The 288358-nt window shown below is 41.3% G+C and overlaps 8 protein-coding genes and 1 long non-coding RNA gene across 29 annotated transcripts; 4 read left to right on the top strand and 5 right to left on the bottom strand.

The window, feature by feature from the left end:
* Positions 1-24680: 24680 nt before the first annotated feature.
* On the bottom strand, positions 24681-29660 carry LOC143819153 (uncharacterized). The gene is made up of 5 exons (XM_077300378.1): positions 29539-29660; positions 27763-27921; positions 25561-25689; positions 25338-25475; positions 24681-24833 (listed from the first exon to the last, which is right to left on the bottom strand). The coding sequence occupies exons 1-5, from the start codon at positions 29539-29541 to the stop codon at positions 24744-24746; spliced, it is 519 nt and encodes a 172-aa protein (XP_077156493.1). The 5' UTR covers positions 29542-29660; the 3' UTR covers positions 24681-24743.
* A 103-nt stretch (positions 29661-29763) lies between these two features.
* Positions 29764-42166, top strand: BBS12 (Bardet-Biedl syndrome 12). Of its 4 annotated transcripts, XM_077300376.1 has the most exons (4): positions 29779-29882; positions 29979-30058; positions 31657-31748; positions 36330-42166. In XM_077300376.1, exon 4 carries the CDS (start codon positions 36358-36360, stop codon positions 38470-38472), a length of 2115 nt encoding a protein of 704 aa, XP_077156491.1. In that variant the 5' UTR covers positions 29779-29882; positions 29979-30058; positions 31657-31748; positions 36330-36357; the 3' UTR covers positions 38473-42166. The 4 variants fall into 4 exon arrangements, 3 of the variants coding, with proteins under 3 accessions (XP_077156491.1, XP_077156492.1, XP_077156490.1); XR_013224829.1 differs by having other exon boundaries at positions 29764-30058; positions 41448-42166; XM_077300377.1 differs by lacking the exons at positions 29779-29882; positions 29979-30058; positions 31657-31748 and adding an exon at positions 33043-33385.
* A 15994-nt stretch (positions 42167-58160) lies between these two features.
* FGF2 (fibroblast growth factor 2) lies at positions 58161-83294 on the top strand. Its single transcript, XM_077300374.1, has 3 exons — positions 58161-58989; positions 78277-78380; positions 79264-83294. The coding sequence occupies exons 1-3, from the start codon at positions 58803-58805 to the stop codon at positions 79447-79449; spliced, it is 477 nt and encodes a 158-aa protein (XP_077156489.1). The 5' UTR covers positions 58161-58802; the 3' UTR covers positions 79450-83294.
* On the bottom strand, positions 78098-95986 carry NUDT6 (nudix hydrolase 6). Of its 2 annotated transcripts, none has more exons than XM_077300372.1 (6): positions 95921-95986; positions 95354-95816; positions 94102-94350; positions 90211-90266; positions 82648-82702; positions 78098-80336 (listed from the first exon to the last, which is right to left on the bottom strand). In XM_077300372.1, exons 2-6 carry the CDS (start codon positions 95562-95564, stop codon positions 79963-79965), a joined length of 945 nt encoding a protein of 314 aa, XP_077156487.1. In that variant the 5' UTR covers positions 95565-95816; positions 95921-95986; the 3' UTR covers positions 78098-79962. The 2 variants fall into 2 exon arrangements, with proteins under 2 accessions (XP_077156487.1, XP_077156488.1); XM_077300373.1 differs by having other exon boundaries at positions 94147-94350; positions 95921-95981.
* A 78-nt stretch (positions 95987-96064) lies between these two features.
* Positions 96065-257769, top strand: AFG2A (AAA ATPase AFG2A). Of its 9 annotated transcripts, none has more exons than XR_013224823.1 (16): positions 96065-96391; positions 97939-98063; positions 98840-98997; positions 100031-100089; positions 102395-103027; positions 104954-105083; positions 105900-105956; positions 106707-106830; positions 107682-107937; positions 124445-124599; positions 125537-125746; positions 126486-126539; positions 127159-127238; positions 143543-143669; positions 169708-169842; positions 170208-170381. XR_013224823.1 is itself a non-coding variant. In XM_077300356.1 (16 exons), the coding sequence occupies exons 1-16, from the start codon at positions 96259-96261 to the stop codon at positions 257590-257592; spliced, it is 2640 nt and encodes an 879-aa protein (XP_077156471.1). In that variant the 5' UTR covers positions 96068-96258; the 3' UTR covers positions 257593-257769. The 9 variants fall into 9 exon arrangements, 8 of the variants coding, with proteins under 8 accessions (XP_077156475.1, XP_077156474.1, XP_077156471.1 ...); XM_077300356.1 differs by lacking the exons at positions 169708-169842; positions 170208-170381 and adding exons at positions 227725-227889; positions 257416-257769 and having other exon boundaries at positions 96068-96391; positions 97942-98063; XM_077300355.1 differs by lacking the exons at positions 169708-169842; positions 170208-170381 and adding exons at positions 227725-227889; positions 257416-257769 and having other exon boundaries at positions 96068-96391.
* Positions 132638-142696, bottom strand: LOC143819149 (uncharacterized). Of its 4 annotated transcripts, none has more exons than XR_013224826.1 (5): positions 142445-142696; positions 140635-140757; positions 138537-138728; positions 137351-137515; positions 132638-133383 (listed from the first exon to the last, which is right to left on the bottom strand). It is a non-coding gene; the product is annotated as an uncharacterized LOC143819149 (long non-coding RNA). The 4 variants fall into 4 exon arrangements; XR_013224825.1 differs by having other exon boundaries at positions 138537-138631; XR_013224827.1 differs by lacking the exon at positions 138537-138728.
* On the bottom strand, positions 254597-257401 carry LOC143819148 (uncharacterized). The gene is made up of 3 exons (XM_077300370.1): positions 257145-257401; positions 255710-255760; positions 254597-254940 (listed from the first exon to the last, which is right to left on the bottom strand). Exons 1-3 carry the CDS (start codon positions 257338-257340, stop codon positions 254723-254725), a joined length of 465 nt encoding a protein of 154 aa, XP_077156485.1. The 5' UTR covers positions 257341-257401; the 3' UTR covers positions 254597-254722.
* Positions 257770-260369: 2600 nt separating the features above from the next.
* LOC143819147 (uncharacterized) lies at positions 260370-271422 on the bottom strand. Of its 4 annotated transcripts, none has more exons than XM_077300368.1 (3): positions 270364-271422; positions 267475-267631; positions 260370-262684 (listed from the first exon to the last, which is right to left on the bottom strand). In XM_077300368.1, the coding sequence occupies exons 1-2, from the start codon at positions 271125-271127 to the stop codon at positions 267490-267492; spliced, it is 906 nt and encodes a 301-aa protein (XP_077156483.1). In that variant the 5' UTR covers positions 271128-271422; the 3' UTR covers positions 260370-262684; positions 267475-267489. The 4 variants fall into 4 exon arrangements, 3 of the variants coding, with proteins under 3 accessions (XP_077156483.1, XP_077156484.1, XP_077156482.1); XR_013224824.1 differs by lacking the exon at positions 260370-262684 and adding an exon at positions 268359-268411 and having other exon boundaries at positions 264549-267631; positions 270364-270504; XM_077300369.1 differs by lacking the exon at positions 260370-262684 and adding an exon at positions 264549-266715.
* Positions 271423-271604: 182 nt separating this feature from the next.
* Positions 271605-278823, top strand: SPRY1 (sprouty RTK signaling antagonist 1). Of its 3 annotated transcripts, none has more exons than XM_077300363.1 (2): positions 271605-271989; positions 275870-278823. In XM_077300363.1, exon 2 carries the CDS (start codon positions 275925-275927, stop codon positions 276885-276887), a length of 963 nt encoding a protein of 320 aa, XP_077156478.1. In that variant the 5' UTR covers positions 271605-271989; positions 275870-275924; the 3' UTR covers positions 276888-278823. The 3 variants fall into 3 exon arrangements, with proteins under 3 accessions (XP_077156478.1, XP_077156480.1, XP_077156481.1); XM_077300365.1 differs by lacking the exon at positions 271605-271989 and adding an exon at positions 273366-273384; XM_077300366.1 differs by lacking the exon at positions 271605-271989 and adding an exon at positions 273520-273621.
* Positions 278824-288358: the final 9535 nt, after the last annotated feature.

Genomic DNA, 288358 nt, shown 5'->3' with positions numbered 1-288358 from the left:
GCGGGGAGCGGCGAGCGGCGAGCGGCGGCGAGCGGCGAGCGGCTCCCCCCCACTGGGTGAGCAGCGCCGCGGGCGGCGGGCGGCGGGCGGCGGGCGGCGGCGGGCGGCGGCGAGCGGCAGGCGGCGAGCGGCTCCCCCCCCCACTGGGCTCACTCAATATTTTGAGTTGAAATGTTGGGGGGTCGTCTTATACGCCCAGTCGCCTTGTACGCCGACAAATACGGTATATGCATATATATAAAAGACATTGCTGGGTGATGTTTGCAAACACATAGAATGGTAAAGGAGGTTCCTCCATGTGGGTAAAAAGCAACTTTGGTGAGGATCCATTTTATGAGAGAGCCACTGGCAAGAGGTTGTGGCAACAAGCAAATAGCTGGATATGTGTGCAGGTCCGGGTTAGCTTGCAAGTTGATCTTCTTCCCCCCCTCGTGACTGAAATGGCAGGGGAAGAGGCAGTGAAGGCACTAATCCAGAGCGTCAGCTGGTATGCAGGGTCAGAGATTGCACATAGAAGAAGAAGCAGGCCGGCTGGGCAGTGAGGCTTCATAGAGCAGGAGCTGGGATAAACAGCAAGCATCAGTAGTTCACCAGCAAGTAGGCTGGGGCAGAAAGCGCAGAGCAGCAGGTCATGACCACAGGACACATCCATAGCAAACGCAGGCAGAGGATCGCTGTCATCTTGACCAGGTCAGGTCTGGAGGTTGGCGAGCAGGATACAGGTGAAGAGCACACAGGCAGGACCATCAGGAACTGGCTTGGCGATCTGAGGTTTGTGATGCACAAGCCTGGAGCCTCCTTAGGGCAGACTTGGCAGACGTGGGTTGCAAGAATATTTGAGTGACCCAGAGCATCAACAGCACAGTGGAGCTGAAGAGCTCAAAGGGGAGACACCCAATTGAGAGAAGGACAAAGATTGACAAAAGTTCAATGGAGAAGTGTGTGCAGCTGCAAAGAGTGATGCTGCAAAGTCTGTTGAGGCTGGGCTCAAGTAGCCTGATGGATATACAGATTAGGGAAAATGCTCATAAATTTTGAGTTTTGAAGACAATTAACTCAAATGAAAGATTGGAGCAGAGATGTGCCCCCATAAGTGACTGTCAAAAAGATCTACTGTGGTGGGTGCCCACCATTACCTTACAGAGACTGAAAATAGAATTTAAGAGGAGCTAGATGCCATCTCCAGGGAGGGAGATGGAGATTAGAGTGCAATCATAAGACAAGGGAAGGAGGATGCCAAACTCCTGGTGAGTTTGGGAATTTGAGAGAAAACTGATAGATTACTATGGGTGACTGAAGCAAGATGCTTTGTAGAAATACACAAGAGGAGAGAAAGTCCTTCAAGTCCTGTAAGAAGACTAGGAGGCTAGGTCTACTGGCCTTCTGCACTGTTGTGTAAAAAGAAGCATTCAGAAAAAGAATCAAAGAGCCAAAGTTAAAGGTTCCTGCAAACACGTTGCAAATGGTCTGTGAATGAATAGATTAGCAGCTCAAGTACAAATATATATATGGGGGGGGGGAGAAGAATTGCTAGATAGAATCTGGTCAATTGCTTCCCAGTTAATAAGCACAAAAAGAAATAGAGGCTCTGATATGCAATAGGTTAAAAGTATACTACAGATTTTTCTCTATAAGGAACATAAGATAAATCAAAACACAAAAAGAAAGCTTCAAAAACAAAACTTTGATTGTGATCTATAAAAATCTTGCAATAAAGAGCACAAGAGAGGACTCCTAATTAAAAGAGGACTCAAAAACATGGCAAAAGAATTTGCAAAATATTGTGGATTGACATAAACAATCTAAACAGTTAGAGCACATAAGCACAAATCTAAAAGCAAAGGTTTTCTTATAAAAATGAATAAAACAACTTCAAAAGAAAATGTAAGAGTTGAGGTATAGAAACTTGTTTTTCAGACTGAGATCTGCCTGCTTGTAGGCCAGGCGGATTGGATGCCAATTGCTTCTTTTAAAAGTTATATTGGAGTACTGCTGAGAATATGAGTGGGAAAGAATGAATGAGGAGAACATGAAGAATCCCATTACACAATAGTGTGTCAAAAGAATTGTGTTCTTAAGGAGGAAAGACTGTTCCTCTGAACATACACAGAGTGCCTTTTCATAGGAGTCAGGCTGAGTGGAAGCCTGAGTACCCAAATGAAAGGTCTGAAGCTTTCTAAACATATTCAAAACAAAAACAAAATTGCAGAAACAGATTTTTAAACAAAATGGTCTTATGAAAAAAGAAAAATAAGTGTTAACTGCCAATTAAAATTTGAAATAGGAAGTAAAAATGTCAGAGGGAAGAGCTATGGAGGGAATGCCTTTTCTCAAAGAGAAAATATCTCAAATACTAAAAGCAGCCAAAATTGTCTAAAAATAAAAACTAAAACAAAACATATTTTAGAACAGAACTATTTTACTGTACTCTCCCCCCCTTAGATTCTCTCTGAGGTCTTTAAAGAAACAAATCTTCTTCCTGATTTGGGAAGAAAGAATACTTTCAGTCCTTTGTTATGTGGATTAGTTGCCTGGATGGGGGAGAGCAAGGCATGAGTCATGGGGCTTAGTGCCTAGGAAGGCAGTTAGACAAAGAGAGTCTGTTTTAAGATTGCAAAATAGTGGCTGTTTCAGTGTGACTGCAACTATAGCTGGAGGCTCTACCAATTGCAGCCAAATTTAAAATTTGAAAGTTTAAAAATAAAAATGGAAGCACACATGTTGAATTAACTCAGTGGCACTGGAACCATTTGTGGAAGTTGAGAAAATAATTGGAAATCTGTTAACTTTAGGGAAGCTAAGAGCCTTGCAACAAATTCTTCCCTGTTAAAACAATTGTTGTCAACTTGGATTTTGGAACTCTGTACAGGTTCAGAGGCAGGATTTCCTTCCTGACTCTGTGATGGGGGAACTGAGAATATTTCCTCTTCTTTAAAGACAAGAGGTGAAGCTGGGTTACTGGATCTGCTGTATTTTCTTTTCAATTTATTATCTGTGTGGCTTTGGAAATCCAGGACATTTTGCAAATGGGTTTTTACTTTAAAAAGTTCACCCTGGAATTCCTTGTTTTTCTCATTAAGATCCTTAATTTCTAACTCTTGTTCTTGGGTAAGAGTTTTAAATTTCTCTATTTCCTTCTGCCAGTCCTTAGGGGATTGAGAAGAAATTTCTATGGGGCTAGTTTTCTGTAGCTCACATCTAAGTGTGTCTCTGTTCCTTTTCTCTCTAATGGCCTTTACAAAACCAAACATGAGTACAGATGTTGGTTGGTCATGATACTGGGACATGTCTGCTCCAGCATTTCTAAGTTCCCGCCACAGAAAAATCCGGTCACTAATTTTATTCTGCTGCTGAGGGGCAGAATTTCTATTCTGAAAGTATTTAGGTTTAAGAGTATTCGGGGGAAAATTATTTGAAGGGAAACCATTTTGTGGCTTACTCCTTTCTCCTGGCTTTTGTTTGCTCCAGCCATTAGGTGGCTGCAGGGAGCGATTGTCTCTATTCCTATTAGAATTGGGGTGATTCTGATTAAAGCGGTTCTCCCTCTTGATCCTGTACTGAGAGTGGAGACCACTGTTTGCCTGAATGTTTAAATTTGTGGAGTCCTGGTTAGTGGGAAATTCAAGAGTACCTGATTCTCTAAGCTGGCCTGCAATGGGGAGCTGTTTCTGGATTTCCTGCCTCTCAGTTCTATCTGCAGGGGTTGTAACTAGAACTGGGTGGAAGGGAGCTGAATTTTCCCCTTGGGGTTCTATGAACATTTTGGGGGTTATTTCTTCTGGCAGAGGCTCAGAAGGTAGAAGGGGAAGAGTCTCTGGATGAATTGTGGCAACTAGAGCCCTTTGGAGCTCTAACTGCTTTTCAAGTTGCTGCATTTTTCTATGGCATGCCTCATGGCTTACTTGAGCATGCTTGGCCACATTGTTCTCCACTAGAAACTGTGCAGCTCCCTTGATCTTAACTAGCTCAGCTTCTAGCTCGAGAATGCGAGCCTCTGCTACCTCAGCTCTTTGCCTTGTGGCTTGGAGCTGACTTTCTAGTTCCTGGATGGTCTGAAGCTGATGAGCCTTCTCCACCCGTGCACTCAAGCGCTCAGTTCTCATGTCCTCCATCTCAGAGAGGTGGATGATATGAGCCTCACGCTGTTCCAGGAGATCAGCTAACTGGGCCTCCCGTTGTTCGAGACGGTCAGTCAGCTGAGCTACCTGCTCCTTCACTAGGGCATCCTTCTCCTCTAGGGCATGTTGCAGCTCAGCAATCTGGGCTACACTGTCCTGAAGGGCAACAAACATACCCCAAGTGGCATAAGAGTCCTTACTGCCACCCCCGAGCTTTCTGGTGTTACACCATTCTTGGAAAGCCTCGGTAAGGGTTTCCAGGGGGTTGGAGCTTTTGAAAGCTCCCGGGCGCCAGGGGTTCCGGCCGCCCTTCTTGGTCACCCAGAGTGTCAGTCTGTCTGCCGGTTCCTTGCGGGCAATCAGGCCAGTCAGATTGAATCTGGATGCCATTTCTTCCTATTAATTTCCAAGATCTTAAAGGGGACGGGGCTTGGTTTTCTGGCTTCTTGTCGCTGGGCAAGCAAGCACAGAGGGGATGAGTTTAGGGGCAGCCGCTGCTCGTCTCTTAAACAGCAGGGGAGAGAGGGAAAAGGATCCCGTGGAGTTTAACCTCTTACGGGTGTGGCTAGTTTGTTTTTGGCTGAGAATGGCCGGGGCTCTTCTCAGTTCAGGGCAAAAACTACCGAAAAACCAAGCAGATGGCTGATTTTTCCAATCAAGGTTGCCGGAGCGCACTTGATCCTCGGGAAAACCACCAAAAACCTGAAGGTATTTTTAGGGAAGAAATCACTGGGGGATTTTCTTGCGGCTTCTATATCCTTCAAAGCGGCAAGGGGAAAAGGGGGAAGGGCTCCCGTCAAGGCACGTCCTTACGGGGTTTGGCTAGTTTTCTTATTTTATACCGAGATGGCCGGGGCTCTCTCGATTCAGGGACAAAACTACCAAGAAAACCTGAGGGTACCGGCTAATTTATTCGGTTAGGATCGCCCTGGCTTTCCTGAACACAGGGAAAATTACCAAAACCTGGATCATCTGAGCTTCGCAAAGCCCGCTTGAGTTCTCGTGCCACTCCCGACACTCGAAACTCCAACTCCTGCTTTCACAGGGCAGTTTTGTGCTACAGAGAGCGACTCTGCTTGCACAGATTTTAGCAGTAGGGGGATTTTTCTGGTCTTTCCTACAGCTAAGAGGAATTTTGCCTAACGCCTTCCTACGCTTGGCTAATCCCTAGTTGTTGGGTGCGTGTCGTCCACCCGCCCGTCTAAGCCTAAGAAAACCTTGCTTTGGTGTTCCTAGCCTTAAAGGAAACTAATCTCCAGCAGGAGCAAAACAATAGCAAAAGGGTAGAAAGGAGAGAGAGAGGCCAACCCTTTTAGAAAGCACACTTCCAAGAGCACATTCACACACTTATGCCAAGAGTTCAAACGGGCTTTTCCCCTTACGTCCGGGTTACTGGAGAGTGCCGTGCGTCCACTTTACTCCCGAGTAAGCCTGGGGCAATTGCCCGCGAGATCCACCATAATCTGTTACCCAAATTGCTGAACACGTGTCCTAAAACCACGTATCTTTGAGCTTGTGGGGAATATTAGCTCAAATGCTGCGAGAGGGGGGTAACTTAGCGTTATCGGATCGTTACCTTTGTATACGAGGGTTTATTACGCCCGTGGGAACTCAAGGCAAACACAGATTTAAATGGTAAAATATTAATATAAGCTTTTATTGAAAGGAAAATAACAAAAAGACACACAAATAGCTAACACACATACAAGCAGACATATAGAGAAGGGGGAGGAAGAGTGGAAGGCTTGATAGTTACCTGTCCGAGGAGTGGTGGGTCAGAGGAAGAAGCACGAACCAGCGTGGGAGGTCCCGGGTTGGAAGACACTCAGAGTGGCTGTGTGAAGCCACAGTTTTTATAGGATTTTGGGAAGGGGGCTATGTGACAAGGCTCAGGTAAGCATGTGCTGGAAGTTTCCAGGGTCCCCGGAGATTAGGACAATGCCTGGCCAAGTGGGGGTGATGGCCGTAAATGGATTTGGATAAAGGTATTAATGGCTCTGAGGAAGAGAGCCATCAGGTCTAGCTGGCAGGATGTGGGGGAAATATCCCCTGGCAGAGGGGCCAAGTGTGAAAAATGTTGCAAGACAAAGGATTTTCCTATGAGCCCTTAGGCAAACAGGAGGAAGCCAGTCCACTCACTTAGAAATACAATGGGGGGGGGGGGATGAGCTGATGCAAGCTTGAGTCCAGAGGCACCTCAGGGTCAGGCAAAGGCTGTCATTCCAAACCTAAGGCAGAGAGCAAGATTTCTAAGATGGAGTCTGGCCTGGCTTGGCTGACCCTAGCAGTGTCATGGCTTTGGCTTAAGCCTAGACTATTGTGGGGTGCCATTGGTTATGGAAGACAGTGTGCCAAGGCATAAGGCAGGGATCCTGCCATGCGTAACACCTGGACCTGTTTGTATTACGATTGTTTACTGTTATACTGTCTTGTGTTTGGTTGCAATTGTTGGTTATCGATGTACATGTTCTACAGACTGTTTTATGGTTCTCTGTTATAATGTAGGGAGGGCGGTATAGAAGTATGATAAATAAATAAATAAATATTTAAAAAATATTTTCAGATTTTTCTGCAAGCCTGGGGAATCCCCAAAGTTTGTAGAAGTATCTGTTTTATGTCTGTTTTTTCTCCCATCCATGGATTTAAGTATCTGCAAATTTATTTCTTTATTCATTAAAAAAAAATTATACATCCTCCCAGCAGAGCCAGCTCAGGGCAGTGTACAATAGGTATAACAGTACAGTTACTAAAAACAGTAACATTGATTAAAGTAAATTTAAGTTATTAAAATATTGATTGATGACAGTGCAGCTCAGCAAAAACAACTTGTTTTATGTGTTTCCTATATACTCCCTAGAGCCAAGATGTAATTTGGGGGTTCTTAAACCAATGGAAAATACACCTTAGTAAATAGCAGATGGTAAATGGTGAAAATTAGGCCACATTTGACTATTTATTAGATAAGGTAAAGGTAAAGGTTTCCCCTGTGCAAGCACCGAGTCATGTCTGACCCTTGGGGTGAAGCCCTCCTGCGTTTTCATGGCAGACTCAATACGGGGTGGTTTGCCAGTGCCTTCCCCAGTCATTACCATTTACCCCCCCCCCCCAGCAAGCTGGGTACTCATTTTACCGACCTTGGAAGGATGGAAGGCTGAGTCAACCTTGAGCCAGCTGCTGGGATTGAACTCCCAGCCTCATGGGCAAAGCTTTCAGACGGCTGCCTTACCACTCTGCGCCACAAGAGGCTCTTATTTATTTATTAGATACACGATAATAAAAAAAACCTTTTTTGTATGTAACATTTTTGAGTAGATCATTGTACATTCGGGGTCATCTTTCACATAAATACAAGACTAGCATTGTCATCTGAATTTACATTTGAAAAATCATTGGAGAACAATGATCTATATATTCTCTGGTCCCCTTCCCTCAGCAAATTATTATAACTACATTATGGTCCAATTTGAAATTTTAGGAGACTCTCTTACAAATGATAACTTGAATATGGTTGGTGTTTTCCCAACAGGAGTGTCTATTTATGAGCTTCTGGAGGAAAGGATTTATGGTGAGCTGACATTTCTGAGAGAGTAGAGGAACACTGCAGCCAAGGATATCAGCTGGAAGGTGAATTCTGGCTCTTGTTATCTCTCGGAATCAAAGGCCTTTATTTTGTGCTTGAATTAATCCATGTCAGCCAATATTTAAAGGAAATTTTAAATTTTATTGTGTTGATTTTAAAAGGAAGAATGATGTTGTCGATGATTAAAAAATACTGACCTAACATTACAGGGTAAACTCATGGACAGACCTCCTGTGTTTAATAACTACATGGTGGGGGAATTTCAGCAGGTGGCTTCTCTGGTCATATTATAATTGAAGGGAGAAAGTGAAATTCTTTGCAGCTGCTGAAAAGAAAAGGACCTTGCCCCTTTCGTGCCCTTTCAGTGACATGGCTAGTTAATCAAAATCCTCTTACAAAAATGGTAGGTTTCTTGAGACTATAACTGACAATAAATTCTAGAAAGAATGGTACACTTTTGTGGAATATCCACTAGAGAGCACTGCAATGGGTTATATAGCAAATTGTGAGTATATTGCAAAAGGCTTAAAAAACACCTCTGAATTGAGGATCAGAATTTAAATTGGTGCTTAAGAATAGTAAAATAGTTAGGACACTGCAGCATGCATTAGGAGGAATAAATAGCCCCTTATATATGATATAACCCAGTCTTGTCAGATATCAGAAGCTAACCAGGTTCAGAACTGAATCTGCCAAACTAGTTTGGGACATGTGAGGCTGGTTCAATTCTAGGTTCGGTCCATGGGCTGCCAAAGACACCAAACTACCTTTTTTCGGTCCATAACCATCCCTAGATGGCAAACAATATGATAAAACATGAGAGGCAAAGAGTAACAATGAATATTTAATGCTCTACTTTCCACAAAGATAAACAGCATAGTCAAAAATAATAATCACAAGAACTAGCAGAGACACATACAGATTCATCATTCTTGTTCCTAAACATTCACAAAAACTCACAAATGAAATTCACAACTTTCCACAAATGAAAAGTTTTCATAAGAATTCCAGTAGAAATCTGATCAGTATCTGGAATAAACTGTTTTCAAGAAAATTCTTCATAGGCAATAGGAGAGGACAGATGAGTCTCCCTGGGGCCGAGTTCTGAAGTTTTGGTGCCGTGACTAAGAAGGCCTTCTCCCTGGTTGCCACCCATCTAATCTCAGAAGTTAAGAGCAACTGAAGTAGGGCCCTGGAAGATGACCACAGTGGTCAGGTAGGTTCGCAAAGAATAGGCAGTTCTTCAGGTATGTTGGTTCCAAATCACATAGGGCACCACCACCTTGAGTTGTACCCAGAAACAGATTGAGAATCAGTGTAGTTGGGCCAAGACTGGAATAATATCATCCCTATGACTCATTTCAACAAACATCCCAACTGCAGCATTTTGCCCCAATTAAAGTGTCCAAACACTTTTCAAATATAGTTCCATATATAGTACTCTACAGTAATTTAAACTAGATGAAACCAGACCATGCACCACAGTGGCTAGATCTTTTCAACTAAGGAAGGGCTGCAGTTTGTGACACAGTCAAAACTGGTAAAAAGCACTCCAAAGCTGCTACCTGCCAATTTAGTAGTAGGCCTGGGTTCAAGAGCACCCTCAGTGTTGTTCCTTCAGTGAGAGTGCAACTTCATCTGGAACTGATGATCCCATAAATCCTATACCAAACCTTCTACTTACCAGTAGCACTTCCCTTTCCTCTCCGCACAACAGACACCCTGTGAGGTAGGTGAGGCTGAGAGAGTCCTGATATCACTGCTCGGTCAGAACAGCTTTCTCAGTGCTGTGGCGAGGCCAAGGTCACCCAGCTGGCTGCATGTAGGGGAGCAGGGAATCAAACCCGGATTGCCAGATTAGAAATCTGCATTCCTAACCACTATGCCAAACTGGCAAGACTTGGAAAAATTGAAGGCAGCAGGAAGACAGGAAAATCCAACATGAGATGGATTGACTCAATCAAGGAAAGTATGGTCCTCAATCAAGACCTGAGAATGCCTGTAAACGCTAGAATGTTTTGGAAGGCATTCATTCATAGGACCACCATAAACCAGAAAGGACTTGTCAGCCCTTCACAAACGCACACAAGTTATGACACTGCAAATCCTTTTGGGGGGGGGAGTTTGAACTTTAATCAGTTCATAAAGTAGCATAGTACAGTTCTATGAGAAACAATTCATATCATTTGTACAGCATTTAACGTTATGATTTCTTAAATATCAGTTGGTACATAAATAAACAAGATTAATTTCAGCATTTCACATAGTGCATGTAATAAATTAATAAATTAAACCACATGTATGGTTTTATGGATGACATGTAAATACAGAAGCCATGTGAAAACACATTTTGAAAAATCTATCAGCAACACTTACGAGTGATATCATAAACACATTTTTGATCCTCCCTAGGAGAAATGAGTTTCGGCAAGTTGCCGTAGTGTAAAAGTTCATAGAGCTATTGAGCAAAAATAACAGAGTCGGAACTCTGGGCCTCTCTCATCCGGTTTTACAGTGGGTGGTACTACAGAGTTATTTATGCATGGAAGTGATTGAGTTAGGCCAACTTGGATCTTGTGCTTGCTTCTTGACTTCTATTTTTTCTCTTACAAAGATTATGATGTGCAAGAAGCAAATCCAACTTATTGCTAATGATACCTTTTCAGTCAAAGTAAACTTTAAATTAATTAAAGTAATACAGAAATTAGATTGCCTTTCAATAGCTCCCTTTGGTTCTGTATCCTTTTTGCATTTCTATAATTTATATATTATTTGCCTGTGTGATGGAGTTGGCTGCTTCCTACCTCATAGGTTCTCTCCAAGAAGATAGGTTCAGGTGAGTAGCCAGGTTGGTCTGAAGCAATGGAACAGTTTGAGTCCGGTGTCACCTTTAAACTTTGTTGGTCTTAAAGGTGCCAGTGGATTCAAACTTTGTTCTATCCTCTTTCCAACTAAAGGAAACAATTGGTTGGGAACTTTCCCCACCCAAGCCCAAAGACAATGAATGAGACATGTGCAAGAATTCCTCTCAATAGACTATGCCAAAAGAAAATACTGGGTTTTCTGCACTGGGTTATATCAAAAGACGTTTGGGCAACAACCATTCATCTCTGTGACATCCCACAGTGCATCCTGTTCAATCCTGTTCAATCACACTTCCCAACATCAGCTTCAAAGATAATCTGCAACTAATATTCACCAAGTGATTAAGTGCAACACTGGGCAATGGATATGGACAGGCCAGTCACATATACCCTCTTCCCAGTGGGAAACTGCAGCAATTCACTCAAACATCGGTTACAAGGTAGACAGATAATCTTGCTTTCCACAACAGCAGGCTTGCAAACTTCATAAAACATGCCCTTCTTATAACAATTATACTGCCTTTGCCATAGTGATTACACTAATAATAGTGGAAATCTGTGACATTTATAGCAAGAATTTGGGTTTTTGAAAGTGTGTCTGTGTATGTGTGTGTGTGTGGGGGGGGTGTTTTGCTGATGGGATATGGAACAGTTAACTTTTTGCTCACATTTTAAAAAATCAATTTGAAAGATTCTCACACAAAAAATAATCTGATGTATAAGACAATATTAACATTTATATCACTTTTTGACATTATTATAATGGCTGTTTAAATTGCAGGTGTTCAGTATCTTTCATATCCAAGATGTCTTTAAGAACTCAGAGAAATTCGATACAGCTGTGAAAATAAAAGTTGAAATGTAAAACAATATAATCCAGGCTGGTTTTGTTAGACAAAGTGGAACCCCCCCCCCCCCCCGGAACAAAATTGCAGTGGGTATAAGTAAATTTTCATTACCTGCTGCAACAGCAACTTAAATTTGTCCAAAAATTCTTTGGGAGACTGCTTAGGATAATCGATACAACGTTGACACTTCTGGAAGAGAAATGTCTTATTAATGACGTATTTGGTGGATGTACATAATAATGATCAAGTTTTTCATGCTGAGTTGTATGGAACACTGGACTTTCCCCCAAAAGCGGGTTTCCTCGCCTGTGACGTTTCTAAGCCCAGTGATGGTTGTGCATATATAATGTTTAGGATTGCATTGTGAACAATATAGCACTAGTCTTTTCTTACAGCTGACAAACTTGGCTGTAAACATGCTTCTCTTTAGGGAAGCTTTCTATAGTTGATAAGCGACGAATGGACCAAGTACTTAATGTGTTTCAGGACTGGGCTCAATAATGGGGCTGAGGCTTGGGACAAATTAAGAGCCTTTTGTCAAATCACCCTTCAAATGAACAAGAATCTGAATAATTGGATCTTAGCAGGAATTCATGAGCCTCTTGTGGCGCAGAGTGGTACAGCAGCGATATGCTGTCTGGAGCTGTCTGCCCATGAGGTTGGGAGTTCGATCCCAGCAGCCGGCTCAAGGTTGACTCAGCCTTCCATCCTTCCAAGGTCGGTAAAATGAGTACCCAGCTTGCTGGGGGGTAAGCGGTAATGACTGGGGAAGGCACTGGCAAACCACCTCGTATTGAGTCTGCCATGAAAACACTAGAGGGCATCACCCCAAGGGTCAGACATGACTCGGTGCTTGCACAGGGGATACCTTTACCTTTAGCAGGAATTCATGTGAAAATTTAAATCAGGGTAACCTTTTTGCTACTCATAGTTCTTCCAAGACTCCCTAGTACTAGATCCACAACTACCTTTACAAAGTATACTGGAATTCTATTATATGAGAAATGATTGTTTTATCATTCAATAAATGCAATGTCAATGGATGATTAGCAATAGGACCTTTTTCTGGACCTATAGATTACTTAGAAATGGCATTGCAGAAACCAAGAGCAATTATCAAAATGTCTGACAAGATACTGCTTAATCTCTTTACTGTAAAATAACTGTAAAACTCTTAGCTATACCAGTTCAGAAGCACTGTTAAGGAAGCTCTGGCGGACACTTTGGATGCGGGCAAGTGTTTCATTGAAAATCTTGTTTTCTGCGGGCTGTTCTTTTGGCTTTAAATATAAGGTTGCATTTATGAAGCAACTGACAGCAATGGTTTGGCAATTCCCCTGGAACAAAAGACACACAGATTATTTTACTGAGGTAAGGTACTTGTGTACATTTAATCACAAATGAATAGCTATTTCTTTTGCAAATGAACAGTTCCACATACAGTTTCACATTCTAATTTTACTATTTTTTGTTACTATTATGCCAGCTTTCAGAGGAAGTTTATTGGTACCTTTTTACTGTACTCTTAATCCACAATTCCTCCAAGAAGTTTGACTGGCTAACTCTGTTCTCCCTTCCTCCAGAGGGCACTTCTGCACTACACACTAGGACATATATTTCATCTGTTTTTGCACTCTGTACAGTAGCGGGAAAATTTTTAAAGTAAAGTCAGTATTGTCTCCGCCACTATGTTGCTCCCAGGGAAATCCCAGAAGTGACAAGGGTGTAATTTTAGGAACTCCCTGAAACTCTGGTTTTATCATAGAGTTTCCAGCAATACCTAGAACTAACCAACATCACTTCCAGGCTTTACCCAGAAGTGCTGTGAAGGCACACATGAAGGTGGGTCCCTGTCCCTTAAATTCCATTGAGTGAGGGCTATGAAAGTTTGGAATATTTGTTGATGTGGAAACACATCTACAGGCATGCCCTCTGAAATGGAAATGACTACGGATGGGACTTCCATTTTTCCCACCCCTGCCTCAAAGTAATATGGGAATGTAGGCAGATTTAGAACTTCCAAATCCAATTTCTAAAATATGGGATGCTAATTGCGACCATAGTGGTATGTTCACAAAAGCATTAAATAACCTGTACAACTTGCTGAAAAATACTCATATAAAAGAGAGCTGTTATGGGATTTAAGCTGAGCTGTCAAAGTTCTCTCAAGCAAGTTTTATTGGTTGGCTTATTTCTGGGAAACCTCATTGATGCAATATATCAAAATGTATTATTTACAAAATTTACATTGCCACCTGTTCAGAGATTTGTTTGAGATAAAATAAAACGACATAGTAAAATTTTATTGCTGAATATATACCACCCTTCCTCTATACTTGAAATATTATGAGAACTAGAAAGCCACTCTTTCAAAAGTAGAAATGCTTTAAAGTGAGTGGCCAACCTCCCAAAGAAGTTCCAAATGTTTCTTTCATGACCTGGACACTGTAGAAAATTATAAAACTACTCTAGCTATTTAAGCACAGAGTGAAACGTAAAGCATGCACCACATAGTAAAACAGGATGACTAACTCCAGAAAGCTACAACCGAGCCAGAGAAATGCAGATCAAGATATTGAAAGACTATCGTGTGTATGAAACCACTTCCTGCATTATGATTAAGCAATTAGTCACTAACAGAACTTGCTTTTGTTTCTGGGATCCTAGCAAGTTTTTTTCTCTTAGTGATAAACATGTTTATTTTTGGTACAAGTTCTTTTTCATTTTGATACACGCATTTAACCAAAGCAGGATGATTTTGATGGGAACCCTGGTCACATCTTAAGTTTAGTGTATCTTTGCAAAGTGGTGAAATACCTCTTTTGTACATGTATTCATCTTCAAAAACAATAAGCCACATTAACAGAATGTAGTCAAAGGAGAGGAATCAGGTGAGTGATTTCTTTTTCTTTCAGAGCTGGATATAAAAACAGCATTTTTTGGGTGTCTATTCTGTTTTGGGGGGGGATCATGGTAATTACTAGTGCTAAGCATGCATCTTTCATCTTTCAGAAAGCTATCCTTTCTCTCGAAGGTCACGTTGATGCTTAAATGGAGCAGTACTATTTTATACCAAGTATAAACTGAAAACCTGACATGTGCATGTCAGCGGGAAAGATGTAGACCTTTTAAAGAAACCAGCAGTTCAAAACAATCTCTTGTGTGTGTGCAATAGCTTCAGAACATCTCCATTGCATGGAGATACATCTAGATCTCAAAATGTGTCATGCAAACGATCATCATGCAAAAGATCATCAAACTGATTTACTAAAGAATTGGATGAGAACTACTGTAGCATGCTAAGAATCACAAAAATGGAACATTCATCTCACAGATGAAACAGCTTTTTCTCTCCAGTGTGCCATTCTTAGTTAATAGAATTCAAAATGGCCCAAGTATTATTTTAATAGGCCATTTGTGTTAGTAAAACAACCGTTGAATGGCCTTTAAGCCTTTTAATAATACATTTCACTCAGGAGAGAGCTGTATATTCTGACCTTTTAGTTATTCTTCAGCAAAAAAAAAAAAAAAAAACAAGACCCTAGTCTTGCAAGTAACTATTCTACATTTTGGAACACAGTTCATAGTATTTTTGACATTCTCTGTATTGCTGGCAGTACATGTCATATACCTACATTGTAAATATTATAAATTTAAAATACCTATATTGTAAACAGAAAATAATATTCATTAGGTAATTGTATTTAGAAGCAAATACTGAGGTAGTCTTACCTTAACATCTATTGGTGTATGTAGTCCTTCAGCATCCTGAATGAACCGAAAACAAAATATATTGTAGAATATAATTTCTTTTTTTTCCAGTAAATGTAGACATTACACATCACAACAAAGAATAATCTCATATTTTACATTATCAATAGCCCTGCACTTACATTTCTTTTCACCACATTTATTAAGTTCTCTACATTTCTCCGAAGTTGATCATACAATACTCGTGGAGCACCCCACACCACACTAGCGGAACAGGTACAAATCAGACAGAAAATCAGTAACCTTTCCATATTTACTGGAGATTTAGTTTAAGCAGAGGAAGAATAAGTGCTATCTGAGGAGTTTGATTAATTTAGCAGTACTTTAAGAAGTTATATATACCTATATACCTACCTATTTAGTAAGGAGAGATTAAGGAGAGATAAGAAAAAACACCCATTTCAGTTTGGAAAGCTTTATTTCATGGATTAATGAGTAACTCTTTTTCCTTTTCCACTGGCTAGAGGTATAGATGAGAGGGGTTGTGCGTAGGAGCAGGGATTGATGAAGTGGATGAAAATATGCCCCATTCGCATACCGGACAGGAAAAAAAGTGAGAGGGTGAATTCCCATTTTCTGTCTGAGTCAGCTACTATGATATGATAGATGCACAAATCTGACTGGTGCTTCATGACTCTCTCGCTGTCTGAGGCTTCTTACTCGGCTTGATTTGACAAACCCGTGCATGCTGCAGTTGAAGCAAAAATTGGGTTAGAGAAGAAGAAAAGATCTGCTAGTTATAAACCCTTTAAAATAGTGGAGGAATAAGAAACAGGGTTTGTTTCTGACATTGATTCACTCCTCAGTGTCAGTTTGACATCCAGACTGCAAGGTTCAGTATGATAATTCCAGCGTGGAAGTCTCTTCTATTTGCGCCTTGTCTTTTATGTTACATTGGTAGTTTGCCAAGCAGGATCACGATGCAGTTGCTCCGATACTAGACAATGACACCAGTTGGATATGAGAAACTTTTTCAGATAATGAATTCCTTTTGTGAGATCCAAGGAAGGTACAGTCTCCTGAAACGATTGTACCACATAAGCATGGGACTTGGCCCTTGGAATGAGTTCGACCCATTTGACTTTCACACCTCGTATGATCCTATTGCCTGGACATATAGAAATTGTGCAGGGGTAGTCAAACTGTGGCCCTCCAGATGTCCATGGACTACAATTCCCATGAGCCCCTGGCAGTGTTTGCTGGCAGGGGCTCATGGGAATTGTAGTCCATGGTCATTTGGAGGGCCGCAGTTTGACTACCCCTGGAAGGCATAAAGGAATTTTGACATAGTAGGTTTTCTGACTTTTGCAACCCCCTCCCCACCTCTAGATTCTATAATATAAACCTGACCGATTCTGAAATACAATCCAAGATTCAGGAACAAAGCACGGCATAAATTTTGCTCACTCTGCTTGGGATTTTTTTCTGTTTTAAATGTATGTGAGTATACAGCATTTCTTTCCCCAAGTGAAAAAAATCGTCATGTATAAAATGCTTATTGAAAATTCCTATCTCCTCCCTCAGACCAACCAAAATAGAAAATTATTAAAAGGCTTTCTGGACATGCTAAGGCTTGGTCTTCATGGGAGGGAGGAAAGTAGATCCCTTCATTTTGTGGCAATCATAGAAACGTCACTTCAGTGCACGTTGTTTTGACTAGCTAATTTAGGTAGTAATTGCAAAAGGGCATTCTCTGATAACTATAGAGATCACAGTGGTATAGAGAGTAAGCTGTGGTTTCATTAATTTGTTGGGCCCCAGCTCACCACTTATCTCACCCCTGGAATAGGCCTTGGAAACAGATCTTAAACTGGCAAGCAGGTTGTCCTTCAAGTATTTTGGCTCTAAACTGTTTACAGCCTTAAAGGTAAGAACCAGAACTCTGAATTGGGCCCACATGACAAACGTGAATCACCTCAGCCAAATCATGATTTCAAGGAATGGTCATGGCTAGTATATCAGCTGAAGCTAATAAAAGATACTACACGTCACAGAAGCATGTGTCTCCAGGTCACTTACTGCATGGGAGGTGCCACACTGCCACTCAGTTTTTGACTTGGGATAGGTTGCCCTACTTCTTCCTGCTCCCACATGGGTGAGCATTTGGCCTGCTGCACCCTGTTTGCCCCGGATTTGTGCTCCTGCACAAGATATCAGAGGTGGGAAGGTTCCATCGTGCTGCAGGGTGGCATGGGCCATTTTTTTTAATTTTTAAGAACATGTTCTGTGTCATGACACTACTGCGTTTGTAAAAATAAAAATAAATGCCCTAGGCAGCACTGCCACACTGCACAGCATGGTGGAGCTGCCTGGGGCATTTATTTTTAGGAAGGTGGTACTGCCCAGATTTCCCCTTCCAGACAGGCCAAGCCCAACATACACCCCGATGAGGCCTGTGGCAAAAAAAGGAATATCAATTTATCCGCGTTCCCTTGCTGCGGGCCGAGTAGCGCCAGGGCTGGGACTGCCTCAGACTATCACCAACATCATCCAGAAGTGGGAATTAGCTCCATGACTGGATGAGTGCTGGACAAGGCCAAATCCTTGTGCAGAAATGGTCCAGTTGTAGGTCAGGATTCAGCAGCACCCACAAACTGTTGAACCTGCTCTTTCAAGGATTCCACAGTCCTCAAGTAGCTTTCTCATTGACCAACTTCAACTCACTCTTGTCTAAATTGAGTTTGGTTTATTGGTCCTCATCTATCTCTCTACCTTCTCCAGAAAAATATCCATTCAGGACTTCCACAGACCCAGCCAAGTCATCTGGATATTGGTAGCATCTCACACCAGATCCCCAGAATTCCCTCGCCCTGCAGTTGTATTTAGAAGTTAACCATATGGTGGATAAGATGCACCTGTACAGGATTCCACTGCATTATTGCTACAAGGCTGAGCAACAGTTCCCCAGCACCCCTTTTGAAAATTGCCCAGAGAAGTAACAGTGGAGCCTTTGTTTGGTCTACTCCCCGTCTAGTCAGCCTCTCTAGAAGAATGCCATGGTTGATGGTACTAAAAGCAGCAGAGAAGTCTGAGGGAACTGATAGAAATGCATTCCCCATCACTGTTCCAGAGATCATTAAGAGATGTGACCCAAGTTATTTCACGTTGATTTTTATATCATAATTTATTATTAATGGATGGTCTATTTCAGTCACAAAATCGACCTTGTATATAATTTTAACCAGTATTAAAGGCCATTCATGGAAGAATACACCGTAACGTCCTAGTCAGTTTCTTTGAATGTAGCCATAAGCCATTACAAAATAAAATTTCCAAACATTTCCAAACAAAGTAAATAAAATAAGCAATGAGATTACATTTACAAATCAAATTAAAACATTTGCAGATTGTAAAAAATCAACCTGCAATTATTCTAGGTATTTGTTCTCTTTAGAACCTCTTTAACCCTTATTTTCTTAAGGGCAAATAATGATATAATTAGTATCCGATAACAAGAAAATTAATTTTTCATGATTGGATTGACCACTTGGACCATTTAGTAAATTAGCAAGAAATTTGGCCCTGGGTTTTGTATACAATGGGCAAGTGAAAACGTAGCATGGAAGATGCTCCACAACTAAGGCTCCAGAGATCCAGAAGTCCTGGAGAAAGGAGAATAAATAAATCCTACCAAGGCTTGACTGGTCACTGTATGAGAGGCCTGCAAAGTCCCTTTAAGACACTGGGATGCCTGCATTAAGGGAAAAGGTGATAATGAGAAGGTCCCCTGCCCTGTTCATTGACATCTTAGCAGAAAAAAATGGTCAATTGAAATTCCTTCTGTTGCCTGCACAATTCATCATTTGAACTCCTTGCAGGAAGGACAGTCACAAGACACAAATGTAGAATCATAGAGTTGGAAGGGATCTCCTGGGTCATCTAATCCAACCCCCTGCACTATGCAGGACACTCACAACCGTATCGCTCACCCACTGTCACCTGCCACCCCCTTGAACCTTCACAGAATATCAGCCTCTCTGTCAGCTGGCTATCCAGCCTCTGCTTAAAAATCCACAATGATGGAGAATAACATGTAATAACATGTAGTTGTAGTAGCAGTAGTATCTTCTGGCTTGTGTAAATGTGTTGAAATGTTTTGATTTATATGATAAGAAGTTTTGTTATACAGTCAAACTACATGTGATGTAGTTTAAGCTCCATGACTAGAAATGCTCTCTTCTCCCTGCTTTGAAAGGTTAAAAAGATAGATATCTGTAGCAAGCTCGTCTTTCTTACCTGTAGTGACTTAAAACAATTACTTCCAATTGGGAAACTGGTGCCAGAGGCAAGAATTTTGCTCACTCCCGCAGTGCTGCAGCCCCAATCCACATTCCCTTGCCAGTTTCTATGATCAAATGTATTTGGACCTAATTCCTAGGTGTATTTGCAGGTCCTCTCATATAGTATTATGGTTGCATGGAGCTAGTTTGTCAAACCATTAAGCACCCTTTAAATGTTCTAACCCTAAATTGTACATAATGAACTTTGAAAAAACTGATATCCCTCCGATCTAAGAATTCATTCACTTTTTTTGGGGGGGGGGATACTTTTTGCATACATTATACTTGGCATATAGTTTAGGAACTTGTTGAGTCAGAATCCTTTAATCTTATAAATTAACTGAATGGAATTCTGTCAAACCACAGGCATTCAGCAACTGAGATTAGTCTTTCCTCTTTGCTCTGTACAATTGTCACCTTCTGTGCAACTATTTTAGCTTTTTACACCCTCATACATAGCCTAGTTCCCCCACCCACCCTTATTTAATCTGATAAGATGCTTTTCCTATTGTTTAGTGACTACTAGGTTAGATGCAATTCAACCAGTTAAAATAAGATGACCAGATTTTAGCATTGGTAAAGCGGGACACCATTGACCGGGGAGGTTCTTGATTAAAAATTTGGTCTATATGGAGCAACAAAAATTTTCATAGAATGCATAGAACACAAAAATAGTATTGTAATATATATATATATTTTACTTGCAACATAAGTACAATTTGCCAGGTGCCCCCAAATGTCCCTCCAAAGGTGGGACAATCTGGTCACCTTAAGTTAAAAACTATTGCTAATCCAAACTGCTTTCAAAGAACTTTTCCAAAAGTGTTTTATGCAATTTTAGATCTGTTCTGTGATGATGCTGATGGTTCAAGAATAAAGACCAAAAGGAAAAGGAGTAACTGATTGGAAAGCTTTCAAAGAGAATAATGGGCTTCTAAAATATTTCCTTCGTTCCAGTCCTTTGTCCGTGCCATGTATATCACAGATCACCAGGGGAATTGTAAAAGGACAGTGGCAAATAATGGAGAAATAGATGATTCACCCTTTCTTCGTGGACTACTAAAATCAAAACAATGTGATTCACTGAAGAAAGTATAAATGAAATTATGATCACATGCTCTTCCTCTCCCCGTTATAATTCATAACGTAATTCTGAAGTTACCATTCTGGCAATGTGGTCTCATTTTACTTGAAAATGGTTTAACAAATGCAATGATGCTTCTGGGGAAATTTTTATCTTTTTGCAATTCTCATGACATCATTCAAAAGCCAAACTGCTTTGCTCAGCAAACATTTTCCACAGAATGGTATGAAGATTTTTTTTACAAAAAGGAATACATCCTCCAGTTGAAAAAAAATAGCAATCGTACTAAATGCTGAGTTATATTTTGTTTGTCTTTTCCCCTCTTGGTATTTTCCATTTTTAACTGAAGGCAAATTAGTTTAAAAATAAACAGCAACTGAAAAAAAGTGAATTTGAATGAAATCTATAGAATTGCTGCCAAAGTGAACGGCTTTGTATTTAATTATAACGAGTAATGAGTAAACTGAGTAACTTTAGCATGGCTTAGAACAGTCCTTTAGCATGGCTTAGAACAGTGGTTTTCAACCTTTTCTTTGCTGTGACCCCAACTTCGGTGCCCAAGCCTAGCAGGGACTCATCTGGAGGAGCTACCAGATAGCGCCGCAGAGGCGCTTCTGCCGGGCCCCCAGCTGTGGATATGGGAGACCCCCCACAGGACTGGAGGAGGGGCGAGGGTCCTGCCCAGGGGAGGGGGCTGCTGCTGCCACCGCCACCACCACCACATTGCTCTCTGTCCAGCTCCGGGGCAGGCTTGGGCATGTGTCTTGCTCCCTTGGCTCACTGCTTCTCTCCTTTCTCCCTTCTTTTAACCATGGGGGGGGGGGGTCCGCGGCGGCCCTGCTGCAGAGCATGCGAGGCTTTCCAGATGGAGTCAGGTGGGATGGGGCAACTTTGGACCCACAGGGGAAGGGGTCGCTTTCTTGCCAGCTCTGAAAGAGCTGAGTGAAGCATTTCAGTGACTTCCTTGGCAGCCACTGGCGCAGCCCTCCAGGCAGGCTAGGCAGCTGCAGAAGAAGTTAGAGCTGTTCTCACAGAGCAGTTCTGTCAGAGCTCTCTCAGCCTCACCTACCTTACAGGGAAGAGTAAGGGAAGGCAATTGTAGGCTGATTTGAGACTCCTTTTGGTAGTGAAAAGAGGGGTATAAAAACCAACTCTTTTTCTATCTGAAATTTCCAGACAGTTTTCAAGAAAGACTCATGTACGCATGACAGACCAACCAGGAAATTGTCAAGGCATTAAAGATATGTTATTTGTACAGTAGGATAAAAAGTTTCTACCACCTAATATTAACAGTATGCCAATATTACCTATGTGTACGACAGTGAATTAGTCAAATTGTCAGACATCTAACCTTTTGGGGTCCAAATAATGAATGGCAAAATCAATGTAAAAATGCTACAGAATAAGGAAAAAACTGAGTTAGGTCCCTAGTTTCATATAACCAGCTGGGAACATATGAAGTTATTTAAATAAAATCAACCACATGTATTAAAATGATTGACAGTTGATAGCATTTTCACTACAGTAGAATAAACACGTGATGCTGAAAGCCAATGTAAAGCAGAAAATATTCAGTGAAAATTAAAATTGGGGCAGGATGCCCTCTTTACATAAATAATAGCTTCTTGTGGCAAAAATGTTCAGAGAAATAATCTATAGGTGAATACATAAACAGTATTCAAGCCTTTACAATCTTATCAACTTTCAAGATGAATAAAATGGAACCTGTAACTGCAATTAAAAAAAAAATCACAACAGTTCTTTATGGTTACTATAAATGTAAAGAACAGAAATGTCGGAGGGGATTGTGTTTACGAGGCATTCCTTTAATCGTTAACACTGAACAAAGGCCCCATCCTTCACAGAAATCCCCCTGTTGATGGAGTCCTTGTCTGCTTCATGCTTCTCTCACCACAGTTCCTAGGCACTACGACACCAAAATAATCTTTGACGTATCTGTCACATTTCCATTCCTTTTTTCCGTTTTCTACACGCCCCAAATTGCTTTTACTGCTGGCAATTGAAAGTGTGTTTTTTTGCATCCCAGTGACTAGCTAGTAAAAGTGTACCTTCACACTTTCTTTGTTTTATGGCATTTTGTTCAAAATGCATTTTCTAGTATCTAAAGGCCCAAGCAAAGGGCTTGCTCATGCTCCAAAGACAGGTTAATCCACTACAGCACTGCTGTTACAGGGAAGCGGTCTTCAGCTTTTCCCAGCTCAGGACCCACTGAGCTGCAAGAACATGACATCAGAGTCACATGAGTGCAAGAGAGGGAGCCAGAGTTATAACATTGCTATTGGTGAGGCTAGGACCATAGAAAGGAGGTTAAGGCAGCCAGGGATGGGAATACAAACTAAGCACCAGGAGATGCACCATAGTGTGGAACAAACCAAGGATCTGGGTCATTAAGGAATCCCTTTCTTTCTTTGGCTTGGTTGGGCCTTCCATCAGGTGGTGGAGATGACATTCAATAAAGCAGTGGTCCCCAACCACTGGGACGTGGCCCGGTGCCGGGCTGCGAAGGCCCTGGCACTGGGCCGTGGTTCCCTGCCTCTGCAGGGCTGGGCCGCGCAGGCACGTTTGCGCCATGCGCAGCCTCAAATGCGCATGCGCGGCACTCGTGGCACTTGATGAATGATCAAGTGTTTCTGGAAACAGCCACTTAGGCAAATCTACTTGAGATTTGTTTGATATTGCAAGGTGTTGTCTCACATTACTCAAGGTGGCAAGGATAGAAGACAAGCAGCCTAAAGACGAGCAGCTCAAGCAATAATTGTCCACTTTCCAGAGTTTCCCTTGTTTGCTCCAATCTTTTGCCTTGATGTGCTAGTTTTCAGTTGTAGAGAGGATTTCAAAAATGCACATCTTGCTGTCTAGATAGCATGTGACCCTGATTTGCTGCAATCTTCCCAGTAATTCAAACATGCTATTTGTGAATTTTTAAAGGTCATGGTTACATCATCACCATTTTCTTTATATCACCCCTCGTAGGTGCCATTTCCCCCCACTGTTCCAATTAAAGGGCCTTCTCAGGCTTAAGAACAATGTGTTGCTGCTTTAGTGGTATGGCAGAGAAAGGATGCCTCCCCTGCCTAGATGGTATACAACTGACAACTTCACGCACCATCAGGAATTTGGAGGTGCGCTTTGATGCCTAGTTAAATGCAAGCCTAGTTTGGACCTCAGTTGACAAATAAAATGTCAGGACATAGAAGAGATGTTGGTTAGATGACCAAGACTCTCATGACTTCATTGTCTATATATCACAAACACAATATCTGGAATTCTGCATGTCACCATGGAAATGAAATCATCATCAAAGGCAAAATGTGACTATTATCAACACAATTCTTGACTGTGCAAATCCTTGAAGTGTACAATAAATACCTATAAAGACTGGAGATGGAGGAAGCATCAACAGAAGCATGTCAACTTTAACTGAAGATGTGAATTTAACGATAGCGTACAAATAATTGTGTAAGGGAACTTTAGCAACTATAGCCTCTCAGAACTGTGAGAGAAGCTGTAGCTGTTCCTGCTTTCAGTCCTACACAGTTCTATAAAGACATGGGGACTCTGACCTAAATGGAACTTGGCATTCTTACATTAAAGCTGCATCAGGAACCAGAACTCTGTTCAGATCTTTGATCTCATAAGGAATTACTGGATCCCTTGTATTCCTCATGCTATTCCCCTCAATATTTCTCATGGATGCTAAAAGTTATGGTAATTAAAGGACAAAAATCACAAGAGGTACACACGCAAATTGACCAGAATACCGGAAATGCAAACCTGTTGTCTTCCTAGAAATCATGAAAGTATCTTCATTTGATTAAGTCAATGGGCACTAATACAACGTATCATTACAATGGGCAATATAAGTCTTCTTGTATAATTGTTGCCTCTCAATGGGGCAAGAAACTATTATATACGTCTCTCTATACTTTCCAGATCTTGCATATGACAGCATTAACCATTGCAACCAAACACTCAGCTAAGATTATGTTTGGACTTCTCACTGTTGAGACAGCAACTGTATATTTCACTGGCTTCAGTATATACACAAACATGCTAGCATCTATAATTTTAAAAACAATGTAAGAATAAAACATGGTGCCCTCCAATTCATAAGTCATTAAACAAGAGGAGTTTATTTTTAAACGCCTTTTTAGGTACCATTAAAATAACAGAACAATTAATATAAATTGGACTTTTTCATAATTCTCAAGAATTCTTTCTGATCTATTTCTCCATCACCATCACAGTCAGCTTCCTCTATCATTTCCTGTAAAGATATTAAAGATGAAGCATCATTGGGGATGTATCAAAAACTCTTTTTCTTATTTCTAACAAGATAAGACACAGAGCCTTTATGGCACAACTTTCACAACTTTAGCTGTTAAAGTTGAGATAAATTACAAGTAGCACTCTTTTTATAAATCTTATATTGACTGATGATAAAATGGAACACTGTCTCTAAAGATGGCATCCTGCTGATCCTCGATATGATATAGAATTAATTTTAATAAGATAGTGAAGTTATGAGAGCCCATCAACTACATCTTATCAGATCAATGCCATAGTTTAATGTTTTTAATGGGAATTTTAATGGGGTTAGATAGCTGTGACCCGCCTCAAGCCTGTTGGGAGAGGCAGGAAATAAATCTTAAAAAAGAAAAGATAATAATAATAATAATAATCCCTAGCTATGGAAATATTACTGGGGTTTGTAGAGATAATCAGATCTGCTGCATCTGTTGATTAAGGCATCACCAAACAAGTCACATACCTGAAGTTCTTCATCAGATATCTCTTCTCCAGTTTCACTGATAGCATCTTTTAGATTTTTGAAAGAAATTTTTCCTTTTCCTTCAGTGTCAAATAATTGGAAAGCCTTCAAGACTTCTTCTTTGTTATCTTTTTCACTCTTACAAAAAAGAAGGGAAAAGGTTATGGAGGATCAACTTTAAGTCTTTAGTTTACAAAATCAGGATTATGAACTACTGTTTTACCATTTTTTTAAGAATAATGCTCAAAAATTCATCAAAATTTATGAAGCTACAGCCTTCTTTGCCAGTTTCTGCTATTATTTTTCTAACCTCTCCCTTGTTTGTTTCAAAGCCAAGAGTATGCAATGCAACCTGCAGTGTAAAAGGAATGAGATTTTTAAACACATACAAGCTAAAGAGATGTATGCTCATATTTTATGGTTGCAGATGACACTTATACCAGGAGAAAGAAGCATAAATTTTCACCAGTTTCCCCTTCCTACAGTCCCCACTTCATACCTAGGCTGTCCATAAGGATTCATGAATTGCTGGGGGGCACCATTTGGGGTAAGGGTAGTAGCAGGCTGCACCAAGAGGATAAAGGGGGGAAAGTTCGCATCTTGCAAATATTATTCCACTCACACTGGATCCATTTTCCCCAACCTTTTGGAGCCTGTGGGCACATTTAGAATTCTGACATGCATGGTGAGTGCAGCAACAAAACATCTGCCAGAGGAGCTGGTAAGGTAAGGGTCTGCCACCCACAAAATGATCGCCACAGCTTAACTTCTGTAACACAGTGTAGATCTGTTTGCTGTTGTGGCCAAAGCAATATTTACAAAAATCAGCACTGCCCATCAAATTTCCAATAGGCAATCAGAAACCTTGCTGAGAAGTCCTACCTGGCCACACCCACATTTGGTGAGCACCAGAAAAGTCATTGGCAGATGCCATGGTGCCCAAGAGTACCATATTGGTGACCCTGCAGTAGATGGAGTTCTGCAAGGCAAAACACTGACTTGGGTTGAAGAAATGGATGAATAGAACTGGGAAGCTTGCATAATCTGTTTAAGGTGCAAGGAGGTTCAAGGTGGGCTGTTGGCCACTGAGTAATGATGAATGTCTTGAGTTCTCATCTGTTGTTAGGTAAATGTTATGAACCTCCTCCACCCTTACCTTATAAAAGCCTTTCTCAATTTTTTTACCATTGAGAAACCCTGAAACATTCTTCAGGTTTCAAGAAACCCTAGAAGTGGCACAATCACACAGAATATGGTTGGGAAGCATAGCTGCATACATGCCTACCTGTGGACCCTCCCCTTCCCACCCTCTCCAGGTCCATCATTGGCCTTTTCAGATGGGAGAGGGCAGGTCGACATGACCATATATGGTCATATCACCCAATACATATTTAACACATATTTTAAAAATATATTAAGATTAATGAATTCATTAATATATATATATTCAGGCTTCGATAAATCCCAGAAGTGGCAGGATTGTGCAGAATATTTCTGGGAAGCATAGCTGTGTATTCACCCACCTGAGATACCTCCCCTTCCCACCCCCTTGAAGCTCATCATTAGCCATTTTGGGAAGGGGGCAGGTTGATATGACTATATGGTCATATCACCCAATAAATGTTTGACATTTTATATATATATATATATATATATATATATATATATATATATATATATATATATATATATATATATATATATATATATATATATATATATATATATATATATATATATATATATATATATATATATATATATATATATATATATATATATATATATATATATATATATATATATATATATATATATATATATATATATATATAATTAACTCCCATTCATTCAGAAAACCCTTCCAGGTTAGTTAAGAAACCCCAGGATTCATGAGACCCTGGCTGATGAATGACTCTAAACTTATATTCTAAATATGTGTCCATTTGGAGCACAATTGGCCATTGCAATTCTGCCCCCTTCCCCCATCTATTCTGCAAGGACATGAGTCTCTTTTAAACTTAGCCAAGTCACTTTTTTTTTCTCGATATATATATATTTATTTTAATAAAGATAAAGATAGAACAGAACAAATTATAGAACAGAACAAACAAACTGACACTGATAGTTAATGGAAAAACAGAAGAGGTGTTCCAGGAACAATGGGGCCCTTATCTGAATTATTTAAGAAAATAAACTAAAAGGGGACATTAAATGAGGAATTAAGTGTAACAAATGAAGAGCATAACTTATCTTTCTTTGTATTAACAATTTATACTATTTGTTCTGTTCTATCTTTATCTTTATGAAAATAAAAATATATATCGAGAAAGTCACTTCTTGTGCTTTCTGTTCATGACTTTTGGGACACTGAAAGGACATAAAACTGAAACTGGATTCAGTCACCCAAAACTACCCCCCATACATATAGTTCTTTCGCGTCAATAGTTCCAGAATCATCTGTATCAAACAAATCAAAAGCTTCTCTGATCTCCTCCTTTTGTTTGTCAGACAGTTCGTGTTTCAGTCCACTTTTCTTTCGGACAGCAGAACCTGAGTTAAGTCTTTTATAGCTAGATGTTGCCTGTTAAGTAAGTGAAACAGAAGTAAAAAATAGGCTTTGGATAAAACTAGAAGTAGCAAAAAAAAGTTTATTACATGGCATTCTACAAATAATTATACTTGATTTGCTCCCAAAAGCCAAGACATTGAAACAAATAAACCTTTATGTTTTTTAAGCTGTGCTTTTCAATTACGTTTTTAACTTATTGCTGGATGTATTTGCTGTTTGGGTCTTTGCAGCTTTTGCTGGTTTGTTAGCTGTTTTGAGTCTGGAGGGATAAACCAAGGTGCAAATGTTTAAATAGGCAGCTAAACCTTGCAGAGCAATATTATTTATTTTTATTTCGAATATTTATATGCCTTCTCTCCCAAGAACCTTCTTGAAGTTACTTACAAAGTAAAACATGTCAAAATAATAAAACAACAAAAAATTAAACATCACTAAACTATTTAATGGCCCAGCATTAAAAACTCTGACTGAGCATAAAAACTGCATAAAATTTTAGCAGCCTAAAATCAGTTTCATAAGATAGTTTTCAGGCTACAAACAGATTGCTGAATCACAACATTCTGATGAAACATTTAAAAATCAAAATTTGGGCTGTGGGAGTGGGCATGGAGAGAGTATATAGGGAAGGAGTAACTGCAGAGGCAGCAACGGAGTCCGCAACCTGGGGTTTAGAGCCAAATGTATGGCTCTTTAACAAGAAAACCAGCATCTAACACACCCCTAGAAGAGCCCGTATGGGAAGGAATCAGCAGGCAAAGATTGCTATGGGACTGAAGGGATACTATAGGAAGGAAAATTACAGAGGTAAACAGCTGCCAATAACCAAGGTGTGAATGATGTCTAGATTTATGTTGGTGCAGTAAAACTATTGCTTAGGATGCTTCTGGGTATATTTATACTCTTTTTGAGACCTTGCATGTGCCACTTCCTAAGTGTTTTCCATTTTTCACAAGTCCTTCAGATCTCCCTGTTAGTAAATATATTCCTGAGCTTGACTATATGCATGACTATGTGCAAATGTTTGGGCATATGCAAGTTTGCTCAGAGAGAAGCCCCAATTAGCTCAGTGGGGCTCACTGTCAAGTAGGTGTACGACACCACAACTTGATCCCCATACATGTTTCCTCACAATCCAACAGGATGTCCTCTCATAAATTGTGATTTTAATCTAGGGTCCTATGCAATCCTATGAAACAAATGAGTGGGCAGAGTTAGAACTGAACTCCAAGAATAAAAGTTCACAGAACTGTGCCTCATTAAATCTCTCCACAATCCCCTATGGAAACAGTCCTTTCCTGCTTAAAGTGAAGATATTCACTTATTTTAAGATGGGAATTAAAAGAAACTTAGTTTAAAAAAAAAAAACTACATAGGAACTTGGGGAGAAAAACCATGAAAAAGTAATCATGTGTTTAGTGTAAAAATATAAAAATAAAGCTAGTTTTGAAACGTATGACCTGCCAGTCTTTGACCATATATCCATCCATCCAGCTAATCTAATAAACAAGGCTTGAGCAGTTAGGAAAATATAGATCTACCAATTTGTTTTCACATAATTCACCTCTCATGAGGGGTGAGAGACAATCTCCCATTTACCTGAGTGCTGGGAAAGAACTACAAACAACTCACCATTATGTAATAGCTGCTGCCTCTCTCTCACCACTCTGACTGCACAAACCAAACCTTGAAAAACTGAATCTTGAATTGCCTTCGTTTGACAGTTGTATTCTGTTTTTGAAAAATGAACATAACCAATGGGAAAGGATTCTGGCTAAGTCCCACCTTTTTTTCTTCCAAAGACCAATCAGGGAAGGCGAACAGAAGGCAGGCATCGTTTTGCATAGAATTCCATGTTGTCACTTCAGTTGGACAGAAAACAAGCAGGGCCGTTTATATCCTAGCAGCCTGTGGACATCCCTGCTGCCTCCACCCCACACATTTGTGGTTAAGGAAGGATTTCTTCCTGTTTATAAGTAGGTGGCAGTTGCGAGACCCACAGCAGGCAGGTTACCCAGTGCTACATTTGTAACAGCGTTTACTTTTCAAATTATTTTGAATAGCTCTTCTAGAATATCCAAGAATAAGTAGAATGAGGCCCATTTCTGAACATGTACAGTGTATCTTCAACCACAGGTTGTTTTTTTTTTAGGTAAGTAGCTGTGTTAGTCTGTAGCAGCAGAACAAAACCTGGACACAGAAGCTGATGGGTGGTAGCTGACGAAATGAGTTTTGACTCACAAAAGCACATACCTTGGGAACGGTGGTTGGTCTTGAAGAGCTGCTGGACTCAAATTTGTTTAATAAAAACATTATTCCTTAAAGTGCCACAAAGACTATTTGATGTTTCAGCTTCTAGACCACCATTGCTGCCCCTGTGCATATTTTTTCACCATTGAGTAAGCACAGTGTTTAAGGTGCCGTTCATCTCTGGAGAGCAGCTACCCCTGTATAGTTGCCAGTTTCAGCTCCTAGCCCAGCAACAAGGTTCAACAATCAGAGCTTGAAGCATCCTTATCCCTTCCCCCCATACCTTTATGGTTAATGAGGTTGTTTACAAAAGGTACCATCATAAAAACACAGTTTAAAACCAATTTTAAAATCTTAAAATAGAAAACAGAACAGCCAGGAAAGACCCACCCACACCTAGCATAGGTGTCGGTAGAAGTTGAGAGAGGAGGGGGACAGGGGATGGGGAGGGAGGCCGGATTTATTGATGCAGATAACTATGCAATTGGTCTCAACCATAAACCCGGCAGAAAAGCTCCATCTTACTGCCCTTCAGACCTGAGTAAGTTCTTCAGGGCCCTGTTCTCTTTGGGGTGGCTGTTCCACCAGACAGCAGTCAGGGCTAAAAAGGCCCTGCCTTTGGTTGAGGACAGGTGTATTTCTTTAGGGCCAGGGATCCTTAGCTGGTTGGTGTTGCTAGAACAAAGTGCTCCCTGGGGAACATATTCAGATATGCAGTGTCCAGACTGTGCAAGGCCTTAAGGGTTAAGACCCAAACCTAGAAATGGATCTGGAACTCGACTGGGAGCCAATGCAGGTGCTGTAACAGAGGTCTTATGTTCGTTCTCCATGCTGTTTGCGTGAATAGTCTAGCAGCTTCATTTTGCACCCGCTGTAATTTCCAGGGCAGGGTCAAGGGTAGGCCCGTGTAGAGCAAGTTACAGCAATTGAGTCTGGAGAGGACTGTTTTCTGTTTCATCACTTCGTTGTCAGACTCTTCTTCCAAGGGTGCCTCAATAGAATTTAAGTGTTCTATTCTGTAGTGTCTCATGAAGGTAGAAAAGGTAGATGAGATAGCTGCTCTGCCAGTTTCTTCCACTTGTGCTCTAGCTGAATAAGCTGCCAATGTTGCTGTTGCCCTGGTAGAATATGCCATGATATTCTTAGGTGTTCTCCATTCCTGTACTTTGCAAACATTGCTAATACAAAACCTAATCCAATTAGCAATGGTTGACTTGGACACTTTCCTTCCCAGAGTAGCCATGTTGTAAAACACAAACAGGAATCTGTGCACCTAAATTGAGCTGTTCTACTTAAACAAATATGCAGGGACCTGTGTACAATCATTTTGTGCCAGATCTTTTATTTTGGATGAGAGGGATTCGGACAGAAAAAAAACAATACCAACAGCTAATTAATACGCTAAGACAAATTTACATTTGGTACAAAGGAAGGGTTTATTCTTCTAATCACAAAGTCTTTATTTAAAATACACCTTTTTGGACTGTGTTTGTATTTCAGCAATCCTTGTGGTGGAGGACTGCAACTTGGAAAACTACCTTCCATGAGATTTTTAGAGGTTCAAAAGGCAGTTTGGTCATCACCTGTAGCAGGTTGATCATCAACTTCCTTTTCTGGAACTAAAAAGATTTTTCTTCTAATCCCTCTTTAAAACTGTTTAATCCTGTGGCCACTCTTTGTGTAAATTTTTTCCTTTTGTCCATCCTAAACCTACTGCCCACCAGCTTCACTGAATGCCCTCAAATTCTAGTATTTTGGGAGAGGGAGGAAATTTTTTCTTTGTCAACTCTCTCCACCCTATGTATAACATTATAAACTGCTGTCATGCTCTCCCCCACCCCGCCTCCTTAGTCGTCTCTCTTATAAATTGAGAAGGGAAGGTACTCCAACACCCTAATTATCTTGGTTGCCTTCCGCTGTACTTTCTCCAGCTCTGCAATGTCCTTTTTGAGATACAGTGCACACTACTCTAGGAAGGCAGCACCATAGACAGGGGAATTATGATAGCAGCCATTTTATTTTCAACCCCTTTAATAATCCCTCACTATTTACCTCATTTATATTCCACTTTTCTCTAAACTGGGGACCAAAAGTGACTCCGAACATTTCTCCCTTCGAGATGCCTGCGTGCTGAAATAACTGATCTGGTGAAAAGATGGGGAATAGGCGGTCCAGGGATGGCAGGTGTGGACACAACAGCTAACTCTGGAGACCCTGCAGTCAAGCCAGTAATGGTCTCAGACATCCTTGGAATCTGGGGTATGGGGATCTTATGGGGTACAAAATGCTGAAGAGGCTTAACTATTCAACTGCCCCTTGCAAGCATCGTCTCACGCTTGCTTTCACTGAAGTGGCACCCACTCTGCTCTAAGCGCCGCCTCCAAGTCCTTTCCCTCTACATTGTGGGATTCCCTTCTTAGTACATTTTTACCCTGCTTTCCTTCCAAGGAGCACAGGTTTTTCTTTCCTCCATTACCCTGTGAGGGAGGTTACCCTGGGAAAGAACAACTGGCATAAATCCTGCCATTAAATAGCGGGGCAAGAGAGGTCGTGAACTCTGGTCTTGGTCCTAGGCCAACACTGGAACCACACCACACTGGCTCACAGGATGAGGCTGACCCCACGGGCAACTTTCGTTTTGCGGGGGGTTGTTTAGTAAATATGCCTTCACTCAGGCGTAGCTAGGCCGACGGCGGCGGCAGCAGCAAGAGCGCGGCTCAGCTCCTCCGGCCGCAGCCCAGGCCCATTTCATGCGGCGACGGTAAGATTTCCACCCGCATTCACAAAGCGCGGCGCCCGGAGGAGAGGCCCCAGGAGCAGCAGCCGGAGAGCGCGCGTGCCTGGCCTCCTGCTCCCCGAAGGCCTGGGGCTGAAGGGGAGAGGGAAACTGCGCGGCGGCGAGCCGAACCTCGCCAAGCAACCCGCAGCCGCTCCGGAATCTGGGTCTGCAAAACCAGGTTTCTCTCCTCCGCCCGCCCCATCTCCTGCCGCTTCTCCTTCGAAGAGGCCGAGCGGAGGCGGACCTGGTGAAGCAGGCCCGAGCTGAGCTGCACCGTTGCCTCCTCGCCGCCGCCGGCAAGAAAGCCGCCGCAGCAGCCGTCGAGAGCGCAGTCCTTGCAAAGCAACCCGCCGCGCCCCTGAAACCGCGTCTGCCGAGGACTCCCAGTGCCGACCCGCGCGCCCCCGTCACGCAGCTGCGTGCTTCCTTCTGCGCCTGCGCGCCGACCAGGTCTGAAGCCACTCGCCCTTCCTTCCTTCCTTCCTTCCCCGGGCCGCGAAGGGGGCGTTAAGCGACGGCGTGGCTTAGGGTGGGGAGGGGGGCGTCCAGGCGCTTAGTGGAGCCGCAGGGCCAAGGCGCTGGAAGCGGCTGTCCTCCAAAGGGAAGCTAACCCTAAAGCAGGTAAAGTCTATTTGTAGGCACTCCCCAGGCGCCAGCGAAGAAGACAGCCAAGACCCCCCCCCCCCCATGACTGCAGCGTTTTCCTGGTACGGTCGCACCCCAGTGGGATGCCAGCCTTTTGCTCCAGGGCCCATAGGGCTGGCTTCTTGGCTAAGCCGAAGGAGTAAGGCCAGTTTTCTCTCCCTGTCCCATCCCATACACAATATTTTAACAGTTCGGTGGCAGTTAGATTTTAGTCCCGTAGCGCGAATTTCAGGCCTTGAGCTTTTGGGGTATACCTTGACACTTTTGGAGTGCTGAGGGAGTAAGACGCTGTTGGCCTTACAGATGTCACTGGACTCGAACGGAGTTCTGCTCTTGTTAGTCTGTAATGCGCTACTGGACTCTAATGGTGCTCACACGCTCAACACATTACCAACCCTCTTCCACTGCACTTTACAACTGGATTTTAGTGTGTGAAATGACAAAATCCACTTGCGAACACTCGCTGAAGTGGAAACGGCATCATTTAGCATGCTTGAAAGTGTCCTCATTGCTTTAACTAAGGGCCATTCCGCACCAGGATCTATGTAGCAGATTAGTTGCGGAACGAAAAAACGCCATTTTAAATAGTGGAATTCGTCGTTATGCATACCTGCCTTTGTAGTGGAATCCAGTTCCGTTTCTATAGTTTCCCACAGGTTTCTGGTCTCGGCAAAAATCGCTAGCCAGGAAGCAATATTGCCGAGCTTTGTCCCGCCCCTGGCTGTCAAGCAGCCAATGGACGGCCGTTATCATGCTCCCCAAAAGCCCCTTTCTCTTTAAGGAAGGTTTAAAAAAAAACAACACAGGTTGCAACGAATCTGCATTGATTCGTTGCAACGGAGAGACCCATCTAGCTAGCAGGTGGTGTTTGAGGTGCGATTTCATCGTTGCCACGCTCCCCCCGAGTGAAACCCCCCCCGCACGGGCGTGATTTTCGGCCAAAAATAGAGTGAAAAATAAAGGGAAAATAAACCAGCAAACGGGGCTGTGTGTTGCTTGGTGCTTGGTGACTTAAAACAGCTCGGGAGGGACTGCAGCCAGGGAAGCCTCGCTGGGTAAACGAAGGCTCACCGAGAAAAAAAAAAAGGCGATCGCTTCGCCGGAAGATCAGAGGAAAGAGCCAGGGGGAGGGACTTTGCAGAAACCGCACCAATGGTAACGTACAGAACTTTCCCGCTAGTGTTGCAGATTGGTTGCAAGAGTGTAGCACTTTCCGGAGGGTGAATCCACTTTTTGGGATTTCCCTGAAAGCGCTACAACGAAGCGCTTTTTGCGGATCGGTTTCAAGAGTGTTGCAGATTGTCAATGACGTTGTGCATAACAGCAAAACATTAGCAATTTCAATTTGCAACCATTGTGCAATTTTGTACGAGTGCGGAATGGCCCTAATTCTGGGACTACTACCATAGGTAGCAGTGACAGGCAGTTGCGTAATCCCACACATCTTGGGCAGAGTCAAATGTATCTTCTCCATAAAAAAAATGGCTCCCTTTGAAATCCGTTGTTGAGAAAGGCTGCCCAATACTTTTGAATATGATTCTCTTGGTCTCTGCTTTGGGGTGCATTGGTACCCCTTCTTAAGGGTGCATTGTGTGCTTTTACATAGGCATGCATGCATACATTCATATGTAGGTGAGAAAAACTGAGGAGCAGCAGTGACTCATTTATGAGCATATTTCTAAAGAGTTCAACCACAGTGTGTACTTTACAAATTAGAGATGTTTTACTGTTCCCTTTGAGAAATGATGCCGTAATCAAATTTCTGCCTGCCTGCACGGGGCTTCTGAATTGCTAGCTGCATCCCACCCAGATAGACTTAGTTGTAGTATCATCTAGGCCATCTTTAGTCTTTGCTTCTGGAAATATTATTCATTTGAGATGGGATATGCAAGGAGTTTCACTGGTATTAAAATGGCGACATTCTATTACTTTAATATGAAGTTAAGGCAGAGTGGTGCCACTAGCAATTAAAGTTGTTTGATGATTCACTTGTTTGTGGAAACAAGTGGAAAATATTGATACTCAGTTGAGTAAGAGTAGATGATCAAAATAGACTACCAAGAACAGTTGCCAAGAAAAGTTGGCATTGTAAATGTCTCATTTTCCTTCTCCCTTTTATTTGTGTATTTATTTGTATATCTTCTTATACTAAAACATTATTTAATGAAAACTGCTTGAAAAATATGAAGCTGTTTTACAGAAATTAGGCTAATGGCACAATTATGATGGCAGGGTTTGTTAAACGCTTATCTGCAAGAGGAGAAAGTGGAAACTCAAGGAAACATTCTACTAGAAGAGAAATCTCTCCATGCACTTTGCTCATGGGGTCTGACCTAATCACTTCTACACTTGAGAGCCAACACCTGGCAATGGAAAGAATCGGGGAGTGGAGGAATATGGCTCATGAATCTCTTTGCCATATAAAATGCATTGAATAATCCCTGGGAATGGAATATCAATCAGTACATTTCCTCTTTCCTGTCTTAGCTCTGGAGTTCTTCTTGCTAAAATCCTCAGCCAGTACAAATGGCTAGTTCTCACTGCCCAGTACCAAGCTGTCCTAATTCTAACTTTAGTTACCACGTTTCATACAAAACTATTGTTTGTGAGGGACATGGAATTTCATCTACTTTCAGTTGCTTGCTATATCCATATTGAAGACATTCAGATTTTCAACAGTGGAATGGGTGAAATAAGAGAAAGAAGGCAATAAAAGTCAGAAGCAATAAGTCTTTGTTTTTGTTTGCAGATTTCTGGGGATCGTGGCTTTTGAAAACATGAACAGAAAGAGGCATTTGGGATTGCAGCAACTTTCCTCTTTGGCATCCACTGCAAAGAGCTTCTTAGGACCAATTAAATCATCCAAGTTCATTGTTGATGAAAGAACTTATGGTAGTGTCTTGATTTGCTCGGCAGTGAGACTTCTTGAAAGCTTGGATTCAAATAATGCAGTAGGACAACTTCTTAATGAAACCATGCAGGCACAGAACAAGGAGTATAAAACGGGAACAACCACCCTGTTGTTTCTTGTTAGTACATGGAGTAATGCTGTACTTGAGTGCCTTGAACAGGATGTTCCCCTTTCAGTCATAGTAACTGTGATGTCTGAAGGTCTCAGTTCTTGCATTGAGCAAGTTCAGGGCCTCACAATATCGATGCAGGATGTGAAGCAAAAGCTAGATGATATTTCAACGAAATACACCAGCAAAGCCCTCATTGACATCTGTCCTGGCATAACTGGAAGGCAGATGACTCAAACTAAGACTTCAGGCATCAAATCCAAAGACAGTTGCAAAGTCCATGTGCCAGAAAAAGAATTGAAAGATCCTTTCATTCAGCAATGGGAAAGGTCTCGGAATCCATGGATATTTGCTAAAGGCAGCACAATGTGTTCACGGGCTGAGCCAGAACATGATAGTTCTATTTTAACAGTTTGCAAAAGTAATTTGGATGTATTAAACTATAATAAAAGACCAAAATTCGTTCACAGTAGGTATTTCAGTAGTGCAAAGGAAATTAACTCACAACAGCCAACAGATTACTTGGATAGATCTGCAGAAGACAAGAATGAACTGAAGTATTTGGGAGAAGTGGCAATGTCTCTTAGCCACGGAAAGGGGCCTGAAATGAAACTGGTACAGGATGTTCTTAGATGCCGATTACAGACTGATGATCAAACTGCTGACTCCCATCGTTTTCAATTTAACATTTCCGAAATTGTAACTTGTTGTATACCAGGGATGTCCGAAAGTTATTCTTGTGTTTGCCCTGGATATGCCATGTTGTTATGTCCAGAGAAAGCTGCTGTTGCTAAGCAGCTGCAGGATAGACCTCTTCGTATTGTTCTCGCAGATGGTGACCTAACGGACACGTATCGCCATTTGGGGTTTAACAGGGCAGAAAATGTGAGAATGGTCTTAGAAAGTGGGAATAATCAAGCAAATAGCTCAGGCTTGTGGGTTGACACTGTGTTAGATATTCTTATTCAATACCGTATCGATTTAATTTTGGTGCAAGGTAGCACGTGTGAAAGTTTAGAGGAAAAATGCTTGCTACATAACATACTGATAATTAATCAGGTAACTCATGCTGTATTGCAAGCTTTTAGCAATATTACAGGTGCAGAAATAGTGACCTACCTCTCTCAGGTGAATGAACATTGTGTTGGCCAGGATATCTGTTTACATTTCTGGAGAGCTGGAGAGTCAAGTTGGATGGAATTCGATAGCAGAGTGGTGATCGTTATAACAGGGAAAGGAATTCACCTGGTAACAGTGATCCTGAGCAATCCAGTATTGTCCAAGATGCAAGCCATCGAGGATAGCTTTTGGACTTGTGCTTATCGTGTGCATCATGCTCTTCTTGATAATGCAGTCTTTCCTGGAAGTGGTGCTGTTGAGTTGCTGTGTCTCAGTTACCTTGAGAAATTGGGGAAAGAGGTCAAAAGTTCCACACAAAAAAATTATTTTGGTTCCTCCTGGCTTGCAAAGGCTTCGGAACAGTATAAACCTCTGGCACTTAATGCTTTGGCGTCTGGTTGGCATCAGTACATTTGCACTGTCATGTGCAACACTGCATACAGTACATCTGAATTTGAAGCCAGCATTTTTATACAGCAGCATCTCCGAAAAGCAGCAACGCACAGTTCGCCTTCCAGCTACATAATAGATGAGTTTAGGAAGGAGAAGATGGGCAAAGCAATCATTGAACATGTAGGGACATATGAACAGTCTTTAGAAGTGTATGACAATGTTATGGCTAAGACAGAGGCGTGGCGTAGAGCTCTAGATTTAGTACTCTTAGTTCTTCAAACAGATACTGAAATTATCACAGGGCCTAAGAGAGATGAATTGTTAAAGTCACAAGCCACAAGTGAGTTAGTGTTTTTATAAGATTTTATAAACATACATATGGTTGTATTTATAGAATATGCACAAGCTTGCAAGCAAATATTGCTCTCCTTTTCTAAAAAATTGGTCCACGTTCAAGCACAGAATGATTGCTTTCCTTGATCTCAGTTTAATCCCTATTTTTTCATTTCCCCCATAATCCAGTTTATGTTTAAGAGAGTAGATTGAACTGGTTTCAGTGAGACCTTGAACTATTGAGGTAATTTCGACCATTATCAGGCTAAAATAATGGAGGGTTGCCGGGTTTTTTTTTTAATTGTTTGTTTTCATTGTTATAAAAATCAACAAATTTTATCTTTGTTAGTTTTGTTTTAAGGATTATTGTAAATTTCCTCAAGGTTCTTAATGGTGAAAAATAAAACCGGTGGGTTATGGCTCTGTAAGCATGAATGAGATTTGACATTAGACATTACATTGGTTAAAACCCTAAGCGACTGGTTGGGCAAAGTGTTTTTAAAATTATTACTTGCCCTTTCACTCACTTGCTTTTTCCCAGTCCTCTTTCAAACCATCTAGGCTGAGTTCTGAGCGTTAAAGAGAAAACATATCCAGTTCTTATTCCACTTAAAACTTCTTTTGAACATAGGCTTCATTGAAATGAACTGAAGCAGTGGGAAAGAAAAGAGAGCTGCGGGCTGTATACTCTACTTTTTACTACCCAAAGGAATCTCAGAGTGGCTTACAATCACCTATTCTCCCCATAACAGACACCCTGTGAGTTAGATGAGGCTGAGAGAACTCTAACCATGACTGGCCCAAGGTCATCCAGCTGGCTGCATGTGGAGGAGTGGGAAATCAAACCCAGTTTTCCAGATTCGGGGCTGCTGCACTACACCAAGCAGGAAGGATCTCCTGTGCGAGCTGATAGAGCATAGCAGCTGAGACACTGAACTACAAATCTGGAAGCTCCTGATTTGGATATCACTTCTGTCATTAACTCATTAAGGGTCCTCAGTCAAGTAATTCTCTTTCAGCCTCTTAATCACATTAACCTCCCTTGCAGAACTTTTGTAAATGCTAGAAGGTACTAGTTTGGATTCTACAGTTCCATTGTACTAATGGCAGAACCTTTTGCATACCCAAAGTGGTTTTTTCACTGGTGCAAGAAGCCTGCTATTAATGGAACAGAGTCATGGGATCTAGCCTCAACTGTATGAAGTGTCCGTGGATGAGTTTTCCTCTTCATTTGTTTCTGGAACATCGATAACCAGAAGATGGACTCCAAAAAGATAACTGCAGAGATATTTTAAAAAACCAAGTTGATTTATTAAAATAATATTTTAATGTTTAATTTATTGAAATTGTATTTGAATGTTGGTTTGTTACCTGCTATGAGCCTACCAGGAAAGGGAGACTATAAGATTAAAGTATTATTATCACTTCTTGTGATTTGCAGTTCCCAGGTCAACCCAATCCAAGGGTCAGTGATCTACAGCATGATACTGTACAAGCAATGTAATAGAGATATGAATGCAGGGACTGGACCACACAGCATGCCAAGATGCCAGCTATGTCCCTATATACCAGTGGTCCTCAACCTTCCTAATGCCGTGACCCTTTAATACAGTTCCTCATGTTGTGGTGACCCCAACCATAAAATTATGCAAGTGTTCTTTCACAGAAATTAAACTGAAACTGACCAATGGCGTGAAGATCCATTACATGATTGTATATAACTTGTTTTTTTTTTTCCTGGGGTTCAGTTCTGCCTCTTGTCCCACCATGCTGATCTCGCTCTTTTCCGCTGCTCCAGACAGACGAATGCTGTATCTCGATCTACCCTGCAAGGAGTCCAAGGCCGCCGCACTGCGGCGCCACCGGGAGTGCCTGGCGGGAGACTGTGCTGCGCTGGAGGTGCTGCTGGAACAGCTGGTTGCTGAGCGCAAGCGCCTGCAGGAGGAGTGGTGCTCCCCCCTGGCCAAGCTGCTCATCCTGCCACGACCCCTGTGAAAAGGTTGTTCGACCCCCAAAGGGGTCCCGACTCCCAGGTTGAGAATCACTGCTATATACACTCAAGCAGTAGCATTACAAAAACAAATGACATTAGCTATACCATCTTCAGCGTATCTACTTAGACATCCTCTGGTGTGTGTTACATTTCCACAGTGCCTTCCTGCCCTCTGCGTAGGGTGGAACATTCAGCAGAATAAATGGACAGGATTCTGAAGTTACAAATCACATTGTTTCAGACTGTGGGTCCAAATCCTTGCAAACTAGACGTCAGAGTGTAGCTTTGTCTTCTCTAATGTTCTAGCTTTATGAAAAAACATTTCAATCACAGGAGCTGTCACATGCAGTTGTCTGAGGTACCACCCAGAAACAAATTTAATATGTCCTCTGCTGTTTTTAAAGAGCTAGATCTTATTCCAATAAATCCTGTTTCTAAGTATTGAACTGAGTAAAGCCTGGAATTGCCTTTAAAATGAGCATCTCACACGTTGTGTAAGGCTTTTATAGAAAAAGAATGTAAATGGTACCACTTGTGTGAGTTCCTGAGGCTGAAACTTTTCTATCATAACATTAATGCCAGGCACTAGTTGTGTTAACACCAGATATATTTGTGAAATATCCTGCAGCTCAGATACATTTCAAAAGCTCATAATTTACATGTGTGGTTAAGAATGGGTAGCTACTTCATATCTTTGTCCAGCATTACTTAAAAGTTATCCAAGTCTGTCAGTTAATGACCAAATCCCACTAAAATTTATTTCAAGAACAAGCAAATCCTATTGAAATGAGTTTTGGGATGGATGTTGTTTTCTTAAAATTCATATTGGAGGCTGTTGGAGTGACGGTTTCATGTTTCCAGCTTCAAAATGCTTGTGGAGAAGATTGTAAATGGCAAAGGATGAATAACTGGAACGGCCTGATGAGTATATAGCACACGTTTTGCAAAGTATTTGGGAAATATATTTTCATATATTCTTTCCTCATTTCTGATTTTTTTGGAATTACAGGATTTGGAGGAGATTCTGAAAAAGGTGATACAGTAGGCATCTGAGAATTTTGGCACCTGAGAATTTCTATCCATCAGCTAAAAACTACATGCTAATTGTTTCTAGATTAAAAAAAAATCTTTTGATTACATGCAGTACGATTCTCTAATTTATTTTTTTTTACATTTATTTGTATTCTCATTTCTCTACTTCTGATTCATAACACCTCAGATTGACGGTTGGTTCAACTTACTTCTGGGAACTGGTGTAGTGGTGTATCATAACAGCTAAGGTGGGAAATCCTTGATTCAGAGCTAGCTCTGTACTGTGAGGCAAGACGCTACAAATCGGCCTCCCTTGCCTGTAGGATGGATATAATAACGATGACTTACTTTCTCGTCTTATTGTCAATAAGCCTAGGTGTATCTATAGGACCCAGCTTCAGCTGAAAATAAGTTGGTTGGTACCAATTGAATGATTTTTGGGCTATGCTCTCAACTGTGGAGCTCTTCTCCCTCAAGGGGTCGTTGGTACCTTCTTTACAGGCTTTTTGGACATAATTTTTTCTTGATAAACCTTTTGACTGAGTTAAAAGAGAAACATTATCTATTAGTTATTAATACACTTATGTGACTTTAAGTACAATGGTTTTGCACTTTGATCAGTCGTGAGCCATCTTGAGGTGGTGGAAGATGGTTGATATTTATTATAAATAAAATAAATACTGTGCATGACATCTACGATGATACTGCTATACGGATTATTGTTTTATTGCTATGGTTGCTCCTACCTGGCCTTGTTATGGAGATTAAAATCAAAGCTTGCAGTAGTTTCTACATTTTCATCCTTCAGGCCCTTGTGAAACACCTCAAAGTGGATGGAAAGTTTAAAATATTGAATCACAATTTATTTTTCTCCCTTTTAATTTCTTTGCCTTTTAGCCAGCAGGGGGCAGCTTACTGTGTTTTTGTGTATCCCGTTCACAGATACATTGGATGGATATCAGTTTAATTAGAATCAATAGAACATTACTCACGAAGGTGGTAAAATTGAGGACCCAGTCTGCTTTGATTAGAATTCTAGAATTTTCTAGAATTTTAAAACCATAAGGGAAAAACATGATTTCCAACCTGGAAAAAGTAATTTTGAAGGGAATTGAGGTATATACGAACTTTTCCTTTGAACCTATTTTACTGCTATCGCAACATAAAACACATCATGTATGAGTTATTTAGCTAATATTTAAGGATTGTATGCATATTTATGAGATTTAAAATTATAATTGCCTTCCAGTGCAGTCTTAAGAAGTTTGACTCAGAATCCTACTCAAGTATGTTCAGACTGGCTTACTCCCAAGAAAGTGTTCTTAGGATGACATTGAGTTTTCTATAAGCAATATTGCAAATATGCCTAGTATTTGAGAGAGAGCTAAAAATACTGCACCCTATATTGCCTTAGCGTATGCATCTTAATTATGGCAATTTGAGAGGTAGGAATTGAAAACAAAAGGGAGCATATTATATGAACAGCCTCATGCAGTCATAATAGCACTCCCAGCCTATCTGGATATCAAGACAATTCATGACATTGAAAGTATTCTCATCAAACACATTGTGGCATAATTCTTGACAGATTCATTCACATGTAATCAGCAAGCATACTTCAAAATGTCGTATATATGTACAGATTGCCAGTAGATTTTCTTGCATAAATACTCATGCTGTAATTTTTCCAGTGAATCTAGTATATATATATGCCCTCAAATATACTTCATATAGTATTGCCAACTGTATCAAATTCCTAATGCTTACCTGGTCACCCAGAATTCTGACAATTTGATGCTGATAACTAGGAATTTAAAATATTTTTCACGTTTGCTAACCTGACTTCTAAACAAATGACGTTGTTGTCTCAGAAGAATTTGAAATATTATTTCCTGTTCAACTTGGTATTGGAAAAGACTGCTAATTTTGTTTGCTTTTCTGAAGCAGAAAGCTTTCATTAATAGTTCTAATGTCCCTCCTTTGGTTTAAGCTATTCAGGGCTTTTTCTATTCTAACTTTTTTTTGGGGGGGGGGTATATTTTGGTTGGTAGATATTTGACAAATTAATCTGAGCATCTGATGAAAGGAAGATCCTTCTTCAGATGGTTTTATAGTGGATAAAAAGTCAACAGGCAATTTTGTAGCCTTGTGGAACTTTTTTCTTATAAAAAAGAAGCCAGTTTTCCATACTAACCTCCAAACAGGAGCTACTCAGTGCTTCTATGACACAATTTCTGAAGTAAACACACAAGGAGAAAAAAGTGAAGCCATACTTCAGCACAGTTTTTAATGCATATATTTGCTAGTTAATCTGGAAGTTTAATTTCATTTCACGCTATTTCTGCAGTACACTGTACCACTCATGTGCTGTGCAAACACAGGGCCGTGCTCCTATTTTCACCATCTGATTATTTTTGGCAGTCATATTTTGCGTAGGGCTCAAAAACTGGAAGTGAATTCTGTGCAGTTCCCCATGTGGTATGGCAAAAAAAGGCATCCTCCAACCCCCTTCCCCCAACTCTTGCTTTTAAAATGCTATCATCTGTCAGTTTGTTCAGTGAGAAGCTAAGAAACAGTGCCATGCTACTCCTCTTAAACAAGGATACATTTTTCAGTATACTGTGTACAGGGAATCCCACCTTGGTGGGGTCATGCCTAGCACCATGATTGGGTCAGATTATGGTGTATGTGTGTGATCATCCAGGTTGATCATATGATTTGACTTCCTTCCCTGAGAGAAGAGAAGCTTAGGGTTGCCTATGTCCATTTCCTTCAGCGGGCTAAACACTTTGTGACATGCAGTGTTTTTTATGCAAGAATTCATCTTCAGATACGGAGGGCTTCTATCCCATAGTGAAATGAGTCCAGGTTTCCAGAATCCAAGCAATGGTCTGCCCTGAACCACTAGATTTTCATTTTCTACCTATCGTTTGCATCATACCTTCCTTGTTGTTGAGTTTCAATTCTGCTTACTTAAAACTGATTGCATATTACGGTTTTGTCTTCATTAGCTCGGAGATTTCACAGAATTTACAAGAAAGTACGGTAATTCTCTCGGTGGACAGTTCTATAAGAAATGTTTACTGTTTCATCTTTCTAGTTTTGAGCAAAAGGTTTCCACAGAAAATCCATCTGCAATATTTTTGTTTCAACTGATTACAATTATGCATCAGTTCACTCAAGTATTATTCACTACATATCCATTTAGTCATCATCCACCCCCCATCCATATCCATATATATGTTTTTACACATGTAGGTTTCAGGTAGTCATATTGTACTTTGGGATTTATAACTCTAAAACAAAAGAAATGGCAATTTCCATGTCAATGTGTGTTCTTGTCAGTGCACTGCATTATGGGTATTGTTGTTCGGGGGCTCTGCACAGTCACCCTGTGGGCTTTGTACCTGGGCAGAGCCACGTGTTGGACCCTACTACTATGCAGACTTTAGTCGTCAGCTCTGTCCACTGCAAGCAGAAGGTGTTTTTGTTTTTAAACTCATGGGTCAAACTCTGTAAAATCAACACTTCATACACAGTATTGAAAATTATTTAGCAAGCTCATTGGCTCTAGAGAGCCAGCAAGGGCTACACTGCAGCAGAACCAGTGTTTTACTGGAACAGGTGACCTCTCTTGAACAAAAGATTTCTCATTTTAAAATGTGTGTGCATGTAAAGTTCCATAAAGGCACAGCTGACTCATGGTGACCCAGCAAGGGCATGCATTCATGTAGAGAGGAGTGCTTACACAGCCACCCATCCCAAGCATCTCTTTCCTCCAGGGGAAGTGATCTTTGCAGTCTGGAAAGGAGCAGGGATGCTAACAGTAGCAGGGATGCTAACCTTCAGCTGGGACTTCTGGGGTTTCTGGAAGCCTGAACAATATTTCAGGGATTTCTGGAGCTTGGCATCCTTACACCTCCAAAGCCAGCAAGCCTCCCCTCCCAAGTAGCCCTTTTCTCCAGAGGGTCTGATCTCTGTTGCCTGGAAATGACCTGCAATTCCAGCAAATCCCCAGATCCCAACTGGAGACTGGCATCCTGCAGCCTCTCTGGGGCACAGTGCCACAGAGCTCCCCCCCCAAGCAAACTCTTTCGTCTCCAGGTGCCTGGAGATGTCATTGCAGAGCCTCCCCTCCGAAACAGCCATTTCCCCCTTGGGAACTGATCTCTAGAGTTTGCAGATGACCTCCATTTCCAGGAGATTTCCAGGCTGCACCTGGAAGCTGGTGACTCCTGGGTCAGGAATGTTCCTTGACATTTGGAGGTGGGGCCTGAGGAGTCCAGGGGTGGGCTGGAGCTTTTGTCATGTAGCCCTCAGGAAGTCACAGTGTGGGCATGCATCCTAGTGCCTGTTGTTTCCCTGGGTGCAACAGGCTTTGCCTCTAGTTGCAAATGAAATAAATGCACTCCTTTTAAGGAGTTTCTGAAAACAACTGTACTTGGAGTGTAGTATTAGCATCACTCATCTACTGTTTATACCACACAGATTTCAGAATTCAGCTTCATAACTTTCTATTCAAAATCCCTAACCTGGGTTGACCAAACTAGCTTGATCTCATCAGATTTCTGGAGCTAAACAGCTTCAATCATCAAGGAAGTCAAAGGTTGCTATGCTGGGGAAGACAATGGCAAAATTCAGCTATGACTTAGTGGCACTTTCTACTACCATTCAATTACTGGTGAGTCATTCATTGTAAATGAGTTGAGGAGACAATAGACAGTGTGTATAACATCTTTACTGGAAAAAAGTGAAAACCTCAAAGAAATTATTTTGCAGAGGCCCAAGAGACAACTCATTGCATCTGGATTTTCCAGGGCTGGTTTTCACTTGTCTTTTTTCTAATCATTAAACAGATAATTGGGCAAGCCACCAACATCTGAAAGGTCAGCCAGAATACATCTGTTAATTTGAAACTAAGTGCACTGCAGATCTCTCTCCCTCCCTCCCCCTCTCTCCCTCTCTCTCTCTCTCTCTCACACACACACACACACACACACACACACCAACAATTTGGTTGTTGGTGTTAAGCTATACATTTGCAGTGTTATTAATAGAAAAACATTATTTTTATTACTTAATGTTCAGGGTCATAAGAAAATCTGAGTGTCCTAATGGGGTCTTGGTTTTGCTTCCAACTTCTCTACATATTCATGTGATTATAAGATCTGGACAGCAATGAGATAGGGTAAATCTGTAGGTTGTATCACAAATATACTGCTCCTAAGCATACCTGCTCCTAGGGGAAGGGAAAGCTAATAAGAATTGCTTTCATTAATTCATTCCATTAATGAAATGCTGGATCCAATTATACGCATGCACACACATACCTATCCATATATGCGTATTGGGTAGCCATATGTATATAGATGTAGCTGTCTACATGATACCAAAGTATTTCAGGTTTGAAAAAAGGTGCAGCTCTATGAGGATATGCACAAGGGAACCCTTTTGTGCCATTCCCATTAAGTGCCCTGCCTGAGTCAAAAGAGCTGCTGAGAAGCTATGGATTTCTTAGACATGCGCAATCACTTCCCATGAATTTGGGGTGGGGGGGGGTGGTTTGCAATCCCAAGTGCTTGAACTAAACTGGAATTCTTTCTGAAGGATACTGAATTTTGGGAGGCGAGCACGAGGGCAGGCACTGGAGATGGAGATCATGCTGCTTCTGGGCACTTTGGTTACACGCAGCCATTTCGCTAGTGGTTGCTGGTTGCTCTTCTCCCGCTTGTGCAATATAAATTGTGCAGCAATTTAAAATGGAGAATGTAGCTGCCAGTTTGCTGCTGAAATGCTGGATGTTGTGTAAAACATTTTTAAAAAGCGTCTGCAATAGGTAATCCTTTTGCTACATTTTCTGGGTGCGGAATGGTCCAGGGTCTTCCTTGATGACCTGTCCTACACACTGAGAAGTATGGGTACCAGGTCCCATCTGGTTACCAACAGGGGATGGGGTGGGGTAGGGTTGCCAAATCAGGCTGGGAAATTTCTGGAGATTTGGGGATGGAGCTTGGAGAGGGCAGGGACCCTGAAAAAATAGCAGTATTAAAGGGCAGAATTTATGGTATTCCACCACTCTGGGCTCCATCTCTCCAAACTCTGCCCTCCTCAGTCTCTACCCCAAAATCTCCAGTAATTCACTAGCCTGGAACCCACCCTTTCCCCTTATTAAGAAAATTTAAATGTCCTTTAGGAATGTGAGGATGGATATAGGCCATTGGTAGGTACAGGCGTTTGTAAAAAAAAAACACACATTTGAAGAAGAAGAAGAAGAAAAGTTGGTTCTTATATGCCGCTTTTCCCTACCCGAAGGAGGCTCAAAGCGGCTTACAGTTGCCTTCCCATTCCTCCCCCCACAACAGACACCCTGTGGGGTGGGTGAGGCTGAGAGAGCCCTGATATCACTGCCCGGTCAGAACAGTTTTATCAGTGCCGTGGCGAGCCCAAGGTCACCCAGCTGGCTGCATGTGGGGGAGCGCAGAATCGAACCTGGCTTGCCAGATTAGAAGTCCGCACTCCTAACCACTACACCAAACTGGCTCTCCTGTGGTGTCTTTCTGTGGTGTGTTGCTGGGTATCATTCCCCTATTATTTTTTTCTTGTCATTGTTCTAGTATTGTGTTAGAAGCATGTTTAGTCTAGGCCAGGAGTGGCCATAAGCATGCTGGCAGGAGCTCATGGGACTTGTAGTCCATGGACATCTGGAGAGCCACACTTTGATCACCCTTGGTCTAGATGTTCTCAGGAGGTCCTGAGTGGTGGTGACTGATTACCGGAGAGTTTCCAAGGAAACTTGGTCTAAGGGAGTTTCCCAGCCAGGAAAATTGTTGTCCCCTTCTTAATGTAACATAATCTGTGTGTGCTTTATTGCTACAAATAATAGTAAATTTCACATAATTTTTTTTACAAAGTAATATAAGTATGCTTGGAAAACAGGACTCCATACTGTCCTGATTCAATATTTTTATTGAGATCAGTAACATCTGTCTGTTTGTCTGTCTGTCTGTCTTTTATCCTAAATCTTCCTTAGGTTGGACTGGTCAGAGTCCTTAGTGGTCCCTAGTATATTATTTGCTATATCAGTCTGAGGATAACTGCAAAAAACATGTTCACCTTGCCTTCCCTCCCTTTTAAAAAAGTCTGTGGTTCTTATATGTTTGTTGTTGCATCACATGCTTTCATGTTGGAGACTGCATTTGAGAGAGTACATGCAAAAAACTCAATGAATGCATTTTAGAGCAGAAGTGAACAACTCTTACTTGTTTGTTATGCTTTTTTTCCCTACCTTACCCCTGGACTGAGTTCTAGCCAGTGTGTGCAGCTGGTTATACTAATTGCAAACACTTTTGTTCCAGATTTTTCCTCCAGCTCACTATATTATTTGCCTTTTCTACATTAACCCTGCTGCAAAGAGCCATATGTTCCTGAGGCCATGGAAGTGTGCTTTCAATTATTCCACATGTCCATGATCCAAGCATAATACTACATAAAAAAGCAGTACTCAGGCAGCCCTTATATAAAAATAAACAAATACAAATTCAAAGACCCATTTTAGTGAGATGTTTACATATGAGTTGGATAACAACAGAAGTAAACCGACTAGTTTTAATAGCAAAACTTGTCCAGATTTAGAGATCATTCTCTACCCAACCTTTAAGTGAAAATAATATTCCGTCATAGGTTTCTCCCTCCCACCACCACTTTACAGTAAAGATTTAGGCTTGTGCATTTGGCAGCTCAACAAAAGAGTCATTCAGTTTTCTATAAAGTTTCATGGCTGCTCTAAATGCCTTACAGAAAGTTTCTCTTTTGCATAGCTATTATTTGAAAAGAGTACTTCATGTAAATTCTAAGTTTGTATCCTGGTCTGTACAAATTCACTGTCAATCTACACTGTTGACCTACATATGCATTCAGTCTTCCATATTTGCAAGTTAGGGTCTTTAATCCCTCCCACAAATTATGCCAATAGTGTCCAATTTATGTTCTAGAGCAGTAGACCCTAACTACTTTAACCCCACTGGAACTACAGGGTAGTGGGTACAACCATAAAATGGGTGCCACAGAAGGTGGAGCCCAAGTGCAGGAGAAAAGGGAATAATCTGTAAAAATACACTGGAAAAGAAGAGTGAGAGAGAATAAAACCAACACTGTGGTGGCAACTGCCACAGAAACATCACTTTAATCTGGCCAGCCAATCAGATTCCCATGGGCCAATGAGAAGCCTTATCAGGCAACTGCCTGACCTGGCTCCACCCACTTTCTAACAACACCTAGTGGGCTCCAGAAAAGGTATTGATAGGCTCTGTGGTGCTCATAGGCACCATGATTGAGAGCCCTGCTCTAGAGTTTCAGACCTTGCACTTTAGGCCAAACGCATAACTTAAACTCCAATCTTCGCTGGAACAGTGGAATGACCATGCTCATGAGTAGATGCATAAATGGAACACAGAGGGGGGAAAGAAACCTACGCTAACTATTATTTTGTTGTTGTACAATATGCATAAGTAAAATTTATTTGTTTCGCATTTCATCTCCTGCAGCATCAAATTCCAAACTTTGTAGCAGCAATTACACTTAAAGTCACCAGCATGTAACTGCTCTTACTTACTACTCCACAAAGTGTGGGCACAAGTGCTGCTGGGCAGGGTCATTGTGACTGCCGAATCCAGGCATGGGTCCTTGGACAGCAGCTCTGTTGCCCATTGGCTAAGACTGCCCCTTGGTTAACTATACATCAACTAGCCTACTTTTTACATCCAAATGCCATGCTTCGTCTTTTTCTTGTTTTAATGGTCCTGGATACCTGAAGCAACTATAGCAAAGTAGTGCTGCAACTGAGAAATTTCTTTGTTCTGCCACTGCCTCAAAACATGCTATTTTAGGCTACTGCTATACTCAAGGAGCAGTCAAGGGTTTGTTTTCAGCGGACAGTTTTCTAACCATGGAAGTCTGCAGTCCTTCCCTTAGGACAGCCTTCCTCAACTTTTTAACTGTTGAGAAACTCCTGAAACATTCTTCAGGCTTCAAGAAACCCCTGAAGTGTTATAATCGTCCAGAATATGGTTGGGAAACATGGCTATGTAAACACCCACCAAGGGCCCCTCCCCACCCCCTCCAGGCCTGCCATTGGCCATTTTGCAAGGAGTTGTCATGTCTTTTATATATATAGTTCTCCATTTAAACACCAGATGCATAGTACTTTTTGAATGCCACTCTTTATGGAATCACGAGTCTTGATACTTAAAAAAAATAATCTCGCTGCTGATATTTTTTGGGGGGGGGGACTTTAGAGAGGCATGCTTTGTGTTACAACTTTGAGAGAAGATTATTTCTGGCATTGTCTGCATGCTTATCCACCTATTCATTGCTCCAGGTTGTTCTTAATTTTTAAAATACACATCCCATCCCCTGGAAGAGGGAGGTGGGTGTGAGGGCGGGACATTGGAGGCAGAGGTCGCACTTCTTTGCCTTCACACATTTCTTTTGCTGGTGGCCTGCTGGTTCCTCTCCTGTAGCTCCCGCTTTTTAGGTTGGTGAATCCACTTTACACGCTTTAAAATGGAGGATGTAGTGAGCAGTTTGCTGCCTGGATGCTGGATGTTGGCGATGTCATGCAGAGCAGCCGGAATATAATAACTACCCAAGGTAAGCATTTCACTACATTTAACAGGTGCAGAACGGTCCCAAGGGTCCAAAGGAACCTTGAATACTTAAAATGTATTTAAACACACTTTCATGAGTCAGAGCTCATTTCATCAGATACACAAAAATGTAACATCTATATTCACAACAAAATGGATGGGAGTGCGGAGAGATGTGGTAAAGAGAGGCCCATTTAAAACAAGGTCCAATATGAAAAGTTACTAGTTCACACAAAGGCAAAACAGAATTCATGTAAATGTATAATAAATAAATACAATAGGAAGCTGCATAGGTATAGCTGAACTAATATTCTTATCAAGTGAGATATGCAAGACATTACAACTATGGTGAATAAGAGTGAGGAAGGTCAATAAATTGATTTACGCATTTTTGTAGTTTGTGTATACTAAAGTATTTTGAGGCACATCATTTTTTTGGCAGACTTAACCTAATTCTGCTCTGGAGGAACTCTTTGCATCTGTAGATGGGTGGGGAAGAAAATTGATTTATCCCTAAACATACAGACACTGGACAATTTTCTTCTTTCTTTTATTCAAGTTAGTTTTTTTCTGTTAGGATAGCTTAGTGTCAAATTTGGCTCCCAGATGAATGTTTTGTGGAATTGCTGAGGGATATTGTCCAGTGGTCAGGAATTTAGGGAAAGTCCAGCAGCACCACCCTTCAATGTATTATCCCAGAAAGGGCAAAGCATCCCCTGTTGCTTCAGTTGTCCTTGACCCGGGAAAAATAGGTTATAGGCATGTCATACTAATGGATTAACATTAACCAAGGGACTGACTTCATATTTTGTAACAAGAAGGAAAGAACTGGTGTTAAGTACTTGGGGAGGCAGACAGAGGTTTGGTGGAAACTTAATGAGGACGGGCCCACCCAGGTGGTGTCAGTGACTAATTCATTTATGTCTAGATTCTTTCACCGCCTACACGGATGTAAAAATAGAGACTGACATAGCTGATAAATCCATGTATCAAATAGAAACAGAGGAAGAGTTAGTTTTTATACTCCGCTTTTCACTTTTTGAAGGAGCTTCAAAGCGGCTTAGTCACCTTCCCTTCCTCTCCCCATAACAGACACCCTATGAGGTAGGTGGGACTGAGAAAGCAATAAGATTGATCAAATTCTCATTTCCTACCCAATTAATTTAGATTTTTCAATTCACTGCTGGCTCAAAAATTCTCAGAAGTTTATGGCGCTTTGAAAAGCAAACATAATAATAGTGCCTAAAATAATATATCTCCCTTCTGTTCTCCATAATGTGCCCAGAAACATCTTTTTCTTTTCTTCTTCTTCTTTTGTCTCTTTTTTCTTCTTTTTTGTATTTTGCATTCAACCTGACAAAGTGTTCTGGGAAATTTGAAAACTTGCTCTCACTATTTGTGGTATTTTGGCTGGTACTCACAGAAAGTTATTCTAGTACTGTTGATTTTGGATTTTTTTCCACAGATCAACACAGCTACCTATAATTTTAGTCTTTTGGAGGAAGTCTCACATTTAGCCTCTAAATGGATTCTACAGCTGGAAGAAACTCTTTTAATAGGAATCTGCATGTGGTGGTGGTGGACTTTACATACCCTTTTGGCCACTAAACATTTTGATCTCAATTCATGTCCAACATAGCACATCATCTTATAGCAATCTTTATGAATATATGGATTTTTCTTTTGTGTGTGTGTGTGTGTGTGTGTGTGGGGGGGTGTTTGTCAGCCTTAAAGGCACCTACATGCTCTGGTTTTTGTTTTGCTTTTTTTTTTGTTCGTTTGCATCTTCAGCCCAGAAGTTTGGTGCACCCTTTACAATGTTATATATTTAAGAGAAATACATAGCAGGCACTAATCTCCTTTTAAAGAGTTGTATATACAGATTTTGGGCTGTTTCAACATGCCTTGAAACCTTTCCCCTCTTCTCATTCATTGTAGCTCACATCCGGCATGGGGAAGAGTTACGGGAAAGCTTGTGATATTTTGTTTGGTCCTAATAAAAAAGTATTACACTACTGTTGTTTTTGGATTTTTCCTGTATGGATCAACACAGTGACCCGCAATGTTTGTCTAAAAATAATATTTATTAATGTTTGGAAGTCAGAAAGTTCTGTCTTTTCTTTGCCTGCCAAACTGGGAAAATACAACTCCATTGTGTGTAAGATGTAATTGGAAAGACAATGGGCAAACAACTAATAATAGGTCATCATTCCACCCAGGCTTTTTGGGGCCTATGTGTACCAATAGCACGGTACTTTGCAACATTTTGGAACACAAACTAAGTGCCGCGCTCTGGGGAATCCCTTCATTGGGCCTCAGCTGTATGCATCCATGGAAACAAATCTGAAATAAAGTGAAAACAAAAGAAGTGTTGTGACAGATTTACCTCAGCGTTCTGTTTGGTAAGTGCAAAACTAGTTACCAAGGAGGAGGATGCTTTTTTGTGGTCTAGCATGGGAACAGAAGAAGAGCCCAGCTGGATCATAAGCAGGACATGCAGGCAGTCTTAATGTGCTGTTGGTTCCTAGAAACTAATATTCCTAGGGTTGCCAGCTAATGGGGGATAGATGGGGAACTTACTAGAAGCAAGGAGGGAAAACCGGGAGGTCAACATGACATCCCTACATCACCAGAAATGACATAGTATATCAAAGATGTCAGGAACAATGATCTGGTTTGTGGGCAAAATCTACATGGTAGAATCAGGTTCTTACCATAGAATTTTGCTCAAAAACCAGTGTTTTCCCACATCTTTACATTGTTTCTAGGTGTATAGACATATCTCATTTACTTCCTGGTTTTCCCTCCCCATGTTTGGTAAATTTCCCCAGTTTCAGAGAGACCTAAAATGGGGAGTGGGGCTCCAAACGGGGAATCCCAAACCAGGGACCCCAACTGGGAATCAGCAAACCTACTTATTCCTAGACAGCATGTCTAACAGTCACTCAGAGATGTTGTCCTCCATAAATTTTCAGAGGGTAGCTGGGTTGGCCTGCAGTAAAAGGGCTAAATTTGAGTCCAATGGGACCTTACAGATCAATTAAATTTATGGGTTATAAGTTTTTAAGACCCAAAGCTCTCAAAGGTATTTGATGAAGGGAGCTTTGCCTCTCTAAAGCTTATATGTTTGGTTTCTATAGTGCCATTGGATGAACACAGCTCTATCCACAATCTTCCCTAATCCTATTTTTGTGAAGATTTTTATGGATTTCACTTGTTGACAGGTTGACAAATGTGTATATGGGAGGGGGGAATCTAATGGTTGTGATATGCTCCATTTAAAGGTAGTTTTGTACTCTGTAATATTCATATAGGGTGTGAAATGTTAAAAATCAAAGTACATGCAAAAGATACTTTTCTCAGATAAATCCACTAAATTATGTATATACTAGCTGTATAGACTTGCACGCATGGATGCAATGGGCATTAGAGGGCCCCCCCAGCCCCGCCGCTGCCTGCACCGCCCCACCTGATCCTCTCTGTGTCAAGCTGGTCTCTCTCTCGGGGGAATGGGGGCTCAGCAGGGCTCTCTGCCTCTCTGCCGCCCTTCCCGGTGAAAAGCCCCATCGGAGGTGGCAGCCTGCCCTGCATGTCGCCCCTGTCTTTGCCACCACCACAGGGCTGCTGCCTCCAGCACTGCCGCCTCGGCAATGCAGTCCTCCATGCCACTGACCCTTACAGGAGGCAGCAGCCTGGCCTCCAATGCCACCACCTCGCCCCCACAGCTGCTGCACAGAGGGCCGGGCGGGTGGCTCCAGTTTCTTCGCCCTCTGCAGGCAGCATGTATGTGGTGGCGAGGGCGGGCAAGCTGTGTGCCTGGTGGGGGTCAACCCAATCCGAGATCGCCCAGCTTTGCCCACATTCCAAAGCCAGACAGGCCTGGAGTGAGCCACCCAGTAGGCTGTTTCCCTTTTATTTATATAGCTAATGGTTAAAGATATTAATGCTTATTAATTTCTTATCCATAATACAATGTTTTGTCTACAAGCTAATAAAAAGTATCTTTGAACTATATATTCTCTTCCATCCTTGATTGGGCTAGTCATCCTATTTTCATACACTCATTGAACCTGAACCTAACATGCCACTAAACATTTCCTGCACATATTGATATGAAACAGGCTACAACATCCTGTGGCCCCTTTATTTTTTGATTGTCATGTCTAAGTATTTACAGAAGACAATAACTCTCTGGTTCTAGCCTGCAGAAGTTATGATTTTGTCTGTAAGGAATAGCAGCTGCTTCCCAGCTATCTTTTCAACTATATTCTGCACAATCATGCCACTTCTGGGGTTTCTTGAAACCTGAAGAATACTTCAGGATTTCTCAATGGTAAAGAAGTCAAGAAAGGCTGTTTTAAATAGGATCATGCCTGGTGATACATATATTTCTGAATGTTAAATGCAAGACAGGATGCCTTTCTTACATAGAAACTATTGTTTTGCAGACATTCAGTTTTGATATACTGTTGTGAACTGTTACCCTGCTGCAGCAATTCCCATGCTACTAAAGGCAAAATGAGCCATAAATGTGCACTCCACTTATGTCTCACTAAGGTTAGAATTCACAGTTTGAATTATGGAGGCTTCAGTTATTTATCTAAAAAACGTATTTATCTAAAAAAAAACTTCAAAGTGATGCAGCATTAGATACCATGTACATTATTATACTAACTGGAGGCTTATTTTAATTTTATTCATTTATTTATTATATATGGCAGGTGTGTAGCATAGTCAGGAGATACTTTGCAGCCAGGCAAGAGACATTCAGAGATGGTTTGCCATTGCCTGCCTCTGTGTCAGGACCCTAGGAAGCAATATGAGGTATTTCCTTTAATGAGATATTTACTGAATATAATTAATAGAATAGTTCAGGTTTTTATTGTTATTATACCCAGATAGGTGACCAGTTCTTAAATAATGTTTTGCAGTAGTGATCTCCTCATACCCCAACTGTGATCATACACTCCTCATAGCCATTATACACAACTGTATTATATGATACGTTGCTGCCAGAAAAAAATATCACCCGAACAAGATTCTTTTTTAAGTTGAGAAGGTTTTTACCCACCATGCCATCAGACATCATAAAACACCCAGTGAATAATTCACTAGGACTAGGATTACAGAATGTGAACAACAAACAGTTTAACGCAGTGGTTCTCAACCTGGGGGTTGAGACTTCTTTGGGGGTTGAATGACCCTTTCACAGGGGTTGCAGCAGGGCAAGCAGCTTGGCTGGGGGGGGGGAGGCCGCCATCCACACAACAGCCTTGCGGGGTAGATCAAGAAGGAGAGTTTGTCTGTCTGGAGCAGCGGAAAAGAGCAAGATTGGCATGGTGGGACAAGAGGCAAAACTGAACTGAGAATCCCCGGGGAAAAAACAATTTATATACAATCATGGACAATGGATCTTCACGCCACTGGTCAGTTTCGGTTTAATTTCTGTGAAAGAATACTTGCTTAATTTTATGGTTGGGGTCAGCACAACATGAGGAACTGTATTAAAGGGTTGTGCCATTAGGAAGGTTTAAGGCAATATATACCATAAACCAGTGACTTCCAGCCTTTTTGAGTATGAGGATCCCTTTTTAACATTAAAAATATGAATGAATCTCCTGCATACTAGTTGTGCTATTAGTGTCTGTTGACTGAGAAAATACATAATGGCACAAGGATCAAGATGACAGTGCTTAGTGCTCATGTGGATTTGTGGGCTGATGGTACCAACTCTGTGGGTCCCCAGGGGGCTAGCCCAAAGCTAGGAACCACGGCCATTAACAATGCAGGAAGTGCATTACAAAGGATTACAATGCTCTAAAAGCAAGACACCTACAATATAAATTTCAGTAAATTACAATCTTATCTTATTCCTTTATAAAAAGCACCTTTCTGAAATGTTAAAAATAACTCCCCAATGGGTGGATCTGTGTCTCTCTGTCTGTCTGTCCCTCCCTTCCGACCTATCGTTTTATGCAATTTTTGTGCAAGTTTTCATAAAAGAATAGAATACCCCCCCCCCCCCCAAGGTTCTTGAATTGGGTAGTAAGCAAAGCAGACACATTACCCAAGTTGATAGGAAAAGTACACTGTTGAGTTATGGCAACCCCACAGTTTTCAAAGCGAGATTTTCTGAGGGGGTTTGCCTCTGCACAGCAACCCTGCAACTCCAGTGGCCTCCCACCCAAATACTAAGAGAGCCAGTTTGGTGTAGTAGTTAGGAGTGCGGACTTCTAATCTGGCATGCCGGGTTCGATTCTGCGCTCCCCCACATGCAACCAGCTGGGTGACCTTGGGCTCGCCACAGCACTGATAAAACTGTTCTGACTTGGCAGTGATATCAGGGCTCTCTCAGCCTCACCTACCTCACAGGGTTTCTGTTGTGGGGAGAGGAATGGGAAGGCGACTGTAAGCCACTTTGGGTAGAAGAAAAGCTGCATATAAGAACCAACTCTTCTTCTTCTTCTTCTTCTTCTTCGGAGGGCCAATCCTGCTTAGATTCTGAGATCTGATCAGCTCGGGCTAACCTCAGGGCAGGTCGATGCACTCTGTACAGATACACACTCGGAGCCAAAGGGAATGTTCTGCAGGCAACACTGGATTGGATGGAGCTCGGCCACTTTTGGGAATGGGGAATTCTGACAATTTCTTAATAAGTGAAACCCAATCTCTTGGCTTGCTTGGTCACTTCAGTGGGGCAAATCAGTGCTTCAAGTGGAAAGGCGAACCCATTTTGCCCTGAAAGTTTCTTTTTTTTTCACCACTTGAAGGATCAGTTCAGAGGGTCTTTCCTGTTGCCCCAGTGTGCCCCGAACGGTTCCTATCCTGCCCTCATTTCACCTAAAACTGGGTAACTGCTTGGGTGGGTTGCGTCGTTGGGCTTGCTCGAGTCTTCAGGCGCCGGTTGCAGGCACCTGCCTCGGGCTTCTTTCGCCAGCGTTGCGTGCCGGTTGCGTTCCTGGCAGACGGCCGGGCCTGCTCCGGGGCCATGGGCGCTCGAGATGACGCACGCTCCTCTGGCTGCGTCCACCGTCTGAGTGGACGGCAAAGCTTCGCCTGGACTTGCCCAGAGCAGCGGCAGGACTGGGCCCAGGGTGAGCGCTGGGCAGGCGAGGGTTACACGGAGGGCTGCGGAGGAGGGAACCTCTCGCCTCTCCATCCCGGCCACTTTCCAGCACTCGCAACCGCCTCCCTCCGTGCTCGTACCGGGCAGCAGGCGGAGAACCGGCCCAGCAGAGAGGCGCGGAGCAGGGCAGGCAGGCGGGAGGGGAGGGCTCGAGGGGAACCAGCAAATAATAGCGCCACTGGGAGAGCGGAGGGGGGGGGGGGTCGCTTGCTTTGCCTGCACGAAGGGGCCGATCCCTCCCTCGGACTCGGCGGCCAGGGAGGCTCCTCGGGCGCCCGCGCCGGCGAAAGCCGCTCTTCGGGCCCTCCGCCGCGAATTGCGCAGCTCCATAAACTCCGGCTGCCTTCGGCGCCCCCCCTCCCTCACGCCCCCTCGGCCCTCCCGGCGGTGGGCAGGCAGGGGTCGGGCGTCGAGGCTGGGAGGCAGAGGGCGAAGCCGGGCGGAGGCGAGGCTGGGGGGCCGTGGGCGAGGCAGAGGCGGCCGGCGAGGGGGAGCCGTGGCGGGCGGCCGGGGCAGGGCGGCTCGAGGGGAGCCCTCGGCGGCTGCGGGGCCCCCGGCAGGGATGGCGGCGGGAAGCATCACCACCCTCCCCGCCTTGCCCGACGACGGCGGAGGCAGCAGCGGCGGCGCCTTCCCGCCCGGGCACTTCAAGGACCCCAAGCGGCTCTACTGCAAAAACGGAGGCTTCTTCCTCAGGATCAACCCCGACGGCAGAGTGGACGGCGTCCGCGAGAACAGCGACCCGCACAGTGAGTGCCTCCTGCCCGCCCCCACCGCGCCCCGCGCCCCCTCCCCGTCGAGTAAGGGATCGCCAGCCCTTCAGACTCCAGGGGGTGGCCTCACGGGTTAGACATTGGGAGCAGCTGCACTTCGATGGAACAGGGCCAGATTTGGACCTTTGTGGCTCTCATCCCTTTTTGCTGAAAAGTTTTGTGCCCTCTCATCCCCTCCTCCCAAAAAACACCCACCGGCTACAGGTCCTACAGTTAAGGGGTCTGCCACCCCTATCTGAACTTAGGGTTGCCACCCTCCAGGTGGTAGCTGGAGAACTCCTCCTATTACAACTGATCTCCAGGAGGGTGATCCCTCTATCTCATTGAAGCCCCTCCCCACCCCAAGCTCCACCTTCCTCAGGCTCCACCCCCAAACCTCCAGGTATTTCCTAACTTGGACTGGGCAACCCTACTGGTTATTCTCAGCTGCCATATAGATTCTATCTCACCGGCTTCAGATTGTTCATGTACCAAGTAGTCCAACTCAGACCCTGTCTGTACCTCTGAAACTGTAACATATGAGATCAGTGCTGGCCTTTTTAGTATAATGTACTTCCTTTCTGGTACTTGCCATTCTGCGCCATCCTGCATAGTACCTATGAGACCTCATTCTCAGATTCCTGCCCCCTCCTCAGTAAACCAGGTGGGCAAAATGCTGAGCACATTGTTGAGCTGTGCCCCACAGGTGTACATCCACTTTTATCTCCACCGACTCCAGGGGTATCCCCCTCACATTGCGTCATGTCATCCAGCTTCCATTTTCTCCAGCTGTACTCCTCCTTTCTAGACAGAACAATTATGTAACCGCTTTTCCAGGGCCTCATTCCCCTCAATTAGTATTCCCATTGGACTTCTATAAGTATTATCATCTTCATCTACAGCCAACTACCTGAGACCCTTCTTGTATAGTAGTCTCACCTGTGTCTTATCTGTTGCTCCATTATCATGTCACTTCTCTTGCATCCACTTGCCTTCCACTTCTGCCCCTCACAGTGTGACATTTCATCCTAGAGTTTCACCTGTGCAAGATTTACGTATCTATTGTCCAACACCCTTATATTCAGACACTGTGTTTTATAATTTCCTTTAGCACAGTGATCCCCAACTTTTTTATCACCGGGGACCACTCAACGCCGGGGACCACTCACTGGGGAACACTCAACGCCTTTTACTGAGGCCCGTTGGGGGGGGTAGTTTACTCCTCTACTCTCAACCACTGCCCTAATGCTCTCTGCCCTAATGATCGCTATGGTAATGTTTAAACATCCCTTCAAAATAAAATACAGACAGTGAGATAGTCCCATCTGGGAGTAATGGGACACAATGACACCCAAAGTGTGTTGTAAAGGGCCGGGGTGGGGGGGTGAAGTAAAGGGCTGGGGGGGGGAGAAGGCGTCCTTCGGGGCCCACCTCCAATTAGTTGAAGGACCACATGTGGTCCGCAGCCCACAGGTTGGGGATCGCTACTTTAGCACACACACAGCTTGTGCCTTTACCTTTTATTCAGTGTAACATCATTAATTTGCCACCTCTGTTCCAGCACTGTCTCTTTCCAGCAATTCTCTAGTCTTGTCTGACAATAATAATGACAATAACAACAGCAATTGTAATACTTCTGCAGTGCTTTTCTAGAAATGTATTCAAGGTGGTTAATGATAAAAACAACACATCTAAAGCAAAACATGTTTCAGTCATTCTAATGTCTCTTGATGACTAGGTCAGCAGTAATTTCCCCAGGAATCAATCAATCAATCAATCAATCAATCAATCTTTCTTTCTTTCTTTCTTTCTTTCTTTCTTTCTTTCTTTCTTTCTTTCTTTCTTTCTTTCTTTCTTTCTTTCTTTCTTTCTTTCTTTCTTTCTTTCTTTCTTTCTTTCTTTCTTTCTGAAAGGGTTGTTATTTTGGACAAACCCACAAAACTGGGGAAAGAGAGGACAGACAAATCAAGATTGAACTTTTATTTTTTGAAAACTGTTTATCTTTAATTTTGAATACATTCCAAAAAAAAAGCTTTCTTTAATTTGAGCGACTCAAATAAGCCATTTAATTGGTATTTTCATCACCACTGAATATTGCTCTATCCATACATTGTGTTTTAAAATGTAATATTAAGGATATTTGATTTTCAAGAGGGCTGAAGTTGGCATTAGTGATCCCCCCCCCCCACAGCACACTATTGTAGAATCCTAATTAGATTATCGAAGGACCCCGGTATGCACCATTTACAAAATCTGTTTTAAATACAGACTCCTGTAATTTGAGAGCTTTCAGTTGATTCAAGTACAGTATTTTAAACATTTTTATGTGTTAATGTTCCATATATCTTAATGTTTTCATGTCTCAAAATAATTTAATAGTAGATATACTATAGACGAAGGATACTGTTGGTTTAATGTAGGTAACACAAGAAGACATAGCAAGAAAAAATATTTATTTGCTTGCCACTCAATTCATTTAAGGGATCCCCTGGTCTTTCTAAATATGTTGGATGATGGTTGCATTTAAAGCAAAATAAAGTGAGAAAGATTAATGTGGATCAGTGGGGGAGAACCAGGTAGATAATTTCTGGATTTCTTCCTTCCTGGTGATGTACTTTGCTCACATGTGCACTTTGCACGTTGCTTCTCTGACTGTAATGGTTGAAAGACATAGTTACCTCTCTTTTTGAGTTAGAGCTGAATATGATGGCTTACATCTGGGATTCTCACTCTATTATTGTCTTATATGGGAATACCTTCTGACTTTGTTTTTATTTCAACACTGGAAAATTTGTGGATGCAAACACTGTAATGTCAGAAGATCCCTTAATTGCTATCAGAAACAGACACCTAGGCCAAACTAGTTTATGGGAGTGATTAAAACTGAATCTATATTTAATTATATGGCCAAATGATTAACAGCTGTATGTGCAGACTAGTTCTAAAATAATCAGGCTGATGACATACTATAAATATGGACTAGGTGTGTTGACTATTTATTCACTGTTTTTTCCCCTACATTACTTACAGACCGTAACATTTTCATCTGCTTAATCTGCTTTAGGTAATCATATTTGGGATCCTAGGAAAATAACCTTAGATAATGGAAACACATTAGAGGCAAGAACTATGTTGAAGCTATCTTCTGTTGCTTGGTTCTTGGAAGAGATTTGCTTAACTGTAACTTGCATCAAGTGTGTTAAAAAGACAGAAAGCAGGAATTCATCCAAAAAATCCCCTTGTTGCTGCAATTTCTCCTAAACACATTGATATTTTTACTTTATCTACTTGGTGTTTGTTTTTGGCAAACTAAAGTAATATGAGAAACAAATTGAACAATTATAAATAGTAACAACAATTGTAACTCAGCATTTTTATCATGATTTTTCCTCTTTCTTTTGAATAGCTATTATTCATTCTCCAATATTTGTAAACACAGACTATAATGCAAATTGCTGCAGAGTATAATGCAAATTGTCTTCTACAAGACCCTTAACTAGTCCAGCAGGTTTAAACATATTTTCTGTAAACTGCTGATTACCACAGCTCCATGCAGTTTGTGATGCTTTTTAATAAGAGCCTCTTGTGGCGCAGAGTGGTAAGCGGCAGAAATGCTGTCTGAAGCTGTCTGTCCATGAGGTTGGGAGTTCAATCCCAGCAGCCGGCTCAAGGTTGACTCAACCTTCCATCCTTCTGAGGTCGGTAAAATGAGTACCCAGCTTGCTGGGGGGTAAACGGTAATGACTGGGGAAGGCACTGGCAAACCACCCCGTATTGAGTCTGCCATGAAAAGGCTAGAGGGCGTCACCCCAAGGATCAGACATGACTCAGTGCTTGCACAGGGGAAACCTTTACCTTTGTGATGCATTGTGGGAGCCTGCTGTCTCAGGAAAAAAAACTCCTTGCGCTACTTAGTTGTCACAGTTCGACAGGGCTGCAAGCTCTGGGTTGGGGAATACCTGGAGACTTTGGGGGTGGAGTTGGGAGTGGGTAAGATTTGGGGTGAGGAGGGACCTCAGTGGAGTACGATGCTATGGAGTCTACCTCTAAAGCAGCCATTTTCTCTAGGGAACTGATCTCTTTAGTTTGGAGGTGAGTTGTAATACCATTGGACCCCCAGGTCTCACCTGAGGACTAGCAGCCCTACAGGTTAAGCATGGAAATAATATCTTAAGTGTCTTTTTCTGTTTCTTGCATTTATTTTCATTATTCCTTTTGTTTTTTCTGTATTCATGCCAAAATTCATTGCCTATTCCCTTTCCTCTTTAGAAACTTCAAAATATTTCTACTGGAATCATCTCTTATGTAGCCTATATTTATACTTAAAATTAATTTTAAAAATATGGCACCAAAAGTGTGCTTGAGGTTCTTTCAAGGGGTTTGCGCACATCTGAATATTAATGGATGCTAAAAGGCAGATCAGAATGTTTATTCCACTGGATGTGTACCCTGGCTAAGTATTTCATTTAAATTGCAAATGTAGAAACTACAAAGTGTCACACAGGGTAACATCCTAAATATCATATATTGTAATGTCCTAAATTGTCACACTTGGCAATAATTTGACAGGTAACCTCTTACATTTCATAACAACAGTTGATTTAAAGTTCTTTGTCATTATCTCCTTTAACTTTTTTTTGGTTTTTCAGTTGCCTTTGTTTTTTCCTTGTTTCCACTTTCACTTGTTTTCTTCCACAGCAGTTCCCTTGAAGTTTGATATAGCCTCTTTTTTCTTACAGGGTATTTGCATTGCAAATCTAAGCAGAGTTAAACCTTTCTAGAACCATTATGGGGTGTGGTCATGTTGAAATTTTGGATATGTTTTGCTACTGTTTTTTTGGAGGATTTGATGAAGAAATATTTAGGGCAGTTTTTATCTTATAAATTGTATCTTTCTTTGCAGAGTTCAATATATTTGGAGCTTTTATTCTACCCTATCTCAATAGAATCAGGACTGATGACAGCATAAATGAAATCACATAATTCTAGGATAAAAAGGTAAAGGTATCCCCTGTGCAAGCACCGAGTCATGTCTGACTCTTGGGGTGACGCCCTCTAGCGTTTTCATGGCAGACTCAATACGGGGTGATTTGCCAGTGCCTTCCCCAGTCATGACCGTTTACCCCCCAGCAAGCTGGGTACTCATTTTACCGACCTCGGAAGGATGGAAGGCTGAGTCAACCTTGAGCCGGCTGCTGGGATTGAACTCCCAGCCTCATGGGCAAAGCTTTCAGACGGCTGCCTTACCACTCTGCACCACAAGAGGCTCTTAATTCTAGGATATAGAGATCTAATTAGTTTAAATTTAGAGCATAAAATTAGTTACTGATATTGATAATAGCGATTGTCTATTGTATGGGATTCGGATTGATAAGAGAGATAATAGGATCACAGACAACAGGATGACATTATTAATAGCAACATTTTTGTTGACTGTAATTACATGTAAACGGGAATGATATAGTGTTATTTCAGTGTAATGCTGCATGTGGCCAGTTGGTCATTACAGCAATAAATCAAAAATAATAATATCATTTAAGTCTAGACCCTCTGACTTCAGTCAGAGTAACAATGCTTAGGCTGAATCTGAAGAAGTGGGCATGCACATGAAAGTTTATATCAAAAATAAAACTTTGTTGGCCTTAAAGGTACCACTAGACTCAAACTTTGTTCTGCTGCTTCAGACCAATATGGCTACCCACCTGGACCTGTGCTTAGGCTTCTAATATAAATTACTTTCCTCTCAATGTTCAATAATCTGAGGGAGAAGGGTTGTGCAGATTTTGGGAGTGGAGAGCCACATCTGCTCTCTGCTTATTTGAGATGTCTCTTTTGGACTGCATATCATCCTGTTTCAGTGCTGGAAGAATCATTTTCAACTCTGAGCACTTAAAAATTGGCCGAGAGGCAAAATGGGTATAGCTGTGGCCTCCTCTTCCACTCTTTTGTTTTTGGAGTTCCTTGGAAAAGGGAGTGGATGGGAACATTGGCTTGTTAGCTAGTGTTAGAATCTGGTAGGCTGATGGTACAAAATATTGTTAAGTAGCTTGAGGACTGGCTGAAATATTCCCATTGATGCATTTAGGAAAAAATTCCCTAACCTTCCATTCCTTTGGTGGTGGAAAGTTCTGTCATTTCACAGTGGATTTGTGGCAATCCCATAGGGTTTTCAAGGCAAGAGACGTTCAGAGCCAGCTTGGTGTAATGGTTCGAGTGCAGACGTCTAATCTGGCGAGCCGGGTTCAATTCTGCACTCACCCGCACTCACCCAGGTGGGTGACCTTGGGCTCCACACAGCACTGATAAAGCTGTTCTGACTGAGCAGTGATATCAGGGCTCTCTCAGCCTCACCCACCTCACAGGGTGTCTGTTGTGGGGAGAGGAAAGGGAAGGCAACTGTAAACCGCTTTGAGCCTCCTTCGGGTAGAGAAAAGCAGCATATAAGAACCAACTCTTCTTCTTGCCATTGCCTATCCTATCCTATCTTCTACTCTACTCTACCTCTACCTCTACCTCTACCTCTACCTCTACCTCTACCTCTACCTCTACCTCTACCTCTATTCTATTCTATTCTATTCTATTCTATTCTATTCTATTCTATTCAGAATGTCTCAATACTACAAACATTTAGGAAAGCACTTAAGGACCCATGGAATATGAGTGTTTTAATGAATGAATGAATGAACATTTTAAATTCAATACATGAGTAATTTCTGATCTTGCCTGCCTGCTAAGTAAGATAGTGTTTGCATCTGAGTAATATATCTTCAACAAGTAGGCTTACAATTTTCACTAGTAATTTGGTGCGTTCATTTGGGCTAGGCTGTGAATTAAGTCTTATAACAAGTTTCCTGCATTCCTATCCAGCAATAGTAGTCTATACAGAAACAAGATCCCGTGCATTGATCCCCCATCTGGACTGGTACCCACATGTGTAGAAAGCTGTTCCATGCATAAAGAACCTAGTTTGATTCCCCTTATCCAACTGGGACTACATGTATGATGCCTTATTGGAAATGTTTGCACCCTGTTGAAGTCATTATTGGTGCTGTCCGGTTTGATAGTGCTGATTACCTGCTTAGGGAAAGTTTTCTGTGTTCTTAGGAAATAATTGGGTTCCTTGTCAACATGGTGTGACATAAAATGTTTAAGGTATTCTAATTTTTTATACTGCTGTTAATATTGTGCGGTATTGTTTTTCTGAAGCCTTCGAATTGGAGATCAGAAGAACACTGTGTGGTTTAAATCATATTGTAAGACAATTTAAGGTCATAGATTCTGAATCTGTAGCCTGTGATATTGTGCTTTTTCCTGTGAAGCTGTGCTTTATCACCCTTGATTTTTAAGACAATTGAATGTGATTTTCCAAATCTGTGGATTTGATGTTGTTAATGTGTTGATGACTGTATGAGGAGAGACAGCTGTGTTGATGACTATAAACAGGGAGACAGATGCTTCTGGAGGCTTAGCCTCCAAGAGCAGCTGTCTCTGTTCTATACTTGTGTCTGTTTACTGTGGTCAGGTGCTGAAACTGAATCCAAATAAAAGAAAGGTGATGCTGGTATGTAAACTTGATCTAGAGGGCACTGTGTCACCAACTTCTGAGGGAGCCTATTGACTAAGTCACTTAAAAATTTGGGAAACTAGGTTAGTGAAGCAACTAAAATATTTTCCCTGCTACATCTGTTTTGTGGCAGTTAACACCTCTCTTAGCAGACCTAGTCACAATGATTCATACTACATTGACTTTGAGACTAGACCACTGTAAGGCATTCTTTGTGGGCCTGCTTTTGAAGACAACTAGGAAACTCAAATGGTCCAAAATGACGCTGCACAATTGTTGTCTGGAGTGAGCCACTTTCTACAAGCCACTCTCCAGACACAAATCATCACATAATAGATCACATCCTACTGGGCAGCCCTGAGATGCTCACTAGTGATTGGGGCCATCCCTCCAAAAACACCAAAACCATCAAAACAAACGAGAAACCAACCCATAACCAAGCAAGAATGCAATAAAACCATCAAAACAAACGAGAAACCAACCAACACCCAAGAAAAACCAGGGCCCAGCAGAGCCCTTGAAAAACAAGAAATAGCACCTACTGAGACCCTCGTGAAAATAGAGAGATCAAATCTCAAAACTACCACCAACCACCATCATATATGGACATCTTACATACATCACCCACAATGGAGGGAATGGTAACAGAGGGGCTAAGGGGGTCAGGGATCCCAATTCTGAGGGGAAGAGGCAGAGATAGCGATGGGAGGAGGTGGTACCTGTGATGCAAACATACTCAAACCCCCTCAGACCTCCATCCTGTCCCTCAGGGCACTAGGGTGGAGGCAAAGGTGATCAACCCACCTCCAGTACTGTTGCTGTGCAATGCCAAATTGATTATGAAAAAGACCCACACTCTGCAAAATTACTTTGCAGAGAACAACTTAGACCTGGCTTGCGTGACAGAGACCTGGGTCAGAGAGGGTGAGACTGTCACCCTCAAAGAAGTAGACCCTGCCAGGTTCTCTGTCCTCTGTCAGTCTTGGACTGCAGGGTGGGGAGGAGGGGTAGCAATCCTAACCCAAGAGGATTTTTCCTTCAGGGCTCTACCCACACCATCAATTCCAGGAATTGAGTGTGTAGGCCTCGGGTGGGTGGCTGTCGACCGAGTGTCAGGCTGTCTAGCTAGTGTACCACACGCCCAATGCACCTACAGACACCCTGCCAGCCCTGCTAGAGGAGGTAATGGCCTGGATGTTACAGTTCCCTAGACCTCTGATCCTGGGAGACTTTGACGTCCATTCCAAGCTGCCACCCTCTAGAAATGAGTTGGACCTAGTATCAGCCATGGCAACACTAGGGTGCTCACAATTTGTTGTTGTTTCTACCCTGTCCGGAGGGGGAGGGGGGAGGGGGGCGTCCAGGCGCTTAGTGGAGCCGCAGGGCTAAGGCGGTGGAAGCGGCTGTCCTCCAAAGGGAAGCTAACCCTAAAGCAGGTAAAGTCTATTTGTAGGCACTCCCCAGGCGCCAGCGAAGAAGACAGCCAAGACCCCCCCCCCAATGACTGCAGCGTTTTCCTGGTACGGTCGTACCCCAGTGGGATCCCAGTCTGTTGCTCCAGGGCCCATAGGGCTGGCTTCTTGGCTAAGCCGAAGGAGTAAGGCCAGATTTCTCTCCTTGTCCCATCCCATACACAATATTTTAACAGTTCGGTGGCAGTTAGATTTTAGTCCCGTAGCGCGAATTTCAGGCCTTGAGCTTTCGGGGTATACCTTGACACTTTTGGAGTGCTGAGGGAGTAAGATGCTGTAGGCCTTACAGCTGTCACTGGACTCGAACGGTGTTCTGCTCTTGTTAGTCTGTAATGCGCTACTGGACTCTAATGGTGCTTACACGCTAAACGCATTACCAACCCACTTCCACTGCACTTTACAACTGGATTTTAGTGTGTGAAATGACAAAATCCACTTGCGAACACTCGCTGAAGTGGAAACGGCATCATTTAGCATACTTGAAAGTGTCCTAATTGCTTTAACTAAGGGCCATTCCGCGCCAGGATCTAAGTAGCAAATTGGTTGCGGAACGAAAAAACGCCATTTTAAATAGTGGAATTCGTCGTTATGCATACCTGCCTTTGTAGTGGAATCCAGTTGAGTTTCTATCGTTTCCCACAGGTTTCCTGTCTCGGCAAAAATCGCTAGCCAGGAAGCGATATTGCCGAGCTTTGTCCCGCCCCTGGCCGTCAAGCAGCCAATGGGCGGCCGTTATCATGCTCCCCAAAAGCCCCTTTCCCTTTAAGGAAGGTTTAAAAAAAAACACATTGCAATGAATCTGTGTTGATTCATTGCAATGGAGAGACCCATCTAACTAGCAGGTGGTGTTTGAGCTGCCGTTTCATCGTTGCCACGCTCCCCCCGAATGAAAAAAAAAATACCCCCCCCCCCGCACAGACGTGATTTTCGGCCGAAAATAGAGTGAAAAATAAAGGGAAAATAAACCAGCAAACGGGGCTGTGTGTTGCTTGGTGCTTGGTGACTTAAAACAGCTCTGGGGAGGGACTGCAGCCAGGGAAGCCTCACTGGGTAAACGAAGGCTCGCTGGTGCGTTGACCTCCGCTCACTCCAAGAAAAAAAAAAGGCGATCGCTTCTCCGGAAGATCAGAGGAGAGAACTAGGGGGAGAGACTTTGCAGAAACCGCAACAATGATAACGCACAGAACTTTCCCGCTAGTGTTGCAGATGGGTTGCAAGAGTGTAGCACTTTCCGGAGGGTGAATCCACTTTTGGGGATTTCCCTGAAAGTGCTACAACGAAGCGCTTTTTGCAGATCACTTTCAGGAGTGTTGCAGATTGTCAACGACGTTGTGCATAACAGCAAAACAGTAGCGATTTCAATTTGCAACCATTGTGCAATTTTGGACGAGTGCGGAATGGCCCTAACTCTGGGACTACTACCATAGGTAGCAGTGACAGGCAGTTGCGTAATCCCACACATCTTTGGCAAAGTCAAATGTATCTTCTCCATAAAAAAATGGCTCCCTTTGAAATCCGTTGTTGAGAAAGGCAGCCCAATACTTTTGAATATGATTCTCTTGGTCTCTGCTTTGGGGTGCATTGGTACCCCTTCTTAAGGGTGTGCTTTTACATAGGCATGCATGCATACATTCATATGTAGGTGAGAAAAACTGAGTGAAGAGCAGCAGTGACTCCTTTAAGAGCATATTTCTAAAGTGTTCAACCACAGTGTGTACTTTAGAAATTAGAGATGTTTTACTGTTCCCTTTGAGAAATGATGCCGTAATCAAATTTCTGCCTGCCTGCCTGGGGCTTCTGAATTGCTAGCTGCATCCCACCCAGATAGACTTAGTTGTAGTATCATCTGGGCCATCTTTAGTCTTTGCTTCTGAAAATATTATTCATTTGAGATGGGATATGCAAGGAGTTTCACTGGTATTACCACATCCTGGATCTCATTTTCAGTGCAGGGTTGAACGTGCATCTAATCTCAATGACAAATAGGCTCCCTCAGAAGTTGGTGACACAGTGCCCTCTAGATCAAGTTTACATACCAGCATCACCTTTCTTTTATTTGGATTCAGTTTCAGCACCTTACCTGATTTTGGTATTCCCTCCTCACCGGCAGAATTTTAAGGTAATTAACAGTCCAGTCCTGGACAGAATTGCATCCTTCTATTGATATAATTGAGTTTATATAAGGGTGTAATTCTGTTTTCGAAGGAACGAAAAATTGATCTGCTTTTGATAGATTGATGCTGCTTTAAATAAAGACCACACATTGACTCCAAAACACATGTAAGAAGCTAATATCTCCATAAAATCATGCAATCATTTCTTTGGGGAGTTAGGTGAAGTTCTCTTGTTGCTGGAGAGGCTGATGCTTCCTGTTTCCTCATATTCTTATGTTGCACAAACTTTCTGTGGGATGATAATATATTATTTACAACTCTATGCTACCTCCAGCCCTTTCTCTCAAGATCTATTATCCCTTGCTCGGTCTTGGTCAAAGCAATTTAACATTTCCCCCCCTTTGCCACCAGCTGGTTTAAGTTTCCTCAGAGATATATCTGTTTAGGTTTTGTTTACTCCACACTATTTATTCTTCAGATCTGGAGTTTATTGCAGTCACAGTCCATATAGGGCTTCTGTCTCTCCAGAGCTTCAGATGCAAAGTAAGTGTGATGGCAGCAAATGCCTCTGTCTTGTTGGGCTATTGCTAACCTCCTATAAAGTGAGCCAGGGAGATGGTGTGTGTGCATGTTGACTTCTTCCTATGCTACCCCCCCCCCACTCTAATAATAATCCAGATTGTTTTTGTGCTCTGCTTTATAGCACTTGAAAGTGCAGGAGAAACATTGAAGTAAAACGGATTTGTCCCAGTAACTTTGCCACAGTGTATGTCATGCAGGGGCCTCATGATTGAATTTTCCTCAAAGGGCCTCTGCAACTATGTTGGAGATGGGCCTTGAGCTTTTGGCTTGGGATTGGCTTTTCCGTAGTAGAGATGGTAGTAATACTAGTAATTGATCCAAAGACGTGCAGCCTGGGCTTTTTTTTCAGTGAGTACACAGACTGTCTTCTTGTAAACTGAAATAGAAGTGTTTTACTAATCATTTTCTAAGCTAAAATAAATTTGCTGCATACTAGAGATTCAAATTTTGTATGATTACCCCCCACCCCCTTTTTTCAATAGATGAAGCTTCTTTTGTTTGTTTTCTTGCTTTATCAGGATCATGCAGTGTTTTAAGGCAGCAAATGTGAAAGTTGGAACTGCTGTACAGTTTTTTATGAGATCAGATTATCCGTGACATTGGTACACTGAAAGAAAGCTAATGAGGTCTGGAATTTCCCGCTGAGCTCTGGTTCCTGCTTTTATAGAAGCTAATTAAGAATGGGATTATTGCTGTAAAATAATCTCAATTTTTGGAGCTGTTCACATGGAATATTTTAGCTGGTAGAAAAATCATTATCTAACTGAGCTAGATTCTGCTGAGCTAGATTCTGATGTTAAAGCAAGAAATCCATTTTTGTTCCTTAGTGGAGGCTAAGTGTGGGAAAGTGTGATGCCTGCCAATTCCTCTCCCCTACTACACAAATTTGAGCTAAGGAGAGGAAGAGGCTAAGCTGAAAGACAAGGAATGCATAGGAGGTATCAGTCAAATCTCATATTTTAAAAATATACAATGTATATTTTGAAACATGATTATTTCCTCTCCTCTGGAAACCGGAGATGAATGGAAAGAAACTCAGTCTAACTGTCACGGTGTTTTCTGGTTCTTAGCCCAGAAAGTGAGTGTTTTGGCTGCCAACATAATGGACACAATTGAACAACCAGGTGTTTTGAAAACGCTTTGTGTGCTGATGGCATTTGCCAAATTTAGAAAACCCTAGAGATGCTTTTTTCCTTATCTCAGTACTTTGTGGCATACAAAGTAAGAAAATTAGCATACAGCATAATAAAAGAGTTTACATACTGATGCAAGAACTGAATTAGTTTAGATTGTATTTTGCTTTCCCCCTCTCCCACAGTATTCCTCTGTGGTGTACTGGCTGTATTGTCTAACCATCCAGGACTCTCTAAACCATGGCTTTGAACAACTCTGCAACTTTGTGTATCTCTAGACTTTCTTCAAAGAAAAACCAGTTTCCCTCAGCAATCTATCATATTTGTGTGTCTTGGACTCTACACTATTCTGTTTCTTTTCTTTAAGTCTATAACACGTCCAAAATTTCAGTGGGCTGCTACAGTGGGCTTTTCCAGCCATATGTGGTCTGCTACAGTCTTTAATGAGTACCCAGCTTGCTGGGGGGTAAACGGTCATGACTGGGGAAGACACTGGCAAACCACCCCATATTGAGTCTGCCATGAAAACGCTAGAGGGCGTCACCCCAAGGGTCAGACATGACTCGGTGCTTGCACAGGGGATACCTTTACCTTTACCTTTTTACAGTCTTTAAATCTGCTCAGTAGTCTTTCAATCCTTCTTCATTCTGGGTTTAAAAAAGAAAATTGAAACTTCTTTTTCATTCTTTCTGGGATTGTATCAATATAACCCATTATTGTAGGGAGGTTATATTTTGGGAATATTTATATAACAGTGTCTCACTTATTTATCTCCCCTTTTCTCTTGTTAAGTATAAAAACAATTTAATTTTCAAAATCTCCTCTTTGCCATTGCAATGTCCACATACACATTCTGCTGTCTAGGTCTTCCATGCCTGGGCTGAGTTCAGGCCTTGGAGGTTTAATGTACCTGGTGACTTCAGACCCCCCCAGTGATTTTTTAAATTTTGATGTTTTTCCAGTCACACATTGTTCCTGCCCTTCTGCCTAGAATTCACTTATCAGTACTACCATGTTTCTGTCTTCATAAAAAGCATAACCTGCCACTAAACAAACTTCCAACTTTATTTGAATAACTCACAAAGTTCTCTCAGTTTGTGCCTTCCTTCAATCTGTTCAGTGCAACTCTTGTCTAATTTCTGACTCCTCCCAGGAACCACAGCATAACCAGTCTTTTCCATATTGGCTCATTCCATATGAAGTGTTTTTTCTGTAGGGATTGTGTTGCCAGTGCAATTGTTGCTCAATTGGTAAGAACAGAAGAGCTCTGCTGAATCAGACCACTAGTCTAGCACTGTCTTACACAGTGGTCAGCCAGTTCCTCTGCACTCCCAACAACGGGGTATAGAGGCCGAGACATTCCCTTGATGTTGCCTCCTGGCTCTGGGATTGAGGCTTAATACCTCTGAATACAGAGGTTCTCCTCAGTCACCATGGCTAGTAGCTGTTGATAAACTTATCCTCCATGAATCTATCTACTCCCCCTTTAAAGCTTTTTATTCCTGTGGCCATCACTGCATCCTCTGGCAGCAAATTCCACAATCTAATTGCTCTCTGTGTAAAGTAATATTTCCTTTTGTCTGTTTTGAACCTCCTGTTCATCAGTTTCATTTGATGCTCCCATATTTTAATATTTTGGATGAGGGTGAAAAGGTTCACTTTCCTCCACATAAATAATTATATAAACCTCAATAATGTCCCCCCTTAGTCATTTCACAAGTAGAGGTACTGAAGTCCCAGACTCTTCAGGTTTTCCTCATAGAGAATTCACACGTGCAAGAGATTCCATGTGGTTTTTTTACTCTTTTAGAGGTGTCCTCCTTTTCACCCCAGATGTGGATGGCACCTCCACACACCCATTGTTGTCTTCTGGTTGCCCTAATTCTCCACCCAACCTAAAAAAGAACCCCAAAACTGTTTAGTTTTGTTTGTGTGAACAACTACACCAAGATAATTCATTGTGAAAATGCAGAGGGAAAGGGCAAAGATAGTGTTTCATTCAAAAATAAGGTATAGCTTTCTTTCCAGACACCCAGAAAAGATTGTCCCAACATACTTGTTAAAAGTGGAGCTTTTAGTGGGGGGAAAATGGGTTGTTTAGGATGTGAACAGAAATGGAAGATGATGTGTGGAAAAACAAAAGGGACACAACTAGAGTTCCTTGTGGAATCAGCCATGACTATAGTGGATGTCTGAGGGACCTTTTCAATGCAGAAATTTACACACATTCCTGGTTTTAAAAAGTAAAATGTTCAAATAGTCACTAATTGCATTTCAGTTACTTCAACAATCCTTTCAGTTTTGCAAATTTGGCCATTGTTGATAACATCTCCGATGTCTCCAATCATTGCCTTAAATTGCATGGTAACTTATAGTAACTGCAAAGGTAACCATGGACCTGGGAAACAACCTTGGTTGCATATTTTTTCATACTATAAAACCTAATGTCATACTTTCTCCTCAGAAGTTTTCTCATTATCTGGCAAAAGTAGATGGCAGTTCTACAAGAAATCAGTGAACAGCAATAAAATAGTTTTGTTAATGAATTGCTTTGTAGCACAATAAATATGGGATGAAAGTAGGATTTTTCATTATTTTGCCTTCCATGCGATGCTTCTGAAAGCACTGGCTAAGTTCTTAATACAAATACTTCCTCCCGGTTAGAGGGCATGCAAATGTGACCAGAATATTTTCCTCCAAACATTAAAGCAGCCATAGAAAACCTGCTTGAAACAGACAAGTTGTTGTGCAGTGCCTGCATCTTAATAATTTATGTCCAGACTTTATATGCCTCTTCTTGTATCTCAGCCATAGAAAATAATTCATTTCATAGGAAAGCAGTCCTAAGAAGTCTGAGTGGAGATTGAGAAATGTGGAGAGATGCTCTCAACTGGAACTGCTTGTTCCTGTTCACATATATAGATTTATTTTGATAGAAATGGAGGCATTAAAGCATATATAAAATATTTATTTGTATTATTCCAACTACAGAAGCTTGAAGAAGTAAATAGCACTGGTCCAGAAACAGATTGCCTGAATAACATAAGAACACACACTAGCTAGACTTTCTGTAGATAAGGGGCATTTCAGTGAGATTTCCCTGTATAATAACAATATACAGATTTAGACTCAGATTTTTATAAATCTCGGAAATCCAGAGTGGTGTAGAGTTGGACTAGGAAGACGCAGGTTCAAATCTCAGAGGGTTGTCATAAGAATAAAATGGAAGGGGGGAAACCCTGACCTCCTTGGTAGAACAGTAAGATAAAAAATGTGATACAGATCTCCTTCCTTGTCCATATAAAATAATTCAAGAAGACAGCTATGCATTCCTTAGAAAAGTTTCATTGTCTTCTCTGGGAAATTGTACTGAAGAATGCCAACTACATAGGCCTGGTCTGCATATCTAGCAAGATAAAGTGATGATGAGCTGGCTGAGCAATGAGCTGCATCGCTTCATATCACATGATATGACACTTATTAAAGCTCCCCTGTAATTTATGGTCAACTGAAAATCAGTACGGCATGCAGGGAAGTTTTATATTGGCCCATTATGCACGGAGTGGAAGGTCCACATTCGGGGTGGAATGGTGGTGGCTAAAATCACGAATTATGCATGCTTCAGGCGGCAACCGGGCGCAGAGTCAACGTATGCCGCTGAAAAAGCCGTGTTAGCGAGATGCGGAAGAAAGTGGAGCTTCCTGGGACCAGGGTGCAACCAGAAGCGGCTTCGGAGTAGCCGCATGCATAATTGGATACTCTGGGTTTTGCCGCCATTGTGTTCTGTCCCGTGCGTAAGCGTTTTGCTTCGCTTCTTCCTCCTCCGTGTTCTCCATGCCGCCGTTTCAGCGGCCGTGCATAATAGGCCATGGAGGAGCATTGAAATGTGGCCACTACTAATGATCTATAGTTGTGCTGCCCGTTCTACCACTTGAGAATTTTACTATCTGATTCTGATTCATGCATGGTCAAGGTTATAGCCATACTTCTCAGTGAGATTGTAGATAGCATTCATAGTATGTCATGGGACATCTGTTATTGTTTAAGCAGCAACTGGCCAAATAGCACAATTGTGTTTTTGCAGATTTATCAGATACAATTGCTGGAAGGCTAAATCCATACTTCTCTGAGCTAAAAAAATCACTCCTTGCTTCTATAGGACATTAACAGCACCCCTTTCTTCTTCGGGTTGTCAGACATGGCAACTGGTGGGAGATGGGGGAGGCAGGTATTTACTGTAGGGGGACAGCAGTTGTCACCAGCATGCAGTGATGCTATTTCTGGTGTGACTCAGAAGCACTGGTATTGCACTGCAGCAATGCTATGTTGCTCATTCAAAAACTATGGGAGAGTGCTACAGTATTGTCCTGCTTGCTGGTGCATTCAGATCATGCTGGCAATGACAATGTGTGTGGATGGCAATTGCTGCCTCCCCAGTTGCTTGGTTTGTTTCAGCTTAGTGTCGGCAGTCAGTCTGCAGTCAGTGGACAAGATGGCTGTGAGCTTTCCCACTATAAGCAGGCACCGGCAAGCCTATTTCTCTCCTTTGTTACCTTTGTCCCTGCCACTTCTGTCTATAAGCCCTGTTAAAGTTTTGGTTTGGGAAAATGGTTAGGCCTGTTGCTTTGACTCCCAACACATGCTCTAGCCCCAGCTCAACAAAGTGGGCAGGCTAATATTTGTTTTCAGCAGCGAGGCAGTGATAGTTCATTGGGCAGCTTCTTAGTGTCCTGTTATGGACATGTTATATTTGCTCGGTAGGCATACTTTCCCAGGCATTGAAATGGCCTCTTGCTGTGCTACTCATATAGTCCTTAGCTTTGGATAGAAGGTGTATAATGCAGCAGCCTTAGGAAACTAGACACTTAGAGACTAGAGATTCCCTCCTAGGAAACCTATATACATTGCCTTAAATGCAATGATGAAAAGATGCAGATGTAAGCAGTTTGCCTAATCTCTAGCTAATTAGTCTTTTGACCCTGTGGATGTAGCACTTTCTGAAATACTATTTTGTGTGTCCTTTATAGGCAGTGGTTTTAACTTGTACAGAAATTACTGTTTGGCCATTCTGTGCTCATTATAAAGCAACCCTAGGGCACAGTTTGACAGGGCACAGTTCTATCCCCCATACTTTTTGAACTCTATGCAAAGCCCTGATGACAAAAACTTTACAGTTTTGGGGTTGGTTGCCATCCATCTGCTGACAACATTCAGCTCTGTATATCCTTATCCAGCTCTATTTATCCTGGCTGCGGAGATGGGACATAACAATGGTGGGGTTGCCCTCTTCTGGTGGGTGGGTATCAGTACCCAGCTGCTGTGGCTGCTACTGTGTCCTAGGCCCTCATTGTTGAACATGGAGGACATAGGTCAGGGTACTGGGAATGCAGGATGTATACATGGGGCCAGATGGTAGTACTGGCTATGACACTCACCTCATAGGACCTCCAAGGCACAGCCACCCATGACCACAGGAGGTATCACCACTCTCATGATGGCCTCTTCCTCCAGCATACCCGCTTCCATTGCACTCTCACAGGGAATACATTTGGTCATGAGGGCCCAAAGAAATTGTTCCAGTGCTTCACAGTCAACATCTCTATCCAAACAGTGTCCCAGTGCAGCATGGTGGTGGAAGGTTGCAGAGCTGCTTCTGGTGGGACAAATCCCCCCTGTAGTGCTGTCAGCTGGACCTTGTCAAGTTAGTGTGCTGTGATGGCACCACAGCATGCTCCCAACGAACAGTTCATCACTCCTTGTGGAATGATTCTTGAATTCCAGAGCCAAATGGCTCCCTCAGGGCTGGGTTGGGAGTGGCCACATGTGTCATTGACCCCATCGAACTGTGGCCTCCCTGGATGCCTTCCCCCCGCTTTAAAGGGCAAGCCACTACTCATGTTTGTGCACTGTGTGGCTGTGGCAGGGGGAATGGAGGCCTGTACCCTCTGCACTGCTGGTGCTCTACACAGGCATAAACTGTCCTTACTCTGGCATAACTTGGGCTTATGCTGGCAACAGGGTCAGTTGGCTCCCTATGTCAATTAGACCTCCCCCCTTCAGGATTGCTCTGCTAATTATATGGGTGTAGTTCTGTGTTATTATTTGAAAATGAAGAGTGGCAACCTGTTCATACAGTAGTGCAATATATTTTGGGGTTCAAGAATAAAATGTAATCTCAAAAATATTTTCAAAGACTTTTCAGTTTGAAGCATATAAGTTAAAAGATTCTACATATGTAGCTTGATTTGAGAATAACTTGTTTATTGCACCTCTTATTTATTTTCTATTCATGGTACATTTGTTTATTAAACTACTTTATACTTTATAGACTTTTGCTTAATTTTAAGTGATTTGAGAAATAGCCTTCACTTGGAAAAACATGAGTATTAATTAAAAATTGATGTTATCTTTCTGTCTAGTCAAATTGCTACTTCAGGCAGAAGAGAGAGGTGTTGTGTCAATCAAAGGTGTATGTGCAAATCGTTTCCTTGCTATGAATGAAGATGGCAGATTACTTGCACTGGTAAGAATATACTAACATTTATAAAAAAACATTATAAAGGTCCTATGAAACTTTTAAATTCAGGTTTTGGAACAGGAAAGGTGGTTTCACCGCTTTGTGACAGTCACCAAGAAAGCTAATCTTGGTGCTTTCTCTTGGCATTAGAGATTTTCATTTACAGGATTGTACATGTGCTTTTATATACTTGTTGAAATGAAATGATTCATACATGATGACATAACACAAGAACAAGCTGGGGGATCCTTGGACAGAGATCCTCCCTCTCACTTTCTTCTCTCCTTATATATGGTTTGATAATTAGAGACTTCCACTTTTGTGGGAAACCAGTTTGAAATTAAGTTTGAACCACTAACTATGGTTTAGTCTTTTTTCTCCAACTCCATTCTCAACCTGGTTTGGAATACTGGTTAATTGGGAAGAGAGCATACTATGGTTAGCGGTTCTGAAGTAATAACCTATGATTTGCTGTAAAAGCAAGCTGAGAAGAGAGGACCAATGCAAATCAAAGAAGCCACCATGCTCATTCCTACAAACTGTGGTTTGTAGGTAGGTGTGAAACATTACCAGCTAGAGATGTTACAAAATAATTTAATCCAGAACTGTGGAATTGGTAATCTATAACAATTATATATAGTTCGTGCTATTAAAATAGTATAAGGTGTTTATGGCTTCAGAAACTTCATGTGTTAAATATCCTACTCCTCCTTGAGATTACCTGTATGTTTACAGCACTTACATTCTGTGGGTTTAATATGAAGTCACTTATTTTGCTAATCGGAAAGAATCATCAGTCAGTTTTTAATTACATAAGATCTAACTGTGATAAGATTGGGGGGAAACTCTTTAATTCAGCTGACTGTGACTGCTCTTCCTTCATTTTCAGAAATATGTAACAGATGAATGCTTCTTTTTTGAACGCTTGGAATCTAATAATTACAATACGTATCGCTCTCGGAAATACCATGATTGGTATGTTGCACTGAAACGAACTGGGCAGTACAAACCTGGACCAAAAACTGGACGAGGCCAGAAAGCTATCCTTTTCCTTCCCATGTCTGCCAAATGCTGATTACGGCGAGAGAGTCTACAAGGTACATCACGGGAGTGGTAGACCTCCCTCTTCTCACAAGACAATAATAATGTGACCAAAGATTTGTCAGGATTAACTTCATTTGCTGACTGATCCTGATTGTTACTATGGAGAACTGTGTTTACTGCAGATTGCAAATTACTTTATTTTCAGGAGACATTGTGCCTCTTAGCATGTGCATAAGTATGTGTAGGCATGTGTGTAGGATGAAGTACCTATACACATTTATTACCAAGTTAATATTACGCTTGTTTTCCACTTGATCCTAGAATGTTACGAAATACGTTTGTACAATTCAGTGTAAAGGAATCTTAAATGTGCAGATCTACAGAATTGTTTAGACTTTTAAATGAAATAATATATAATATCCTTTTAGAATGTTTAAAAAAATGTTATACATTTCCAGTAAAATCTACACAAACATTAGTAAAAGCATTCTTTGACTTACAACACCATCCCTTCCCCAATTTATTGTAAGTTTCTGATATTTCTCTAATCCTCTGGTAGCTCTCTATGGTATAGTTTATAGAAAAGGCCAGTATACACGGCTGGAAATTCCTTCATGGTTAAATCAATTTTATCAAACCCATCCTTGTATCCATAGAGAAGTAGTCTAGCTACGTTGGTGGTGATTGGAGTAGCGTCTTTTGTCTTGGCAAGGTCAGCTAGGTCTATCCATTCACACCTCAGACATTCCTGTTGGCAGAAAGTGATGTTGAAAGAGCGGGGCTCCAGGCGGCAGACGATATACATATCGGACTTCCCAAAGGCTCCAGGGTGTCTGTGTTGCTGCCGTATACTTATGAGGGACTTGAATTCTGACTTTATGCCAGTCTCTTCGAAAACCTCTCGAATGGCTGTGTTTCCTAAATGGAAGACAGAATTCTTGCGTTACTTTTAGTTAGAAGATACATTTTGGAAACTTTCTCCATGGTTTAGTTCTTGCTTCTCCATTTTACAGCCGCTAGCACCTGAATCTGGCTGAATTTTGTGTGCTTTTCCTACTGTTAGATGGGTGGGGTAAAGCCATAAAAACTGGCCAATTCCATTTGTGGATGTTTTAAAATCACTACTGTTGAAATGTCCCTCGGAAATGCTGTGATTTAATATTATAGTTTCTTGCAAAACACTTTGTTGAGGTTTCCTAGGTTTGGTTTATTTTTTTCCATCTTCTACCTCTTCAATTTAATTTTAAATACAATCTCAGTAATAGAAAACTTAACCTTATGGTTTCCAAAAATTTAATGAATAACATTTCTCAATAGAATGTTATGAATAGCATTTCCCAACAGAATTTTACATTGTTAGGTTCAACACCCACCGAGAGAAGTAAAAGGCCATTTGTTTTTTGACACCTGATGTGACAGAAATTAGATAAGATTACACTTAGTAGAAAACATTACTTCTTAGAGTATTTTCATATCATACTGTAGAAAAGGAGCTCTAGTAAGGTTCTAGAAGACATCTCAATGTTACTAATTGAAGACCTTGACAGAATATGAGTATTGAGACTTCAAGCAGATTAAGACATCAATAAGAAAGTTAGATTCATATTCAGTAGTACCTTAGAAGCCAACAAATTTTCAGTGTATTAGCCTTTGTGAGTCTAAGCTGCCTTCATCAGACCAATACTGCAGACCTACACAGCTATGAGACTATTATCAATAAGAAAAAAATAGGATTTTTGTTTTTTAAACCCCAAGGAAAGCATGAAACAGAAAGACGTGAAAGTGAATGTAGTTTCAACTCAAATAAAGAAGAACAGCAGATTGTTTATATCTTGCTTTTCACTACCCAAAGGAATCCCAAAATGGCTTAAAAACTCCTTTCCCTTCCTCTTCTCAAAGCAGAAACCCTATGAAGTAGGTGAGGCAGAGAGCTCGAAGAGAACTGCTCTCCAAGAACAGCTCTGTGACCCAAGGTCACTGCTGGCTGCATGTGGAGGAATGGAGAATCAGACCCAGTCCTCCAGATTAGAGTCTGCTGCTCTTTAACCACTACACCATGCTGGCTATACAAAATACAGCTACAAAGAGCCACACTGCCTATACAAAATTCCCCTCTCCCCAAAGAGCTGGTTTACTTAAATCCAGTAACGTTAATTAAAGAAATCTTTCTGAAGACTAGTCAGTAGTTTCTCAGAAAGGAGTATTTTTTTATACAATAGGCCAATGGCTCTTATGCAACAAAATGGTCAAGTGAGCCCAGGTCTAAACATCAAGGATTTTTTAAAATGGTCATTCCAAAAAAATGTTCCCTGTGGAAGTGTTTTATATTTTGCTGGAAGGAATAAATTATCATTAGTGTCTCAATATTACATTTATAGTAGGTTAGGGAAAGCAGTACACTGTGCTCTATTTCAGCAAAGGATCTACCAGTTTGTGTAAACATGCCTGAATGACATGCCTATGTGTGATATACATGTAACCCCATCACGTGGATGATGGACCTGTTGATTTTAATTGCTTCCAAGTTTATTTGACTGTGGTTGGAGTTTCAACAAGGACTTAACAGTTGCCCAGTTTGGCAGTCACACAACATTACAGCTACAAAGAGCCACTGTTGTTTTGTAAATGTTTGTTCACTAAATGTATTACGTAATTAATTACAGCAGAAATTTCAGAAAATGTTTTCTCAAACAACTTTGGTATGAGTCTTTCTTGCTAATTGTTTCGAAAAGATAGGCAAGATATTGAGATAAATATACTGAGAAAATTCTAAAAATATGAAAATGTATGTAGTCCATAAGTTTTAAATGTTATTTACTAATATACTTAATATTTATCATTCAATAAATTTCCTGTCAGCCTACTTTGAAGACATTAAGCAACACTACTTGTAATTCAGTAACTAAAATGAGCATATCCTTGATGCACAAACTGTGCAAATGTTGTGATGCCTGCCTGAATAGTGAGAGTTATTGCCTATAATCTGTCCCATGTAGTTAAATGTGAGTTGTGTGGTAACTCTTGGATGTGTTAGCTTAAGTAGAAGGTGTTGCATCTAAACTCTGAATGCACACTTCAGCCTGCTAATGCTGGAAGCTCCACTTACACTCCCATCCGTCTTACACTGCAGACCTTGGTCAATGTGGAACCAGTGGAGGCCTACAAGTTAATTGCTTTCCGACTGAAAAGGCAGCCATTACTGTAACAGTTCCATCATCCATGTGCTTACCTATGTCTTCACCCGGTTCAGATAATCCTCCTGGAAATTTCCATAGATTTGTAGCCTTAAAAGGTAAATAAGAATAACAAGATAATTTTATTTGTTTGTTCGTAACAAAGAACAGAAGACAATTTCTATCTTTTGTTTTTACAAATGTGATCACCAAAGACAATTAAATGTCTACAAAACATCTTGCAAGAAAACATCTACTGATTCGTCTGATCACTGTTAGACGGTTTATACTTGCAACCTTGCTGCTCATTATAACTAGATAAAGTAGTAATGGAGACATTAAAGAAGCTGCTACAGGTAGTCTGTGGCCACAATCCAACATAGTTAAAGTATTCTTAAATCCATCAATTCCAGTGGCCTTAAAGAAAACTACATCTGTTGGATCGAGACTAATATAATCTAGTATTTAATCACCAGTGTATTCTTCTTCAATGTTTGATTTTTACGAGAAACATCAGTACATTTTGAAATAATGATTGTAGTACTGTTCTATACTGCACTGGCAATAAAGTTTTCTTTTGTATCTTTAATAACAAACCATTTGTTTTCAAAAAATAAAACTGAGATATTTGTGCGTCATCTGTTGAATCACTTGTCTTATAATTCAAATTAAACGAATTAATAAAATATTGAAATTGTTTGTAGCAACTTCAAGCTCTTTCTTCCAAAGAATGCCAGGTGCCTTTCATTTATTGTGTAAGTGAGAGGGGAGAAGAACGTTCCTTATCCGTCAGTGGCTATAATGTGGGAGTATCATGTTCACTACCTCTCTGCAATGATGATAGCAGCTGTTGTCTGCTGCAGCAGCATCAGAGCTTCAGTGATTCCCTAGACAAATGCATCTTGGTTAGTGTTTTTGGTATCCTACATGGGCAAGCGTCTTTTTGTCACCTAGAAAGGATTCGCTGTAGGAGGCTGCCAGTCCCACCAAAGGGGAAGAAGGAAGAAAAATATGAAACCAAAGTACAAAGGTAAACTCGATACCTTGAATCCTTCCCACATTTATTTAAAGCATTTCTATGCTGTCTTGCCATACAATTCAGGGTTCCTATGGTGGTGGACATTAAAACATTACAAATATTTTAAAAATTACACACATATGTAGCAATTATATAATAAAATATAATGTAAATCCCCAATGACTATAAACACTCATAAACATGGAAGAGATTTAAGAAGAGTTTGTAATGGAATGCCAAACAAAACACGTCTTCACTTGTTGGCAGAAGACAACAATATAGGAGGATAGATTATACTGGACCCAAAACATATAGGATTTTAAAGGTCAATAAATAGAACCCTGAATTGGGCCCAGAAGTTTATTGGGAGACAGTGTAGACGGAACAAGACTGGACTGATATGGTCCCCATGATCCCACACCAGTCAGTGTTCTGGCTATCGACTCTGTACCAACATGCTATTCCATCACAAGAGGTGTGGTGTGGTGAAGTGGTTAAAGTGTCAGACTAGATCTGAGAAATCCAGCTTTGAATCTACGCTTGTTCTTTAAAAGCTTCCTGGGTGACCTTGGGCCAGTCACATTACTTTCAGCCTAATCCTGACCTGGATAGCCCCAGCATAGCCTGATCTCATAAAGTCTCAGAAGCTTAACAGGCTTGAGGTGAAGTCAGGTAATGGCAAACCTCTTTTGAAAGTCTCTTGTCTTGAAAACCCTACAGAGCTGCTATGTCAGTTGTGACTTGATGGCAAAAAAACATCTATCACATGACTTGAGTTCTGAGCAAGCACTTGGCATGGCTTCTTTTCTCTGTCTCTTCTCTTCTAGGAGAGTGCAACTCCATCCAGAACAGGAGATATCCCAGGTCTCAGATCCAGCTTTACCCCCCCATTGGCAGTACCTGTGTTTTTTAAAATCAGGATGAACACTGGGCCTTTTCGCACAGGGATCTTTGTTGCAAATTGTTTGCGGAATGAAAAATCGCCATTTAAAATAGTGGAATTCGTCGTTATGCATACCTGCCTTTGTAGTGGAATCAGTTGCGTTTTTTAGCGTTTCCCACAGGCTTCCGGTCTCGGCAGAAATCGCTAGAAAGGAAGCGCTATTGCCAAGCTCGTCCCGCCCCTGGCCGTCAAGCAGCCAATGGGCAGCCGTTAGCATGCTCCCAAACAGCCCCTTTCCCTTTAAGAAAGGTTTTTTTTTAAAAAAAAAACGACCCATAGCAATGAATCTAGGTAGATTCGTTGCTATGGAGAGACCCATCCAGCTGCCTAATGTGAGCTGTCGTTTGATTGTATGATCGTTTGCACGCTGCCTCGAGTGATAAAAAAAAAAATCCCCCCCCCCTCTCACGGGCACGATTTTCGGCTGAATTTATTTGTAAAAAATAAAGGGACTTTATTTCAGCAAACGGGCTTTTCAGTTGTTTGTGCTTAGTGACTAAAGGTGAAGGACTGAAGCCAGGGAAGCCTCTAAACAGAAAGAGGCTCGCTGGTGCGTTTATCCCCGCTCGCTCGGAGAAAAAAAAATGGCGATCGCTTCGCCGGAAGTTTGGAGGAGAGAGCCAGGGGGAAGGACTTTGAAGAACCAGCAACAATGGTAACGCACAGATCTTTAGCGCTACTGTTGCAGATTGGTTGCAGGAGTGTATCGCTATCCGGAGGGTGAATCCACTTTTCTGGATTCCCCTGAAAGCGCCACAACGAAGCGCTTTTTGCTGATTGGTTTCAGGATTGTTGCAGATTGTCTACGACGTCGTGGGTTATGTCAAATTAGTAGCGTTTCCAAATAGCAACCATTCTGCTACTTTGAAGCCATGCGAAATGGCCCACTGTATTCCCTTTTTGCACTGCCATTGAATATCATGTTAACTAGTGACTAAACTAGTATACATATAGAACCGATTTACAGAAAATATATTTAATGCACTTTCAGGCACTGGAAACTGTTCTTTCTTTTGATTGGCTTTAGGCATGACATCACATAACCAGCTCTTAAAATGTTCCAACAGAACAAAGGTCACCATTACACAAACATCATGTCTCTGAACTTTCAATATACTTGATCACATCTCTGGAACTCGGAACGCTCTAAACTTCTAAACAAACACTTTCCTCTAGCACCAATGTATACACACAGAGAACATTTTTGTACCTAAAAGTAGCTGTTGGCAAATTTCGGCTTAAAGTTTTAAAAAGGCAGGAAGCCAGTTCCTTAACAAGGACAATATGGCTCTTCACGAAGTTGCTCTCTTCTTTTAGAGGAGGATTCTAAAGCACTTTTTTTTTTGAAGGAACAGTAATTTTTAGATTTATTAATATCATATTCTTCATCAATATATACACCAGAAAAAAAGGAACTGTTCTTTTTCTAAATTGGAACATGCGGATTTTCCTGTACTGGAAATTATATAATCTCCAATGTACAGAGCATGTGCTAAATTTATACATTAAGCCGGCAGTGGCAACTAGTCAAAATAAGCTTGAAGACTCCCATTACACAGAAATATGAAGAGTTCTGCTTTACACTAACTAAAAAGACAAAATTCATAATTCACTACATTTGAGGCTTTTATCCTTCATTTATTGATTTACAAAGTAAACATAGTTGTTACCTCTGCTTGGTCTTGAGTATTATCTTTTTCTAAAGTTTGTCCAGTGCCTGTTGTTAGCTGTGAACTGAAAGTCTTATGGCTAAGAAGAAAATCAGTGAGCAAGATTGTCTATCTATTCCACTATATATTTTGGGTAAGGCCTTGGAGGAGGAGCTGGTCTCATGGCTTAAGTGCCACTCAGCGCTTAATACCCACTCAGGGCGGCTGTCCCTTCCCTGAACGCCTCCTCCTCCAATCGGCTTGCCTGTCTGTCCAGCAGCCAGCCAATCACCTTCCATCCCCACCCCTGACCATCCCCTCCTCCTTCCATTTCCCTCCAATGCCTGGAGGCTGCTGATCCGTGCCACGTGAGAATTGCCCCAGCTGCCTGCAGCCTTTCTAGGTTTTAGGGGAAGGGAGAGGCTGTCCGCAGAGTTCTCCCCCCCCCCCAATCTAGCTCCTAGTTTAACCATAATACAAGAAATACACAAGAAAAAAATGAGGTCTAAATCTGTTTATATCAAACAATTAAAATGATTGCTCTTTGTCACATATAGTTGTTTCCAAAGAAACCTGATATACAAGACTTCTAAGGGACTTAAACCCAAATCCTGTGTGTGGTTACTCCCATTTTATTAAGTGGGCCTAGTTTCCAGGTAAGTGTTCTTACAATTGAGGCTTATCATATTTACAACATCCTGGGGTCAATGTGAGACAACTTTGCCAGTCCACTGAAGCTATATAGCTGGCTCATGAAACATCAAGTTTTAATCTGCTAAGTAATTGATTCAGACCCTAGATTCACAATGCTTGGGCTTCTTCCAATTCTACACCATAGGAACCACCATCACCAGAACCAACTCTTGTGCTTAATAGTGTCACCTATGAGGCCATGACACCGCCCTGCTTGAGCAACAATCGCTTCCAGTTACAACATCAAATCCAGCAAACCTGACCCAGTTCTACAAAAAATGAGTCCCATGGCACCTTTAAGACCAACAAAGATTTATTCAAGGTTTGAGCTTTCGATTGCAAGCACTCTTCCTCAGACTAGAGGGCATGTACTTGAAAGCTCACACCTTGAATAAATCTTCGTTGGTCTTAAAGGTGCTATTGGTGCACTTGAATCTAACCCAGTTCTGTTCAACTAAAATAATACAGAATTACGTAGCACTGGCACAGGTCAGAATAAATCTAACTGCTGAAATATTGCCACTGATATCACTTTGATGGAACTACAAAGACCTCATATATAAGTAGAAAGTAAAAAAGACCAAAAATTGCAAAGATAGAAAGAAGAGGAAAAACATAAACCATGATGAAAAACAGGGTGTAAATTTCTTGAATTCAGTGTTTCTGAGGGGAAAAAACCCCAAAATATTGCTCATTTATGTACAGGTTTATAAGCTGACTTAATATAGTAATACACTAAGGAATTTGATGATGATGATGGTGTTGTTGAAGGTCATCCCAACATTTCAAGATACCCTGTCTGATTACTTCCGTAGTAATAATATACCAAACATGTTGCTTTCATGAAGACACTGACCCTTGCATAACGAACTCTGATTTACATCCATGCACTTCCTTAAATGTGTGTGGAAGTGTGGCCTTTCACTTACCTTTACCCTGCAGGACTATGCCCAGAGACTGGATTGGGACCACTTCTGTCCTGAAGGTGAGGCTTTGAGATATGCAGGAATTACAATTGATCTGTGGACTGTGGAGATAATTCCCCTGGAGAAAATGGCTGCTTTTGAGGGTGCACTGCATGATATTATATCCTGCAGGTCCTTCCTCTCCTCAAATCCCACCCTCCCCATGCTTCATCCCCACAGCTTTCAGGAATTCCCCTAGGCTGTGCTGTTAGACTGGTCCCCAAGGGGCCCCTGTCCATTGCAGAGGTGGTACATGGGAATGCTAGAAGGGGAATGTCAGGGGACCCAGCATTTCTGTATTGTTTCGGCTCTTACATCTGTGTTACTCAGTGAATTTAAGATGCTAGGTTCTAGTTCCTATTGCATTGCGTTTTTAATCTAAAATCACTGTTGCTGGCAAAAGTGCTAGACTACATCTAGAAGGTAGTCTGGAAGTCACTTAAATGGATCACTGGGGCAGACTCAGACTCCATCTCCAGTTTCCCCTTTGCGGCGTTCTTTCCCTCTGACATAACAGGCAATTCCTGGCACCAGCCCCTGTCAGCTTCCAGTTACAGTTTCTGCTCTTCCTCATGCATGTCACCTTCTCCTGGCAAAAAGCTTGTTCCATCACACAGGCACCCGAATAACTGTGTTTCTTGGAGTTTTTAGAGGTTTACAGAGGTTTACTAACACTTCAAAATGCTTCTTCTAGGAGCCCGGGCATACTCCACCCGTGCTTCCATGCCTTTGAGATATGGACCTGTGGAATGTGACTGGGACAGTCTTTGCTTCCCAGCCTAGGCTTGCCATTTTTTTCTGCCAAAGGATGGCTATAAGTTGGTGGTACTAAGTGACTGAAATAACCATCTTTGTGTATTTCTGGAATGTGGGGCTACAAGTATCACTCCCCGCTCTTCTTCTCACTGCACCATAGTAGTCTACACTGGGAGGTTATGGTGATTATTTTCTGGCTGCTGGGTTAAACTCCACTCATTCCAGTGAGTTCGTTCCTGGCTTCTCTGCATGGGTTATGTGGAAATGTCATCGGTAAGCATCATCATGATTGGTGGATAGGCGATAGGGTTGCCAGCTCCGAGCCAGGAAAATACCTGGAGATTTTGAGGGTGGAGCTGGGGAGGGCAGGGCTTGGGGAGGGGAGTGACCTCAGGATGGAATAATACCATACAGGCCACCCTCCAAAGCAGCCCTCTTTTCCTGGGGAAATTGATCTTGATTGTCTTGATTGGAATAGCAGATTTCCAGGTGTCTCCTAGAGGTTGGCAACTGTAGTAGTCAAGTGTAGGCACTGTAGGGAACTCTTAATTGTTAAGCTGACTTTTGTTTCTATGTATGTTCTGTTGCCTCCTCTACTGGTTGAGCACAGCATTGTGTCTATGTTATGCTGCCATTAGCTCTGGCACACTAATATCTTCACCCCTTCAGTAAAACCAAGCCATAGTATCTCCCTGATAGTCTTCTTAAAGTTCATAGGACTATGTCAGTTTCAGCACATATATGTTCATGCGACTTAAGTCACATGTTGCATGTTATGTTTTCCTGTTCATGCTCTAGATTTCAGAGAGTAGGGCTTGCCTGCCAAATTGGGCTGTCTTGCAGTCTCTGCTAAAACTTAGAGAACTTATTTCTCTTACAGCAAATTATAGTAGACGCCTAGTAGCTTATTTTTGAAACCTCAAATTTATCCAGCTTTTTCCAAAACACTAAAAGCAATTAGACTGTTCTTTACAGCTAGTAGTTTTAAGGTCTTTTTTTTTTTTTGTAAAGTAGTTATTTTCAGTTATCCTAGAGCCATCTGCTCTTGCATTTCTCACTCTAGGAATATCCAGCTTTGGTTTCTTCTGGAGAGATATTTAGACTTGCAGTTTGATCCTCTGCATTTTTCCCCAGAAGAAACTCCCACTGTGTTCAGTGTGGCTTGCCCCGTGGACAGTGGTCAACATGTTAATTAATTATTACTTTAACAAATTCTTGCATTACAGCCCCCCCCATTCATGTTTTTAAAAAATCAATTGCTAGAAAGGAGGTACCAACCACCAAAAGTGATACACTCGCAATGAGGTTTTCCTAGAAAATGCTTCCTATGTAGGGACTCACAAGACATTCCAGCTTAATTTCCCATTTTAAAAACAGTGGGCTAGCAATGAAATATAACTGACATGACTAATTACGGTTTTAGTAATAAAATAATTATTACATAAATTGTTCTTAAAAGTGTAACCCTTGTAATTATAACTAAGGTGTATATTAATTTAGTTAAATATTAACCTTTTCTAGTACAATGTACTACTAAAACTACTATTGTTACGCCAATTCATATTTGTTTATTGCAACAAATAATAACAACTCACTTTATTTCGGTCTTGTACAACCAATACTTTCCCAGTGTTGACATCTAATACAGCACCTGTTGGGGAAATAATATGTTCTAAATTTCATGATAACAGTAGATAAAATATCCTCTAATCAAAATGGACAAAGCGGTGTCCTTTTGAAAGAGTGGGAGCCCTGGTTAGTACTTGGGTGGGAGACCACCCAAGTCGTGACATGGAGGCAGACAATGGCAAACCATCTCTGAACATCGCTTGGCTTGAAAACCCTACCAGGCCACCATAAATCAGCTGCAACTTGACAGCACTTTCCACTACCAATTACAATGCCCTTGAATTTTCATATGGCTTGATCTGCGTCAGGACCACCTGCTGAAACTCCTGGAGGGGCATTCCTAAGGAATATTTGTCATATACCTCCTACCTGATGTTCGGCAACATACCTGATTTCATCCTTCTCGTGTACGGTTGGCAGTGCATTTCTTTGGAGGCCACTTTGAAGTTCTCTGCAACTCTACTCAGTTTTGTTTTAAAATTCCACTTAATTTTCATTTCAAATGTATATGATCGCAAAAACAGAATCACACATCAATCTACATACACTACTCTGTAGATTGCCAGCAAAATTGGGGCTGCTGCTTGTAGCAAAATTGCTCAGAATAAGTCTAAACATATGTATGCTCATGCAAAAGTAATTCCTACTGGGTTTCCAGGGGACTTATTCCCCCTAACCTGGATAGCCCAGGCTAGCACGATCTCACCAGATCTCGAAAGCTAAACTGGGTCATCACTAGTCAGTATTCTAATGAAAGACCACCAAGGATGTCCAGAGTCATAACACAGAAACAGGGAACAGCAAAGAATCTCTGAACTGCTCTTGCCTTGAAAACTCTTGGGGTTGCCGTAGATCAACAACAAAACAAACAAACTCAGTGTAAATAGGATTTGTAGTGGGAGAGCACAACAACATGAAACCCAAAGTTGGATCTAGGTGGATGAATGGGGGAGCAAGTTGGAACGTCTACATTCTGAACTAAATCAGGAATATCACTGTATTCAATCCATATTTCCTGTAGCTTCATAGACTTAATGCCAGGATTGGTCAGATAGGAAGCAGGCTGGATATCCCTTGGTTTGTGCCAGAGACTCTACTGTCTCAAGACTTGAGCGCTACACTATGAGAAGACTCTGGCCATGATGATCATAAATTGCAGCTTGCAGGTCAAAAGCTACTATTAGAGCTGTCTGATACCATATTTGGTGCTATGCTTGAACCTACACACGATTACTCACATGTCCTGCTGAGTTCAGTGTGGCTTACTTCCAACTCAGTTTGCATAAGATCATAGCCTTATGTCTCACATTTTAATTTCAAAGAATAAAAGAAGCCAGGGAAGAGAAAGGGGGAAGTCAAGCCTAATCTTTTATGGTATACGGCTGAGAAAAAGCAGTCATCTTTAGTGTGTTTGTCAGAGACAGACACTTAGAACGGTGTGCCAGAAACAGATTGAAAGCTCAAGTGTAGATGTGGTCTGTTTTCATGACTGTAAACTAGAAAAGTCTTGTACATAAACATTTTGGGATATTATTGAAAACAGAGTTTTAAGAATTCTTTCAGATGCTCTTTTAAAATGGCTCGCATGCATCCTCTCAATATATTTATGTGCAACAAGCAAAATAAGTCTTTAAAGTAACATTTGTACCTTCTGGGAACTTAATCTTCTATGTGGCCTTCCCCTAAACCTTACTTACAAACATGGAGGAATTTGTATGCTGCTGCATAAAATCAATGTGTCACTTTTTTGGCCTTCTATTTCCTTAACTAGGGAGGTTGTAAAACTTTCATTTATGAATGCTTACTGCTTCCCTTCCATCCATATTTTGGGGAATGGTGACTTCATAAGTACACAGTTGTGAGGGAAACAGACAAAATTTTTAAATGATCACAGGACTTTCAGATGCACCTCTTGTCAAATGAAAATAATATTTAAGCAGTCACATGTGTGCATTCTGTCTCACTGAACAATATCGTAACAGAAAACAGAACCTATCCTGGGCTATACTAAACAATTTCACATTAAATATAAATAAATGTTTCTTATCTCTTCTTTTATATATATACGTATATAAGAACAACCAGAACGGCCTCTAGATTGAACCGTTTTCAAGTGGGTTTTCCTCAGTGGCCTTTGGCTCCCAAGAATAAACAACGAATCACATTCATCTTTCTTTCAAAGTGGGAGGCACAATTTGGAGACAAGACCATCCAACCATTTTGACATACTGTCTTTAAAGTGTAGACCTGTTAGCAGAAAAGTTTCTACCCTGATATAGAATTTTCCTGAATGTCTCTTTCAGGACTGCTGCATTTAAGTCTGTCCTAAAAACTTTCCAGCTGAGTTCAAAGAAGCTTTAAAATGCTTCACTAGTTGGATCATATATGTAGAAAGTCCAAGTACTGTGCTTTTATACATTTTATTTGGGCTCCTTTTGACAATGAATGTTCTAAGGTTATATCCATATTCTGCAGAAACCTGCTCTAACATGCCCTTAAGTGCAAGCAAACCATTTGTTGTCTCTGCTGCCCTCTGCTGAATTTGTTTTCAGTTATGCTACAAGATAAAAATATTTTATGGTCTGGGAATTCCTGGAACTAGAAACCAGAGTTTTAACACAGTCTGCTGCTGCACAGGGATGATTCCCCAGTGTGTTTTTGTGGTTGATGAAACAATCTGTGTTTTCCTCTCAGGCCAGATCCCCACCAGGCTTTTATTTTTTTTTATTTTTTTGGGGGGGGATAATCAGTAATAGATATACCACTATAGTGTCAGGACATTTTAGTAATACAAGTGGGGGCCCCTTGAAACTTGGGAGGATCCCATTCTTCCCCGTCCCATTGTGGTCCAGTGCAACTCCAAGCCCCACCACTTATCTTAGGGACCAGCTGCAGTAGCTGTGGTGTCTGGGAACTGCTCCAAACCCAAAGCAGCTCCCAGCATCCATGACTGTGGATAGGCCTGCAATGGATCTATGTTCACTGGTGAGATTGGGGCTGGTGGTGGCTCCTGGTTTCTGCTCACTGGGCTTCCAGGACATTCTGCCGCAGCCAGGCTCCTGGGCTCTGCTGTTTCCACCACAGCAGCTGCTGCCAGATTTGCTGTGGTTTCTGAGCTATGCCACAGATGCCAATGGTACCCTCTTCCAGCTCCCAATGGAAGTTAAACCCTTTAAGGCAGGGGTAGTCAACCTGTGGTCCTCCAGATGTTCATGGACTACAATTCCCATGAGTCCCTGCTAGCAAATGCTGGCAGGGGCTCATGGGAATTGTAGTCCATGGACATTTGGAGGACCACATGTTGACTACCCCTGCTCTAAAGTATTTAACTCTTTTTTTTTTGCAAACCTAGGGGGTTCTTCATTTGCAGAAAATTCTGGAGTGTGGCTCCAATCTGAAGTTGGGGGGGAGGGGGTACACTTGAGAAATAGATATACAGATACAATCTGTTGATAATTTTTATAAAAATGAGCAAAAGCCCCTCCCTGGAGGAAATAGTCACAGATGTGGACACCTGTACTTTCCCAAAATCACATAAAAGCGGAAAAACCTGAGGGGGGGGGGGTATGTTGTGTGGAAGCACCAGAAAGATCTGCTCCAGTATTGGGGGTGGGGAACGCAGAGGGAAATTTCTATGTGAAAGCATCCTCTATTTAGGAGGCAAATCTCAATTAGCTTTCAACAATATTTAGAGCTGTTGCTGTACACAAGTAAAGCAGTTCATGGGGAGGGGAACTTGCATAATAGTGGTTGCAGTAAGGAGGAAGAACTGCATGAGCCTCTGGCCCCCTTCTAGCCATAGTAAAGTGGATGGGAATGTTATGCCAGCACCTAAGCATGACACTCTCACTTCTTACTTTGGTTTGTGTAGTCTCTTTCACCTCTATCTTCTTGGAGCTCACCTGCAACACCTAATTGATGAGTAGCATAATGAGGCAACTTGCTGGGTCCTTGTTCTAGCCATAGGGTCAGGGTAGCAGAGTCTGATTCTGCGTGATGGAAGGTAAAGCCTTGCTCTGCAGCAGCAGCTATAAATTTGCTTTGGAGAATAGGAACATGTAGCCAGACTGCTTTGTGGCCTTCTGATTTCCATTGCTTGACAGAATCTAAAAGGAGGGGGGAAAGCAGTAAATATGCCGCACTCATTCACATGAAACAATAGTTTGCTTCTGATTTTGTCTTTCTGTTGCTTGGATCCTGACATCTTAATATATTTTATTAGCTCCAACCTATAGTTTAGAGATTGGGCACCCCTTATCAGGTGGTACAATCCTGTGCAGAGTCAGTAGGCTTAGACTAGAGTGACTCTCCATGGGACACTGTTGGTTGGACATCTCTTGTTCAGAAATGGAATTCAAGTTCTGGTTTCAAATCATGGGGGTCTTTTGGGGGGGGGGAGGTAGCAATCTTGGTTAGTACTACGCCTTCTGGCTACACATGTGGAGCTGAGCTGATGCTTAGAATCACCCATTGCTGGGGAAAGATGAAGTTAGTCAGGCATATGTCTCCAAACCCTTGATAAGCATTGAAATTTGAAATGAAAAGAGGAGAAAAAACAAGGCTGAGTGTAAGGTCCCAGAGATGTCTGGTTTGGCTGTGCCTGTTGCTGGCAATGGCAGAGGGGGGAGAAGGCGAAAAAGAAAACTGTATTATATTGATTTTTTTTATGTGTACAGAAGCCACCTGGAGGTGCTGGGAGGTGCTAAATAGCAACATCTGACAAGCTTGCATAATCCCCTTCTGTCCACACTGATAGTCAAATGGCCTAATTTGGATTCTTTTGCCCAGCCCAGCTCCCAATTAATCACACTGAGAGAAAAATCTTTTTTTATATTTTTACTGCGGAAGAAATATAGACACAGGGGAGTTCCCAAGTCTGCACAGAGAACAATAGGATTACATAGTGTTAAATACCCTTCCCTGGAGGCTGGGAAAAATGATGCCTTGCAGGATGAGCCAGTAGCCTGGGGTCTCTACCTCCCCACTCCACCTCCCAGGAACACTCTGCAGCCCTTGCGCCAGCCTTCCAGGGACATCTGACAGGGACCTGGGTTTTTACCTGGCATCAATCCTACCCCCCCCCCCCCCCCCAGTGGCAAAGGCACTTGCCCTGCAGCCAGTCCCGGAAGGTGGCCCAGTCCAGGCTGTCGGGAGACCGCAGCTCAGCCAGCTGCAGGCTGAGGCCACCAAACTTGTCCCGCCGCGGCTGCAGCCCCGCTTCGACCAGCCTGGACACGGCCGAGTCCCCAACGCAGCGGCCCCGAGCCAGCCGCACCAGCCATCGTCCCCGCAGCCGCCTCCACCACCCGGCGCCCGTCATGGCGGCTGCCCAGGGAGGGCGCCTCTTCCTCGGCCAATCCGAAAGCGTCGCCGGACACTTCCGCTATTCCAAGGCGCCCGGGGGCGGCTACCATGGAGGCGGGAGGGTAGAGCGGCAAAGTGCCTCTCTTCGTCCGTAGAGTTGCGAGAGCTACAGTGAGAGTAGCCGAAACTTCCGGTAAAAAGTGAGCGTTTCCACTGGTCCCACGATCTGGCCCTCGGGATTTCTGTGTGAAACGGCTCATGTTGTTTTCTATTTAGGAAGAAAATAAAAAAAACATTTAGATCAGGCACGCAGGGTAGGACCGAGATGAAGCACTCCTAGAGCGTGGTAGGGAAGGGGTGGAAGTTTCCCACCTTTCCGCTGAGGGGAAACAGCGAATCGTAGTTGTGCTTCTTACCAGGGATGAAAAAGGACACCAACGCCTGATTTGTTTTTTTTTGGGGGGGGGGGAGGGGGCCGGCATAGGTAGAGGAAATGACGGTTCGAAGCTCTGCAGGGAACAAGAGGGAATCTGCTTGAGCTTTGGCCCACGTGCTGCGCCACGCCTATGGAGAACCCCAGCGGCCGCGGTCGGCTTCGGAAGTGAGGGCTGTCGGCGACGCTCTGGCGTCTCTTGGGGCGGCGGGGGCTGCCCTGGGTCTGGCGCGTGGGTGAGCGGCGGCTCCTCCGCCCCGGCGGGCTCTTCCTCGGCATGGCTTCCACCTCCCGAAGGAAAAGCAAGGGGCGGCCGCCCCCCGAGAGCGCTTCCCCGCTGGCCTCGCACGGCGGCCTCCCGGCAGCTTCTTCGGTGCTGAGCTTGGCCGCCGCAGACTACCTGGAGAAAGGTGGGACCTTCCTGTAAAAGCCTCCTCTCCCCATGCATGTTATGCTTGCGACAGCCCTGAGAGGTAGGCTAGGCTGGGCGGGAGAATGGGTGCATCAGGAATGTGCTGTCCTCTGTCCTCTGTCTAATTTTACTGTTCTCCCTGACTCTGCACTTTGACTGCAGCAATTCACTGGCTCCCAAGTTCCCAGCCCTGTATTAGACTAACGTTTTTCAACCAAAAACTGTCACCCCACAATGATGTGGTTACAGGATACAGTTTATTTATTTAAACCTAGCCCATTGTATTTCTTTGGAGACAGCAATAAGTTAGCAAGACCACCCAACCTGCCCTGTTAAACAATTTACCCTCACCCAAATGTCATTTGAAATATAATTTTCTTGTGCTTCTTCCTGAGCGGGGCAGGTGATGGCCTCCTCTGCACCTGTTCTGGTATTCCAAGGGACTGGCCCTGCCACAGATGAAAGCCAGCAGTTTGTCCAATGAAATGCAAGGCCAAACCAGATGTACACCTGAGATCTCTGTGTTTGAGGTCTTTTATCTTATTAACAAGTAGCTCTCTGTGTGTGTACATTTGCATTGTAGTTGCAAGAGGAAGGAAACCTTTTCTAATGCAGAGCCAAACATCTTCATTTTATTTATTATGAGTCAGCCTTGTCAGGAAAGGGGGCTGATGTGATTTCTTTTTAAATAACAGCATGCATGCAGTAAAATGTTAAATCCAATGCTGATCGCAGTGCAATAGACATAAGAGAGCTAGAGGGGCCAATGAATAGCTGAAGTTGCCTTGAATGGAGTTAGAGCATTGATCAGTCTGCTGTCCACTCAGACAGGTGCTCCAGTCTCAGAGTCACATAATCTACTGCTTTGCAAAGTTTGAGTCCTGTGGCACCTTTAAGACCAATAAAGTTGTAAAGTTGACATTGGACTCAGACTTTGTTCTGCTGCGTTAGAACAACATAGCTGCCCACCTGAATCTGTGATCCACTACGAGTTGCTGGAGATTCCAGGGCCTGAACCTGTAACTATCTGTGTGTGAAGCAGATGTTCAGCTGCTGAACTATGATCCCACCCCATGCTTATTTAGCATAGGATCATTTCATACACCATCTGGACCTTCTGATTCTTTAATAGGCTTGTTTATATGTGATTCCATTTAATGACCCCTGGTAATGCAAGAACAAAGACACTGACGAAGGTGGTTGGGAACATGCAGTCACACTCACACTAATACTGGCCTGTCCCCCGATGCAGCCTGTGGTGCTAGTTTGGTCATTCTCAGATGAGCCTATCCTGCGGTTACCACATTTGTTCCTAGAGGAATGGAGCCAGTTGGAAGCAGCAGCCGTGCCTATTCCAGAACCAAAGACAGGTTTCCATGCCTCCCCATAATGCACATAGATTTCAATGGATTGAAATTTACACGGCTTCTGTCACGGATTTAGACAAACTATTTCTATAGCAAATTAAATATACCATTCTTGTTGAAGTCTGATGTGTAAAATAATGGATGTACTTGAAAAATGTTTACTTTTCTTTCATTTTAGCAGATGACAAAATTCCTAAAGCGTACAGAAAATCTCTTGTGCAGCTGGCCCTCAGCAGCATGAAATCAGGAAATATATGCATAGGGCGACCAGTCCTGCTTTCTGGTAAAAATGGAAAACAAGAGGTGAGACTAAAAACAACAACAAATTGGGCAGGGAAGAATTAAGATTCACTGAATGCATTAAACATCTTTCAAACTTGCTGTTTCTGATATGGCACATTTTTTTCCTGTGTGGTACTTTGTCACAATGATTTTTTGTATTGTAGAATATAGATATCCATGGATCTTTTTTTCCTTATATAAAAAGTGCTCATATCTTTAAATTAGGGAGCTATGCCTTTTTACAGTGAAGGGTTTATTCTGTCATTCTCAGTTCCATCCCTTTTCCCAGTCCACTCCTTAATCCTTCTCCAAAATTCTTGAGAGCCATTGTGGCATAGTGGACAAAATGTTGGATTTCCCTGGGTGACTCTTGGCTTGTCATGTTCTTTCAGCCTCACCCACCTCACTGGTGGCTGTGGTGAGAAAATGGGGGAGGGAGAGTGATATTCTAAGGCGCTTGGAGTTCCTGTTGGGGAAAGATGTAAATGATGTCCCTAAATAAACGTGAACCCCTCACACAAACACACACTCTCCTTGTCAGCTCTCCTGCTGCAGCTCCCTTGTCGCTCTCCTGCTGCAGCTACCGCATCTCTTTTTCTCATCCAGAAATTGGGCCATCAGAACTTAGCTGGGCAGCCCCAGCAATCATTTGTTTGCAGAGCTTCTGATCTTGTAATGGCTGTGTGCATGCATGGGCCTTGCCTCAGTGTGTATAGGTGCACTGCCTAATTAAAACGTGGACAAAAGAATGCAAGGTTTGTTCATTTCTAGTTACGTTTTGATGGTATATTGAATAGGTTTGTACTGCGTGGCCAGTTGAGGGCTTCCCCAAGGGAAAGATTGGCCTGAGCGGAGCAACAGAGAAAAACCTAAGAGTGGTAGCTGGTGACGTGATCTTTGTCCAGCCTGTGACTGGTGCTGTGGTGCAGGCAGAGGAAGTAGAGATGAAACTGAGGTATGTTGATCAACCTGCCTTGTCCAGAATCCCCTGAACCTGTGGTGCTGTGTGAGAAGGAGAGGTGTGTTTTATTGGATGTGTATTGTTTTACAGGTCTCGGTTTTCTACATGTTGAAATGGTGGTGTAGCAAATACCAGTCACATCAATTTTAAGCCCATGATAGAAAGTATGGGGAATGGTGCTTATTCTGACAGTAGGGTAGTCTGGCTGGACATTCAGAGACTCATGCTTAGGGGTTGGGGGTAGATGTCAACAGTGCAAGAGAAGTGCTCAGGTACGTTTGGAAGAGAGGTACAGCAGGAACAGCCCAAGGGTTGCATTTGAAGGGATGCTCTGATTGGGATATCTGGGATAAAGAGGACAACATTGTGTTAACTTTAGACTGATCCGGGGCGCTGCATTTTGAGGTGGCTAGAAATTGATCCTAAACGTTCAAACCAATTAACCTGATGTCCTCCTCATCAGATAATAGATAGGAAAATACTGTCTGTTATTGGGCTGAGAGCGCCCTCTGTTGTAATTTTATTTTAAGGATCTGAGAACCTCTCAGAGTGAAAGTTTTTAGAGGTGGATTTATCTGTTCAGTACACGTGGCACCTGCAGGCTCCATGAGAAATGTGTTCAGTTTTAATCCACATAGCAGACTCGGCTGTGCAGTGGAGTTACAGTGCAGTGAGATAGTTGCCCGGAGCTCATGTAACATTGTGCCTCTTCTTTTGTTGGACTGCTGATAAAGTACTAATGCTTATCAGACAGCCAGTTATGCAGGAAACGGGCATCTGGAAATAACCTAGATATCTTTTGGGATAGCGTTTTCCAAGTTCTGCAAGAAGTGAAGTAGTACATCAGAATCCTTTGTGTTTCAAGTTTGGGGATGTGTTTAGTAAATTTATACGCTTTTGTATGTCAGGATGCATATGATTAACGAAGCAAATACAACATTTTACTGGTAATGTAGATCAGGATAGGGTTACAATTATGAAGCATACGGTTCCAAGTTGTAAAGATGTAATCTTCTTATGTTTCCAGGGATAAAGATGCTGGCCTTAATTCTGAAGAATTGGCAAATAGTATTCTGAGAAATCTAGGTAAGTGCTCAAGTTTGTTTGCCTTTCTGTACAATATGCTGTTTTAAGAGATACTTTTAATTTTTCTTTTTAAAATCCCCAAATGAACTATTCTCATTTTCACCAAAAATGGTAACCCCTTTCCCATTTTCCTGAACAAATGACCGATTCAGTATGCGACTTGGGAAGTTTAGCATTCTCCAATTAATTAGTACTCTTGATTTTTGTAATAATAATAATGTAGTATAATAGAGAAGTAGAGGCTTGAAGCTTCACAACCTGACAGCTTTGTTTCTAGGTTCCAGTTGCTTTACTGTATGTTTTCCAAATGAAGACTAAGTTTAAAATGGTGCCATAGGTAGAACTGGCAACTGCATAGTACGGAAGGCTGCATGAGCTAATGATTTCCAGTTTTCCTGGTTCACGTACAAAATGGTGAACAGCCTAAACGTTCTCTGCTTAGGGCATCTCCTTTCATTCTTCTTTCTTACCCCTCTTCTCAGCACATTGTAGGAATTGAGGTTGCCAGAATGCCTGCTATTAACTACAAAGTATCCAGGACAGAGGGAAGGAGGGATGGAGAGGAGGAAAGGGGATAAATAGATGGCAAGTGTCTGGAGCCACCCCTTGCTCTCCTGGCCTGTGAATATCAGAGAGATGGTGGGGATCCCCATGTGTAAGAGGGTCCTTTTTCTCACCCGCTCCTCTTGTATAGCATGGATAACTGCTACTGCTCAGACCATTCCACTATTCCCTTGTTGTCAGTGGTTTGAGGCACTGACAGACAACCTGTGTGCATGCAATAATTGTCACACATACACCTCTCCCTGCCTGATAACTCTCCAGGCTGGCCAGGTGGTTTATACAGGGATAAACAGTAAAGTGCTTGGGTAAGAAGCTTTGGGTTATAGTCTAACGTCTCTCAAAAGAAAAAAAAGGTCACCATTCACTATCTATTTTCTAGGAACATAGTTGCACTGAAAAAGGATATCAAAACATTAGCAGCAGTTTTACAAAAATAATAAAAAGAAACAAATTCATGAGGCTTAACTAGGCTCCAGGAACCATCGCTTTTACCTTGGCATTTCTTTCAGAGGATTGGATGCAAGCAAAGGTGGAACTTCATTCATTCATTCATTCATTCATTCATTCATTCATTCATTCATTCATTCATTCATTCATGATGCAGTCTGTTTTACAGACTGTTTTATGTAAGGTTCCTTGTTATAATGTAAACCGCCCTGAGCCTCCGGGGAGGGCGGTATAGAAGTATGATAAATAATAATAATAATAATTCATTCATTCATTCATTCATTCATTCATTCATTCATTCATTCATTCATTCATTCATTCATTCATTCATTCATTCATTCATTCGCCACCCTCCCCCAATGCTCAGGTCAGTTCACATAAAATAGAAACAATGCAGATAACTTAGATTAACAATAATGAAGAGATAACAACAAGCAACGTAGAACAGTAGAAAAATATGGAAAACATTAAATTAACTCATACTGATAGCCCAGTGGGTTGGGTGGAATTGTAGTGGGTGCCATGGGAGGGAGGCTCAGGGGGATGGCCCTTGGGAAGTGGTGATTCAGTTCGACCTCAACCAGATGCCTGGTGGAGGAGCTCCCTTTTGCCGGCAGCGTGGAATTGTTCAAGTTCCACTTTGAAATGAAAGCTGGTTGATGTAGAGACCACTGCATTTCTCTCCACCCCTTCCTTTGGCTTTTGTACCTTTTCCAGAGTGTGCTAAGTTTTTAAACTCTTTATTTCCTATCTTTGAGGGTTCCTTTTAGTCTATCCTGAAATCAGGGCTCAGTCCCCATGTTTCCCACCATTTACTTTTACCCAATCACAACCGGTGATCAGATGGTTATCACAGTCCTGCCTATTAGTTTTCATTAACGGGAATCATTTCTTCTCTGTCTGAAGTCCGAAGATTTTATTGTTTGGTTCCCAGGTTAATGGGGCCCGGCTCTTGTGCATTTCCTCATCATAATAGGAAGTAGTTTTTCCTTCTATCATCTCCTTCATGTTTCCCCGTCTGGATATCCACTACAATCTTGTCATGTAAGCTAGGGTGATGTGGGTGGAAAATAGGATTTGGTGGGATGCCTAGGATCCCATGGTATACCTCATGGCACCATAGTGTTCTGTGGAATGATTTATCCTCAAAGTATCTGTTCCTGGTAGAATGTGAAGTGAGCTCCACTTCACTGATAGTGAATTAACATATATGTTTACATTTTAATCAGAGACTATTGGGAGCATTTGATTTGAGTGTTAACAATCCCTTTCTTCCCCTCCCCCTTTTCTGCAGATGGAAAGATTGTTTTACCAGGCAATGTCCTGCAAGTAATTTTCTACGGGAGAAGTTGCAACCTGATGGTAACAAAAGTGAAGGGGACAGATGGGGTTCTGCTTAAAATGCAAGGTGGCTCCATTTTTAAGCAGGAGTCATCAATGGAGAATTCAAATTTGGACTCCAGTGATATAGACTTGTCTATGCAACTTGGCAAACTAGCCCTAGGAGACTGTCACGGAGCATCCACCAGCACCCCATGTAAGCATCTGGATCTCAGCGTATCGGTTGATAATTCCGTAGAAACCGTGACATGCAGTGAAAACACAGCAGAGAGAGACTCATTCGGTGATAATGCTGCCACCTCCATTCCTCATTCTGCGTCGACAGCATTAAGTGAGCAATTCCCGACAGATGGAGCAATGCTGCAGACTGATGAAAGAGGAGCGCCCCTGAACTATGATACCTTTTACTTCATTTCTGCAAGAACTAGGATAAATTTCATTGAATCTCAGGCGAAAGTAATGGAAGAATGTAATCCTGAACCAAAGGTGACCTATGATTCAATAGGTGGACTCTGTAACCAGCTAAAATCCATAAGAGAAATGATTGAACTTCCCTTGAAGAATCCTGACCTGTTTAGAAGTTATGGTAGGATGTCTCTGAAGTGGACCTCTCAGTTACAAATTACTGTTGTTCATTATCTTAAATTGTTCCCTCATGTAGGCCACAGACCAGTTTCAAGTTCTTTCGTGGTAGTACAGCTTTTTTCATTGCTTCTTACTTGGGAGGTGCTATGTCTTGGTTGGCAGTGCACACAGAAGGTCCCATGTCCCATTCTTGGCATCTCCAGTTAAAAGGATCAGATAGTAAGTAGGTAAAAGACCTGAAATCCTGCTGCTGCCTGTCAAACTTTGGTAGAACAGTAGTCTGATGCAGAAAAAATGTGCATCTCGTTTTTGTGTACCTTGAATAACTCAAGGTAATCTCGGCTAAATCTTGTAGTGTCCCTATTCTTTGGCTTTAACTTTATGAATTATTGAGCTGTATGGATAGATGGAGCCTCTCATGGCGCAGAGTGGTAAGCGGCAGAAATGCTGTCTGAAGCTGTCTGCCCATGAGGTTGGGAGTTCAATCCCAGCAAGCCGGCTTAAGGTTGACTCAGCCTTCCATCCTTCCGAGGTTGGTAAAATGAGTACCCAGCTTGCTGGGGGGTAAACGGTAATGACTGGGGAAGGCACTGGCAAGGCTACCCTGTATTGAGTCTGCCATGAAACCACTGGAGGGCGCCACCCCAAGACATGACCCCGTGCTTGCATAGGGGATACCTTTACCTTTTTATGGATGGGTGGATCTCAGGTATATATATAAAAAATAAACTAATGCCTATATTTTCAACATCATGATTCCATTGAATGGAATGATAAATGATAAATGAAATGCTCTCAAGTTCTCAACTTCTTATTCAACATCTGTTTTTGTTATCAGATGTTTTGGGAGTATTAAATTGGCTATACATTTTGAGCTGGTTCTTTTTCAGGGAAGGACAGCGGAAGGTATTCACCATTTAATTCGAACTTCACTGTTCCAGGAAGATTCCTTCTGATCTTTTTTTCTTATTGTTATAAGATCCACTGTAACCATGTGGACAGGATTTCACATAGACAAGTAACCATGTAGTGACTCAGAGGTCAATGTGATGACCATACTGATGGAATCTTGAATGGCAAGGACATTTGTATTGTTCAACATATTGTTATTAACAATGACTGATATGCTTGAAGTACAGATTTCTTCTTTTCAAGATTTTTCAATAAGATGGCATGATTCAGACAACACTAAGCATTTTAAAGCTTATTTTTGTTTCAGTGATAGAATTAAATGCATATGGCTCTCTCATTGAAATCAATGAGATTTTAAAATGCTTAACTTTGGTCTGATTGTTATGGAACTATGCAGCAATTCAAACCTAATGCCATGCATGTTACTTGATCAATGGATTTTACTCCTGAGTAAGTTTGTATAATGTTCCAGCCTTAGAGTTTCATCTGAATATTACAAACATGATGTTGTTATGGACATCTGGAGGACCACAGGTTGACTACCCCTGCATTAAAGAACCAAACAGTATATATCTATTAAAGATACAAGTCACATTAAAGATGGCTATCCTCTGAAACTGTGTTGGTTTGTGGTAGAACAGTTAGATTTTTGTCTGATAGGGTGGCTAGATTCAAATCTTTGCCTGATGCAGGAAGCTTATACCCTGAAAAACAATGATCTCTAAAAGTTACTAAAATCTGTTTTTTGTACTTAACAAAAAATTACGTAAAAAACAAGTCATGTTCTTGAAATATGTCAGTAACAAAAATATTTTAATGCTGTTGTCTTCCTTGAATGTGTTGGTGATGTAGGAAAAAAGGGCATGCCATGATATTATCAGGGATATGAACTATGTAGTTTCCTGTTGCACAACTAATTTTTAAAAATTGTGTCAATTTGTAACAAGTTCTTCCTTAGTATATGGTGCAGATATAAACATGAACTCTTCTTCTCTGCTTCTCTGTCTCTTTCAAGGAATCCCACCACCCAGAGGAGTGCTGCTGTATGGCCCCCCAGGTACTGGGAAGACCCTGATAGCCAGAGCAGTAGCAAATGAGGTTGGAGCTCATGTCACTACAATTAACGGACCTGAAATTATAAGCAAGTAAGTTCTGCCTAATTTTATTCATATCTGTTGTGTTAACCCTGTGCTTCCAACAGCAATTGCTAGCTGCTGAAAAAGCTACTTAAAAGCAAGGAATCCTGCCTGGAAATAGTTCTGCTTCTGCAAATGGAATCGAAGGAATTGTTATTAGCTACTGACTTCTTATATGGAAGTTCATGTGGCAGTTTGCATTATGTCCCACTTTGAACGATTGCCTGGATAAATGCCAGCACCTGTGTGATGTCACGATACTCTGTTCTGCTGCCCATTCCAAGGAACGAATGGTTTAGCACCTCATAACAACCCTATGAGATGTGTTAGATACTAGTTTAGTAGAACCTTAGAAACCAGTGAGATTTTTGAGACAAGAGCTTTCTAGAATCAGAGTTCCCTTTGTCAGATAAGCTCATACTCTGAAACTCTTGTTGGTCTCTATGGTGCTGCTCAAATCTAACTGTTCTGCTGTAGAGCAACTTTGCTAACCCCTGAAACTAGATTGAGAGACTGACCCATTGTGTTTCATCACTGAGTAGTGATCTGAACCTTTGTATTCCTGAACTTGGTCTAATAGTAGCCATTATGCAGCAGAATAGCTAGTCACCTTGCTTTCAGGTGGCACAAATGTACGTATTACTGAAGAACAGGCAATGATCTTTAATGGAGCCATTGCAGTAAGATCCCAGGTGCAGAAATAGCTTTATTCGTCAAATTTTAAGAATTGTCATTTCCATTGTAACTCTTGAATCTTAAAGGCCTCTTGACTGTATAATAAACTAACAGCTCCATTGACTCCAGCTGTTTTTGATTCTGTTGCAGGTTTTTTGGAGAGAGTGAAGCCAGACTGAGGCATATCTTTTCAGAAGCTGCTTTATGGTATGTTTTTGTCTTCTTAGAGAAGTTACTTCCGATCCCAGGTGGTTCAAGGGGTTAAGCCTCCCATATAGACCATTGAAGGTCTTGGTTCAGATCCTGAGGTCTTTATAAGAATACTCAGGCAGAAATAGAGGTTTATAAGCTAATGACTGTTGTGATAAGGAGATTTTTCTCCCTCTTTCATTGACAAATTGTAGGTTCAGGTCAGATGACTGGAAGTACTTCTTCAGTCAATGCCTAATTAACTTACTGAACTTACCAACAAAAGATACGGTGATACCTGAAATAGCATTTTGAAAACAATGGTTACACAGCTTTTTTGAAGTTAAGGTTTGTCAGTGATCCTTCATGGCTACATGGAGTCTCCCAGGGTCAGTATTGCCTTGAATGGCAGATTGTGAGGGTAAACAATGTGGAAGAAGGACTGTTTCCTTTATTCTTTTTTTGTGTGGGCTTTCAGGCAGATCTGCTGGCCACAGCCTAAAATGCTTGATTTAATCCAGCAGGGCTGTCCTTGCATTCTTAAATCACACTGTTTGTTTGCAGTGTGGATATTTTAGGCTCATGTTCAAGGTCATTAGAAAACCCTGAAGACTCTCTGTAACAGGCATTTTTGCCTGGCTAGAGAAGAGCTCAGGGATAGACGCACTTCAATAAATATTGCACACTTGTTGCATATTAACAAGTGTGTTGCTGCTGTTTGATACTGTGCTTGGGTTTTTAATGCTAATATTTTGTTTTCCTTTTCAGTCAACCGTCCATTATATTTATTGACGAAATTGATGCCCTCTGTCCCAAACGGGAAGGAGCACAGAATGAAGTTGAGAAAAGAATTGTGGCTTCATTATTAACATTGATGGATGGCATTGGATCAGTAAGTAAAACGGTGTCTATAGAATTACTACGGTGTGGCTGACCCTAAATATTATTATTTTTTAATTTTATTATAATATTCTCGCTGCTCCCAGCAAGCCAACTCGTGGTGGGTTACACAATAAAACCCCACAATAAAAGAACTTTAATATCACTATTAAAACTATATATGTCTATCCCGATGACGAAATATCCCCCCCACAGCCACTATAGCTCTTGCCTCCTTCAGAAACTATTTGTATAGATTTGCTACAGCACTGCTTTCGAAGTTCCGAGTGGTAACTTTCTGTAGCATCCGATAGCCTTTATTGGCATACAGAAGACAGTCTAGTTTATGACTGCCATGCTTCAGCGTATATGTATGGAAGAAAGTATGGGGTAATAAAAATCTAATAAATGAATGTCATGGCCTTGAGACTATGGTGGAAGCTGCTGGATCAATTCAAGCAGGTGGTGAGTTGCTTGGGATTACACTGCTGAAAGTTGATCCCATCTGGATTTCACTGGCACCCCTAACTATTGTAGGAAGTAGCTTTCTCCTTTGTAGAGATGAGGGCTGTCTGGAATGTTTCTGATTACCACAGCTGAACTCAGGCTGAAGATCAGCTGAGGCAGTATTGGAGCACCAGCAGCTTTACTGTCTTTGTGTGCTTCTTTTGTTTTCGATATGCATGTTGCTTCAGAATTCTTATGTCAGTCTTTAACACTGTCTTAAAAAATTAAGGCCAGCAAGTATTGTGGCTGAGTGGAAATCTGAACCCTAGGTCTTCCATATCTAAAGAGACATACTCTATTATACCTCAGGGGCTTGACTGTCGGCTTTCAGAAACCTATTTTATATTATTCATTTAGGAAGGCAACGAAGGGCAACTCTTGGTACTTGGAGCCACAAACCGGCCTCATGCGCTTGATCCAGCGCTGCGTAGACCTGGACGTTTTGATAAGGAGATAGAAATTGGTGTTCCCAATGCTCAAGACAGGCTTGACATCCTCCACAAGCTTCTTAAGAAGGTTCCTCATTCATTATTGGCAACAGAATTGGTTCAGTTGGCTGACACTACACATGGATATGTAGGGGCAGATCTAGCGGCATTATGCAAGGAAGCAGGTAAGCATAACAGAAGCACGGTTTGAGTTGGCATCTGTGCCCCTGCTTGATGAGTTGATCTAGTTTGAATGCATTTGAAAATTATTATGAATTCTTGGTTATATTATATGGGTTTCGTTGTATTGCATGCTACAGTGTGACCGCACCAGTCTGTAGGAAGGGCTCACAACGTGGTGGTAAAGTTTGGCTGTTCAATTTTAAACTTCCAACTCTGGACAAATGAGAGAGAATTGTAATCTGTTTTGCCTCTTTCTACGAATGATGAACACATAATCCACCAGGACTATAAGGTTGATTCAATTGATTAATCAATGAAACTTCAGTATTTATTTAGAAAATGTGTGCGTTGCTTTTTAGAATCTGCTCTAGATCACTCACAACTAAACAATGCCACCTGATAAATAGAAGCAATAAATTATACCAGGGCACAAAAGCCGCTTAACGGCACAGTCTAAAATTATATAGATAAAACAAGCCTCGGGCTCGCAGCAGACCATAAAATAAGTGAAAAAGATCCTTCAGTGTGACCCAATTTTAATTGTGAGGTTGTTGTTGAGGCACAGTTGTTCATTATTATGAGTCTACTTTGGTTTGTGAAAGATGAATTGTTTCAGGCCTTTTCTTTGAACATTGAGCAGCAGCTTGTGATGTTACTTGTAACTGAACACATATATAAGTGTATCTATTCAGTGGCAAATGACCAACAAAAAAACCTTAGGAGCAGTCCTATTCATCCCCAGAATATCACTTGGGAATACATCTCATTGCCTCATATTTATTTAATTCCCTTGTAATCAGTGGGGACTCAAAAGCAGCTTCAATCGTTCTCCTCTCCTCCATTTTATCCTCACATCAACCCAGTGAGGTAGCTTAGGCTGAGGCTGTGTGTCAGGCCCAAAGTCACCAGCAAGCTTCCATGGTGTAAGTAGGGATTGAACCTATGGTTCCCAGATACTCTACCACACAGCCTGTCATGTTTCTTGTATGCCGTGAAATAACAATTAGATTTTGAAACGACAAGCAAGGTGGATCGGAATAAGCAATCTGTAGTTATGCTGGAAATGAAAAGTGGGCATAAAGAGCCATATCGTGGTTGCTTTACAGGTAGCACAAAATTCCCTAGCAGTCAGAAGGGAAAGGCAACTGAATCTTCTTTATAAAGAAGGATCATTGTAATTGCCTATTATATTGGGGTGATGACATCTAGTGGTAGAAGATGAGTTTTCACCCATAACGTTAGCACTTTTTATCCCATATATGAGTAAAAGCAAGAGGATTTAGAAATCCTGCCACATTGAACAACCTACATTTCAACAAGTATAGAATATTTTTGTTTAATTCATAGAATACGAACTGGCATGTACCAAGACATATGTCTGAATCTTTAAAATTATTGACAGTGCTGTTTAGATGTGTTGTTACAATTATTTTCTGAAACATATTCTGTCCTTTAGTCACCCCCCCCCAGATTCTTTTTTTAGATGTATTTTGTTTCCAAAAAAAGAGTAAAATGGCTTTGCTTGGGAAGATGTTGGGGATTAAGCCTATCACTGTTGTTCAGTTTAAATGTTATGAATTTTGATTTGAAGTCCAGAGAGGTAAATACTCATTTTATGTATAGAATAAATTCTTGCCATTAAAAGGTTGCATATTAGTGGTTTGGATCCATTCCTAATTTTGACACACAGTGGGCGCTAGTAGGTTGGCACTGGGTTCTGCTGCTGAGCTGTAGTGCATTATACTGATTCTGCTGTCCATGCAGAAATGCCTCCACTTATATTTCAGAGATTTTCAGATTTGACCTTAGTCCTGTGGTATTTTGGCACTGTCACAGTGTCAGTGGTTCTGCTGGGCACATTGCATGGACTCTGCTGCTGACATTGCAGCTGCCCCCCCCCCTTCCCATTCTATTGCAGAGATTCTCTGAGATACTCTGTTGGGCTTGTTTTGCCTTAACTATTATGATTTAAAACCCCTATTTCCCTTAAAACCAACAATTAAAAAGCTACCCAACAACTGGTGGCAACTGAGGAATCAGGGAGAGGATGACCCCCCACTGATGGCATTTGGTGGGATAATCCACCTTTGGAATATTTTCCCCTCATTGGAAACAATGGAGGATGGGGACACCTTCTTTAGGTGCCCATAGCATTGGACTCCCTGGTCCAATCTTTTTGAAACTTGGGAGTTGTTTTGAGGAGAGGCACCAGCAGTTACATTGCAAATTTGGTGCCCTTACTTCAACCCCCTGCCCCCCCCCCGAGACCATTGAATATTTCCTAGGTTAGATTTGCTACTGACTTTAATGATAACCATAGGTTATAATACACTAAATAAAATTCAGAATTCCTGAATATTTGCCAAATCTGAATACCATTGGGATTTGGGAATATCAGGAAATACTGATATTTTTTTGGATCCAGTATACATGAATAAGAAAAAAACCTCAAATATATTTCTTGCATGCCCCTAATGTGAACACTTGTCCCTGGAAATAATAGATAGCAATGACACTAAACACTTGAATGAAAAATTGTACTAAATGAGCACCCATAAACTGCATTGAAATGTCCTGACAATTGAGACTTGTCACTCTGCCATTTTTCTTCTATGTCTTTTCTTGTCCTTTATTCCTTTTTTATTAGCTGCCAGGATGATGGTGACTTCCCCCCCCCCAGTAGTAGAGAGGCTATGGCTCAGTTGTGATGCATGCAGATAATCCCAGGTCAAATGTTCAGCTTCTTCAATTAAAGAAATAGGTAGTAGCAGGGGATGTGATAGGCCTCTGCCAATCAGAGTAGATGAGTAGATGATACTGAACTTGATAGATAGATAGATCAGTGGTCTGACTTGGTATAAGGCAGATTTATATACAGTACTTGCATCCTCACTGAATAAAAAAAACCCCAGTCTTCCAACTGAAATAAAATGTTCAATATATAAACCTGGACTTTCTTTTAAAAAAAGAGAGACAAGGAAGGGCATGTAATCCAGATCTTTGTTACAATGAAAAAGTAGCTAGATTTATATCAGTATTGTGAGCCATGAGAAAACTTGGTAACCCTGGCAAGCTATCGTTTTCCTGTCTTTCTGCCATTTCCTGTTGGGCTGTGTGTTGATCTGAAAGGTATTCATGCAGTATTTTCAGAATTCAACACATATCCAGTTTTTACCACCGCTGAATGGTAACATGTCTGTGTTCTCTTATGATCATGTTGCTGTTCCAGTTAAGTATTCACAAAGGCTTTTATTTTGTGTTTATAATAAACAGAGACTACGACTGCATTTTTAAAAAGAAAATATGAAAACGTATGGAACTTTAATTAGGCAGTAAGGATATGAATGGAATAAACAGTTTTGAATATAGTAGGATGCTTAGCAACAAAGGCTTTCCAAATATAGCAATTCATTAGAAACGTATCCTTCTAAGGCTGTCTGGAGGTTTCAAGCAAGATGGATATAAATATAACTTTATTTCTTTGGGACTTGAGAAGGGCTGTTTTGTTTATAGAGAAAGGAAATACTGGCTTTCAAAATATTAATGCTTATCTTCATAGTGACATTGGCTGCAGAATGCAGATAAAAATGCCCCTTCCTTTAAATAAATTGGGGAAATGAATAATGTTTTGACTTAAATGTTGGTTATCTGGTAGTGACAGCAAAGATGTTACATTGTGCTGAAGTATTGGGTTGGGCCTTAGTAAGTGCTGGAAAGCTGTTCTTGGGATAAGGGTCCTTACGAACAGGACTGGAAGTGGTACATTGAAAAGAGGGAATTGCCCCTAATCCCTGCCTCCGTCATAGAAGCACTGTGCAGAAGACAAAGGAGATGGTTTCTTCTGGGTTTGCCTTTAGTTGCTTCTCATTTTGTTCCTGAAGCTTCTGTGCCCAGTTGCTGAAGGGCGGAGAGATCCATTCCATCAATACTTCCATTCCCAGTCCATAGCATCTAAACCACTGAGTTTTTCCAAGTCAAAATCAATAGTATGTTGTGCAGATTTTAGTTATGGGGGATTTCAGTGTCCATGTGGAGCTGCTGTCCTCTGGAAATGGCCAAGACTTCGTAATATCCATGATAGCACTAAGGCTTTCACAGTTTGTTGCAGTCCACCCCCTGAATCTGATCTTCGGTGTGGGGTCGAAAGTGGATCTGGTAGTAGTGAATCCCATGTCATGGCCAGATCATTGTGCTCTGAAGGCCTGATTCTATATGCCACCACCTCCCTGTGTGGGCTACAGGCATTTCTGGGCCCACCCGCATAGACTTACGGATCCTGATGGTTTCCTGAATGCTCTGCGGGAGCCAATGCCTCCTGGCGAGTCATTGGATAAGCTGGCCAATGACTGGTATAGTTGGATGTTGGCCACCATTGATGAGATTGCTCCCTGACATTCTCTCTGCCCTCCCCTCAAAGACTCCCTGGTATATGGAGGAGCTACACCAGAGGAAACATGAGCTAAGAAGTCTTGAGTGAGTTTGGAGGAAGACTTGTGATGAAGCTTTGAGAACATCTTATAGGGCACTTCGGATAGCCTGTAAGATGGTGGTGAAAACTGTGAAGCATGAATTCTTTGCGGTGTCCATCATGCCCACTAGCTCACATCCAGCACAGCTGTTTAGGGTACTTCAATCTTTAACTGTCCTTGAGGGAGGGCAACAAAATAATAGTCATTGGATATTAGCTGTGAGGCTTTTGTGAGCTTCTTCGTTGATAAAATCTCAATGCTCCATTGTGACCTCCCCCCTCCCCCCAACTATTGATACAGGCCCATCATCTGCCTTGGAAGGGAGGATTTTATGACTGCAGATGGTTCATGCTGACTGAAGTGAATAGGTTGCTAGCATAAGTGAGGCTGACCACTAGACCCCTGCCCCTCATGGCTTCTTAAAAGGAGCGATGAGAGGATAGTAGACCCCCTTCGGGAAATAATCAACCTCTCCTCCTTCTCAATGGGGTATTCCCTTGAGGGCTGAAGGAGACAGTAGTCCAGCTCCTGCTAAAGAAACCATCCCTGGATCTGTGCAACCTGGTCAACTACTGCCCTGTCTCACATTTGGCATTTCTGGGGAAGGTGGTTGCAGACCAATTACTAGCATACCTAGAGGAAGCTTCAGTCTTGAATCCATTCCAGTCTGGCTTCTGGATCATGCAGAGTCACCTGAAATGTAACCCTTCAAAGACAAGGTCCTGTGGCTGAGTAAAAGAGGCCTAGGCAAGGAAGTGCACTTGCCCTGCCTGAATGCACTTGCCCAGCTTATGACTGTGCACCAGGCAGGAATCTGAGTGTTATCTTTCATGCCTCCCTTATTGTGGAGGTGCAGATCACAAGAGTAGCATGGTTGGCATTTTTCAATCTTCACCAAGCCAAAATACTTGCGCCCCACCTGGCCCCAGAGCACCTAGTTGCAGTGATCCATATGATGGTCCCTCTAGACCAGACTTCTGTAACTCACTCTACTCTGGCCTGCCCTTATCCCTGACCCAGAAATTGCATCTGGTCCAGAATGCAGCTGCCTTGGTCCTCACAGGAACAACTTGGACCAAGTTGTCCAAGCTGCTTGTGCTTTAGCAGCTTAAATTGTACAGGTTTTCATAATCTTGTCTATATCTGACTTTTGACCAGAAAAAATGTTATTTCTTCCTTCCTTTTGTTTTGGTTCAATAAAAAGACCAGCAGCCTTGAGGGAAAGGAATGAAAAACACTCCTCATGGTTACTGTAAACAGCCAGAAGGGTTGAGACTGGATTAAAACAGATGGAAACAACTAGGAGGACTTAATGAAAACTGGGATTTGGGTGGGATGCCACCCCTAAGTGTTTCTAGAGGAGGTAGAAGCATCCTTAAATTAATTGCATTTGATTATTCTTTTTAAGCTGCCTTGGAAATCCTTCTGGATGACAAATTGGGATAAAATAACATCAATAAAATATGCACACATAGTTACGAAGGTGGCATCTAGCAAGGAAATGTTATAGCATTAGGGTGGTTTTATTTAGTTATATAAAACCATATATGTTTAACCTTTTCATTCAATTTCAAGCAGTATACGATAAATATTACTAAAAAGATAGACTGCATTAAAAATCAGATCACTAAAACACATTTTGGAACAACTCTCCTGTGTGAGCCAAAGACCAATCAGTTGTCCAAGAACTCTTCATCAATTGACAGAAGTGCTTTGAAATAAGATTGTTTCACAATCCCTCCTAAATACTGTCAGTATGACTGCTTTCTATATATCCTGTGGCAAACTGTTGCAAAGTAGGGAGTTTGTGATGGAAAATGTTCTACATATTATGGAGAATGTATGCACTCTCTTGGTTGAGGGACAAATAGAAGAAATTGAGAGGATGATGAAAACTGGCACTGGGGTTTGTACCATGTAAAGTGATCTTGGAGATGTTTTGGCTCCAGGTCATGAACATCTTTTAAGGTAAGAGCCAGAATCTTGAATTGAACCTGGTACCCAAATGGTAGCTAGTGCAATTTTTTAAAGCAGTGTACCAACAACACATACTACCTCTATATAGGTTTCTGTGTTCTTGTTGAAACTTCAGTGTCAGAACCACACAGAGTACTTGACAACAAGATTATTGATGAACCTGGATAGATCCTCTGAATTTAACATGAAGGAGAACTTCTGAATGAGATATAACTAAAAAGCTTTTTTGTCCCCTGGGCTACTGGCCTAGAACATCTCCTTTTCCATACAGCATCTTTCCTGTCTCATCTGGATTTATTTTCAGCTTGACCACTATATCCAAACACTGGCTTTGGGTAGTCATTGCTACATCTGGAGGCTTAGTTAACAAAATACAGAGTTGTGTGTCAATAAGCATGTTGAGGATACACAACCCAAAACATAGATGATATCTTTTAACGTTAAAAATAAAAGTATAATTTAGAATATAGAATTATGAAGGCACCTAAAGTCTCAGGACATGGTTTGACATCTGTATATACTTCTTGGGTATAGGGGCTTGCATTTTTTTTTTAAAGCATTTTTCAGATTGGGCTTGAAAGTTTTTTTATACTTCCCAAAAAATCTTGAATCACAATAACCTAAGAAGAAAGATACCTGTTTTTTAAAAACCCAGCCTGTCCCTGAGGCTGACTTGGCTTCTCCTGCAGGTTTGAACCACGCTGCAGGAGAAGCTGGCCTCATCTGTGTGTGACAGGGAAGTCTCTCCTTGCTGCCTGCAAACTTGGTTGGGAGCTCTTGGCTCCTGCCACACCAGGTAATCCTGGGCTGGCTTCTCTTGCAGCTCAGATTAAACTGAGCTGCAAGAGGAACCAGCCACAAATGAGGCAGCACGGAGCTCTCTGCTTCTGCTGCCCCCAGCTGATCTTCAGTATAGTTGAATATATCCCAATAAAAAAGTCAAATTTATTTGTACTCAGCTATACCAGTAGCTGATCAGATTCCTTGATCTCTATTTGGCTTGAATAATGGCTGGAAAATACTGGTGAAGTATTTTGGGGGTATTTTTTCAGCTCAGTGTATGCCAAATTCAAACTCTTAGTGTATATACATTCAAAACAGATTTGCTTTTGTGGACCATAGCTGTAACGTATGCTTGTGGGTTGTTTTTAAGAACACCAGTCTGGAGAGATTGCTTTAATGTAGCAGTAATGACATCTGGATGCTGATGCTTGAGGGAATTTGTGTAAGCCAAGATGGAATGCAGTGTTGAACTTATATTCATCTCTGGAAAAATCCCTTCTTTTGGGTTCCATTCTTAAAAGAACAACTTAAACTGAGCAAGAGAAACCAAACTTAGAGAAAGGCTTGAACGTAGCAACTTGCATGCTAAACTGGAAGTATGAGTGGCTTTGTATTTTCACTCTCTTGTTAAATGTCCAAAGCAGGTACTTGAGCATCATCTCCACATGAAGATTTTCTTGTATCTTGTCCTGGCACAAACATTATACTGCAGGAGAGATGGGTGAACCTTCACTGTCTAAGCTGATGAAGAACCATAAAAAAGAAATATGAGTGACAGTCTCTAGCACATAAGTTATTGCGTTCAAAACCATTCTTACCATTACTATTTTAAGCATAACATAAGGATGCTGTACACTTTCCATTAATCTGAATGGGCTTCTCCCTATTTCCTTCCAGTGTTCATTTAAAATGCAGGGATTCCATTCTATTACATTTCTATTCTGCCCTTCCTCCATGGGCTCATGGTATTCCCTTCAACTTCAGAGTTATTAAGTGGTGCTCCAGATTGGTGCTCCAGTTTTAAGTGGTGTTCCAGACTGGGACCATTACTTGGCACATGTTATTTTCAGTAGGAGAGACTTAGTCAGGGGTAATCAAACTGCGGCCCTCCAGATGTCCATGGACTACAATTCCCAGGAGCCCCCTGCCAGCAAATGCTGGCAGGGGGCTCCTGGGAATTGTAGTCCATGGACATCTGGAGGGCCGCGGTTTGACTACCCCTGGACTTAGGTGCATTTGTTACACTGTGAAAGCCTTTTCAGCAGTGCTGCTTTCTTAAATTTGGTGGATACTGTTACTAAGGTCAGGCAGATGGCTGAGTTTTAATGGCGGGTTCATATTATTGTGATAGGATATTGGTGATGCCAGTGTGGTGTAGTGGTTAAGAGTGCTGGAATTTAATCTGGCAAGCCAGGTTTGCATCCCTACTACTCTACATGCAATCAGGTGGGTGACTTTCACAGTCTTGTTAGAGCTGTTCTCAGAGAGCAGTTTCCCTTGGGGCTCTCGCAGCCTCACCTACCTCACACAGAATATCTGTTATGGGAAGAGGAAAGAGATTGTAAGTCACTTTGAAATTCCTCCTGGTAGTGAAAAGTGAGGTATAAAAGCCAACCCTTCATCAAATTGATAACTTGCATTGGAGAGCTCAAACTTTCCTCAGTACGGTAACATGAGTATCCATCTGAAACTGTTAAGACCAGCCACTGGTGTAGAGCCAGTTTGATGTGGTGCAGACTTCTAATCTGGCATGCTGGCTTCACATGCAGCCAGCTGGGTGACCTTGGGCTCGCCATGGCTCTGATAAAGCTGAGCAGTGATCTCAGGGCTCTCTCAGCCTCACCCACCTCACATGGTGTCTGTTGTACGAGAGGAAAGGGAAGGTGACTGTAAGCCGCTTTGAGCCTCCTTCAGGTAGAGAAAAGCGGCATATAAGAACCAATTCTTCTTCATTGTATGTGGATGGTGATGCTGTGTGTTGCAACAAATGCAAACCTGTCCTTTCAAAAAGTGGTAAGCCCATTGAGAGAGACTTAGTCACAGATCTTTACTTGTGGGTTTGTGTCTCTCTGTGTGCAATATACTAATTAACCTGATTTACCTCCCAAAGATTCATCATGTTGAAACATAAACTTGTGAATGTGCTCTGAATCTGCGTTTATTGTTCCTATGAACCGCATATCTGTAACTAATTTGCAGCATTTTGTTTTCAAAGGTTCCATTTAACTAAAGACACACTAATCCAATTATGTGTTTAGATCACTGTTCCTTTGAATTTTGGCTGGCATTGGTTCCTGCCAGTTTGCGTTCTATGTTTACATGTGATAGGTAACAACTTTAGAAGTTCTGCCTTGTGTGCTCTCTCTGCTTCTGGTTTCATCCCAGATAGGTTCCGTCGTAAATTATTATCACTTTGAAACAAATGAACTTCTTTCAGAGTATGTTGTGTATTGATGGTTAGTAGAGCCAAATGCTTCACAGAAGCACTTCCCTGAGCTATGCATTTGTAGCTAATGACTGGCTACTTCCAAAATCAGTTCCTCTTCCTCAAATAATGAGTAGTGGAACAAATAGTGTGTCATGGAGCAGTGTCACACTACAGGATTTCTTCCTTTCTTTTTACTTGGCTGCCATGCATGGGGGTCAAGAATCCCACTAAATGACAAGAAATTACAGAAAGTTACTCGAAAGAATGAGTCTTAGGGAAGCTGACTTTGCTGGGAGTGTAGTGTGCATGTGTAAACCTAGCATTGCTTTTTGTCACAGTGAAGTATCCTCTTCTAAAATAACATTTCAAACTCTTTTGTATCGCAGGAATTTAAAAAAAGACCCAAGTAATTCAGCTGGGGGTTGCTTTTGTGCTGGTCATGAAAGTACACGTTAAAATGGGAGGAGAATCACAGGAAGCAGAAGCACCACACAAATTGCCCATTTAATACCTAGCTGTGAAAATCCACAAAAATACTAGAATCTTCCATGATTTGTTGGGATGGTATGGGTAGCATAGGCATTGTGTCTTGTGGCCTAGTCAGGAAATAAGCATGGGAGAGAAAGGCGGCATGGAAGACCTTGGCTCTCCCTTGTTTTTTAAGTACCTAAGAAGAGCCTTAATGGATTGGACCAAAGATCCATCATGCTGTTTTTCAGAAGATCCGGGAATGGGGGCCATAGCAGCACACTTTGGGTTGCAGGCAACTGTAAAAAACAGTATCCTGGACTCTGAACTTGGACCGATGAACTGTTCCCAGTAAGGACCAATCAGGTTCTTTGGTAGGTAATCCAAAGCATATATAAGTTCGTGTTGTGCCTATGTTTCTTGTTTGGTGTTTGGAGTTGGTGTTGGATTGAATAAAAGAGCTCTTTGAGTTGAAGAACTTTGTGGTCTGTGTTTACTGAATCCTCAGACACTTCACAATGTACTTTAATCTTCCTGGCCATATCTTATAAGAGTTATGGAGTTGGATCATAAATCACTTAGCAGTCTTGGGGGGCCTTGTGGCTTGGACAGAAGCCATTAAAGATTGCACGCCTGCTGATGTGGGAGCAGCTGCAGAGATTCTGAAGATGGAAAAATTGCCAGTGAAGGAAGCAAATGCTATCTAACAGCTCAGAGAATGGCTATGCAGTGAATGTGGAAGAAAATTGTAGCCCGGCTGATTTGGTGGCTGCTATGAAGGAAAAGAAGCCAGCCTGCCAGCAAAGCTGTCGCTAACAGCTCAGAAAATGGCTAGGCAGAAAAAGTAGGCTTGGAAAGAAACATGAAAACCAGAAGTGCAACTTGGAAATGGATGTGATCTGCAAGTGCTGACAGGAATCTGGAGAGAAAAGCCCACCAGAAAACGGTGGGGAGAAATGCACCTGTGGTGGAGATGCTGCAGACCATGAAAGATTATACCAACTGAGAGAGAATTGCTTTGCAGCAGCTCATCACCTGGATGCTATGAATAAATTGCTCTTTTGTTAGAAGAGTTAAAGGAGAGTACACTCTAGCCAGCTAGAAGGGTCAGATGAGTCAGGATGCAAACAGTTCTGCCTGGTCATTTTCCCAGTTGGTGTGAAAGTCTGCCTCCCCCTGCATGCACACACACAGTTTTCTTTGACAAGTTTTTTCATTCTTGGGAGAAGGGGATTCCGCACTGCGGCTGAAGTGCAAAAGGCTGTGTGAACTGGGAACGTCTTTCTGTTCTTGAGTCTTGCATGGACTTTGTTGCCTGAAGAAATTACATTTTTTCTAGCAAAGGGAATCTGGACTCTAAAAAGTCCAGTGTGTGTATGTACGTGTGTGTACGTGCAAAAAGCCCAACAACTGAAATCAGTTGTTCGGCAAGAACACCTCCCTAGTGGGCTGTGGCCTCCATATGATCTGAAAACGGAGCTTATGCTCAACATATGCCAACAGAGTGGCATATATTTTCATCCTGTAAAACAGTTATGATTGTTTTTAGTAAATACTTTGCAGATAATGGAATGGTCTGATGTTCTGTTCATTTACTTTTGTTATAATATGTTGTATTATCCTATTTTGCTGTGAATCTGGAAACCAGTCCATGCGGCCATTGAGGGCAATGCCTATGTGGACAGTCATATGATGGGCTAAGATAAGATGGATCCCCCCTCACCTTTGCTGAACTGCCTAAATAACCCACCCCCACATCCTTGGCACATTCTTCCTCCTCTCTCCCCCACCACAACCCCGTCCTCACTGCTCTGCCGTTATCATCAATTCTCTGCCTACCCCAATTTTTGGTGGTGTCCCTGGCTGCATGTCTTGCACCCTTTTTGTCTTTGGTGGTGGCTGGGCATGTCCTATTTGCAGTGGGAATGGAGGTATGATAGAGAGCTGCTTTGGCTTGGAGGTGTAAGTGGCAGTGCCTAGGACTGCAGCCGTGTGGTGGTAGCAGTGCTGGGCGCATGGCCCAGGGTGGTGATACAGGAGCTACAATGAAGAGAGCAGTGTTGGGTCGGAAACATTGTCAAAGCCAGGTAATGTCATGGTGGCTTAGTTGTGTGCTTATAGTGGGTCCAACATAAAAGCACGTGTAGATAAATCTCTATTTTGGGAGATTTCTGCTCCCTATCCATTTCCCAGTCTTCCTTCAGATTTTTCTTTAAACCTGGGTGTCTCCCAACATTTGTATAACATTTTTTCATTCTGCATAAATGGGCTTGATCTGTGGATTTATGTATCTGCAGATAGCCCTTCTTAAATATAGGATTCCAGGTAGCGCTCCCAGATATTTACATAGGTAGCCTTCAATAGTCTCCTACCAGACTGATGGTGGACATATGGAGTGGGAATGCAAGGTGAGGTTCCTGAATAAAGATGAGCTTTGTTCTTTATACAACTGGATTCATCTAGTCTGTGAAGCTGCCTTATAGAGAGGAAAACCATTGATCCATCAAACCTGATATTGCATGCTTTGACTGACAGCACTTTTCCAACTGCAGTCTTTTATGGCTCTGCTACTTGAGAATCTTTGAGGTGAGAGGATAAGGTTTGGACATTGTGCTAGCACTAGGATATTATGCTTGTAAAACAAGTGTTTGGCAACTGAGCTATGGATCATCTCTGTTCCCCTTTAGACACAAGGAGTTAGGGTCTATCCTAAATGTGACCCATTAGGGTCTATCCTAAACTATCCTAAATGTGACCCATTTTCCTGGGTCCAGCCTGCCTGGCATTCTGTTAAATCTAAACTTCATTCTTAACTGACAAGTGATAGGTCTTGAGGATCCATTGCAATGAATGAGACACAAAGAAGACATTCATCCTTGGTGGACTAAACATTATTTTTCCCCCTCTTAGTGATGTATGTTTTACTCCACTACGGGAGACCTTTGTATGGGCAAAGACCCTGTGTGCTGGTTCATTCTATTTGTTTGCCCTATGGCTAATGGAGTTAGTCATGGCTCCCTCTCTGGTTTTGCAGCTTTTTATACCATATCCTCCCTACCTTTGGATTTAGTGCTAAATCAAGATCATCTTATGCATGTGCAGCCTTAGAAAGCCAGGCTACTATGGACTAGTGCGGGTAAATTCTTTGTAGCGATGGGGGCAGTTTGTTCTTGGACTACATGTATTCTATAAGAGAACTAACAAGTGCCCACAGATCTTTTTGTTTAGGCTGTTGGTATATATATGACTAATGATTACTCGTTCGAATAAGAGTTGCAAGAGAGGTCAAATAATTAGTCAGTGGTACGAGAACATGATTGCTCACTAAGCCACCGGAAATCGGAGCCATTTGATACATAAATATGTGCTCAGAGGCAACTTGCAAAACAGGGTAAAGACGGCATCTGATCGAAAACATGCCTCAGCAGGCCCCATCTTAAAAAGCTCATTTGTGTTGACCAGATGTTTGCTATTTTCTGGAATGAAGTTTAAATAGAATGCAAATAAGTTCATTATTCAGGATTTGTGTGACTTTATAAACTTTTTTTTTAAGTTCAGTTAGCTGTGCAAATGGGAGAGAACGTTCTGTCTCATAAACATGCTTTAAAGAAGAGGAGATATATATTTCTCTTCCTGGCAAGATATTGACTTTATCCTTCCTGGCAGTAATGCAACCAATTTTTGAAGTCAGGGGTCAGTGGGGAGTGCAGGAACAAATGATTACGCTAACAAGAGGAAACAGGAAAAATCAAGGTCTTGCTTCAGTCTGTCTTTTATTATTGTTTTATTGTACAATATTGTTTCAATTAGGAGGTGACCTGAATAACGGTGTGTGCACACTTCTACCTTAATGAATTTAGGTTTTGTTTAGACAGTTCTGACTTAAAAAAAAAATTATTCAAGAGACCAGCAGCTTTGTTGCTAGCCTGCAAAACACTGACCATGGAAGAGGCTTGTCTGTTGACTTTTGGGAAACGTGTTCTTATCATAAATACTTTTCTAGGAAAGTTGCTTAGGTTTTATTAAAGCTTTGCAAGTTCTTGATTTTAAAAATTTCTTTAGAAAATGTGCATGTATTCTGATAATTGAAGTTGTAGGCCAGGGGTAGTCAACCTGTACTCCTCCAGATGTTCATGGGCTACAATTCCCATGAGCCCCTGCCAGCAAACACTGGCAGGGGCTCATGGGAATTGTAGCCCACGAACATCTGGAGGACCACAGGTTGACTATCCCTGTTGTAGGCAAGCTAACAGTCCTTGAAGTATCATTTAATTCTGGATCTTCTGCTGAAATGATGGGTTGTGATTTTTTTTGTTAAAAAAGTCTTATAACCTTAAAAGAAAGTATTTCATATTTCCAAATGTCTAGTGAATATTTTTATTGGTTTCTGTATAATTAGGAATATTAACTTAGCTTAAAATTTAACAGTATTGCATTTTAAAAGAACTTTCCCTTTTCTTCAGAATCCTTATTAAGATACCTTCCTTGAAGTTCTGCAAAATATATTCTGCTCACTGGCTGGAAACCATATACTCAGCAGAGGGTTGCCAGCCTCCAGGTGGGCTAAGAGGTCTCCTGGAATTATAATTAGTTTCTGTGGAGAAAATGGCAGCTTCAGAGGGTAGACTCTCTGGCATTATATCCTGATTAGGACCCTCCCCTTCACAAGCCATGACCTCCCTAGGCTTCATCCCTCAACTTCCCGGAATTCCTAACCCAGAGTTGGTGGTCCTATCAATGAAAAATAATCTTTAATTGGTAATGGTCCAAAGGGTGACAGTTTGAGGGACTGGATTTCTGAACTACACTCAAACATGGTTATGCTAGTCAAAGTAGAAGTCTTCATGTGAAACTTGGGAAAAATTAATCCAAACAATCACTAATTTTTTAAAAAAAGCAAAAATTTCTGAATTTTGACCTGAGTGATGCGGTAAAGCGGTGATTGTGTTAAGTACCAACAGTGCTTACCATTTAAGGAAGAATGTCACCATGAGCCAAGAAATATCACTGTTTTTAAACCATTGAATGTCTAGATGTTGAGAGGGAGTTTCAAGATCCAGTTTGGTGTAGTAGTTAGGAGTGCGGACTTCTAATCTGGCATGCCGGGTTTGATTCTGCGCTCCCCCACATGCAGCCAGCTGGGTGACCTTGGGCTCGCCACGGCACTGATAAAGCTGTTCTGACCGAGCAGTGATATCAGGGCTCTCTCAGCCTCACCCACCCCACAGGGTGTCTGTTGTGGGGAGAGGAAAGGGAAGGCGACTGTAAGCCGCTTTGAGCCTCCTTCGGGTAGAGAAAAGTGCCATATAAGAACCAACTCTTCTCCTTCAAAAAAAAGGGGGGGATGGGGGCGCAGCAGCAAATGAACAGAAGAACTTCAGAGTTCAACCAAAAGAGAAATACTAATATATATAGAGAGGGGAAAAAAGCAGTTAAAAAAAACAAACAGAAAATTGATGAAGAGTGTGAGAAATGAAGAGAATGGGACAAGAGTGTGAAGAAAAGATTCACTGAAGAGAGTGTGAGAAAGGAGCTGTGAGAGATGTCACTTAGCTACTCTGGTGCTTAAAAAAACACCACCAATAGCAGCTTGTTTCCATCCTTAACTAACCTGAAGAGGGAAAATGCACTAAGAAACTCCAGGGAAAGGTGTTAGTTGCCTTTGGAAGAGATGGAGAGTGCTGCAATTATATGGTATTTTTTGCAACACTCACTTTATTTACAATTGTACAGACAGAACACATGTGAAAGGACAGAGACATACTTACAGGGCAGTGTATCAACTACTCCTATAATAGTGAGTGAGTGAGAGAGAGAGAATTCACAGCTGTTCCAGTGTGTACTCTCTTCATCTCCCACACTATCTCTATGAAACTGCTGGCAGAGGTTGTCAGAGACTTGGAGTGAGATGCCACCAATATGCAGATGGCACCCAGTTCTGCTTCTCTTTAACAGCTGTCAGATGGGAATGTGGAAGTCCTTAAATGGCTCCTGGAGATGGTAATAGGAAGAATGAGTACTTTTAATTAAGGACTGTGTTTTAACACCATTTTAGTGTGCTTTTATCCTGAAACCGATGTTTTGAGCTGCTCAGTGGCCGGTGTTTTTATGCTTGGTTTTTAACGCTGGATTTTAATTAACGACTTTTAATATGTTATGTTCTTATTAGGTTTTATCTTGTAGGCTCCTTTAGGTAGGTTCCTTGGAGAGGTGGCATAACATTTCTCCAGATAAATAAAATATGAAGTTTGTATTCTTTATTGGACATTTCAAATTAAGATAATTCCATTTGTGATGATGGGGTGGTATATGTTATTATGTATATGCTATTATACATTTGTCCTAGAATGTAGAAGCTTATGTAATGTTTTGTTCTTTCTGCAGGCTTGTATGCTTTCCGGAGGGTGCTGGAGCAGCAAGCTAACCCTTTAGATGATGATGTTTCTGGATCAGTGATTATCACCAGCAGTGATTTCCTGAAGGCTATGAATGAAGTCAGGCCCAGTGCCATGAGGGAAGTGGCTATTGATGTGCCAAAAGTAAGTATTTGACTTTGTGGTATCCTACGTTGATTCAAGTGCTGGAGCAACATGGTTTCACTTGAATACAATCACATCTTGAAAATGGCACATTTAAATTACCTCTTGATGTGTTATAGCATCCCATATTGTGATTATATCATTATCTTTTGGCAAACTTTATTGAATAGTATCATTAAAAAGTTATAGGGTTTTTTTCTAACAATTTCTCATCCTGTATCCAGTATAGCAGTTGGCTTAGAAAATCTCAACTGAGATGAAAAACAATGTAGGGGTCAGCTACTTACCTCCTGTCACTTTCCTAAAAAGTTCAAAGTAACACCTGTGCTGCTATCAGGTCTGCTTCCAGTGTGAAAATGTCTTGTGTCCAGGAAACTAGAGTCGAGTTAACTTAATATCATCTCCTGGGTAAAGTGGTGGAAGCTGTTACAAAAGATAGAACTATTTAACTCATAAGAAACAAGTTCTACTGAATCAGCACATTTTGTAAGGGGAAGTCCTGTTTCACCAAACTTTTGAAGCAATTTTGAGAGTATTAACTAGTAAGGATGATCCAGTTGATAGATCATTTGTAATGAGGACCAGATCAGATATAAATGTTACTTTGTTGGGCTGGGCCATATGCCATAAAATGTCATACAAGGCACCGGAGATATAATTTTTATAAAGAACACAGGCAAACCCAATTAATGATATTATTTTTTACTCAAAATACTAACAAAAGCAATTGATTAGCAGTGAATGCAAGAAATGTATTTAATCATATGCAAGACTTGTTTTACTCCCAAGAGATGCCATAAAAGGGGAAGATATCTTACATTTCTATTTGTGTATGTTCATGAGGCTCCTTATTGCTTTATCCTTTTATTTCTTTGAAAATAACCTATTTCTGTAGTCTGGAGAATATTCTGATGAATAGAAATGGCTTGCTTTACAGGTATCCTGGTCTGACATAGGAGGACTGGAAGATGTTAAACTAAAATTGAAACAAGCAGTTGAGTGGCCACTTAAGCATCCTGAGTCTTTTATTCGAATGGGTATTCAGCCACCAAAAGGAGTCCTACTTTATGGACCTCCTGGATGCTCAAAAACATTGATAGCAAAAGCTTTAGCCCATGAAAGTGGGTTGAATTTCTTGACAGTGAAGGTAAGTGTTAATTGGGAGAGAAACAGAAAGTGTTAGTCAGTTGTGCTTTCTCCATTGTCATCTTTGTAATATCTGTCCAGGAAATGTGTATTTTTATGTTTTCATTGTGTTGTATGCAAACTTATTTTAGTAGGGCAAAATGTATATGTATTTCTCAAGGGTCGGTCCCATCTGCAGTTACTAAATCTGTGGATCAGGACCGCATTGACACTCAACTAAGCATTTAGAGCTAATTCTCCATCGAGTTCCTACTTTGAGACAGCAAAACTACCAAGCACGCTGGGATATATTTTAGAACTTAGGGCAGCTTTATCAAGTGGTAATAATGGTAACCATGGCAAACATGCCTACAAGCTACTAGTATGCTTATAGTACTCCATTAAAGGTAAAGGTATCCCCTGTGCAAGCACCGAGTCATGTCTGACCCTTGGGGTGACGCCCTCTAGCGTTTTCATGGCAGACTCAATACGGGGTGGTTTGCCAGTGCCTTCCCCAGTCATTACCGTTTACCCCCCAGCAAGCTGGGTACTCCATTAGAGGGAAGATATTCCACTATTTAAGATTTGCCAAGTCCCTAATGTAACTGTACATCCCATCGAATCAATCAACTTCCCAAAAACAGTTTTCTGTGCATGCTGTTTTCAGTGTAGAGTGCTGAATGATATTGCAGTATATACTTTTTAAAAGTCTGTTTGGGAATATAACTCTGCTATTAAAAATCACTTCTCTTTTTATACAGGGACCTGAATTAATGAACAAATATGTTGGGGAATCAGAACGTGCAGTCAGAGAGGTAAGATGTTATTCATTTAATAGAAGAATGAATTACATGTGTAAGAGAATGCCAAGGGTTGTAGCCTATTTAGCTACATCACAGTTTTGGCTTCATATGGATATTGCTTTGTAGAAGCTGTGTTTCCTCTTGCCATGCCAACCTTATTTCAGTCTTGACTATCATGTGTTTATCTGTTCTGAGGTCATCTTGGATATTTTAGAAAGCTGTGATGGAATGCGTGGGGATATGGCTTCATGCAAACGTTTAGGAAAGCATTGGAGGTGGTGAGGCCAAAGTGTTTTATTTTTTAAATGAATGCCCATGTTTTCAATTGGCCCTCATTTCCTTTTGGAATACCACTGAACTGTGAGATGAGTTTGAATTTGGCAAGCTGTGATTTCCACATATGACATTGCTTGATGACCGTTTATAAAACAGTCTCTATAGAATTGTGTTATCTTGGTTGCTTTGATTTTGGTGGAGAAAGCTGGAGGGGGGGGGTGGATGGGCAAAGTATGTCCACTTAAAAGATACGGTGGGTTGGTGGCATTTAGTCACAGCATTTTAAAAGGAATTTGCTATTACAGATTATAGTTTAACAATCTGACATATTTTTGTCATCTTCCGGATTTGTTAGATCTTTAGGAAAGCCAGAGCTGTTGCACCTTCCATATTGTTCTTTGATGAAGTAGATGCCCTGGCTGTAGAGAGAGGGAGGTAAGAGAAAGTACTAATCTGTGAAAATCCATATTTCTGTAAAGTGTTTCTGTGAAACCAATTATCTGAGTGTCTGTGTTTGTTACTGCTCCATGTGTTCACAGGAAAGACATCTATTTTATAAGTATAAAGATACCTATACAAGCCATCTGCCCTGAAAACTTAATTAGAAACTGGTTGCTTAATTTTTTGAAGCACCTAACTATTCCACAAGCAATTCAAACATTTGCCTATTAGAATCTGCATTTAAAATTGCTCATGTAGCCGCCAGGCTCAGCTACTAGCGCCCTGTCTGTTCTCTGAACACTTAGCCACAGTGATCCATGTGATGGTCACCTCCAGAATAGATTTCTGTAACTCGCTCTATGTGGGCCTGCCCTTGGGCTTGATTCGGAAACTTCATCTGGTGCAGAATGCGGCTGCTAGGGTCCTCACAGGAACACCTGGGAGGGCCCGTATCCAGCCTGTGCTGAGTCAGCTGCATTGGCTTCCGAATGCTGCCCAGATCCGGTTCAAGGTGCTGGTACTTACCTTTAAGACCCTTTGTGGTCTGGGTCCCACATTAGGGACCACCTTTCACCCTATGCCCCCCGCAGAGCATTACGCTCTGCGGGAGCAAATTTATTGGTCATACCTGGCCCTAGGGAAGCACTCTTGGCCTTGACCAGGGCCAGGGCCTTTTCGGTCCTGGCCCCAACCTGGTGGAATGAGCTCCCGGAAAAGCTGAGGGTCCTGCAGGAACTATTGTCATTCCGCAGGGCCTGCAAGACGTAGCTCTCAGGACTATGGTTGAGGCTAGTGCACTAAGGAAGAATTGGACACCCCCCTTCTTTCTTTTAACATCTTATTGACGGCTGGAGATCTATTCTCCCATATCCTCCCCTGGAGGTCCTGGGTAGGGGCGATTTTTAGCTGTTTTAAAGCCGAATTGTATCTTGGATTTTTGTATGGGTATTGTGCAATTTATGTGGGTTTTAGTGGAATTTTTATTGGGGTTTTTAAATGTTGTAACTCCACGAGCCTTTCGGGAGTGACGGGCTAAAAATCGAATATATAAAGATATAAATAATTGAAATGTCCAGTGCAATGCTGAAACAGTAATCAGAAGAGAATTGTAGCTAGTTGCTGTAATTTCAGCTTTTAAGAATATTTTGCTGTATTAGTTTCTTCTCATAAGATATTTTAAAAATATAAGTGTTCCCTGGAGCACTAACTAATTATTCTAGAAGTTGTAAATATGGATATAGACTTTTTATCAAATTTACGAGCAACACAGTATTATGAAAATAGCTGTTAAGATTTTTAAAAATGTCCAGTTCTGGCTAGTATATTCCTTGGAAGCCTTTATTTTAGACCATTTCTTTGGCTAAGTGCAGTTTCTGAAATGGCAATTTTATCGTGAGGCTGAAGAAAATGCGGCCTTGGATTAGCTTGCTTAGGGATACGAGCATGACCTTGTGTAGTCATGTTCCACTGGAGACATCTGGGGTTTTTTTTATGGAGGGAGGTTGGAAAAGCGCAGAGTGGGACACAAACATTTCATTGTCAAATATGTACCATATGGGAGGTAAAATATGTAATGTAGTTCTCATAAAATTCATCTGAAATTAAACGGTGTAGGAAACCAGACAAGGCACTTATTGGAAATGGCCTGTTTTTACAGGCTGATTTTCCACAGTAGGAATTTGCAAATGCATTAGAGATGCTAACAGTTTGCAGCCTCTGGAGATCCATTTCCTCTTTTGTAACCAGACTGAAGTTTTCAAGGAAACACCTGTTGATATTGTCTCTCTACTTGTGTAGCACTTTTTCTTTACAGAACATGCTGTTATTGCTTAATGTTCTGTTTCCTTTGCCTACATGCACTACTGAAACATCTCCTAGCTATAATTTACGAATTTGGCAGCATTTGTATACAGAGATCTGGAAGGCAGGATGTTTCAGGTGGCGAACTTTTGGGGTGTGCAGTGACTTTTTTGTCATAGCTGCCTATCTCCGCAGGCTGAGTAGGAAACTAAGGTATCAAGCAGAGTAGATTTCACACAGGTGAAACAGACTTTGCATGTGAGATGTATGTTAATGTGGATGAATGCTGAATCAGGACTTTGGGGGAAAGACAGTGCTTGGGTCTGCCTGGCTGTGCAAACACAATGCAATCTTGTGTGAAGTTAGACTTTAATTAATTAATTAAAATGATATACCATCGTCCCATGTGGCTGAGGCCAGTGTACAACATACATTCACATCAATAAAACACGTATAATAAAAACGATAAATGAATCACAGTGAATCTGTTGACATCTGTGGGCTGAGAAAGGTATAACTCTGCTGTGAATTGCACTGTATGAGATTTGATGCTTTTGCAGAGTATTCGCTGGGGATCCAGCAGAAATCCAGCAGAAATCCAGCAGAAATGCTTCAGTTGAGCAGCATTATTTGAGGGTTTTTTCCCCCATTTGGAACCAAGAAACAGCAGCTTAAATCATGGATGGGCTGTCAGATGGGTTGGGGTGAGTGACTGAATGCAAAGAAAATAGGTTGATGTTATACCCCATAACTATTAACTGTGACCTGCTAGCTAACCTGTTGTTTTGAAGTGCAAGGCAGAGTGAACATCCTCGTCCTCTTTCTGGTGATGAGGAATAGTGTTATAGAAATATAGATAATAAACAAATGAGTTTGTCTAAGCAAGGATCGATGCAATAGAAACAAAGACCCATATTCACTTGTTTTGCAAAGGCCTAGAGTGGTACTATGAAGAATTTATGATTTCCTTAGTTATGCCTCCCTAAGGATGTCTCTTCTTCTCAACCCTTGATTTATAAATGGCTAGGTTTACAAACAAACCAACCAGTCAACCAGCTCAAACAAAAAGACAACAGAACCCCATGAATAGCTAAGTGAGGGTAGGGTGACAGAAATTAGAAGAATTGTGCACCATCAGCAAATTTTAATAAAAATACAGAAGACTTCTAGTGAATTTCTGAAGGAGGAATTATAAGAGAATAAAATGAGAGGTTATATTTTGAGGTGCTGTGGCACTTCCTGCTGACTATTGTAAAATAGTTTGGCAGTAATGTTCGTTGTGGAATTTAATAAATCCTCCAAAAGAAAAGAGTATATTTGGGCATATTTTGAATGAAACTGGCCAATCCACAGTCAAAATGTACATAAAGAACAATCTGTACTACTATCTGTACTGCTAATAAAGAGATGGATGACCTTCCCATTTTTCTGTGGTTGTGACTAATATTGGGTTTCTGTTAGCTGGCTGTGCTTTCTTGGCATTACTGCAGAAAAGAAGCCTACATTGAGGTCATGTACACATGAATGTTCCAGATACAATTGTATGTGAGAAGGAATGTTTGTTCCTAAGTAATCCTTTCCTTTTTCAAAGCTTAAGTTTCTTAAGAAAGTGTGCAGCTGCAGAGAATTATGGGTATTGGGTAATTCTTTCGTATCCTGACCATGTAAAAACCAATCCCACTGACCATTAGAGATTGCCAAGAGGAAATGGCTTGGTAATTAAACTTGAAGGTGATGAATGAACATGGCTCTGTGTAAAAGCCGTTCAGACAGTCTGTTTGCTGAACTTGGGATATCTACGTGCTCTGGAAAAAGGATGTTGTTTATATATGTAGAATTGTGGGGAGTTTTAGGCAATAGACATGTTTGTTCCTTTTTTGTGTGTGTTTTTTATAAGCAGTCTCAAGCGTGAAAAATTGTGGGTTGGAGAGAACACTGCTGTTAAACTTCTTTTCTAAAAAGTGAGTCCCTTGCTGTACATTATTGAAGGCTGAGAACTATATAAGGCACCTAGTTTGCTTTTTGAGGCCGGAGGGGGAAGCCTCTAAGAAGAAGGTAACCACTGTGCTCTTGAAAATGTAGCCATTTAGAGAACAACATTTGATTATACTTTAAATCTGTATAGATGTTTATCTCATGCTCTGGTCCTGCAAGATGTAATGGTTGAATGGTGAAAGAGTAGTGGTAGGACAAACTTATGGTTGGGTATAATTGTAAATAGAATTCAGGTTTAATTCAAATTAATCAACATCTGTGGAGAATGTTGAGTATGTATTTAGCAACTTAAATATAGTGTTACAGTGAACGGAATCTTTTGCTGTGTACCTAGGAAGGTACAAATGTCATCTTTATAAACATCTACTTTTTTTGAGTCAACATTTTAGAATCTGTGCTTATCTAGATGAATGGCTTCTCAATGGTGTGTCCAGTGAATTCACACCAAGACCAGGCCAGGTATTAAAGTTATTTTTAAGCCTCATTACAAAGCATAGGGTGGCAGGCATATAAACAGTAGTGACTCTGGAGTACAACAACAGTAACTTCTCACTAGGGAGGGCCCATCCCTCAAGCTGACAGACCCACAAGATCTAAAACTTGCTAAAACAAGAATTCTTACCAAGAAGCATCTATACATTTCAGCAATCAGAGCAACATGGTGACCTCCTCCATAGAACTGAGGTATCTGGGACTTAAAACACTGGGCAGTTATATTCTGAGAGATCCAGCTTCACTAATTAAATAGCCTATGGATGGGACCAAAAAGTTGACCATTTGCCATGATGGATCTAAGCAGAACCTGATCAGTGCAGGTGCGAAGAGTTAAAGCATCCTGCCAGAGCTGTCAAGAAGTTTTACAGCACCCCCTCTTAAAGATGCAGAACAGAGATAGCATGGCTGTTTTGGTCCCCACAGGGTTGCCAGAATGTAACAAATGGTTCCTCATAGACAGCATGGTGAGCACAGCCACAAAACAGATGTCACAAAACGACTGCTACCACAGCCCACACTGTGAAGATCCTAGGGCTGTGATGGCAGCTGCTGCCAAAGCAACATTTGTAAAAGTCTGCACAGTGAATCAAATTTCCAGTGTCTAAGAAACCTTGCTGGGCAAAAGCCCCACCTGACTCCAGGCCCTTTCTAGGAACACTTGGTGGGCACCAAGAAAGTTGTTGAATGTGGCACCACATTGGGGACATCTTCTCTTAATGCATTTCAGTAGTGTTTTATGGGTACTGTTATTTTGAAAAAGTGAGTAAGTTCTCGCTGTAAGTCACTGTTTTATATTTATACTGCTAAGCTTCTTGGTTTTGTATAATAAAATTTGTTTTGTATAATAAAAAATAGCTTAAGATCTGATAAGGGAAACTCGTTCTTGTTTACCTTTTTAGTAATCCCCAGGGTGCCTTAAATATGTAAGGATAACTTTTTCCCCCAGGAGATCTTTCCAAACATTCCTTTCCATTAGCTGGAGTTAACCTAGTCTTACTTTTCCTCACAGGATATCTGTTGTGGGGAGAGGAAAGGGAAGGCGATTCTAAACCGATTTGAGACTCCTTGTGGTAGAGAAAAAGGGCCTATAAGAACCAACTCTTCTTAATCCAGTCTCAGCTATAATCACCCAGTTTCTTAGGCAGTTTGACCCTAGGTTGCCCTTCCCAGCAATCTAACTCCTCTCCCTCTCTCTCCCTATATGTAATGGTTGAGAATATTCGGTTTCACTGTATCTGATGAAGTGCATGCACAAAGAAGCTTATACTGTGATTAAAACTTTGTTGGTTTGAAAGGCAGCACTGGACTCAAACATTGTTCTGCTGCTTCAGACCTACACAGCTGTCTACCTGAATTGTTCTGTTTTGTATGTAACTTTTTTTCTTGCACCACATCTTTTCTATAGTATGTAACTGTGTGAACATGTGGAAAGTAAGCTTTTGCAGACAGAAAGGGAAACAATTATAACACAATAGTAAAATAATACTTGTTACATAGGATTCAGGACAACTCTTTATCATGACAGTCCATTAATCATTGCTAATTTAGTGGTAGAGAAGTTTTCACCATTGCGTGCGTTCAGCTGCAAGAGAGTTGCCACTGCGATAGATCTAGGACAGCGTCTGGGAAGTACTCTACTCGGAAACAGTCCAGAGAGAGCTCTACCACACTGGACAACTCATAATTAAAACTGTGTTTCCAAATCAGAGTACTTGACCTCTTCTCCATAAGCAGGACTCTTCACAGATCCACTGCCCATGTTTCCAGCATGCCAATTTTGTTCACGAGAACGGGTGAAGAATCTTGAATTTGTAAAGAGTTTAAGCTGTTTGAGTCCTCAATGCCTTCTCTGTTTGGGAGAGAAAGAGGGGAAAAGCTGTTGCTCCATATGAGACTGATTAGGGCTTGCTAGTATTCCAACCAGAAATCCCTGGTATTGTATTTAAATATTGATATAATGTTCTGCTGTAAGTGGAATCCAGACTTGTGTCCACATTATAGCCTGTAGTACTTCCAGATTAAACTTTAGTTGCTTCTTTAGTAGACATGATTGATTACAGTTTTCAGCTTGATTAACCTTAGGAATGCACAAAAGGAAAAATGCTGAGAAAAACAGAAAGAAAGGAAATGGAAAATGTACTGTCAGGTTTCTTCTTTAAAAGACAGCTGCATGCAAGTGGAATAGCATAGCAGAATATTATACTTGATTATGCTACTATTATGCATGAGCACTCTTTCACAAATGCAAAGTTTCCACCCTGATGCAGATGGTATAGACAGCATTTTGTATTAAAGTATTTGTATTGGAGCCCTTAGGATAGCTGTGTATTGATACTATTTCAAAAATATTCCTTAAAATGTAAGGTTTATTCTTCATGCACTGTTAAAATTTATTTGCTAGAGATGAGAGTTTCATTCTTGGTGTTTGTGTGTTAATTACACAGGGTGCACCGCATTCAATAGATAAGTGGTCTTCAGCCCATGGTTGTAAACCTCACATAGATTCTGGAACCAAGATGTGGGTTGGGAGGCAACTGGCAGGAGGATTGGGAGGGCAGAGTACCCAGGAAAAAATTAAAAGAAAATGAAAGTCTCATCTAGTTACAGGAAGTTCTTACTACAGAGTTCCTGGAGATTCCTAGATCTCCATGGAAGTGACAAAGGGTAGTGACAAAAGATGGTTCCCATCCTTAATCTAGGAGAACAATTGAACTGTTTGCAGGTTCCATTTGTCAAGTTAAGGTCTTGTATCAGCACTTGGATGTATGGAAAGAAGGACAGGGAAAGGTGTATTTTGTACACTGGGCAGTATATGTTTTGGAGTGTAGTGTGTCTGCTGCTTCTAGAAGCTTTCCATGAGGGAATTGATCAATTTGGATTTTATTAGTTTTTACCAGAGAAAATTGTAGGATGTAAAAGTGCATCTTTCTTTTATAATTGAAGCAACATAGGATAGGTTTGTAGATCTCATCTTCTTGGTAAATTTCCATAATACATTTTTTCTGAATGAAAATGTGTATGTCTGCTGCTGTTATTGAGACAAGGTTTCAAAAAAAATAAGCTCTCTAAAAAACCCTTGTCCTGCCAAAGACGTATTTCATCAGCATTTGTGAGGGGAAGGAAATAAAACAGTGTGACAGTTAATTACAGCCATGGCAGTTGGATTGAAAAGACTGACCTGGCAGGTGTGCCTTGCTGACAGCTTTCCTCCTGTGAAAGCCCTGACAGAAATGTCAGACTCAATAAATTCTTCAGACATTGTGGTTGGGGTGACTTCAGTGTGGGAGTGTGTTGGCAGGCAGAGGGCTTTGGTATTTTAGGAATGTTTTACTTCAGTACCTTCTAGAGAAGCTAAAAAAGTCTGCTTGAGTTATCTTTTTTTCCTGACAAGAGGTAGCATGTGTACATATAATATCTGTAAAAGACACTGGAGTCCCAAAAGAAAATTTTGAATCTGAATGACAAGTGGAACAGGACAAATATTTTACTGTCCCCTACAAGTTTAGTTTGTTGGATTTTAGGTGGGCTTGAAAAGCCATGTACTATCTAAATACATGTTCCATGTATTGTTCTTGTGTTATTATGTAAACCGCCCTGAGCCCCCCGGGAGGGCGGTATATAATTAATTAATGAATTAATTAATTAAAACCTATTTCATGAGAATTTGTGGCAGTAAGAGACACATTTCTTATTTCTTGCAATAACATTTTTGTGTAATAGCTTAACATTGAGTTTGTTTTTCTTGTGCATATCACTTATATTTTGTATTTCTGTTACAAGGATACCAATTTCTGTGTGGTAGTGTGGTATTGTGTTAGTATTAGGGTTGCCAACCCCAGGTGGGAAAATTCTATAGATTTGGGGGTAGAATGGAGAGGGGGATGACAAGATTTGAGTATGCTTTTATTTAGAAAAAACTATATGCTGCCTCTTCAAGAATCTGTTTGACATGGCTTACAAGTAATGAAACAAAGCCATAGAAACACACTCATTAATCCCCCTACACACATAGGCTAAAGCCCATCAAAGCACAATCATTAAAAAAAAAACAAGGCCAGGGTAGAACAGCAGCATGAAATACACACTGAACAGGCTAAAAACGATCCTTAGACTAGAAACAAACCATAAAACATTTCTATGATAAGCAGCACAGCCTTTTTTGTGAATGGTGCATTTTTGTTTGTTTTTAATTTTTGGATGTTCTTCTTAGCTATGCAATCCTAGTACTGGAGTATTCATCTAACACTTTCCATATCTGTACTCATAGTGTTTTTTTCATCTTGGGGAGTTTGTGGGTGACTGACACTGTTCCACCAGTAGGGGTGTCTTGAGAATGTTATGCATGAACATATAATCAACAAAACATTTCAAAGATAATTTGAAAAATAGGAAAATAAAGGACATTTCCTGATTTCTATTTAATAGAACACTACAATGTAACTTAGGCTTCAAAAAACCAGAAATTCCCCATGTGTTTACTTGTGAAGTAAAGGTACAGATGAGGCCAGGAGATCTCCTGGAACTATGATTGATCTCCAAAATATAGGGATCAGTTTCCTAGGAGAAAATGGGTGCTGTGTATGCTGGAGGGGGGATTCCAGGGCATTATACCCTGTTGACGTCCCTCCCGTCCCAAACTTCCTCCTTCCTAGTCTCGACTGCCAAATATTCAGGAATTTACTAACACAAAGCTGCCAATCTTAAATAAAAGTAACCAGGCTTGTTAATAGATTGGAAACTTTTGAAAAACTATAAAACTTTTTTCTGTATAAAATGAACTTTTGAGTTTGGCATACAAATGTGACATCCCTCCCCTTACTTTGCTGATTAAGGATTGCTGCTTGAGGGTCCCTAAGCACAATGCATGAATGAAAACAATGCATGAATGAAAAGAAAGCCTGTGTATATATACATTTAGTTTCACAAGGCTTGTATTCTCAACTGTTCAGTCTTAATTTTTTTTACCACCTTGTTTTTATCTTCGTAATTGGTTCCCTAGCCTGGAAATTGTTGTTGATGGACTGGTGAACATAGATGAATGCAAACCACACACACTCACTGCCTTCTGTGTGGTTCAGCATACACTCAGTTTGTTGATGGAAAATTATTTTGCATCAGTGTGTGCCTGATTACTAGGGATGGGCACAAACTGGTTCATGAGCCAAAATTTGGCATGAATTGGCTCATTTCGTAGCCCCTGAACACCAGGGGCCTTCCCTGAACATTTACTGGAGACTTTTGTCTAGTATGACTGTTCAAGACATTTAAATCTAACAGCTGAGCAGGGCTCGTAGCCATTTAACCTGTCTGCTTCACTCCTTCCCCATTTCCAAGCTAGAGGAAGCTAAATGGACCAGTAGAATGGTTTGTAGCCATTTCATTCGTCAGCTGACGGATTAGGCTCCACTGACTGCCAGCCATTCACATTTCAAATGTCAGTCCTTTAATGGCATAGTAATATTAAAATCATCTGGGTACATAGTAAATAGGAATGTCCTTACTTTAAAAAACATATATTTGAGGTAATAATAGTGATAGGACCTGGACATAAACCATAAGTTAAGATATAAATTAAATAAAATTTAAAACAGTTTAACATAAAACATAAACATTTTAAAAAGTTAAAAAAATAATTACTAGTGGTTGGTTAAAAGGGAAATAATGATACAACCCCCCCTCCCATCCTGGGGGTAGGGGTAAGAGAAGCACACTATTCCTTACAGATGCAAGTTTTGTCTTGAAAAATTTTGGCCAGAAATTCAGCCACCTTCTTTGTTACAATAGGAGACTTATCTGCTTATAAAAATTGTGTGTACCTTCTGGGAAAGCACTTGGAGTTGTCCAAAACTGGATCAATCAATTAGTGGTGAAACTTGGAGAGTGACAGGCAGTACAGTAGTTGTGAAATGTGGAATCAGGATCAGATGACCAAACTGTCCTTTAAGCTCCCTGATAGCACCACTGATGTAAAGATGTTTAGCCTGGTGGGGATAAATGCCCAATGGTGGAGTAGGTTGGTAAGGTTCAAAAAATAGTGAGCCCAATAACATGAGCTGGGGATAAACTGAGCTGACAAGGAAAGCAAATCCAGTTTATCTCTGCCTTAATAAACTGGATTTCAATGTCCCAGATTTTTTGCCGAATCGAATTTTATATATATATATTTGGACCTCACCATAATTAGTTAGAGATTCTAAATTAATGCTAAGGGTGTTAATTTTGTGATAGACCACTTGGAGACATAGGGGTCCATTAGTAGATCCTAAAGTTGGCTCTCCTGTCAGGAGAAAAAGTGAAGTTTTAACCAATATTTTGCCCATAAGGCTGGGAGTTCAATCCCAGCAGCCGGCTCAAGGTTGACTCAGCCTTCCATCCTTCCGAGGTCGGTAAAATGAGTACCCAGCTTGCTGGGGGGTAAATGGTAATGACTGGGGAAGGCACTGGCAAACCACCCCGTATTGAGTCTGCCAAGAAAACGCTAGAGGGCGTCACCCCAAGGGTCAGACATGACTCGGTGCTTGCACAGGGGATACCTTTACCTTTACCTTTAACCAATATTTAATGGTTATTGTTGAGGCTATAATTGTCTGTCAGTATAGGAACCGCCAGCCATTTAAACCTAACAGTGTGGCAGGTCCACCTGTCAGCTCCTAGGTTTAAATGGCTGTGAGCCATTCGCTTGGAAGCAGAGGGAAGCAAAGTTGGCTAGTAAAATGGCTCGCAGCCATTTCAACCTAACAGCTGACACACACACCTGCTGTTAGACTGAAATTACTGCCAGTCATTTAAACCTAACAGTGGGATGGGTCTCTCTAAGAGCTGTTGAGTTTAAATGGCTGTGAGCCATTAAACCTGTCTGTCCCCCCCCCCCCCACGTTTCAAAATGTGTGTATGGGGGAGCAAAGTGGGGTAGAAGAAATGGCTCCCTCCCTTTTCTCCTGGCCATGGCTTAGGGGATCTGAACTGGGCAGAATTTTTTGGTTTGTGCCCATCCCTACTTACTGTTTCTGTGAAGTTGGGATGATGACATCAATGCTCATAGGTCAGGTAGAGGTGAAAATATGCTGCTTGGCTGGATGCTGGTTTTGCAAATTAGACTGGAAGGTTAAACATAATTTGTATGTCTTGAATTATGCTTGCGTCAAAATCCAGGCAGCCTTAATGAGCGTTGCCTGCTTTAGTTTGAAATTCTTGCTGGGAAATCATGGGAAAATGGAAAAATGCATGCTTGTATGTCAGCCTTCAGATTAACAGTTTATGCAGAGCTCAAACTTCTGAGCACACATGCTGCTGACGCAGTTCTGGAGCAACTGGCGGAGAAATCTCCTGCTATAAATGTCTGTCTGTCTACATTTTTATAGGATATCCTGTTAAGCCAAAAGGGCTTGTTTACTTGTAGGAGTCATGCTAAATATGGTGTGTAATCTGACAGCTGAGTTCCACACATAAAGGCAAGCACGACAGATTGAGACAACACGGAGGCCTGAAGTTTATATCAGTATCCTTACTAGTAACAGACTAGTACAGCAAAGGGAATACAGAGTAATTGCATCTGTAGAAAACAATCAAAATATACACATGATATTGGTAAAATATAATTACAGAATAGTACAAGAAAGATTTGCACTGCCAGGATTCTAACCAATAAACAACAGGAAACTGTGTATTTAAATCTCAGTAGGACCATATTTCTAGTCGTTATCCAGATGATTGAGAGCAATTTTTTTTGCATTTCTTTGCATCCAGATAGTAAATTCTGTGACCAAGTATTTGTCCCCTGTTCTTACTTTCCACCTGTTCCAAATGTTCAGCTTCACTTAACAGTTGTTCAACAGAGAGCTTGGAACAAACTGCATTCTTCCAAAGTTGATGGCTTAATTCTCCATTCTGTAGGCCAGGGGTAGTCAAACTGTGGCCCTCCGGATGTCCATGGACTACAATTCCCATGAGCCCCTGCCAGCGAATGCAGGGGCTCATGGGAATTGTAGTCCATGGACATCCGGAGGGCCGCAGTTTGACTACCCTGGCTGTAGGCCATACATCTAACTCCCTAATGTTACAATAAATTAGAATTAAAATTCTTTACTTTGTATTAATAACATCTTAATGTTTTACAGTTTTTGCTTGTGCCTGCTAGAGAAAACAGCCCTTTACCAACACTTGGTTCTTTTCTCGATTTATTCTGTCTGTATTCCACTTGGGCCTTGACCTGGATCACTCAGGGTAGCCCAATCTCATCAGATCTTGGAAGCCCTGGCCAGTAAATGGATGGGAGACCTCCAAGGAATACCAGGATTGGGATGTGGAGGCAGGCCACCTTTGAACATCACCATAAGTCATCTGTGACTTGATGGCAATTTCTGCCACCATTCCACATGGGACTACACTGTAATCCCTTGCAAAGAAATAGGGAAAACAATGAAGAAGTTTGTTACTAGTACTCATTTTTTATCTCCAGGTGTCTAGTATGGCTAGTAAACTAGTTACATGTCTTTCAGGTTTAGCAGACTGAATTAGTTGCAAGTAAATGTGCAAAACTGTTGTATAATTTTGTTCTTATGAATGCTACTCTTGTAGTGGTATTAAAGCATTATAGACCTTATTGAAACACATATCAAATGATAGCTAGATTTTAGACCAGTAGCTTATTCCCCAAATATCGTTTTAGTCTCTTTTCAATGTTGTAGACCAACATGGCTACCGTCTGAAACACATCAATTGAAAGTGTGGCTAGGGGACTATTTTACTTCTGCCATTTTGCACCTATTTTATATTCTTAAATGAATAGGTTTAGAAGTTTTAAGTAAATACCAAATTACATTTTGGAACTCATTTTAATATGTTGTTTTTTTTTAAAGGCACAAGAAGACTCAGTTCTTAAACTGCTTCCAATTTTTTTTCCAAATGTCTCTTTCTTTTTGAGGTTTAACCTTTTGGTGATTTCAAAACATCATACGCATTTAACATCTGGAGCAACAGATGTGAAAATTAATAAGGAGGTGGCTTTATGGGTTAGCTGGCTACTGCTCAATTTAGTCTTATTTGATGGTGATGGAAGAAGTGAAACTAGGGTCGAAAACCATTGAAGTCCTTCACTTACTGTGTACTGCTCAAGCATTGTCCAACTGAGTTTCTTATCCCATGTGAGAACAGCTGGTTTTAACATTTCTGAGTCCAACCAGATTCTTTTACTTTGCTATAATACTGCATTAATCTTCCAGTGCTGTAGTAAGAAAGAAGACCAGCAACTTATTAAGGTTATGGATACATCTGTTCAAATTCTTAACTTTTACTATATAGACATCATCATAAATTGTTTACTGGCTTCTGATATGCTACGCTCCTGGGTTAATTGGGCAGCTGAGTTCAGAGTCACAAACCATATGATACTGAGGCCACAACTGAAACATCATCAGGTTTAAATAACTTGCTTTTCCCCTTGTCAATTTTTCCTATTGGTATATTCCATTTAACTACATTGGAACACATTACTTAGATCATATTTGCATATTATGCATGCAGCCTGAATCAAGCCTGAAATCTCCCTGGAGCCTAAATTAACTAAACTGAGGCTATCATAGTCTGAGCATGTTACGAGAAGACAGGACTCACTGAAAAAGACAATGTGAGGGAAAGTTACTGGCAGCAAGAAAATAGGAAGATCCAACATGAGATGGATATATTCAATAAAGAAAGCAATAGTCTTCAGTTTCAAAATCTGAGAAAGCTGTTATTAATAGTATGTTTTGGAGATCTTTAATTCATAGGGTCACTATAAGTTGGAAGTGATTTGATGGCACTTAACATATGCATACCTAGATGCAGCTGCTCTTCCAGCTGTGAGTTGTGTTTGATCAATCTTGCTCTGAGTTTTCCACCAATGACACTGTAGCCACCATCTTTCCTGTTTCATCACCACCAATTTCTCAGTGAGCCAGGAAACTGGTTCTGTCTGGGGAGGGTGAGGGCACTTACGGCGATTATGTCAGCAGCCCACGCCTGTGTTTCAGTCAGGTGCTTTGGGTGGAGCATTTTAATGGGTCCATCCATGACAAGGGAGTCAACTTTAATTCTCCCACCTCCAAATCACCTTCCCAAGCAGTGTAATAGGTGTGGTCTGTGCAAATTTTGTGGGACCAGTAATTACTTGGGACAGGCCCATGGTCTTCACAGAGACCATGAAATCCTAGTCATCTTGACCTCGGCATGGTTGATAAAGTCACCCAAGTTCATCAGTCTTGGGGGCTCCACTGGCATACCTGAGACCAGAAACCTAGATCAGGAAGAAAAATGGCTGGGCAGTAAGGAGGATGATACACCAGCAGAACCCCCTAACCTGTCATGGTCTTCCCACTTGCAGAAGCACACACTCAAAACTCATAGATGTAGTCACCATACACCATGTCCTCATCCCCGTGGCCAAGCCTGCTACTGTACAGAGAAAACTGGAGGGCAGAGTTTATTCAGAGTTATATTCTCAGTCTCATCCTGCCAGGCCTCTGTAGTACATGCCAGATTAGCCTGTTCATCCATGATTAAATCTGAATGGCAATAGTTTTCTCCTTTACTGATATGATATTTAGCAGCAGGATCATAAGTCCTGACCTCAGTGCAACCAGGTTTATGTTGAATGGGAGACATACTTGAAAGAAGAGTGGCCAACCAGTAGCCAAGCCTTCTTCTCATGGCATGGTCAGTCTGTATCCCACCTCCATATCTCCCTCTGTCCAGGAGATAGGGCCTTCCCCAGGGGGAATCCATTGACTATCCCTTCCATAAACAGTAAGCTGAAGACTGGAATTCCCATTCCCCTCATCATCCAACAAGCCCTTTAGCCCGTCTGGTATCTATGGCTCTATAAACCAGGAAACAGGTTTTATGTCACCCAGCCCCATCGCAAAGTGGCTCACCCTTTGGTGATGGTCTTGCCCCACAGGAGTCCAGGATTTATCCCAGAAGCCTAGGGAAAGCTGGGTTTGATGATGCAAGCCTGTCTTCTGTACAGGAGCTTACTCTGCTGATTCAGAGGCCTCATCCAACAGAAGTATAGACATCACAGGAGTCCCCGTGGTGAATTTCTAGGCAACAGACAGGTGGATGATTTAGCTTAGCCTTTCCATCCAGGCAGGTAGAATCTGGAGACCTCCTTGTCATGACTGGGCTGTGGATCAAATGATGGCATTTAACATCAGCCTTGTAACTAGGCTGTCATTTGGTTGACCTTTGCAGGGAAGAGTTGTTCCAAGAAGAGTTTTTATTCATTTTACTCTTTAAAGGGATTCTGCTGTTTAAGCTTAGATGGACCATTGACATAGGACTATGTCCCGCTGGTCATAGAAAGAGAGCTTTTGTTCCATCACATAGCATTTTGGAAACACATTGTTTATGCTTGTGGTAGCCTAGCCTAAAACATTTGCCTACCTTTCCTCTCCCCACAACAGACACCTGTGAGGTAGATGAGACTGAGAGAGTTCTGAGAATTGTGAATGACCCAAGGTCATCCACCTGGCTGCATGTGGAGAAGTGTGGGGTCAAACCTGGTTCTCCAGATCTTAGCCACAACACTAAACTGGTTCTTGGTACAAAATGCTGCAGCCAGGGTGTTGACTTGAGTTGGTTTTAAGACCATATTCCAGTCTTGACCCATCTCCACTGGCTACCAATTTGCTTCTGCACACAATTCAAGGCATCGGTGTTGACCTTCAGAGCTTTATAAAGTTTGGGACCAACATACCTAAAGAACTGGCTACTGCCTTATGAACATGTGACCATTATGATCATTTTTGAAGCTTCAAATGGGCCCAGCTTCTGAGATTAGGTGGTGGTAGTCCAGAAGAGAGGGGCTTCTCAGTCATGGAACCAAAGCTCTGGAACTGTCCCCTTCTGTTGTAGTCCTGGCGAAGACATGTTTTGTTTGGCAATTCCTCTTCTGAATTTAGAATAAATTAGAGTAGATATTTTATGTTTCCACATACTTATCACTTGGCTCTTTTCTTCTTCTCTGCTAGCTCTTCAAGTTCTGGGAATGTGGCAGATCGTGTCCTGGCACAGTTGCTGACAGAAATGGATGGCATTGAACTGCTAAGGGATGTGACAATTTTGGCAGCTACAAACCGACCTGATATGATAGACAAGGTAGGAAAATTTGATTTCTTATTTAGGCTAGAATCCATAGGCAAATGTCCTGAATAGTAGAAAAAAGCAAGCGTAGTGACTCATGAAAGCTCATACCCTGGCACAAATTTCTATTGCTACAAACAGACTTACATGTCTATCCATCCTGATCTCCCTTTCTCCTAACAGTACTGAATTCCAAATACACGGAGCAGATTGAATCAAATGTATTGTAATGAACGTATACATTCAGTTTGCAAATAACGTACTTTATTGTACACGTTGCTGTTTTTAAGTCAAGCGTTGTATTAGGGCAAATCACCTGAATAGATTTCTGTGTGTTGCAGAGAGTTGTCGTCCACCCCACTTACATGGTCAGCTAGACCATGTAAGTACAATTTACCATGTAAACACTAGCTATTACATGAGTTTCTTACAGACAGTCTATATCAATGATATTCACTGGTAGGGGAGATAACACTGTGATGACCCAACCTTGACAGTGGCTGTGCAGCTACTGGGGCTGGGACTCAGTAGTGGAGCACCTGTTTGGCATGTAGATGCCAATTCCTGGTACCTGCAGTAAGGATCAGGTTTCAGTGTATCTTTATACTTTACAATCTTTACAATCTTGGTTACGTCAGAAAACTACCCGAGGTTACAGGATTCAGTAGATTAGTCCTGCCTATCAGTTGCTTCAGTGTGGTATCACAAGCCCTAGTCTGCAGCGTAGTAAGCGCAGGGTGGATTTGATTTAGATCAAATTGATTTAAATAAGTAGTGAGAAAGATTCGATTTAAATAACGGTTTTCTACATAAAGACTCATTTTTGCTGACCTTAAGATTTACAACCTGGATGAAGGTTTCATTTTACTATTATAACTTTTCAGGTTAGTTTTTAGTTATATCAGAAATTAATTGTTATTTACCACTTGAAATAGATAAGGAAGCACCTCTGCCAGGCATTTGGTTGAGGTCCACTGGAACCAACAACACCTTCTGGACCCCCTGAATCCCCTCCCAGGAATTCCATGCACTTGACTTGGGCAACCATGGCCCTGTTTGATTATCATCCTGTTAAATCATTGTATCACTATTACTATTATCATTACCATTGTTATTTGTTTCTATTCAGTATGTAAAAGTGAGTTTGATGTACAGTTATTTCATGTTCCATGTAAACCGCCCCGAGTCTCAGGGGAGGGCGGTATATAAATAAAATAAATGAAAATACGAGGGAGTGCAGATTCCATTTCAGAAAAGTGTTATTAAAGCCAGAGTCAAAAGAGCTCTCATAGTGTGTCCTAGGACAGCAGCTCCTGAATTCTGCTCTTCTGTTCAAATACCTCAATCAGGAGTCCTCTTGATGAAAGGAAGGTCTTGATTTAGGATGCTTAGGGCTGATCCTGCGTAGAGCAGGGGGTTGGATTAGATGGCCTGTATGGCCCCTTCCAACTCTATGATTCTAACTGAATGATTTAATGATTCTTACAAAAGTTCAGATCTGCTTTCCCTACAAGAAATTAAGATGCCCTGAAATGAAGATGTGAAAATAGGTTTAATGATGATGAATGTTAGGTGATTTTTGTAGGTATGGAGGCATTTTGCCTACCCTAGTCCATTACATGTCTTTTGTAAATACATCCTATAATGGGGCCTTAACTCCTTCCACTCATAGGGCATCTAGCCGGTTATTTCTTTTGCTTGAGCAAAGCATTCATTCTTCCCTGTATTTCTTGCTTTGTTTTGTTAAATCTCCGTGTTTGGGCCATTCCTGGGAATCTCAGGAAGAGGCCCCACTGTCTGTGATGATCATCTTTTCTTTAGTAGCCATCATCAATAATGCCTCCGCCTTCCATTTGCAATGGCAGGGCAGAACAGAAGAAGTTGTTACAGCTCCAGGGAACTGCATGACCGTTTCACAACAGGAAGTAAAAAGTGTGTCACTGAGGAATGAGATTGTTTTAGCTCCTGCTGGGTGAGATCTGAGTGTCAAGCACATTAGCTGTGATGTGTAGAGCATAAGGGTTGAGAATGGAGTGATAGCTTGCGTCTGGGACGGCACCCTGCAGATTCTGACAGCCTTATTCTTCCTTATCACAGCAGTGTGCAGCAGCCACATCCTCAAGTGTCCTATTTGCATGAAAATGGCAGGATGTGATTCGACAAATGAAGATTAATGAGGCTCTGGGGTGTCAGTGTGGTGCATTGTCCTGAGATTGATGGCATTTCTGTATTTTATCAGCACAGAAAAGTTTCAGCATAGCAGAAAGCAGACACTAGAAGAAGAAAATATTTGAAACAGAATTTCTTACAAAAGTTTAAATCTGCTTTCCCAACAAGAAATTAAGATGCCCCAGAACAAAGATCTGAAAATAGGTACAATAATATTTTTTTGTTGTGCACAGAACTCATAACAGGACCATTACTGGATCAGCCTCTGTGATGCTATGCTACAATTTTCTCACAGCATATTATCCCATGTGCTTTGTGTCTGGCTTGCTGTTTGTGGCATTTTTAGTCTACCTTTTCCCAAAAGGACTCAGGTTGCCTTAAAACCATAATAAGAAACTGGACAATGAAACTCTATTTCATTCTGTTGTCACACAAGAGACCCATGTACCAGGAGTATGTTGCTGCTCTAACCTTAGCTGGACTCAGTGCAATAGTGGTATCTTTGTACCTTATGTAGGATATTGTCAGTTCACCCAATATCTTCTTTATTGTATTTATCGTCAGTAATGTTTAGTACAGAATTTGTTTTTAGTCCTGAAAAAGGCCTTATCGGTTGGAAAACATTTTTCAGCAGATAGAGCTGTCTGCTAATAGTTACTGGTTTAAGGCAATCTCCCCCCCCCCCCCCCCCCCCACACACACACAATTCTGGTGATGAAATGTACTGCGTATAACTTCAGCTTACCTATGTTGGTCACCCAAGGAAAACACTTCGCCTATTTGCAGCTCTTATTCCTTGAAGCCTATGGGGCAACAACAACATTATTACTAAATGAGCATACGTTCAAGTCTTGGGTGTTAAACAAGCATACAATACAGGCTGTATGCCACTAGATGGAAGCAAGAGAAGAAACTTCCATTGTCACATACATGAAAATTGATCTCATCATGATTATTATTTATTTAGAAAATTTCTGTGCTGCTTCCCCAGCGATCCTGAGTGATGTATAAACAGCTACAGAAAATGCGGTATCTGCAGTAGTTATCAAATAAGTTTTGAACAGATGATTTTGGAGGAAAACAAAACATCCCTGTATTCCTGCTTTTATAAGATTGCATCACATTCAACCTTTAGAAACCGTTTACAGGTGGGAAATGGATGATTTCACTCAGAATTGAAAAAGTTCTGTATGAGTCTATAAACTTTAGCCTGATCTTCTGAAAACAGTGAATGCTTGATAGTTAAATTTAGCTTAATGAGAAGTTGTTTGGGTTTGTTGAAAATAAGGGGTGAGTGATTTGAGTATCAGTTTCAGGATTTTTGTTTTGTTTTGTTTTAGCCTGCAGCAAAAAAGCAAACAGAACTTTCCTCTTGAGAAACATCAAAGTTTTGCCTATCTGGAGGCTTATGAAAGAAATTCAAATAGTCACATTTTACAGGTTTACTAGTAATAGAAAAGGGGGAAAGAATCTTACACACAAGTTATCATCTGGCAACATGTTGAAATCCTCATAAATCAGGTAATCTGAAGCTGTAAACATGTTCAGCATTTGATTTGTCTGGAACAAATTGTGGTTACCGTTGTACGATCTTCCATCTGACTGGTAGATATGTTTTGTCAGGACATTTTTTTATGATGATGCTCACCAGACTTGAGTATCAGCACCTTTGGGCGGGCTCTTCTATGCCTTGAGGGAAATTGGTGGAAATTGACATAACCTTTATATATGGGTACCGGGACTTGTTTCGTTTTGAGTGTGGAAGGTGCTGTTGCTGGGGTGGCACCTGACCTCAAGCAAGGGAAATAGGGGAGCTGGTTTGGGTTCCTTTCCCTTGCTTATCTGTCAGAGCATTGTTGCCTCTTTGAATTGAGCCTCCAAAGGCAGGATACCTGTTTGGGTTCTGAAATGGGAGAGATCAGTCAAAAGTATGGATTTGGGTCTGCTCCTTGAGCATTAGCACTAAGTCCTTGCCTATAGTGCTATGTATCCTCTCTGCATTTCCTATCACCAAAGTGCTCCACTGCTTCTTCTAAGGCTGTATGGCAGGGAACTGTCAAACAGCATACTGAGCCATGCGCCCTGCCTCTGAAATTGTGGGGTGACCTTCTGAGACCATTTGTACAGCAGGGCAGGACATTATTTATTTGTTTGTTTGTTTGTCTGTTTATTTATTTGTCTGTTTATTTATTTATTCCATTTATGTAAAGCCCCTTACTGTAATGTCTCCTTTTGAGTGGGGCCAGCATGGAAGGTTGTACTGATGGGCATGCATTTGGTTGCTTTCCCGAGGTCTTGGGTTCCCATGGGCATGGCCACAGGAGGGAGTTAGGGAATGAACTAGGAGTTGTTATGGCTGCCAATGGGTTGCACCAAGATTTTTGTTTGTGCAATTTGCTGCCTCTTTTGGGAGGTGGTCACAGGCTGAAAACACTTTTGGTGCTGACTGACAGGTGCCACATCCCCTGTGTCCACATTTACACCAGAGCAGGGGTTTATGCTGTAATCCACATTATGACAGGGCAAGGATCAGTTGGCTCCCTTATTCTTATTTGGCCCTGCCCCCTCAAGATTTGGCTGTTAGTGATCTTTTCCCCCCCTTTGTCCCAATGCCTTGTTCATTTGGTTCACAGCAATCTAAATCTAAATAAAAAGAGAATAGCTAAAGTTTTTTTATTTTTCTGATTTACTTTGGGATCTGTGTGATACACATAATCCTGCCCCCCCCGAAGAGTTAAATATATATTTTGCTTTGGAGGGTTTTACACAGGTGCATCTGGATATGCCACAATTTCTGGCAGTCAGCAGAAAGTGTACTACATCACGTTTCCATGTGCATTGTGGGTTTTTTTTAAATAGCAGAAGAAATATAATACTTTTGAAGGCAAGAGCACGGTGAAGTATGGTTTGGGGAAAACCCCACTCCAGTGATCCTGTATCCTTGCTGTTTTTTTTACAAATACACCAAATATTTTGTTATGTCTTGTTTATTCTATGACTTTTCCCTTTCTGGAACTAGTTTAAAATGGATAGCCTTGTTAGTATGTCTGTATCAGCAGAAAATAGCAAGAGTCTAGTAGTACCTTAAAGGCTAACAAAATTTGCTTTCACGGCTACTTACTTCTTCACATATCAAGGTTTTGGTCATCACCTATAAAGCTTTAAATAGTCTGAGTACTTCATACCTGTGGGACTGTCTCCTCCCCTATGTCCCTCAAATGAGTTTTAAGATTTAGTGAGCAGAATCTGCTGAAGATCCCCAACCCCAAGGATGTCAAACTGACCTTGACCAGGTCCAGGGACTTTTCAGCCCTGTCTCTGGCCTGGTGGGATGCTCTTCCTGGTAAGATCAGTCCCCTGCGGGTCTTGGGACATTTCTGCAGGCTTTGCAAAACCAAGTTGTTGCATCAGGCCTATTTAATATTGAAATTCTGGTCTCCCGCTCAAAGCACCAGCAAAATTATCACTACACTGCAGGTGATAGCTACACCACCTCCCACCACTAAAGTATTAAAGGCGGTTTTGAAACCAATTGATTTAATTGGAATATACATTGGGATAACATGATTAGAATGATCATTTTGCTATTTTACTGTTTTTGTATATGCCGTTATCCTGAGCCTTTGGAGTTATTAATAAAATTATTATATGTGAAAAAGTGAGCAGTGCTTCACAAAAACTCATACCCACTTGGTCTTTGCTACGGGACTCTTAACTCTTTTTTACCTTCTGCAACTGTTGATCAACTTCACTTTATTTGACAACTGGCAAATGTCAGGAAAGTACATTTTCCCATGGGCAAATTAATATTAGTCTGTTCTTAATATTAGTCTGTAGTAAAGAATGTCGGTGTTGAGGGAACAATTAAAATTTAACTGAATGAAAGTAAGTTGTATATTATATACTGTGCAGTCCTTGCTACCTTTGCTGAAGCTGTTGAAAGTATGTATGTTGTATATTTTCTAGTTGGCATTGCCATTAACAGCTACCTGCAGCCACAGTTAATAAAACCACCAGTGTGCAAGGAGAGATGAGGGCATCCTCTTGAAATCCCCCTTAGGTGCTGATGTGCTTCCCTATTGAAACCTTGCTATTTAGTTCTGCAACAATTAGTTAGTGGTATTTTCCATATTTATTCATTGTATGCTGAACTTTGGAACTGCAACTGCATTGTTTTTAATGGAATTTTCAAGTTTTTTAAAAAACAGGTACAGTAAATAAATATTTCCAGGTGTGCAAAAGTGAGTTTTGCTTCTAACCTTCAATTGTCAGGGAGTCAAGAGTGTGGTAAATCAGCCTTGAGGCTGCTGAGTTCCCCCTTAAAGGTGATAGTTGAAGAGTACAGTGACTTTTTCCAGTTAAGATTTATTACTTGCCTGACAAAACAAGGCAGGAGAAGAACTTGTTAGGCTGCATTTTTAAAGCTTTCCTAGCTATAGTGTAAGACAGGGATAAATGGCTTTTCCTTTGTCCATGGAAGTGCAACCCATGTATATAGCTGTGAATGTAGGTATGTTCGTTTATGGAACAGAAAACACTTCTTACAGCAACACAATAATGTGTCATTAAGATCAGTATGGGATGTTTCTTTTATTCTGTGTTCTGTAAACTGCGATAGTCTGGATTATTGCCACTCTTGTGGCTAAAAGATGAGATGGCAAATTACTTCACTAAGAATGTATGTGTAGAAGAGGGAACTTTGGCCAGTGAACTAGGCCTGTCAACCTCAAGGGTGAGGTCTAGAGTTCTCCTAGAACTATAACTGAACTCCAGACTACAGAGGTCTGCTCCATGGAGGAAATGGCAGCTTCAGAGGGCAAACTCTATGTGTACCGCAGATTCTAGGTGAAATCCCTTCCAGGTGGTTCCCTCTGCAGGCATGGCCCCAAATCTTCAGGAATTTCATGAGTTAACAATCCTAACTTCAATTGATTTCCAGATTAGAGTTCAGTTCCCCTGAAGAAAATGGCAGCTTTTGTAGGAGGACTCTGTGGGCACCCTTCCCGACCACCACCCACAAATTGCCAGATATTTCCTAGACTCAAGGTGGCCAAGTTTAGTTACAACTGGAGAGAAATAAAACCTGCCAAATTGTTGTGATTAAAAATACAAAAACTGTGCCCTACATTGCATCCAGTGATCAAGCGTTGGGTCTTCTCATAAAGTATTTTCTCAGCATTTCTTCCGCAGAGCAAAGAGGCCCTATGGTCAACTAAGAATGAAAAACAGTGTATTGAGAGGTTTTATGTCCCTTCCCATTCTTTGCAGCAGGACCTTATTATCTCTGTGGCAAGTATGTTTCCAAGCATAGATAATTTGAGGCCTCGATTATTACAACAGAATTAGTACGGTCTTCTATGACAAAGGAATAAAAAATTTCCACTGTCAGCAGAAAACGTTCATTTTTACATTCTAGATTCCTTTATGATTTGAAGGTTTAGTAGTAATTTAATTTCAGACTGTATCAGCTCTTGGAGTTATTTACAGGCTTGAAAATACTACATTGTTGTAAAACTCAAACTTTCCTTTAAGAACGGGAAGGTTGAGTAAGCGAAGCCACTGGAAGTTGGACTTTATATCTGTACTTGTTTCTGAAAATGATAGTGCTGAAAGTTCTCAATGCCACCTCTGCTGTTTCTCTTGGCAAATGTAAAGAGAAATATGGTTTTGATTTAAAAAAAATGCTTCGTATTATTTCCTAAAACTATTATCAGCCAACAAAGGGACTGGAGAAAAGAGTGCAGAGGATGGAAAAATGCAGTTGGTTTGAGTTAAATGGTCCAGAGGTAATTAATAATGCTATTTAATTAAAAAGCTTCTACTTTAATAATACAGATAAAAATTTGGATAGCTGTGGAGATAATGTTGTGTTAATGTACAGCACATAGCTAATATAATGTCTGACGTCTGATGTAACCAAACTAGTCTATTAGCGTAAAAAGCTAAATTGAAAAGCCTTAATTAAGAAATTAATATTTTGTATGCTTTAATGTAATTCTCACCATGCTATGGGGGTTTGGGCAGTAAATGGAATACAGCCTTGAGTTAGCATCTGAGACAGTAGGCTTTTGAGAAATTCTTCCTGTCTTAGCCTCTCGTCATCTTTTGAATGTCTATGATATGTTTTTTGTACTGAGGCTCTCAACTGGGATCAACAGATGGTTTCTTCAGTCTTTCTCACTGACTGTGCTCAGTCCATTCTGATTTCAATTGCCATTTGTGCCTTACTGAGAAATGCCTTCTTCAGTTCCATTTCACTCTAGCCCTATGCCTGTTTCCTCGGTTAATTCTTGCTAATGTTATTGGTATGCCAAATCAGCTTCAGTTAGGAAGGGTTGCAGTAACTGGCAGGGTTGGTCTATGAAGGTTAAGTAGGAAACCCATGCAGAGTTTTGAAGGGACAGGGATCAACTGCAGTGATTTTAGCCAGTGACAGTCCCCAAGCGAAATAACAGTGCAAGTGCTGGCCCAAAATCCTTCTTTCATTTTCCTGCTATTATATAACTTCCCCTTGCTGCCTTCTGCAGGGTCCTTCACCACTGTAATTTAGATTGTAATTACTCACAGCTGGACTGTTATTTTGTGTTACTCTGTAAAGTACTGCATATATTGATGGTTCTGAATTAGTAACAGTTTTATCTTATTGTAAAAGTTTTTCCCCAATACAATTTGTTCATGTTGCAGCAACAGTTTATCTGTATATGCTTATCAGTATAGCTATCATAAACAGGACAGATATTTCAATGATCATGAAAAAGTCCCAGGTTTGCACTACAATCTAAAATCTAAAAAACAAAACAAAACACCATACATTTGGGGGAATCAACCCTCACAAAAAATATTAGAAACAGCTCCTGTAGCTTTAAGAAATGAATGCCTTCACTAGTCATTGCCAGGCAACTTCACAGTATTGTCAGCTTTCAAGCCCTGGTTTCTATCAGTAAAGGCAGGGGAAGGGGGCCCTTTCTAGGACTTTTTGGGGCCAGGCCCAGCAGCAATCACTGTATTGACTTGATACCACATGACTTGAATGATTCACTCACACCCAGCAGTTTGCTACTGTTTAACAGTAGCCATTTCACAAAATTCAGGATGGTGTAATGGTTAGAGTTTCACACTAGGATCAAAGACTCAAATTCAGATCACCACTCTGCTGTAGAAGTTCTCTGAATGATTTTGAGCCAGTTATACATTTTTAGCCTATCTTGCAAGGTTATTGTGAGGGTGAAATGAAGGAGAAGAGAATGAAATAAAGTATGGCTGGTGGGTGGAAAGGAAAGAACCAAGCAGGAAAACTGGAAAGGTTACATAGGACTCCAAGGAAAGGAAACAGAAGGGAAAAATGAACCCCTCTGCAAATCCTTACAGGTCCCCTGCTTGTGAATAAATAGTAGTCCTATTTATCTGTTGTTCAACAAGGTCATAGGCAGAATGATCACCCTGTAGGCTTTTCTTCTTTGATAGATCTGGATCCGCATATGAAGAGAATTCAGTAAAACATTTTGTCCCAAGTATTTTCCAGATGGAGAGCTCTTTCCCATCATCGCATGTTTTCTGGGAGGTGACAGAGCAAGAGAAGGTAGCTTTAGCCAGTTAGTGAGGCAAGCCTTATTCCATTACTTAACAAGCCAGCACGTGGGCTATGTAAGCAAGAACACACGCCAGGGTGTGTGTTCATCAGTCAACACACGAGGTGTGCGTAATTGGCAAGCACACACCCTGGAACATGTTACTGCACTTATAAAAATGGCCATTTAACTTTTATTAAAAGCATGTAGATACAAAGTGTGCCTACTTTTAAAAATGCTAACTTCTTAAACATCATTCTACAGGCAGCTTAGATGCAATTCACTTCCAAGCATTTTATGCTTCTGATCAAAGTACGTAGGAATACTATGTCAGTAAATGATTTTTCATTTCCTAATGGCTTCCAGTTCCTTTGGTTGTTCCAGATTGCAGTTGAGTTATAACATCCTCAGTTCATCAAAGCACCTTGAAAGAGGATCTGACACCATGAGACACAACAGTGATGCTACAGCACATGGTTCTTCATGCAAGTGAGCCCTAGGAGCACTAGACTGGATTCATTTATTTGCACAACTCAAGGTTTTGGGGGTCAGTATTGCTACACTTTTGCTGTCGAGTTGTAACTGATTTGTGGTGACCCCATAGGGCTTGTGTGGCAACAGATGTTCAGAGGAAGTTTGCCATTGCCCGCTTCTGCATAACAATCCTGTTGTACCTTGGCGATCTCCTTCCCAAATATTAACCAGGATCAACTATGCTTTGCTTCTAAGAACTAATGAGGTCAAACTATCCAGGTTAGGGCATGGGTTGCTCTAACCCTTTTCCAACTGAAATCCCTAGTATTCTTTTACAGATGGAAACAACAACTTTGGTCTGTGGTTTATTTTGAAGTTGATTGTGTGTTGCTCCCTCTTCTCAAAACTTATCAATGTCTGGGAGAGATATCATGCAGTTTAAAATAAATAGTATGAACTTGGATGAGAGGGAAACTGGGGAACTGGAAAAGGATAGGTATGGATTTGTGCTTCTGCACGAACCATTCCCTGAATAGGTTTGCCTGTAAAATGAGATATCAAGTGGCAGAACTTTTGCTATTGCAGGTAACTTGGAAAATGAACGTGTTTGTGATAGTTCTGGCATTGGAGCCATTCTCATAGTATCAGCAGGTGGCAGTCAAACCAAGCTTCAGTTTAGTCAGTTTTCTACTACATTAGTATTTTGTGAGATAAGATACATGGTCAGGTCAAGTAGACAGCTTAGTAGAATATTATGTTGTTTTTTTCAAACTCACAAGGTGTATATTTTTTCTACTGAAGAAATTTGACTTCTGTGAGAATGATTCCTCATTATTTATGATTCAGTTCCTCTGTCTCTCAGAATGAGAACAAAAGTCATGTAATACCTTTTATTAGGGCCAGCAAGATGACATAAACAAGTATGCAGACTTTTGAATTCTACATAACTCTACCTGAGGGTGGATGTTACACAAATAAAGAGATAGGTGAGGCTTAAGGCCTTGTTTGGCAAGCACTTTCTTAAAATACTGAACAGTTGTTTAGTACTGGTGTCGGGTTATGGGATACCACCAGTATCCTTAAAAAACATTTTGTTTTGTAATATCCAGCCTGATGAAGAGTTGTAGAGAATGCAAAAGCATTCAGTCTTATGTGTCATATTGGTGGGCCTAAAATACTGTGTGGCATTCGTTTTTGGATTTTTCTTTTAGTACATGACTGTCTTATGATTCTCAGACGTTTTCCTCTTGGGATTCTACAGCAAGTATGTTCCTGTTGTTAAACTGTATTGTCAAAAGTGTAGGCCTCATTGCTATTTCTTCTCTTTACTGTTCATTATTGCTTGATTGTTTCAAAGCGGGTGTTTACTATGAGGTGTGAGGGTTTAGAGGAGTAATTCCAGTCTTGAAGAAGCAGGCCATGAAGAACAGTATTTTAACCCTGGCACCTGTAATCTTGCCCCTCTTGAAGTCAGAATGCTGCCTCCCAGAAAACCACCTGGAAAATGTCTGCTCTTTCTCTTTGCTCTGGATACAACAGAAGTTCCCCAGACCGGAGGTGGGTGGGGAGCATGCTTGCGTTTGAAAACTCTTCTGAGAGGTAGAAAGGGAATTACTGGTACATGGATGAGGGATTGGAATGACACTCCTTAGCTGTTTTCTGTTCCCAAAGTTAGCTGGACGGAATAACAGGGCAGAGTCAGGTGGTATCACTGGGTGGCCCGCTAGGTTCCAGTTGATACAGCTTATAATCTGATTTGTGCATTTCTGCTGCAAGGTTATGTGCTATCTTCTTGTGGCTAGCCCTTGTCACATGTGGAAATAGTAGTGAATGGGGCTATACCCCATTTGTCTAAGTACAAGCTCTTCCTGATATTGACATTTGTCCTTGCATAGCAGTTAAAGAAACAGCAGACTTCACATCACAAATGTAATAAAACGTGGATTTCTTTGTTTTCCTCCCATTATCTTTTGTTCTGTAAAACACCAATCAGACACTGGTACTGCCCATTGATGTACTGGAACGTCTTGTTTTGTTCTGAGGTTTTGTTAACAAAGGCCGTTTTCTAATCCAGCCACGGTGGCCTACGATGCTGCTCATTTGTGTGGGTTTGAGAGTAAAAATGTTCAAATAGTTAGGAAGCAACACGAGTTCTCATATTCATTCTCTCTCTGTCTCTCTCTCTATCTGTCTGTCTCTGTCTCTCTCTCTCTCTCTCTTTCTTGCCACTAGCGCCACATTTTCAATCTTTCTAAACCCCTTTGATTAACTAACGTGGGTTTTCTCATTAGGCTTCTGTTCTGGCTGTATCATGTCAAACTAAAATAAAAAGCTGTGGGAAATTTCTTATGAGTCAATGTATTTCATCTCATTTCACCTAAGGGGTTAACAGTATACACATTGACTGAACAGCACAGTTTATATTAAGGGTTATTTAACCTCTACTGGTGGTATTACTGTACTTCCTGTTTTGTGTTCATAATAATAGATTTCCAAAGAGCAGCCTTTGTGTAAATACCTCACTTACATACTAGGCAAGTATATTCATGTCTTCAGCTAATCACGAATGGAGTGATATGTTGGAACGTTGCTAAAGAAGGAAATCTTTGTGCTTCGTAAATGATACTCGCAAATAAGAATATTATTTGGAAACAGTAATTACGTATTTGTGCTTTCTGCCTTCACTAGGCTGGCTTGAAAGACGTGTGGAAAGAAATTCTTTATTATCAACAAGTAATTTTTTCCCTGTAAGAGTATCATAAATAGTTGAATGTTTCAAATTACATATGTGTGGGAAAATTGTGAGGCTTTTCTATAGTATTAGGAATTGCTGCAGGAAATTCTCAAGAAAATTTCTGTATGTATAACAATCTATATATTTTTAAAGTGTTGTATTCAATTTTTGTGAGAAAAAGTTTTACATGTTCTTTTTTACAAAGTTTCCTTTTACAAAATGCCTGGGCATTGCTAATGAGTGAAGTATTTTTGTTGTATCTAACCTTTTGTATGGATATTGGATGTTAATGGGAAATTACTCCATATACCTGTATCTGGCCAGCTACACTCGGTTCCTGCTAGTTTCTTCTGTTGCAATCACTAGTTCAAGCACTAGTAAAAATCAATACTTGGGTTTTTTTCTGAAATAAATGTCTGTAGTTCTTAATTATGAACAAGCAACATAATTGGTGCATATCACTGCTTAGACCACTCAGGAATAGAAGGGCAATACACTTCCAGTAACCATGGAGGTCTATAGTTCAATATAAGCGGTTTTCATATTATTTGCTTTCTTTTCATGATTGGTAGGACCTTGATATTGAAGGGAAGCCCAGAGGAAATTATTGCGTGAGAACCTGTGGCTGGTTCTCAGTAGCCCAGCAAAACCAGTATTTTAGCAGTATGTTTGAACACTAAGAATTCACATGAGGCTGCAGCAGTCAAATGCATCATGCTGATCCCCTGTATTCTCATATTCTGCATGGACACCAGTGTTGCTGCAGACTGTCCCTACTGTACACAGCTGGTTCTATCACTCTGTGGGAACCATCCTCAGCACATAGGTTGTGAAAGAGGGCCTGTCACCATGGTTCTCAACACTGAGTTGTCCATGCTCACTTGAGAGCTAATGTTTACCATCTTAGTTTGGGGAATCAGAGCACTAAGAATTACAGCTGCAAGACAGTTTCAGTCTTCAATGGCCATTTAAACAATCAACATCTTCAATGTAAACTGGCATACTTTACCTGTTAATTGTTCAGACAGATCAGACAGAGTCTCTGTGAAAGTCTGTGTAGTTAGTATCTGTTCTTGTTGTTCATGTTTGTAACTAGAAGAAAGAAGAAGAAGAAGAGTTGGTTCTTATATGCCGCTTTTCCCTACCCGAAGGAGGCTCAAAGCAGCTTATAGTCGCCTTCCCATTCCTCTCCCCACAACCACAGATACTATAACCCATTCGATGTAGTGATTAGAGTGTTAGGCTAGGATCTGGTGTCCGTTTACATACTCTCAAACTCACCTAACTCATGCAGTACCAGTTTGTCCATGTAACACATGCTATGGGCCATGCCCCTGCCTTGCCAGCAAAGCCCCTGAATTGAGTGAAAGGCAGCTTGCCAGAGAGCTTATGTGCAGAGGACTTATGCTTATACTTTTGGCACTCTTCTGCCCCACCAGCTTCAACTGAGGCATGGAGCCTTATTACCTGAATTGTCAAGTTGTAGAAGAGGAGTTGGAGAATGATTGTGCTGGAGAAGAGGAGGCGGCAACAGGGTGTGTGTGAGTCAGCTGGCCAGATCTGGGGCAATTTTTGGATTCCATCCCGTTAAACACTTTGAAGGGATTTGTTCATTGCAAAGTTGCAGAAGATGGGCTTTGCAGCCTTCAATTTGCAAGAAGTCCACCCCCCGCCCGCCCCGTCTTTAGGTGCTTCCCTTTCATCTCAGCAACACCCGACATGCAAAACATACAAAACATGCATCCAAGCAGGGCCCCTGCAGAAGCTGCTCCAGCTTCCAAATACAAAAGCATGGGGAGGGAGCCTCGCAGGGAAGCCTGGTTTCAGAAGAATCCCAGAGGTTCACTTTTGTAATGGGGAGGGGGGGGCGGCAATAAATCTACATACTCACAGGAGCTGCAGAACCCAACTTCGTTATTGCAACCCAACTCCAACTAACAAAGGAACTGAAAGCTAAGGGAAAAGAGCAGTTTCAGGGGGTGGCATTTCCCTCCACTCCTAATCAGATTTCAGTTAATTCTTTGTTACATTCACACACACAATTACAAAGCACAATAGGATAAAATACATGTGCTGCATTTGATGACCTCCACTGCAACCTGTCAAGTGACAAAGCAACCCACTCCCAAAGGAACAGTCTCCCTTGCAAGAAAACCATTGATCAGAATGCCAGAGCCTCCTCCCCTGTCCCAATCTGGAAGAGCCACTGAAGGGCAAAGCTGAAGGCAGCACGGGATGGTGGTGGCTGTGGGCAGATAGGAGCTGCTGGTGTCAACTGAGGCAGGAAGGCACCCTCTGAGTTGCAGTGAGTAGCTTCTACATGTAAAAGGATCCCTGTGAGAAACCATGCTCTGGAACTGAAATTACAACACTCAAAGAAGATGACAGTCCCTGTCAACCTATTTTTCAAAAATAGGTTGTTTTATGCTAAGAACTTGGGGTGACCTTTTGTGGCTCCCTTACTCTGGAGCTTTTTTCCACCTGTGCCAGGCAAGGCTATTAGTGCCCTACCTGGACCTGGAACACCTAGCCACAGCGATCCATGCAACAGTCACCTCCAGGTTAGATTACTGTAACTCGGTCTATGTGGGCCTTTCCTTATCCCTAACCCAGAAGTTACAGTTGGTCCAGAATGTGGCTGCATGTGTCATATCAAGGACCTCTTGGACAGAGCACAGTCCTCCTACAGCTGCACTGGTTACCGATTGAGTTAAAGATCAGGTTTAAGGTGTTAGTTTTGACCTTTAAGGTCTTAAGCAGTCTGAGACCTGCATACCTGAGGGACTGCCCGGAGAAGGGCAGCCTATTAAGAAACAAACAAATTAATTAATGGCTCAAAACTGCTTTCAAACTTCATGGAAGGTTGTGATGATAGACCAGTCATGAATTTCAGTCCTTTTGCTTCATGGTTCATTTCATGCGCATCCCTAATAGGAATAGGATTTTAGAATGATTTGATAACTCAGACATAGTAACAATAACTATAAATAAATTTAAAATAAGGGGTTATTAAGCATGACAAGTGATAAAACTGAATAGCTATTTTTCACACACTACTGTAGAATATTATTAGTGCTGACATTTGAGCAGTAGTTGAAGAAAAATATTTTTGTGAATGATGTGTCTCCAGTATTTTAATAATAGGTTAAATACACTTTGGAAATGATGCATTATTGTATGGCATAAAACCAAGCTGTTTCTGTTGGGTTTGGAAGGAAATTTTTGAAGCCGAGACCTATTTTATAAATATTGCGTAGGCGGTGTGGTTGGCATGCTTGTAAGAATACTCTCCTGTTCACTGGATAAGAAAGGCCTGGAATTATCATCAGCTAGGAAGTACAAATATTTATGTGGTATCTAGGACATAATGATGGTGCCAGATGAAATGTTATGGTAGTAAGATAGATCGGAACACTTAAAGTAAACATTGATTGATTTAGGCTATTCCTGTGCTTTAAGAAAAATTGGACTGAAATCTGCATGCAAAACTCAAGTCTTACATAAATTTTATTTAAAGGCTATTGTAAAGTTACTGCCTAAGGATTAAATTCTAGGTTATTTGTGCAAGCAAATAAGGCGGTAATGTCCAATCAAGGACTGAGATGTCAGCCTGTTTTTGACGGGTGGCCCTACCTCAAAAGAGCAGGTTTGCAGTTTGGGTTTCTATTAGAGACATGTCATTTTGTGTGCTTGTGAGAGACAGCTTTATCTGTCCTGTGCATCAGATTCAAGACAGATTTTTAAACTCATGCTTGGAATAAGTAAGTGACCTGTTCCATTGAAACTCATTCTACATAAACCTGAAGTACTGTTGATTATAACAATTGATCAAAGAATTTGTTCCACTGGATCTCACGGTGGCCTTTGAAACTATTAACTGGCTCTCTGCCTGGCGCAGAGAGCCAGCTTGGTGTAGTGGTTAGGAGTGCGGACTTCTAATCTGGTGAGATGGGTTTGATTCTGCACTCCCCCACGTGCAACCAGCTGGGTGACCTTGGGCTCTCCATAGCACTAATAAAGCTGTTCTGACCAAGCAGTAATATCAGGGCTCTCAGCCTCATCGTATCCCCCAAGCTATTTAGTATGTATATGAAGCCGCTGAGAGAGGTCAGCAGGAGAAACAGTCTACAGTGTCACCAATATGCAGATAATACACAACTCTATCTTTCTTTTCCACCTAATAATGAGGATGCTGTTGATATCCTGAAATGGTGCTTGGATTCAGTCATGAGCTGGATAATGGCAAACAAGTTGACACATAACTGTAACTTCGTAAACCGCCCTGAGTTTTCAAAGGCAGTGTGGTATATAAACTTCAAAGCAAACAAACAAATAAAATAACAAGCCAGAGCTTCTCTGTGTTATTTTGAAGGAAGGTTGGGGACTTGAGATGTCACCTTCCCCATGAAAAGCTCACAGCTTGAGAGTTCTGGTTGACACAGCTGTCACTTTAGAAAATCAGGTGACTACTGTGACTCAGAGTCCTACTTAGCTTTAAGTGATACATCACTTGTATCCTGGTTTAGTCATATCTAGCCACAGTGATCCATGCCTTAGTTACATTACTATTGTAATCCATTCTACTTGGGACTACTCTTAAGAGTGTTTGCAGCTAGTGCAGAATGCTGTGGCCAGATTGTTGGTTGGGGCCAGCTACCAATTCCATGTGAACTGCATGCTACAGCAATTACACTGACTACCAAACTACTCCTGAGCAATTCAGAATGCTGTTTTTTGATCTTTTAAAGGCTTACATGGTTTGGGACCAGGGTGTCTGAAGGACCATCTTTTCCCAAACATTCATGCCTGAGAATTAAGATCACAGGGAGAGGCCCCTTCTGACTCTCCCACTTGCCTGGTGAACTGAAGGGAAAAGCCTTTTTGGTGGGACCCCCTAGATTTATGGAACAACCTTCCCGAAGAAGTGTATCTCACTGTGAATCTTCAGGAGTTTTGGGCTTTGTTTAGTACTGCATTTGATTGGTTTAGGTTTTATTTATGGGAAGTCCTAAATGGAGTTTTTAAACTGTGATTTTTATGGAGTTTTATTTATACTGTTTTATTGTGCTTTTTAAAATAATTGTTTTATTTTTATCATGAGCTCTTCTTCTTCTTCAACTAGCTTTGGCTAGCATGCCAAATGTGTCTGCTGTCCAGAAAAAAAATGCATTTTATATGGAGTTTCTGATGTTCAGAATATTCAGCTGGATGGAACAGCTACAAATTAACCTAGTAATAATTTAAAAAACTTCTTTACCTCCACATTCTGATTTTAGTCTATATTGTTAAAGCAAAATAACCATGAGATATAAGCATAACTTGGGATGGGTACAAACGAGGAAAATGTGGTTCGTTTTGGTTGATGGTTTGTGGTGTGCCCAGTTCTTGATCCATGAACCATCATGAACTATGAGACACCGAACAAACCAGTGAGGTTTGTGATGTGGTAAAATGCCCCCCCCCCACATTCTAGAGACATCAGACTTGCTGACTCTTCTCTACCTGATGAAGGTTGGATTCATGAGGTCTGAATTATGGGGAAATGACAGGTCCAGATTCTGGAGTGTATAGAATGCAGCCTGTGCAAGCTAGAGACCCCAGAGGATTTCCCCTGATGCTCCTTTACATGTCCTCCAAGTTATGTTCAGATTGGACTTGTCTGAGTTATGGCCCTTCAAAGAAGATGGAGGAAATGTCAAGTGCGGGGTCAAAAATGTATAGAATGGTCTCCCTGCAAGCTAACTACACCAAATGCACGAGTTGGAGAATTCTGCCCCAAACTTTGAAGTTTGGTAATCATTTTGATTGAGCGGACACTGCCGGGAAATGTATCCATTCATAAGCTGCCACAAGTTTGTGGAAAGTTTATACTGGTTGACCTGCCATGAACTTTAGTTTGTGAGCTGGTTCATGTCCAATCCTATACAGTATTATTTGCATATTTCCTTTTAGTATTCAAGGAAACATTAAAGTATAACTGCAGATATTTTACATATCTACTTTTATCTCAGCTGACGTGAACTGATTCACAATATTTCACTGTTTCACTCGAGTATAATATTAGAAGGGGAAAGAAGGGGATATTAAAAATGCGAGGAAGACACCTTTCAGCCTGAGGAACAGATTGTTAATGAGAGATATCAGGACAGTGTTTGGAATGTGTTTGTGTTTGGCAAGCTTCTGTTTCCATATTCATTTTCTTCCTTTCCTGACTATTCCAGGAATAGCTCCTTGTTTCTGAAGGATGAAACTAGTACTTAGTGGTTGGTTAAAGAGATTCATGAAAAACCGGAATGTATTAATTATAAACAGGCACTTCCTGCTTCCACAGCAAGGGAAAATGTTCTTTGGTTTTCGGCTTCTAAACAAGTTTAGGTTCATAACTATTCAATAATTGTTGAAGTTCAAAGCATTTCCTTTATGTTAAATATTTTTAGGAGAGTGTTTGAAATCACCAGATCACTGCAAAGTGGTTTGAAAGTCAAAGAAGCCAAAATAGTTTTCTGAAGAGGCTGGAAGGGTTTACATTACGTTTTATACCCAAAAGCAAGTAATGAAATTTAGAATTTTAGTCTATACTAGAAATACAAGTTTAAAAATGACTAATTCATGCCAAAACATTTCTTATATAAGTTTTTCATGGAAATATACACTTTTGAGCCATAATCCATTTCCTACTGTCTTTTGTAATCACCGTGCCTCTGGAAGGACGGCTTTTGGTGGCTATTTACCCAGTGCCCTCCTACATGTTTCCAGATTTCATGTACTCAGTGGCTACTGTTCTAAATTAATTAGGCCTGTGTATGTTAAATCCATTGGGTCGTGATGGGTCGGACACGACTTCGCATCTAACAACAACAATGTTAAATCAAAGATCTAAAACTGCTTTGTTTCAATAAAAGAGTCCTGGGTACTATCAATAGTATTGATAGTATTGATACCGTCAGTTTTCCTATATGAAGTATAAACATGCTAGAAAAAGCTATGTATTTATTTATTCATTTAGTGCAGTGGTTCTCAGCCTGGGGGTTGTGACCCCTGGGGGGGGGTGTTGATCGACCCTTTTCCCAGTGGTTGCTGAGGCCGCCACCACGGTGCAGTGGCAGCGGCAGCAGCCTCAGCGACCCAAAGGTAAGGTGACCAGATTGCCCCACATTTGGAGGGATATCTGGGGGTACCTGGCAAATTGTACTTATGTTGAAATTTAAAAAATATATATTACAATACTATTTTTGCATTCTGTGCGTTCTCTGAAACTTTTTGTTGCTCCATATATACCAAATTTTTAATCAAGAACCCCTCCGGTCAGTGGTGTTCCACTTTACCTTTGTTAAAATCTGGTCACCTTACCCAAAGGGGGTCATGGCATTAAGAAGGTTGAGAACTACTGCTTTAGTGATTTATTTAATGATTTCTAGCCCCACCCCTTTCCAAAATTGGTCTTGGGGCAGAGTACATCAGTAAAAATACAGATTACAATAAAAGTGCACAGAAACCATGATAAAATTCTAATTTTTTAAAACCTAAACCTGCTTTTACTTGTTCCTGCTAACTCACTTCATTTTAAACAAGGCATACTAGTGGGCCAATGGATAGAAATGTTAAAGATGTCTGGTCCGATGGTATAGTAACCAACCAACAGTAACCTCCTCCCCTCCACACACACTGGTGGTAGGTTGCGGGCCCAGGTGGTTATTTTGGGGTGCAGCTCGACCTCAACCAAATGCCTGTTGGAAGAATACCAGTCTGCAGGCTCTCTGGAACTTCGGGAGTTGCCCTGAGTGCCAAATAGGCTAAGGTACGCCACTGTCCATTCACTAGCACAATCCCTATCAGGAATGCACTCCTCTGTTTTTTACTTCAACTATGCCATGATTGATTCCTGGCACTGAATGTAGCTGTGCAATGAATGAGGAGCAGTCTTGCTGCAGGAGGCAAGAATGCTCCTGTTGGAAGGCAGCTGCTGCTTGCTTTTTTAACAAGAAAAAAATGGAACTGTGTCTTTTGCACTGGAGAGGCTGAACTCGCAGCCTTCAGTGAGCTAGGAAGGTAAGCTCACATGTGAGAAGGAAGAAGCTGGTAGAAATATCTGGAACAACATTGTATTGGCATAATAATAAAAAATAATGTAACATTCAGAAACTATTGTTCTGAAAGATCATTTACTGCTTGCAGTTTTAGTGGTTGTTTGTATAGAAATGCCTGATCTCTCAGTGCAGTGTTTTATGGAGCCTGCCTATTTTCTGTTGGAGGGATACTTCCATATGGAAATTGAAACAAGCTCTGTAATATTCATAACTCTCTTAAAATCTACCAGTGTAAAGAAGACGGTTTATACCCTGCTTTTCTCTACCCTAAGGAGGTTCAAAGTGACTTATAATTGTCTTCTCTCCCTCTCCCTCTCCCCACAACTGTCATCTTGTGAAGTAGAACTTTTGAGAGTTCTGGGAGAACTGTGACTAGTCCAAGGTCACCCAGCAGGCTTCATGTGGAGGAGTGGTTCTCTAGATTAGCATCTACCACACTGGCTCTCATATGTGTGCAAATGAATGTTGCATCAATTTAAGGTCACCCCCCCCCGTTTCCCCTCCCCTTTCGAAAATGTTGTTCTATAACAAATACTTTAATTGGTATCTCTGTCTTCATGAGTCCTTTTTTAATGAAAAGGGCAGGGCAATTATGTGCTTATGTACTTGAGACTCCACAGTACTTAAGCTGGTGTGCATCAATGAGCTTAAGTGGGTTTCACAAAGAACATATGAATTTCATTCATGGATTTTGCTGCAAAGCACAGTTTAGCTTTCACAAGCCGCATCAAGAAAGATTCTGCCACAAGGCTATTCAGGATAGTGATAATTTGTACCTGAAAAATTCTGTTGCTTAAAAGATTCAGAGCTTATGTCTTAAAAGTGACTTTCTATTTATCGGTGCATAACGTCTTAATTATTGAAATGACTCATTACTGAGAACATAGCTTACAGTATTTAATTTGTCACCCATGTTTTTGTGAGGCAGTGGTCTCAATTATATAGATTCCTGTTTTGCATCGGGAGATTTACTAATAGCTATTTGAATCTCTGAGGGTAGAAATGAGTCCAAGGGGGAAAGCCTGGGGCAGAACAATATGTGAATTTTGCATTAGAGGAGCACAGAGAATTTTGGGGGTAATGTACTCAACCGATAGAATGTGGCATGGCTTTAGCTTCCTGCCAGTCTTCATGACAGAAGACTGTGATAAATATTTCATGGGTACTTGTGCATTTTAATTGAATCAACGTTTCATGTCTCTTCTGTGTCCTGTCAACTTCCTCACAGAACTTGGGAGGACAGTGTGGGGAAAAAGGCTGAAAGAGGGGATGAGGGGCTTGATCTGTCTCTTCCTTTAAGATTCCCTAAGGCAGTGGTCCCCAACCTTTCTGAGGTTGGGGACCGGCAGGGCATTGGGGCGCGGCCCACGGGCTGCGCCCACACATCGGGCCGCGCCCACGCAACGGGCCGCGCCCGCGGGCCGCGCCCGGCCCTGCTTCCCTCTCCCCGCCCTCCCGCAGTAAGAAGCTTCCCGGGCCGCAAGCTTGCGGCCTGGGAAGTTTTTTTACTGCAGGGGGGGGCGGGGAGAGGGAGCCGCGGCCCGGCGCCATGGCCTTCACGGCCCGGCACCAGGCCGCGGCCCGCAGGTTGGGGACCACTGCCCTAAGGGATCAAGAGTTACAGTGATTTTAAAACAGATCATAAGGGCATAGCTTGATCAAGTTCCAGTTATAGGCATAGTTTTCAGTTGTTATTCTAAACCTAGTGCTAGTCCCCCTCAAAGAGTTCTACACTCCGACAACACCAACCAGCTTATGGTCCCCGACCTTAAAGAAGCCCACCTGGCCTCAACCAGGGCCAGAGCATTCTCTGTCCTGGCCCCCACCTGGTGGAATGAGCTCCGGGAGGAGATCAGGGCCCTGACGGAGCTTAAACAGTTCCGCAGGGCCTACAAAAAGGAGCTCTTCCACCAGGCATTTGGTTGAGACCAGACACAACCAACAGCGACTGAAGGGCTACTGTTCTCCTCCCTCCCAGAACTCCGCCAGAGCGCTCTGGACCTTTTTGCACTGTTGCACTGTTTACATTGTTTATATTGTTACAACTATCAGTTACTAGTATTATTGTTATGGTTATTCATATGTTATGGATCGTTTCATGTATTGTTCATACGTTCCATTTAAATGGCCCTGAGCCTCCGGGGAGGGCGGTATATAAATTAAATAAATAAATAAATAAATAAATAAATAAATAAATAAATAAATAAATAAATAAATAAATAACGCTTCTTCAAAATCCATGTGGATTTTACCACTCTTACAATGGTTTCTATGTGCATTTCTCCAAAGAGAACTTATTCCATGGATGAAATTTTTTTTAGGTACACTGGAACTGCTCCTTATATGTAGACAATATCTACTTCTAACCTTTTAAAATGCTGCAATTACTGAGACCATTTCCACACAGAGGGGTAAATGCATGTTGTGGCTTTTTGCTTCCTGACAAGGCTGCAGGGGAAAACAAGCTGAACTTTTCTCTCCGCTCCATGGCTCGTCAATCATAGCAAGCCACCAATCACAGCACAGCAGTTCACTTGTGGACTGAAATTTTCTCTCCCCCCCATTGAGCCTGAGTTGTGAGAAGGCTGCACATGGTCCCTGGGGCCTCAAAAAGACATTTTGTGTTAATGGTTGGCTTAAAAATAGAATGCTCAGACCCCCATGTGATTGGCAGAAGGATGCTCGATCACCTGCCCCCCTTTCCCAGCTCATTCCCCACCTCCAGAAAACAGAAAAGGGGTTGTGTTTTGCCTGCCTGATGTGCACCATTAAAAAAATTACTCAGAGCAGGAAATGTAGTGGGGAGGGTGGGTGCGAGAGCAGGACAATGCTGCAGAGACAGCATTTCGCCTTTCCCCCTTCATATGGGCTTGCCCCTGCTTGCTCACTGGTTGCTTACCAATGGTAAGTGCGATTTAGGGTTGTAAATCCAGTTTTGGCGATTCCTCTAATCACAATTTAAAAATTCCCCAAACAATCCAGCTACTGGATGCAGGCAGCGTCATGTGGAGGGGGTTCTAAAAGCCGCCAACATTTGAAGGCTGTCCAGGGGCAGATTCCTTGTGTGGAAATGGTCTGAGTTAATCACAAAGCAGAAACATCAAAGTAATATTAATGACGGAAATATATTAATGACCTTAGCCCTGGCACAAAATGTCTTCCCCACTAAGAGATGTCTTCCCCCACAGCCTTGTCCATTGTGTCAATCCAGTGCTGTAATTAGTGCTATTACTTTGATGTTTCTGCTTTTCTGTTCATGAAATATTTGTTAATTTTTCAGATCTCATATAGACTTAAACTCACTAATTATGCCTTTTCTTTGTATAGTATGGGGGGAGGCCTTTATGAACGCTTAAAAACTATAAAGGTATAAAGCCAAAACAAAAGGAGGGGAAATCCTTGTTCTTTCACAGAATGCAAGACAAAAGGCTTTATGATCAGGACCAAAACATCTCTCTGCTCCCCTCTCCCCTTAAAAAAAATTTCAGCCTGATGAAGTATTCCTGACAAAACATAAAAATTGGGACACTGTCTTGCTCCTTTTTGGTTGGGCCTAATATGAGGGACTACATGTCTTTTGTGTTTGGGCTATCATATTTTCTGTGGCCTATGAATAAAGGTAAAACTTTTTATGACTATTAGTTTGAAAATGGAAAATTTACATTACATTTATGAAATAGTAATAGGCAGGAGGCAGTTTCGCAGTGCAACAAAACAAACACCCCATCCATATCCAACAAACAAATGATGAACAGGCAGGTAACTAAAACAGTAGCAGCCACTTAAAGCCAGTGGCACTGTTAAAACGTTAAGAGGCAGAAAAATAACCACCAACTAGATTAGCTAGGTCAAATGCTATTGCTTATTGTGTTGTGATCTCATAGAGTTTGTGTGGTTTTGAACTTGCAAAATGGTTGCTCAAATCTGAAGTCTTATTGGTTGACTTCGAGCTAGTCTCGACAAAAGGTGCAAGCAGGAACATGCGACTATAAGTGAACCTTAATGTCAAAAAAACACTGACTATATTAATATGGATCAGAATCTGAAAGTATTTAAGGTTGATCAATGAATGTCTTGATAAAAATGATAGTAACATAGTAGTAGTTAGTTATGGAATTAAGTTTGAGTGTCAGAATGTAGAAGGGAATGGAAGAAGATAAATGAATGCTTGATATGTAGGATCACAGCCCAATTTGGTATAGAGTTACTTCAGTGTAAGTACATTGGAATCATAGGAACGCATTGCATGTCTTAGATGTATTTGGTGTTTCCTTATAATGGCCTGTCTCAGCTTTTTTATCATTGAGAACTTCCTGAAACATTCTTTAGGCTTCAAGAAACCCCAGAAGTGGTGCAATTGTGCAGAATACGGTTGGGAAGCATAGCTGTGTACATGTCTACTTGCGGCTCCTCCCTTTCCCAGCCCCTCCAGCCCCAATATTGGCCATCTTGGGAGGGGCTGGTGGATCAGCATGACTATATATGGCCATATCACCCAATCACTGTTTAACAAATTAAAAAATATATTAAAAATTAGTAACTTCCACCCATTCAGGAAAACATTCTAGGGCTGTCATGATACCCCAGTGCTTCATAAAACCCTAGTTGAGAAAGTCTGCCTTCTGTGAACAGTAACCAATAGCTCACTTTCCAGATTCTTGGTTAGTGAATAAGTGAAAAACACAAATTTTAAAAATATCTGTGTGCAATACGATCAATATTTCAGAGTCATATATGGCACATTTCATATATGTTATTGTTTCTCCATTGAAACAGCTTAATTAGTACATTAAGATCTTTTACCGTACTTTCTCATAAACACTAAGGTGTAGTACATCCTGTCCAGCAAAGTATTTAGATCAGGTTGCCCACTGAGAAGGAAATACATAAAATAAAAACAACAAAAAAATACTCTAAAAAGGCGGCATGTAAATTATATCAATTTAGCTACGTTTGAAGTGGTTAAGTGCAGCATTATTACCAAAGTTGCTTTTCTTTGCCTTTGTTCTGTCATTACGCAGGATGAGATTGTTGTTTTATAAACAGTGCACAGTATTGGGTGCCAGATGAAAGCATAGCCAAGAGATTAGATTACATTATCAACGGAAAGGGAGAGAGGAAGATGCACTGAGAATGGATCTGCAGCTAACCACCAGGTAATTATCAAGGTCCCTAATTATAAAGGGGTAGCCGCTCTTTCTCATGTCTGTTTCAAATGATAGATATGATTAAGAGAAGGTTGCTTATTTGAGAGAGGTGAAACCCAGTTTGTCTTGCTGCAAGACTAAAGCAAGTATCAGAACTTCAAAACTTCAAAACAGCACGCTGCTTTCTGAGGATAGTGACTATTAGATCTTTATTTAACAGTTTTAAATTCAATCCAAAGTACCTTTTGTTTCGCTGAAAATATATTCCAGTAGTTACTTTGCAGAGATGCTGCCTTCTGCATTAGAAATGAGCAAGTAAGAATCATTCTTTCGGTCCTAATTTCTCTTGTTCTCTCCCCCACCTCTCCTTTCAGCATTCAAGGCTTAATGTTAAGCCTGTTTTACTACTGAAGAGAATCCTTTTGCCCACTGGCACCAGGGAATTGATAAAACAGATAATCTTGGAGGAACTTCTAAGAATTCTCAGGCTGTGCAGCAGCCCTTCTCCAGTGTTTCATCCAGCAACTTATTACACTGACTATAGAGAAGTGAGTACAGGAACTAACATTCTACTCACCGAGCAGTGTTTTGTTAGTGCAAACTAGGAAACATTTGATTTTGTGCCTGTGGGTGCATTTAGCACTTTCTCAGATCTCTGTTTGGAGTCCACTGTTCATTGGGAAAGAAAGAACACATATCCTTACAAGTCATATTAACTCTTAATATTCAGGGATCGGGGTAGTTCATGGAAGTAATTATCTTATCTGAAAATGTACCCTGTGAATTACTCTGTAATTCCCTTGCATCTTTCAGTGCATCCATCCATGGCTCACTCCCTTCTTTGCTTAAAATTGATTTAGGTTCAGAGAATATTATTCTGGCTTTACAGTAAAAAATTTGGGGCTGGATCTACAAGCTAGAAATGGTAGTTGTTTCCTGTCTTCCCCTAGCATCTCCTTAAACCCTTCAAAAATTGATTCCAGTGGTTGTGACAAAATGCTCTTTTGCAGGCACTCTGCTTCACCGGCCTTCCTTTGCTTGTATGATATCACCTGATTCCTCTAGTTTACTTCAGTCCCCTGAGCTTGTCCACAAGGGTCTTTTACTCCCCAGTCTTCAACAACATGCTTTTGAAAGTTTTAAGAGCTATTGGTGAGAAAGATCCAGCTCCAGAAATGTCTCAGGTTCATAGTTCTTAGGATCCCATCCTTGATTATTGAAAACGATGGCTTTAGCCATTTTAATATATTCTTATGGCAGTGTGCATTAGCTTTAAAGAGTTTGTTGCCTTAGTAGCATGTGGAATGGCAAAGCATATGGAGAGTTCCACCGTTTATGTGTTGCTGTTAGCAACAATTGTCAAGTTGCCCCTGATATCCCACATATATCCCACATATCATACAGAATTGAAAGAATGTTCAGTGTACCAACCCAGGGAGCATGTCTGAAACGGCTTCCAGCTTTGTTTTGCAATGTGTTGATTATATTCCTTTTTTTTTTTTTACAGCTAATCAAAATCTGGGAAGTGACTGCTTCTAAGTGATTAATCAAAATCAGTCCAAAATTTCAGTCTCCTGGTTGAGAATGGAGGTCTGTCGAGGTTTATGGAATTGCTGTCTGCTTTATGATATTTGAATAGAAATTGCAGCAGCCTAATCAGTTTTGTGCAGAGAATTCTTGCATACAGGTTAGGATAGCAAAGGCTTTCTCTGCATATGCTCCAATGTCTTCTGGTCAAGTCCTGGCAGTGAGAACAGGTTCTGGATTTGCCGTTTTGGTGTCAGCAGTTCAGCGTTTTGAAGTGTGACCGTTTCCTCTGTGCTTGTCCTTCCTGGAATTGGGGAAGGGGAAGGAGTTCCGTTGAAATCAGATAGAAATGAAATGCCAGGTACTTTCCCCCTGGTGAGACTCAAGGGGGAGGAACCTGGTGAAGAAGAAGGAGAAGAGTTGGTTCTTATATGCTGCTTTTCTCTACCCGTAGGAGTCTCAAAGTGGCTTACAATAACCTTCCCTTTCCTCTCCCCACAACAGACACCCTGTGAGGTAGGTGAGACTGAGAGAGCCCTGATATTACTGCTCGGTCAGAACAGCTTTATCAGTGCTGAGCCTCAAGGCACTCCACAGGTGAAGCTTTACCACTGACAAAGATCTGTCTGTGGTTGCTAAAGCCTTACTTCTATGGATGGGCTGCTGAAAGTAGGGCTGGAGGGGGGATTTTAACTGGTGGGCTGAACAGTACAGGTGGAAAACTAAGGCAAAAGCATTTACAAAGATCATTCATAGCAAATATGGATTGTCTCGAGATGCTTCTGAAGTTAGGAAATCATTAATGTAACCATTACTATAAATAGAGCAGTTAGAGTTCAGTGGCACCTTTAAGACCAACAAAGTTTAATTCTGGATATAAGCTTTATGCACATGTCTTCAGGATAAATCTAACCGAAATCTTCTTCCTGCTTTTATTTCAACAAAAATTGAGTCCAATAGCACATTTAAGACCAATGAACATCTTGAAGGTGCTATTGGACTCAATTTTTCTTGTGCTACAACAGATCTGCTTCTATTTATTACTGTTGCTCTGTTTCAGTGTGAAGCACTGAAGTCTTTTGGAAGGAAAAAGGAGAGAGGGAGAGTGGCAGGCAAACTGTCTGTGACGGACTATTGTGTCTGGTAATCAGCCATGCCCACAAGGTATTTTTCCATGAGGAGCTACTGAGTTCTTCCTTGCATCCTGATTAGGGAGACAGATTGTAAAAGGAGGGGAAGGCTTGTGCTTAATAAGCTTTTTTGTCAATAGCTTTGAAAGTGCCTGCCAGGGCTCACATGCTTTGTGTTCTGATTTATCATCACTTCCTTCCTATGAAACAAAATCAAAGGATTGGGGGGGGGGGGAAACAAAACAAAGCAAAAGCAAAATACACATTTGGGTGGGATTTAACAGCTTGGAGGCTGAATGGGCTTAGAAAGAAAATCATTTGATGCTGTAGTTAGTTTATTTATACAGCCGAGTAGGAAGGAAAAATCCAGTTGCTAAGAGTGCCAACTGAATTTAGTCAAGGGCAGCGTGTACATGCAGCTCACGTGGAGCTTTTGCTGTTTTCTTCACACAGGGAACTACAGGAGAGGATCACAGTCATTGTAAACTTGGCTTCCTAGGTGACACAAGAGTCCAGAGTTTGAGGGAGGCTGTGGGGGCCTCTATATACAGGCATGCAGTTAGCTAAACAGTCCCATGCTATGGAAGGCCTCAAGTGGTTGGCTTCTTTGGTGGATTATTCCTTTACGCTAAGCACATGTGTTGATCTGGACAGTGCCACAGCCATCTGCCTTGCGTGGCTCCCCAGTTTACAGAGTTTACAACAGAAGCTACAGATAGGCTTCAGAATCTTAGGCCAGCCAGATTTCGCTGTTGAATACAGTGAGAATTGTTGCCTTGACAACAGGAAACCCCATTGAATGGGCCGCAACCTGCTGGAGTTCTTTCCTCCACCTGATCCATTGAAATTGATGGAAGTGGTACAAGAAAGGTTTATGACACATTTGTAGGAAAACATGGTGAGGCTCAAGAACCATAGCAAATTTTCTTCAAATGTGATTTTTGCAGCATTCTGTTCTAAAAAATCATTCCTATGCAGTCATGAATATCTTGGTACATTGTGGCACCAAGGCACTACTGGACTCGAATTTTGGACATTGTCCCCCATCATGTACTACAATAGGTGACAATTATAGTGATACCCAAACAGTTGCTTAGGCACTACCATCTTCATCAGGGGCAAACAGTATCACTTAAGTGAGCAATAATCCTTGAAAGGTATCTTCTGTAAACAGTTTTGGATGGTTAGCGGGTGGCTGATGAAATGTTATGAAATGATAAAGGATAAGTGACTTGTGGTAATTGTTGTGTTGTCTGTGTCTCAGGAAGAGGTGTGTCTGTCTCTCGCCTGCAGTAAAACTGATGACACAGTCTGATAGACAAGTGCTACACAAAGACAGAGAGGAATTTATAGGTACCTGAAGGCAATACAAGCCGATGATGAAAGGCATTCTCAATGTTAGACACTAATTCATAGTGAAATAAAATCTTTCAAGGGCTTTGTGTCTGCAGTGCAGCTTCCGAGGATGAAAGCCCACCAAAGCCCTTCAGATGGGAATGAATTGTAATTCAAGTGTAGTTCTGGTGCCACACTTAGTTCGTAAAAAGAAAATAAAACTATTAATTAGAACTCAACTACCAGCTTCTTATTACACCCCTCCCTGTGGCACATGGCACTTTTATTATTGTATTCTGCTCTCAAGTTTTCTTGGTGACTTGTTTTTTCTTTTTAGTTTCCTTTCTTATACATCATTTTATTACATCAATAGCACTCAAGAATACTCTTTAAAGTATCTTACCCCTAGTGGTAGGAATGTTATATTTGTTTGGGAGGGAAATTCTCCTCCTTTCTGTCTTTTCTCAACCTGTCATTTCCCATGGTTGAAAAACCTGGGGGAAGGGGAGGTGTCACATGTTTCATTATATGAATATTCTGTTTTTTGACTAGACCTTTAGATCCTTTTTAATAAAAAGGTTATTAATCAGATGGTATTGGCTTGTTTAGTGGGAGCTCTTGATCAAAATTATGGTTCCAGTGGCTTATTCTCAGTGTTAGACACTAATTCATAGTGAAATAAAATCTTTCAGGGGCTTTGTTGTCTGCAGGGCAACTTCCGAGGATGAAAGAAGAAAATAGAAGTTCCAAGCCCTTTCTTCCTCTAAGAAAGGGAACCTCTCTAATCACTTGTTACCTGCACTGTCTCTGTTTTTATTCTTTTCCGCATTACTTTTTCAAGATTTTTCTTTGTGTCTGTATTTTCTTTTATAAAACGTCACCTTGCATGCCAATAAGATTCCCATCCATTTGCCTACAAAATTAAGGGCTGTGCTGTATGAATTTGCTCTTGTTGACGTGTGCACATACATATTTTCATTTCTTTATCATCTTATCTGAGAATTATTGTATTACTGGGAAGTTCTTTTGTGGTTGCCCCCCACCATTAAGACTTCACTGCTTGGCTTTTTGGGTGCGTGGCTTTTCTTAGATTCCTGGGAGAAAGTGAGTGAGAGAGAGGCAATGGCAGCTGCATGCAGAAATACTCCTCTAACTTTGATAATTTCACAATCTCTACCTGTTTTTCCTCAAGTTTTTGTTTTTTTCCTGCAAACTTAAGGGTGGTTTCAGGTTTATTTGGTTCCTCTCTAAAGGGGATTAGTTTGTAATCCTAGATCTCAAGAATGCTTATTTCCATATCTCTATCCATGAGTTACATAGAAAGTTCCAGAGCTTTAGACAAGGCACAAAAGCATACCACTATACTGTTCTTCCATTTGGTCTAGCTACAGTCCCCCAGGGTTTCCACTAAATGCATGGCTGTAGTAGAGGCATTGTTGTTCAACTTTATTTCTTCTACTAGGAAAAAGATACTCCGAAATGGTTTAGAGTCTATTTCCAGGTGAATAGGTCTTCAGTTTCTTTACATGTCAGTGTTTAAATTCTGCTGCTTTGACACGTTCTGTCCTAGAGCACTACCTGTTTACAATTCCATACTTCCATTAGCTTAGGGCCCAGTTCAGCAGGTCCTGCTGAATGCCTTGCTTTTTGACAGATACTGCATAAACACCTTAATGGATGTGACAACTTCAGATTTAACATGGTTATGATGAGAAAGGAAGTATGTCTTGTCAGCTTTTGGTAGAACAAGTGTGCACATTTCTTTCATGTTTATTGCTTTACATCTTATTATGTACATGTACTCTTTGAAAAGTGGAAGTGAAGTGATAAGGTATTGTCTACAATCTTCACATCACTTTGAGAAATCAATTTCAAGTCATTAATACTAACAAATATTTTAAAAATTTCAGATATGGGTGGACATCAAAATCTGTGTACACAAGTAGAAGGTTTCTCTTAGGTTTGCCAGCTCTGTTTTGTGAAATACTGGTAGTGGGATTCGGGATTATTTAGGAAATACCAAAAAAAAAAAAAATTAGGCCCAATAGACCCCAACTGAAAAATACCAGTTTTTTTCTTGCACCCCTACTGCTTATGCAAGTTTTGATTTCCACATATGTCCTTCAACTGCCCCCCCTGAATTCTTTATAATATGTAAGAAGTGTACGAGTTACCGTATGAGCAATAAAAACAGCAACAGATCAAAAAACTTGCCATACAATAAATGTTTTCAATGTTGCTCCTTTAATATATAGTATGTTCTTTAAAATAAAATGTAGAGTAATTAGTTTGTATCAGTGTATGTGAAACTCTAACCAATATGCCAACAGTAGGTAATAAATTTCTCTAGTTGTAACACTGCAAACTACTCTTTACTGAAATAGAGGGTTTCAACTACAGCAGGCCAGTATAATTCCTGTGGTATGGCCTGTACTTATCCTGTGCTTGTTACCCCCTTAGGGTATCAATGAAATGACCATTCAAGAGCCCAGTCTGGAATGGAGTATGTGGACTTGATTTTTAAAGGTGATGCATGACTGGTTCTTTAGTGAATGTCCTGTTGATGCTGCAGCTTCTCCCCTGTTGCCAACATTTTTGAATATTTCATGGCATTTAATTAAGAAAGGCAATAAAGAAAACTTTTAATGCTGGCTTATATTTATACCAATTTGTATTCATTTATATGTGTTGCTTATATTTCTAAATATAAAAGAGCCAGCTTTGGTGTAGTGGTTAGGACCATGGACTTCTATCTGGCGAGCCAGGTTTGATTCCACACTCCTCCACATGCAGCCAGCTGGGTGACCTTGGGCTCGCCACAGCATTGATAAAGCTTTTCCAACTGAGCAGTAATATCAGGGTTCTCTAAGCCTCACCTTCCTCACAGGGTGTCTGTTGTGGGAGAGGAAAGGGAAGGCCCTTTGAGACTTCTTCAGGGAGAGAAAAGCGTTATATAGGAACCAACTCTTCTAAAAATCTATTCCATGTATATATCCTTTAACAAATAAACTAAAAATATAATCAGTTGCAACTCTGTCTTTATTTTTACCGTATTTGCCGGCATATAAGACGATTGGCCATATAAGACGACCCCCCAACATTTCCACTCAAAATATAGAGTTTGTTACATTACATTACAGTACTATGGGCCACTATGGGCAGCTATGTCTATCCCAACTGAAGTGCACCTGGCGTATAGGACGACCCCCCCACTTGGAGGCATGTTTTTCAGGGGGGGAAAGTAGTCTAATTACAGCAAATACTGTAATTAGATTTTAGAAAGTTCTCAAGTTCTTTTCCCCATTGTATTTCACAAATCAGGATTATTTAGGCATCTTAAAGATGTATAAGAGGGTCATTGCAGATATGGAATTTTGCAGGTGTACTCTAACATATGGATTGTAGTTGTTGATGTTCACAGATCACCTGGTTGATGTCTGGAGGATGGCATTAAGAAACGTGTTTTTGGTGCCCTCTTCATCTTTCCAATAACTTGTTCTGAGATGGGTCAATGAAACCTTGATGCCAGAATCCTGCCATTTACTCAGTCTGTCAGTTGAGGTGGGCATGCATGCAGTGTCACAATTTTATCTTTATTGCCCATGGGCTCTTCTTTAAAAGAGCTTGGTGTACTAGGTTCTTCACAGCACCACTTGAAGGGAAGGGGTCAGGAAATTGCTCTGATAGGGCAGTTGCTGGACAAACTCCGATCTTTTGGGCTGCAATACTGGCATTAGCCTCTTAATGGCAGTTTTCCATTTGTACTGCTTGGATCATTTGTCTTAGGGAATAGACTAATTAGTACATAAACAGTATGTAGCAGAGATCTCAAATTAGAGCCATTTGGCCCTGCTTCAGTGAACAACAAAGAGTGATGCATGTTAGTGTCTGTCCTAAGACCACAAAAGGCTTTTAAAAAACTCATATGAAACAGCAGATACTGGATATACTATATAGTAAGCGTAGGCAAGATGAACCCGGCAGAAAAGTGTGTGTTGTCTGCTATGTTTGATACTTATCTAGGGTAGCTTAGGAAGTATGCATTATACTAAGTTAAATTGTTCTGTTCCAAAGTGTGTATTGTTTTAGATTTATAATTTTATACTCATAATTGCTTTTTATTCAGATGTTTATAAAGATTGTTGGTTTTAGAAGTACAAGGTACTGTTCCCCCCCCCCCCACAAATCTATTTCATTTATTATATCTGAGCCTTTGAAAACTGGACCTCTATTCTCAATATATTCATTGATATCCTCAAATGCATTGATGAAAGTCCTCAGTCTGTTCTGAGGAAGGTATAAAAGTCCACCAACTTTCCGCATGGTGTCTTCTTACTACCTTTGTGCTGTTGCTGTAAAGGTAGAATGGAGAAGGGACAATATACACCAGGAGTAGTCAACTACCCCTGATGTACACCACCCAGAGGTCCTTGGAGGAAGGGTTGGTATAAAACTGTGCTAGCTAGTTAGATGTGGACGTTAAGTCTCTATTCAGGTAGCTGTGATCTGTTTTTACTTTTGTGTGTATGTATGAGTCTTGCCTTGAGCTTTATCCACCCATCTTTAGATATTGTGTTTTTGTTGCAGGATAGTAATAATTTGTAGCTGGATTCTCCTGGGTGATCAGTACAGTTCATTTGTAAATGACTGCCAAAGAACAACGGTGGTTCAATATCTTGTGAGGAGGCAGCATTAGAGAAACGCATAGATATGGCTAGATGCAATGCCAAACCATGGTTTTGTGCTCTTCTTTTACTTTCTTATTTAGTCATAGTTGATTAATGACTTCCACTTTAATGCAAACCATATATTCAAATAGGGAAATAGTGGTTTGTGCTCCACCCTCCAAGAATGCAAACTGAAATTGAACTGTTTGGCATCCTGGTTTAGATTTGGAGAGAAGGCCAAAAAGTAGAGTTTGCTAATTTGACTGTGACAACAAATTGCTTTGAGTGAAAGGAGAAGTGATTGCCTCCAAGGAGGGTAGAGTAGTGCATAAGCACGTCGTTATTCACTAAGTATCAAGCCACACTTTAATGTTGCATCTGATCTTTACTATTATATACACTGAAGAAATTTGCTGGAACTGGCTTTCTGTGGTCAGGATGATTTTATGTAGGGAAATCAGCTGCTACCAATGAATAGATTCTGAGGAAAACAACTTGATGTGGTACTTTTTGTTCTATGACAGCATACCCCACAGAAGATACATACCAAGTATTAGTTGAAAAGAGGTCTCTCCTCTCTTTGGGAATTCCAAATTGCTAACAGTGGCTTCCCACCTGTGTGTTCAAGGAATATGATTGGCTGTGTCTGTATGATACTTAAGGTGCCTAAAAACAAGAACTGCAGACCGAGACTATTTCAGAATTAATTGATTTTGCTTTAAAGCTTTTGTGGTGGTGGTATTCCTGATTGTGGATATTCACATTTAAAGTTCTGTAGGAAATAAAACATCGCAAATATTGGAAAGCAGCAATAAACAAAGAACACTGTGTTGCACTACCCCCCCCCCCCAAAAAAAAAAGCAGGATTGAAATCAAAACTAATAAATACCTGGTTTTTTCTATCACTTCAAGTATTTTAGGTAGAGATTACAATTAATAATGCTATCAATTTTTAGTAAGTCCTTTCTGTTTTTGATAGTTACTGCATGCAAACTGAATTTGTCATGAGAGTTACTAGCTCCTTCTTCACTGTGAAATAGACCCTGCAGTCCTAATTAAATCCTAAGCTTTTCTTAATATGTAACAAATGAAAAGGTTAAGAAATCCCTGAATCTGTAACTGGGGTCTGAGTGATGTGTCCAAGGCAGTCCCTTTACATCAAAAATGCTTCTCTACATGTGATTATTTTAAAAATCCAGGTGTTGTTTTAAATTGCACAGTACTAACTCTTTGAGTTTGTTCAGTAAATTTACTCACAATACCATTTTGTTTTTATATGTCTATTTTATGATTGTTGATCCATCTGAAAGTTTCTGGTTTTGCAGAATATAAAATTTGGTATCTACAGGGAGATGTATATCATTTTTTTTCTTGTGGCAGGAAAGCTGCCATTCAACATGAGGTACTGGCGATCCAAAGGAGATCTGTGGCTTCTATTATCACACATTTTGCTGCTTAAGGTTTACCAGATGCTTTTCATATGCTCACCAGATGATTGTTTTAATATTGTTTTTCATAGTGCATCTGATTCTTAGGGATGAAACTAAGCAATTCTTAAATGCTATTCTTGCCTGAGCCTTTGAGACAGAATGGGATAAACAATGGAAAGGATAATAAAGATGTCCTTGCTCTTCTGAATCCAATAAATAGCCAACAGTATAGCTGCAGTATATGAGCCTCTTGTGGCGCAGAGTGGTAAGGCAGCAGAAATGCAGTCTGAAGCTTTGCCCATGAGGCTGGGAGTTCAATCCCAGCAGCCGGCTCAAGGTTGACTCAGCCTTCCATCCTTCCGAGATCAGTAAAATGAGTGCCCAGCTTGCTTGGGGGTAAACGGTAATGACTGGGGAAGGCACTGGCAAACCACCCCGTATTGAGTCTGCCAAGAAAATGCTAGAGGGCATCACCCCAAGGGTCAGACATGACCTGGTGTTTGCACAGGGGATACCTTTACCTTTTATAGCTGCAGTATGGTGCCACGTAAAAAGCTGATGTTCCTAGGACCACATTTTACAAATGAGTTTTTTGCCGTGCGTTTAACAGCGACTGTAATTCTGGTTTTAAAAGGAACTGCGAGGCTAGTTCCTGTTGTCCAGTAGCTCCAGGGAATAACACAAATATAGAAGCCACCTTGAGAATTTCTCTTTGCTTTCAAACCCTGATCTAAAAACTATGAAGCATTTCTCCAACAGAGCAAACCTGTCAGGACAGCATGTTGCAGCTTGTTGAAATAAAACTTGCCCACCAGTGTAAAATGAGAACATTAATATTTCATGTGGGAACATGACTTGGCTTTAAACTGACAAGATCTTTGCAATTGAAAAACAACCTAGAACTCCAACAAGCCCCAGCAAAATTCTATTTTTAATGAGCTCTGCTAGCTAAAACACACTCTTTTAGTAAAAACATTTCTGAGGAAGAAGTCTCTGACTTACTATTCAGACTTTATATCTGAATATTAAGCAAATCATCCATGCCCAAGGGGATAATATCTTAATTTGCTATTTCCACCATGATTATCCTTGTTTAATTATTTGTGATTTATTTAAATTGGAGTCCATTGAATCCCACAAAGATTTCATTCATTTTGTCCCGATTCCATGACTTCATGGTTTAAGAGGTGGGACGGAATAGGCACACTGTCTTCCTTACTTCAGGAATTATTTTATATTTCTTACTCTTTTGCTCTCTTCCTACGTCTGTGCCGAAGCACCATTTCTTTTGGTTCTTAGGATTCCTGATGATTCAGTATGCATTTAGGAGTTTGCAAGCAAATAAGCAATAAAGTTTGTCACTCTGGTCAAATAAGGATTCTTGTTGACATGGAAACTTTATAAACGGCACAGGGACTTTTAAAGAACTGGAAGTCACCTCCAAATGAAAGACCCCTCCCCCCTTTCCCAGATATATCCACTTGTTCTGACAGCTTCAGCCCCTTCATCACAGCAACTGCTTGGATATCAAAACTTATGGTGTGAATCCTGTACCATATTCCCACTTGTACTCCTGTTTAGAAGATGCGCTTCCACTGCAGTGTAGCTGTTGCCCTGGCACCAGGTACTTCGGTTCACCCCAAAGTCTTTCAGGGTGGCAAATGTGCCTTAGAGCAAGAGAAATGAGCTCCCGAAGCAAGAACTGCCTCTGCAACAGGTGAAGAAGAGCACAAGGACAAGCAAGAGACAGATCCAGTCCTAAAAACAAAGCTGTCAGCTAAAAAACTGGGGTGGGATTTGGGTTGCCAACTTCCAGGTGGGGTGTAGTGATCTCCTGGAATTATAGCTGAGCTCTAGCTTACAGAGATCAGTTACCATCCTGGTGTAGTAGAGTAGTTAACAGTGATGGCTTCTAATCTGGCAGGCTGGGTTTGATTCCCCACTCCTCCACATGCAGCCAGCTGGGTGACATTGGGCTAGTCATAGTCCTGTTAGAGCTGTTCTCGCAGAGCTGTCAGAACTCTTTTAGCCCCACCTACTTCACAGGATGTCTGTTGCGGGGAGAGGAAGGGAAGGTGATTATAAGCCACTTTGAGACTCATTGGGGTAGTGAAAAGTAGAGTATAAAAACCAACTCTTCTTCTCCCATGGAGAAAGTGATTGCTTTGGAGCACAGATTCTGTGATGTGACATCCCTGCTGAGTTTCCTTTCCTCCACAAGGCCTGCTCTCCTGTCTTCAGATTTTTAATAGTTACTATAGTGCTCATATGTGGAATACAAAAAATCCTGAGTAGATTTTCACATGAAGATTGGTTTGCCTCATTCCCTGCAAGTTATTCTTGAGGATGAAAGGACTTTTAGCAACAATTTGTTTATTAATTTGCTTGCTTTATGGTCTGCCTTTCTCACTCTGCCTGAAGGTGGGTTACTTAGAGTAAGATGAGGCATCTAATAAGCAAACAGTAAGACTAAGATCACACAACTTTGAAACAAAGCAAAAACTCCTGGACACAACTTTATCAAACTATGCAGAAAAAGATGCTACAGAAATAGAAAACAATGCACTAAGATCAGAATTGTGCAATCCGAGCCCTATTACCTTCAAGGATGCTTGAATATCTATAGGTTTGGCTTGTGTCATAATTGCCAGTTGCAGATTGGCAGATTGATTTCTGATTGGTTAACATGATCTTTGAAGCACTTGGAGTTTACTGGGTGCCTGGACTTCAGCATCTAGCACAGCAGTTCTCAACCTGGGGGTTGGGACCCCTTTGGGGGTCAAACAATCCTTTCACAGGGGTCACGGCGGGGCAAGCAGCTTGGCCGGGGGGTACCATCCACACAACAGCCTTGCAGGGTAGATCGAGATAGAGCATTGGTCTGTCTGGAGTAGCGGAAGAGAGCGAGATGGGCATGGTGGGACAAGAGGCAGAGCTGACCTGAGAGACCCTGGGGGGAAAAACCAATTTATATATGATCATGAACAATAGATCTTCACACCATTAGTCAGGTTTGGCTTAATTTCTGTGAAAGAACACTTGCATAATTTTATGTTTGGGGGTCACCACAACATGAGGAACTGTATTAAAGGGATGCAGCATTAGGAATGTTGAGAACCACTGATCTAGCACAACACCACACTCAGGCATGAGAGAACAAAGAAGCATAGGAATTGTGTTTCCTCCACGCCTCCTTTAACACCAGAAATTTTCTTCCCATTTGGGAGCTCTGCTTCAGTGTATGACACCACACACACTCTGTTGAGCATCATGTTATTCTATAACGTTGTTTACCTCTCTTTGTCTGCCATGAAAACGCTAGAGGGCGTCACCCCAAGGGTCAGACATGACCCAGTGTTTCCACAGGGGATACCTTTATCTTAATGTTTTAGAAAAACGCACAGGTATACATAAAATATGTTTTTACAACATTTTTCAATCACCAGGGTAGTGAACCAATTTCTGTATTCAAGTGGAGGTCCCTTGCATATCCACTGGATGTCGTGTTCTTATACAGATAAGGGTATTTCAAGGGGCTGTCTTCAATAACCTTTGCTGGTTTTGAACAATACCTGCTGGGTGTTCTTGTGTGCCTATCTGAGGAAGACCTGGACAGGTCGAAAAGCATTAGGTCTTTGGATGTTAGGACATAACTAACTTATAGATGTATGACTTGTGTTACTCCTTGCTGTTTTTGTTTTTTTATACTTTTATATATTTGAGCTCCATAAAAAAAATTCAAATGAAATATGCTTTTATTATATAAAGTAGCAGTTTCTCAACCTTCTCAGGTTCTCATCTCCATTTCAGGTTGGGTTTCTCCTCCCCTTTTTATTTTTTGTTGGACTACAGTTAGGACCTAGGCAGGCTATTCTAAGAAGCTAGCAGTGCAATCCTGAGACCACTTTCCCGGGAACATGCTCCACGGAATAAAATGGGATTTAATTCAGTGTAGATCTGCTTAGGGTTGCTCCCTAAGTTTTTAAATCCTTTAATAATATTACTACAGTGCTCACTACTTTCTCATAAAAATCTTTCTTGTTGTTTTACTGCTTTGAGTAAAACATACCACATTTTGTTCCCTTTAAATTTTTTTTTGGATCAGTAAAAGTTGATATTTGGCATAGAAATAGGTTTCCTTTGGCTTCATGGCAGGAAGTACTAGGAGATGTATGGTTGGCACTTGATCCCTTTTTTCCTATCAGCTGTAAGGCCAGAGCAAAGAAAAATGAACTCGGAAATTGAACTGTGTATTTATCGTAAATTCCATTTGTCATGAATTCCAGAAGTTTGTTTTGTTTTATAGTATAAGATGTACATGTACCTTCCGAATAAATGGGCAGAGTATGGTTACTGGAAATCTTACAGTGGGGCTCCAGCAGCTACATTAGGGTAGCTAAACTGAAATGTAATTGATTTCAACTAGATCAGCTTCTTAGTGATACATTCAGAACATGAAGGACTTGAGCAAAGTATGGGAAAGACAATTACCTAATTTAGTAGTATTGTATTCACTAGAAATTTATATTCACTGACTAAAAATTCACAATTAACAATTAATATTCCTTCCAGCCACCTTTGAACGCTAGAAGTGAGATGGATTAATTTAAATTAAATTCAGAGGATCCTGAGAGTTTTGTGCTGAGACTATAGCATTAAAGAAATAAAAGCTTAAACATTTTCATTCAGGGAAGCTTTTTGCCCCCTCTTCAGAAACTTGCCCAAGTTGATTTACAAAATAGTACTAAAAATAAACCTTTAAATCTTATTAATTAAAATCCAGCATTAAAAAAACCCCAGCCAAGCTTAAAACACAGAGACCATAAGAACAGGCCAGTGACAGCTCAAAATGTAAACCAGACTAAATAGGGTTTAAAAATAAATAAATAGGATTTTAGATAGACAGACGGACGGGCAGACGGACAGACAATTTGAAAGCCTGGAAGGAGACAACATTTTGGCCTGGTTCTTAACAGAAAACAACATAGGTGCCTCATGTGGAAGGGCATTCCATAACTGAGGTAGTGCTACTGGGGGGTGGGGTTGGGAAGCAGTTTTTAACTGGTGAACTGAACAATATGGGAGGAGGTGGTCCTTCAAGTACCTTCACCTGAAGACATTCATTCATTCAGTCAGTCAGTCAGTCAGTCAGTCAGTCATTGAATTTCTCTGCTAGTCCCAGGGGAGCTCATCCCAGGGGAGCAAATCTCACTTTTAAACTTCTGTCTCTGTAGTGCTGTTCAGTGCCTCTGTAGTGCCTTTTGAAACTAGTTTATTAAATTATTCTGAATTTGCATTCTCGTGTTTTCTTATTAGGGCTGAAGTATTTAACTGTTTACCCAGTTATGTGTCGATCTCAAATTCAGCTGAACAGATAGGAGAGTACAATGTAATACAGTGTAAAAAAAGATCCTATACTATTGTCATATAAACATCTGCCTAGTGAACTGTAATATTGAAAGGTCTGTGGCCAGAGTCTTTTTCTTCAGACCATCCATCCAGAACTAATATTTCTTCACTAAGCCACATCTTTCTGTTACGTTCCAAATATATGTTTAAATAATCTCTATGGAGCTCCTTTGACTTTGGCGTTGTGGAGTGTTCAATGTGCTTTCATCCCTGTTAAACTGGCTGGTTGACTCTGGGACAGAAGCGTGTTGTCCTTTTCCTATATCAACAATGATACTCCCAAGAGGTATAATTCAGTCTGAGTTGTGGGTGAATTTTCAATAGTAATAATTTCTATTGTTCCTGACTGGGGGAATGGGAGACTCAGTTCTTCAACTATTGTTGTTTAGAAGACTTACAAACATTTCAGAAACCATCTATTTTGTCTAACCTCTTTAAGATTTGAATGTCTCTTACTGAAATTTTCCATGAACTTAAGCCAGAGGCAGGCACACAGCTCTAGTAAACTACAAGCAACTGAAACCATTTTTTTTAAATAATAGAAAGGCTCAGGCTTCAACTATTGATGTTGTTACACGTTTTTCCAAAGATATACTAAACATTTTGGACTACAACCAGAATTCTGTAAGAAGAACCTTCTTAAAAAGTAGGCTCTGTGTGAGATTTTGTTCATGTTCAAAGTTACAAGGAAGGAAACAGCAATCTTATGTAGGATGCAAGAATTACATACAATAAGGACTTAAGAGTGAATTTCATTCAATGAAATTTTTATTGATTTGTAACTGCTTGATTCATTTTTGCCTTAATCTCTATCACTCTCTCATTATTGTTTTGTTTTTACTTGTTTCCCCCCTTTCCTCTTTGCCTTTATTCTTCCTTTTTGTTTTCCTGTTCATCCCTTCCTATTCCCTGTTGAGGGTTTTTAGGATGAAAGAGTTCCTTGACAGGAAGCATTATGTTTAAAAATAACTTTACATTTTAAATTAAAAACCTTCTCTAAGAATCCTCTGAAAACAAATCATTCTCTTTACATGCAGAAAACTCATTGGGCATACTGTAATGTGTTTGTCACTAATAAGTTGCCATAAAATCTGAATTGCTCCACAAATCAGGACTTCTAAAAATGGTCAGTTTGGGAATGCATTTCTGTTTGAAGTCCTGGTTCACAGAACTGGTGCAAACTGTCATTGGTTGGTTTGGATATAATGTTCAGGTTATGATTGTGTACATACCAGAATTAACTCACTAGCTTCTCTTGCATGATTGGAGGATCCATGGAAGAAAAAAGAGTGTGCGAGCGAGCCTCAAACTTTTGGGGGTTTATTCTTGCATTGCCAAAGTATTATCTTTCCCTTTATCTAATGTGAGCAAAAAGTTGTGCAAGACAACAAGAGGTAAATTATACCGTATTTAGCTTTTGAATCTTTTGACATTTGTTTGTTTTAAAATGTTTATCAGATAAAGGTTGGATACACGCTTTTCTTGGATGCTTTAGGATGCTTAGGGCTAATCCTGCGTTGAGCAGGGGGTTGGACTAGATGGCCTGTATGGCCCCTTCCAACTCTATGATTCTATGATTCTTTGATTCTATAAATCTATCACAACCCAGATGTCTCAATATGTTAATAATATCCTTCTATTTTTACCTTGTTTTATTTTATCGTTCATGATACTTCAGATGAAGGCTATCACCAGCATTATGCAGCTGCTATCCTGATAAATGACTGTAGATACAACATAGGTTTCTGAAGTGGTAGGCTATTAATTTATAAAGTAACATGAGCATGTATATTCTACCTACTTTAGTTCATTCCTCTATTTTGACCTTTTTAGGTTCTTGACTTTCGTTTTGGTTTGGGTCAGAATATTTTATCCTTTTTGTTTTGGACTCTAGAACAGTCAACATCCTGAATTGTTCCCTTCTTGTTGCTCAGTACTGTTTGTTGTTCTCAGAAGGAGACAATGTTGATGCAGTGATTTGGAAGGAAAAAGAGTTTCCAACCTGACCTTACGCATATTTACGCAGAGGCACGTTCTGCTTTGTTCCATAGTGTTTATTCTGAGGTACCAATGCATTGGATTGGCTGAATTCAGCAGAACTCCAGCATACTGCTTGGCAAAAGGGTGAGAAATGCAAAAAGGGCTGGAAGAAAGGATCACTTCCCCTGTCCTCTGCTACAAAAAAGTGTTGCTTTCAGGTCACTAAAACCCCAGTGTTATAAAAGTGTGGGGGTGCGTTTTAATTTAGTTGTCACTAATTGTACCTTAAAGGTAAAGGTATCCCCTGTGCAAGCACTGGGTCATGTCTGACCCTTGGGGTGACGCCCTCCAGCGTTTTCATGGCAGACTCAATACGGGGTGGTTTGCCAGTGCCTTCCCCAGTCATTACCTTAAGAGCCTCTTGTGGCGCAGGGTGGTAAGGCAGCAGAAATGAGGCTGGGAGTTCAATCCCAGCAGCCGACTCAGCCTTCCATCCTTCCGAGGTCGGTACAATGAGTACCCAGCTTGCTGAGGGGTAAACGGTAAATGGTAATGACTGGGGAAAGCACTGGCAAACCACCCCGTATTGAATCTGCCATGAAAACGCTGGAGGGCGTCACCCCAAGGGTCAGACATGACCCGGTGCTTGCACAGGGGATACCTTTCCCTTTACCTTTAATTGTACCTTACATGAAATTGTGAGAATGAGAACCACAATAAAGTAACAGATAAGTATTGAACAGGGTAGCATTTCCTTATATGCCCTTTATTTTCAGTGAATCACTGAAAGGTGATAAGGACATCCAGTGAAGCATTGCCCTTCCAAGGGCAACTCTAGAATTGTGGGATAGGAGACAAGCACTTGATATTATTGGCACAAAGGCATCAGAGTCAATGTAAACATATTACATTAAGGTATATTCATTTGAATGTGTGATTTATCCAACAAAGATATGTGTTGTATACATATACAATATAACATTCTTGTAAGACAGTTATAATGCTCTTATATTAACCCCCTTCTCAACTCAGTTGTTTATCTTAATGAGTATCTAATGTCTACAAAGACAATGCCACAAAAAACCCCTGTAAGATTCTGCATCTATATTTTAAGGAAATAATATTTAATTTTATTTAAAATATTTCTGTGCCACATTTCTATACAAATAGGGTCCCTAAGTTGATGAATATCAAGGCATTAATGCATTTAAAACATTAAAGTAGCATTTATAATGTATATGTAAAATATTTAACAATGTTGTTTAAACATATAGACCAGGTTTTCTCAACCAGGGTTTTGTGAAACTCTGGGGTTTCTTGACAGCCCTAGAAGGGTTTCCTGAATGGGTGGGAGTTAATTATTTTAAATATATATATTTAAAATTTGTTAGACATTTATTGTTCATTATGAGCCTACATGGGCATATATATCTGCCTCCCTCCCAAAATGGCCAGTGATGGGCCTGGAGAGGGATCCCAGGTGAGTATGTACACAGCTATGCTTCCCAACCATATTCTGCACAGTTGCAGAAGAAACAACTTATGGGGTTTCTTGAAGCCTGAAGAATATTTCAGGGGTTTCGGAATGGTAAAAAAGTTGAGAAAGGCTGATATAGACACACAAACACAACTAGAGATGGGCACGAACCTGGAAAATGGAAGGTCATTGAATTTGTGGGTGGTCGGGGGAAGTCACAAACCCGGAACTTGCACGGATCCCCCCCTGTCCTGTGTTCATGATCCTTTGGGTTCACTTGAGTTTGTTAAGTATTTAGCTGTTTGTTGCATGTGAAATTTACTGTGGAGCTCCCTGACTGTATTGCCTCATTGGTTTCTGGGTCTTGTCCAGTATCCATCCTTCTCTCCTTTGGCCCTAGGAGGTGGTCATCCACCCATCTACCTTTACATGTCAGAGTTTTAGAAGAGGAGCAAGGTTTCCTATGAACTTAATGGATGATGACTGAAATGGGCATCGGGAGCCCACAAGGGGACTAAGTGTGATGGCACATATGATCATGAGGGTCCACAAGCTTGGAGAGGCCTGGATGGGGTATAGTTCCTAACACACTCCCTGGATCAAGTGCTCTGACTTCCCACCTGTCTACCTGCCTACCTACCTAACCAACTTTCTACCTGCCTACCTAATCAGCTATCTACCTAATAAGCTACAGTGACAGTTACAGCACATCCTGGCTCTTCCAAGATTGTGGATCCTCCTGGGCACCTCCCCTCCCGCTCTTCAGGCACACCCTTCTGATCCATCATGCGGAGGACATAGTGGTCCCCCTCTCCCCAGGAATTGTCACAATGAACTCTGGGGCATGACTGGCAGCTGGGTAGCCAAGCAAAGACAGCTGGATGCATGGGGAGAAGTAGGGAATCAAACCCAGTTCTCCAGATTAGAGGCTCCTGCTCTTAAACACTATGTCATGCTGGCTATCCATCAATATCCAACCTAGTCATTGTGATTCATGCAACAGTCACCTCTAGACTAGATTACTGTAACTTGCTCTGTGCAGGGCTACCCTTGAAGTTACTTTGGAAACTTCTGCTGGTGCAGAATGCAGCTGTGCAGATTCTCATTATGTCCCAGTGGAGGGCACACACGAGCTATGTTCTCCCAGCTGCACTGACTCCAGATTAAAGACCTGATCAGGCTCAAGGTTCTGACCTCCCAAGTCCTAAAAATCTGGGGCCATCGTATCTTCGGGACCACCTATCCCACTATGTTCCCAAAGAACATTAAGATCTTAAATTGGCCTCAACCAGGACCAGGGCCTTTTCAGCTGGTCTGGTAGAACATTCTGTGCAGCAAGATAAAAGCACTGTGGGGCCTTAAACCGCTCCACAAGGCTTGTAAGTTAGTTGAAATAACATCAAAATCCACTGACCATCCTATCAAAATCCACCAAGCTAAATTTCAGCAGTTATATTGTATGGCATCCCTCCTTTCTCCCTTATGAAGGAGATGGTTTCGGGTAATTTAGTTTTCAGTTTTTCTATTTTTAGAATTTAAAAACTTAATTTAATCTAAATTCCTACTTTGTATATGTTAATTTGTATATTTGTTGTTGTAATCCATCTTGAGCCCTTGGAGAAGGATGGAGTATAAAAATAAATAAATAAGAGTCCCTTGAACCGTACCATGAAATAATCCATTCTTCCTCAACTCATAGTCAAATTTCTTCTGGATTTGACGGGAAGCCGGCTGTAGTAGAATGTGACAGCAAAAACAAATTTAGCTGACTTCTCTTAAAGGTTAGTGTGAACTGACATTTGTGTGTCTGCGTGTGTTTTGATCAACAATAATTGTTTTGCCACTGACTGTGTTGGAGTGCTCTTTTCCTGTCAGTCTGGCACTTCTGAGCTCAGTTTTTCCAGCAGATGTGTCTGTTGCAGCTTGTTTATTTTTAGCTGGGGACTGTGAACCTTGATCTCAGTAGGAAGCTTCCTGTCTTCATTGTCTTTTATAGAGTAGGACTGTAAATACTAGCCATTTATAATGACCTACCCTTGTCTCTCCCCCCCCCCTTACTTAGGTCTAAAGGACATAGAAATACCATCCTCAAGTGTTAGAATCTGAGGAAGTGGGTGTGCACACAAAATTTTATACCTTGAACCAAACGTTGTTGGTCTTGAGGGGCCTCTGGACTCAGATTTTGTTCTGCTGCTTCAGACCAACATGACCACCTCCCTGAATCTATCATTTACTTGGGACTTTCTAATGAGGACTTCACAGTTTTAATTTTTTTTAATTCTATGATTCCAGATTTTTTCTTCTTTTTAATAGTAGAGATAATTTTTCAGATTTGAAAAGCCTATAAATCCTGTTTGAGGCTGTGATTTGAATTTATTTATTTAGGGCTTTTTAACACACTTCTTTGCCATAAAAATTTCTCATAGTGCCTAACGGCATCTTGCTGAGCAAATTACAGCACAATCCTAAACAGAATTAAAATCTTCTAAGGCTGTTGACTTTCAGGATTGCCTTGTAAATCTAACAATATGACCTAAACAGTAAAATGAATGATTGCCTATTATCCTGTGATTAAATGCATGAGTGAACAGGATGAGTTTCACCCTAAAGATACAAGGACCAGGTCAATTTAGAAATGGAATTCCATAGCCATCAGAAAAAAAGGCTTCCCTTATCCATCTGACTTCTGAAAATGGATTAGTACATTTTTAACAGACAGGTAGGTTCATGCAGAGGCACATAGTCCTCTTAAACTCCCTAAAACAACTCTGTTGAATTCCAAAGGCAATATGGGTAGAACTATGGTCTTGTTTTGAGGTAGATTGGTTTTTATTAAGCAGGGTTCCCCCTCCCTTTGAACATTTAAAATAACATTGGATTTCATTTTTAATTACAATTGTTAGCATTATTATTACAGTACCTAGCATGGACATTATTGTATGCACTGCCACCATAGGGATGCTTCTTAGGATTTTTCTCCACAGTGTTTGAAAACCATGGCTTAAATCTGAAGGACCACAGATAAGGTTGTCAATGCCTGGATGTTTGGGGGTAGAGGCTGGGGATGGGAGGGCAAGGTTGGAGAAGGCAAGGGACCTCAGTGGGGCACAATGCTATAGTGTCTACCTTCCAAGGTGACATTTTATCCTGGGGAACTAATCTATACAGCCTGGAGAATTCTGGGAGATTGTCCCCGCTTGGAGGTTGGCATCTCTGCCCAACTGGCAGAACAATATGAAGAGGCTGGCGATTTTCTGGTCCCTTTCCCATGCCAGCTTCTTGTGCCCTTGATAATTTTGGTCATAGAGATAAGTGATTCCCTGTGACATGAAGGTTGTGCAGACAAAAGTAAATATTGCCATCACCTCCCCCAGCTTTTGTTGTCGCTCCCCCTGTAGGACAGGATAGCTATCTGATCTAATACATAGGAGTGCTTTCTGCTCATGTGCTTAGGGCGACGGAGGGTTGGGATCTTGTCAATAAGTTTTCAATTAAGACCAGCTCTTTAAGGCTTGTATAAATTGAATACAGTTCTGTTGTCTGAGGCAAAACATTGCATCTTCAATAGGCCTAAGCAGTGTGTTATTCTGTCTACAAGCTTTTGTTATCTAGAGAAAGCTTCAACTTCTGAAGTTAGGATGTCATTTTTATAATAGCTTCTAACATCATAACACAATGCTATGCTGCAAAGGAAGATGAAACATTTTTCCAAGCCGTGGATTCTTTTTATCTTTCACTATACAAATTAAACCATTAAAAGCAAAAAAAGAAGGTCCAATCCCAGAAAAACATTACATGATCATACTTGACTGAATTTACAAATGAAAGTATTTCCCCAGTTAATTGTTCTGCTTTTTCTTTACACCACACATTTTATAATGAATAGGATTTTAATGAGTAGGGTAAATAAAATGAGAGAACTCTGGCATGAAAGACATGGTCGTTTTGGCATTTTGTCGAGTTTGAGGATATTTGAATAATTTCTCCTGTCGTATGTTCTGTTTTTATCCATGTGAATGAAGGCATTATTAGCCCACCTCCATCAATCAAAAGGAAGGAAGTTTGGTCAGTGGGGGAGGAAGAGGAACACTATAGAGGTTTCCTTCAAACTTGAACTGTCTGTTAACCATACACAGGAAAGATGCAAATCTGGATAGAAAAATGATACAACAAAGTAGTCTATTCACCATAGTGTAATCTAGCTGCTAGCCAGCAAGCAGAAAGAGAAATGCAGAAATATACTGCTGCTTTTTCTATGATCATTATAGTAAGGATGGAGAAAGCTGATAATCCAAAACTAACATATTAGGAGGGTCAATTTTTATCTTGATACTTTGCCCTTGGAACTGTTACTGAAAAGGTTAAATATATGTAAGTTTATATTTAATATATGCAGTGTGAGTTTTGCAGCTATTTCTTAGAAAGAGAGGGAAAACAGTCTCTTATTTATAGGTTGAAGAAACTAATAGCTAAAACAGATGCCTCCAACCTTTTTTGGGCTTATGGCTCCTTTGGAATTCTGACACAATGTTGTGGGTGCAGTTTCAAAATGTCTGCTGCAGGAGGTGGAGCCAGCTACAAAATGACTGCCGCAGGTGGCAGAGTAAGCCACAAAATGTCAGGTGGTGAGGTTATGCATAACTCTAACAGTAACTGTTCAACATTTCAGATAAAAACAGGATGCATTTTAAAAATTTACATAATGCTTTAAAAATGGCCTCATTATACATATCTTCAGCAACATAGTCAAAATTGTACTGTGGAAGCAGCTGCCACCCAACCCATGGGTTGGTTGGTTCGAGTCTACACAGTCAGTTTTCCAGTGGCCAAGCAGAAGCTCTGCTGGCTAAGAGCCAGAAAACATATTCTTAAAGGAGAAAAATTCTGAAAAGCTAAGGATGGATCACATAACTGAGAAGCCCTCGCTCCTAGTGGTCATACTCACTTTTGATGGAGAAAGAAAATGTCATACTGCATAATAAATTATTTATTTTAATAATTTAAAAATCTGTCTCCTAAAAAGTATCTAACTTACAAGTAAACATTTTAAGATAACTAAATAATATGGCAAAAAGTTTTATGTTATGGCTTTGAGTTTTGTAACATGTGCTTAAGGAGGAAATTTCTTACAAGGCACAAGATTCAATAGAAATGAACATGGTAAGGCCTGTTTGAATGACTTTCTAGATGATCTTGTTTCAGTTTTAAGCAGTATACTAAAAATCATTAGAGGTGAAGTAAGGCAGAGTTCGGGCTTCAGTTCTGAGAGCAAGATAGGTATCTAACACTGAGCTGCAGTTCTTCGAAGAAATCTGTTTACTGAGTACTAGCTTCTGTCCCTTATTGTCATTTATGTTTCTAAATTCTAAATGATGGATTTGCTAGCATCTTTTCTTTTTTCTAAAGTAAGTAATACAAGAGAAAATCCTGGGATAGCCTGCATGTGGTCTGTCCTTCAGCCTGTCCTTCTCCCAAAGCGAAATCCCCACTTTCCTCTTCCAGCCACAAGAATGTCAAATTTATTTCAGGTAGCTTTGATTCTCCAGATCCTTTTCCTCAAGAGAGGAAATGATTCCTAGGTACATTCTCTCTTGTCCCCTCAAATTCTCTTATCACACATTCATTCAAATAAGTAAGCAGAAATGCTATTCTATTTGCCTTCCAAAGGATTTTGCTATTTTACAGGAATAAAATAAGATACTTTCATATTTCTCATAGCTTTCAATAAAATAAGTCTTTTATAATGGAGTCCCAACAAAAGGGAAAAGAAAATTCCATTGAGCCAAGGAATGCCTTTCCTACATGTGTTTCTATAACTCCACTGATGGGAAGAACTCACTGAGCCAAAACTACAAGTGAAATATATATGTAATATATTTTGTGATCCAAAGAACTGATAGCATGCGAAGACATAGAAACCTAACCATCCTAGTGCTTTCTTCCTTAATTCAAATTTCTCACAAAGGAGCTAGTTTAATTTAGCAATGTATATGCTTTATTTTCAAAAAGAATACCAGTTTCGCAAGGTGAATAAATTGCTATTCTCTCCCCCCCCCCAGTATCACAATGAAGATGGCAGTCAGTTTGTTACTAGAAGTAATATTTACGTGCCAACTTTCCTACTAAACTTTGGGCCTGACACTCTTCAACATACAGATTATAATTTTCTTGTGCTTGGATAACTACTATTCCTTGTTATTGATTTCTGTTCATTTGAGTGCTTGGAAGAACAAGTCCTTATGTAGGTCAGCCTGATTAAAATGTAACCTAGGAAACCATTAATCATGTAAGAGGTTAACATGTAACCCAGACTTCAGTGCCTCTTTCACTTCACTCTCATGGCTATGCTAGATGATTTATCTTTTACTTAAGTTACATGTGAAATAATTTCATTATATATCTTTCTGTGAGCCTTGACAAGCCCCAAATGTCCCAACATGGCTACAAATGCTCATTCACCTATAACTGACTCAGTACTAGGGTTGCAAGCTCTGGATAGGGAAATGCCTGGCGATTTGGAGGTGGAGCATAGAGAGGGTGGAGTTTGGGGAGGGCATATTGCCACAATATACCTTGTCAGGGTATATTTATAAGTGAGTTATTGTTCTACGTGGGTTTTAATGGGGAGTTTTAATGGTTTTAATGTATCGATTTGTACCTGAAACACTGTAAACCGCCATGAGCCGGTTCAAGAGCAGCGGAAATACAAATCTAATAAATAATAATAATTAAAAAATAATATTGCCAGAGTTCCTCCTTCCAAAGCTGCCATTTTCTTTAGCGAAACTCATCTCTATTGCCTGGGGAAGAGTTGCAATTCTTGGAGTTCTATAGACCCCACCTGGAGATCGAAACCCTACTCAGTGCCACTAGATGACTCTTGTACCCTTTTTGGTATGTCTTATCTGTTATTTGGCCCTTTGTTTCCTTCATATATCACATTGGTTTCATACTATGCATTGTGCTCTGTTGCTCCTGATAAGCAAAATGTTGATGTCATGACAAGAAGTACTCCTTTCTACATACCGTAGTAAATGTGTAATAGGCAGCCACTTTAGTAGCAAGGTGGTGTTAGAACACTGCTAGGGGATATCCAGAAATCTTAGGTGCCAGCTTGGTGAATTTACACAAACAGGATATTTCCCTTCTTCTATTTGGCTCTTTTTTTGGTTAGAAGAAGAAGAGTTGGCTTTTGATGTGAAACATCTTATGCGGGACACGGACAGTTGAGCTGAAAATGGATATGTAGATGGAAGGGGTGGGGCTCTTGCATGCTCCGTCTCCCCGAGGTGGGGGGAAGGCTTGTATGACCTCTGGGTGTCTTTGGGGGGGGACTCACCAAGGGAAACAGGTCTTGCCTTGCTCTCTCCCTCCTCCTGCAACCTTGCAAGCCACTGCCTGTCAAAAACCTCACTGCCTCAGAGTTGGCAGGCATCAGTGGCTCATGGGATGCAGTAGGAGGGGGTGAGCGAGGCAAGACTAGGCACAGCAGAGCTGCCATTGGAGCAGGCAGTTAGTAGCCATCTGTGCACACTTTGAAGTACGCAGGCTGGCCTCTTTCCCTCACCTGGGTTGACAAGGACAGAGCAGAGCTGCTGTTCAAGCAGGTAGCCATTGGCAAAGGAGGTGTCAGCAGCTAGCCTGTGGGTCTGACCATGCCAGTGAGGAAAGCCAGAGCATGGCTGCTTGCATGTGTTCCCCTCTCATCCTTCTGCCTAGGTGGCATGGCAGAGGCAGGCAAGTCGGCCTTGGCAAACAAAAGGGAGACCACAGTTCAGTAGCTTAACTGTTTTACTCAAATGATCTATGAATTAGAAATGGACCATATACTGTTGTTCTACAGTTTAAAGATGGCAAAACAGGGATCAATGTGAAGGGGGGGGTAATATCAATTTGATGTGCCAAACGTAATGTAATATTTGCTTTTGCTTTTGTTTCTGTTTTCATGCCTCGGGGTGGTGGTGGGAATTTTATTAGTACTCCCAGGATGTAGGTTGCAATCTTACTATATCCCAAAACTGTCATTATTTAAAATGTATTATTCATGTTAATTACTCATTTACTCTTATGAACATAGCTGTGGTTTAGCATTCATGGTTTCAAACTGTTATGATCTTAATGCTCTGAGCCGAGGTGAAGCATCCTCAGATACTATCAAACAGCCCATAAAATAAATTCTTCTTTGGACTTTTTTGAGGTGGGAAAAACATAGTGCCTTGAGTGTGATTCCTATAACCTACTCCCCAATTATCCAGGAATAATTTTTGACTGATCATTACAAAACTTGGCATTAACCCTGACCATGTATTGCTTGTTCAAAGTTTTTACATTGTTCTGACTGGCAAGAAAAAGATATTAAATGTTACAAATTAAGCTCTTAAAACGTTGATTATACATTAATGGAATGGACAGATTAAACTGTTATAACATTGGATATATGTTAATGTAATGGATAGCACAAAATTCTTATTATTAATGGTCTAAAATGCTTGTTACCTTTGGCTTAGCTGCTTTGATGTTCTGTCATGAGGTAGATAAATTAATTTGATAGTTTGGAGGTCATTGGGGGTAGACATCTCTAACTAAATGTGTAAACAAGTTTCATTTTCATTGGGAGTGTGGTTGTTACCTTTGGGTCTAATTTAGCTATCTACCTCTAAACAATTGCAGTGGTGGAAGGGACAGTCACATGGGGAAAAGTTCAGTTGATTTCAGTTTTATGTATCTCAGTCAAGAATTGCAATACATACTGAATATATACAGGTTCTTTAAAATCAGAGTCCAGTAGCACCTTCAAGACCAACAAAGATTTATTCAAGGCATGAGCTTTCGAGTGCAAGCACTCTTCATCAGAGTGCTTGCACTCGAAAGCTCACGCCTTGAATAAATCTTTGTTGGTCTTATAGGTGCTACTGGACTCTGATTTTATTGTGCTACTTCAGACCAACATGGCTACTCATTTGAATCTATACAGGTTCTTTGTATGTGAAATAAACATGATAACTGTAGTTGTGTTTTCCATGCTGGTAAGGAAAGGAAATATTGGTGGTACAGAGACTGGGAATAGATCATGCTCAGAGACCAGTTCTTGGAATTGTGGGAACAGAATTTCCTGAGAAGTAGAAGAAATGGGAATGGATAAATGAATCTAGCAAGAGAGATATAAGAACATAAGAAGTTCTCTGCTGGGTCGGGATCAATTCACCATCAAATCCAGAATCCTGTTTTATTCAGTTGCCCTGAAGGGATGATAAATAGGGTATAGAAATCATACCCTGATGTAGCCTTCAACCAATATTATTCTTAGGTTTGCTACCTCTAGATATGGGAGCTCATTTTAGTTATCCTGGGCAGTAGCCAGTGATGGAACTATAATACCCTTTTAAAGCCACGTGACAGTTCAGGAAAGAGTAGAGCCATGTATAAAGGAATGCTTGAATAAAACATCACACAATACAAGAAATGAAAGACATTTGATATTTGAACATGGCAAGGTGCTGAAGGGAAGACTTTGTACTGATTTGAATGAACCCAGTCAAATCTTGAGCTGTGGGTTTTCAGTTATCTGAATAGTAATATACATAGTTGTGCAAAAGCAGGTGGTAAACCTAGAAATGTAAACTTGGCTTCAGTTTATTCATACATTAGGCAGAGAAAAGGAGCAAGAGGCATAAAGTAGGTAAAGCGATACCTTTTATTAGACAATTATGTTAGGCAGAATTGGTAGGCAAAATAGAGCATTTTGAACAATTGTATCAAAGTCCCTGCTTCACTAAGCAGCTGGAAATCTAGGGGCTGTACTACAGGATTTAATGTTCTTTCGGTGTCTTTATAATATCTGTTCACTAATATGCAAGCAGAGCATGGAGGAAGCAAACAGATTCTTAAAGCAGGCAGCAGAACTACTAATCCTATATCATATTACCAAATAGACCAACTGATTGAATCCCAAATATTTCTTTAGTTCTCTCTCAGCACTGTCTGTTTCTGCTCAAATGTGAATGGCAAATCTGCCTTCTTCCTCCTTCCTTTCCTGCCTGTCATAGTTGCATACCATCTATGGAACATGGGTATCAAATCCCACCCTGCAGGTAAATTGCCTTGTCACAAAAATATCTCTTGATCATCCTTGCCAATCTGCAGGTAATCAGTGCAGCCACAACGGTGTGTATTCTTGTGGAGCTGGAAACATATTTTAGGAGTTTATAACACCAGCAGGACAATTCCTGGTTTATTATCATTGCTTTCCCATCTGTGAAAAATTTCTCACAGTTTAGTAATGTATTCAGAAAAGAGTTTCCAGAAAGAATGGAATATTATTCAGCGGTGTACTGGTGTGATTCAAATGGTAAATTAGGGAACCTATTTGCAGAAAGATGCTTCTGTATTAAGCACCAGCATGTTTTTACATTAAAACATGGTGCTATCTGATTGCCTACAGGAAAGGGATGCAATATTCACTTTGCAGCCAATGAATGGATGATTAAAATCTTAAAAGCATTTAATATTGACTGAAACACAGAGTCGAGTTGTATACTGGTGTAATGTTGCAACACAAGTTCATTGGGTCAGAGGGAGTAAGCACTGGAAAAAGAATATACAGTGGTTTTTTGTTTTGGTTTCACTTTAAGTACTAGTACCACTGCTTTATCCAGAAACCCTAGCGGTGGATTATTCTTTGCTTTAAACAAGTTGGCCACATTGAAAATCCATCTTTAAAACAAATGCAGAATGACACAGTTCACTAAAAGTAAGAGAAGCGGTTTAATGTCTGCTTTAACTGTTTGTGAAAGCAGACCACACACAAGGCTTTGCAATTAACAAGCAGGCTTAATGGCGTTAATATTGTCCTCAGTGTTGAAAGAAGAAAAAGTGCAGGGTACAATTTCTTCTCTGGGTCTCTCAGTTAATTGCATCTGTTTCCTGGTCAGATAGGATAACCGATCCTGTCAAACTCTCGAGACTGGAGACTCATGCAAGACGTAAACTCAAACATTAAATGTGTTCTAGTAAAAATAACTTGAACTCATCATGAATCAAAGGTAAATAAATGCCAAACTCCCTGATTCAGCAAGCTTATTAGTCTCATTAATTCAATTACACAGCCCAGTTAAACCATTGTTGAACCATTACATAATATCATTGAAGCAGATGGGAAGTTTGGCCTGCTCAGAGCAAGGCATGCTCATGTGTTTTGCTGAAGAAATGCCTGACTTCTTTCTTTTATTTGACCATCATTTCACTGTGTGCTTTAAATATTTTCCATTAGGTGAAAGGTTACTGCAGTTGCTTTTCTTTCTAAGGTTAGGGAAAGATAAGCTCCTTGGTGTATTTGAAAAAAAAATAGAGCATGTAAACATCAATTACCAGGGAAAGTAATTTTGTTACAAAATAATAGTATTTTGTACTATTTGTAAGGGTGTGTTTAATCACGTTTACAGCAATAAAATAATACATTCACTTAAATTATTATAGATCTTTCCAGTTTACTAACAAAAGGGAACTTTTGAATATTTCATAAGGTATACACCTGATTTGCGTGTTTGGTGTTGTGCTTTCACTTTATATGCTGATGGCATCCATTGCTGCTGATGCACTGGTATCTTGCTATCACTTCCTTTTAACTATTACTGGATTAGAAGTGAGCTCTTTGTTTACATAACGGTGGTTTCTCAAGTGAGAAAAAGCCAGTCCCCAGGCTATGTCTGTGTGATTTTCTTCCCATCCTGGGTTACTTGTGTGTCTGACATGCTCATAGGTAATGCATTTTAAAATTAATAAATCTACCATACTAGATCATCACACACTTCACAAAACCTGTGATTTGGATTCATGCTAGCAGTGGCAACAGAAGACAGTCATACACAGACATTGTAAACACTGGCTCAACTACATTTCTTATAAGCTTTTTTGGCAAGGAAAAGTGGAAGAACAAATCAGGTAATCTCATGCTGTGGCAGTTGGCCACTTTGTTTTATTTTATTGTTATTGTATTGTAGGAATTTTAACATTGAAGTTTAATTGCTCAATTATTGTATTATTTTTATGATTGTAAGCCACCGCAAGCTGGTTTCACCAAGAGCGGTGGCTAATAAATCATAATAGGAAGGAAGGAACAAAGAGTCCAGTAGCACAAAGACTAACAAAATATGTATGTGGCATGGTATGTGTTTTTGTGAGTCACTGCTCACTTCTTCCGAAATAGGTTAGGCTGCGTGTGAATAACTGGCCCAGGGTCACCAAGTAAGCTTCCATGGCAGCACAGGGATTCAAACCTGGATCTCCCAGAAATTGTAATCCCTACACAACATTGACTTGTGTCAGTCAGTAGCGAGTAATTGGTCTTGAGACAGTCATGCCAGTCAGGTGGCAGCATGATGCCCAGGTGGCAGCTTGTCACTAGGTATGGCCCTATGAGTCCTCCATTAAAGGTCAAAAAGGACCCCCTCCCCATCTTTTACTACAGAAGCCAAGGCTGGAATCTGTGGCAGTGCTGTTGTGGTTGCCTAGCAATGGCCACTGAGGGCATTTGTTTCTTAAAGCTACAGATGCTGCTTCTATAATTGGGGGAGGGAGTTAGCCCCTCATTTTTTGGTCAATATTTTACATTTTTATGCCAACCTGGGGCTTTTCTCAGATTTGTAAAAAGATCTGTCTTGCATGTCTAAGAACTTTTTGGCATCAGGAATCCAGCCCGGCACAGCACTCGTCTGGTCACAGGGCTAATTGCTGCTTCCATATGACATCAGCGCTGTTCTGGGGCAGTCCCAAGCCTGGCACAATATAGACCCTCATTTGCCCCATGGCAAGGGAATGAGTGCTGCACTGGGCCAGATTCCTGGTGTTGAAAAGGTCCATGGCACCAATCCACAGATTGGACAACACTGAGAATTAGATATAGAGAGAATATTGAATAGGCGATAGTGGGTAAAGCATGGTAAGGATAAAGTTTATAAGCTAAGTAGGAAAATGGGTGGGGAGCAAAAATTAGATGGTTTTCTGTAAAGTGGAAAAATGTAAGTAAGCTCAATGAAAAGCAGAAAGTGAGCACTGGGAAAAGAGGTGCACACAGTGGAAATTCTAATGGATATCTTATTCCGCTCTCCTCCACATGCAGGCAGCTGGGTTACCTTGAACTCACCACAGCACTGATAAAGCTGTTCCGACGAAGCAGTAATATCAGGGCTCTCTCAGCCTCACCCACCTCACAGGGTTTTTGTTGAGAGGAGAGGAAAGGGAAGGCAATTGTAAGCTGCTTTGAGATTCCTTCGGGTAGAGAAAAGCGGCATATAAGAACCAACTTTTCTTATGGATCATTGAGATGGTACTAAGCTCTGTGCAATACAAAGACATGTCGCTCCATGTAGAAAACTAGATATCAGAGAGAAAGCTCAGGAGAACTCTGTATGGATAAGCATTTAGTCTCCTTCTACTGTTATGGCATATTTTAAAGAGATAGCCAAGACTCAGCCTTACCACCTCAGTGAGAACCAGGTCTAGTATGCTTTCATATCTTGGTGTGTTGCATGAGACATCTTTGGTTCCGCAGTCCTGTGGCATCCAAGATACATTATACAGCATGTGAGCATCCTGGGATGCAGGATGCAGCCTGTTGAATGAGTCACCCATTGCACCCAGTGATTCTTCTCTTGCTGCTGCCATCTGTATTCCATTCCAAGGCCTTCATCAGGACTTCTAGACAGTGCTTTTGGTTTGCCTACAGTGGCACCTAGAAGCTCAGGTTTGTTCATAATTTCTGAAATTCCTAGTGAGTTAGAGTTCGTAGTATGAAGACTATGGGGGGAGGGTGTCCATTAGTCCTTACATAACATATAAGTAGGAAAAGATTGGAAAATTACTAGAGTGTTTACAGAAACATGGTTTTGAAGTCAGCTGCTGACAACACATGACATATGAATGAAGAAGATGTTCTGTTACGCTGGTAAAAAGGGTTAAATTGACAAAGCAAAATAGTAGTGCCAAAATCAGTTTTGAAATGTGAAAATAAAAATGGGAAAGAAGAGAAAATAACAAGGGGAAAAATAAATGTGGACTGGAACAATGAAGAGATGCAGCTGGGGGACTGAGCTGAATGATAGCAGTCTTACTTATGCCCCTCTTTAAAAAGGAACAAAAATCATTCACTAAAATACACTTTTGCAGGGGTAGTCAACTTGTGGTCCTCCAGAAGTTCATGGACTACAATTCCCACAAGCTCATTGGAATTGTAGTCCATGAACATCTGGAGGACCACAGGTTGATTACCCCTGCACTAGAGAACAAGGGATTGGAAACTCTACCAAAATACTACAAGGGATAACAGACTGAGAAAATGTAAAACAAAGGGTAACAAAGTTCTATGATTGCTGGTGTTACCTTGGCATTCTCTTCCATGGAATGGATGGAAACACGCAGGAACTTTGAAAACAGAGGCTGGACCCTTTGTTTTTGGGGTCTTCACGGGGTGTTCAGACGTTTCAACCCTTCCTGTCCTAGCTGGGAAGGTTACATTTAGAAAACTGGGGCTAAATTTCCACATGTACCCTTTCTCCAATCAAATTTGCATGCACTTCCCACTTTTAATGACCCTACTCACTATATCCAGATATCTCATCCCTTACTGACAGATGGGTAAATAGTCATCCCCATCCTACCTATTTGTCTCCATAAAGAATGGGATATTATTTAAGGGAGGCTGCATCTCTGTCATGACAGCATCTTTCTCTACAGTAAAAGTTTACTTAAAATTAAAGGTTTTAGAACCAAACCAGAATAAAAGTAAATTTCTGGCTAATACGGTTGCCAGTTTGCTGTTGGGAAAAACCTGGAGACTTTGGGGGTGGAGACTGGTAGGGCGGGGTTTGGGGAGAGGAGGGACTTAAATGGGGCATAATGCCATACAGTCCATCATCTAAGTGACCATTTTCTCCAGGGTAACTGATCCCTGTTGCCTGAAGATGAGCTGTAATTCAGGAGGTTCCCCAGGTTCCACCTGGAGGCTGGCATCCCTAGTGGCTGAGGAGTCAGAAACATGGAGGCAAGCTATTTTAAACAGGGGCCTCTTCCCCTATTCTAAATCTCAATTTATTTCTGTGCAAATAGTAACTCTGAAAAAGGCAGTGTCCCCAGCTGCATGGAGAAACTTATCTATAGTTTGTACACACATTGCACCCAATGCATGGTCACCATGTAGTCTTTGAATGCTTGGAATCAGTTTGGATAGGGATGCCAACCTCCAGAGGTGACCTGGGGCTCCTTTGGAATTGCAGTTCAGTTCCAGAATACAGAGGTCATCTCCTCTGGAGAAACTGGATGCTTTAGAGCATTGGTCCCAACCCCCGGTCCGGGGACCGGTACTGGCCCATAGATCAGTCAGTACTGGGTCGCAGTTCCTCCTCCTTGTCCTCCTCCCTAGCTGCTGCTTTGGGGGCTGCCCTGCAACTCTGCTGCTGGCTCACCTTTGGTGCTCTCCACCAGCCGCCATGGCTGACGCTCCCCTCAGAGAGGGGAGCGCCCCCCAGAGGGCAGCAGGAAGTCAGGGGCACCGGCAGGAAAGCAAGTGGAGCAGGGGCTCAGGCAGCGGCAGTGACGTCCCCCGGCAAAAGACTCCCCCCCCCTCTGGTCCTCAGTAAAATTGTCAAGTGTTGGCCCGTCCCCGGTGATAAAGAACCACTGCTTTGGAGGGTGGAATCTACAGCATTGTACTCCACTGAGGTTCCTGTTCTCCCCAAGCTCCATCTCCAAATCTGTAGGAGTTTCCCAGCCAGGATCTGGCAACCCTATGGAAATGACTGAGACATGGCATAAATATATTAAGAAAACATATGTAGAAGGGCAATGGTTCTGTCCTGGATATCAAATAGAAAAAATAATATCACATCTTGCCACCTGTTCCGGCCACTTGAGCCTGTGGGCTCTACTGCTTGGTTTTCAGAGACTAAACCTGGTATTTTTTTTTCTGTGGCCCATTCAGCTTGATGATGAAATCCATTGGCTTCAAATAGGAACTTTAATCCTTCATCTAAAACTAACAAAAAGCAGGTGTCACAGGTTTCATGAATGCATGGATCTACGCTACTGGCAGTATGTTTTTTTCCTTTTCTCTGGCTTGGTGAGCCTCTCTAAGCATTTGCTGTGTAACATCATGCTCACTTTCCCTGTTAGGATCCGTGGCGACAGCCAGTCTGACCTGGAAAGGAGCCGAGCGAAGTGGCTGTCTCCTCTGAAACCCGGAAGTGTCAGCAAATCACTGCGCTCCCTTGCTTGGCTCTGTTTATCTAGCGTATGCAGTGTCTGTTTCACCTGATGGTATTGGCAGAAGACAGCATAGTGCTCATGTCAGAATACTGGCAGCTAATTGAGGCTTCGTTTCTAGAAATACTAGCATAATTTGAGTCCAGTGGCACCTTTAAGATCCACAAAGTTTTATTCAAGGTATAAACTTTTTGTGTGCACACATATACTTCAGATACAGTGAAATAGGAATTACCGGTCCATACTGTATAGGTACAGGGTGAACAGTAAGTTAGCGTCCAGCATAATGAAGATGTTTAACAGATTCAAAGACCCAACAGGAAATACAAGCTTAGTTACCATTTGTTTGGGTTTAATTTCAGGAGAAAACACAGTAAAGGAAATAAATATGTCAAAAACGGAGACTGATGGGCAGATGTATCCTTAATTTAGAACACCGGGAGTAATAAATTGAGACCCTGTTTTAATAAAACTTTGTTGGTCATAAATGCACCAATGGACTCAGTTTTGTTCTGCTTCTTCAGACCGACATGGCTACCCCGCTGAAACTATTATATTTTATGATGGAAAAAGTCGCATGGAACATGTGCAGTTTCTTGTTTTGAACACTTAGTTTACCTTTCACAAAATGTGTCTGCTTGATAGCAGAGCAGATTCCTAAAGCTTTGGCACTGAAAGAGATTCTAGAAATTAGTGACATCACCCTTTATCTAAAGCAATTCCACAATTAGTGGCCCTAAATAGGGGCCTAGTCATTGATCACAGAGTCTTGGAACACTGGTAAATATATCACCTACACTTGTAATTCATTTTACCATACAGATCTAAAATTATAGGATTAAGGGGGGGAACTGTGATCTGGGAAGAGCTGCCTTTTGGAGTTTGTTCTCGTAAAACTGCAGTTGATTTTTTAAAGTACCCTTTGGCAACAGGCATATGGAGGTTATTTCTGATGAAAAGTCTTTCCTTCCACTGGTTGATCCTGTGGTGTTGTCAATGCTTAGATTCTTGAATTTCTGTGGTTCAGCCCTGTTCTTTGCCTTAAGAAAACCCCACAACTGCACGTAAATAGTTCTGTCTGGGCATCAGGTATCCACAGTCTCTGTCCTAGGAACCTGGATCCTGGTTTGAAAAAGCAATAAAGAGCCATATTATAGCATACAAACATTAACAATTTGATATTTTTGTCTTTGAATACACTGTTAACTTCTCTTCAACTTCTGTGCCTCCTGGAGCATGCTCTGCCTTTGTTAGTCCATTTTGGAGGATTACTCTGCATGTCCAGATTGTCCTCCAAATAGGTGTGAATTCCTAATTCTTGGGTATGCTCTAATTTTGGACTTCTTGGTAAGCCATTCACTATGCTATTTGTCATAGTGATGACTGCCTTATAGGTTTTTTCCCCTATAGAGGCTGTGTACAGCTGTCTATTTCTGGATTATTGCTGCTGCTTGTCTGTCATTGCTAATGGTGCCCACTTATTTTTGGTGATCACCAAAGGTGATCAGCTCAAGAATATGTCTGCTCTTAGCATATAGCCCAAGTTCTCCTATTACTTTGCTGTACCCTTATCCCTTTTCCTTGTACCTCAAGGTCTTACTTATTAAACCATAGACTCTGTTTATAGATCTGATCCAACCTGGAATTCAGCTTCTGATATTTCTTCTTTCAGAAAGGCAATATCTCCAAAAGCCCGAAGTGTGAGGGGCTCTGTGTGTTTCTGTTTTGGAAAGTAGGTCAAATGTTGTTAGATGTTCATACACACACTGTGAGCCCACCTATGAACTTTTACTTCTCAAAACCTTTATTTTGGAGGTTGGTTATGTATTTCAAAAGAGGTAGGAACTGAGACAGTAGATTCACTATTTATGTCCTTATTTGGTAAATAAACTAAGAATCAGCCCAGTGATTAAACTGTTAAACGAAGAAATTTGAGTGTCAATGGCATGTATTTAACAGTTGTTAATTGTATTTACAAAGTAGAACTTGTTCTCTGTGTCATCAGCATAATATTTAAAACAGTGCCAAATTGTTTGCCAAATTTCTGTGGCTTCCAGGCACCTGAGAATTCCTGTTCCCCTTTATGCTGAGATGGGAGAGGTTACTAAGGTTCTGCACTGTGTGGAAAAAAAAGACTAGGAAAAATATTCCTTATGCTGTTGAGGGTTTGAGGACTAACATAAAAAACACAAGTATTGTTTGTCTCTATGATTTTAAATGTATGCAATAAAATGAAAGGTACACCTGTACTCATATTTACTATCTTAATTCAGATATACAAATAAAAATTGCTATAGGGAGAAGACCAAGGGCTACATTCTGTTTTCTAATAGCAGCCAACACCATACACCTGGAACCTTATGAGATTATAAGTATCTCCTGCAGTCTGGCTTCAGCTTGAATCCCTGTGGTACACATCCTCTAAATATGGAAGCTTTGTTTACACTCTGGCTAGTGTACAATTTCAGCATCGTGTACACTATTATACACTGCTTTGAATGAAAGCCTAAGACTAGCTTTTTCACCTGATCTATCTTGTGAATTCCAGATGCAGAAGTGACAGAGTGAAAAATCTGAACAGATCTATGCTCTCCCCTTGTGTATGGGTTGAATCCAGAATAAACTGGCAGTTTCTACTAAATCCCTCTTCCTACTGCAGAACCTCTCATGACATTCCTCAGAGACTCCAATTCCCCAAAACCAGTGTATTGTAAAGATTATGAGGATGCATTGAGAAGATGAGGCAAGAAAGTTCTATTTTCCCATGGGAACATTTACTCTGGATCCAATCCTATGTTGTTCAAATTAATGGAATTTCACCAAATTACAGTATTCTGCCTGAATAATAAAAATATACTCTTGTCCTATAGATATCAGTTTTATAGTAAATCTTGATTCAATGCTTTCATTTATCTTGCCCTCAGGTTTACATACTGAAACTGTGTGGAAGGATCAACACTGTTCTTTTTGGAGAGAGGTGGTTTAGAAATCCCACAACTAACTAGCTAGCTAAATGGATGGATGGATGATATGATTTGCAGTTTTTAAAAAGCTAGTTATTTTCATAGTATGTATTATATTGTGTATATATACATATCTATTCCCTGGATGGTAATTAACATAATTCTGTTTTTCCCCTATAACTTTTTTGGGGGTTGGGTCTTAGAGCAAGAAATAAACATTTGCTCACAGAAATATTCAGTGCAAATTATCAACCAGGGTTTGTTGTGGGTATTTACAGAATGATGCTTGACCTTGCTGAGCCAACAGTATGCTGTGTAACTAGAAACATTTGTTTTTCCTCTATGAAAGTGAGGGGTGGGGGAGAAGAGAGAAGGGCATGGTGCCAAAAGAGAAGCATCAAACAGTCTTGCAGTTCCTTTTGATGTTTTTCCTTTGGAGCTTAAATCATGCCCTGGTGTTAATTAGTTTGCCGCTTTTTAATCTTGTAATGATCCATGTGGAGAAACTTATGCTGTTTTTGCATGCGTTGTAGCACTGGAGATAGACTTCCATGGTTTGGCATGATGTCTACAATGAACGGAGAAATAGTATGGGACACTGATATAATTTCCAGGCTCATAACTATTTTGTTCAGTGTTCCTTAACATTTCCACATCTCGTCACTTGTCAAAGAATCTGGGTCCCACCGTAACAGAAACAAAAAGCCACTTTTCCTGAGGACATTTATATGTTTATGGGCATTACTGCTAGCCAGTGAAAAGGTCATAGAGGGATAATCCATGGCAGGTGGGTTGGGACTGGCAGGAGATATGATATCACGCTTGCAAGTGTATGTGGGGATTGAAGGAGACTGAATTTTTAGTATATGTTATGAAAACCCACCTAGACTATTTCTGCATCTCACTGGCAGTATGTGTGCCACCAGCAGAGAACCAGTGGTTTATTCAAAGCTTACACAGCTTGAAGGAGAAATTCAGAAAAGATAAGGAAAATGAAATATCAGTTATTATGGTTCTAGATATAATTATTGTTGAAGATCTGTTTGAGGAGGAGGGATGGTGGTTCTTATATGCCACTTTTCTCTACCTGAAGAAGGCTCAAAGGGTCTTACCTTTCCTCTCCCCACAACAGACACCCTGTGAGGTGGGTGAGGCTGAGAGAGTTCTGATATCGCTGCTTGGTCAGAACAGCTTTATCAGTGCTATGGCGAGCCCAAGGTCACCCAGCTGGCTGCATGTGGGGGAGTACAGAATCCCCCACATGCAGATTAGAAGTCCGCACTCCTAACCACTATACCAAACTGGCTCTCTGTTCTATAAACATGTGATAAATTTCTTTGTGTAAATCAGAGCATGTTTATTCAGAAGCAAGTCCCAGTGAACTATAGTTTATAGAATTCCATGGGACGTATACACAGGTACGTGAACATAGATAAGAATCATGGAGTTGGAAGGGATATCCTGGGTCATCTAGTCCAACCCCCTGCACTGTGCAGGTCACTCACAACCCTATCGCTCATCCACTGTAATCTTCCACCCCCTTGAACCTTCACAGAATCATCCTCTCTGTCAGATGGCTATCCAGCCTCTACAAATTTCCACCACCTCCCGAGGAAGCCTGTTCCACAGCTTATGTTCTGATAATTTCAGATCATTGTACCAATCTGTTAAACAGGTGAATATCATCACATTATTTCAAAATAACTGAATTAACTTTAATATTTAATACTGGCGGTTATTTCTATTAGTACCATAATACACCAAGAGAGAAAGCACGTTTGTTCCTTCACTTAGGATTCTGGCCAGGAAAAACTATTTTGCTTTGTGGCTAATTCTTCACATACCTCATCAAAGGCTCAACGCTTTTTTGCTTGGAGTTTTTCATATGACTCAACACCTCAACCCATACCCACTACCTCTTCCCCTCACTTAACTTTTTAAAGTGTTTATGCATATGCAAAGATAACTGGATGTTGACATTATTCCAAAGCTTCCAGCAGAAAGTACTGAACTGTGTTAACCCCAGCACATCAAAATAAAACTTAAATACAATAGATTGTTATGTTTACACCAGGAAGTAAACATGGGGCTTCACATTTCAGGTGAGAATCTGTATGACTGCTGTATTAGGTTTCTTTATGAACTGTTTAAAGAACTCTTATCTCCTTTGAATTTGGATCGTGTAATAAGTCACTGGGGAATGTAACATTACGTTCTTCCTTCCCTCTCTAAGAAATCCACTCAGTGTCTGCTGAAATGTATATTGTCTGAAATGTACAGACCTATATCAGAATTTGATAATAGTGTTTCTCGTATGCATTTTGTTTTAGTATACATGTTTTTCATATTGGGACCTATGGGTTTATACTGCTTACACTGGAATAAAGTTCCATGCTAGGAGGAAGAGAGATCTTAGTGTTTGGACACTCATTCCACTAGTTTTGTCCTGGTAATTTATCTGCTTGCAGAGAATCCTACAGCTGTCAAGTAGGATAGTAAATCTTGCAGAAGTTATAGACAAACTGTCTGAATTGTGGAATTCTCCTGTTAGTCTGACCAGAACTGCATACTTTTGTACTAGCAGTTTATGCCAAATCAGAGGAGAGGTCCCTTCTGCAGGTGGAGGGGCAGTTGTGTTGAGACACCATCTAATCCACTTGTCCATAGAGAAATTAGTGAATTGTCTGAAATGTACAGACCTATATCAGAATTTGATAATAGTGTTTCTCGTATGCATTTTGTTTTAGCATACATGTTTTTCATATTGGGACCTATGGGTTTATACTGCTTACACTGGAATAAAGTTCAAAAAGAATTTAAATTGGCCTCAGTGCAAAAGATATGATGAGATCTGATGAAATTCCATGCACGGCATTTATTTATTATAGAAAGATATAGAAAAATGCACTGTAAATTAAGTCGTTACAGTACCATTTCTGCAAATTATTATAGTTGAAATGACAATCAGTCTCCTCTAATCTATATATTCCTTATATATCTATATCAGTGTGAAGATAGTTTTGGAGCGTCGCTGTGATGGTTTGCAGAAGAAGAGCTAGATTCAAATCTAGTAGCACTTAGAGATCAGCAAGCTTTGGGGCGTATAAGCTTCCAAGGGTGGATTGGAGACTTCTGGGCCTTTATCGTCCAGTCAGTTGGGAGGCATGTTGCAAAGGAACTCAGGAAACATAGCGGCAGTCTTCAGAGATTACAAAGTGAGATTGCTGCATTTGAGTTCCTTCCCTAATTCTGGACAATGGACTCTCTACCACGGGCTGAATACAGACTTAGTATTCCTATCTCACTACAGATTATAATTGCCTGCCCCCCAACCATTTCTCCTCTGCTCTAATCAAGCAGATTACTATACACATTGGACCTGAGTTGTTTCGCTAGACCCCTCCTACCTTCTGACTGGGATGTAAGGACTCCGAGATCTCCACTCCATCTTGTATCTGACCAAGGGAGTTATGACTCTTGAAAACTTACATCCTGAAAAACTTGATGCTATTGGAGTTGAATCTAGCATATCTACATCAGAATTTCTTGTGGCATCTTTGGGGCATATATCGGGGGGGGGGGCTGGCATATGGTTAAACTATACTGGAGCCAAATCCATTTAAAAATCTCTGGACTGTTAGGTCTCAAGTTAGATAAGTATTCATTAAATGACAGTCAGTGTAATGTAGTGGTTAAGCGTTTCAGACCCTGATCTGGGAATCACAGGTTTGAATTCCTACTTATGCCATAGATGTTTGCCGGGTCATTTTGGGCCAGTCATATTCTTCAGCCTAAGCCACCTTACAAGGTTGTTGTGAGGATTAAATGAGGGAAATGGGAATGATGTAAGCTGCTTTGGATCCCCACTGGTGAGAAAAGAGAGGTATAAATAAATTAAATAAATAAAATGTATTTTCCATCATATCTTTCAGGAAAGATGTCAAAAGAAAAATAGCACCTTTCCAGGCAACTAATTTTGGTGGCCCAAATACTCCTAGCTTCATATCAAAAACAGGAATCCTTCCCAAAAGTGGAAATTCAGCTACATAAGATAGGACATTGTTAAATTTCCATTTTAAAGCTAAAATAGACCAAGATACATGAACTCTTTTAAAAGCGTATATATGTTAAATATTTGAATAGTAAATTCCCAGAGGAGGATGTTTAAAAATCTGTTCCATGTAGGAAATCTGTAAGGTTAATTTAGCACTGGGTTTTAAAGATTTTATGTCTATTTTGTGGGATACATGGCTTTCATCCAGTACACTGAGCACACACATAGGCCATGCCACCTCAAACCAGACTCCTCCTAATCTGCCTTCTTCCTGTTTATTTTCCTCCACTTTTAGCAAGTGGACCACATGTTCTGCTTAGGCCTTCGGTATAAGCACTGGCTAAATGTCCTTGGGACTGTATTACGATATAGGCTAGGCATGCTTTGCATTTCCAGTTTAGGAAGATCTTCAGGCTGACTTAATCTGGAGGGGAAACTACTGAATGAAGTGAATACACACGGATATTTTAAGTTTTTTTTTTTCCATATCTAAAAATGCTGTTTATAAGCAGCAATGAGAACAGTTTTCATGTGTCAGGAATTCAGCCTTAAGTGTTTGGCTAGCATCCCAGCCCCTCTTCCTAAAGCTGTGTTAGACTAGCCAAGGATAAGCCATCATTGTGTAATGTGTGAAAGATATTGAAGCTTTCTTCAGGGTGACATGTTGAGACAATAAGAAGGGCTGGGCATATTGCCTTAGGGGACTAAACATGGGACTTCTAAAAGAAATAGAAAATAATATGCATTGTTCTGTCAATTCATCTTCCAGGTGAATTTTCTATTTCTGTTTGTTTAGGACAGGTTCTACCCTTAAAAAAAATTAAAATGTTGAAGGCATTTATTAATCATTCTTTTACTTGCAGGACGTGTGCTGCTATTAGCTCAATTGGAACAGAAATGATGTAGCAGCCAAAACATACACTGCAATGTGGACTAGTTGGAAGTGACACAGAATCATAGAATCATAGAATTGGAAGGGGTTGTACAGGCCATCTAGTCCAACCCCCTGCTCTACGCATCCCCCTCAGAAAAAGTGTTAAGAGCAGGCAAAGTAGTTTCTTTGGGGGAACTGCTACAGGATGGGTCTACAGATTTTCTATATAGTCCTCAAGTGTGCACAAGACTAGTGGCCACATCCATTTGGTACCGGCCACACATGTACATCCTTTCTGGACATGCTGTAACTTTTCCTTTATGTACGGCTGCCCATAATTAACACTAAAAGCATTTGAGGAGAAATGCAGAAAACTTGTTGGAAAAATATTGGTCTGTTTTCTCATGCAGTGCTCGCCCATTTTTTCTCTCACTGTTTTTGCTTAGTTATTGCTGTTGATGGTCTAAATGTTTCCGGTGTTAACTTGTATATTTAAAATAGCACCCAAAGAGTTTGTGATTATCACTTCAAAAGTCTATGCTACTTTTGTATCAATATATCTAATTCTCAGCATGGCCAAATCTGCAAATATTTAAATCTGGAGGTTGGAGCCAGGACCAGACAAGAGAGATAATTCTGCAAACCTGAAACTGCCCCAGGTTTGCAGAAAAACGTGAAATTTAAAAGGGTTACCCACCTTCAAAAATAACAGAAGCAGTACCTGTAGCTTTAAAAAAAATACCCTTAATGGCTATTGTTAGGCAACCACAACAGTATTGCAAGCCTTAAAGCCGTAGTTTCTGACTCTAAAAGGCAGTGGGAGAGGGCAGGGCTGTTTTGGCCATTAAGGAAGGACCCATAGGGCCACCTAACTTGCATAATTCACCCAGGACCAATTGCTTGCTATCGTTTAACAGCAGACCCCCCATGAAAGCCATTGTAGTGGTGAGAGTTTTAGACCAAGTTAGAATCTCCATATTCTGTCATGAAAGTTCACTGGTTGACCTTGGAGAGCCATATGATAAAATGGAAGAGAGGGCAATGGGGTAAACTGCTTTGGACATCCCATTGTGGAATACGTCAGAGTATAAATTGTGAATAGGGTTGCTAACCTCTTTAGTGGAGCCTGGGAGATTTCCCAGAATTGCAACTGATCTCCCCACACAGAAATCAGTTTCCTTGGAGAAAATAGCTGCTTTGGAGGATGAACTCTCTTACATTATAATTCACCGAGGACTTTCCCCTCCCTTAACCCTGCCCTACGGTAATGACTGGGGAAGGCACTGGCAAACCACCCCGTATTGAGTCTGCCATGAAAACGCTAGAGGGAGTCACCCGAAGGGTCAGACATGACCTAGTGCTTGCACAGGGGATACCTTTACCTTTACCTTTACCCAAGTCCCATCCCTAAATATCCAGGAATTTCCCAACTTGAAGCTGGCAACTCTAGGAGAGAAGGAACCAAGGAATGGTCAGTACATGGAGATTGTCGGGGGGAGGGGAAGACGGAAAGTCTGGAGAAAGGGATACAGGGGGAAATGAAGTGCTTACCGCACAACTGGGCCTGACTTGGAGGCTCGTTTTTCCACATATTGACTGATGGGGGAGGGAAGAAAGAGAAGACTGGTGGGGGGCATATAAAAGTAAGTTGCGTGGGTAAGAATTAGAACAAGGGGAGAGGCTATGGGGGATTTCAGAAAAGAGAATGAGAAAGTGTAGTAGGGAAAAATGAGATGCCCTCTGCATGTCCTTGTGGGTTCCCCATTTGTATTCATATAACCTGTTGCAACAGAAATTATACAGTACTTTGGAAAGATCCAATCAATTTGAAATACCATAGTTTTCTTCTAAATATTTGAGCACTTTCCAGGTTCATGTAATAGATTTTCTTCAGATTTATGGTGTTACCACACCAGTTCCTTCCTTCAGGACAGGAGTCTTTGAGGATTTCAGTATAGATATGATGCAACATATTTGGCACCTGTAAAGAGCCAATGTAATTGTATAGTCAAGTGCTTTGCTTTAAGTCCATTTATTTGGCATTCCTGATTAAATCTATTTTGAAAGCACTGCAAACTAAATTGCATGTGTTTTACCTTCCAACCACCAACTTGCAATTAATCTAAAATGACTGACAGAGACTCCATTCTCTTTGATAACCGTGCCATTATTTAACAATAATTCCTGTGGGCTTGCTTTAAAGTTACTTCATGTTAAGGCTATATGGGCCCACAGGTAATGTTTAAATATATGCTTGGGGATTAAATTCTTTTGCTATATTTATTACCTTTTAAAGCTGCTTTATTGAAAATATATGCTGAAGCAAATAGTGTAACTTTGGGAAACTATTTTGAAAATGAGTCATGACTTCTTATTTTAAAGAACGGTTCTGAATCTTTTGTCACTATCTGAATGTAGGAAACCCAATAAAACACCTTTTAGCATTTCTTGTATAGTAGGACAATAGTAGAATTGGAACAAAATATTATAAATTGTATTAATGTTAATATATAATCTGTCCTTGTGTAACGTTTTATTACAGTGTTATAACTACTGTTAACATTTTTATTGGAAACTTGTCTGATCAAGTTGTATAACTGAAAGGCAAGCAAGTGGCTAACTTATCTTAAACACAGTGATCACACAGTGAAGCCTGAGTGACTTCAATTGTCACGTAGATGAGCCCTCCTCCAATTCAGATTTGGACCTTACATGGCAACACTCGTGTTCTTGCAATTTATTGCTGGTCCCATCAGGCAGTTGGCACCCTTTTAAAAACAAGTGACAAGAGACCGGGAAACACTTTTGGGAAATAAAAATCAATCTCTGACAACAAGAATGTTTTTTTTGGGAGGGGGGGAGTTAAAGGAAGGAGTGATTCAACCCCTATTGAAAAAAAACATTACTTGACCACAGGACTCTTACCTGCTTGTATTATTAGATCTCAGGGCAGCGGTTGACTTAGTAGATCATGAGATTTTTGCTTGCCACCTTGTCAAAATGGGAATACAGAGGTTGCATTTGGCTGGTTGCCTTTCTCCAACCCTATCTAGCCCCAGAAAACCTTGCCACGGTGATCCATGTGACATTTACCTCTAGGCTAGATCACTGTAACTCACTCTATTCAGGCCTACCCTTGGCTCTGACCCAGAAATAGCAATTGGTTCAAAATGTGTCAGCCTAGGTCCTCGCCTCACTATGGAGGTCCCATATTTGACCTATCCCTGAGCAGCTGCATTAGTTGTCAGTTGAATCCCAGATCTAGTTCAAGGTTTTGGTTTTGACCTTCAAGGCCATATATGGTCTGGGCTCTGCATATCTGAAGGATCGCCTCTTCCAATAAACCCCCAGGGGAGCACTTAGATCATCAAGTGCCAGTATGCTGTCAATCCCTGGCCCAGAGAAGCATGTCTGGCCTCAATCATGGCCAGTCTTTTTCAGCCTTGGCCCCAGTCTGGTGGAACATGTTACCACCAGAGTTCCAGGCCCTGACTGAAATATCAGGATTCCCAACTGTCTTGGGATCCTGCTGGCTGAGAGTGGCGGTTAACACATAAAACGTGATGATGATGATGATGCAGCAGTTCTGCAAGGCCTGAAAGATGGCATTGTTTTAAAAATGTACAGTTGAGGCCAGTGCACATAATAAAGCTAATGGGTCCTCCCCTACTCTCAAAACATACCCCCCCAAAAAACTTGGAGCAATGCGATGATGGTTTGAGATGTTTTATCATGTATGGTTTTATCAAATTGTTATGTCAATTGTAACATGTTGTACACTGCCTCAAGCCTTATAGGGAGGGATGGTTAGTAAATCTCATAATAATAATACTAATACAATATTGTTCTATTTTTAGAACCCTATAAGAAGCAATTTATTACATAATAATTCTGGTACCTTTAACATGGAATAATATTTTATATCAGGCTCCTTTATATAGTGGACATCTTTCACTAACTCATGGATGGATCATAAGCTCATTTTCAGTTAGAATTTTTATATACTTAATAGATTCCTTTCCATATCATTTATTTAGTCCCTTTTTATCCTACTGTTCTCAAGAAACTCAGGGTGGCTTGCCTCTCTAAACCTCCCCCCCCCAAGAAAAAATTAGGAACAAGATTAATTTTTAAAAGCTCCAAGGCTAATGATTCTAAAAGGGGTGGCATTAAAAACACACACACTATGCATCTGTGATTAGATGCAGAGGCATCACAATTGATAAGTTTTACTTTTAAAAAATTAGCTTGCATTGCGGGCCCTTTAAAACAGGAAGAAAGGTGATTGGCTACCTGTCTTGATGGACAGGCAGAGGAGGGTCACGAGTATAGTACGTTCCTCTCTTCCTCCATTTCAAGCAGGCATGCAGAAGGAAGGGAGAGAGCCAGGAGGTGAGGAATGGCTGGAGCTGCATTCTTTAATAGCATTACTCCATTACACTGGCATAACGCTATTTTTTTCAATGTGCAGAAATGCCCTGTTTGTTTCAATATAATGTACATATATGATGTGCTATTTAATATAACATCCCAAACTACCTTGCATCTCAGCTTACATAAAAGTAAACTTACTTAAAAGAGGCCTAGCTGATGGTTTTGGAAGGGAAGTGTTCCGTTCATAGTGCATGGAAGTTACAGAGAGCCTAATATCATAACAATGATTTTATTACAATTTGGGTGTAAGCCACATCATGCTGCAGTCAACTTCAAACCACTTTATTTTAATGGTTTTAAGTTGCATGCTTTTTGACGGTGGGGGGCTCTTTCTATTTCTAGTGTATGCTTCCCCCCCCCCGTGCTTCCCATCTATTCTGCGAGTTACCTGTGCTTTGTACAACACTGCTCTGATCTCTGTTCAGCAAGCATGCACAGTAAACTGTAAATATGCTAACCAATTCGTCCTTTTCCATTCATACCTCTTCCTCTTTTGTCTGGAATGCAGATTGTTCCCAAGTGGTCTGTTTCAACAGATTTATTGTTTATGAAGTGGAGGGAAGAGTTCTCTTTTCAGGCAGAAAAGAGGAAAACGGAATTCCACAGCTGCAGATGAAACAGGCTTGTGGTGTTAGTGAGTGAATATGTGCAACAGGAATGCTGTGAATAATTAGTTACCATATGGCATCAACTATTTTGCGTAGAGCTAGTGTGCTGCTCTTTGGTTGTTTTTAATCTGCTCTGGGCAAAGAGAAATTTGCCATCTCTTTTGAAGTAATTTGGATTGGGTAATTGTAAAACAGGTGTACCCAACCTCGATAGATGTTGTTGGGAAGAGTTGTGTACTTTAGATCTAATTTTCCTCCTTCGTTGATCTAATTTCCCCCTTTTGTTTGCCTCGTGTAAGGGTAACAGGCAATAAGCAATGTCTAGATTTATTTGCAAGGCAGAGCCTTATAATTACGTGCAGCTGTAGTTTGAGAAGACCTTCAACAGTTCCCGTTGACATTAGAACATGACTGAGCCGATGTCGTCAGACTTCTGCCTGTGAAATAAATGATTACTCACTGTGTGGCAGGTGACCGGCTTACATTGTGAACAGGGAATTGGCAAGCTTTTAGGAAAAGTAATTCCTATATGCTAGGAGGAAGAGAGATCTTGGTGTTTGGACACTCATTCCACTAGTTTTGTCCTGGTAATTTATCTGCTTGCAGAGAATCCTACAGCTGTCAAGTAGGATAGTAAATCTTGCAGAAGTTATAGACAAACTGTCTGAATTGTGGAATTCTCCTGTTAGTCTGACCAGAACTGCATACTTTTGTACTAGCAGTTTATGTCAAATCAGAGGAGAGGTCCCTTCTGCAGGTGGAGGGGCAGTTGTGTTGAGACACCATCTAATACACTTGTCCATAGAGAAATTAGTGAATTTCCAACCTGTTTCTATTTCCTTTAGGTCTTGGTATGGAAACCTAAAAGTTTTGAAACTGTGCTCTGTTCTGTTCATTGAGGTGACTTTGTTCAAGAGCCTTCAGATTTGGAATTGTGTGCATTTTTGTATCCCTGTTCTGCCCTTTTCCCCACAGCCAACCTACCATTAGAATTATATTCCTTGTTGCTGGTCTTTCCCCTTAAAATACTGTCTGAAGCTGTGTTTATTTCCCTTCTAAAGAGAAGCAAGACACATACTTTTCTCCTTTGTTGTGCGGAGACAGTAGTAAAGCAGGGGGAAGCCATGTAAAACGTGTCATGTGGAGTGCCAAGAATGGCTTCTCTCTCTCTCTCTCTCTCTCTCTCTCTCTCTCTGTGTGTGTGCACGTGCATGCGTGTGTGTGTGTGTGTGTGTGTGTATGTATGTATGTATGTGTATATATATGGAAATCTTAAAACTACATTTCATCTCTGATCCTCCAGCAGCACTCTGCTGGCACAAACCCCATGGACTTTTCAGAATGAGTGGAATGGAGCGATTCACATACGCTCAAGTTAGAGGTGGGGTTATTCACAAGAAAGCTTTGTTACAGTGGAAGTGATGCACACAAGGGCTTGAAGTATTGGAGGGATTTATTTACTGTGTAATTGGTATGTTGCCTTTCTTTCCTGGGACTCAGGGAAGCCTACAGAAGATTCCCTGGAAATGTCCTGTCCAGACAGAATCCTGGTTAGCTCCAGTGAAGGAGCCGTGGTCAGGTGCCTTCAGGCTCTCTATATACAAATATCATAGAATCATAGAGTTGGAAGGTACCTCCTGGGTTATCTAGTCCAACCCCCTGCACTATGCAGGACAGTCACAACCCTATTGCTCATTCCCTGTAACCTGCCACCCCCTTAAGCCTTCACAGAATCAGCCTCTTCATCAGATGGCTATCCAGCCTCTGTTTAAAAATCTCCAAAGATGGAGAACCCATCACCTTCTGAGGCAGCCAGTTCCACTGAGAAACTGCTCTGTCAGGAACTTCTTCCAGATGTTTAGGTGGAATTTCTTTTGCATTCATTTCATCCCACTGGTTCTGGTCTGTCTCTCTGGGGCAAGAGAGAAGTACTCAGGATGATTGTTTGCGAAGGGACCAAGGGACCAAGCCCTATGAAGATAGGTTGAGGGATTTAGGAATGTTCAGCCTGGAGAAAAGGAGCTTGAGAGGGGACATGATAGCCCTCTTTAAGTATTTGAAAGGTTGTCACTTGGAGGAGGGCAGGATGCTGTTCCCATTGGCTGCAGAGGAAAGGACGTGCAGTAATGGGTTTAAACTACAAGTACAATGATATAGGCTAGATATCAGGAAAAACGTTTTCACAGTCAGAGTAGTTCAGCAGTGGAATAGGCTGCCTAAGGAGGTGGTGAGCTCCCCCTCACTGGCAGTCTTCAAGCAAAGGTTGGAAACACACTTTTCTTGGATGCTTTAGGATGCTTTGGCCTGATCCTGTGTTGAGCAGAGGGTTGGACTAGATAGCCTGTATGGCCCTTTCCAATTCTATGATTCTATCGAAAGTGCATGGGAAAATACTGATCATTTAATAGCCCAAGTATTTTTAATCCACAGCCATAGACTATGTGTATAGAATGTGCCCATGCTTGTTTCTCTAGTGTATTTGGAGACTTCTAACGTTTGGACTAGAAGCCAGTGTCCATACTGATAAAGAGCTTTATTTTCCCATCTTAGACATCATCATTGTAAGATTACGAATCCACACTTTACCGAGCTAAGGTAATCTCTATTGTCTTGCCTTTTTCATATTTTCCTTCTCCTCCCCCCCCCCCCTTTCTATCTATCCTTTTTTCCTTCCTTGGAAGAAGGGGAGGGGGACTCTGCACTCTGCTTTTGTACGGAAACTTCAGGTGGAATGAAGTGGTTATAAAAGCATCTATCAACACAGCAAGAGCTTGCCAAACCAAGTATTTGGGTTGGAAGTCATGCCTTCCCAACTGCTTGAAAACAGGAAGTATCTCTGTTAAGTGATAGAGAGCTCTCTTTTGCAAAAAGAGGTTGAGAGGGAAGAGTTCTGCATATTGGAGACACATTTTATACATAATCACAGACCTGCACATGTGTGTTTGGAACATGCCTGGGTATCCTTTAAATATATATATATATATATATAAAGTAAATAAATCTGGGAGCTGTCTCCCTGAGCTGTCCCTGTCGGAAGCCAGCCCAGGCACATCTGATCCCTGGTGATTTCTGAAAAGGACTCGGAATCTGTCAGAAACACCCTGCAGGATTGCAACGGCTCCTGGGTGATTAATTGCTAGGAGAGTCTGGTTCCAGGTTTCATTACACACAATTGTTATCTTTTCTAAAGGGGTTCTTAAAAAAAAACCCAACTCAAAAGGATCCCACCCCTCACGCATTCCTGAGGTTTTGGTGTTTCTTTTCTAGAAGAGTTTACGTAAATGTACCTTTTTAAAAACGGTGTGTTGTTTAGTAGCTTTTCTCCCATATCACTTTAATGTTACCTTTATAGAACATCTTATTAGACGTTGGGGACAGATCATCTAGCTAGCCATTGAGTATTTCTTTTATACTGACTGTGGAAACTAAACAGGTAAATACAATAAGGTAGGGAGGGAATCGCCACCTTGGAAGCGGGCGTTAATGTCACATAATGCCCTGAAAGGAAGGAATATGATATAGCATTCTTGCTAGAATTAAGCTGTCTGGTTGGTGCCTGGATGGGAGAAATTTTTGGAATCTTGTGTTCACCCTGACCTGGCTCACCCAGCCTAGCACAATCATGAAAGCTAAATAGTGTTGGTCCTGGTCCTTAAACAGGAGACCACCAAGGAGACAGAGGCAGGCAACTACCTCATTGCTGTTTGCCTTAAAAACCCTAGAGTCACCATAAATTGGCTGAGAGCCCTGTGCTTTGTGAAAGAGCAAAGGGAAACTTCTCCTCCAGCCTGCTTGGTTTCCCTAAAACCCTGCATCCAGAAATCATGTGATGCCCAGAAAACATTCTCTGGATAAAGTGGGTATCTGCAGTGTTGGCAAAGATTGGTGAAAATCACTTCCATCAACTGAAAATATAGATAGGATTCATAGGATAGATAGGAAAATATAGATAGGACAAAGGTATCCTGTGTGCTGGGTATAGATAGGAAAATATAGATAGGATTCAGATATAGATAGCCTGTTCAAAGCCAACTACAGTTGTATCACTCCTGCTTATACACAGCAACTAAAACAAATTAAGATAGCCTTTCTTAACTTTTTTACCATTGAGAACCCCCTGAAACATTCTTCAGGCTTCAAGAAATCCCAGAAGTGGCACAGTCACACAGAATATGGTTGGGAAGCATAGCCTACCCTGGGCCCCTCCCCTTCCCACCCCCTCCAGGCCCATCATTGGCCATTTTGGGAGGGGTGTCTGTGACATGACTAAATTTGATCATATCACCCAATAAATGTTTAACAAATTTTAAATATATATTAAAAATTAATTTACTCCCACCCATTCAGGAAACCCTTTCAGTGCTGTCAAGAAAACCCAGGGTTTCACCAAACCCTGGTTGAGAAAGCTCTTAGAGATCACTCCATGGTGAACCTGGGGGGAGGGAATTCTACACTCCTGAGAATGCTGTGTGCTGTGTGATTTTGTCACACAGCGCAAACAATAAGGCACTCTTAATTAATGGTAAAGTTGTGATGGAACATGGATAGTTACCAGTCTATAAAATATTTTGGCTTATTAAATAAGTCTTCAAGGAGAAAGAGGAAAAGGAATAGGAGATTTTACATCGGTTGGAATGCTGAGTGAGGAAATAAGCAATTCATTCTGTGACTCTCATGCATACCAACCCAGTACCTTGTTTTCATCTTAGATAAGAATAAAGATGAACTAGTAAGCCATGTTGCAAATTTAGTCCAAAAGTGATACCAAGCGATGAAATGCAACATGTGGTAAGAATGTATTAATGCAAAATTCTCAGACCTTGTTTTGGGCATTGAAAGATGGTAAAAAGGTTTAGATTGTAATCTTGCAAGGGTTTACTAATAAATATCTAGAAAAATGAATTGTCCCCCAACCTCTGTTACTCAAAATCAGCTTAAATCAGAAGATTTTGTGAAATGCTGTGGAAAACAGCACTATTTCCTAGACTGTTAATGGCTTTGTACCCTTAGAAGTATCAGTGTCTAAGTGGGTTAATGTTTAAGGACACATATAGGTAATTCATTTTGTACTGATTGATGAGAAAGAAACCAGTGTATGTCCAGGAAATGTAAAGGTCTCCTGTGTGCTGGGTATATGAAAGAAAGGTTTATATGTATCAGCACTATTGGCATGCTCTCCAGAATACCTGTGGAATTTATTCAAGTGACTGGGCCTATCGGCTTGGATTCCACTGCTGTGCCCTCTAGCACAGGGGTAGTCAACGTGGTCCTCCAGATGTCCATGGATTACAATTCCCATGAGCCTCTGTGAGTGTTTGATGGCAGGGGCTCATGGGAAGTGTAGTCTATGAACATCTGGAGGACCACAGGTTGACTACCCCTGCTGTAGCATCCTTTGTAGGAGTTCAGCACAAGCAAGGGGTGGTTAAATTCACCCTGGGTCCTCACCAAGCTTCTGCACAGCTTTCTGAAGAGAGCCTGGATGCATCCCTCCTGGCTTTAAAGGAGTTCTACATGGGACCAGGAAGCCCTTGGCAGCTCCTGTAGAGCACCCTGGAAGAACCCTCCCAGCAGATATAGCCCCTTAAAGGAGCTTATGCCAAACCTTCCCCAGCTGGAGTTGCTCCTGACTGCAGCTTCGGCATTGGGAGCAGACTAATACTGCCAGGCCAGCTGAGTGGCAGGTTTGCGCTTTCTTGCCCCAGGGGCAAGCACAGGAGCAGAGCCTTCAGTCCTAGATGTAGATACAGCACCATTTTTTTCACCACACACAAGAAAAGTTTGCATTAAGTCTCTTGCTAGCTTTTTGCTAAGGAAAACTTAGTATTAATTTGTTCATATGGGTCCCTTTTCATTTGTGTCTGTAGGCTCATTTCAGATAAATATCCTTTCCTTTTGAGTTGTCAAATCTTGCTTGGAGGATCAAGCCATCTGTTTCTTTCCCCTTTTATTAATACTTTTGGGTAATAGCCATGTAAAATTTTTCTGCCTTGTTGATTGTGCCTTACAAAGTGCTGCCACTTGATATTGCAGATTCTTCCTGAACACCTGCTGTCAAACACATCAAGTCTTTTCTTGTCAGCTTGCACAATGCTTCAGGTCTTGAGCAAGGCTGACATGACAGAAATGTTGTACAGCCTGATTCTTTAAAATAATTCTATCTCTGCATCTGTCTATCTCTCTTTCTGTAGTAGTCAGTCCCCAGTGTTCTCTCTTGGTCATTCTTTCCCATATTCTGTTGCATTCTAGAATGGCTGAACCATGGGGCCTGGGGCCTGTTATAATATGGCTGATCTCTCTTCTCTCCCTCCCTAATATGGCAGGCTCTCTTCTCTCCCTGCTTCTCAGACAATTGTGAAGAGAAGGCATTAGGAAGTGGGAGAGGCAGAAGAATGCAGATCATTCTCCCTTAGGGAATGTGAGGATTTCTCACCTCCTCCTTAAGGCTTGGAAGCCACAGTGATTTGTACAACAGGAGAACAATTTCAGATCCGGAAAAGCAGACTTGACCTTACTCTACCCATGACATGGTCTTAATTATGAACCGAGGGCTAGATCAGGAACTTGCCACTATCATTCTCCTATCTTTCGTTGTGGTTGGCAGAGCAAGTAGCAGGGCCTTCTCTGTTTGAAGTGTGGCCAATGGTGGTTGATGAAGGTTGTGGTGAATGTGGATGCAGAGAAGACCAGAATTCCTGTCTCCCCCGTCCATGCTCTCTAAATGAGATGAATCTTTAGGTATTCTACAAATAAAGTGAAGCCATTTTGGAGAAAAGGAGAAAACATTTACAGGACATTGCACATTTTCTGATGCGCAAATAATTCTATACAATCAGTGTCTAATGCAGAAAAGTAAAATTAAAAAAATACTTCAAAAGTCCACCTTAAAATGTGCAAAACATTACAACAACAACAAAAGAAATGCCTCATGAGATTTACCTTTGCAAACCTTGAGAGAATGGAGGGAGGGGCATCTTCTAGGAGAGGAAAATAGTCAAGAGTGTTGGTGGACCCCGTGGTTATTCTAATTCAACAAGTCTCTTTATTGCCTCGATGCAAGCAGAGTCCAATAACTGTTTATTATGAGCTTTCTGCAAGTAATCAAACATTTGTTGGCAGCCATTATCAGGAAAACAGTGTTAGTCCCTAACGTATCATAATGGGACAGAGATCGAGAACTCAAAGGCCACACTGTGGGCAGAGTGGGGCTTCAAGGGCAGCAGTGGCAGAATGGCTTGACAAGCGGCCCATGAAAACCCAAAGGCTTTTCAGAACAAACTTGTGACAAAGCACAAGGAACTGCTGCTGAGGTGTGTGTGTGTTTGCTTGTTGATGTTCCTAAAGGGGATACTGGACAGCAGCCAAATTAATTCCAAGGCAGCATCCTGATAGAAATGTGACTTGACTGAACAATGAACTGGCAGTTGAAACTTCAAGGAAACACTCCAGTGATCCTATGGGTGGCTACACTGTACTTGCTGTGCCGTTTCCTTAGCTGAAAATATTCAGACTTTTGTTTTAAAAATAACAGGACATCTCTTAGCATGCAAGATGGATTTTTCCACACCAGAGTACTCACAATGGTCTTTTAAAAGAAACTCTAGGAAGGGTGTTAACTTGATCAATGCTGTGCAGGAAGGAAAGCGTCTTCCTACTATTTTTCAGCGTGACTTTCACTGACATGATCAGGCTGGGAAAAATCTTACTGGCTGTGAGCCCAGGACAGCCGTGCAATATCTCTAGTCAACTGGAACTCCAACTACACTGCCCAAGGGAGAACTCTAAGATAAAAAACAATTCAGTTTACGTGCTGTGCCTTAAATGCATCCAGATGAAAATGTATTTAAAATTCAGAATTTGCATGCAAGCAGTTTTGTTAACAAGATGACAATAGTTACGAGTAAATTAAAAGCTTATATTTCATTTTGCTATATCAGTGTGAGTAAGGAGAGCTTCTGGCAACTGGTTCTTTCCTTTTTTGCAATCACCGTAGGGAGGGGGCAGTTCCATGGGTGTTATATGGATGACTGAAGGAGTATATGGCACTCTTCACATTTTAATTAATGCTATAATGCATCAGGGGTTTCTCAACGGTAAAAAAGGTGAGAAAATAACATTTGGTTTATTCTTGTATGGAATGGTGGCTGTAGCAGATTGTGCCTCTGTATCCAACTAAAGCTCATTTTCCTATTGGTTTGGGATCTGCTGTAGGAAGGGAAATCCCAGGGGTTTGATAGTGAGGAGGGGATCCTATGCAAACTAAGCAGGAGGCACTGCTTATGTGAACTTCCTTATGGGAACCAGCAGCCACTGCCCTGCACAATGTGACAACTGCCAAGATGAGGTAGTCCCCCCATACACAGCAAGTCTGTTCCATCTCTCCCCTCTTTTTATTGAGGTGGGGGTACTGTGGATAGACTGGGACCATTTACGCACTGGGAACTTCACTGTCCCAGCTCCCATGCAGGAGCACAAATTGGGAGTGGATGAGGTGCACCGTATCAAATGCTCCCCGGTGGGGATGCAGGAAGAGGTGGGGCAACCTGCCATGACTACAACTCCAGCCTGCAGCCCAGCATGAAACTTCCAGTGCATAAATGGTCTGGGAGAGGCTTTTCCAGGGCCACTTTGCCTTCCAGTCTGCCTCGACACCATGCAGCATTGAATAGCATGAGAAGCCTAAGGCCATATGGGAGGAGGTTTTCTGAAGTTGTTCTATATGCCAGTGGCCACCTTCCAGAAACTGGGTTAGTACGGATATGGGATGGATCTCCTGCATAGGAGTCTCTCCTATGTATCCCACATGTTGTTTAAGTGATCTGACAATGTAGTAAGGAGCAGTGCTAGGATAGCGCAAGTACTGGATTTCAGTTTATATTCCAGTCATGAAATATGTGCACAATGGGGAAATTCAATCTTGTGTCATATATTTACCCACAAGCAGCCTCTAATGATGTAAACCATGGATATAATTTGATAGGTAAATAGGACTACATGTATAGGAAGGTAGGGTATAAATGAATAAATAAATAAACTATGCATATAGTAAGCCAGTCGCAACAGCAATTCTTTGTTGAAGTATACAGTGTGTTCCTGTAAAGAGCCTCTAGTGGTGCAGAGTGGTAAGGCAGCATACATGCAGTCTGAAGTTCTGCCCATGAGGCTGGGAGTTCAATCCCAGCAGCCGGCTCAAGGTTGACTCAGCCTTCCACCTTCTGAGGTCGGTAAAATGAGTACCCAGCTTGCTGGGGGGTAAACGGTAATGACTGGGGAAGGCACTGGCAAACCACCCCGTATTGAGTCTGCCATGAAAACGCTAGAGGGCGTCACCCCAAGGGTCAGACATGACCTGGTGCTTGCACAGGGGATACCTCTACCTTTACCTTTACAGTGTGTTCCTACTTTTTAAGCTATCTTTGTCAAAAGAAGAGATTTCCATATTATCTCTTCTGATGCTGAAATTAACAGTCATCTTGGAAAAGATACAGCCAGATGAAACCTACAGATTATGGTGTCAATGTTTATAGGAACAAGAAACTTTTCTGTGTGAATCCCATTGCTGATACATAATTAAGATATTTATGGCCATTTCACATACTTTTTGTTCCTATGTTAAGAAGATGAAACATTGGTTATGATTGGAATATTTCTATGATTTACTTAGAGGCAAGCTATGGTAAATGTAATTTTCATGGTGATTCCTTCTGTTACAGTTAATGACTTCCTTTTGTTGACTTCTTTTGACACAGGCTTTGATGCGACCTGGTCGAATTGACAGAATCATATATGTTCCTCTGCCTGATGCTGCCACTCGTAGAGAAATCTTTAAACTTCAGTTCTGCAAAATGCCCATCTCAGATGAAATCGACTTAGAGGAGCTTGTCCAACAAACGGAAAAATACTCAGGAGCTGAGGTAAACACATTCTTAGAAGAAAAATGTGGAATTCTATCCCCAGTCATTATTATTATATACTCGATCAGTTAGGCCTGGTCTAGATGTGTAACAGAAGGAGGAGGCAGAATACAGAGCTGGTAGGATGGTGTTCGCTACTTCATGTTGCAGGGAAGTGATTGCAGTTTTGCAAAGCTCCCCTACATCACAAGCATTCCATGCAAAAGTCTAGATTAGGCAATTTTTACTAATTGCAGAGAGTTTTTAAAACATATAGAATATAAATAATTAGTATAATGTAAATGAATATGTGTTTGATTGGCTAACACGAGATATATATGTATTTATTTATTATTAGATTTCTATATCGCCCTCCCAGAGCCTCTTGTGGCGCAGAGTGGAAAGGCAGCCGTCTGAAAGCTTTGCCCATGAGGCTGGGAGTTCAATCCCAGCAGCCGGCTCAAGGTTGACTCAGCCTTCCATCCTTCTGAGGTCGGTAAAATGAGTACCCAGCTTGCTGCTGGGGGGTAAACGGTAATGACTGGGGAAGGCACTGGCAAACCACCCCGTATTGAGTCTGCCATGAAAACGCTAGAGGGCGTCACCCCAAGGGTCAGACATGACTCGGTGCTTGCACAGGGGATACCTTTACCTTTACCTTTATATCGCCCTCCCATATGGCTCAGGGTGGTTCACATTGCAGGGATAATACATGGGACAGTCTGAACATATGACACAGTCACTTAATAACACATCAGCAACAATCCAACAGTGGATCTAATCAACAGAACTCCAATGGCTTTGGTTAGACAAACCCCCAGGAAGTCAGGCTGGTTTGGGTCATGGAGGGGGTGCCTGAGGGGGACCTGTGGATGTTGTTGGTCTGGTCGGACTCAAGCAAATGCCTGATGGAGGAGCTGACTTCTGCATGCTTATGAAATTCCTGTGGAATTGTGGAAGTTCAGGCAGGACCCTGATCTCTTCAGGGAGCTCGTTCCACCAGGTGGGGGCCAGGACCAAGAAAGCTCTGGCCCTTGTTGAGGACTGACGCCCTAATGTGAAAATCATATTAGTCTCCGTGCATTCTTAGTCTCCTTCTGGGCTGGACCTGTTTGATAATATCCTAGAACTTCCATTCCTACAGCAGATCATTGAAGTCAAAGCCACACCACAATGTAACGTAAAATATCAATGGTTAACAGGGATGGGCACGAACCAGCTCGCTAAGTGAAGTTCGTCATGAATTTTAGCTGGTTCATAGTTTGCAAAGCAATGTTTGTAGAAGTGTGCCCAGCATGAACATTGCAGAGATTTTGGTGCTGTTCATAGCTGTGAGTGGTAAATGGATACATTTCCAGACAGACTCCACTCATTCTATTTACAAAACTCCAAGGCAACAGAAACACCAATGGGAGCCCTCCAAAGTTTAACAGACATTGTTGGCTGCCAATAACAGAGTTCTCATTCTGCTCTGCGGGATCAGAAAGCTATATATACATTCAGCTTAGCTCCACACCCTTTTGCCTGTTGGCTGCTCACAGTTATATAAACACCGACTGGCAGAGCACATTCATTTATCCCCTCCTGATTGTGAACTCCCCTGCTGGGGTTTGCATGTTCAGTGGATTGCAGGCTCTGAGCCAACCCTGTTTTGGCTCATGCTGAGCACTGATTGTTAACTTCTCTCCCTTGATGGGGTTTGGGTGTTAGATTGATTCAGGGTCAACCCTGTGTCCTTGCTCACACTGAGTGCCTCAGCTGAAGACTCATAGTTGTGAACTCCTGCTAGGGTTTGGATGTTAGGTGGACTCAGGACTCATGGTCATGCAAGACAGTTCAGGCCAGAGAACAGCCTTGTATGAAGCATGTACTCTAGGGGAATGGCAACTTCAGCCTCAGGGGCTTGGCTAGGCACACCCTTTCCATCACTTCTGCTTAATGCTCTACCATATCATGCCTGGTATCTCTGTTGCTACTGACCTCTTTGTTCACTAATACAACTAGTAGTGGGGCTTTTCTCTGGTTGACCTCTTTTTGTCAGAGTTGCTGGGGTGCAGTTCCTCCTCCTCCTCCTCCTTCTCTTCTCCTCAGCCTTTTCCACCTGCTGATGGCATGTATCTCCTGAAACCTTTACAGAGCTCATGCTTCCATTGCAAGAACTCTACATTCAGGAGAGCAATCATCCTTTCATCTGAGGGTCCACCTGCAGCCTCTCGGCTAAGGCCCTTAGCCATGGTCAGAGAGACAGCTCCAGTGCAGAGGCTAGCACTCAGTCCAGCTCTCAAATCAGGAAGATGTATTGCTCTATGCATGGGGAAATGACATCCTGTGTCACGCTCTTCTGGTTTATCAAATGCGTTGTCATGGCATAGGTGGAGTTCCTCGCCTCCCTTCCCCTGCCTCTTGCATATGTATAAATATATGAATCTGTAATTTTTTCAAGACTGTCTTTGAATGAATAGATTATGATGGGGAGGAAAAATGATCTTGTTTGAGGTTCTTATAGCCTGATCAGGTGGAAAGGCCACATTAAAAAAGTTTTGAATGAATGAATGAATGAATGAATGAATGAATGAATGAATGAATGAATGAATGAATGAATGAATGAATGAATGAATGTAGTGGGGTTGGGATTCAGAGGGCCATATGAATATGCAAGTATAATATTTTTATTCAGCTTATACTTAGGGGCAACATATACACAAGTTGGGTTAAGGTTATCCAAGTTGGGTTAAGATTATCCAACTAAACTTGTTACATATGATCAGAAGAAACTTCAAAGCTTTCCATTGTTTGATTTGGCTCAGGAGTGCTGTGAAGAGATAGGGCAGGCTTGAGGCTTTCCTCTTGTTTTCACCAGTAGAAATGGCTGTAGGATAGACGCTAGAAGTGCTTCCTGTCTCTTTGCAATGCTCCTGAGCTAAAAGAAGCACTGGAACATGCTGAAAGTGAGTTTTCCCTGATCATACATGTGATTACAAGTAAGGTCACCCATAACCCAATCTATGTACATCAGGAGTCACTGTGAATGGCCTCCTTGTTCTAGTTGATGGGGATGAGGCCTTCAGAAACCCTTGTATCTAGGCCTTCTAAGGATGTTTTTTATTTAAAGGCTGATTTGGGTGACATATCTTTTTTTCCAAACTTAACAGAAAGTAATCTGTTTCATACTGGATCCTTTCAAACTTGGACAGAAAATTTGGGGAGGGGGCATTATCTACCCTTGCCATTTGCTCTTTCTAGTTCAGGAGCAGTTTCATCTCAATCCAGATGGCAACAATAAATGCAAGATTAAGCAATGTGTGAAGAAGTCTGATTCTGGATCTGTGGAGAATAATAAAAAATGAGACATCCTTCTTTCCTTCTTATTACTGGATGTCTCTTTGAGGTGCATATGTTTATTGGAAATTAAGCTGTGAGGGTCTCTGAACTTTATGGCACATAGTTTATGGTGCAAGAGCCAAGGCTGGCATCATGTTATATGGTATATCATATAACCATACTTACCAAGAAAAATGTAAGTGTGAGAAGAAACCATAAATCTATCATTTATACCTAGTGAGCTTGGTGTACATTGCGGCTTCCCTGCTGGCAGTACCCCAGAAGGGACAGTACATGTGAAACAGAAGGAAGACAAACTTTCACTCGTGGGTACATTCAAAGCCAGAAAAACATCCCCCCTTAAAATCAGAACAGACACAACTCCAACTTTTGTTATACAAAAAGAAGGATCATCAAGTAAGATTCTTGTTAGCAATCCATTCTTAGGATCGAATTCTATGACATGGTTGTCCTCATGCTTCTCTCTGACCACATCCAAGGCTTTCCTTCAGTATGGTGCTCATGCAAAAGTGCTATCGGCAGAAGAAATGAGCACCACAGCCGAGGAAAGTGTCATCAATGCCTGGAAAGAAGCTTAAAGGGAACATTGTCAATGGATTCAAGACCTAGTAGCTTTGCTCTAAATCTGGAAAAGGAAGCCAGCTTATATTAACTGACCCATGCTCATTCATCTATAATTTGATAATGTATAGACATGCTGTGTCTGCCACTTCCCCTCACAGACACACACAGCCTGTGTTGATGGGAAATATTAGCATGCCAAAATAAGAGAAGAATATATGTAGGACCAGAAACTGGTCTATAGAATATAGCATGATATAGCTAAACATTATTACAAGCTAAAAATGTAATAAATAAATTATTCATTTTTGTGCCATCGTCAATTACTATAAAATAGTATGAATAACTGAAAATACTGCATCACAAAACGAGGTCTAGTCCAATGGCCAGATTGCACTGTGGGCACACATACAGCATGCAGTGAGATGAATTAGGCTTTTGGGGCACACTTCCCTTTTTTATGTTGCATGTGTGTATGCTGGCTATTGGTGCCACTTTTGTTAATTGGTTACTCCCAGCTCCCCCTTCCTGCACACACCCACACACCCCGGTCAGCCATTCTGCATGTAAAAGAATGACTACAGTTCTACTGGAGTTGAGTCTGTCTATCTGTTGACCCCTCACTTTATGGATGTAAGGGAAAGTCAGACCTGTTTGTGTCTCCTTCGGTATTTGCACACTGATGAGGAAGGCAGATGTTAGAAACCTTACACTGATGAGTGGTTAATAAATCCCATAATAATAATGTTAGAAACTTGAAGGAAAGGCCCATTTTTAGAGAATGGAAATACCTTTATTGCCTCGCCCAGGTCCTGGAAGCAACATGAACATTCACCTGAATTCTGTGGGTAGTTTGCAATTCGGGAAGGGGACATTTATGAGGGCAGCAAATTCATATTCCAGTTAATGCCCTAGATTTCTCCAGTAAGATCTGTAAACTCAGAACTGGGATCTGCCATCAGGACAACAAATGGGGATTCACTTGCCCACACTAGAAGCTGGTGACAACAGGGTGTATGCATGGCTGTCTGAAGGAATGTTGATTGAGTGTAAATCAAGTATTGCAAAGGAAAGAAAACACATCAGGGAATTTTCACGAGTCTCCACTTGCTGCTTACTAATTTTATATCCCCTTCATCATCTCCCCCTTCGCCATCTGTTCCCATAAAGTTGTCAAAGACTCTTCAGTATAGAAGGTAAGAGAAGGAAGTGTGTCGCCAGCACTGTGGGGAATGGTGTCACTTAGCACAGCCTACAAAAGAAGGGCCAAAAGCAGCAATTTATCATCCAGCTGTGCTTTCCACCACCCCCTTCTCCTGGTCTTCCCTCTGGCCATGCTTCTTTATTGTCCTCTATTTGGCAGTGGTTTCTGGTAATGGAAAAACATGTTGCTGTTTATAAGCAGTTGGGATTTTCATTCTGGAAGGAAGTAGTAACTCTCTTTGTAGAAGTGCTATTGTTTTGTTTACTGCAGGGGGGGGCAATTTACTTGTTAGTTTTAAGGATTTTTTTTGTAACAGATTACAGTGGTCACTTTTGAGAGTTTCTCATGCTTTTAGGGAGCAGTTTTAGATAGTGAAGTAGGTTATTCAATAAAATTATTATCAGAATGTTTGTTATACAGGTAAAGAAAATGTTGGTACTTTGTGTCCAAAGATTTTCCAAAGTTCCAAAATAGTTTCATCAATACTGTGCAGTTTCTAATGTAGCAACTGAGTTTGTTGCCATTTTTAGCCATTTTAATAATTAAACAGCTGTTTATAATCCTAAATAGATATTTTCATCTACTTATGTTCTCCAAAATATATTTTAAATGTGTACCTTCTGAGGCTCTGAATTTCAGCTAAGTAGTTCATACTACCAGACTGGCTGAGTTTACCCTCTAGTAATTATTTCATACATCTTTTATTGATGCTGTTTTTATAGAAATGTGTTCAGATCCTCTGCATAATGAAGGACTGTGATAGAGTAAATTGGCCTTCTCTAACAAGCCTGCTTTCAAGCATAATTCAAGGTGTTGGTTCTTTGGGGTCTAGGGTACCTGAAAGACTATTTTGCTTTTATTGTCCAGCCTATAGATATTCCTCCAGAGCACTGTTCTCTGTGACATGAGGCAGGAAGCAACCAGATCTGGGGCTTTTTCAGTGATGGCTTCTCATTTTTGGAATGCCTTTCCTTTCCAGCCTTCCATATACCAGTTTACTAGTTTTTAGGAGTTGGGCCAAAACATTTCTTTTTAGCAAGGCTTTCAGTTGAAGGGTTATCCATTATTTTAGATCTTTGCTTGTTTTAAAGCTAGTTTTAATACTGTTAATTTTAAGCATTCCTATTGTCATTGTGTTGTATTGTTTTTATCTTGCAACCTACCTCAGAGTCTGAGGAAATTAATGCATGTTATCTAAACAAATAGTGCACTTCAGTACCTATATAGAATAAATGCACATAGTCTCAATGCAAGAAATCAATATCTCTCCATTCTGAAAAAAATATTCATTGTACTGACTATTACCCATCTATTAAGAGGGACCAGCAAGAATGTTAGTAGGACAGGGAAGCAATCTGAAGTCGCCATATGGTCCAGCTTCCCAGGTTATAGCTGGATTTCAGAATATTATTTGTTTGTTTGTTTGTTTATATTAACTTTTGCTGACTGCCATTCCCAGACCCTGCTGGGTCATGGCCATTTACATTCAAGTCATAAAACCCATATAAGATACAAGATACAAATACTAATACTGGCAGCAAAACTATATCTATATCCTCCCATCTACCTGTCCATACCCGGCATCAACCCCCTACCACTGCTCTGGGGGGGGGGGAAACTCTTGCCCAGATATCCGGGGCATAGGGCCTATAATACAAAAGAGGGGTGGAGTGCACAGTATAGGAACAAAACCCCAAATAGCCAAGGCTAACCTGTGTAGCAGGCACAAATAAAAAATATTATATAACACACAGTATTGCACAGCATACAATTATGTAGTATATTGAAATACAGGTGAAACAAGCATAGAATTGCAATATAATACAAAATGTGTAAAAATATAGCACCCCTACTATAGTAAGAAGCGGTCCTTCTATGTAAACTAAAGTATCCAGGTATCCAAAGCAATGAAATCCCGACATTGGTGCTAGTGGATGCTGGCTAGGTTCATACTTGTTTTGCTTTTTGTTAGCTTCTTCAAGCCTTGACGTTCAATGTCTTTTAATTGAAATACTAGAGCCCGTTTTAGTAGGACCATTCACTGTTCATATGTTAGAAAATATCAGAGTATAAACATCAAGAAGGCACAACAGTTGCTCAGAACGCAGACAAGGCTCATATCATGACCAGTGGATAACAGGCATACCATCTGGTGGCCATTTGAACTGTTAACTGCATAACTATGTTTTTGAGCTTTCTTTAAAAATGCAAGCCTCTGCTGCTTGCATGTCCAAAGTGACCAATGATCATATAAAATGCCTCTGATTTAATTCTTGCAGTAGATGTGGAAAACAAGTCCTGCAAAGAAAGGTTGAATGGTGGAGCTTAGGTAGGCTTTGATTGGAAACGAAAGCCAAACGGTGAACTTGTGTTTTAAAAGGGAGTGCGTCCCACACTCATTGAGCTCCTCCTTCATTAGACATATTCATTCCCAGCCATCTGGTCTGCCTGAAATTTTATGAAGAGGGTCCCTTGAGCTGAAGATCCAGCCTCTGAAAACTTCATCAAAATATGTTAAAAAGGAGGGAGGAGTTGCATCTGGAAATATTTCCTTTGGAATTAATAAAACAAAGAGCCAAATAAAGTATTAAAGTGCATATGATGAAAGAAAGAAAAAATATAAGAAAATACAAATCATCGAATATGAACACAACTTTTATGCCTACTTTTGTTCACCCTTCTCTCTCATTTTTCCTCTTTACTTTTTTTGTTCTCTTCATCCTCACTTTCTCTTCTTTCTATTTGGGTAGCTGATTTGTCAGTAACCTTTAGGTGAAATTCAAGGTTAGGTGGAGTAAGATGAGATGTTTTTTTGGTATTTATATTGGGAAGATCGATATACATGTAACAGCTGCAAATATATGTAGAAGAAGAAGAGTTGGTTCTCATATGCCACTTTTCTCGACCCAAAGGAGTCTCAAAGCGGCTTCCCTTTCCTCTCCCTACAATAGACACCCTGTGGGGTGGGTGAGGCTGAGAGAGCCCTCATATCACTGCTTGGTCAGAACAGTTTTATCAGTGCCGTGGCAAGCCTAAGGTCACCCAGCTGGCTGCATGTGGGGGAGTGCAGAATCGAACCCAGCATGCCAAATTAGAAGTCCACACTCCTAACCACTACACCAAACTGGCTTTTAAACAAAATTAATCATGTTGTGCCCTGCTGGTTTTCTTTCTTTCTAGATTATACCAAGGAATGAAAAACATGAAAAGGATTTTGTATTACTTTTTCATATTTCCTTTTTATGGTATGAACAGAAAGCCGGCAAAAGTTGCCATGAGCAGCTCAATTTCAAGGTCAATGAACTGAAGGCTCCATTGTTTCACCTTTCTTTTTGTAGCCCAGGGACATCAAAATGTCCTTGTAGCACTTCCTTGAAAACGTATATATTTTACATGGATACTGACATCAAGGTACGACTGAGATGTGCATTTTTACTTTTGTTGGCAATAGACACATTTAAATTATAACTACCTGAAGGCTAGTTTAGATAGGATGTTTACATCAAGCTAACAGCTCTAGTCAGGAACACATTGTGCTGCCCTACCTGTATTTTTGATGCTTTGCCAGGTATTTGAAATTGCTGTCAGCTTCCATGAAACTCAAACAATAACAAACAGAAGTTAAAATGTGGAGCTCAAGAACAGAGGGCTACCTGCTCAGCCATAGTTGCACGTTGAATGAATTCTGAGTTCTTGCTGAGCAAGCTGGTGCATTTCTAATGAAAGTAGTATAGGATGTTTGCTGTCCAGAGTCATCCATGGAAACATTGTTTCTGTTGTGCAAATTCCAAATCTATTAATCTTTGCAGCTGAGAAAATCAGCAGTTTAGTCATCCGTTTTTGAGAATCTCATGTACTCTGCCAAATGTCAACCTTGTAGTCTTTAGAAAGGCCTGCAGAGCTGAGATATAATGCTTGCCAAATGATGATTCCCCCACTTCCATAAAAATGAATATGCAACTTGTTCAAATACAGCGTCTTTTAAGACCAACTTCGTTGGTCTTAAAGTTGACTTTGGACTCACATTTTGTTTTTCAGACCAATACAGCTACCCACCTGAATCTAAGCATCTATAGGACTTCAGCCTTGCACCCCATAGTTTGCCCTCATACATACAATCAGCAGAGTTTTAAAATACTTGCTTTGAAACTGTCTGCTTGGGTTGTCTAAGTCTTATTGTGCTGGATTTGTTAACACTTTAATCAAAACACAATACTTTTTCAATCAAAATCATTTTAAAAAGACAATGTATTGGTTTTCATGTGGAAGATGTTTGTGATATATATCAACTCAGAACATCTGGTCAAATGGCATGAATTTAGCTAAGTATATTGAAATAAAGACACCTTCCAATTTTGTTCAAAAACATCTTACACTGGAAAGCACTTAGAAGAAAGCTACAAGGATTATAAAGGATCTGGACCGAAATAACTGTAAGAGGAATTAATATGTTTATTCTTCTTTAGTTTAAAGGTTTGTTTGTAAAAAGCTGATGTCAAGAAAAATTTGGGTTAAATATTAGCAAAATAGTTTGGCATTGGTAAAGATCATGGCACTTTATTCCTTGGAGAGTTTTCCACACAACTTTCATATGTCAGGGCTACTTCAGTTAGATCAGTGGTTCCCAAATTTGCTCAGGCTGCTACCCCCTTAGCTCTCAAGACCACATCCCTAGTTGCCCCCCCTTATGCACCTCTTTCCTGGTTTTAGGTCTACTGAAAATTCAAAACACGCTATATTGCCTACACTTCTTTTTTGGTTGTTATGCAGTGCCCATATTTTACTCTGGAAAAAAATTGTAGGTTCTTTGTAAAGGTCTTTTGTAAAAACCACTTTGGGTCCTCATTGGGGAGAAAGACAGATTGGGGGGGGAGGAGAGAGCAATGGAAAATTCCATGGAGCATGCGAGGATCAAGTGGGAGGCTTTTCTAGTCTCCCAAAGATAGAGAATTTGGGGAAAGGGTTGCTAACTCTGAGTTAAGAAATTCCTGGAGATCTGGAGTAGAGCTGGGAAGGATTGAGTCTGAGGTGGGAAGGAGCTCAGCAGGAGTATGATCTCACCCAGGAAATGAAGCATGGTTGGCCCTGATCATCACTGGGATGGGAGACCATCAAAGAAGTCCAGGGTTGCTACTACTCAAAGGCAGGCAATGGCAAGCCACCTTGGAACATCTCTTCCTAGGAAAATGCAGCTGTAGCAGAAAGTGTCAGAGTGCTGCCTCCTGCTGCCCCCAAATTTCTCACCGCCCCTCTGGATCTTTCCACAGCCCCTGGGAGGGTGTACTGCCTACTTGGGAACCACTAAGTTAGATGATCCCTACATTTACTTTGGGGTTAAAGTTGACCATGGGTTCTCAATCTTTCTGAAGTTGCAGGCACCTTTGCCATTCTGACATAATGTAGTGGGCACAGTCACAAAATAGCTGAAGCAACTTAAGTTCACTCACAGAGTGAAGATCCTTGTGTTGTGGTTGCAGCTTCTGGCAATGCAACATCTCAAAAGAAAAAACCAAAACTTAAAATCTAGTCAAATCTCCAGTAGCCAGTTAGAAGTCTTGCTAGGCAAAGGCCCTACCTGGCCCTGGCCCCTTTTGAAAAACACTTGGTGGGTACCAGAAAAGGTGTCAGTGGGCTCCACTGGAAAAAAATTGGGCATTTCTGAGAACTTAGAATTGCTACCTCAATGAATAGTGTGATCGAAATTAGGGTTGAGGAACCAAGCGGAAGTCTAAAAACAGAACTGAGGCAAAGCATAGGTATTAATATGACATATTAAATTATGCACAAATTATATAGCAGGATCCTAGTTCCAGCAGACTGTGTGCAATATTTTTATATAACTTTCATGACTCTCTTATATTGATAAGCTAAAACATATCCATAAAATATATACTATATATTAGTGTATACAACAAACAGCAGTAACTAAAAATAAATTAAGGATGTCTTTAAAATCCCTTCTAAATAGCTGAGACTTACAGAGCTTACAAAAGCTCAGCTATCTTGTGATTTTGTTACATATTACATGGTTCTAGGCACCTAGTTTCAAGTTTAGGCTGTTGACTGACAGTCCTCAATTAATTTGCAACAAGGCATATATCTTCAGTCTGGCATTTCCAATAATATGCCTAAGAGTTCAGCTCCAAGAGGGAGACATATGTCAAAACAGAACAGGTGTGTATGCGTCATGCCTCAAATATTTTGATAACCTGAGACATCCTCCTGCTCACCTTTGATTGAAGATGGTGTATAATGTTTATCAGAAACCTAGGCATTTTGAAAAGATCATCATTCACACAGTGGTTTCTGGTGAACAAAGCTGCCTTACGAGTGTCACAAAGATAAACTGGAGCCATTTCCTACCCAGTTAGTATCTGTATAGAACAGGTTGTTCCCTGCATGTCAGAACAACCCTGATAAACAGTTGGCAGCAGAAGTAAATGTAGACATGCTAATATTAGCTGTGATAACAGACAAGCTTGTATTCTGAGTTTGATAACAGTTAGTCCTCTTCATTTTCCTCCTATTCTTCTTCTTCCTCGTCCTCTTCTGTATAATGTTGTAGAACATAAGTTTGATATATACTAGTTCTCAACTCAAAGAAAACAAAGGAATGAAGTGGGGGTAGTCCATCCTCCCACAGACACACACACAAGTCCAAAGGTATAGCCATGGCCTCTTTGAAAACAGAATCTCATGGCATCCCACAAAAGGGATTTGAAAAGATCTTCAATTTCCCAAATGGCCTGTTGTGTGATATGAGCAGTTGCTGTCCAAGACAAAAAGTAAGAAGATTCCCTTTGGGTGTGCAGGACAGATTTCCCCCCTTGTTCTTCATATCCCAGCCCATTGATCATATTCAGACAATATATTTGCTTGTGACATGAAGACAGCTTTTGCTCACTCTCATATTCCCTCCTCTCTGTCCTTATTCTCTTGTGTAGAGTGCGGCTGAGAGCTTCCTGGCTTTCATAGAGTCATGGAGTTAGACGGAGCTGCCAGTGTCATCCAGTCAACCCCCTGCACAGTGCAAGAAAATCACAACTACTTGCCCAGTGACCCCAATTACATGCTCAGATGATGACCCCCCAGAAAATATAAGAAATAAAACCAGAATCCCTGGCCAGTCTGGCCTGAAGTAAATTTACTTCCTGGTCCCAAAGTGGCGATCAGCATTTCCTTGGGCATACAAGAAAGAGCCACAAGAGCCAAGCACTGGCAGAACCCTTCCTGCCTACCCACTTACAATCTGACTTAGTTTACAGAAGCAGCATTTGTCATATGGCTATCTAGCTTCTGCTTAAAACTTCCAAAGAAGGAGCCCCCAGCACCTCCTGAAGAAGCCTGTATCACTAAGTAGTTGCTCTGTCAGGAACTACTTGTTTTGCCAGAAATTATTTTGAATTAATTTCAACCCATTGAAATTTCAACCCTCTGGGGCAACAGAAAACAACTGCTCCATCCTCTACATCAGGGGTAGTCAACCTGTGGTCCTCCAGATGTTCATGGACTACAGTTCCCATGAGCCCCTGCCAGCATTTGCTGGCAGGGGCTCATGGGAATTGTAGTCCATAGACATCTGGAGGACCACAGGTTGACTACCCCTGCTCTACATGACAGCCCTTCAAGTTCTTGAAGACAATTATCATATCACCTCTTAGTTGTCTTCCATCCAGGCTAAACAGACCAAGATCCCTCAACCTTTCCTCATATGACTTGGTTTCCAAACCCCTCACTGTCCTCATTGCCCTTCTCTGGACATGCTCCAGTTTGTTTACATCCTTCCTCAATTGTGGTGGCCAAAACTGAACACAGTAGTCTAAGTGAGGTCTAAGCAGAGCACAGTAAATTGTTACCTTCACCTCGTGCGATCTGGACAGTAGACTTCTTTTGATACAGCCCCAAATCCCATTTACCTTTTTAACCACTGAGTCACACTGCTGACTCATATTCAGCATATGGTCTACTAAGACTCATATTCAGCATATGGTCTACTAAGACCCCTAGATCCTTTTTGCACATATTAATGACAATGAAATTACAATACGAAAAAGGAAGAAAGGTTCAAAAAATATACAGAGAAAAACAGAACCTATCCAAGGCAATTGGTACAATAAATTTTATATATCAATAATTTTTTAAGGACCAACCAAAATATTTTTGACTGACATTCCCCACAATACTTTACAGAGCCGGTGGCCTATCTATATATATAAATTGGTTGGTAAGAGTATAAGGAATCAACCACTGAAGAAAAATTGTGAAAACGGAGTATAGTAACCATTTTGGTTGGTCCTTAAAAAAATATTGATATATAAAATTTATTGTACCAATTGCCTTGGAAAGGTTCTGTTTTTCTCTGTACATATTACTGACAAGACAAGTCTCCCTCATCATATAATGATGCATTTGATTTTTCATATTTAAATACAGAACTTCACATTTATCACTATTGACATTTATTTTATTTTCCAGCCTGTCAGGATCATCCTGTATCTTTGATTCTGTCTTCCACTGTGTTTGCTACTCCTCCTAGTTTAGTATCATCTGCAAATTTAATAAGCATCCCTCTATTCCTTTATCCAAATCAGTTATAAATATGTGAAACAGCACAAGGCCCAGGACAGATTCCTGAGACTGGTGTCATGGTTAAGAGCAGCAGCCTCTAATCTGGCAAGCCAGGTTTGATTCCCTGCTCCTCTGCATGCAGCCAGCTTGGTGGCCTTGAGCTAGTCACACTCCTGATATAGTGTTCTCACAGAGTAGTTTCTCTCAGAGCTCTCCCGGCTCCACCTACTTCACTGGGTGTCTATTGTGGGGAGAGGAAAGGAAGGCAATTGTAAACCACTTTGAGACTCCCTCAGGTAGATAAAAGTGGGATATAAAAACCAACTCTTCTTCTTCTGAGGCACTCCACTTGTCACTCCTCTCCATCCTGATTTGTTCTATGGCAACTCACATCATCGTAAACTGAACCTTGGTTAACAGCTATTTAAACTGTTATTGGTGCCTTGTACACAAGAGAAGGTGGAATTGCTTGAATATGACAAGAAGTTGCATTTATGCCCATCACAGGCAAACAGGTGATGATGTCCAAATAAAGATTTTGCCACCACTTAAGCTGTATTTTGAGTATGCTAACGGAATCACCAAGCTACTTATTTGACTTCATTTATTTTAATATTCCCCCAAGGTGTTCAAATGTGTCCTATTTAAGGAAAGATGGCAAGAAAGTCTACACATTGCTCAATGTGTGGGAGGATTATTGGTTTTGCATCCAGGACATGTGAAATGTCCTGTGTTGGCAACCTATTGCTTTCAAAGTGTGTGAGAACTACTGATTAGTATCAGGGCGTTATGACATTTCCTGAATTACATTCCATTGCTTTACTGATAACACCTGGTATTGCTATTTGATCATTGGAATCTGGGGTGCTGTTTTGAAAGAATTATCAACATGATTCCATCATCCAATCCTAAGCACATTTTTAAATAAGATCCAATGAAATGAGATTTAACCAAAGTGTTAGGGATTAGGCATCAGTTTTACCACCGAGTCCACTGGCTGCACTCAAAAATGTCTTTAAAAGGGGCTTATTTTTGGCAGCACAAGCACAACAACACAAACATGATGGTAGGTTGACAGTGCAGGCAGTATCCTACACAAATGTTCAGGCTCAAAGGAAAATATGGTTAATTCGTGTTTTAAAACCAACACTGAATTTCTTATGTCATTATATTGGGGTTGGGGGTCAGTCGCTGCCAACGTATCAGGACACTGTTGGGTTTTCAAGGTAAGAGATATAAAAAGTTTCAAGCCATTGCCTGCCTCAGTGTAGCAACTTGGTATTGCTCGGTGGTCTCCCATCCAAGTACTAACCATGGCCAATCCTGCTTAGTTTCTGAGATCTAGATAAGACCAGGCTAGCTTGTGCTATCCAGGTCAGGCATTTCATTGCTAGCTCCCAAAATAACAGCCCTCTGTATCTTTAGCCATTGTATTATTACTTTATTATAATGTGAGTAATTATGCATACTGTACTTGATGTGTCATCCAACCACATTGGAGCACTTTTCAATCTTGTTGACCTGAATTAAATATATGCTTAATCTCTTCCATTGAAACCAACTTCCATTGAAACCAACTTCAGTTAACTTCAGTTACAATTTGCCCATATTCTTTACTAGAGTAGCATTGATTCAAAAGGCTACCCATGTTGGTCAGAAGTAGCACAATAAAATCAGAGTCCAGTAGCACCTTTAAGACCAACAAAGATTTATTCAAGGAATGAGATTTCGAGTGCAAGCTCTCTTCGTCAGACTGAGTAGCATTGTTGAGTGAACTTTTCAAACAAGCTTTCAGGTTTCATGGAATTCTCTCTGAGATTTTGTCAAAAGCACCAGGTAGCTACATCTAGGGTGGAATGACACATTGGCAAAAACAGCGATTGCTCAGGTAACTGGAATGTTAGGATTAGGAGAACATTTAAGGAAAGGTTGTAGATGGTGATGGTATTCTTTGAGTGACAATTCTCTACTAAATATCTGTTCCTTTGAGGCATCCTTCTGAGCCCCAGTGGAGGAAATAATATTTGTAGGAGAGAAATACATAGACATAGAAAAGGCTAAGCTGTCCTCTGTGGATTTTTCTCTTGCAGATACTACAGCTGTCAGTAATGTTAAACATAAATTAAAATTCATTCTTTGGATTAACTTCATTCTCTACAACCTGACAAAAGGGTACTATTGAAAAATAGTTTGTAGGTTGTTTTTTCACAAGACACTTGTTTTCAGCCCAGTGCAGATGCAAATGCACAACTCCATTAGCATGCATTGAAGTGTTCATGTGTGTTTCTTTGATGTGTCAAAGCTTTTAATGACCATCATTATACTTGTGTGGCCTGAAATGCCTCACCTCTCATCAGTGATGTGCAAGAAGTGTTAGCACGGACAGGGCAGATTATCTCTCCTCAGAAGTCACAAGCTATCTTTTTTCTTCCTTCTCCTATCCAGAAAAAAAGGGCTTCTCCCTTAGGCTTTGTCTCTCCAAGGGATATGAGAAGGCATATGCGATTCGTTTCAGATAATCCCAAAAATACCTGAATCAATGTTGATGTGGAGACTTTTTAGACAAATCCAGTATGAATTGGACTTCCCCTTAAGTTAAACTGCTGGAATCAGCCTTGACGAGATTGCCGAACTGCAATTTGGATGTGATTCGGCATTGTGGAGATCGGGCAGTTTAAAGGGATCAATATTTCTCATTTCCATCTATTCTGTGGTATTGGGGGGGGGGAGACTGGGATTTGAGGCAAAGACAGTGCCCATCCAGCCTTTATAGTTTCCAATGACAAGGGTGGAAAGACAAGAACAGAGAATCTTTCTCCCCTTGCCATTGGAAACAATAGAGGTAGGGTGGGTGCCCGTAGAATTGCTCCCCCCCATTCCAATCTTTTTGAAACTTGGAGGTTCTTTTGAGGAGAGGCTCTCACAGCTATTCTGCACATTTGGTGCCTATACCTCAAACCCCTGCCTCTCTGAGATAGAAAGGACAGAAAGGGAAATTTCCCATTTACTTTAATGGCATAATAGGTTATTGGGCCAAACCTGAGCCAGGGAAAGGTGCTTGAAATTCAGGCCAAATCAATTTGGGCAATATCCAAAATTGTCTTCCCCCCTCCTTTTTTTTTTTTTTTTTTGCACATGCCTAGATATGAGTTCTCCATTGCATAGCTCCTTGCTTTAGGGTCAAAATGTAACAATCCATAGTGCCCTACATCTGGCCATTGTATGAGAAGAAGCAATGATTAAACTAGGATCATTTTCACAACAGTTACCATTGTAGTGGTTGGTAGTACTGCTGCACATATTGCTCTTCCAACTCATTGCACATTCTTACATGAACCAGCAAGCACTAAACAGTAACACATGTGAACTTGGGTTTTGTGCACATGTCAATGCAATTCCATAACCATTATAAATAAAATCTAGTGCAATAAATATGCATACATTCTGACCTCAGGAATAAACTGATTTTTAGAATACAGTCAGTGCAGGATATGTATCTATCTTTTGATGATGACAGAGATTCCTATCTTAAGATTCCTATCTTATTAGCTTTGCTAGGCAAACAAACAGTGAGTTTCCTCTTTAAAGCGTGTGCTAGCACAGAATGGTCCTACTTGGAATCAAGAGTATGTGCAAAAAGTTTGCAAAGCAGAAACTGACTGGGGAACGTAAACCGTTTTCTTTGCTGTGTGAAATGCAAATGCTCCACAGGTTAATGCCACAACATAAAACAAATTCCATATATATTAGCTTATAAGAAGAGAATTGGCCAGTTCTACATTTTCAGTCATACTATTGTGATGGTGAGCTTGCCGTAACATCGCACCGGATCACATAATGTAATTGGTGTGTTGCCTGGGTCTTCCAGCAATTAGTGTTTGTTTGTTACTCCACCATCATTTACGTAGCTTAATAGATAGATAGGAGAGTTTGAGTAGATTTGTTAAACATACATTTCCATGCAGTTATACATGCATGTCATAGTTCAATGACTAACAAAATAAATTACAGCAAATTCCTGGTGAACACTCTGCCTTGCCTTCAGTTTGTGAGGGCTTTACTTTCACAATGCTGGAGATTTAGATTTTCCGTTCAAAAAGAAATATGCAAACTAACCAAAAACCGGCACATCCATTCAGCCTCCTTCAGCCCACTTTGTTTACTTGTGTCTCAATCTGCTTTTTTCGTCATTCCGAACATTTTGCAATAGGAACCCTTTAATTAATTTCTTACACAACAAGTACTGGCACAGCATGTCACAGGATGTGCTTAGGAAATGGATTCCCCACAAGCAAAATTGAATTATTGATGGTTGAAATATATGTGAAAATAACATCAGAACTGGGTTTTTTTTTCCTGGTGTAACTCTCTGTATTCCCCCCCCCCTGAAAACATTCTAGAGGGAAAAAATTGGCTGGCCCAAACATAAGGCCACAATAACTTAAAACTTATTGTTATTTGACCAGACTTCTTCGTCCTCTCAGCTCTTTTGTTTTTCCATTTCTTCCCCATGTGTCATGGTGTGATATATTTATTTATTTTTCTACATTTTTGCCTGCCCTTTTTTAAAGGAACTCAGAGCAGTATACATTAATATAGAATTATCTGTACCTTTGCTAGAGATGGTGAGCCAATTTAAATTCCAAAACCAGAAAGGGAACTACATCTGGGTGGTGGGGTGGAAATGGGGCATCAGTCTGAATGATTGCAGCAGAAACTACAAGCCAAGCTCTGGCAGTATGCATGGTTCTTCCCCATCGCTTTATCTAATAGCAAAATATAGCCTTATGTTCCAGGACTGAGGGAAGTTGAGGGTTGCTTTTCTTCTGCATCTAAACTATCCACTTTCTCTGAAGCGCACAAAGCCATTTCCATTAGCAGCAACAACAACAATTAATAGGCTCTTTAGATACCTCAAGGCTTATTGATGTTGATGATGTCAAGTGGGGATTTTATTTTCATGGTGGTGGAAATTGCCATCAAGTTGCAGCTGATTTATGGCAACCCCATACAGTTTTCAAGCCAAGGGACAAACAGGTAGTTTGCCATAGCCTTCCTCTGAGTGTGACAACCCTGGACTTCCTTGGTGGTCTCTGATCCAGTTATGAAGATGATGAAGAAGAGTTGGTTCTTATATGCTGCTTTTCTCTACCTAAAGGAGACTCAAAGCATCTTACAATCACCTTCCCTTACTCTCCTCACAACAGACACCCTGTGAGGTAGGAGAAGCTGAGAGAGCCATGATATCACTGCTTGGTCAGAACAGCTTTATCAGCACTGTGGGAAGCCCAAGGTCACCCTGCTGGATCCATGTGGGGGAGCAGGGAATCAAACCTGGCTTCCCAGATTAGAAGTTGGCTCTCCTAGCCACTTCACCAAGCTGGTTCCCAGCTTATTTACCAGGGCTGACCCTGCTTAGCTTCCAAGATTGGGCTTGCCTGGGCCATCGGATGATTATTAACAATACAAAACTTTAGTAGTGACCTAATATCAGGTAGAAACTACACAACCAATAAAAGAGGGATCCCCCCCCCCCCTGTGTTCGCTACTTTTGGCTGAATGAGAAAAGGCAACTTTTCAATTCAGCATGCTAAAACATTCTGTGCTTCTTGGAAACTTACATGCTCGTCTGACAATAAAAATTAGTCTAATTTTGTTTTGTTAAAAATTCTATTTGTTTTTCTTTCTTTTCTTTTTGTCTACAATTATCCCAATAGTAAATCTCACTGAAATCAATATAAGATGAAATTTTGTTTTTGTACCTGTAACTCTCCAAGACTAACAATAGAAACAACTGTACAAAACAAAAGGACAGTAGTGGGTTAGATCCCCAAAATGCCATTCTGTATGCAAAAGATATTTTCCAAGCATTTACAGAATACTGCCAGCAGCTATTTTCCATTTCTTGGGGCTAATGCAGTAGAACTGCTGAGATAGTATGTTTTTTTTAAGACCAGAAGGGTCTCTTGCTATCCCTTTTTGCTGTTCCTGCCTGTTACAGCAGTGTACCACCTAACAAGCTTCTGTGTATTGTTAAGCCAAAGCTCAGCTCCATTTCTGACTTCCTTGTAAAGCTCTCCTATTAGTACATAGGCCTGTTTTTTAACCTATTTGCAGATTCCTTTGATTATCTCAAATCACTTTCACATGGGTCTGAGGCTGAACATTATTTCTCTTGGCTTGTCCTTTGTGCAACAGCCGCTTCCTCTTTTGCTTTGAAAGGACAGTGTGATGTTCAAATATTTGCTCCCAAGCCGAGCATTTAATTTGTAAGCTACTTAATTTTCTTCAGAAACTTTGGGAGCGAGACTTCTAACAACAGAAGCAGAACTTCTCATTTGATTATAGTTGAATGCAGTCATCAGTTGTTAGAGTAAAATAAATGGGATGTTCGGGGAGGGGTATTATGAGGGGAAGGCCCTAAAATTTATGATCTTCTGTCTGTTGCAAATTACAGCTTTTTAAAAACCTAGGAATAGAAAACGATACTGTTTTGCGTATGAGGCGCCTATAACACCTGGCTGCTTTTATAGAGCAACAGACTTTAGGAAGAACTTGACATTTGTAATCCTTTTTGGATTGTGTGCACGTGCCCTGAAATGAAGGCCAAGAGTATTTGAAAATTCTGCATGCAGTAGAGGCAGGAACTGAAAAATTAACTCTGAAAAGAACATTGAATACAATGCTGGAAATGAAATTTTAATATTGTGTATCTTTAGCAATGAAATACCTTATTCTCTGTAGAATGGTGTGAGTCACAAAATATTAACATAATGGCTTTTTGAATGATCTATATCTTCATAAAGAGTGTTTTTGTTAATCTGTATTGTAGGCATACAAAGGAATGATGACTTGATATGCACTCTGTGCCTCAATTATTCCACAGTGGGATGATGGCAAATCCTCCTTATTGTCATATTTATGCATAGCATCTGTTAGGTCGATGTTAGCTTTAATGTTGTGAACTTGCCTTCTGATGGTTTTGTGTTCTCCCTCCCCTTAGTTAATAACATTGACTTGTACTATTTAGAAGAACATTTGCAGTACTTTGACTGCTGTAATTTGCTGCATATATGGCTATCCTTGAAGACAACATGGAAATAATAAGTGGCAGCCAGACTATTATCAAGAGCCTCTTGTGGCGCAGAGTGGTAAGGCAGCCGTCTGAAAGCTTTGCCCATGAGGCTGGGAGTTCAGTCCCAGCAGCCGGCTCAAAGTTGACTCAGCCTTCCAATCCTTCTGAGGTCGGTAAAATGAGTACCCAGCTTGCTGGGGAGTAAACGGTAATGACTGGGGAAGGCACTGGCAAACCACCCCGTATTGAGTCTGCCATGAAAACGCTGGAGGGCATCACCACAAGGGTCAGACATGACTCAGTGCTTGCACAGGGGATACCTTTACCTTTAGACTATTATCATGGACTAGCCAACAGGAACGCCTCTCACCTATTTTAAAACAGCAGCATTTCTTTCTGAGTTTAAATCCACATGCTGTTATAACCTTAGTTCATACCCTATGACCTGCATATCTCAAGGACCATTTCTCACCATAGAAGTCTTATTCTGGATGTTGTTTAAAACCTTTAAAGCCCTTCGTAGCCTAGTACCCACATGTCTAAAGGACCATCTGTTCCCATATTACCCTATGCACCAACTGCAATCTTCTGGTTGCCACCATCAAGATGTTGCTTTGGTCAAATGGAAAGAGATGGGCCTACAGTGATTTATCTTCTCACAACTACAAGGAACTAATAGATTCTTCCCCTACCCCACTCCATGCCCTGCACAAATATTTTTGTTCAGGAGAATGGAATCATATCATGGGAGAGAATGAAAACCTGGAACCCTTCCCTCTTAAATTATCCTAAACAGCTAGATAGAATCAAATAACTTGAACTCTAACCTCCTTCCCTAGGTTTTGCAGAGTGGTAAAGGTGGCAATGGTGGTGATCACATTATAGCTGTAGTGACAGAAGACAGTTTTTCAAAGGGGTGCCTGGATATTGCACATGATTTTTCCAGTCTATCCAGGTGATATCCAGACAAACCTATGCATGAGTAGGAAGACACTTATGATAACTGTACTGTGAACAGCAGGATATAAGGACTTGGAATCACAGAACTAGTAATGACTAAAATCTGGAACACCATATCACTTCCATGTAGGTTTGCCAGTTCTTGGTTGAGAAATGCCTGGATACTTTGGGGGTACAGCTGGGAGTGGGTGGGATTTGGGACAGAGAGCGATCTCAGCAGTATGTAATGCTGTAGAGTCCACCTTCCAAAGCAGCCATTTTCTCAAGGGAAACTGACCTTGTTCATCTGGAGATCAGGTATAATAATGGGAGATCCCCAGGCGCCACCTGGAGGTTGGCAACCCTACTTCTATGGCTCGTGAAATCTGCAATGCAGATAAGCCCTTAGTTTTATGCGCCTATCTTTAAAATTTATGTTTAAGTAAATATAGAACTGTTGTGTGAAGTTAGCCAACAGAAACTCTGAGGCTTGATCCTCTTGATCCTCTCAAAGATGTTGTCAAATCTCTTTAGCACAAAAATAACACAAATGCCATACGATCTTGGAAAGGCACTGGTATTATTTTTCTCTGACTTGTGTATCTTGGACAAGGTTGGGGACTAAAAAACCTGGATAAACACAGTTTGTTCTTGACAGGGCCACGCATGGATGCACAAGTTTTCATAATCCAGATGCATAGTCTGTGCAAGAGCATGCAGGGTTCTTTTTAATTCTTCTATTAATAGCTATGTTGTTATAAGGATTCATTTCTAAGTTCTATTCAGAAAACAGACACACGCACATTGGGTCCCACAGTGATAGAAGCATGGCTTTGCTACCTGGGAAAAGACTACATGCATGGCTAGGGAAGCCACAGTGGTGAGGAATACAAAATTGCCCTCTCCTCCCTCTTCTTTCAGGCAGAAAATGTAATTTCCTTCTTCCTTTGAACTGCAGCCTTCCAACTCATATGGCTGTTAGACCACATGAGTCCCATGACCCAAGGGAATAGACTCTCCAGAGTGGGAAATGGCTGCTGGGAACGATTTGTAACCACCATCCTTTCCACTGGTGGATCATTGGATCCCACCTAGTGACTGACTTAGCGTCTCAGTCCACGTAACTTCTGTATGGTGGAAGGTTCTAGCTCTGCTGTGACTGCTTCTCTGGAACCTGTTGCTGCACGGGGCTAGAATTGTTCAGAGCAAGTGTTGTTAACGATAATACATCTTGGATTGGAGCTTGAACGAAGAGTAAGAGTTAATTTAACAGTGGAAAACTGTCTCAGACTCTGCAGGAAACATATGTCTATACCATACATTGGTCTTTTTCCTTTCCTTTATACCTGGTTCTGACAGGATACCTATTAATAGGTGTCTATTATATCACCAGTTGAAATAAGTGCCTGGATTCTCAGAAACTGATAGCCTACAGCTTCTGGGAATTAGCCTGTCCTCTCTGTATGTTTGATAATCTGTTTGCTTTCCACTCCCACCCCCCCGAAATAGGATTAACAGTATTCAATTTAGTGTTAAGACACAATGATTTAGATTAGTTTTCTGTTTCTTAGAGGAAATTATGGCCAATGTTGTTGGTCTGCTAGTTATTACAGCAGACTGCCTTATAAATATGGAGTGAAAATGGAGATGCTGCAGAGAAATCCCTTGGCAATTTATAATTGTCCAGTTACTGGAGTATCCTGCCTATAGAAGGAATCCAGTGGATCAGCTAGAGCCAGGGGGCTGACACATTGCCTGGGCAGCCTCTGCAGGCCAGGGCAGTGCTTGTGAAACCGCCAGGAGTTGGGGTGCCACCTGCGTAGCCTCCACAGGCCAGAGCACCGCCCGTAGAGCTGCTGGGGGCCAGGGAGCTGCCCATGCAGGCAGAGAAGGCCAGGGCCCTTCTGCCACAAGAGGTAAGGAGGGAGGGGATAAGGAGTCTGAGTGTGTGTGTTTGTGTGTGTCTGACAGAGAGGGACGGGGAGAGATCAGGGAGGAAGTGGGGGAAGCAAGAGGGAAAGACGGAGAGGAGGATGTGGGGGGAAGGAGTCTCTGTATGTGTGTGTGTGTTTGTCTGTCTGACAGGGATCGATCAAGGAGCCCCAGAGCAGGTATGTGTTCAACATACCTGTGAGAGTTGGACTGACACTGTTTTTCTTGCTTGTTCTGCTTTCATAATTTGGCCTTTTTTTTTTTTTTTTTTTTTTACTTATGTGTAACATATTGTAAGAGCCTCTTGTGGCGCAGAGTGGTAAGGCAGCCGCCTGAAAGCTTTGCCCATGAGGTTGGGAGTTCAATCCCAGCAGCCGGCTCAAGGTTGACTCAGCCTTCCATCCTTCCGAGGTCGGTAAAATGAGTACCCAGCTTGCTGGGGGGTAAACGGTAATGACTGGGGAAGGCACTGGCAAACCACCCCGTATTGAGTCTGCCATGAAAACGCTGGAGGGCGTCACACCAAGGGTCAGACATGACTCGGTGCTTGCACAGGGGATACCTTTACCTTTAACATATTGTAATATCACCTAAATTCTTATTAGGGGGCATTGCTTTGTTTTGTTTGTTCTCTTCTCAATGGATAGGACATATAGTTATTCTACTTCATTCCAGTGTTCTCACTGCCTTAATCTTCTTTTCTATTACCTAGCTTGCTGCAGTATTTCACTATATTACTTGCATTCTAGTCTGTTTTCTTCACAGCTTGATCCTAGATCTCTTCAAACTTGTCATTATTCTTGAAGTGTAGTGCCCACAGCTGAACAGTGTTCTAAATATATCTTACACAGGTACTAAGTTACATGATACTTTTGTAATCTTAAAAATATTCACACATTCATAAAGGTGTTAATATGTAGCATTTATAGAAGCTTTCCTGGTGATCCTATTGTTCCTGTAGATAATGTATGATCTTCATAGAGAGAACTGGAAGTCCCAACAAATTATATTTTCTTGAAAAGAAATAGCTCTTTAAAAATTAACCACAAATGAAGCTTACTTTCACACTGAAGTGTGTGTGTGTGTGTGTGTGTGTGTGTGTGTGTGCGGTTAAGTTCCACAAATATAGCTGAAACTAGCACTTGGCAGAGAACGTTGTTTAAAAATATTCTGTCTCAGCATGTGCAAACTTGTGTTTTTTTTAAATACAGAATTCTTTTGTTAAAGGTGCAGTCTTGCCACATCTTTGCCAGAGTGACGGGATCTGTATCAAATCAGTGTGTCTTGGAAAATGACTTGCACTTGGTGCTTACAGTTACAAGTGTTAAATTGGAATGTACATTTCCTGCATTTGCTTGGAAAGGTACCTTGTCTACTAAAAGTTCACAAACAGAAGAGAGACTAAGCTTCTGAAAGACTGGGACTATACCCTGAGGGCATTCATTCTTAGAATGATTGAGAATGAGCAAGCTCTCTGTAAAAGCTCCATGTAGAAAGGTTCAGGCTACTTTCCATGAAAACCTTTGAACACAAGCTCCTCCGTTTATTGCTTGGCCTGTGTGTTAATTCTAGGAACTCACTTCATTTGCTGCCTCTCTGCTATGTTTCTGAAGACATATGACAACCAGATGCACATCAGTAGAAAGAACCAAATATTCTTTGAGTACTTGATTAACACAAACACGGGCAACAGTGACTCTAATGTTTATAATTGGCCTGTGATGGTCACTCGTTTTTCAAGGGACAGTCACAGGACAGTATTTTGCCCAAGCCACCTAACCCCTTCAGTTGTGGCTTTGGGGTACAGACTTGAGTGGCAGATTATGTTGTCTGAATGTGTTGATCCTTGAACACGCGATGACCTTAATTTTCTTCTCATTTATATTTGATTTTTTTAAAAATTGCAATGACACTTGTTGATTTTTTGTGAGCTTCATCTATGATTTAGGCAGGTGCATAGAGCGGGGGGGGGGGTTACCTTTGACCATTGTTTTTTTCAGCTTCCGCCTGCCCCTCCACAAGGCCTGTTGGAGCCTTTTCACTGTCCTGCATGCTGAGTGGGAAAGTTGGTGTTCCCACTCTCTAATCCTGCTTTCAGGGGTGCCTAGGAGGCACCCCTGTCATGTTAGCGTGTTGTCTTGCAGGTAGTCTTCCTCTGGGAAGCCCCACAATTTGTACTATTCACAAACCACCACAGGATGCCAATCTGCTTCAGGTTCCTAATCCTTTTCTCACGCACTCTCTTGTAACCATCTACAGGGGGGGAAACAAGCTTGAAAGAAAGGGAAGGCAAAATGAAACACAATGTACAAGGCCAGCCTATCAGGCTGCCAGTTGCTGCACATACAATCGGCACCAGCTGCAGCCCAATTAAATTCAATAGTTCACAGGTGTTCCTGGCAGACGATGCATTAACCAAGCCACTTTCTTGAAAATACCTAAGACTTGAGCACAGAAGCTCATTTCTTTCTTTCTCTCCCTCTCCCTCAGTCTTTTTCAGAATCTTTAAAGCTTGTTTGGAGCACTTCAAATACAAAGAAGTTGAAAGGAACTTTCAGCCCTTTGGAAGAAAGTTAGTGCTTAAAACCACAATGGACCTGACTCAAGAAAGCCGAATCAACCATTCATCTTGGCTGATTCATCCTGGCAGATGAATTGTCAGGTTATCAGCACATGGTTTCAGGAGTAAAACAGTTTATCCTAAAAATGTTTTCATTCAGGAAGCCACAACTGATTGGCAGTGAGATTGGAGATTAATATTGGTCTAAATGAAGAAATCTCCATCCTAATACAGAGTATTATTTTTAAAGAAAAAATAAGGACAGTTCAAAGGCATTTGAGGTCAAAATTATTAGTGTCCTTTTGTGCATCATGTAGTGTATAGTGAAATTTCTGTTTTGTTTTTTTTCCTTCTCCTAGCATACAGGTCATCTGGCATGTTCCTTGAACATGGAAACCCTGTCACTTTTCAAATATTATAGTTCTTGTTGCAGAGGAAGTGGGTGGATGGGAGAGTGTGCCTAGAGGCTCAGGAAAAATACAAAAAGATTGCTAATTGTTTTTTTTTTAATGGTAGGTAACAAAGCGATTATAACCATTTGTGGGGAGTTTGACATTTCTGTTAGGCTATTGGACTTGCTTTCCAGTTCCAGGAAACACAGATACACCTGAGATAACAGGCAGACTTGGCCACTGACAACAATATTCACAGACAGATATAGGAAATTAAAGAATTAAGCATTCAAGTGACATGTATTCATTTTACAGGTGGCTAACTCTGAGGCTGGTCTAATGGAAGAGTGCTCCAAATAGTCATAATTACTGGCACAATATGTATCAGTATAAGTATACATGCAAAACCTACAGCCTTCATCATGCACATATCCAAAAGGAGAGAGACGATGCCTCTGCCTGTTCACAATTTTCCGAAGACGGGGCGGAATATAAATCCCTAAATAAATAAACAGATAGATAGATAACACAGATAGAAACAGAGAATTCTGTTCTTAAGCTAGAACAGCAGCTACTGGATGTCTGAGCTTCCTTCTTGTGACCTTCTTTCTGTCCCTCAAGTAAAAGTAGGCTGGTGGATGCAGAGAGTTGTTTACTGGGCCTGGCAGCAGTGATATGATCCATAGAGCAGAGGTCCATCAGTGGCATCTAGCCATTGCAATTAAAGAGAATCTACATATTCACAGGCAGTAAGCCTCTGAACATGAATGCTATCAGGTAACTTCAGGGGAAGGCCTTGGCTTCTTGATCCTCCAAGACAACTAGTTGGCTGCTGGTGAAACAGAATGCTGGACTTGATGGACCACTGATATGATCCAGCATGTTCATAATATGAGATTGGGAAACTCCCTGGTTGGGCTTGCCTGCTCTGCCTGTGCCCTGAACCAGTATCTGTCACTCATTAATGACCATGCCTGGTGGTCCCTGAACTGCCATCTCCACTTCCTTCTACCATGTCTACATCGTTTCTGCCCATGCAGCAAGAAATGTAGCTCTTCTTTATTGTCCACTGGCTCCACTACCTTAGTCTGTGGCAGCAAAACATTGTGGTTGCATATGTGCAGTTGCCTGGTCCCTCCGTTACTAGACAGATGCAAATTAAATGTTCTGAAAATACTGTCTTCTCTCTCTCTCAAATCAGAAGGAGGGAAACACCTAGCCTAGAAGCTGAGCAGCACCATCCCGTATTCATTTGGGCCTCCACTGACCTGTTGTGCTGGATGCTATCAATTCAGTGGCCAGGTTTTCCCTGTGTGTCCCTGTGTGAAGGAAAAATTGGATAAACGTCTGTAGGTATAAGAAACAATCAGTTCTAACTTATCATCTTTGACCTATAAGACAGACAATGGAAAGAAATATGACCACAAAAGTATGTACTGTTCCTTTGAAGTGTCCTAGGAGACATCTCAGGGAATTTTTAAAAACCCCACAGACTTCCAGAGCCAGTGAGAGCTATTTCATGTTATTGAAAAATTGGCACCATTAAAATGGGCAGATGAGCAGATGCACACTGTTGCCGGTGTTTTTTTGAAATGGCTGAAAGGGTGTTTGGGCAAGGTTTTCTATAGATAAAGCCTGTGCACAGATAATGGAGAGGCATTTTTTTTTTTGGGGGGGGGGGGGATATTGCTGGTATCCAAAAATGGCTACAGAAGAAAAAATTGCACTAAGATCTCTGTCACCTTTAAAGTTATCTGTAAAATGACATGCAGCAATGCTTTCTGGGTTAGCTAGGCGTTCGTATACTGCTAGGTCTTTGTTTCCTGTCCAGTATCAGCATGGGCAGGTTTTTTGGTTGTACAGTGTCTTCGCTGTGTTTTAAAGCACTGAAATGCACAACAGTGGAAGGCTGATCTGAAGTAACAGCAATATTGTTGAAACTTGACAAAGCTGTCTAAATCCTTGCATCCCCCTCCCCCACCCCCCGCCGGAAGGCTTCCCTAAACGCATGTTAAATCTTCTGAAACTCCTAAGCAATGTTGGCAGCCGTTATTTCAGCACAGGCTGTGCAAGTCTTTTCACCAAATGAACAAACAGCGAAGAATATGCTGAATGGTTGACAAATGCATTTCAGCTGGCTCTTTCATTTGCCACATAAGGGCGCAATCAATATCAATCACTGTTTTCCTTCTTACACTGAAAATCGTGGTCTCTCTGTTCATTCCTCAAGCACTTTTCACCACAGTAATGTGTCTTTAGAATGACATTAACATGAGGCTGTTTCCGCTGCCTGAAGTCCAGGGAGCTTAAAGAACACATCTCAGGCTTTGCGCTATCAGCATTCTTCTCTTTCTGCACTTTCTTGCCTTCCTGCTTTCCACTTTGAAGGATTTGTTTTTACGTGTGTGTGTGTGTGTTTTAAGTTACAGTTTTAAACAAGAAAGGAACCACTCTGGGAGTGGGGGTATTTGGTCATCTCTGCTGGTTCTTGGCTTTGAATCATCTGCCTTTACTTACATGTGGTACCCCGGTAACTAAACAACAGCATGCAGCTGATGTAACTATTGAATTCTGCCATTCATTCAATTTTTAAAAAAACAACAACAGATGCTTCAATTAATATTCAAGAGAATTATGAAAGAGCTTCTGTTACATGTGGGTAGGGTGGGGCTGATTGCTCATGCAGTCATTTCAGCTTCCTACCTGGAAAGGGAGCATCAGCGTGAGAGGAGGTTGAAAGTGTGGCTTGCACTCCGATGGCTGCCACTTGCACTCTGATGGCAGGGGCCCTCCCACCATAGCCCGCCACAAACTCTTGCTGGGTTACTGCAAAAGGAAGTGTGCATTTCCTATTGTGTCTTGGATCCTGCTGAGGTGGCAGCAACGTGACAGTAGGCATCAAGCTCAGATCTTCAGTGGAGAAAGTGTCGCAGTGGTATTTGTTTCAATGAATGTTTTTCTTTTTCATTTTCAGATAACTGCAGTTTGTCGAGAAGCTGCCCTTCTTGCCCTTCAGGAAGATATACAGGCCACAAATATTACAGGAGAGCATTTTCAGCAAGCCTTGGCTATTGTAACCCCCCGGATTCCATTTTCTCTACAGCAGTTCTACGAACGTTATCAGCAGCAGAGTGGGTTGCACTCACTTTGAAACATGGATTGATAAATCTGTATTGTGGAGTGAGGAATCCAGGAGGTCTTCTGTTATTTGAAGTGCAGATAGTCTATTAAACCAAAAACATTTTGGATAGCAAACTATTTTTGTAAGTCAAATGTTCGAAATTAATTTTGATGCAGGAGTTTTCCAAATAAACGTGCTTGAATAGTATTTGGGAACCTTGTTATTACAATGGAAATTTCTGAAACTTCTCCATTAATATAGCTTGCCATAATTTTGTGTCATTAAGGTAAAGGTATCCCCTGTGCAAGCACCGGGTCATGTCTGACCCTTGGGGTGACGCCCTCCAGCGTTTTCATGGCAGACTCAATACGGGGTGGTTTGCCAGTGCCTTCCCCAGTCATTACCGTTTACCCCCCAGCAAGCTGGGTACTCATTTTACCGACCTCGGAAGGATGGAAGGCTGAGTCAACCTTGTGTCATTATAACACTACTATTATGGTGCCATCATTTTAGGCCTTTTCTCTTTCTTTTAGAACAATAATCCTTTGACTTAAAACAATATTCTGTATAATGTTCCATTAAACATCCACCATTTAATTCTTCCTTCTTCCCACATGGGGCTTCAGAGCTTAATATCGAAGTTCTAAGAAATCTCACAATTAACTGCAACAGTTTATATCTAACTAAATCAGGATTTAACTGGTATTTTTTCCACCTGATTAGGTAGTAAATAAGCATCAAAACATGGTTGCCTGCTTGGAATACTTTGCTGCTGTCTGCCAGGATTTTAACAAAAGAAGTCCTTTTGAAGGACATTTTTTCACAGCCAACTGGCCAGCAGCAAATGGTCACACTAGTGATGAACATAAATGTTTATGGCAGATCCCTGGAAATGTCTAAGGAGCTAGAAGTATTGCTAAATAAGAATCCCAGTGATCTGTGTATGCAGATATAGGAGTGGTACACACACACACCTTTCAATTCACCTGTGGTTTCTGCTCATCAACAGAGTAACCAATTTTCAAAGAAGACTAGCAAATTTATGCTAGAAGAAATTCTGTGTAAATGAAATTCTCAGGGAATAAAATGCTAGTAACAAGTGTGAGAAACATACTGTACAGTCACTGGAGGAAGAGCCTTAAGCCTCTGCCTCTACTCCCTTCCAGGAGCTGAAGCCTAAATTCCACCCACCCACCTCCGTCTCAAGGTCTGAAGACTTGCCTGCCTGCCAGCATGTTCAATCAAAGCCTTGGTCTTTTACCTCTGTTGGGGTTGGGGGGAGGTATAGTCTGAGTCCAGGCAGCTGAGTGTAATGCCCTACCTCAGCATGCCTTACAGCATGATGAAGCAAAGCCTCTGCCCCAGTCTAACAAGTTGGGCATAGCTGCAGAAAGTGAAATAAATTGTATGGAATCAGAAAACCTCCACAAACTAGTGAAAAAGTAAAATGATTGGCAGAAAGTGGAAATAGTGTTCACAGAACTGCCAGTCAGGATTATCCTGTTTGGCGGGGAGTGGGGGAAGGGGACAGACTATTCTAGTTCAACAACATCCCTGTCAGGCATATATTTTCTGAGTGACTTCTGCCCTCACTGTCTGTCTTACTTCCTGAGATAATGAAACAAGTCAAGGAGATATCAATAAATAGATGGGTTCTGGCTGCCCTTGAAAGTTGGAAATCTGTTTGTAGCAAGAAAATTAATGGTATTTATTAATAGGTGCCTTGCTCTTGATCTGTAAATTTTTGCCTGCACATCACTAGTGCTTATATTCATAATTACATGCATACCTATAATTATTGTCCAGTTAAATTCTTTATATGTAAACTTTGCTTTCAATTTCATTTAAGAATTGGCTTTATACTGTAAGTATCTGATTGTAGATATCTAGTTTCCTAGAAAACACCAGCACCACAAAATTGTACTTTTCACTGAGATGAACAGAAATCATGGAACATGAGCAAAATTCCCAGATTAATGTGCAGGCAATAACCCTTTAAGGCTAAAAATGCCACCTCTCCAAGCATGATATAAATGAAACCACTGAGATCAGCCCTGTCAAGTATGTTTAAATCTAAAGCACATGGCAGTGGCTTTGATTGACTGTAAATTTGAATCAATGAAGCAACAACTTTTGGCCACTTGACTCGTGGTTTGTGTAGGACTGTATACATCCTGGCAGCTCTCCTAAGTCAGGCTTTCTCAACCAGGGTTTTGTGAAACCCTGGGGCTTCTTGACAGCCCTGGAAGAGTTTCCTCAATGGATGAGAGTTAATTTTTAATATATTTTTAAAAAATTGTTAAAACATTTATTGGGTGAAATAACCATATGTGGTAATGTTGGCCTGCCCCCTTCCTCCCAAAATGGCCAATGATAAGCTTGAAGGGAGTTGTAAGGGGAGGGGCTCTGGGTGGGTGTGTACACAACTATGCTTCCCAACCATATTCTGCCGCTTCTGGGCAAAGCCTGAAGAATGTTTCAGGGGTTTCTCGACAGTAAAAAGATTGAGGAAGGCTGTCCTAAGTGCTATTTAAACAATTTGGTCCCTGAGAGGAGGCAGCCTTCAGCTCATGTTCACCCCAGATGGTTTCTGCCACCACAGCAAAATTCGAGTCCAGTGGCACCTTTAAAACCAACGAAGTTTTATTGAAGGTATAAGCTTTTGTGTGAATGCACGCTCATGCAGATACATTGAAATGTACAATGTAATTAGGTTTTTACTATAGCCTAGCTGAAAGCAAGTGTATGCACCCCCCCCCCCCGCCTTTGGACAGGATATCACTGCTCTTGGACCAGCTCACAGCCCTACAAAAGACTCCCATTGTCCAGAGTCTGCCAACAAGCTTCCAATTAGCCATCTCTTCAATACAGCATTCAACTGGGAAGTGTGGAAAGGAAGCTCCACCTATCAGAGTTAGAGACTGTAGGAATAAGTCTTAAAAGCAATGTTTGGTTTCTGAAAAGACAATGAAGTTCCCTGCATGCCAGCAGCAACCAGGAGGCACCTTGATACCACTGGATTTGCGCAATTCACCCAGGCTTGGCTGCCTGCTATTGTTCAACAGCACAGAAACCAGTGCAGTATCAGAGTCAAGAGTTTCAGCCTAGGATCTGGGACAGCCAAATGCAAATTCTGTTCTGCCATAGCACTTAGTGAGTGATACTCTCAACCCAACCTACCTCACCGTATTGTTGTGAGGATAAAATGTAGGAATAAGGAAGCTGCTTTGGATTTCCTTTGTCAAGAAAGGTGGGGTATAAATGAAGTTAAAAATACAGCCGAAGATGAGGAGAGAGAAAAGGCTAGCTGCTAGAAGGAAGGAAAGAGTGTACAGGAGTGAATCCTTGCAGGTTCTCCACTGTGCAAATGAGCCGGGCCTGTTGTCAGACACCACCACCTTTGCTGGGTAGAGGCTAGAAGGGGGAAGACAGGAAGGAAAGTTGGAGATTAACAGAGTCATAGGATGAATGAAATTAGCTGGTATGTGGGAAGGAGAGACGATATCAGGAAAAGGGGGAGGGGCTAGGAGGGCTTTCAGGAAAGGGAAAGAGGAAATAGTGGCGATGGGGAAATGAAAATCTCGCTAGAAGTCCTGGCAGGTTCCCCGCTTGTACTAACCATCATCCCAAATCAACAATATAGAAAAGCATTTTTATTCAGAGTGCGTATTATTTTTATATTACTTTCCATTTTGAATGCTGATGCTCTAATGTGAAATACTGTCCAGGATTTTAAGGAAAGGCTAATTTGGTCTCTAATACTAATTTTAAGGTTGCCTTACATTCAAATGCCATAGAAACAACTGGTTACCACTGTTGGATTACACCTCCAGGATTTTAACATATGCATTTCTTGTAAAAGCCCCTTTTGTTCAGACGTTGTAGTAACTGGTTAGAGTTTTAACTACAAAAGAGTATTTTATTTTCCACAAGATTAATAGTAAGCTAGAATCAGCTGGTAGTGCCAACTGCCTTGATCACACAATTGATCACAGAAAGCTTTGTTGGGTTCCTTTTTTTTTTTTTTTTTTTGCATTTTCCAGAGAACGGGAAGATGACACAATTGTTTGCAATTTATTAATCTGCTGAGCATTTGAGGAATTTGTAACCAGAGGTGGATTCTGACATTTAATGACGACTGATTCTTAAAAATAGCACGGAAATCTAAAGGATACTAGGTTTTGTTGGACATCTTAATGATGAGATCACTGTTTTCTCATCCATCATCATCTGCAAGGAGCTTGAGATTTCCACTTCAGGGCCTGTGAAGTCTCATTGTTGCTCTCTGTGCTTTACAACTTTTAACTTACTTGGTCTCCTATTGTCACTGTGAAGCTAAACTCTTACGTGGGTGGGGAGGACCTGGAATCCAATGTATGAACTTGTGGAGCTGGAAAAAAATCAAGTTTCAGTTGTACCAAACCATTTTCTCTGATGTCAGGAAGGATGGTGAGGAGGAGCTTGGCTGGCAGGTTTGATCTATTGCTCAGATTGTCATGGTGCTGTGGGGAGCCTGGGGCTTCCAGCTTCCAGTCTGGGAAATTCCTGGAGATTTTGGGGTGAAGTCTGGGTGGGGGGAGTGTTTGGGGAGAAGAGGGAAGTTCAGCAGGGACATGATGCTATACAGTCTGCCCTCGAAAACTGCCATTTCTACAGGAGACCTGATCTTTGTGGGCTGAGATCACTTGAACTTCTGGGAGATCTCTATCCCCTGCCTGCATAAGCTGGCAAGCCTAGGGGCCCAAGGATTATAGCTGCAGAATAGATAGCAAGGAGAAACTACATTAGCTTTGTCCCTTTAGCAGATAAACAAATATTGTGACAACCTATTAGAAAATCTATATACCACCTCTCTGGATATCTGCTCACATAATAAAATAGCACAATAAAATAATAAAAGCAGCATAAAAACTGTCAAACCATGGGGGGAAAAGACCACTACGACCGTTTATGCACTGGAGGTTTCATGCCAGGCTGCAGGCTGGAGTTTTAGTCGTGGCGGGTTGCCCCACCTCTTCCTGTACCCGTGCGGGGGAGTATTTGGCCCAGTGCACCTCATCCACCCCCTATTTGTGCTCCTGCACAGGAGCTGAGGAAGTGAAGTTCCCAGTGTGTAAATGGTCTAAAAGACATAAAAACAAGCCAGGGGTTAAAAATATCATAAAACAATAGCTTTACAAAAACAGTCTTCAGCCTACAGAGAGCCACCTTGATGTAGTGGTTAGGAGTACAGACTTCTAATCTGGCATGCCGGGTTCGATTCTGCACTCCCCCACATGCAGCCAGCTGGGTGACCTTGGGCCTACCACAGCACTGATAAAGCTGTTCTGACCGAGCAGTAATAGTAAGGCTCTTTCAGCCTCACCCACCTCACAGGGTGTCTGTTGTAGGCAGAAGAAAGGGAAGGTGACTGTAAGCCACTTTGAGACTCCTTTGGGTAGAGAAAAGCGGCATATAAGAGCCAACTCTTCTTCTACAAGCAGACCTTAGAACAGTTTTAAAACTTTAAAAAACCCTCAGTTAATAGTCTGGCTAAAATAAGTGTTTTGGTCTGGTACCAATAGGAAAGTCAGGCTAGTAGCACGTAGATGGGGATGGAGCTCAGAAGGAATATAATGCTGTATAGTCCACCTTTCAAAGTCACCATTTTGTCAAGGACAACCAATCTCCATAGTCCAGATATCAGTTGTAAGTCTGGGATAATTCTAGTCCCCAACTGGTGGTTGGCAACCCTAGTACCATGTGAGACTCTATGGGAGGGTATTCTAAAGGTGAGGTCCCACCACTGAAAAAGCCCTGTCACTCGTCACTACCCATGACATCTCTGCATGGGCTGACAGAGAATAGGGCTTTGCATTATCTCCTTTGCACTGATTTTGAATTCTTTCCCACTGACTGTCCTTAGACCTAAAGAATCTCACTCAGTGTTTTCAATATATGAAATGAGCATATATTTTTCTGGAATTTCTTCCCATTGCTTAATTCATGAATGAAAAGGTGATATAGGTAATCCTGTTATACAAACACTGACAGTGCCTCATCACAAGTGTTGGGATATAGACAGCAATGATAATCAGACTATTTCGAAGATCTAAATTACCAAACAACCGAGGTTATATAATCACCCCCAAAACCTCTTCAATAGAGGAATGTAAACAGGCTACTGAAATAGTGCCAGTGATAGTTTCAGTTGGGTGTGCACATTGCCACATTGCTCCAGTGTTGCTCAACTGGTAGATGGCATCATGGGAACAAATCCTTAGATGCTGGGATTAGTGTCTCACCCACATGCCATACATGTAGAAGAAATGGAGAAAGCCAGTCGTAAGATTTATGCTGAACATTTTCCCAATCTTATCAGATTCCAAAACTGCCAAGAATGTGTTCCAAAATCTAAATTACACTGGTGACAAAACTTCCATTCATAGCAGAAGTCAATCCATTTAGATACTTGTATCTAAGATCCCAGTACATGAATCACATTGGTTGGTATTTATATGGCACGGACTATCCTGCATTAGGCAATTCAGTAAATCATCATTGTCTGACACAAATGTCATTAAAGAGCTTAGAGCCAAAATTAAGCTACATACCAGCATTCTTAGAAATTAAAATAAAGCAGCGCTTTGAATTTGAATCATTAGCTGACTGGAAACACTAATCTTTTGTACCTGTTTTGTGGATAATTGATTTTTCATACGGCCACTCTCTGTACTTCAAAAAACATGAGGAAAACTAGGGTTAATTGAAAGCTAGTTTTAAAAATAACTATTTATTACACTGCTTTATTCCAAAACTATAGCAAGTAAAGTTGGCTGGGTAAGAGATGTCATCATATCTCTAATTCTGTGGGACCAAATAAGAGAAAGATGATTGCTGTGGTGCAGATCTATGTGATGCAGATCTATGGGGAATAGTTTGACATTGTCTACAAGCAAATGTGAATACATGAAGCTGCCTTATACTCAATCAGACTCTTGGGCCATCAAAATCAGTATTGTCTACTCAGACTGGCAGCAGCTTTCCAGGATCTCAGGCAAAGGTCTTTGTCATCATCTACTGCCTGATCCTTTCCACTAGAGGTGCTAGGAAATGAACCTGGGACCTTCTGCATGCCAAGCAGATACTCTACCACAGAATCACAGGTTGCATATGCATTGGCTGTAGGATTTGCATGTTTGAGTGGTATGTGGCGTCTGTGTTGAATGCAGGGTGTTGCTATTTTTTGTGGAGAGTGAAGGAAGGAGATAGAGGCATAATCTGGACCTATTTTGTACAAAATGAGAACTTTAAAAGGAAGAAACCAGCCAAGTAGACAACCGAGGTCAGTTGTTCATTATGGTCATGGACCAGCAAAAGTATTTACCAGTACATTAAAAATATAACAAGACTTTGGTGGCTGCATAGATTCTAACAACTCTATCAGTGGTTTCAGGGTCAATGCCAGCTAGAAGAAGTGAGGTATACAATTCCTGCCATCTCCTTTTCTTCCCTTTTTGTTTTAGAAGATAGGGAAACAAGAGCAACAAGCTTGTGGACTTCCTGGAACTAAGACTCTAGACCAGGCAGCGTCTTCCTCTGATTTCACAGGCCTCATATTATGATGATACAAAAACTTTGCCAGAATTGAAATTCAAAACCATTTAATCGACTTGTTGCTTGGGTATGCATGGAAAGGAAACATTTATGCTTAGCTAGGATGCAAGACTCTTTTTTTTATCCACACGCTTATGGAAAGCAGAACCCATCAAATAATTTTAGCAAATCAACATTTCACAGTTTCCAATACAATCCTATGTAGAGTTATTCCAGTCTACATCCATCAAAATCAACCCAAGAGTTCTGTATAGGGCTGCCCTAGCAGCATATTTTCACTGATCTGATATTCATGACAGGTTGAATTGGATAGATAGAGTTCAATAAATAAATGCTATTGGTGATTTTGTTTTGCATCATTCATTACAATTTGTTTGCTTGACATAAAAGTTCTGGAGGGAGGGGGATACTTTCAGTTCAGTTCCACTCTTCCGATGTACAAACAATTGCATGGTGGGAAAGTAGCTAGTCAAGGCAAGTCAGCAAAGAAGGAATAATCACTATGCTATTTGTTACAATGATCTTTGTGATATTGTAGACTGCTGTGCTCATTGTTTAGTGATGGATGTGTTGCTGAGAATCTGATGTACTGTCTGTAAAATAGCTGTAGATTGTATTGCTTTAGTGTAATATATAGACAGACCCCCAAAGTTACAGGTTATTATGTTGAACCTGGGAAAATAGGGAGAAGTGAGCTACTACAACTTCTTCAACCAGTAGACTGATGAATGGGAATGAGACTAAAGTACAATTTGGCATTACTCTCTGTTTTTTGTTTTAGACAAACAGCCTGAGATATTTTCACCTCTTACACATTTTTGAAAAAATCAAATACCCAAAGGTCAACTTGGCAGATGCCAACTTGAAAATACTTGTACATGAAACTGGCTCATCAAAGATGAGACCCTACATAACAAAAAACCCTTGTCAGATGTATGGCCATCCTGGTGGTTCCCACCAATAGCAAAACAGTAAAACTCTGAGAAGAGTTATCAGTTGTATTCTAGATTTATGGAAGTTTATAGGTGTCTGTATTTACTTTTCAAATCATAGGGAGTTCACCCATCTATGTTCATCACTCAATAACTTTACCATCAAGGGGGAAGGGATTGTATGTGAAACTACTGAGACAGATCAAACACTAGGGACAGAGCATTGGTGTTTGTTTGTATTCCACCACATGGCCTTAAAATGTCCTTGAGGCAGCTTGTAGTTGTAAATAAATTAACATAAAAAAGAGCGCCCAATGATCATAAAATCTTATCAGCTGAATAAAAATACAGCCATGGCAACTATAAAACAATAAAACATTGCAGTAAAGGGAAATAAAACACCAGGGAAACTTTAAACATCATGTGTCTCACCTTCCAGATGCCTGCTGGAAACTTGGCTAATGAATGGAGGGAAGGACAAGACTGGCCTGTGGAGGGAATTCCAAAGACAGGCAGGCTGCTGAGAAGACTGAATAACCTGCTCTTCATCCAGTCCATAGAGGGTCCACTCTTTTGTCAAGGAGTGCTCTTAAAGCCTCAATGGTGGATCTTCATATAGGGGATGCTGTTAAGGGGAATGATGTTTAGGCTTTAAAGCCAGCTCTAACAATGCTCTGCAAACAGAAAAATTACACAGCAGAGAGTGCTTCTACCACCCTCCCCTTTGTCTGCTGCTGGCTTTCTGTTTTTTTAATGCAAGAAACTCACAGAAAGATCACATATCATGTCCATGAACACAGCTCCCAACACAAAAATCATATATCCGCATCTTTTTAAAGAGGATCTGTGATCATGACTTTGGACTTGTGATTTAATTATAACATAACTATGACTGTTTACGCACTGGAGGTTTCATGCCAGGCTGCAGGCTGGAGTTTTAGTCATGGCAGGTTGCCCCACCTCTTTCTGCACCCATACAGGGGAGCATTTGGCCCGGTGCGCCTCATCCGCCCCTGATTTGTGCTTCTGCATTGGAATTGGGGCAGTGAAGTTCCCCGTGCATAAGCGATCTATATGTGATATCATGACTTGATTTTCATATCACGCCTAAATTCTACCTTACATTGACTTCTGCAGTATGGGGTTATATTGTGGACCAGATGGGAAGCAGGTTTGTTGTCCTAGTAGATGAAAAACTTCCTGGAACAATTTTGCTATGGATTCCCACTCATCGGACAATTAACTGGCAAAGGGTTACATCTCTCTTTTTTAAAGCAGGGAGACAGCAAAGTATTCAGAAGCAAACTGTTCAGTTTAGCCTAGTAGTGGTCACAGTTTCTGGTGTAAGGGTGAGCAAGATCCGTTCCCATTCTGGCCCACATACCAAAGACCAGTCTCTTCATGGGGCAGAACCTGCAGACTTTGTATGTTCAGAGTTTCTCTGGCAGAAATTGGCAAGGCCGCTTCTCCAATAAAACCTCATCATGAAAATGCCACAAATACTTGTTGGAGTTGGAGGGCAGTTGCTGGTCCTTTTGAATCTGTGGATTCAGAGACAAAGACAAGGGGAATTCATTTCAGCTCTTTATTGTGACCCCAAGAGGTAAAAACCAATTAAATGAACCCGACTAGACCCCCAACTTATATACATGCACAAACAAAGGGATCTTCCCACCAGTGCATGCTATAGGTTAGTTTCAGTTTAAACTGACTGGGTCCTGCAATCAGGATCTAGCCACATATTGGCTGAAACAACTGCAAAATTCTGATCTTGCCTTGGACCTCAAGCCTTTCCTTGACAGGTCTACAGACACAACAGGTCCTATCCTACTCTTCCCAGTCCCATCAGTAGTTTCTCCGTGGACTGAATTTGCCAAACTGTAAGACTAATGACACGTCACACCTTTCTACCCACAAGAGATGTAAACTAGCTCATTTCATTCCCTTTTTTTTGCCAATTTAACCTCAAAACAATCCAGCATGGTTGGTTATTCCAAGAATATATGAATAGCCAAGATTAACAACAAATATTTCATGTTAGATTTGGGATTTAAACTTGGGTCAGACAGATATCACCATAACCCGCCATCTCTCTGTAATATTGTAATATTGTTCTACTGAAACATCACAATAGCATGAATTAGTTTTAAAGACATTTTAAAGGCCATGGGATGTAGAAATATTTTTTTCACTTTTTTTTCCTTGTAAAAACAGGTAAATCAATAGGGATTTTCGTATGGTAAAGTACCCAGTGAACGGTTCATTTACCTTTATATATTGTTCCGGGTGGGCATTCTGTTGGTTTTTCGGAATTTTTACCCCTGTGGGAGAAAAACTGACATGGCTGGGAAAGGCCATGGGATGTAGAAATATTTTTTTGACATTTTTTCCTTATAAAAACTGGTAAATTAATAGGTATATTCATAACTTCCACATAGAAACAAGCAAACAAGGCGCATGTCTTCAAGGTGGCACTATGTATTCTTGGTAGGAAGGAAAATAAATTGTCCTGACAGTCTGACTCTCAGAGTGACTTTCTCAGGGCCCCCTCCCTCCCTCGCAAACACACACACAAAGACTCCCTTCCTTCCCCCCCTGCTCCCCATTACCTATTCCCTCCCTCCAAGCAAGCAAGCACGTGCACACACACACTCCCTTCCTTCCCTTCGCCCCCTTCCCCCTCCTGCTTACCTGCCCCTCCGCTGCTGCCTTGACCCCCTGGTTGTGCACTCTAGTATGCATGCACACACACTCACTCCCTTTCCTTACCCCCTCCCTCATCCTGCTTACCTGCACCTCTGCCGTTGCCTTGGCCCCTGTGGATTGCTCAATGGCTGCCTAGGCAAAACTCCTAGGAAATCATGATGATCCATGTTTTGGAATAATGTCTAGTCACACTGAAGGCACTACAAAACAGTGGATCCATGATTTGACCCTGAGGATCCATGAGGATCTGTGCTCTGGAACCATTTTTTTTCTGCCCTGTGTTGCCACAAGGCCATGGATCTGTGATTTTTGTGTTGGGAGCTGTGGCATTGGACACAATATGTGATCTCATGGTGAGTTGCAGTGACCCAATGCAAAAACCCTGAGGATCCATGCTTTGAAACATGTTTTTGCTCCCTGGTGTTGCCATGAAGACATGGATCTGTGATTTTTTTTTGTGATAGCAGCTGTGGCCGTGGACAGGATTTGTGATTTGATGGTGAGTTTGGTGTGTCCTGTTGCTAACACCTTGAAGATCCATGAGGATCCGTACTTTGAAACCATGTTTTTGTTCCCTAGTTTTGCCATGAAGGTATGGATCCATGATTTTTGTGGTGTATGCTGTGGCTATCAATATAACATGTGATCTTATGGTGAGTTTTGGGTGACTTGATGCAAAAAAACCCTGAGGATCCATGAGGATCTGTGCTTCAGAACTGTGCTTTTGCTCCCCGGTGTTGCCACAAAGGTATGGATACATGATTTTTGTGTTTGGTGCTGTGGCCATGGACACAATATGTGATTTGATGGTGAGTCTGGGGTGACCTAATGAAAAACCCCTGAGGATCTGTGCTTCAGAGCCCTGTTTTCGATCCGTGGTACTGCCATGAAGGCATGGATCCATGATTTTTGTGGCATATGCTGTGGCTATTGCTATCATATTTGACCTTATGGTGAGTTTGGGATGATTAGAGTGCAAAAATCATGAGGATCCATGTATTTCAACCATGTTTCTGCACCATTGTGGCCCCACAACACTGTAGATGTGTGATTATTGTAGTGCTGACTATAGTCTAAGACATGGTTCTTATATGCCGCTTTTCTCTACCCGAAGGAGACTCAAAGCGGCTTACAGTTGCCTTCCCTTTCCCCTCCCCACAACAGACGCCCTGTGAGGTACAGGAGGCTGAGAGAGCCCTGATATCACTGCTCCATCAGAACAGCTTTCTCAGTGCCCAAGGTCCCCCAGCTGGTTGCATGTGGGGGAGTGAGAATCGAACCTGGCATGCCAGATTAGAAGTCCGCACTCCTAACCACTACACCAAACTGGCTCTCGGTGTGAAGGTGGTTTTATATCATTTAGATGTAAAAAGCATACAAATTCATGAGGATCTGTGCCTCAGATCCATGTTTGTGGGCTGCTGTAGCACCCCAAAATTTGGGATCCATATTTTGTGGTCTGGTCTTTAGTCCCGTCTCCCATATGCGAGTTGAAAACTAGCTTTGTTTGAGTTTGTTAAGAGTTCAGTTTTAAAAAGCGGAGGATCCACGAGGATCCAACTGTTACCTTCTTCCAGACCCGCAGATTTTAACTCTCCAAAATAACACAATGAATGCAATGACTCCGCGACTCTGTGCAACCTCGTCAGTTCTGTCTCCCGCGGCGCGGCCTGGCAGCTTCTTATTCCTAGGGGTTCTTCCGGCTTGCGGGTCGTGAACGCCAGAGGAACGCCGTCTGGCTCCTTCTCCGTGATGGGGGGCGGCGGGGGCGGGGCGCAGCGCGCTGGTAAACAAACAGCACAATCGGGGAAGCGCATGAATGAATGAGGGAGCGGCGCTCTCGCCGTCGAGCGGGCGAATCCGTTCCGGGTTTTCTCGCCCGCTTGCTGACTGACAGCTTGACATCATGGGAGGCGTGCCGAAGGGCTGAGGCGGGGGCTCGGCGCTGAAATGCTGTTGTGCGGAGCGAAGAGCGTTCCGAAAGAGCCACGCTGAAGCCCATCGCGGCTCGCCTGCGAAGCCCCCGCCGCCACGGGCCACCTCGCACTGCGCTCCGCACGCCGCGCTCTTCACCTTTGTGCTCGGTAAGCCGGCCCGTCGTCGTCGCCGGCGGGGAGCGTTCAGGTGTGTTGCCCAGCCTCGCCTCGCCTCGCCTTGTTCCCAGCGCGCGCCTTGCCCGCAGCCAACGCTCCCGGTGGGTCGCTCCGAGGATTGCAACGCTCCGGGCCACTCTTCTTGGAACGCTCCGCCGAAGGGCCCGGGGGGGGGGGGCGCGGCGGCTGCAGGCCACCTTTGAAGTGGGCTGCGGGGCGCAGTCTCGGGGCGCCCCATTTCCCTTTCCCCCGCGGACGCCGTGGGTGCGAAGGTTTTGCGTGCGAGGGCGCGTGTGTCGGGGCAGGGCAGCGGCGCATTGTATCCGAGGGGTTTCCCCCCGCCTCGCCTCCCCTCCCCGACACGCCGACTGCGCTGCAGGCCTGTCAATCAGAGCGCCCCAGCAACAGGCACGCACATGCCGAAGCGGCAGCAAGCGCTTGCCTCGGCCCGCTCGCGATCGGCGCCCTCCTCGTGTCAGGCGCGCTTTCCCGCGCCGCTCTTTAACTCCGCTGCTTTTCCTCCCTCCAGCAGGCGGGCCCCGACCGCGGCCGAAGGACCATGTGGCGCTGAAGAAGGAGCCGCGCGCCGAGGAAGCCGTCGAGCCCCACGCCACGCGCGCTCGGCCCGGCCCGGCCCGGCCGCCACGGGAAATCCTGCGTCTGCGGAGGAAAAGCAAGCTCCACGTTGGCGGCGGGGGACCGGCCGTGCCTCCGGGCAAGCACGCTTCTCCCGAGCCCTTCCGCGGCTCCTCCGCGTGGGATTGAATTGCCGCCCATCGGACGGGACCGGCTTTGCGAAACGAGCCCCCCCAAAGGAAATCGCCTCCTCCGGCTCCCGTCCCGCGGACTGCCTGCAGGCTCGGCGGGGCAAACGGGCTGCCTGCTCGAAGCCCTTGACTTGGGAGAGGCGGCGTCGGCGAGGAGGGTGTTCGGGGCACCGGCCGCTTGGATTGCCTTCCCTTCGGGCAGAGAAGCCCGCGGAGCTAGAGACCAAGGGCCGGCGGGAATGAGTTCTCCAGCGCTTTAAGACTTGTCACTCGCCGCCTTATGGATCTAACTTAGCAGGGCGGCGCTTTCTCGCGGATTTGCCACTCGAAGACGTAAGTCTGCGCCCTCTTTGCGCTGTCCCCGGCCTCTTGCAATACGGATTCTTGCTGCCTTGTTCGGACGTGTGGAGCTCAAGGACTAGCAGGTGTCCTTGCGCGTCTTTGCCTTTGTAGTTGTGGCTTGTGGCGCCTGGAAAGGCCCGAGCGATCAGGTTGTGGATTTCTGTGCGGTGCGAATCTGAATAGGCCACTTGCGCTGTGCTTTGCCTGAAAGGGCTGGGTGACCTTGTTGCCGTGGGCAGGGGGGACTCGGGATTTTGCAGAGTAGGTGGGACAGCTGGATCCAAGGCCAGCGTTGCTCCTAGGGGATGTTGGGGGGCTGATATTAGCCAGGTTGGACGATTGTTCTAAACGTAGAGTTTTGCTGCTTCCTTTGAGGCAGACTTGTGTGGGTTAAACCGTCTGTTGTATGAAAACACTTGAAAAGGCACCTTTTGATTCTTTGCTAATTACCTTAGTACAAAGCAAATGAACCCAACGGGAACATTTCGGCCTGATTCCCAAGTGATTATTGCATGGCGTTTGACCGCTGTGTGTTCATTAATATGAATTGGACTTGAAGACTTCTTGGCCCCACATTCTCAAAAGTTACACGAGCGCAAAAATTCTGTTCCAGAGACGCAAAGTCTCTTTTAAGTATTGTGTGTCTAGTTTCAGAATTGCTTAACATGGATTTGACTGCTTAATATTCTTTTAGCTCGCATGGGTATCCGGGTGTGTTTGGGTATATATGGGAGGGGGAAATCAAAGCACGTAGGAGTGTGGCTTGCCCACACCATCTGAATTCTTTGCCTGGATAAAATGTACATGTGGCAGGTGGAAGTTACATTATAGTTTACTGTAAGTGTATCTAGTCATTTTTTTAGCTGTTGTAAGTGGCAGATTGTAGCTGTGCTAAAACATTCCCTGAAATTACACTTTCACCAGGGCTGCTTTTAATCTTGGGTGTGTGTGTGTTTAATTACATGGAGTCAGCATTGAGGGATTTCCCCTCCGTGAAAGAGTGAGATTTTAGCAGGTCAGTGGAGAGGTGTGGAGACTGCAAGGAGGAAATGGTGGGTCAGACAGCTATAAAGAGGCTCTCCCTCCCCCCTTCCCCAGTCATGTACCCCGCCTCCTTCAAAAAAATCCAGCAGGGGGGGGATTCTGCATGCTCAGACTAGTTCAGTTCAGGGTAGTCAAACTGCGTCCCTCCAGATGTCCATGGACTACAATTCCCATGAGCCCCTGCTGGCAGGGTTCATGGGAATTGTAGTCCATGGACATCTGGAGGGACGCAGTTTGACTGCCCCTGGACTAGTATGAGCAGTCTCCCCCCATCCATTGGTCTTGAAAGATAGGAGAGGAAGGCGATACAGCTTTAAGTATCGGAAAGTCCGCCCTCCTGAGGTAATAGTAACTTCAGCCTTTTCCACTCCTCCTGCAAATGGGGTTGAAAAAAATCCCTTGCTTTCATTCATAACTTTTTCCTCTTCCTTCCTCTCCCGTCAGCTCTGCATTCATCTCCTTTGAGCTTCATGGGAGGGAGGGAGGGGGGGAGTGCTGCCACCTTCTTCCATTCAGTGTTGGATTTTCAAAGAATTTCCCCCCAGTAGGAATTCTGTCTTCAGAAGGCTGTAACTGCAGGTAGAGAAATATGTACCTACACCAGAAAATGCCAGTGACACAGGGGAAATGATGAGAAATGTTTCAACTTTTAAAGGGCTCCAGTTTAAGGTGTGGGGTCTCTCTGCCCCCTCCCTTTTTGGGGAGGAGGGGAGGAATGAAGGTTGCATCCCGAAACAGAGGTAACCTCAATGGGATATACTTCTGAGTACAAACACTTAGGGCTGTTCAGATCTCTGTTGGAATAGAGTAAGATTAACCCCATTTCATACTGGCTCTTCCTTAATGTCTGTCTTCCTCCAGGATTGGAAAGAACCCTCCCCCCAAAGATCCCTGCTCTGTTACACTTTGTCATTTTCCCATGTTTATTCCCAGTCAAAGCACAAGAAAATGTGAGTGAGGCAGATAAGGTGTGATTTGAATTGGGCAAGGTTTCTTTATCTTAAACTCTGCACCTTCATGCAGGTGATAGGGAGGGAGGCTTGCTTTTTTTTGTTTTCTGTGCCTGAGAAGGAAAAGGGACGACTGTCAGCCTTTTGGGTGGGGACCTTGTGTTGTAGAAAACTGAACTTTTGCTATATTCACTGGTTTGTGAGATTACTAGAATGAGTGTATTTGTGGAATTACTGGATGAATCTTGCTTATTTCATTGATTACCCTGGAGGCCTTTGAGATGGTTTGCAGTCTAAATGCATTATTGAGAGCTTGGGGGTGCTGCTGTGGCTGAGTGGGAAAGCCAGGAAGCTACTGGTTCAAGTTTCACCTCCGCTAGGAACTTGCCTGGTGACTTCATGCAAGGCATTGTTCTGTCAGCCTCAGTGCCTCTCTAATATGGCAGTAATCCGGGGCCTGATTTAACAGGATGGTTTACCTGAGGTGATTTATGGGAAATACTTCCAAGCATTTAGGAAAGGCGTTATTGTATTGATGTTATAGTGATACCTCCACCTTGCATATTTTGTTGGTTTATGTGAGGAATTCTCAGGTCATTCCCCAAGTTTAAACATTTCCTTAACCTTAACATAGCATGGTGTCCGAAGAATGTACTTCTTAAAAGGATTTTCCTGGAAAGTTGCTCTGATAGTTGTCCTGTTGGTCTGAGAAAAGACTGAAAAATGCAGCATTGTTTAGATGCCTATGTATATGCCTGTGTAGGGGAAATGAAAGGAACCATTTTGAATTGCGTCTGGCTACTCCCCTACCCTAGGGTTTAACGAAAAGAATAAATATCACTCTCCATTTTTTTCAGGAAAAGTGCATGTCCCTTTGCAAATACCCAGTAAATGCCAGAATGTAATACTTCCTCTCCTCTGGCATGTGCCACCTCTTTTCATACCTTGCTTTATGGCCCAGGATTACAACAAAACCTGTTGTATAACAGGATGTTGTTCACATCTGGTGTTCTTCAATTGAAATTAATGTCCTCAGAAGGAGGAAACTGTTTTAGGATCACTCTGTGTATACTGGTGTTTGTTTGTTTTTTAATGAAAGTGACGTATTTACCTAGAAACAATCCTTCAGGAACTTTCTCATTATTGATCCTGTCAGGGCATTATGGAATTACGTTAAAAAGATTAATCTGTTTGGAGTTTAGAACAAGGATGGATACTGGAACATAACTCTAATAGGCACTCCTCCAAGCTCTAGACAAGAGCCTTCGATTATTGTAGCATTTAGAATATCAGTGTGAGAGTCTTCTTCTCAACTCTTGTGGTCTTGAAGCATTCATTAGGTTCTGCTAAACAGTTACTGCTATGTTTTAATTTTGTTATGAGCTGCTTTGAAGTGGGAGAGAAAGAGGGACTTAAATGCGTTAAATAAGTAATTAAAACAAAGTATTACAGTAAGGTTCTAACCCATGGATAGAACTAAGCATGAAACTATCATAAGCAGTTACTGTCTGTCTTTAGTGTCAATTAAGAGTCAGGTGGGAAACTCACCTTAACCAAATAAAACCAAATGTGATGAGAGGCATGGTTTGTAGACCTAGATGATTTCCCTTTTTTAAACACTGCAAGATTGTTTTGGTGCGTTTTATTTGCATTTTCTTGCAAAGTCACATCAAGTATTTGGGTTTTTTTTTAAGTTTTAAAATGGCCTGTGCCCATGGACATGGAGCCAATACTGTGCACCAGCCCTTGAATGAGTTTTACTAGTTAGAACAATCTGCGATTTGCCATATACTATGGTGGTGGTGCTTGTTAAGCTTCCTGTGACTTGTTCTTTTATTTTACACTCAGCTTTCTCTTTTTCTCTGTGTGTCTTCTAGAACTTCAGATGCATGCCAGGTTCCTGGTGAATGCCAGAAGAAGAGATCGCTACAGATGGAATCCCAAGGTCAACATGGCAGTGGCAGTTCATTAGTTATCCTTCAGCAGCCTTCTTTGGATAGCAGGCAAAGGGTGGACTACGACAGAGAGGCCCAGCCAGCAGCTATCTTGTCCCTGGACCAGATCAAGACCATCAGGGGCAGCAACGAATACACTGAAGGCCCATCTGTCGTGAAAAAGTCAGCTCCACGGACAGTGCCTAGACAAGAAAAGCATGAAAGGACTCATGAAATCATACCAGTTAATGTGAATAATAATTATGAACACAGACCCAGCCATCCTGGTCACTTGCTGCATCAACATAACTCAAGGGCTCCCGTGTTGAGCAGATCTACGAGCACCGGGAGCGCGGCTAGTTCTGGAAGCAACAGCAGTGTGTCGTCAGAGCAGGGCCTGCTGCTGAGGTTACCCCCATCGAGGCCAGGGCCAGGCCACAGGTCTGAAAGGCCAGTCTGGACGCAGCCCAAGCCCTCATCTCTCATCGTAGATGACCTGACGGGTCCATTGAAAGAGGACTTGACACAGTACAAATTTATCTGTGAACAGTGTGGGAAGTGCAAATGTGGAGAGTGCACGGCACCCAGGGCCTTGCCGTCTTGCTTGGCCTGCAACAGGCAGTGCTTGTGCTCAGCAGAGAGTATGGTGGAATACAGCACCTGTATGTGCCTGGTCAAAGGGATCTTCTACCACTGTTCCAATGATGATGAAGGGGACTCTTATGCGGATAATCCTTGCTCTTGCTCTCAATCACACTGCTATTCTAGGTACTTATGCATGGGAGCCATTTCTTTGGTTTTGCCTTGTTTGCTCTGCTATCCTCCTGCAAAAGGATGCCTAAAACTGTGTCGAGGGTGTTATGACAGGATCAATCGTCCAGGTTGCCGATGTAAGAACTCCAACACCGTGTATTGTAAGCTGGAAAGTTGCCCTTCTAGGGGTCAAGGCAAACCCTCATGATTGATGGAGGGAGATGTTCACTTCCTCAGACTGTTTCAGGTTGTGGCTGGCTTTTCTGTCTTGATTTTTTCCACCAACCCATCCATCCCATCATTTGCCATTCTTCCTCCGATGTTCTTCCTTTCTTGTGCTGTAGTTTCTTTCCAGAAAGGGAAATCTGAGTCTTTCCTTGGTCTTTGGCAAGTGTGGCCCATGTACCTGCGTCTCAGTTCTTGACTTGGCAAGTAGTCTCAGGTTTGTGAGTAATCCACTCCTGAAAGAAATAATGAGAGTAATGGGCTGTTCAGAAGCCCTATTACTCTGCAGTCAACTTTCCAAAGATGCTCTTTTGTTTGTTCTCTGCAACTCCGTTCTCAGTACACCACACTTTCTGAATGCCTTCCAAGCAATTATTTCAAGTTTTTTTTTCCACAAAAGAGTTGGGTTATGAAGCTTTTTTTTTTTTAAAAGAAAGCAATTGTTATAGTTGGTTTGGAATTTAGTAAACCTTGTACCTACCTTTTTCTCTTCCTCAAAAAATGCCTCAGTCCTCCTCTAAAAAAATCTCTTGGGATCCTTATTTTGTTTAGATTGGCACCTCCACCTTTTGTTGCTTACTAGAAGGATCTGCACACTGAAGATGTAATGGCTTCAGATTGCTTCATTAGTTTCTATTGATTTTATATACGTGCAGGGCCTTTGTTTTACACTTCCCGTCTCTTGATACTAAAGTTGTTGATTTCTGCACATCTGAGAAATAATCTTTGGGTATCATAAAATTTAAGTTGTATAAACATTCTTTAGTCTCTAACATTTCTGTATTTCTGTGGTTTAACAACATTTAATTCAGCCCTGTGCTTTGGTAACTTTAGCCCTCTCTGTTTTTATTGCCTTAGCCACAGATTGTGGTGCTTTTTTGTATATCTTATGTATAAAACACAAAGTTGAATTCTGACTATTTTTAAGACAAAGGTCTGTCAAAACTTTTTTATTGTAAAGAATATTTATTATGTGAATCTTTATTATTTTATGATATTTATTACAAAGAACTGTTCCAAAAATGTACTCCTGTCTGAATATAACAAAATATCAATACTTAACGAAAATAAGGGTGACACGAAGAAAGTACATATGTTAAACTATAATGCAGAAAATATAATAATTAATGAAAATGTCTCGGGTTCTTTATTTTGAATACAACAAGCAAGTTGTGTTAACAATATTAGTTAAAGGATTGCTGCTTCTGTTCTTTCCCAATTTTTATCATGACTGTGAAAATACAGCTAGTATTCCATATTCATTTTCTTTGTTCTTGTCAAATGAGGTTTTGCTCTGAGATGTTTCAGCACACTCACATATATTCAGTCAGGTGTTGTAAACACGATACCCAAGCTACATTTGTTCAGCTGTACACCTATATTTTTTGTTTCCCAAGTTTCTAGTCCTTAGAATACAAATTAAAGTGTGAAACTGCTGTGGAAAAAATTATTGAATGATTGGAAAAGAAAATACAAGCCAGAGACACCTGAATTTCTAATTTCCTGATAGTATACATTCTATTTTTATGATGTCTCAAAAGGCTGATAATGCACGTATACAGTAAAAATATTGTAGGGTGAGTTCAACCTGTGAACTTATTGGATATCATTTGTGCAAGATATTGAATTGCAAATTAGCTACCTATATGCCATACGCTGTGGGATTATTTACATAATGGTTTTTGGTGCTTCATGTGTTTCCTATCCCTGTTCTCTATGGGGACTAGAGTCTTGGGTTTTGTTTTTATGAGACATTAGTGGAGCATTGGTTTAAGTGCTTGCCTAAAAGTACAGACATGCCTATCTTTTTTGGAAGTCAGTGTGTGCTAGCTGGTTGAATTGTGTATCAGCTAAGAAAACACACCTTTTTAAAAAGTTTGCATCCAAATAAAAAAGTAAGAATCAAAAGGATAAAAGTACGTCATTGTGCTGAAGTATATTATCTTATGGGCAATTCTGGTTCCTAAACCATGGCTCTGTTCCATTGTAGTGGTCACACCTGTTTGTTCAAACCCATAAGCCTTCAAATGGTTACACACATCATTCAGATTTAGTGCAGCTGTTCCATCTCTTGGGATATTCAAAGCTCTTTGCCACAAGAAGGCTTTAGGACATTGTGCTGATTATGTTATCCTGGCAACTCAAATGTTTATAGAACCTTCCCTCATAATTTTACATTTCTCCAGAAAAGCACAGACTGCTGAACATGATCTCTTAAATTTTTATAGTTTTTTTGTGTCATGACTACATTGTTGATTAATGTCCCTTTCAGCCTATGGAAGATCGAAACAAGTTCTGCCTTTGTGACAGAAGCAACATTGACACATTCATTGTGTTTCTTGTTGGCTCATTTATTTTAAACATTCGTGATAAAATGGCCACTGTAACTGACAGTGCCAGTCAAAGAAGCAGAGTTCTATCCTTCCAAGCCGATTGATTTCAGTGCATTTAGGAGGGCATGCTAAATTGTATATTTTTAAGGGCAGCAAGTTTATAAACAGAAGAGGCCACTTGCTCATAACTTGGGTTGACATAATCTTATAGAATATGAACTCTGATCAAGCAAGAGCAACATAAAAACAAGGTGCTGTTAATGGCTTTCATTTCTGACCTGTTTCCCACATGCATAAAGAGTTGAGGTTTTTTAAGAGGGAGACTTCTACCTCTTTTTTTCCAAGCTGCGTAGGAATACGTGGCAAGAATAGCATCTTTGACAGCCCTGTCAACTTGGAAGAGGGAGGGGGGTTTGATCCATTCCCCCATCGGTGCCAGCCAATCATTATCTGAAATCCTTCCATATAGCAGTGGGTCCATCTTCGAATAGACTCATTTATTGCTGTATTACATGAATCCATATTGGCTCCCAGGTTTATCAACAATTTTAATAAGCACAGGCTTAATGTTTCTCAGTTCTCCAGTTACTTTCCTCTTTAAGTGCTCTTGTTTGCATAACAAATTACATTTTATTGTACAGTCTTTTTGAATGATGAGGATATGCTTTGAGAATACATAGCAATTTTTGCGCCTTAGAAGTGTCATCTCACTCACTGATAGTCTTTGCTGCTTTTATTATTAGTGCAGAATGTAGTTACACGAGGACCGTGGGCCCGTTATGAAGTGATTCATAATGAACAAATGAACATACACTGCAGCAGGGTCATGTCCTTCCACATCTATTAACAATGTGCTAGACCAGGGGTAGTCAACCTGTGGTCCTCCAGATGTCCATGGACTACAATTCCCATGAGCCCCTGCCAGCAAATGCTGGCAGGGGCTCATGGGAATTGTAGTCCATGGACATCTGGAGGATCACAGGTTGACTACCCCTGTGCTAGACTTTGTGCTTGAAAAGCGACTTGCACCAGTATGTAGCTAGAGTGCCCATCCTGTTCCAAATGACTACACAACAGATGAACTGCACTCATGGCTAGAAATGCCACTCAGTACTCAATGTTTGAACACAAAGTTAAAATATTGAGCGTAAACTGTAATTGTCCGGACTCTGCATAACCCAGAACTGTAGAATGCAGTTTATTTTGATGAAAATTCCAAGAAAACGTGTTACATCTGTGTACAATCTCAGCATGTTGCATGCCAGTAGAACAGATTTTTTTTCCTGATATGTTTTATTATTTTGCTTATAGTTTGAAATCTTTTGCATCTGCCAGTTTGAGGCTTTATTCTTTAATTTTGTAAAAGTTAAGATCCCAAGAAATTCAGCTGAAACTGTTCTACTGAGAGATAAATCTGCTATTCTACCTAATGAGATACTTACATGTCCCTCCATTTCTACAGGAGTAATAAAATATCACCTTGCCTGTGAACATTCTTTGATGTCCTTTTGACTGGCATGCCGATTTCTTATACTTTACAGGGCTGATTTTGGCCTTTGTGGGAGTGTATGGAGAATTGTAATGCTTTGGACTCGGTTTGGGCTGTGTGGATTCTTCCCATAAAAAGATGAAGCTTGTCAAATACACTCCTGTGTCAAATGGCTTAATACAAGCATTCTTAGTGCTATCTAATGTTAGCTAGAAGCTGTAGCAATAATGTGGTTTTAGCTTCTGGGAGTGTTTTTGAAAGTCTTTTTAAAAACAGAGTTAAAGGATATTGACAGTGAGTAGTAAAATGAGTAGATTGAAGAGTAACTGGAATCTTTGATCAAGTTTAAAAAAAAACCCCACGATCATTCTAACACTATATGTAGATGGTACTTGGAAATTCCAACCACTTGTTCCACCGAGATATTTAAAAGCTTCATAGTATTAAGACTTTTCTGCATGATCAGTCAGTGCATGTCTAAACTTCATGTTAACTGTTGTATGACTTTATCACAAGTCCCTTTCAATAGCGCAATGTTACAGGATAACCCTTGAAAAAAATCCACTGACTAAATAGGCATTCCCTTGTCAGAGAAATGCACAGCCTCCAAAGCATTTGTAATCCTAGCTCAGGTTTTCTCAACCAGGGTTTCATGAAATACTGGGGCTTCTTGATGGCCCTGGAAGGGTTTCTTAAATTGGTGGGAGTTAATTTTTAAAAATATTTTTTTAATTTTTTAAAACATTTATTGGGTGATACAGCCATATATTGTCATGTCAAATGTCCCCTCTCCCAAAATGGCCAATGATGGGCCTGTACGGGGTGGGAACGGGAGGACCCCCAGGTGGGCCAGTACACAGTTATACTTCCCTACCATATTCTGCACAATCATCCCACTCCTGGGGTTTCTCAAAGCCTGAAGAATGTTTCACGGGTTTCTCAACAGTACAAAAGCTGAGAAAGGTTGTCCTAGCTAAATGAAAGGTTATATATGGAGGATCTTTTCAAGTATGTTTTAAAGCCCTGCAGCACTATGGCGCTATGAGTGCATTCAGCTGAGCAACAACTACAAGAGTCTTACTTGTAAAAAGTCCTGTTGCATAGTGTCCATAGCTGCATTGGAAGCACTGCTTCCAGCAATGTTAAACTCAGAATTGCCCCCATGTTTCACAGCTTCTAGGAAATCCCACCTAATACCGGTTTGGTGGCTTCTGATGACTATTCCATCAGGTAGGATCAGTAACTTCTGCTTCTAAGATCTTACTGCATACTTCAACAAGATGTTAAATGCTAGCATTTAAGTGTCAGACATTTATAAGTAATTCTTAAAATGCGCAAAGTGGGAAATGTGAGAAATGTATCCCAAAGCTTGTTTTCACATTTATATCCAAGGGATGGCAAATATTCTTTGGCAGTAAATGCTGGAGGAGGGTGTCTATTTAGTTCTTTGAAGAATTTATACACTTCTATCTATGAAAATTGTAAGGACCACCAAATGGCTTCTATGTATCTCTCAAAGACCAGATAGTTGAAATGTATTTGTCGTTTTACTAAGGTATTTGAAAGTTTTGTGTTGAATATTCAAATCACTCTGCCTTTGGCTTGGTAAGTGTGGACAGAAGGTGAACATGCTAAGGAACATGTTAAGATTGTTACTACATATGGAAATTCTCTTTATACGTCTGACTTACTTCTACCCTGATTTCCAAACAAACATGGCCAGCCTTCCTCATCTTCTACCATTACAAACTGCCTATCTCACCTCTTAATTCTCTCCCCCCCCCCCCCATGAAAGAGCCATCTGAAACACAGGTTTACTTTTGACTGGTGGCCATTTCACACAGGCTGACTTGTTGAGGCTGTGGAATGAGAATACATTTGCAGAGTATGCAGAACAACAGCATAACGGGTATGTTGGGAGCCAGGTACATAGTGAAGCAGTAGCACAAGCACTACAGCAAGCACTGAGCTCTAAATCATTTTCTCAATATTCCAGTCTGGATGCAGAAATTGGTCCTGAGGCTCTAAAGGCACCTAAGTGGAATGACTCACTTAAGAAGACAATGCAAACAATAAGCACTTGCATGTGGATTTATCATTGTTACCTCCCAAAGCTTTACATAAATGAATGAAAGGCAATGTATTATGTGACTAATTATTGTGGTTTGAGAAACCTATGTACTCTTTCTGATGGACGGAAATATGCAGGCCTTGCTTAAAGACCACTTAAAAATTCCTTTAGGGATCTGAGAGCCTGAGAAATCCTTGCTCAGTTTTAACCACCGTACAAAACAAATGTTTTGATGCTATTTTGATTAATTTTTGATGAGCAGAAATCCGTAGTTCCAATTGACAAAGGCCATTTACATTGGTTACTTCAGGAAGGACGAAGGCTAAAGAAGTTTTCTTGCAATTGCCTTATTTAAAAAAACAAAAAACAAAACTCCTGCATCTATACAAGGATGCCAGACTCATCCTACATTCTGTATTTTTGATATGATTTTTTTCTCTTTAAAAATGCTATACTGACTATTCCAAAGCCATACCTCATGAATATATCTGTACCTGCCCACAGGACATCCACCAGCTCATTTCTTCATCCTAGCTGTATCTCTATGGACGCCTATTCACTTTCAAAAATTATACCTGTGTATGTTACATCCCGTGTTGCATAAATGCATCTTGAATAAGTGTCCAAACCACCCAAAGTAAGCCATGAAAGAAATGCAGGAGTGAAGCTAGAACTAGTCTGGTTATTCTAGACCTGAATATAACAGAAGGGATAAATTGTGGAATCTAGTGAGAGACTTGTACACAGAAATAGAATATTATCAATTTAAAATACAGGAGGATTGTAATTTTTTACCACTGGAATAGTACACAATTGCAGTCCTAACCACACTTACTTGGGAATAATCTGCACTAAATACAATGGGACTCACTTCTAAGTAAACATGCATACCGCAAATTATTAGGGCTGCATACTTTAGAAACTAAATGCAGTAAAGTCCCACCATAAATTACTAATTAAAAAGTGCAGCCCTAAATGTGGAAGCTTGTGTAGGTGACTCCAATATGTTCAAATGCATACTGTCATTATGGAGTGCAAGGGCAAATGGTTTCGGAGGAATGGCGGGGTAGTAATCTCATCAGGGGTTTCCCAGTTTGCTATTGTTCTCTCCCCCCACACCCAAATAAAAGACTAAACCTCGCTTCTGCCAGATTTAGCATCCTGGTTCCTGCTTGCAAACAGGGAGTAAAACAACTAATGCTGGGAAGGATAATTATACCCATACAAATTCTGCCTATCCGAGTTGAAAAAAAACTGTTTGAGCTTCAGAATGTACTTAATATCACTTAATGTCCACAAGGTTGCCCACGAAAGGGCACATCTTCTCTCTCTTGGGGGTCATGGTGTAAAGATAGCTGGGAAAACAACAACGTTTCTGAGTATTTGGCTTTTCTCTAGCCGAGAACATAAATAATACATGTTACTTTCATGGTGAGGGACTCTTGCCCAGAACCCAGAGTCTTTTAATTAAAAAGCTTTTATTTCCACAAATTTATTCTGTGGTCGTTCCTCAACAGATCTGCCTTGGGTTTCTAATGGGGAATGTTTTAGTCGGAATGTAGCCTTTTGTTACTATGAATAGTTCAGGGCAGATTAGCTGTATGCCAATTTCCTGTTGCCTTTCAGAGCTGCAATCTGAGCCCTATTTGCTTCTGGCTCTTGCACAATTGAAAACAATGGGTGACTTCTTTCAGGTTTCACTTCAGAGCTCTTAGGAACAGGGGAAGTGGCTAAAGCCCTACTTTACAGGTAATTAACAATAGATAATGTTTGCTTCCCTTCTCTTTTTGTTAAAAAAATAAGAACTGATAAAAGCTAAAAAGACTCCGGTAGCTCCCAATTTAAAGGCCTTCCTGCTGCCACAGACACGGCCTTAGCAAATGGATTATGACTATCTGGGGGTGAGGATGTATGTATTACAAGGAATTTTAACACATACACAAATCAGATTGGGAAGCAGAGAAAGTTAATACATTGTACATATTTGAGGAAGCCCGGTCTACCTTGTTCTCTTCTTGCCATCCGTGTAAAATGTTTTGGTTTATTTATCAGAATATGTAAAAAGCACTTTAAGCATTCATTCATTGGATTTTATTGCCGCCCCTCTCCAGAGTGGTCTAGGGGCAGCTTACATCAAAATATGAAAACAAATTGAGAACAACTTTAGATATGAAATAACAAGACTTTACGCTAAAATCAAACACAAGCACAGTATGTGCTTAAAGATTAATTTCCAGTGAAGTTAATATTGTTAAATATTAAGCCATGATTGTTGGTTATTATATAAGCAGACAGTGACCTTAGTAGGATACTGAAGGAAACTTTTGTTTCCTTCTTGATTACGACAAAATAGATCAAAGGATTTATGCCACTCCAAAGCTTCATTTGTGCTACAGGGGCAAAGGTGTTAAGAATGCAAAAGGACTAACAGTCTGCTGAAGTGAATGACAAATCCTCATAGTGCCTAGAGTTCCCTTGCTCCCAAAATATCAGCGCTTATTTATTATTTATTCATTCAATGTATATATTTATGTTCCTCTCCCATCCTTCTAGAGAAGAGCTAAGGACCTAACAGTACACACAAACATCCCTTAAAATTCTGTGCCTTTCCTGTTTCTAGTATCTTCTTACCTAAAGTTACACTTTCCTGTTGGGTAAATAATAATTTATAAAAGCTTCCATAAAAGTGTTTGCCTTCTAGGTCAAAGGTATGCATGTCAGACATTTTAAAATTGGAAAAATCAAATATATATTTTCCCTATACTATTTCCGCAAAATAGCTTCCTTAAGAGTGTTCATTCATAAAATCTGAATTTTCCAGTGGAGAAACTACTGCTTGTCCTTTTCCTTCACCATGACTTTGTGGTTTAACATCTCCACTGTGGTTTGATTTTAACTTTGAGAGACTGTCGTTACCATGTTAGCTATAGAGCAAGGACAGAAGCAGAGATTTGAAAATTCCTGTTTACACATTTGTACAGTTCTTCTGCACAGAGAGGGAGCAGAAGAGGAAGTAGACAGTCAAGTCATCTTCCTCATAAGTGAACTTCAGGCAACTAAGTAGAGACCAAGTGCTCTGGGCTAGAATACTCACTCTGACACAACCTTTGCTGTCCATCCATCCACTCTTGTTTCATTGCTTACATCCCCACAGTATGAATGCCTTCCTATGTATGTCAAGTAGCGTGACTAACATCTGTCACTTGTGATTTATTTTCTCTCTTGCTTCACCCCCTGGGGGGAAGATCATGCGTGCAAGTGTAGGGTTTTGTTTGATAGTTTTAAAATTATGTTTTGGTTTGATGGATTTTGGGGGAGCTGAGGAGATTTTTTGTTTTTGTTTTTAGTTGGAGGATGTTGTCCTCTTAGAAATGTGATGGTGCTGGTGAGCATCAGTATGAGTGAAATCAGGTTAAAGACGTGGAGTATTGAAAAGAATAAAATGGGGATTGAATTTACATGGCTGTCTGGTGTTATTGACTATGAAAACTGAGCATCATATTGCCTTAGCTGCTGTGTTTACAGCAATGGATTTTTAAATTTGTTTATTATATTTTAATTATTCTCACTGTGGATATGGGGAGTTAACACTTTACAGTTCCAAAAATATTACTTTAGAGTCAATTTGGTGATGTTTCCCTATTAGAGCATTTAGGTTTATGAAAGGGTGTTGTATTCAACAGAAGACTCCACATAACCAGTTGTCCATGAGCAAACCAAAACACTAAAATTACTCCAGTTGTCATCCTCTCTAAGTAAGAGTGATTATATTCCCACTATCTTTTACATGTGCATAAGGCAGAGCACAATATATTTCTTTCATACATTTTCAAAAGCAATTTTTCATACAATTTTAATGAGCCAGCTTGTTGTAGTGGTTAAGAGTGGTTTCTAAATCTGGTGATTCTCCATTCCTCCACATGCAGCCAGCTGGATGATCTTGAGCTAGTCACAGGCCTGATAGAGCTGTTCTTACAGAGCAGTAATGTAAGGGCTCTCGCAGCCCACCTACCTCACAGGGTGTCTGTTGTGGAAAGAGGAAGGGAAGGTGAGTGTAAGCTGCTTTGAGACTCCTTCGGGTAGTGAAAAGCAGGGTATTAAAGCCAACTCTTCTTCTTCAAACCAATAAAATCATGCAAACTATCTGTTATGTGTTTTGTTGCTCCATTTAAACAATGTTGTTATTAATTTTTTGTTGTAGTCCTTGTGATTATGCTGATGCTAGCAGAACTATGTTTAAGTACATTTTCCTGGCTGGATCCAATTTCCTGGCTGCTATGGACATAATGAGTCCCTAGCAAAAGATAGACCATGGAAGCTCTCATCTAAGTCCTGAGACCAGTTCGTATGTGCAAATTGATCTTTTGCTGACTTCAAGATCAAATGATGACATGTTTGTGGGAATGGACTGTTAACTCTATAAGCAGAATGTTCAAATGTATTATTTATTCATACAGTGCAACTCCATGAGCGGCATGCTGGCATCTAATGTATAACAGTCAAATGATGAGGAATCAGGTAATGCTTGCAATCACTTGGGCAAAATATTAATAATTATCCCTGCTTAACTGCAGAATATCTCAGCATTTTGTTTGTAGCAAAAGTCAGAGCTATCCAAGAAAGAGAAAAAGAGTTCAGATCAGTATAAAATGTGCAGCTGCAAATGCCCTTCCACCCCAAGGACTATTCATTCCTAGGGCAAAACTATGACCTTGTGCACCTGCATAACAGCAATAAATCCTCCACTTTCAACAGTGAAAACAAACCTCTCCCCTGAGCCTTCCACTGATGTGTTTGTGTTGCAGGTGGTGGTGTTTGGCCTGCACATTGACTTCCCATTAGACAATCTATGTTCCAATGATAATAAGCAAATACTTTCTTAGTCTGTATTTTAATAGTGGCAGTGGATCCCCCTTTGTATAAGTTATCAAGAGCTCCCCTTCCCCAAGTATTGTTTTCAAAATGAGTACATGCTCTTACACTTGGCATCCAGTCTGATAAAAACAATAATACAAAAATATCCAAACCATTGAAAACTGGCATGTAAAATCCACACCACTTTAAAAACAACAACACAACGCTCACACATTTCCAAGAGAAAGCATCTCAAAAGAAAGTAATATAAAGCTAAAATATGTCAACAGCATATCACATGCTCCAGGAAACAAAATATTGATTATTCTGCCAGTCTGAGACATAGGGTAATAGGGACTCAATGTGCCAAGTTCAGCCACAGCATGAAGAATCAATTAATATCTTAGTGTAACACACCCACTCACAGTTACCTGGAGTCTGATTCTAAGACACTTAACTAGGTAGCCCCAAGCTCTGCAACAAATGTTGATGTTAGAACTAAAATTAAGTCTCCTTAAAATTACTTGGCTTCTGATCTTGTTCTTACATCACTTGATTAGTGATTTTCAACACCCTATGAATACATTTAGAACTGAGACAGTGCTGAGGCCAATAGAGCTTTTATTAATGTAATCTAAATAATAACAAGATAATGAGTCTTTCCTCAGATGAACTCTTCACTAACAATATAGTGAAAATATTTCAGG

The sequence above is a fragment of the Paroedura picta genome, chromosome 10 (genome assembly GCF_049243985.1).
Source record: "Paroedura picta isolate Pp20150507F chromosome 10, Ppicta_v3.0, whole genome shotgun sequence".
Classification (NCBI taxonomy): domain Eukaryota; kingdom Metazoa; phylum Chordata; class Lepidosauria; order Squamata; family Gekkonidae; genus Paroedura; species Paroedura picta.
Note: the sequence above shows the minus strand (reverse complement) of the source record. Positions and strands in the feature narration are given on the sequence as shown.

Coding starts and splice junctions, on each gene's coding strand:
- LOC143819153 (XM_077300378.1), bottom strand. Junction 25,690..27,762: donor TTGACGCGAAAGAACTATAT/GTATGGGGGGTA, acceptor TTTACACTGCAG/GTTGCATTGCATACTCTTGG. Junction 24,834..25,337: donor TATCTGATGAAGAACTTCAG/GTATGTGACTTG, acceptor ATATCTTTACAG/GAAATGATAGAGGAAGCTGA.
- BBS12 (XM_077300376.1), top strand. CDS start 36,358: ATGAACAGAAAGAGGCATTTGGGATTGCAGCAACTTTCCTCTTTGGCA.
- FGF2 (XM_077300374.1), top strand. CDS start 58,803: ATGGCGGCGGGAAGCATCACCACCCTCCCCGCCTTGCCCGACGACGGC. Junction 58,990..78,276: donor CGAGAACAGCGACCCGCACA/GTGAGTGCCTCC, acceptor CTTTCTGTCTAG/TCAAATTGCTACTTCAGGCA. Junction 78,381..79,263: donor ATGGCAGATTACTTGCACTG/GTAAGAATATAC, acceptor CTTCATTTTCAG/AAATATGTAACAGATGAATG.
- NUDT6 (XM_077300372.1), bottom strand. CDS start 95,564: ATGACGGGCGCCGGGTGGTGGAGGCGGCTGCGGGGACGATGGCTGGTG. Junction 90,267..94,101: donor AAGAGACTACACAAACCAAA/GTAAGAAGTGAG, acceptor TTTCCCCAACAG/GTGCTGTATTAGATGTCAAC. Junction 82,703..90,210: donor TTGTACAAGACCGAAATAAA/GTGAGTTGTTAT, acceptor TTACCTTTTAAG/GCTACAAATCTATGGAAATT.
- AFG2A (XM_077300355.1), top strand. CDS start 96,259: ATGGCTTCCACCTCCCGAAGGAAAAGCAAGGGGCGGCCGCCCCCCGAG. Junction 98,998..100,030: donor GAAGTAGAGATGAAACTGAG/GTATGTTGATCA, acceptor TTATGTTTCCAG/GGATAAAGATGCTGGCCTTA. Junction 124,600..125,536: donor TGGCTATTGATGTGCCAAAA/GTAAGTATTTGA, acceptor CTTGCTTTACAG/GTATCCTGGTCTGACATAGG.
- LOC143819148 (XM_077300370.1), bottom strand. CDS start 257,340: ATGCCTACTGTCACGTTGCTGCCACCTCAGCAGGATCCAAGACACAAT. Junction 255,761..257,144: donor CGCTGATGCTCCCTTTCCAG/GTAGGAAGCTGA, acceptor TCCTTCACACAG/GGACACACAGGGAAAACCTG. Junction 254,941..255,709: donor GATAGCATCCAGCACAACAG/GTCAGTGGAGGC, acceptor TTATTTATTTAG/GGATTTATATTCCGCCCCGT.
- LOC143819147 (XM_077300368.1), bottom strand. CDS start 271,127: ATGGGGCGCCCCGAGACTGCGCCCCGCAGCCCACTTCAAAGGTGGCCT. Junction 267,632..270,363: donor ATCTGCGGGTCTGGAAGAAG/GTAACAGTTGGA, acceptor CTGAATCCACAG/ATTCAAAAGGACCAGCAACT.
- SPRY1 (XM_077300363.1), top strand. CDS start 275,925: ATGGAATCCCAAGGTCAACATGGCAGTGGCAGTTCATTAGTTATCCTT.